We start from the raw sequence: 288,358 nt of genomic DNA on the forward strand, positions 1-288,358 counted from the left end.
GAAATGGTTTTCCAGATCCAGGATCTTCTTTAGCCTTCTTCCCATCTACCCTGAGGTATTTTTGTATCCAGCTGGCAAATTTCAATCAGAGAATAGTCACAAATTGTTACATTCCTAAAATACAAGTCAAGCAATGAAGAGGGATCATCTCAATGCTGCCACACAGAGGAAAGTCTTCTCTGATTTCAACCCCAACTGAAATACACCAGCAAATATTCTGAACGGGAGACACCATGAATGCCTCAACCACACAAAGAGCTCTCAAAAGAACAGAACAGAAGAAAAATCGAACCAAAGGACATAAATCTATTGGAAATGCAGTTTTAGACTATTGCTACAGGATTTCCCCATTCTCCATCACTTAAATTTGCTCATGGTCCTCAAATAGTTTTAGCAAAGACTTTCTCCAGACAGCCCTTCCCAGCTTTGTCCCCCATCCACATGCCCCTCCAGGGACTTGTATTTGGAAACATTCAGGGTCAGGTTGGACGGGGCCCTTAGCAACCTGATCTAGTTGAAGATGTCCCTGGTCATTGCCAGAGGGGTGAGACTAGATGACCTTTAAAGGTCCCTTCCAACCCAAAGTATTCTATGATTCTATGGACTTACACATTGAAGTTAGTTCAGTATGCTTTTTTCTCCTAACTTTTGTATTTAATCAAAAGACAGTCAATCTCACATTAAGGGAACCTAAGGTACTACACTTACATTCTATAAGAGATACTCCATGATCGTAAAAGGTAGCATTTTGATAGTTGTGCAAGACAATGATGATAAATCATCTCTTAAAACACAGGTTCATATGATTTTCATCAGTCTTCCATACTTCCTTGCAGAGGCAGCTGCTGCTGAAAAGGAGTAGTTCACCCTTCATGGGTCTGTTAATTCCACGGCATCCCTAACAAGTGGTAGCATGAATACAAAGTGTGATAGTCATTTGTGTGACATAAGTTGCAGCCCTCTTGGAACTAGAGCAAAACTATAAACCTGGCTAAGAGAGGACAAAGAGCCATCTGATAGTAACTTACTAGTCTAGTTAACAAATTAATCAGCAACCCCCTGGTGAAAATCTAGGAAAGTTTTCTGTAGCATCTACCTGATGCCTAGTGTTACTGAGATCTCCTGCTGTAATTAATTGAAGGGACCCTCTTACAGCTGCTTATGCAATCTACCCAACTGTGACAATAAATAATTTGTCTTATCAAGACTTCACAAGCTAAACAATAACTAAAAGAAGCAATACTTCCAACAATATCCCAAATGCATTTAATGCTTTTTCATCTGTCAGACTGGAATATGTCATCTTAAAAAAGGGAAAGGAGAGTAAAGAGAAAGATGTATTACACTATAGGCAGTATCATAAAAATAACACCCCAAAAGTTTATGTTTTAATATATTTTGGTATTGGCTCATTTTCATTTTTAAGGAACATCAAAAAAAATGGCAGAAGAAACAGTGAGGAATATTCTATGATACATTAGTGTCTATCCATTTGTTTTGTCTGGCTTCTGTGTTGTAACACATTGTAGGAGCTGGAAAAAAAAAATACACAACTCTTATAAAAGAAATATTTACCCAAGAGAAAAATATTGCTCTTGTTCTGGTTCACCTACTTCCATTTTTATGTTGTAGTTCTGGCCAAGAACACTCTCCAGGAGTTCTTTGATCGTCTGGTCTGAAGGAGATGGAGAAGTAGACTGCAGGGAAGCAATTATTTCATCAATAGACCTTGCAACCACTTTCACAGGCAATGCTGGTGTGGAAGTAGGCTCTTCAGGTTTGCTCTGCTGGAAGTTCTTCTCGTATATTTTTGAACTGTCTGGTCTAGTCATATCTCTTGCCTCTTCCAACTGTTCTCGAGCAGACCTCACACTTGGCTGCTTGCTTCCTTTTCTCAGCACTCTTTCCAATTCAACATGTAAATCTTGTTGCTTTGCTTTTGAGATCACTTTGCTTCTCTTCTTACAGCTTTCCCTGGTTATTCTTCCCCTTCTTGAAATGTTTTTACTTGTATTAGAATTTGTAAAGCTAAATTCATCACTATCTTTAATCACAGTATCTGTTTCTTCAGTTTTCTCTCTTTTGGAATTTTGGGGGTCCATCTGTAGCATACACACTCTATCCTTTACTTTACTAACAGATTTTGTCCCTTCTAATGAGTTAGGGGAGCTATCAACATGAAAATTAGACCTGCAGTAACTTGGTTTCTGAGGTGGTGTTGGGTGCTTGACCATTACAATTTTTTTAGTGGTACCTGCAAATGATGCTATTACTGGCAGTTTTACAGCTGTACTTTCATGACTACAAGTAACATTTTCTCTGTCAACTTTTTTAGAGCAGCTTCTCTGATTTTTGTCAGCACTGTCTTCTTCTGCAGATTTATTTCTTTGAGTCATCACCTTGAGATCAGGAGTTTGTTTTTTCATGTCTTTTACTTCAGAAGATATCCTTACTTTCTGTGAACATCTGAACACCGAATGAATTAATTAGGAATATTTTTATTTGTATTCATGACAGGCTTATGTGGGCTCTTTGACCTCTGGAGAGGATAATGTTCTTAACTGATGCAATTGATCTGGTGTTAAATCTTCCAATAAGGGCTAAATGCTCACGTTTCTAGGAGCAGTAACTATTGTCTGTTTGATCTTCAGACTATCCCACTGAGATTCCCTGCATATAGTCTCATGTTCCTTAATCATATTCAGCTCTTCCACATAACTCAGTCCAAAGTGCTCATGTTTTCTAGCAATTTTCTCCTACTGTATGCAGCCTGTAAATTCAAACAGAAATTAGGGGTTTTTTTTATTTTATGTACCAACACAGAACCCAACCGTGCAAAGACAACTTCATTTTGCTAAAGGCCCCATTGATTTTAACAAGATTGTTCTGAATGTGTATAATTAAGCACTGGCAATGGCTATTAGCATTTTACCTGAGGAAACAGCTGAACCATTTCTATCTTTGAGAGCATAAATTGGGAGCTGGACAGAAACTCCCAAGAGAGTTCTTGGGAGTTTCTCTCAAGCTGAGAAAGGATAAAACTCAACACTTTCTTGAAGTAACCACAAAAAGCTTTCCACCTACAAAAACCAGTGACCCCGCCAAGCCCCGCTTCTCCCTCTCGAGCAGGCAAAGGCCTCCCTCCCCTCAGAAAAGTACCTCACAGCCCCCACAGCCGGGCCGTCGGCGGGAGAGGCACGGCACGGGGCAGCGTCTCCGCCACAGGCCCCGCGGCTCCCCCAGTCCCTTAGGCCCCGCGCAGGAGGGCTGCTAGTCTTCCCCTACACGGCGCTGGCGGCCAAGGGCACGACGAGGACGAGCCGGGTCCGACGCCCCAGGAAGAGCCGCCGCTGCCTCTGCTCCCTCTTGAGCCGGCGGGCTGGGGAAGGACGCGCTCCGTAACCAAGCAACGATGCTCCAGCTGGAGGAGAGAGCGGGCAGCGCCGGATGCCATCCCTAGCGAGCGTCCCCTGCCGGCGGGGAGGGCCCGGCCGGGGCCACGCCAGTCCCGCTCTCCAAGCGCGCTGCGCGCACGCAGCATCGCTCGGGCGCGGGCGGCACGCGTGATGTCCCCACTCCCCCTCCCCGAGCGAGACGGGGACGTGAGGTCTTTTACGTGTGGGGCGTTTGTGGGAATTTTCTCCCCTGAGTGAGCTGACATTTGAAGGTCTGCAAGTTTCAGCGTCATCCGGCGTCATCGTTAGAAACGTTCAAGCTGAACCACGGGTTTCTGAAGGCCACGGTACAGCCGAGGCCATTTGTGCCATTGTAGCCCAGCTTCTCTTCTGCGTAGGGCAAGCTTGGTTCTGCTGTCAGTCAGGGGGTCTTTAAAGTTCTGCCCTGAAAACCAAACACGCATGGCATTGCTGGGGACTTGTGCGCCATGCAATGTGGCCGCTTCCTAAACGCAATTACCCGTGCGTTTTTCCTGTCAGACCGATTTTCCTAATTGTCAAAGAGTCAGCTTGGCGAAGAAAGCCCAGTGCAACTGCATTTGACTCGTTTATCATCATCAATAAAGTTTCTCTCATCGGGATTTAATTTACAATACTAGGGATTGCCTGCAACAGGATAGGCTCCATCTCAGACTCCATAAACCAACCAGCTTTGCAGTATTAGCAGGAGCAAAAAGTCTGAAACCAGTTCCCTGGGAGAAATCCTGACTCCATGTCTAACAGTTTTACTTGCCCGCCCTTTAAATAACAGAGGTATCAAATATAATGACAGCTGTCTGGTGCAAGTTTTAGCAGTAATTCTTTTCACACATGAAGTATGAAGTAAAAGTGGACCAGGAAAATGTATGACCATTTCAGAGTCCATGTAGGGATGATAACATGTCAAAAATCAAGAAACTTCAGGAAAGAAACAAAAAATGAACATATAAATTAAAAGAAAATGTAAAAAGTCAAAGTGAATATATCAAGATGGTTATAAGTATGGCACAAACCTGTAAGGTCACATTGACCAGGTTCCCAAGAAGGCTGGTTGTCTAGAACACAGACAAAGTGAAGCAGCTTGTAGCAGTAAGGGGGTGGGGGAGAAAAGAGGGAAAAAAAGTGTTTACCACATATAATCTGAACTCAAAGCACTGGAATGTCCATGAATCTCTGGGCTGCAACAATTCAGAAAATTATGTTTGTAGTCCACTTACATCTCTTATGGTGGGTAAAAATAAAGTCTTTTTTTTTTCCTTCAATTTGGGTCCCCAAACACCCATGTGATAACAAGGAACTTGTAGGGACTAACTGCATATATTGGATTTCAAATATGTCACTCGACTGAAAGGCTCCACTGATCTAACAGGCAAATGTCTTCTATTATCCTCTCCTTCCTCTGCAGCTTTCAGCTACAGCTTTGTGTCTTTTTTCCCTACCTAATGGTATTCCTGGAGTTCAAGGGGGTAGCCAGCACACTTCTTGAAAACAATACTTCTTACACTGGGCTAGATGGCCCACTTTTAGATTGCTAATGCAACTAAAAACTTGTTGAAGATGAAAAACTCATTGGCCAATCATATTACGTCCCAATTAATAGCAGGTTTTCTTCTTCTGATAGCAAGATAACTGATTAAAGCCCTGTAATACACCCTAGGAAACCTAACTATTTGGTGTCTAATTTGCCTCTCCCTCTCTCTAGCAGGAATCCCAGAGTAGTTGGAGGAGCAGAAGGTGGAATATGAAGTAGTTGATCTGTGTTGAAGGATTCCCATTAGCTGCCCAGGCCATTAGAGCAGTTCAGAACAGGAATGAAGTGTTCGATTGCCTCATTGAAGATGAATCCTATTAGTAGTTTAATGCAGTTTTAAGCCTAGAGAACAGATCCATTTCAAACTAGTTAAACAGCAAGTAAATCCTCAACAATTTCATTTACCTAGAACAGTTCCTCTCTGCAGGAGTCAGTCACAGTGGGATGTGGAAGAAAAGACCCTGCATGTGAAGAGGTATTTGCATCAGGAAGTTCCAGTAAGAAGCCGGTGAATGGCAAGAAGTATTTGCATTTAAAAAATTCTTAGGGAGAAGGAAAAATCCTTAGACATGGGTTTCCTCTTTAGGTTAATAGTTATGGTAAAACGGAAAAGGAGTATGCTATGTTAACTAAATCTGTTGTCTGTCAGTTCTGCTTGCAGCAGACTAGGGGCTGGCTCCTGGAGAACGTAGTTAGGTTGCAAGAAGGGCTTCAGCCTTGGTTCATAAATCTTTTCTGTTTTACAGCATTTAAACTCTAGGTCTTGTAAACAAAGACAGTAAGCACCCAAGGGGAGCGGATGTCAAGTCAAATCCCAAATGCTGTATTTTTCCCCTACTAAGCCACACACATTCCTTAGCAGTCATCCCAGGAGTAAGTGTTGCCAATATGTCTTCTAGATCCTCAGCTTGAGCTCCAGAGATGACAGTTGCAGAGATTCTTGTCTCTGATACACAGAAAACAGGGAAAGCTTTTTTCCCTTTCCCCAAGTATTACTAGCATGTGCCCCTCTCTTAATGATCACAGTGATGCTTGAAGCCTGAAGGTGTTTTTTTAATTAACATTAAGTATTTTGTTAAACAGGTTAAGCTAGCTCTGTAGCTTGCAAAGTCCAAAATTTAATCAGTAGATGAACCCTTATGCTTAGCAAATGGATCTAGATTTGGAAAACCATATGCAAGTTCAGTGCCTGGGTACACATTATTATTTTTCTTAACTAGGCCACACCAGATCACTAAGCTTTCTAGTATCACCTAAATTGTATCATCTAAGTTATTAGTCTATAAATGTTAAAAGGAAAGGGTTTTTTCCTTTTGGAAAGAAAAGCAAACATTAAAAAACTGTTCAGTTGGTTGGACAAAGTCGAAAATGCGGTTTCTTTTCTCCTAAATTGGCTGAGTCCACGCCATGTAGGAATCCCACCCCCAGTGCACATCATTGCCATGATCCACGTTCATGCTGCAATGAGACTGAGATGCGCGTAGTGCCCCACAGGCTTTTGGGAGGGAAGCGGAGCACAGTCGGGGGGAGTTAATGGTGCTCTCCAATAGCCACCTGCCTCTAGGCAATCGGGAATCAGGACAGCGTGGTGCATATGAAACACGTACAGCCTGGTGCAGGCTCTCCAGCAAATGCCAGAAAGAGTCCGTGGAAAAGTGAATAGCAATTACTTAAAGGAAAAAGGAAAGTAAGAGCGTAACTGCTTTGCTAGTTCTTCTGTGCCTTACATCTAGTTTCCCACTAAGCCTCCCCTTGGTACCCTTTTCCAGCTGGCCATGAAACGCTTTTCACATGAAATAGTCCAAAGGGTGCTGCTCTCTCCCTTTCAGTGTGCTACAGCCAAAGCACTAGTCTAGTCTGCCTCAAAATGGCAGTACACTTGCTCAAAACTATTCACCAATGCAGTAGTTCTAGCAAGGATCACAGCGTATTTACAAATATAATTTCACCATGATGCCCGAGTAGCGTTATCACATTTTAGAGACCAGGAACTAGAACAAGAGAGTCTGAATGACTTTCTAAAGTCCCCTAGTAGAACCAGTGGCAGATTCATAACTGAGTCTGTGCTTCTGACTGCTAGTAAATAGAAAATCAGAGGTACGTATGCTCAGGCTACAGGCTACTCCTTGCTCTTTGCATCAACATCTTTGTTTCAATATTTCTGCCACATACATATATATATATATATAAAATAGCCATAAACACTCAGAGAAAATAAATTAATTATAAGTCAAAATACTGAACTATGAAGTATGGCCACTGGGAATGTAGCACACAAACTTCTCTGACAGTTACACTGTGGGGACAGTAATCGATTGGAGTAAACAGGTGGGAGGGAAATAATGTCTTAAATCAGAGAGTGTCAATACTGAAAAGCTTTTTGGTTAGTTGCAAGGGTTTGATCCAGCTGAGCTGAAGGAAATAATTTTTTTTTTTTTGGTGATCAATCCATATTGAAGCCCTTGTGCAGTAAACAGCCATAGAAAGGTTTTGTGGAATTAGTATTATAAATCACACTTTCAATCCCTTTGTGAGTGTTGAAAGCATTGTCGTTCTTCTAATCACTATATCCTATCTTTGATCCATAACAAATATGCACACCCAGCTCTACTAATCTCCGTTATGATTGTGAGATATCTGTATTTGCCAGTACTATGCCAGCAGAAATAGTTAAAATTTTTCTTCCTCCTAGGATTTTGGGCTTTGCTTTTTTTTTTCCTCTCCTGATTGAAACACATTATTTAAATAATGGCATTTCCTTTATAATTCAAAATAAAAAGAAATCAAAAGTTGAAAAAAAAAATTGAGCCCTTTTATTTAAAACTGTATTTATAATGAAAAAATAATTACAATGAGGAAATCATTTGGTCATTTTAAGTAATAATGAATCCCAGATTTATTTTTTAGTATGATGTGACTGTAATATCTCCAGATATGTGCCATTTTATTATATACCCCAAGAGAAATTACATAAATTACTTCTAGAAGCTTCACACATAGACTTTATTATAGGCACAAGGTCAGAGACACTCCTGGCTTTGAAGAAGGCTGTAAACAATAAATGGAGAAATTACAGGTAAACACCTGCCAAAGTCTTTGCTGGGCTCAGCCCTTTACTTGCTTTAGTTTTAAAATTTGATCATATTATCTCTGCTCTCCGTTGCCTTCCAGTTAATACAGCAGAGTTGCCAGTTGGCTATTCCTGTCCAACTTTTCTGTTCTCTTAGGACAACAGCTTGACTGGGGATATATAGATGTAGATATATAAGTGTGTGTTTGGAGATGTCATAGGTTTCACAGCTGAAGACTCAGGGCTGGGGGACAGAGAAATCCCATTTAATCATAAGAAAAATCTTCACATCTGATCAGTTTCTTCAGCAAAAGGAAATGCCCTGCAAACGGTGAGGTGAGGCATCTGCAGAGGCTGAAGTTCCAGCTACCTCTACGGGTAATGTTGGAAAAGATTTAAAGGATTTCTGGCACAGGATGGGTGGTGATCCTTGATATTGATCCTGGAAAGGGGAAAGGGATTGTTTGTTCAATGGGTCATAGGAAAGTCACCTGATCCAGCTATGAAATTGTTCAGAGGGAAGAGAGGATCTCTCTCTTTTGGAGGAACTGAAGGAAAGTTCAAGTGTTGGATTCCCTCCCAGTCATCCCACCTTAAGTCACTACCTAAAAAGGAGTAAACCTGAAACCACGTGCACTGCAGAAATACTTTGGCAGCTGCCTTGTTGGCTGGGGAGGAGTGGAGGAGGGATTAATTAAATCTGATTCTTCCTTGTCTCACCAACAGTTACACAGAGAACTGAGCAAACGTGACAACAGAAGGGAAGGCACATGGTGAGCTAAGTGACCTTCCTGATGTCACTCCCTTGAATCTGCTCAGCAGGGAGATTCACCCTCGAAATGCTTGAAGAATCAGCAGCGGAAGCTTAGGCCAGCGGCTGGGAGGACCAACCACTCTCCAAATCACTTAACAGCTGCTGTCCCTGAGGAGTCCTGAAACATTACCGAATCCAGACCTTCCTCTACTTTCCCATAGATGCTAGTTGACTATCTTATTTTATGGGTCTTGCTTATGATTTTAGGATGTTACCAGTTGATATTCACATTCTCACATTTCAATGTAAAAGTACAGGATGTGTTACATAGGGCCTCCAGGCATCCTTTTCCAGGGCAAACATCGGTTTTGCTATACACAGGTTAGTGTATGTCCTCTGATGGAGTAAATGGCCAAGGTATTTCTTTATACGTGTGATCGTGCTGCCACACATCCCACAACTGCTAGGCATCCATTTTAATACAGGTAAAGAAAATGTGCAATTAATTCAGCCTGAATTAATTTATGCTCTAGAAACTGCAGTCTGGGTAAAGCTTTGGGACTGCTCCCTGGGGAGGAGTTTAAATAAGCCAGTCTTGATTTTGTACATTTGATTCTTCAGAGTTGAAGCCAGCTGAAAAAGACATTTATGATGGATACTGGTCTCTCCCAATGCTTTTCCGTAAGACTGCTGTGGAGACAGAGACAGGGAAATGAATAATTCTTTATGGGTAAAGGAGAACAGAGCAAACAATTTAAAAATAAGGTGCTATGCAGTGAAAGAAGGATAGCGTTCCTCTTCCCTCCATCACTCAAAATCAAAGTTACCAAACCACATCCACCTTCTGCATAGGAAGGTCAGTTTGCAGAAGAACTGGAGTATTATACTGACATGAATGTTCCAGGCAGTTGATCAGCTTTGCATCTCTTGTCCAATACAGCAATATTTGGTTTACATCAGTAAAACAGATGTTCTCACAGAGAACCCACTGCAGGCTTTGGAGAAGCAAAACTCGTGGAGGGTGGAAATACCTTCGGTTCAACCAGCAGATATCACTGGGGTGGGGATGGAGCAGAATTTAATCCATGAAATCACTTGGGAAACTTTAACAAAGAAATAATTCTAGGATTCATGCAAAAGCGTCTCTCCTACCAAGCTTTGTTTCGTATATCAGTTTATACAGATTAACTGCACTCACTGTCTGAGTTTGCTTTCTTGCTTCCTTACAGGTGCACCCCAAAAAAACTGTATATGTCCTGAAAGACCATTTTTGCAATTTGGGTGAGATCCTACAAAGTGGGTGCCATTGGTGTATATGTATTTATCTCTGTGCATAATCAAATTGCCATTTCCTCCAGTACTGTTTCTTCTATGCCGTATTACTGCAGTTACTTTAAAACAAAACAAACCACACAAAACTTTCAAAAGATACTGAGTAATTGCATAAGAATTGGCACACTGATTGAAATAAAAACCAGAACCACTTCCATTTACCTTTCAGTAAATCATAACATAAGCAAAAAACCCAATAACTGAAATAAATATCTACATGGCTGCTCTTGAGTCAAATGAGAAATATCAAGTGCATTTATTTTTACATAAAGCAAGTAAAACACACTTGGCCAATCATGCACTGCAAGTGTGGGCATCCTGCCAACTGGAATTCTGCAAACAGCATACACACATCCAGCCCTACTAGCAAAAATAAAGTGATTGTACGCAATGGGTCATGATTTAGTTAAGAATTGTTTTGTTACAGTATAGAAAAAGTAAACAAGAAAACAGAGGCTTCTTTACTCTTATCTCTTCAACCATCGGGTATTAGCTTATTTGTAATTTTTCATTTCGTTATTGGTGCTTCTTTCCCCTTTAACTGATATGATACGTGAGTATTTGGGGGGTGAAGGCATTATTTTTTATGTCGGGAGTATCGCTCAAGTCACTACATGCTGAATGATGCCTACAAGAATTAAATGCAATGAGTTGAAATAAAATAAAATAAAATAAAATAAAATAAAATAAAATAAAATAAAATAAAATAAAATAAAATAAAATAAAATAAAATAAAATAAAATAAAATAAAATCCGGCAACGGAAAGTCGCTATTGCAACAAGCCGCGCAACGCCTGCGCGGCCTCGTACAGCGCCCATGAAAGGCGCACCCGTGAGAGCCCGGCCGGCCCGGCATCCACGGGAGCGCTCCCGGTGCCCCGAGGGCGCGGCCCCGCCAGGACCGGGCCTCCAGGCGGGAGGACCCGCCGCTGCGCTCCCGCCGGCGCCCGGTGGGGGTGCTCCGGGCAGCGGGGGGGACCCCGCCGCCTCTTGCTCATTGAGGGCTCAGCCGCAGGAGCGCAGAGTCAGGGCGGTTCTGCCTGCGTGAAGGAGGGAAACAAGCCCCTGACTCCGCCGCCGTCTCGACGGGCTCCCTCCGGAACGAGGGGCGCTCCCGGAACGCCCCGCGGCCGCCCGGCCCCCACCCCGTCCGAAGAAGCCGGCTCCGGGCAGCAGCACGTTCGCACCCGATTACTGGTACCCGCTTAGGTAGGGGGAGGATTCCTGCTTGGAAACTGGTGGGACTTCCCACCGTCGGGAGGAGTGGTGAGTAAGGAGGGAGAGAGTGAGGGGTCCCACGGCGTTTGAGGCGACCGGCTGCCCAGCTCCCCTCCTCGTGTTGGGTCCGCCTGGAAAGCCAGGTGCCCGCGACCCCCTGCAGGAGACAGATCCGGGGGAAAGAAAAGGCGGCTGTACCGTGAGGAGCGGGGACGGCATCTTGCTGTGGACACAGCCTCGAAGCTCCCTCCCGGTCTGCCCCGCAGAGGCACTGCCGAGAGATTCCCGGCGGGGAGGCGACGGCGTTTGGGTAAAGTCAAAGACGACCCTGGAAGTTAAACCGAAGGGGTGGCCGGCGGGCGCTGCCCCTGCCAGAGGAAAAGTAGCTCTTGCGCTGGAGCGAACTAAAATAGCGCACCAAAGTTAAAACTAAAGCCCACGCCGACTCCTACCGCCTCCCTCCCCACGCGTGGGACAGTACCTGCCAGTGGCGCTTCCGAGCAGCGCTGGGCAAGGGACTCCGACGGGCCCCCGGGCCGCCGCCGTTCCCGCATGGGCAACGCCGCGCCTGTGCCTGCTCCTTCCCATGGGCGGGTCCCCTCGGCCCGGCCTGACAGCCGGGACCTCGCAGCAGTGCGTTTCCCAAAAAGCAGCTGCTTGCTGAGAGGTCTTTGCGGGGCCCAGCTCTGACTGCCGGCGCTGGTAACACGGGCTCCCGCGGACGTCCTCCCCCGCTACACACACCCCCAAACCACACACACACACACTTTCTGACTCTTTTAGGTCAGTTATTTTGTTTCCCTCCTTCGCAGCGCACACCGGCGGAGCCGGGACCTGAGACCTTCCTCCCGTTTAGATGGGGAAAATACAGCTCACCTCAGCCTGCGCTTTTCTCCAGGCTGCACAAGCATCTCCCCTTGAAAAATAATTTTAAAAAAGAATAGTTTAAAAAAAAAAAAAGCCAGCGTACAGCTTGATCAGAAACTGGCCCTAGTCTGACGGGAGCTGGGGAAAGGCTCTGTGTACATCGAGCCAGGGCTACCGTCCTGGAAGTCTAGAAAACGCGTGAGCCGGTAAGCGCGACTGGGGATCTCCTGGCTGCGTCCTCCATCCTAGGAGAGTCCTTCCCTTCCCGCTGAGCCTGCTGCAAAGGATACGGACAAATCGCGCTGGACTCTCGGAGCATCCCACATAGGGTTTCGCAGAGGCTCAAGCGCGAGGGCAGCTACCGAAATACCCGGTTTTTCCTGTGGCGGTGGGCAGAACCGTCAGCACCCTCTTCTTCACACAGGGAAGGCTTTTCTCCGCCAAGGCCGCCACACAGCGACCGGGGCTGTGGAGAATTTCCAGCAGCGGCTGACTGATGTGCACACCAAGACGAAGGACTCTCTAGGATCGCAGACAGGCGCCCGTCTGTACTCCCGCCTCTGGGAGCAACCTCCGGCGGAGGAGCTGAGCCCCAGCCGCAGCCGGACAACAGGAGGCGCTGCGACTTTGCGCAACCCCCGACCTCCCCCCCTCGCCCGGCCCGGCCCGGCGGGCACCCCGGCGGGGCCGGCCCGATGGGCCGGCCGGTGCGGAGAGCGGCTTTGCCGGGCACCACGTCTGCTTCCCCCGGCGAAACGCCTTCCGCGGTTTAGTAGCAGCATCTGAGGAGCGTGACGGGCTTCGTGCCTGCTCTTTTTCCAGGCACGGAGTGAGCCCATGCGTGGGCGGCCCAGCGGTCCGGAGGGTGTTGCTCCCGCTGGGCTCTGGGACGAGGGGCAGCACCGCTCCGAGGTCACTCGGCGGGGGGGTGCCGCCAGCGGGGTCGCTTGGCCCACTGCACCCCTCCCAGCCTGGCCGCATGCGGCTGTACTTCTATGGGGTTTTCTGAACCCCACAGACCTGAAGTACTGAAACGAACAAGCCACCTCCGACGGGTCTCTAGACCTATAGACCAATTCCATTAGTGCGAGAGGGAGAGTGCATACGCGAAGATCGCAATTTTAATATCTTTTAGATTTTCCACTGGGTTTTGTTCCAATTTCCATGGGCGTAGTTTGACCATTTGAGAAAGCAGGGGTTTAAGCCAGTGCTTTTATCTATTTTATTTCCTTCCACACACATTTTCATTCCTTGTTCTCGTCTGCTGATTCCAGAGTTTCGTTTGTTTCGAGGATTTGACTTAATTCTGTTGCCAGATTTAAAGAAAGAAGGACGAGGAGGGAAAGAACAAAGAAAGGGATAACAGAAAACGCATTTAGAGGACAAGTTAAAACATATTTCTCGAGGCGGAGATATGCTATATCTCATCATTTGAATACTGGGTCTCTGTAAGTTTAAAATCGTGTTTGTGAGGGTAATGTTTTCGCAGATCACTCGAGGACAAATCACTGTGGAAGCAACTGTGATCCTGCTGGACGATAAACATGCCAGGCAGAAATTCAGGCCCAAATGTGTATTTTAGTTTGTGTGGTATGATACGCAAACCTTTTTCAAAATCCCAAGAAACTTTATTTCCCCTTCAAATTCCCACAGCCCGGAAAGTTATTTGGGTTTAGTGGGAATTGGTTGGTTGGTGGGTGGAGGTTTTTTTGGTTTTGTCTTTTTTTTTTGTTTTTTGTACTATCAGCTGTTAAAAGTTGTAGTAGCTGGGTAGGAATAAACTCCTAAAGGACAGGGCAGAGAAACCCAAGAAAAATCTGTGGTCTTGACATAAGGTCGAAGAGCCGGACAAGGGCAGGAGCAGAAACAGAAAATGTTCAATCCGTCTGCAAAGACGAGAAGTTCCCTCCATAATAATAAAGGACGTTGTCCAATGCCAGTTTGTTTATCGGTGTTGCCCCATTTTACCTTTTACCAGCCTGTGTGAGTTTCTCCTCCCCAGTTCTTTGCGAGAAATCGGGTTAATGAGCAAGAAGTTGGTAATGAGGTACCCGCTACTTATTACTGCTGCTCCTGGGTGCCTGGCACCAGAGAAGGCTTCCAAATGAGCCTTCTGGGCTGGAGGCTTTCCACAGTAAAGATATAAAATGGTTCCAGTGACTCACCTGATGTTTGCCAAGTGGAGGTTAATATCGGTGGATCCGCATTCAAGCCTCTGTCCGCATTTATTGGGTGCCTGTAGCGATATGTCTCAGCGCGGTGACTCACATGGTTTCTAAACGTAAGGCACCAGAAAAGAAATACCATCACCACCATCTACACAGGACAGCTAGCCAAAGGGCTAGCTTTAGCTCCTGGCGGGGCGGGGAACGGAGGGCTTTGGAGGGCGCGGAGCCGAGCCCCCCCGCTCGCCGCCCGCAGCGCTCGGTCCGGCCCCCCGCCCCGAGGGCGCTGGGAGCGGGGTCGCCGCGGAGGTACCTGCGCGGTAACCAAGCTTTGAAGTGAGGGGTGGGAGCGGGGGGAGCGTGTGGGCTGCAGGACTCGGGACTTTGGAGCACGTCCCGGCCACCAAGTTAAAGGAGCATCTACTGGACTTTAGTAAATATTGCCCCTAATCTCAGGGGTCTGAGGCTGGATGGCCTTTTGCATTCTCTTCAAACAGAGGGGGCTGCCCTTCCCTTATCTACCTCATTTCATTTCCACCGATCCCTCCTAGCATTTGTCCTGTCCATCTGAAAAGGGTGGGTTCCTCCCCCCTTCTCCCCCCTTTCCTCTCCTTCTTTCCCCACAAGCTTAAACCAATTACGCCGCTTTGCAAATAAAGTGCCGCCCCGGGGGGAGTTGCGGGCGAGGGGAACTGCCTTGTTTGCAGGTGCATCTCCGGCTTTGTAGGTGCGAACGCCTTTGTGCGGCGGACAAATGGGGAGAGGAGGAGGAGGAGGTGGGTACTTCTGCGACGTAAGATCCACATCAGCTCAACTCCACTCACATCCCAGCCGGCACTTCCTCACTTTCTCAACTGTCTCGCCCCACACCGCTCCCTGCCTCCTTTTTGGCTGGTTATAGAGGCGAATTCAGCACCCTCCCGCCCCTCCTGAGAGCTGCCTTCCTGCTAGGTTGGGCTTTCGGGCTCTTTTCCTGCTGCCCGTCGCTCGCTTGCAAGAGGGCTGGATGGTTACACCGGGCAGGTTGGCTCCATAATGTTAGGGACTGTGAAAATGGAAGGGCATGAAACCAGCGACTGGAACAGCTACTACGCCGACACTCAGGAGGTGAGTAAATCCCGGGGTCTGGCTCCGCCGCTACTCCTCTGCAAGGGGGAGGGGGGCCAGGGGGAAGGCTGGGGGGGTCTGCAGGGGGGCAGAAAGCAGAGGAATCGGTTTGCACTCCAGATCCTGCCAGCGCAAACGTGCCTCCCCCTCCCTCCGTCGCTGGAGCTGGCCAGGCTTCCCCGAGGAAAACAGGGCTTCCGAGAGCCCCGGGAGGCGTCTGAGAGGGACCCGGGGCGGCTGGGGCCCCGCTGGGAGGGCCGGGGGGCCGGGGGCAGCCCTTGATCTCACCTAAACGGCGTCATCTCCGCTTGCGGCGCGCACAAAAGCGCCCCGTAAACTCTTGGCTCGGGGCAGAGGACTCGCCGCGCTGCCGGCCCCCGGCTCCTTCCCGGCAGATGGCGGGGGGCGAGGGGGCCGGTGGCTACCGCGGCCCGGGGCGGGAGCAGCGCCTTCGCCCAGCTTCTCGGCGGGGCCGCCGGCCTCCCTGCTCGCCGTCCCCGCGGGCCTCACCTGTTAAAGCCGGGAGAAAAGAAAGGCGGGGGGGAGTGCGGAAAACAGCCGTTTGTTCGTACTTTGCAAGCCGGGCTGCCTGCGGCGTGCGCTGCTGCCGCGGACCGGCGGGAGGCGCTGCCGAGAGCGGCCCCGGGAGCCAGCCCGGGAGGGCGCCCGGCCCCGGCCCCACCGCCTCGGCCCCGCCGCCCCGGCCCGGCCCGCGGCACCCCGGGAGGCGCTTCCGCCCCCCGCGCCTGTTTGACAACACGGTGCAAAGCAAAGGGGAACACCGGCCCCGGAGCCGACAACTACGGCAGAGGAGAGGGCCACGGAAGCGGACGGAGCCCGCCCTCCCCGCGGCGCGCCCCGGCCCTGCGTGGGCCCGGGGTTCGCGCGGTGCCGCTGCGGCTCTGCAGCAGGGGTCCCCGGGAGCAGCCAGCGCCTAGCAGCCCCGCCAGCAGCCCCCCGGATTCCCGCCCGGGAAGGAGCCGTTTTAAGGAAGCGTGGAAGCGAGGCAGGCACCTAGGTGTGCGCAGCCGGGCATTGCATCAGCACACCCGGACGCACGGCTCCGTAGTCCCCACGCCTCGTCCCGGCACCCTGGAGCTGGCACACACGCGGGCGCGGGCAGATACGTGTCACCCTGCTGGCATCTTATTTAATAGAGGAAAGTCGGCTAAGGGCAAACAAGGGTCACCCTAATTATCTGCCGTTTCCAGACTCATTTATCCTCGCCATACTCATTATGCACAAACATAAAGTTAAGCGACCTTCGCTTTTGCTGTTTTTTAGCCTCAATCTTTTCTCCTCGCTTCCTAATTTAATTTGAATCACTGCATGGATGCAAGGTGGGAAAAGCATCCGCCTTCTACCATCTCAAATAATTCATGTGATCCTCTATATTAAAAGCGCATTTATAAGCTCATGGAATTTGTAGTGAAGAGTAATGAATTTTATACATTTAACCGTTGCCTAAACATCCTTTTCTTAGCCGTATTGCCTTTGTTCGAGGTAAACCGGCAACGTCTTTCTCCCTCCTGTTAAATCAGATGCCGTACTGGAAAGCACAGTTTCAGGCTCTCCGGTTCTGCCTTTTGAAAGAGTGTTACGTGTTACGAGTGCTACAATTTCTGCACGTCGGGCAGTTGCAGAAAATCTCAGGCAGCGGAAGTTCAAGCTTTTCGTACTTTGGGAAAGTTGGGGGTTTGTTTTTTGTTTGTTTTTTTTTAACTTAAAGACTGACTTGATAGAAAATGCAGGCAAGGAGGAAGCTTTCCCAAAACAAAATACGCAGACGTCAGCTGTTGTTTTTATGGGTTGGGGTTTTTTTGACATTATCACATCTTGTGTAAGAATAAAAATTTAAATCAGTGCAGGGTGGGATTGATGCCCGAGATCTTGCTAAGAAAGTGCAGGCAGTTGAATTTCTCCTCGGCACAGACAGCGTACACCCGTAAATTTCAATAATCTGAGGAGTTCTGATATTTAGCTAGCAAGACGGGACACAAAATTAGCAAAACCGCGGGAATACTCCGGGAGGAAACCTCTTCCCGGGGCAGATAAAGCCGGCGGCACGGCTCTGCGGGGGTGCGGAGCGGCTCCGGGAAGGCCATCGGTCCATGCGCCCCACGGATCCCGGCGCAAGCCGCGGCACGCCGGTAAAACGGGAGTGCGCCGGGACCGAGCACCACCGAGCACCCCGGGTCTATTCATAAACACGTGTAAATATGAATTAGACCTTTTCATCGCGCCACCGGCCTTTCCGTGCGGCTTTTGGAACGCGCTTTCGCGGGTGTCGGGGAAGCGGACGGCGTCCCGTGGCGGGACGTTTGCACGGCTCGCTGGGCAGGGCCGGCAGGGCGGCGGATCCGGACCCGCCGGGGTCCTGCCCGCCCCCCTCTCCCCGCTAACCCACTCTCTCCATCTCGCTGCCCTAGGCCTATACCTCGGTGCCCGTGAGCAACATGAACTCTGGGCTGGGCTCCATGAACACCATGAACACCTACATGACCATGAACACCATGACGACGAGCGGCAACATGACCTCCAGCTCCTTCAACATGTCCTACGCCAACACGGGGCTGGGGGCTGGGCTGAGCCCCGGCACCGTGGCCGGCATGCCAGCGGGCTCAGCGGGGCCAGTGAACGGCATGCCAGCTGGCGTGGCTGCCATGGGCACAGCGCTGAGCCCGGGCGGCATCAATGCCATGTCGGCCCAGCCAGCCCCCATGAATGGGCTGAGCCCCTATGGCAGCATGAACCCCTGCATGAGCCCCATGGCCTACACCCAGTCCAACCTCAGCAGGACGCGGGACGCCAAGACTTTCAAGCGGAGCTACCCCCATGCCAAGCCACCCTACTCCTACATCTCCCTCATCACTATGGCCATCCAGCAGGCACCCAGCAAGATGCTGACGCTGAGCGAGATCTACCAGTGGATCATGGACCTTTTTCCCTACTACCGGCAGAACCAGCAGCGCTGGCAGAACAGCATCCGCCACTCACTCTCCTTCAACGACTGCTTTGTCAAGGTGGCCCGCTCCCCCGACAAGCCCGGCAAGGGCTCCTACTGGACCCTGCATCCTGACTCCGGCAACATGTTTGAAAACGGCTGCTACCTCCGCCGGCAAAAGCGCTTCAAGTGTGAGAAGCCAGCGAACAGCAAAGCCCCTCAGGAGGGCAGGAAAGATCAGGCCGGGGCCTCCAGTTCCAGCTCCAACTCCCCCCTGCACAGAGGCCACAATAAACCTGCACAGCTGGACACCGCCACCTCCCTCTCCAGCTCCAATCCGTCCACCAGCCCCCAGTCCATGGACCACAGTGGATCGAGCACAGAGCTAAAGACCTCGGCTTCGGCCTCCTCCTCCACCATCAGCTCCGTCCCTGCCTTGGCCTCTGTCCCGCACCCCCCTCACTCCTTAGCCCACGAACCCCAGCTCCACCTCAAGGGCGATCCCCACTACTCCTTCAACCACCCCTTTTCCATCAACAACCTCATGTCCTCCTCAGAGCAGCAGCACAAGCTGGACTTCAAAGCCTACGAGCAGGCGCTGCAGTATTCCTCCTACGGGGCCAGCATCCCCAGCGGGCTGCCCCTGGGCAGCGCCTCCATGGCGGGCCGGAGCAGCATCGAGCCCTCGGCCCTAGAGCCCTCCTACTACCAAGGTGTGTATTCCAGACCCGTGCTAAACACCTCCTAGCTCTGCCCCCTCCCCCCGCCGCTGGGGGCGAGCCCCTCTTCCCCGTCCCCTTTCCCCTTTCCTGGCTTCTCTTTCCCCCTTCCCCTCTCCCTGCGCCAAACCGAGGTGTTTCCGCACGCTGCGTGCAAAGGACTGTTACTTTTTAATTGTCTTGCAAGGCGTTGTGTGTTGTTATGATCCACCACGACCTCCTGCAAAGCCGGCCCCGTCCCGCTTGTACATATCCCCTGCCGCCCAGCCCCGCTCCCCGGAGACCCCCGCCAGCCTGCGCCGGGTGTTACTAAAAAGAAGAAAAAAAAAAAAATAATGTTGAGCTTGTAAACTACTTGTTTGTGCTTTCCGTCCCCTCGTCTGCCCCCCTTCTGTGCTCTATAATCTCATGTAAGTTTACAGGTATGTGGCAATACTTTAACAATACGGAGATGAAGAAGCGCGTAGACATTTAAGGCTTTTTTTAATTAAAAAGGCTTTGAAGGACAATACTGCTGTGAAGTAGCAAAACACTAAGAGAATCTCTAAGCAACAAGAGGACTATTTACTTTCTCGGATCATCCTTTTGATACCTGCAAAATAACCCTTCGGCTAGTACAACCCGCAGACACCCAGATGCTGCGGGCCGGATCCTGCACTCCCGGGGGGACCAGCTGGAGCTTTGGAGTGCAGGATGCGACCCTTTTTTTTTTTTCCAAGTGTTACCTGTCTTGGGATGTAATATAAAGTTACAAGAGGTCACAGCCAGTTGGATATTTTTTTCCTTCCAATCTGTTACTGAAGATTCTCGTTCATCAGGAACTCTCATCGACATGTGGATGACATGCTTATTTAATTTAAGTGTCTTTTCATTGTGTACCAGCTAGAACTGTGTATCCATAACAAGGTTATTTCCCCCCCTTCCCCAGGAAACATTGGCTATTAAACCGACTCAAGAAGAGGAGAGCTCTTTCTCTCTCTCCCTTTCCAACTTATTTAATAAATTCCACATCCAATTTTTTTTTTGTGCGGCCGTTTAATTATCGCCATCGTTAGCCTGTTTCATCCAGTGTTAATGCACTTTCCACAGTTTTACACGGTGTTAGCATAGCCAGATGGGTTTTATTATTATTCCTGTTCGCTGTCTCAATGTTCTTAATTTATTGCATGGTTTATATTTTTTTTTCTTTCTTTACAGATGGAAATTGCTTTAAATGACAGTAAAAAAAGAATTACACGTGAATTTAAGAAATTTTGTTAATTTTATAAATGTGATTGTAACTGAAAAAAATATTTTGATTTAAAACGATAACTGAGAATTTAATGCGTGAAGTATGTTTTTGATCATTTGAAGTTAAGGACTTTAAATAAATCAAATGTTAACAATTAAAGACTTCTGCTATTTTCTTTTACAATTTCTGGGGCGGGTTGAAGAGGACGGAGCCATGGGCCAGAAAAAGAAACGTGGCGCTGAGGGGGATGCGAAGAGGGTTGAAGGGCCAGGTCTGCGGGGGGCGCGGCGTTGCCGCGGGAAGGAAGGGGACGCTCCCGCGGGGTCCTGCGATGCCACCGGCGTGTGTACGTGGTGGTGTGGGGTTTGTTCGTGGTGGTTTTGGTGGGGTTTTGTGGGTTTTTTGCTTGTTTGGTTTTTAATTCAGGGTGGCAAGGTAGGTGGAGGGGTGGGAAAAAGCCACCCAGGCGGTGTAACCTCCCGGGCGCTTTGCGGCCGGGGCTGCCGGCAGCCAGACGCGTCCTTTCCCCGCCGGCCGGGGCGAGGCCCGCGGGAGCGTCCCCGGCGCGACTCCGCCTCGCCCCGGGCCGCTGGAAAAGGGAAAGGCCGGGCCCAACTCCCGCTTTGTGACCCCGGCTCGGATCGAGTGCGGCGAGGAGAGTGGCCGCTCTGGCGAGCGCTGGTCCCCAGAAAGCGGCATAGTGGCATCGGCGCGGGGGGCGGGGAGGGACGTCAAAAGTGACCAGATTTCGCTGTGCTCAGCCCTCTTTGTGCAGGGCCGCCAAATAGAACTGTGTAATTCTCATAATTACCACATAATTGCCCCCCGACGGGTTAGGGACAGCGGCGACAAACTAAATTTAGGGGTCGAGTTAGAAAAGAAAAGCCAAGCCAGCGTCCCAGAAATTTCACCAAATTCCTCCAGCGCCACTACCCAGAGGAAAAAAAAAAAAAAAACCGGAGAGCCCCTCTGCCGTGGGCTTTGCCGGTGTGGCCGGATCAGCCGCCGGCGGCGAGGGGCCGTGGTGCAAGCATGGCGCTCTCGGCGAGACGGAGCCGGCTCCGGCGTTGTGCTCCGCGGGTGCGCTCGGTCGGACGGAGATTTACCACGGATCCCGCCCGGGCTACAGGGAGCAGGGGTTTGTGGCCGGGAGGCCGGGTTCTGCCGGGTACCCCATGAGCCGGCTGTGTGGCCCCTTCGTCCTCTGCATTTCCTTGGCGGGCAAACACCAAGAAACCCCCCGAAGCCGGGGGCAACTGGGGTTGCTCGGCACCAAGTCCGGGCAGGTGGATCCTATTTAAAGTCCCTTTTCTTCTGCCAAAAGGAGCTTCGTGCCGATCGAGACAGGATGAAGCCCGTTTTCAGCAGGACTTCACTTGTCTCCCGCAGACTAGTCTGTAGAGAATATGCCACTGCAGAGTGGAGACATTGATTTAATGCCTTGGGCTTGTACACAGAAAATATCAATCGACCGACAGCGATAAGGCAGCAGGTTTCACATATCAGCTGAGGAGCACAGACCGTGTGTAATGGAAATATTCGGGGCGTGGGTAATAAAAGGGTTTAAGCAGACCGGCGCGGCTCCAAACATCTCGCAGATAAGGAGCAGAGCCTGTCACGGGTACAGCGTGTTGCCCCTTCGCCGCTCGCCATCGAGATGATATCCCTTCCCTCTCCTCTCAGAGGCAAATGGTGGCTGCGGTGGGCAACGATCCACTGACTGTAACAGGGATGTGGCTCACGCTAAAAACGCGAGCCCCCGCCTCAGCGAGTGCAGCTTTCTGTGCTGGGTTTGGGACTTGGAAGTCAACAGAAGGGAGAAGAGTCCCCTGTGTTCTGCCCCTCTCCTAGCCGCCCTGCTGCTGATTTAATCCCGTGCTCGAGAAGCCCCCAGCCACAGTAAGAAAACAAACTAAACGTAGGCTCCGTAGGAAAGAGGGTGCACCCCCCCCCTCCGCCCCGTAATATGTAGAGGGGAGCTTACGAGCATCTCCTTCCAGCCGGACTGCTCACTCTGCCGGGAGGGAAGGAGCTGGCGGCTTGCGGGGGTTTTTGCCCGTCCCGGAGGTGGTGGCTCAGCCCCCCCCCGCCCGGGACACAGGCGAAGCGGGGGCCCACCAGGCTGCAAGCTCCGGCTGCCACCGCAATTTATAGGGGAACTTCGCCTTTTCCTAACACGGCAATTATCTCCGACCGGCCACGTGCGAGGGAACGAAAACGGCTCATTTAACGTCATTAAATACAAGCGGGGAGTAATTCAGGGCGGCGGGGGATCTCTGTAAAGATTTACGCGGAGTTTGGGCGGTGAGGAGGGCTCCGGCCCAGGGCGGGGGGGTGCCGTCGGGGCAAGGGCCGCGACTCCGCGGGGGTGGGCAGGGCAGCCCCTGCAGCCGGGAGCGAGGAGCCGCGGCGGGTCCTGCCCTGGCACAGCGGGGCCCTCCTCTGCCGCGGGGTCCGCGGCCCTGCGACCCCGGCAAGGGGGAAGGGGGGGTGTCAGGATGGGGCCCTTGGCTGTGGCACCTCCTCGGAGCACCTGCCAACAGCACTTTCCCTCTGCAGAGTCTATGGAATAAAAACAACTCCAGCCGCCCAAATTAAGGAGGAGAAATAAAATCAGAAGTAGGTCCTGGGTTGTTTTCTGAGCGCGGAGGGACAAGACTGATATCTACATCGGCAAACAGTCGTAGGGTGTACATTTAGGGGAAGGAATTAATTTGAAATATTCGTGACTGAAAGAGGAGGAAAAAATATTCCCGATCAGTTTTTCCCTCTGAAACTTAGTCGTGTCAATAAAATACGAGTAAATCGTGAAAGAACGGCTCGAGAAAACACTCCAGCAGCTGGCATAGCTTCAAAAATTGTTTAGAAATATTGAGTAGATATTGAATACTTGAATGGTTACTGATCCCTCGACAGAAACCCGAAATAAATGAATTCCCTTGCTGTAACGCCAACTAGCCTTTAAAAGAGCAATTTACTTGGTTTTAATTTTATAGCGATATTCTAGGTGAAAAGCTTGATTGCGATAACGATGCACCTGGTATTATTTCTTTTCTGTTATGATAAAACGAGGTCTAGGCATATATGTGTGAATATATGTGATTAATCACTCTGAAAAAATATCTTAAAAACAGAGACTCAATAAATATATACTTCTCGTGCGCATTTTCGTGATAATTTTAATTCGTGAAGAAGCAAATTATCCTCACACAAACATGGGATAGAAAGTTCTCTCGGGAGGCATACAGATGCATATATTATATATATTAACATATATATAATTAATATGTATTTGTTTCCAGGGGAGACAAGTGGAAATACACACAACACACAATGACCAGGCGAAAATCACACCACAATAGTGCACAGAGAGTCACCAGGGTACAGAATGTACACGTAAGTCCTCGCAAAACTCCCACGCTGCAATAGTGTGTTAGGAAATTTAGGAGAACGGTTAATAGCTAAAATCAAAATGCAATTAGTTTGATTATTTAAATGTTAAGGGCGGTGCTGCAAAATGGGTCATTTTTTTTTCTCTTAATGCAAACCCAGACTTTTCAGCTACTAGCAAAGGCAGAGTAATAACTAAAAAAATACATTGTACATTTTCTGCCATTTACAGTGTCGAAAGGTCTTTTTTTTTAGCGGGAGAAAATAATTGAGGGAAGAGTGGGAAACGGGAGGCGATAAGAAGAAAACCTGCCTTTGTTCTCTCTGGTTATTTTCTACTAATTATTCTGCCCATTGTGACAAAGTAGCAGTTAAGGATAGATTAGTGTAAATAACCTCTCATTTCACTCCCAAACCGTGCAACTTTCTGGCCCAAGCCGTGCCATGGTGTTTGTGCTTCTCCCCTTCACCTCAAACAGAAACTCATTGAGATTTCAGATCTTTGAACTTTGGACAGATCAAACTGCCAGCGCTCACCTTTGTCTCCAGTCACTAGGATTTAAAACATATGTAGCCTCATGGCAGAATACATTTGCCCCTACGAGGTGAAAAAATATTGCAATCTCCTCTCTCCCACCAAAAAAACTCCCTACATTTAGTTGAATTCATTGAAACGATCGTTTCCCGGAATGGCGCCTCTGCTGCAGGAGCGTTGCTCGAATGGGTTTTGCCCGGGCGGGTTATTCTAGGGGAAGCTTGTCGTTATTTTGCTACTAACCGTTGGTAATCTAATTTTTCCCAAGAAATGTTCATGCACCTGCTCGTTATTCCGAGGGGGAGCTACCGGCAGAATGGGAATAATTATAATTATTATTATTACTACTACTACTGTTACCATTACAATCACTATTACCCCAGCCAGCAGGGTAATGCAGCTGCGCGCTGCCGTGGCCCCGCTGCCCTGGGCGCTCCTCGGAGGTCCCCCCGCGGCGGGGAAGCTCTGAAGCGGCGTGGAGAGGCGACATGGGAGCGGCCGCGGGGTGCGGGTCCCGCTGCCACCACCGCCCCGGTCCCCTGCCCGGCGCCGGTGGCCCGAGCCTGCCCCAGCGGGCGGCGTTGCCCACCGGTGGTCCAGCCCAGTTTGGGTTTGCGACCCCCATCTTTCGCCTTGACTGGGTCCCCGGGGGGGAACAGCAGGGGGGCGGGGGTCGCCGGATGGACGTGTTTCGGGTGACCGCATTTCTGCTTAAGAAATCGGCTCCGTTCGCACCCTTCTTGGCAGTGAAAGGGTGCCGAACCCCCCGCCCCGTCGTCCGAGGCGGGAAAAACCCACCCCCATCAGGTGGGGTGGGGGCATACCCATCACGGACAGGGGGGCACCCGTTGGCCCTGAGCAGTCAGACGGAGATGCCGTGTGCCCCCCAGGACTGGCACCCGCTTCGGGGGGGGAGGGTGTCCACGAGCCGCCCCACGCCGCTGAGAGCGGGGACCCGCGTGATTCCACCCACGCCACGCTAGCGAGGCACGGGGCGGTGCAGACGCGCTCCCGGGCCCCGGCCAGCCCGCAGCGGGTCCGCCCCTGGCCCAGCCGGGCACCGGGCGCGGAGCCGCCTGCCCGGGAGCAGGATCTGGCCCTCCGGCAGCCAACGCTCTTAGGGCAAGCGCCGCCTTTGCGCCCGATACCCCGAAGTGCTCCCTAATGGATCACCCACGTTTGCAATCTACCGCGCAGTAGCTGCAATATATTTTCCCCTTTACTCCTTCTCTCCTCCGAGCCTGCCCGGCGGGTTGCTAGCGCACATTTCCTCCGGTTATGACCGGCGGAAAATGTAAACACGTCGGTAACTAGGAGGTGGGCCGCGTTCTGCAAACTGGGATCTCTCCATAGTGACTCTCAGTAATGACCTCTTTAGCATAATAAAGCCCCGGGGGCGGGGAATCTTTGAACTGCGGGGCAGGAGATTGGAATAAGAGCATGTCTGGACTTACTCAATTGTATGCAACAAGTTTTCTAGTTCTAAGGTTATCTGATGTGACCAACAGACGTTTTCCCTCTTCTTTTTTCCCTTGCCTGGTTGCTTTGCCTAAGGAAGTACTTTGCAAACTTCAGGTATGTCATTACGTTATATGAAATGGAACAACAACAACAAAAAAGGCGACAAAACCAAGCCCCGACCCCACATTTAGTGGAAAAAAGCCCAATAATAGAGAAAGACGCCTGTTTAAGAAAGGGGGGATGCCCTTGCCTCCAAACACATGGCACCAGACCCGCACACACCCACCCGCCCACCGGGGTGGCCCCCGGTACCCGGGGCCGGAGCGCACCGCCTCCCCGCCGCTTGGCCCCGCGGAGACCCGAGCAACCCCAGAGGCACGGCGCCATCTCCTCGGGTCTCCCTTAAAAACCGTCCCCGTCGGGGCACGGGTGTCCAGAGGATGGGGAGGGGGAAAGAAAAGAGCCATTGCCCGGTGCTGAGCCGGGCTCTCCCCCACCCCCCGGGCGATTGTTCCCTTGAGCCCCCATTAATGCGGGACATATGTTATCCGCAGGCAGTAGGCAGCGGTAAGACTTCGCCATCTAACTTGTTGCTCAACTTACGAGGCGGTTCTCATCTTCTCATCAAAAGCCGCCGGTCTTTCTTCAGCCGTATGGACAAAAATGTGAACAACAATGCCCGCCTCCCTTCACTTCAAAAGCTGCCATCGCGGAGGCTACCCAGAGAATTTTCTCCCTGCCTTTCATTCCCCGTTTGAAAAAAGGCACTACAGGGCCAAGGCGCTCCTAATACTCTTTGATGGGGATTGAATTCATTATCTCCAATAACACAATTGTGCTTGGCCAACGAAAAGAGCAAAGTAATACTCATCTAGAATTAGAGAGCGGGGCTCAGAAGAAAGGGAGCGGGAGGGTGAGGGGGGTGGGTGGGGGCATTTCAAAGGAAAAGGGGGGCGGGGGGGGAATGAGAAAACACCTATATCGAAAATCGGCTTGGAAGGAGCGGGTCCCCAGAAGTTTAAATTACAGAAGTGTATTAAGTGGCGTGTTGCACGGCTCTGGGCGCGTTGGTGGTCCGGCTGCGCCTTCCTCCCGCCGCCGACGGCACCGGCGGGGCTGGAGGGTTTTGACGTTTCCCTTCCCGGGAACGGCCCCGCCGCTCCGCTACCTGCCCCGGCGCCCGGCCCCATGTCAGCCGGGCTGCAGGCGGGGGGACCTCCCCGCCTTGGGACACTGGCCCTTGCCGGGGTGCAGCCGCAGCACCCGCCGTCGCAAACGGCACCCCCCGCCACCTCCAGGGACCGGCAGGGACCCCCAAAAACCTGTCCTAGCGGGGATCGGGGTGAGAGTCTCTCAGCACCATCACACCCCGACACCGTCCAGGGCAACGGGCGTGCAAACCATCCCCGGCAAGGGTCACCGCCTCCCGCGGCAGCGGGCACCGCCCGAGTCACTGCGGACTCGGTCTCGTCGGTCGAGGGGAAGAGATGGAGGGATGAATGAATGACGGAGCGAGTGAATGAATGAATGAATGAACGGAGCGAATGAATGAGTAACACACACCACAAATAAATAAATAAATAATGGAGCGCAAAAATCAACCGATTGGAAAACCGCTGTGTTAATATGAGAGATTAAAATATTTGCCTGTTTGGCTTCCAGCGTAAATGTTTTCTGTCGGGTGTTATCCAAACAGGCTAATTTTCAAAGCCAAGCAAAATATAGCGAAGAGCGGTTAAAGGCATTGCACGTGTGACCGGCGGTTACGGGGCCCTCTGCGGGTGCGTGTTACACGCGTGTCCGCAGGCACACGGAGCAGCGGCGAGATTGGGCTAGAGATGCAAACTTCCGTGTGTCTGCGCACCGGCGCACACGCATCCATCCCACGGCAGCACTCACGTGTGTTTCCAAACTGCCCAGCGCCCACCGCAGGGCCCCGTAAAGAGCTTACGCCGGCTCGGAAGGCCCAGGGGGAGCCGCCGGGACCGCCAGAGATGCGCCCGCGGAGCGCCGCGGAAAGGCGCGGAGCCCCAGCCCCGCATCCTGCGTGTTTGCCACACCTTGCAAATGATGTCCTCGCAGCTGTTTCGCCCAGGCAGTGCCCTTTAGGCGTCAGCAGTTACACAGAAGGGACCCAGCAAAGCGTATCGGTCACCCAGGGACCTCCGGGGTGGGGTGGGGGTGGGGAGGGGGCACCCCACTTCCCAAGAGTCAGACTGTGCTCCGGGGAGCGGGAGTCCTCCCACACCACCCTGGGTTTGGAGCCGGGAAGCCTAAATTGGCCAGCTGAGGAATTCCCTTCGGGAATGAGAAATCCCGTCGCCTTCGGTGGGAGGTTTGCCCCAAGGAGGGACAGATTGGGCAGAGGGGGAGACGGGAGGAGAGAGAGACGACCTCTTCCAGCCCCCGCGGGGGTTTCCTCATGTGCAATAATGCTGACCCTGCCGCCTTTCCTCTCACAAGACAAAGCTGACCTTGACAGGACTGGTTTCTGCGGATCCACACTCCTCCTTTTAAACACTCCCTGGGCAGGGGGTTAGGCTTTTTCTTTTTTCTTTTCCTAATGAGTGTGGACCGAGATTGCACTGACCTCAGCAGAGTCCGAGGTTCAAGGATTTCAGGCTATTTCCCACTTTGTAAAGTGCCTTAGGGGTTTATTTTTATTTGCGGGGAAGGGGTTGTTATTTGTTTAAGAAATTTTAAGAATCTAGAATAAGGTGATTGTTCCTAGGGAAAGCAGTAGCAAAATATTCTTGTCTTCTGCAGAAGTAGGAGCAAACCTCATGTTGTTCCTGCTGAGGTCTGTTTAGACCAAGCATACATGTTAACTGCCCAACTAAGCATTTTACTGTTTGTAGTTTACCTCCCTGTGCATATACTTCTCCAAAGTGTGTACATTAAATGACCACATACCTCATGCCCAATAATTACTTTTTACAAGTCAGCTTACCTTAACGATCAATGTGCCGTTTATACTTTTACACAATAGACTTTAATTGTTACAAGGGAGTCCTTTGGTCTATGAGAAATAATTTGTTTTGTGCTGTAGCACAAACAGAGGATTAGGAGTTCAGGTAAGGAATAAGCAGCAGCAACAACTTAATTCCTAGGCAACAAAGATCCTGCTTTCACGCCAGATTTCCTTCTAGTAAAAAGCAGGACACAGCACCATCTCCAGCTCACTGGACCAGTCAGACATTAGCTTGTGTTTCTTTCTGGTTTAAATCTGTCCAGGGCTTCTCGCCCTTCATCTCTTCCAGGGCCAAAACTTGCATGTAATGCTATGCAGGGCTAAGTAAAACTAAACACAAGAAATTTGCCAAATTAAACAGAATTCCTTTTTTTTTTTTTTTTTTAAAATATCATGATTTAACAAGCAGAGGTCAAAGCAAGCTCTGTGGATTTAGTTTTTAGCATTCCGTATTTCCAGTGAAACTGGTACAAAGGCAATTGGATTTAAAAGTATTACTTTAACCTGGACTGATGGCTGATTTTTTTCCCCCTGCAATCACCAGCATATCCCAAATCCAGGTAGAATTGTAAAAACCAACCAAGTTTCGAACAAAGACCCTCTTTCCCTTCCCGCAGCTGGGGCCTGGCAGAGCATCATGGTGGCCCAACCCTTGCCCCTCACCTCCGCAGGGTGGGGGGGGACACGCACGCCTTGTTTCTGAGTTTCTGTGGGTGTTTCAGTGGAGGGGACAACCTGTGCACATGCCGTGGGCAAAGCCACTTGGAACATTTTCAGCTTTGGAACTAAACTGAGCAACAAATGGATCCTGAGCTCCAGGCCACCAGCTTCAGTCTATCCCAAAACCAGCCGGGTCATCATCTTTGATGGGCAGCCTTAAGTCGGGGGGCTTGGGGAGGTTCCATGGGCTCCCACCACCACCATCAGGCATTGGCACCATGGAGGGAGCTGAGGGCAGCTTGAGCCCAGCTCCTTCACCCCCAGACGCCCCTGCTTTTCCCCTTGCCTTTCTTGGCTATTGGTGTCCTTTGACAACAGTGAGGGTGGGAATGGCTGACTCAGACCATGATCTCCTCAAAAACTAAATAAACACAAATGAGGGACATACAAGTTGAAGCCTTTTGCATGCCTGTATGAATGCAAGCCAGTAGGTCAAACCCACTTGAGAACCAAGATGGATAGGGGAGACGGCCGAGAGATACATAGCAATGCCCTGCTGAATGAAAGCCATCTCCAAATGCTTCCTCTTCCCATGACACCATCTTTTATCGACTCCTGCTTTAAGAATGAGGCTGTCTGAGCACCTTCCTAACACCACTAAGCAAGGGAAAGAGGTGTTTAAGGATGCCAAAGGACAGCTGGGAGGACTTTGGGCTGCAGACAGTTTCTACTCTTCCATTATCAGCAGTGCAGTTTAGCTGGGGGGTTTCCATCTGCCACTTCTAGGAATCTGGGAGAAACCCACCTACTGACGAGTTTCTTCCTCACCGGGACTCAGTCTCACACACAAGCACAAACAGACACACACAACTGTACTCAAAGCATCCCAAGGGGAGAGCTGCACTGAGAGGTCAGCGGTTTAATGCAGGCCCACCGGGAGACAACTGCGTGGGCCTCTGCCGTGTTCAAGCCAAATGAAGGCTGGAAATACCTTAGTGGCAGAAGCAGGGGGCTTTTGGTGGTACTTCTGACCTTTGGTTACCAGCTGTTTAAAAGAGGGACCGTTGTTTCACTCTGTTACAGAGCATGTTACAATCCATGGGTTACTGGAATGTAATAAGTAAATAACACTTAAATAGTAGCAATTCTAAGTGCTTCTAAGAGATGCACAGCAGGATGGAACTGCAAGAGCCACTCAATATTTTTTAGCAGTAGTCTGGATTTTTAAAGCTTGGAAAAGCTGTATGTGCTTCCAGATTCATTTGATGCTACGAAAATATGTTTCTTTCACTAAAAATAAAGAGAGGATACAGTATTTTTCACATATTGTCTGAAAAGATCGATTCTTCACACGGTAGTTCTGAACTTTTTGTCAAATAGAACCATAGAATGATAGAACAGTTTGGGTTGGAAGGAACCTTTAAAGGTCACCTAGTCCAATCCCCCTGCAGTGAGCAGGGACATCTTCAACTAGATCAGGTTGCTCAGAGCCCCATCCAACCTGACCTGCAATGTTTCCAGAGATGGGGCATCTACCGCCTCTCTGGGCATCCTGTGCCAGTGTTTCACCACACTCATTGTGAAAAATTTCTTCCTTCTCTCTGGTCTAAATCTACCCTCTTTTAGTTTAAAACCATTACCCCTTGTCCCATTGCTACAGGCCCTGCTAAAAAGTCTGTCTCCATCTTTCTTATAGGCTCCCTTTAAGTACTGAAAGGCTACATATTCCTCTGAGAAACCAGAACATTTCAGTCTACTGTACTGGCAGATTTGCCAGCACCCTTAAGTTTCTGGTAACATGCAAGCCTGTAATATGTATTAATATGTTTTCTAAGGCATAAACGTGTTCCCACTGTGTATATTGCCTTCATTATAGAAATACTGGAATAGAAGAAAAGCTACAGTATATATCAATCAAAAAAGACATTCATGGAAAGGAGTTGTTCCTTTTCAATTTTGCAATTTCAGAAGAAGGAAGGTCACTGTACTTAACCAGGTGGATTGTTTGTGACAGGGCAGTCTAAGAACAATCAATCAATATATATATTTTGGATCAAATACTTCTTAACAGTCAGGTCCTCTGGGCTGCAGCAAATACAGAGCACGTGTTGATGAGGTCGTGAAGAACAATAGTCCTGTTCCCATGCCAGTAACCTTAGTAAGGAAAAAAAAAAACCAGGAGAGGGAAAACCACAGAGAAAACATCAGCTGTCATTATACTTAAAAAAAAGAAAAAAAGAAATCTTTTCCTCAATTTTTCCCTGGAACTATCAATAACGCCTTTCAATATTGAGCTGGAAACCACAGCTAAAACCCTACAAAAATAGTCAATACACAGACACACGAAGACACAGAGCTCTTTAATTTACCGAAGGCAGAGGCTGGAGCTCTCCTCATCTGCAAGGACCTGTGCTCTATAGGCTTTGCGGTTTGGCACAGGCAGCACGCCTGAGCCGGTATGAGCGGAGCAGGATACTCGGAAAATTAAAGATCTACGTGGAGGAAAAAAAAAAAAAAAAGAACGGAGAAGAAAAATATTTTTTCCGGAATAACACTGGTTTTAATTACGAAACTCTTGCTGGGCTTACTAGAGACAGGGGCGTCTCAGAATGCTCACGGAGGGAATTACAGCCCGGGCGGCCGGCGGAAGGCACGGCCAGCGGCCAGCACGCCGGCGGCGTCCCCCGACGCCCTCCTCCTCCTCCCGCCGCTCTCGGAGCGCCTAACTGGGCTTGGCCGCCGGCTCCGGCGCCCCCGGCGGCCACTAACGCGGCTGCGGAGCGCCGGGCGCGGGACCCGAAAGGCAGCCCACGCCCTCGGCAACGCGCGGGGATTTCCCCCCGTCCCTCTCCCGTCCCGCGGGCACACACCAGTCCCGGGTGTGTGGGCTGCCACCGACGGCCGAGGGATGACGGGCCCCGGGGCGGGGAGGCGGTGGGCAGGGCGGGCCGGGGAGCCCCACCTTGGGCAGCGGGGTCCGGGCAGGGGGGCTCGGCGCTGCCGCTCCCCTGCCAGCCCGCCCGCCGCAAGGCGCTGGGGGTCTGGCGTGTCTGTCAGCCCGTGACTGTGCTGAAATCCCCCCGCCCAGCTCCTAACACAAGGGCTTAATGCCCCCGCCCCGGCAGAGCCGGCTCCGATCCGTCCCTGAGCAGGCAGCGGCCGGCCGGGGAGTCCCGCACGCCAGGGGATTTCCTCCTCCTCCTCCTCCCGCTCCTCTTCCTCCTCCTCCTGCAGCCGCCTTCGCTGCTCGGTGGGGTCACCTGCGCTTCCAGCCACGGCTGAGGCGCCTGGGCTGCAGCTCCCCGGCGGGTGGGTACCTACAAAAACTGTCTGCCTGCCTTGAAAGGTTATTTATTTATTTTTTTAAGCACGAGTAACTGTTCTGCTGATCTGCGGTTTTCTTAAAAAAACCTAGAACACCCCCCAGCCCCAAGCCCTCACCTAAGCTGGGCTTAAATATACACCCATGGCCTCTGTAATCATGAAATCAAGCCACCTCCATGCCAACAGCTTTGCAGTGTGTGTGAAAATGCCAGCCCCGTCGAGGGTGGATGTGAAATCTGATCTTGCTTTGGGTTCAACTGAAAGACCGAAATGATTCATGCTTGACCGTGTCCCCTTGATAGTTCTTATTTCGATTTTTCCTGCTTCCTCCCTCCTGTCTCCTGGTGCACACTCATTCCAAGGGGTCCTTCAAACACTCAAGGAGTGTAAGAACAATGCTATATGCAGTATTTCCTTGAAGGGTTTTATTGCTAGGCTATCTAGAACAAAACCAAACGGCAGTTCGCAAAACACCTCTCTAAAAGAAAAGCAGCCGGCGGTTGTTAAAAAAGGGGAGGTTACGTGGCAAGCCACTGGTGCGTTTAGTAGTATCCTCTCCTTCCGAGCGGCATGTTATTTGGTCTTTATTTTGAGCAGTTGTCATGAACGCCTGATTCCTGCCTTCAGTTTTAAGAAGTGTGCTCCCCAGATGGTGGACACCATTTTTGCTGGCAGGGGTTGCCCTCTGCCAGGTGGCTGCCACATCTGACTGCTGGTGAAGGGAGACAGCACTTAGCAAAAAGGACCATGGGCTTGGGGAAGCCAGGCTCACGCAAGACCCTGGAGAACCAGGGAGAGGGCCTGTGGCTGTGGGGCATGAGAGAAGCAGGGATGGGAACTGTGAGCAATGAGGGCTTGGAGGAAAGATTGAGGAGGTGGAAGGAAGGGATATAAAGCAGACCGTAAGCGGGGAAAGGTGGACCAAGTGGTCATAAGTCAGGAGAAAGTGAGGGGTGCCGGGAAAAGGAGATGACTGCAGGGAGCAGATGGCTGATAGGGGACAGCATGAAGGTGGACCACACCTGGAGCAGCTGTCTGCCTTTTCTAGGAAGTGAAAAGTAATAGGAAAGCAATCTACTGGCTGTTCCCCCCAGTGCAGATGATAGGAGACATACAGTGGAAGTCCGCCTCTGAACAGCAAACAAGGAAGCTTGCTTTTTTATGTGTGTGTTTAAGGTTGAATTTTGACCCCGAGCTGACGTCATGCAAATCAAGGGTTGGCTGCTTCCCTCTATAGGCAAAAGAAATCCAAGGAATCAGGTTAAAACGAGGAGTTACTAATGTTTAAATACCCCCTGGTTTGGGGTGTAGGGAGAGGCTGGCTCAGGGGTGTCAGAAGCTGCCGTCGCTTTTGCCGGTGGTCAGGAATGACCACGGCTGTTTATTTGCAGTATGCACTAGGCCCTTTATAAACCCGTGGAAGGACAGTCCCTGCTGCCGCACCATGCAGTCTAAGGACTTGCAAGATAGGATCATTAGGTGTTTCTCGGTATTATAATGTCACAGTGTCTCCAGGTTGGTTTTAAAGCATGTAAGAGCATGTGGAGCATAGTACTGCAGAAGTTACAAAGCTATAGGCAATAGAGACTCAGGTTAGATAAGGGGTGGCTGGGTGGAGCTGGTGAACAATGCACGAAAGTGCTTTTCTTTCGCTGATCTTGGTTCAAATTAAGGTTAAATTCCAAGGGGAGTGTATTTTTTTTTTTCCCCCTCTCTCAACCTCTCTCTCTCTCTCCAGGAAGAGGTTTTGAAGGGCATCGTTTTCAGTTAAAAAAAAAAAAAATCACAAAGAAAGATACATGTTAATACAAATGTAGCATTCCACAGAGGGGAGCTAAGAGCTGCTGGTGTCGCACCCACAGCTTTTATTCAGCCAAAGCCAGTTCAGCAGTTTCAGCACCTGGCAGGAGGGGGACTGATCCTGCTGTCAAGACATGGCTATAGCAAAAGCAAGACCTCATACAAGCCACAGAGTCTATACAGAAAAAAAGCTGGTATACAGGAGTGGAAAATGGGTTTATGAAAATAATACACAGAATTCAAGTAATTTTTATTAAAATGGCACAGTTCTTACTTTGTATGCCTTGGAAATGCATACCTTTACCTTTGGAAAAAAGGTAAATATATGCGAGCATATAACAGAAGGAAATAGGATATGAATTTTGCTATTAAATCTACAAAAATAGACGCTGTATCTAAAGGAAAAAGGCAACAAGGCTTCCAGCTAGCTACTCTGAGATCTGCTTGTGTTGGTGGGAGGGAAAAAAATAAAGAAAAAAAGTAAAAAAAAAAAGTTGGATCAGCTTCTTCACAAAACAAACTTCATAGAATTTGTTTTGCAACTTGTCCATCAGTAGTTTTCTGCTTTAGAGCCAATGTTCCAGGGCACGGTAGGAAAGTGCAATAGATTCTGTGTCCTTCCAAAATCTGAAAGCAGAAATACGGTCGCACCTGTGATAAGAGCTCCCCAAAGTGCAAGGGCAAAGGTGGCACACATTTAATGCTGGCTTTTCTTTGGTATGACAAGAGCTCTTGAAAATCAAAGGGAAAATCTGTGGTCTTGATCCCGTGAGATAGTACGAGTTTATATAGGGGAGTTCTTGGCTTTCAAAGGAGTCCACAGGACCTCCGCCCACACACTGCTCCCTAACTAGAGGGGTGCAGCCAGCTCCGCCATGCTCAGGGCCATTTGTCATCCCTGCGACTGCTTTTGTCTCTTAAGATATAGGAGACATCAAAATATGTTATATGCCAGCACAAACTACCATTTCTCCCCTCAGTAATACGACTTATTTGCCGCATACACAGTACATACTACAGAAACACAACCCCCAGCCTATCTTTTCTGAGCTTTGTCTCTTTTTCTCCATCAAAACAAAGTATTTTGCCCCATCAGTGAAACGAGCATTCTTAATATTGACCCTCAGTAGCTCCTCATTGCTATAAGAAGTATGCAGCATGGACTCAAGAAGTGATTGCTTCATGCGTCTTGCATAGCTTTATAGTCCAAGGTAGCTGTGCCAGGTTTATTTCAACCAAAGTGTTAACATTCCTAGGAATACTTCAGTCAAAAATTACTGCCAGTCCACCTAAATAACATTCTTTTCAAGTGTTGCAGATCACACAGCTCTGATAGCATTGCTTAATCAAACAGGAGTAATTTAGGGTCCATCAGTGCCATAGCTGATGATTAAATGCAGCCACGACTGACGGACCTGAAGGCTAAGTTACCAGCTGGATGCCCCTCTAACTGTGAGGGGCAGACACTGCTGTCAGGTCGGACAAAACTCAAGTGAATTCGAGGTACAGCCTCAAAGATTTTATGAAGCGTCTGCCAGGGAGGCGGATGCTCCCTGCTGGTATTCTTCTCTGCAATTCTGTTCCCGTGGTATTCTTCCTTACATCTTGGAGTCCTTCTTTTGACCTCCTTCCTCCTAACCAGCATCAGTGCAGTATTTCTCATCCCCTTTTCATGGTCGGTGCAGTATTGCTCTTCCTACTCAGCGGCTGTTACCCCTCGCCGCCAGCCCTGCCCGCCTCCCAGCACCCCTCCCTGCCGGGCTCATGCCAAGAACAGCCTCGCCCCCTCCCCGGGAGCGGAGCAATACTCCTGCCCATCAGATCTGCCCCCAAAATCACTTCTTTCCATTCACATTCCACTAACCTCTACCCAGCCACTATTCTTACCATCCTTTGACTTAGCTCAAATTACAGTGTAATTAAAATCACCATGGAACACAACTAAGCCGACGAGATTAACTACACAATCACTTCGGTTTGGTGGTTTTTTTTTTTTTTTTTTTTGTAGCAGTCTTACTAGATAACTACCTGCCTTCAGCAATTTTGACTTTCAGATGGTTATGACAAGGATGTATTTCTTTCCATACTGGACAAGATTCATGGTCCAGCAACAAAAATACAGGGGACAGGCATCAGTATTAATGAATCATGGCTCACTGACATGAGCCTCCTAACCCTGTTTTACCATCTTTCTTTAAGCTTACTCTTTTGTTACCGTTTTCTGCCTCAGACCATTTTCCGTCCGGTCTCTTCCGCATCCAGAAGATTTTAGGGAGGAATGGTTCACAAATAGACACACTCTGACTCTAGAACTGATGCTGAGCACGAGGTCCTGGGGTGATGCTGTGCCTTAGAGAACAAGCACGGTCTTTGGAATCAGGGAAGTACGTAGTAAGGGCAGAGAGAGATCAGCTCTACATAGACCATGTCTGAGAGCCGGAAAGGAGTGTTGTGCCCAATTCAAGCATCTGCGTGCCCAAGAATTAGAAATGCCTTACTGTCTGAGCAATACCCGATAAGTAATATCAGAAACTCTCCCTGTTCAATTTAATCCAAGAGAAGATTAATGGTAATCTGTTCGTGGTCTCAAAATGGGGAAGGATTTGGGATAGTAAATTGCTCTTTAAGTTCTCAGGAAAAAAACATTGTAATGAAAGAAGACAAAGACAGACTAGAAAACAACTTCAGTAACAGCTGTAGATTCTCTGTGGAGTCCTTAGTCAGGGATCTGTAATTCCCCACACATCCGTAGTTCCACCTGAAGGCCTGGGACCTGCTTTAGGTGTAAGAGACGAAGGGTTGCTGGAGTTAATGCAGTTCTGGTTGGTATCCAGCTTTCCTAGGGTGAATGCGCCAGAAAAGCAACAGTAAATCAAGGAGGAGGAGCCTGCCATGCGGTTTTAGTATGTTGAACAATTCTATAGGGGTTCTCACCTTTACAATGCACAAAAGCTTTTGAAGCCAAGGAAATAATTTTCTTTGGGTCAAACTATATTATATGCACATATTATAATCACCATGAATCAACATGGTAGCTAGCTAGATACATGTGTTCTACGTGAATCACTTAGGTAAAAGAGTAACTGAATAGGCACTAAAGACATAATTTACAGGTTTTGCAAGCGGGGAGGGAGGAGGGAACAGGACATGCCTATGACAGGTGGTGGTATATCTCCTACACATCCTGGGTCAATATGTGGTTCAGCCTGCCAGACCTTGGCTCGCTTTACTATAGTGGAGAGCAATAGTCACAGCACCTAGTTAGACACCTGCGGCAGGTGGTTTTAGAAGAGCCCTAGGAAGATAAAATGTCAACAGCACTGGAAAAAAAAAACAAAAAACTTTTAATGAGATAGTAGGTAGCAGGTCACCCGATAGCAAATGGTCAGTGCTACAGGCAATGAGGCTGTGCGAGGGTGAAGTTCTGGGTGAAACACCTCGTGACATGTAATGTCAGTCATCCGCAGACCAGATTTCAATGGCTGGAAAATCACACGGATGTAACACCGTTACTGAAAATCAGGGTGGAGAGTTAGAAAGTTACAACAGGCAGTTGTGGATTTGCTACATAGGACTGTTGAGAGCAGTGCTGTGGGATTTCACAAAAACACACTGATGAAAGTGTATTTTCTTTTAGGCACAGGCAGTTGAGATTTGTAAGAGTCTTACTCCAGCGGCTGCCAGAGCTCTAGAGAAATAAAGTTATCATAAGCAGACAAGCAAAATGTGGAGGAAGCAGGGCATTCAGCTGCTTGCAAAGCAGTTGAGGAGCAAAACTGTGAAGCTTTCTGTCCTTCCTTCAGTGCATGCTATGGCAGTTGTTGCTGTATTCGGATGTTTGATGCCGTCGTCGTGCAGATACGAGCAGGCCCTCTCGTGCTCCACAGATCTCCCTGCACACCAGAGCACGACCCTTACTGAAGCCTTTGCTCAACACAGAGTTGCAGGTTGAGTTTGCACATCTCTGTCCTTGCTTCTCCTGCACTTCAGGCTGTCAGGAGGTGAGCAACCTGTAGTCCAGAAGTGCTGTAAATGGGTGCAGTTAGTCCCACATGCAATGGCTTTGGGTGAGAACGGGGGAATCGCAGCCCAGCAGCGAGCCCTGCTCTGTGCAGAAGGCCAGGCAGACAGACGCCTCCAGAGAGCGAATTCTTCAGACAGATTTCACTCAGGATGCATCTGTATTGGTGTTTTCTTTGTGTGAAGGGTGCATTTTAAAAGCCACTCTCCCAACTGGCTCAACTTTCTGTGTCCCAGACCAGTGTCGATGCACTGAGGGTCCCACAGAAATGACACAAAACTGAGAGATGTTCTTCTACTGCCTGCTACCAGCCAGCCCAGCGACCAGCATGGAGCTAGCCCCACATGCGCAGCAGTTGGCCATGGCGGGCTCCATGCCATCTTTCTGCTTGAGGGATCTAGTGCTTCTATGCACTGCCTGACCTGGTAATCTAGACTTAGTCTCAGCTCTTCCAGCAGAGGTGCAGCCATCTTTTGGGCGCAGCCCTGGTTCATGCACCTGGGATGTGTTACTCTAGCAAGGATATGCAGAAACACTAGATGTACTCAAAACAACCAGCTTCTGTAAATGGCTTAGGCTGAGATTTGAATGCCTGAATAAAAGAGAGGTGACTTCAGGCAAGGATAGGTGTTAGCTGTTGTCAAGAGCTGGAATGGTATTAAAAACCTGCTTCCAGTCCTCTATGGACACAGAGGCCAGTTGCTCCCTGTCTGCTAGGACCCTGCAGCCAGACGGTATCTCAGGACCCTACAAGGATCTGCAAAGCTCAATCACCCTCTACCGTTCCTCCCTCCCTTTCTGTCTTGACCTCTCCTTCCCCACTTGGCTCACCGGCACAAGCAGCACCACCCCTGTTGGCCACAACTGGTCCAATCAATATTTATTTGGCTGCCTTTTATGGGGACCTGCTGAATTAAGGAAGAACTTACCTCAGTATAGGAAATGTCTGGGATCAAGTCGTCATATGGTCTAAGGGCCAAGTGACTATCTCTACCTTGGCTGTGCATGCATGTGCACCAGGCGAGGAATCCTGTACCCCGAGGGAAGGGAGAACATGGGTCATCTAGTCAGCAGAAGGCATGACTGCCTACCTTGTGCTGCTGCTGAAGCTCAGTTACTGCACACAACACTGCTGCCCCCACAGGATAATATTCCTTGGGGGAACAGCTGGTCCCCAAGACCACACTAACCTTTCTGAGCCCCATTCCCTTTGACAGATCCCCCATAAATCCACTTACTTGCACAGTATCACCCCTATATCTTTGGATACCCTGCAACTCCACAGGTTCCCTTTTGCTCCCAGGGAGCCTGTCTCCCTTCCGCAAAGCAGAACATCGATGCTACTGGCAAGAGGGAAAAATAAAATACATTAGGATGGTAAAATTCAGTTTTGTTGACTCTCCTGGGAAACTAACCAGCTCCAGAGGTTCTTCCATGGCCCAGTAGCCAAACGTTAGTCTATAAAGCAGTCCAACAGGGGTATTATTTTTCTTAAAGACTACAAAATTCCTTTTGTACATACAAAATTTGTTGCTGATACGGTTTTATAGCTTGACTTAAATCAACTACTGAGCAAATAAGGGCACATTAAAATTTAAGCCACCGAATGACAACTTTGCTACAGACATGGCCCTTACTTTTATTCGTACAGTGGCAACTCATTATCTTGGACTAATAATGGAGACAGCCCAGAATGGATCCCTGAGAGCTGTAAATTAGCAAGGGCCAGATCCTCCAGATATTCCCAGTGGTCACCAGTCTGACCCACTGGAAAGGATGCATTTCATTTTCTGCACTGCCATTTTAAAACAAACTGATACAACAAATGCCATAGTTGATCACATTCCTAACCTTTATCTATTCGAACATCTCCCTCTCTTGCTTAACTCTACTGCTGATCTTTAGTAACCATCATCTGTAATACTGATGTTCTTCATGCATTGGTAGAATGCTAGGGGTGAGAGAGAAAATTTTCCCTATATAAAGTGGAAGGAACAAAGCTGATAATTTTATATAACATGTTAAAGCACCAAATGGGGTGATACTACTGCTCTGAGCATGTGTTGATGGAGATTTCCTACCATTTGTTATTCTATTTCTAGTCTAGTATACTTTCACAGAGACTGCATCTGAGTTGAGTGTGTTCTCCAATTAAGCTAAATATCCAAGTGAAGAAATTAATTAACTTTTTGAAAAGCTGATTCTTACTTACAGATATTTGAAATATTGCTTCTAAGCAAGACTTCAACTTCTAAACTGGTATCTGTATCAACTTAGACACTAGTAGCCTCATTTCTCATAGACTGATTTCTGAAAACAGTTTACCTCTGCTCACAAAACTTGTGAAATAGTGGCACTACATCAGTGGAAGTCAAATACTAATGAACGAAGTCCTGAGACTTCAGACAATGAATTACAGCAGTACCAAAGTTGTTCTTTATTTTTGCATCTTTTGATTTTTTTCCTAAGTTTTTTTTCTGGAATTAGTTCTGCTAATACCTATTTAATGAACAAATATACCATAGTTTCCGTCCTTTGAATTCTCTGGGAAACCATTACATTTCTATGTGAAACACAGTGTGCACATTCGTGTGTGAGTATTAATCATTATAAATTCATACAATGTATTCTGCAAGGTTTATCACAACCTTGCTTTAGCACGGCCACTGGGATGCAGGTGTGACCAACTCTAACAGGTATATAGCTATTTTACCATATGACACTGGATCTGCTTCTGTCATGTTCAGAAGCCATTCAAACAGTGATGAACTTCTGTGAATGTGTCGCTGTTTGGACCTTTGGCCCAAGGTAACCATGCCAAACTCCTCCCGATGACAGCTTCTCAGAAAGGAGTCTGACCCTTTGCAGCTGGTGGCTGGCTGGGAAACACACCAAAAGCATGTGCTCAATTGTAACGGCGTGCTCCAGGACTTCTTGAACTGGGGTTCTGGCAGGATTTAAACAAAGCATGGTAGTTTTAATTTATACATTTTCAACTTTTTGAGTTTCAGTGCAAGTTGTGGGAAAATAACTTGCTTTTTGTTTTTGTTTTTGTTTTTTTAAATTAAAAATTAGACTAAACATTGCCCCTGCCCCCTGCTTCTGACAAGGGAAGGAATAGAAAACCAACTCCAGGTCAAAGAGAGCTTTTTCTGTTCTCTGAGCTATTCTATTTTATCAGTTGAGTACACTTTTTCAACCTGTCTCCTTTATTGCCTGGCCCTGCACTCACCATCAAGGTTAGTACTCACTCATCACTGTACATAGGATGACTAAGAGTAAAGCACTGCAGGATTTGGCCACTATTCCTGTATTTGATTAGTTTTACAACCAAGTCTTGGATACCAACATGAAGCCCTAAATTCTGAAAACACTTCTGGCTTTGCATTTCTGATGTTTAGTTCAATAGAGTTACCAGGTAAATGTCATTTTAAAATTGATTAAGTTAATGGCAATATTTTACAATTAACAATAAAAAACCCCCTCCAAACCCAACTCCTTTTGCAAAGACTATTTTAATAAAGGGATTATAAAATACAAAAGAGAGAGAGACAGGTAACCCGAGATGCAATTTTGGAATGCAAACTTTTAGTTCAAATGTGCAAGCTTGAACTTAACAAATGTTTAAAATATTTGAGTTTTTCAAATGCTGCCAAAATAAACCATGTCTTTTCTAAAGACTACATATTTAGCTAGGCACTGGCAATGTAAATCTTTCAACCATTTCAAGTATTTGTTTAAAAGCCTCCCAGAACACGTGTGCTCCCAACAAAACTGAAGAATGAAATGTTTAGACCACTGAAGCTCAACAGCTGACTTGTAATAAACCTAATATGAGAACACCACTTCGGTTTTCTGGACTTATGAATACATTTTATTTACCAATGCATGAGAAGAACAAACAGAGAAAGTCCAGTTCTGCAGAACCTGATGTGAAATGGTACAGCGATAAGACTCAGTACATGTAACGCTGCGATCATAGCAAGCACGGCATCAGAGAAACTGCTGGCCAGTGATTTCATGTGCCTCATGGTTTATTCTTGCACAGAAGGAAAAACTTATGGGGTACAGAAAAAAACCCAACAAACCTAACAGCCTTCATCTGGAGTTACTATAAATGAAGAAAGTAAAGGCACAGACAAATCCTGACATTTAGATAGCAAGTTCATTTGTATATTAAAGATGTTACAACTTTTGATCACCTGATAAGAATATTTGTAAAGCCATTTAATTTGAAAATTAAGGTATCTTGTAAAATGTCCCATGATTTGGAATAAATAAATAAATAAATCTGCCTGTAAGAACATATTGATATTACTAAACTATTTCAATGTGATGGCTTATTTATAAAGGCAGTTTTAATATTCCCCTACCTTAATGATTAACTAATGAATCTTACTTTCTTGTGACTACATTTAAAGAGGAATCAAACCGATTTCATCTACAGGATTCCACTAACAAGACTGAGCTGGCGCTGAACTTTTCAAATACCAGCAGTTTTCCCAACATTAGTACAGAAAACCATACCACCACTTTTGGGCTGTGGGCTGAATGAAAAACAGTCCTGAATGACTAAAGGTCCACAGTTCTTTCTGTTAAAGTTGATTTGTCACAATATTGTTAATTAGTGAGGGCTTAGGGAAGGCTTACTATGAATATAATTACAGTGCTGAAAAGCATTAATAACGCTCTTATCCCGAGCCAACATGATGCTATTTACATATTTTACCTTGGCATATACCAGAAATGTCTTCCAATGCATAATGTGCTGCAGGATCATCAAGAGAAACACACAACGTCTCACAGGGGAAGGACGTTTCTGAGTATCTCGGTGTTCTTCAAGGCAGCAGGGACACTAATTTGACCAGTAATTACAACTGTCACCATAAGCATTGCCTATGGTGAGCCACCTTTCATCATGAACTGCTGTTCCATCGGGAGGCAAATGAATTGCTACCCCTGGTACATAATCTGATGCAATCTCATCCTTCTCTCATAAATTAGGACAGAAGTGACAATTGCATTTGTCTGCTGTATATGGCAGGAGCTCTGCGCAGACATCAATCAGTTCTCAATGAATAAACTATATGATAAAAGCCAATTAACCCGCGTTATCATTATGGCCTATTTCGACATGCTAGACCGCAATTCCTGCCCTTGTTACACTGAAATGTAAAACTTAGACTGGGTTCAACAGGGCCAGAAATTCACCCGAGGGCACTAAAGGCTGGGCCTGCATTACTGGACCTGTGTGACTTTTGCTGTTCATTTCAGCGGGTGAAGGAGTGAAAGTGTTTTGACGTCATGCTTTTGCAAACTCCCCCAAGGAGCCCACGCACTTCTTCAGGGGCTGCATAGCTTTTATGACTCTCACTAAGGGATTTGCCAAAGACCACACACCAGGTTGTTAGCAAAGAAGAGTGAGAACCCAACCGTTTCCAAATCTTCGCCTCTCAGCACAGTAAACTTCCCAAGGTCTTTTTCACAGAAGACAAACATTTCTAGCTGAATTTTAAAAATTAACACCGAATTTAATCATGATTCAAAGTCAATTATCTACAGGATGAGAAAAACCCCTAACTAAAAAGCTCACTGAATTTCAGGCTACTTGATACAAGACAAAAGACAGAGTCAGGAAATATTTTTTCACCTTACTTTTTCACAACCTTTCACGTTGTAACGTGTCAAAAGGAAAATTATGAAGAAAATTGTCACCTAATTTTACTGAATCAAGTATTACCCACAACCAGACGTATCTGATATTAAGCTTGCTAGATGGCTTTTGCCTGGCCGATCCTACTTTCCTAAACAAAGCCAGCAGACACGAGAGGCTGGAGGTCAAACAGTCTTGCTGTATGAAGCCTGCAGTCACAAGACTATTCACTGAAAGGTGGAAAGATGTGGGAGAACGTGAGGAGCTCTCGATGCTCCTAGGGGAAGGAGGAACTTAGCACATTCATGCATAGAAAACAAGCCCTCATTTAGTAGACTTGCATTTCCAAAGTAGCAAACAAGCTTCCTCATCAAAGCTGCAAAGGAGTAAGAGGGAAGATCATTGCATGGAAAAATAAGTAGTTCAATGGGTAAGAATAAACATATCATTTTCACAGTGAAGGCAAGTTACCTTACTGTCCTACAGGGACCTTTGCCCCAGAACCCACGCTGTTCAAATTAACTAAGAAATCACCTTGAAATGGGGATTAATTTGGAGATGGTAGTATTTCATATCACCATATTCAGCATGGAGATGCTGATGATACTATGTTACTGTGAGTAGTAAAGACGAGCTGTGAGAAGAGGTGGAGTAGGAGCTCATGGTCACCAGGGAATGCACGGTAAAACAACAGATGACATTCAGTATCCATAAATGCAAAGTTATGCATTCAGAAAACAGTTTTGACTTCATACACCCTATGACGAACTCTGAGCTGAATATTATAGTGGAGGAATAAGATCTAGAGTGGTTATAATTATTATAATAGAATGCCAACAATGATTACAAACAGCACAGAGAATAAAAGAGAAACATAATTATGAAAACAGATAAAGTCACAATTTGTCCATATCTTGAATACCAGGTTTTATCTCAGTAAAAACACTGCAGAACTGGAAAAGAAATAAATAAGCATGACAAGGCAAATTAAAAACATCAGGCAGCTTCTTTACAAGAGACTAGGGATTCTCTCTGGAAAAGAGGTGGTGGGGGAAGGATGCCAAATACACAAAATCACAAGGGACATCGAAAAAATATGAACAGGGAATGGTTGTTCACCATTTCTCTAATACAAAAAACAGGTTAAAGCAAATTAATAGCCCTGGTTTGTAACAGAGAAAAATATTTCTTCACTCAATGCATCATTAACTGCATAAGTCCTCGTGACAGGAAGAAGTACATACTAAAAGTATGTAGCAGCTGGTATAGCGCTGTGTTTTGGGCTTAGGATGAGAACAATGTTAATAACAAACTGATGTTTTAGTTGTTGCTGAGCAGTGTCTACACTAAGTCAAGGACTTGTCAGCTTCTTATGCTGTCCTGCTGGCGAGGAGGCTGGGGGGGGCACAAGAAGCTAGGAGGAGACACAGCTGGGAGAGTTGACCCAAATTGGCCAAAGGGATATTCCCTACCATATGACGTCATACTGGACAATAAAACTGGGGGTACGTTGGCTGAGGCATGGTGGCTGCTGCTCAGGGACTGGCTGGGCATCAGCCAGTGGGTGGTGAGCAATTGTGCATCACTTATTTTGTATATTCTTTTATCATTATTATTATTTTCCCTTCCTTTTCTGTCCTGTGAAATTGTTTTTATCTCAATCCACGTGTTTTACCTTTTTTCTGATTCTCTCTCCCATCCCAGTGAGCGGGTAGTGACCGAATGGCTGTGTGGTCTTTAGTTGCCTGCCAGGTTAAATCACAACACCTTTCCTAGGCATCTTCTACTAGTTACTGCCAAAGGCAGTCTTTGGGCTAGGTGGACCTTTGGTCTAGCACAGTACAGTAGTCCTTACATTTTTATCTTTCTTCCTTCCTCACCACTTCCTTAGAACAGAAATGGTTTAACAGCACTGACAGCTCAGGAGATCTTGTCTTTCACTTTTTAGTGCACTAAAGCTCAATGAGGACAGTAGGAAAAAGTGCAGCTGAGTTGCCCAAGCGCTGGACAGCAGCACACGGGAGATGGTGAAGGGGCTGGGAGCTGGGGGGTGACAGTCCTCTGGTCTGGAAGCATTAAATTTTCTTCCCACTGAATAGGTGTGGGTGTCCTGATTTTGTCTGGGAAGAGTTAATTTTCTTCCTAATAGCTCTATAGTGCTGTGTCTTGGATTTTGTATGAGAATAATGTTGACAACACACCAACGTTTTAGTTATGGCTAAGTAGTTGTAGTGCTTATACTGTCAAGGACGTTTCAGCTTCCCATGCTCTGCCAGCGGGGAGGTGCACAAAGAGCTGGGAGGGGGCACAACCAGGACAGCTGACCCAGACTGGCCAAAGGGATATTCCTTACCATGTAACGTCACGCTCAGTATAGAAACTGGAGCTGGCCAGGGCGGAAATCACTGCTTGGGGATGGGCTATTGATCATCAGGTGGTGAGCAGTTGTTGCATTGTGCGTCACTTGGTTTTGTATATTCCATTATCATTATCATTATAATTTCCTCTTTCTTTGCTGTCCTATTAAACCCTTTTTATCTCAAACTGTAAGTTTTTTTTTTCCAATTCTCTCCCCAATCCCACCTGGGGAGGTGGGGGCAAGGTAACAGTTGCCTGGTGTTTAGTTTTTGGCTGGGGCTAAACCATGACAGTGGGGGAGAGACTCCAGCATCACTGGCTATCTCAGGATTGACTAAACGTCAAAAAGGAGTGCTTCAGAAGTTTCTAGAAGTGACTTGGGTAAATTTGGCTTGGAGGAACACTACTCATCTCCTTGCAAGGGGTTAGGTTTGGTCAACTGAATCTTGGAGGAGCTTAGGTCTGCAGATGATGAAGGTTTAACATGGAAGTGCTTGAAAGGAAAAACAGGCACTGAAATGTCTCCCCTTATCCAAAATTAAAATTTAATTTTGTTCAGCTAGACTGCCCTATTATGACACCTGTAAAAGCAAACTTTAAGAGGGAAGACAACATAACATTAAACATAAAGCAGAGTAGGCAAGTGGAAGCCTTATGAGCCACATCCACCCTGCCTGAGCTGTCTGGTCCTGGGAGTAGCTTAAAGCCCACCGTGCTCCTGAGGTTCATTACTGAATTTGGGCTGCTTAGAGATTAGAGCTGCCTTCTTGAGCAGGTTTCTGTGAGTACCGAGCTGTCCCTTTTGCTCACCTTTGGTGATGTGACAAAGACATACCGCATATGTGGAGATGTCTGGGTCACAGACACAACTCTGGGTCCAACTCTACTGTATCTGTAAGGTGTACAATGTCTGTGTACCCCAAATTTTCATCCTCACCCTTCAATTTCTCCCCTCCCTGTAGGAGCCTATCCTTCAGCTTTTAAGTTCAGTCCCAGGGCATTTCAGGAGTACACAAAACAGAGGGTTGGCAGTCTGGCCTCAATCCCAACCTGGATGGTACTCCTGCACTGCAGAGCAATCAGAGGTCTAGAAGCAGCAGGCAAAAAGTCTTGTAGGAAAGGGGTGAGGGACCCACGTTACACTGGAAAGGAAAATTCTGAGGTGATTTCTGAATGTTTGAGAGATTTTCCCTCATAGGAAAGGACAGAGGAGTGACTATAAACAATGCAGGAAACCTTCCCCACTATCTGAGATACTGTACAATGTCACAAGGTTTTCACGTTGCAGTAGATGAAACTGCACCTCCAGTGAAACCTAACTGTACAGCTCTTTTTAATGTATGCTGAAAATGCCATGTACTAGCAGTAGCTATTCAACCGCTGTGTAACGCTACACACGTGTCCTTCCCTTAGATGTAGCCACAGTCACTAGTGGCAGTTCAATGGGCTATGAGTAAGGAGGAAAAAATCTCCAATATTCTAGCCAGAGATATTTCTTGAATGTGAACCTACTTTATCAATTATAATAATTATTTAACATACAAATACAGGACTGTTTGCAGTCTCAGAAATAACATAAGGGATTTAAATTTTGAAACTGCTTTGCAGGATTCTGCACCTGAAGCCTGCAGTATTTGAAAACATGACCAAGCTGCGCCTTGCAGCAGACTATAATCTAGCAACACCGAGAGGACAGACTGTTAAAATAAGCATCTACATCATTTTTCACAGTGCACAGTGCCACAATGCATCTGCTTAAAAACAAATATATGTTTGCAGTGAAACATTTCAACAAATCACAGAACTCAGCAGCAAAGTAGTTAAACATTTATGATTTGATTTTATCTCAGCTTGGAATGTCGCTGGAGTGTCCCACTTCTAACAACTGTTTGCTAAGTTAAGGCTTTAGTGTTTACACAGTGCTGAATGAAGCAGCCTGGTCACCAGATGTGAATGCTTCCTTAGACTAGAGCTTTCAATCAGATCACGGTCCTAATGGTCCCTGCTCCAACCTTCTTCCTCAGGACGTCCACCAGCCTTTCCAACCTGAGAGGGGGCAGGGGAGCGGGAGAGGAGAGAAAAAAAAAGGAAGCTAACGTTAGGAATGTTCTGGCTGAAAGAGACAGTGTTTGCACTGAACCAAGCTGTCCTGGTGGTGGTCACGCTCAGAAACAAAGCACTACTGTAAAAGACAGACATTCAGGGAAAATGCAGACAACTTATGGAAAACTTTTTAACCTACAACCCAACCCATTGGCAGCCAGTGATATATATCAACTCACTTTTCTTTTGTAGAATATGTAGTATCTGAGGTCCCCATAAGGCATTAACACAAAACCCTGTGCAGCAGTCCTGTGGCACATACACGCTTTGGTGTAAGCGGGACATTCACTTTTAAAAATATGAGTGGTCCATGGTTCTTGTTAAATGTAACACTTAGCTGTTGTTTCCCCTTAAAAATACCCTGCCCGTTATCCAACAAATACTTTTATTGTCCAGTTTATAAATTTATGCCTAAAACCCCATGTGTTTTATGTCAAAAACCTTTTCAAAATACTCCACAAGCCAAGTTTCTGAGCATGTGGACAATGATATTTTGAAGGTGGCCCGTATGATTATTATGTCGACACAACTACAGAAAAATTAACAGTCTAAATAAGTAGGACAGAGAGCCGCCTAATCCTCTCTTAGTTTTAAGGCACAGGCTATAAGCATGGCCAACATCTCACTGGCTTAATTTGTTCTTTCCTTTTGTTAAAGTATGTAGGCGAATGCAAAGGGCTAAATTTGTTCAGCGTTTTCCATTTGCACACATTTATCTTCAGCACTCCAGTAATCATGCATTCAAGCTATTTCTTCAATTTATCTGTATTTTATGGAATCCTTCAATGAAAGCTCTCTCACAAATAAACTAACTATACAAAAGCAGACACTGTGTGTAGTAGAAGAACACTTTCAGAGCCATGTCCAGCATATTATACACACAACTTGCAAAATGGATCAAAAGAGTTGCAGGTTCAAACAGCTGTATTCACTGCGGCAAAGTTGACCGTTTTTTCTTACCTGAAAAGACAGTTGTTATTTTTTAAAATGTATTATACAGCATGAGGAATGCAGATAGGAAATAAAAATAACACAGCTTTATCAAAACTGCAAAATCCATTTTATCTCATGGATGCATTAGTAACTTAAGTGCAGGAAAACTAGTTAACACGTCTTGGATTTATTGCCACAAATCATGACTAATGCACGTGGTACGTATTGAAACACTCTTTGTTTTCCAGGAACCACCAAGCACCATGAAGCTACACCTTTTATTGTACTCACCAGGTGACTTAATTCCTGAAACAAGATTAAGAATTCACCACCCTAATGTAATTATGAGACACCAGGAAATGTATATGGAAAGTTCAGCTGTTCCACAGGGACTCTAAAGGAGTGAAAGCACAGGTGAAAAACTACTGCTTAGCTACTCCTCTCCTTTCAGTTTTTCAAGTATCACTTTTCTTTTTTAACCAACTAGTGCATTTTTCCTGTTTTTGTAACACACATCTACTGCACTTCTTCGTCTTTATGGAGGCAGCACCCAGACAGTCACAACCCAGTGCAGTCAGTCCATGCAAGTATCAAGTCAGGGCTGTCACAAGTTATTTGCTCCTCAAAGTTTTCTCACAGTGGATAAATCAATGTTTTCTGGGTTCTATGGGTTTTAACTCAGTTACTGATAGGACACAGTTTCCTCAGCCTCTCTTACTGAGAAGCTTCCCTGTTAAATCAGTTAGTCCATGTGCAATTTCAGAAAGCAATGGCAGATCAGTCCTCACTTTTAACAGCATGTATGTTCAGAAGCATTGCAGCTTTCTCAGCCACGTTGACTATCACTGGAGGTCTCTCTCTCTCTCACGCTAGCACCCTCTCTAAAGTGCTTCAGCGACATAAAGTGCAGGAGGAACATTTCAAGCTGTCTGGACAAACAGAAGGTCTGGGCTGCAAATTGTCTTCTGGGAGACAGCAGAAAAATAGTAAAATCTGAGATCATGGCTTATTTAAATCACTGCTCAGTTAAAAATACTGCACGGCTTATACAACTGGGGCAACACGACTTCAATAATTGAGGTTTCTTTTGGGGAGACATAGGTTGGAGGTCACTGCTTACACACTGTCCTGCATCTGGACTACTCTGTGACCAAGCAATGACACTGCACACCACAGCAGAACAAGTTAGCGAAGAGCTGCCCATGTTTGAAGAGAAATACCACTGGGATGAAAGTAGCTGTCTTCTGTTTAACCTTGAAACTGTCAGGCTTCATTGAAAATAATGAGGCTTAACAATCATAGCTTCTGCTTTTCAAATGAATGATGACTGAAATAATGAAAATGAGGTATCCTGCACCAAATATGAACCGTGCAGGGCTTATTTGCCTTTTGTTTCAGTCATGTGTGGATTTGCAAATTTATTTATTCTTTATTAGAAGAAAGAAAAAAAAAGCAGCAGGGGATTAAGAAACCATACCTTTGAAAGAGATTTTAACAATAATGTAAAAGAGAATCTGTAACAGCTATTTATAAGATAAAATAACAGAGGGCAAAATTCACCCCTACACAGACACAAGGCCCAATATACCACTGAAATCCCACTTAAGCCTACAAAATAATGCTATGGGCTGAATCAGTGGTTAATAACTCTTGATACAGGCCTCAGGGGGCTTTTCGGAACGATAATCCTGGACTCTTTGTTCACCAAGGGCCCAACGCTGCCATCCTGACTCACACTAAGCAACATTTTTCTTTGTCAGCAATAAAAGGCAGCTAACAAGGCCGTTTGTCAATGGGGTACTACCTGCAAGGGGTGAGGGCGGCAGAATCGCCCCTTGTCCATAAGGCTCTGTACCCAGCCCGGGGGGATGCTGCAGGCAGCTCTTTTTGGAGGCTGAGCATTTTAATCTGCGGTAAACTGAAGGAATAGTCTCACACCGCAAGATCAAAGTAAACTTAAATATCTAAACAGACAAATGGTGCTGGGAACTACCCTAAAAGTCTCAGTGTTTGCAGAGTTTTATTCAAAATATGGAAGACACTGACCTGAAGAAAGCAACTTTTATCACTTTGTGCAATTATGATATATCTGCCAGTATAATCTCACCATATTTTACTTAACTGAAACCAGTACTGACTAAGTTTGACTGTATCCTAAGCCACAGATCTAACAAATTACATTTGTCTTTTTGCTGGTGAAGGAGACAGTCCTCACAGTATAAATTAAACGCGCAGTATGACACCATCTTCTCCTGAGATGTAAGCACAGACACTCACTGAATTTGCATCTCATGAAGCAACCAAACAAGTCATTCAAGAAGAAAGTATTTGGGTTAGTATTTTAGGTCAGACAGAAGAATGATATGGTGGGCAACTCTGCTGCAGTGCTGAAGGTCCAAACGTGCAAGGACAGGCAGACACCTTTAGGAATGTTCAACAAAGCCTCTTAAGGTCTCACTCCTCGTTCTCACAGATTTCAATTTCTTGCTTAGAGATTTTGGAAAAACCCAGTAGGTGACCTTAGCTATTTCCCGGTACTTAAAGAATTCTAGAAAACCTGTCCCTTAAATGAATTCTCTTAGCAAATGCCATTTCAGCACTCTCTACACAATTACTTACGTGTGCATGCAAAATGAGTACAAAATGACATATAAAATACAGGAACAAACTATGTATTCAGATGGATAGGTACAACTTTGGTTTTATTTATACTGACTTGCACATAGCCAAAGACAAAAAGTGCTGTGTTTTTCAGGATAGATGGAATTTGCATCCATGAAAAGCAGAAAGATGAGAGCTACAAATATTCTTTATCTACACTACCTACTTCTGCTCATCTCGGTGCTTCCATGAAATGGAAAAATAAAAAAACCTCACAAAGTAGGAAAGGGGCATCTGATCCATCATTATTTTTAAGTTAGCAACAGACACATGATTGTGAAGAGTCTTGAACTGCAGTGGCTTCATGCTTCCTCAATACAAATTTGGAATTAAGCAGGTAAATCCGTGTTTTAATACGGAAATAAAAAGATTTCTTTGAGGGGCTTGCTGCTATGATATTACCAGTTTGAATATGTACTTTTAAAAGTGTTGCTAAGCTTTAAGAAGGTCCTCATCTTCAGAGGCAGGCTACCTAAACAAGAACATTGCTAGATGTGTCTTCCCCAGGGCAAATTCGCAACCATTTTCAACTCCTTTTCCAGTTATTTCAAATTGTGTTCTCTTACAACCTATGCATACATCTGACAAAATGCCTGTATAGAGTGTATGTTGTTACATGGGGTGTTCTTAAATAGCTCCTGAACTGTTTGACAATCATCTGCTGTGATTTTTAGCAAAGCCTTACAGAGCTTTACTCCCTCAAGTATAAATAATTTTAGTTTTACAATCAGTCTCCATAAAGCAGACTTAAAATCCTTACGGACAGAGAAGTTTATTCCGGGAGCCCAGGAGCTGGACGGATAGTTGCAAAAATGTTACCTACTGGTCTCTGCCGCTGAGTCTTAGGCGCATTTTTGGCTTGCTCTCCTCTTACATGTATTCTGCTGAATAAGTCTAGCGCTTCTAGCTCTGGGTCTAAACTGTAGCTTCGGATCAGTAAAAGCTCTGTAACTGCGTAAAGCCACATAGATCAGTACATTCTCCCACACTGCTCCATCTCTGGCCAAAGGAACTCACCCCAAAAGAGGAGCAGTGGCCTTTATCCACAAGTTCTGAATATGACAGAGTTATACAGTCACAGAGTGATCTTGGAGGGCAAGATCATGCCCCCGAAATAGCCAAAACGGGTACCCAACTGAAAGAAAAGGGCACCCTTCAAGTAGCCTATGTCCTAATCTGCAAAGCAATCTATAGACTAGCCGAAAACAATAGCTTCTACCTGCAGATGGAGGAGTTAAGCGATAAAAAGAAAACCCTCCTGGATTTTGAAATGCTATATAAAGGTTTATAAACCTAAACTATAACCCTTGGTTATCTTTCCAGTAGATAAGATTAGGCTCAGGCTATGAAGATGGCCTTAGTTGCATGATTTCTGTCTCCTTGTGGAATGTGTTTTGCTAACACTAATTCCCTCTAGAAACCAAGCATTTGAAAATATATTAGGTAAACAAAATGCATTGGACAAAAGCATTGTAAGCAGTTTAGCAGTAGAGCTCAGTGAACGACTGTTCGGTGAGTGGTCATACAAGCAAATTCACTTAATTTCATCTCAGAATTAAAATTTTCTTTCCCTCTCCTTCCCTTCAGTCTTCCTCTTGGATATATTTCATCAAATCCTAAATGGAGTACTCATTTTCAGGTGTTTTCTAGAAAAGTCAAGGAAACAAATGACACAGAGAAGACAGACTGCTGTGCTACTAGTCTTGCCCAGAAACCAGTCACTTGGACAGGTTCATTTACTCAAGAGGCTGGAGGAAACTGGTTCAGCTCTATTATCTGTATGAGGGAACTGGACCCCAGCTGCTTCCCACTCAAGGGAGTAGCACTGTGCTAACACCAGGTGCTGGGGTGCCTTGTTCTCAGTTTCAAATGTTGAGGCTGCTCCAATTGAATAAAATGCTTAAATATTCACTGGATCGAAGCCTGGAATGTAAGGGTATGACCTCGCAGTGAATGAGCCTATCTACCATGCTACAGAGGCACTGCCCTCTTACCTCTGGGTGGTTCAGTGAATCTTTAATTATTCTTATTCCTCAATTCAGGTATTATTTTTGCCACCTCAAAAACCTGCCTTTCGAATAATAACAATTTTTGATCGACTCACTTAAAAAACATTGCCAGTTGCGTTTGATGGTCAAACACCAGTCTCTAACAACTCCTTCATAAATCACCACAGCAGTAAAGACTACATGTGGTTCGGATGCACGAGGCTGCCTCTCTCTGCTTAACAAAGTTCCCTCTGCATCTTTGGGATGGGAGACTGGGCGTCTTTCTAAATGACATGCTGGAGTTCAGCAGTGGTTTTGAACCTGATGCAGGAATTGCTGAGTAAAATTCGGTGCCCTGTGTTAGACAGGTGGCTGGACTGACTGGTATTAATAGTCCTTTCTGGTCTTAAAACGCAAGTCTTAGAGACTGATTTAGCAGCATGAGCAAGCTCTAAACCGTGGTAGACCACAGTGTTGAATGTAATCACTCCAGGCACCGCCGCCAATTCCTGCCTGGCCAACGCTGTTTGTAATGTCACTCCAAAAAGTATGTTCCATTAAACTTACAGGCCTTAAATTTGGCAGGGCAAACCATTCTGCCTCTGAAAAGCACTGTCACAAAAAAAGCATTCCTATTAAATCCCTTTCAGCGTCTTCTCAACTCAAAAGAGTAATTCTGTATATGATTAAACTTAGAAGTAAATACAGCCAGTTGGGCTCCTGACAGCAGACATATTTCAAAATAAACCTGGCTTACACAGGCCTTGGCTAAAATATTAAGCCTTTATCTGTGGTCCACAATAACTAATCTTGTCAAATTGTTTGCTCTCTACCTTCTGTTTGGAAGATTATGAGCTAGCTCACCATTACTATTCACCTTGTGCCATCACCAGCAGCAGGAAAAGTGAGTGGTAAACACAGTTGGTCTATTCTGACAGCATTTCACCCTGCTTCGCATTGATGTAGGTTGCTACATGGTACAGGATAATACAAAATCAGGACTTTGCATCTATGCTGGATTTAATGCTACCTTGTGAAAGGTACTGCTCCTTTGCTTTCAAACGCTTTCTCAGGACACCATACACTGATTGCCTAAAATAAATGAGCTTATGAGAAAGAAAAATAAACCCTGAAACAACTATGCTGTAACCTCATCTGTATTTTAGTACATTGAGATCTACAACAGGCTTATCATAGGCTCTTAGTATTGAATGGACCATTCACATCTGAGCATGTGGCTGATATTGAAGAGTTAAAAAATTAACAACTAAAATGGAGGACATATTGGCATATTTAAGGCCAAATGATATTCATCAGATTATATAATCAGATCATAGAATTTCACCTAATTACTCCAGATTAAGTCCAACAGTTTTTATACCAATTTCTATGCAAAGTTTACTACTTCTATTTGTGCAAGTAAAAGCTTTTCTGTATCTCCTTCCATAAGCTTGAATTAGTTTTAGCACTGACAATTACTGTTTCTTTCCATGCATTTGGTGTAACAGCCGGTCTCTTTTTTAGGAGAAATCTTGACATCGCAGCCTACTCCTTACAGTAACAGCATGTCCACAGAGTTTGTGCTGATATGAACAGGTAAGGGTCTCCGGGATTTTCTTGCCAAATACTTCCTGGAAGTCTCTGTCATCCGCTTAGGAAAAGCTCGCAGTTTCAGCATACGCTATTATATCTTCCCCATAGAAAGTATTCTGCCATAGTGTTTATACATTTGAAGAGGGAAAAAGACTACTTTCTACCAACTCCCAATGAACACTAGTCCTTCTCCTTGGTAACGATGTTTGGTATCATTAGATCGCCACAAATCATGGGCAAGCTTATTCTGTCTCTGAACTGTTTCCCACCTTCTTCTTGAGAGCAAGACAATCTCAGAAAAGCAAATACTCTTGGCTTCGAATGCTCACAACATGAACGGATGGTCAGAACTTTTATGTAAAGTCTTTAAAAGGCAGAACTCAGGTCTATTTTGCATTATGTGTATTATGTGTCAAGACAGCAAACAGAGAAGTGAAATGACTCGCTGAAGCTCAACCATCCAAGAAGACTGAAAAGCTCCACATGTTTAATTGTATGTATAAGTAGTCTTGAGCTGAACTGGGTTCCTCAGGTGCACACACACAAAAAAAGTATCCTGCATAATTTGAGCCTAAAATTGCTGGATACAGAGCCAGCCCTTCTCTCCCAGCTTCTCAATCTGCGCTCCAAACCATGTTAAGTGGTAACAACTAGCCAGTTCTCTTTTCTATATGCAGCTGAGATGTATTTCAGAAGATGGAAAAAGGACCTACTTTTTCAAGGATTTTGATTTGTTCTAAATCCCTCTTCAGGAATATTTAAAAACAACGTCAAAAATCAGTTATCTAAAACAAACAGTATTTCAAACCTGCTCAAAGCAAACTGTTAGACAGGATTCCTCTCGAGGAAAATATTCAGGATGCAGGACCAGCAGACTGATATACATTTACGGATCTGTAGAGAATGGGGTTACTAAGAGACTCCAAACTTTAGAAGTACCAGTTTGAAACCACCACATTACACCTTTCTACATGTTTCAAACAAGCCTTCCTTGTAAGGCCAGGTCTGAACTTCTCAGCTGCTTATTCCAAGCCAATCTCACCTCTTTTGGGCATGTTCTGGTCAAGCCCTGTTTACAATGGGTTTGTAAAATCATAAATACTGATGTACTGCTCAGGCCATTTTCCAAGTACATCCCATCAAAGCAGAGTTTTGGCAGACTACCCTCGATATCATAAACAATAAAGACAACATGAGCCTCTTCCTTGATTCCACAAATATTTTACAAAACCTGATTGCAGACTTGCTGGCTTTAGGCAGCTCCCAGTTATGTTCCACCTCCCTGAGGTGGTTCCACCCTCGTGATCAAGAGTAATCTGGAGCTTCTGGAGAGAAAATTCCTTCCTATAAACCACAACCAAATCCCTCCAATTTACATAAAAAAAAATAATTTTTACATAGGTTTGATGCATTTCAATAGCTTTGCCATCCTGGCAGAACTGATGTGGTACCGCCCAAGCTGGAATGACTTCTACATTACTGAGATCAAGTAACGATGGAAACGGGTTTGGATTAAGAGGAAAGCATTTAATTAAGCTCCCACTTGTGATAAGTCCTTCGTAATGGGTTTAGACTGGTAGGTGAACTCCCCACCCTTCCGGTGTAATCCAACAGTGCCCATACACTTCTGGTTTCAGGGCGACTCATACTTAGTCATACTTCTGAAGAGTATTTCTAGAAAAAATAAGAGCAGTCTTCCCTCAGTAGTGGACTAACAAAAAACCCATGGATGAAACATTCTGTCCTCCTTTTAATGTTTGCAGTATATTATAGATAGATGTAATCAGCATGAAGCTTGTCTATTATGGTGATGTTGTGATGGGGTCCCGTATCCAGGGACAAAACCAGAAGAGATGCCTAACTGCTCACTTACACACAGAAAAGGTTTTTTTAAAATACCAGCTGAGACTTAGCATCACAAACTAAAGTCTCTTCTACACGTGGGTAGTGCTCCTTAAGATATTTCACAGGCTTTTTACTAAGTTGTCAGCCATTTAAGGACATTCAGGTAAAAACAAGCCTTCCCACTTCTAAGTTTCAGTAACCTCCTTCCAGTAGCTGTCAGTCAGACTGTCTCCAACTGTCTTCTGCACTGTTCTAGCACGACAATTCACATGAGATTTTTTTTCACTGGCCTCCTGGGCCTATTTTGCTCATGCTCCTGCCATCCGACTGGGAATGAGCTTCTCCTCCTGCTCCTGGGAGGCCAGCGAATTCCTGCGCAAGGCTGACTCGGGAGAGAAGCAGCGGGACCTTTGGCTCATTTTGAGGACAGCTTTAATTCTTCTGAACTGGTGAGCTTGCTGACTCAGGCCTTGGTGACAATTCTGCATGGTGGTGACATGAATGGGACTGATTGTAGGAGAAAAAACTAATTTCTGCTGACGTAAGCGTAACTTCTTCAAAAGCATAGAGTAAAATATTTTCTCAGTGTTTAAAATAGGAGATGTGTGAAAGGTCTTTTGTCTGGAGTTCACCACTTAGATATCCCTTTCATCAGACGTTGATGTGCATCGTGTACATCCTTCAAATAATTCATGACTATGTTATCAAAAATTGAGGTGATAGAAATGGATATATTATAAGGCAGAAAATAATGTGCTAAATACAGTGATTTTATTATACACATCTCCAATACCTGCAGTATCTTCCATTCAAAGGCTGAATTCTGATACTTTCTATGGGCAAAAATTCCATAATCTGAAGCTGAAATGATAAAATTTTGTCCTAAAGATTTGTGCCTTCCAACAACTCAGTGTTTAATTCTATATCCTTATACCCACATCACATACAGCAAAAATGTAGAACAGGAAAGCTGAGCAACTTGCCAATAAAACAGCAGTGGCAATGATGGGGTTAAAGCTGTTGTTAGCTCTCATAAATACAATCGATGCTGCCTTTCTACAAAATCTTGTTAAAAAAATTAAAAGCCTTATGGAAAAACCTGACTATTAATTAATGACTCAGTATTAGATTAGAAACACGAGCTGGAATTTTTTCCTCTGAGAACTAGCTCCTGCTTCAGTAAAGGTAGACTTAATTTTAAGCAGTGGAAAAATTTAAATGATTTCAAGTTTGCTTAAAATTAAATACCTTGCTGGCCTAGTCAGTTATTTCTATTTGTTGCTGTAAAGAACTGTTCCAGCAATTCTCTAAAAGATTATACGTAATTCAGAAACTTCAGAAAGTCTGGGCTTTCTTTTGAGCTTCTGCACATACATTTACAGTATTCAATCTTTTGCATATGTTAAGAAACAGTATGAGTATTAACAGAAAGAACCGCAAATTTATTTTTATTCCTTCAGCCAAGCCACAAATAAATGACTCTTGCAAACAAACCAAATACTATTTAGTAACGGCAATGTAAATGCCATGGACTTATTTTATTTGGATATAAAATATTAAAGTAAATGATTATTTGCTGTGACACTCATTTTATCGTCTTGGAAAAAAAAGCAAGTCTGAGAAAAGTTTTCTTTCTGTTCTTCAAGGAGCACTCAATCTGTTGTTCAAAGTTATTTAATAATTTGTCATAGAATGGTTAACTATAAGCTTACAAATACTGTGTCAGCATGCTTCTTCCTATTGGGCAAACAACTTCAAAATCTAATTTGTTTGTGTTATTGGTCTTACTAAATATTAGTCTTTGCAAGTCTGGTTTACACCATTGATGTTAACTATGCCAACATTCTGATTTTGTTCTGAAGTATTCCACAACAAGCTGATATTATACAATACAAGCCCAAGAGCTAGCTGATCCAGTTTACTGAGTATACTTAGTGTAGTTTGCTACTGATAAATCAATAAAACCATGTTGTAATCTACAAACTTCCATCTCTGTGAAGCAGCTATAAGCAAACTGTAAATGAACACACAGGTCAAAAACGGGGATGCTGTGATTATGTTGACTCTGAAAACATTTGACTTTCATAGAATACATTTTAGTGTTTGAGAAAACGAAGTTTCAGCATTGCTTATATCTTTGTGAAAGGCTGAGATGATAAATATTCAAAAGATGATAAATATTTGTGTTTATATTGTATCTACTCGTACTTTAAGAAAACAGTATCTGCACTGCAATCCACAATTTACAGAGGTTAAGTAAATGCAAACCATAGCTACACAAAGAAAATACCTGACTTAGACTGTATGCTCAATTTTGCATTCTTCATCCATGTGAAACACCCTGCAGTCAATGGATATCTTGGGTGTGCAAGGAATGCAGGAAAGGCTCATCTGTCATTCCCTTTGGTAGGGATTTTTTGTCTTCATTCTGTTAAGTATACCACTGAACATAATCTTGGCATTGATCATAAACTGTCAGATGCTAAAGGCCTCACTATAATTCATGACACCCAAAATATCCGTGAGAAGGATATTCCATAATCTGCTCTGGCAATATCACACATTATAACTGTATGAGACTTCTGGTACCACTGGTACCGCAAACTGCTCTATTAAGGGCTCTCTTCAAACGAAAAGGATATGTCAAAAGGTATTACGAATCATTAGTACTGTAAAGGGTCTCAGCTGCAGAAATTCTGAACATCACCAAACCCGTCTTTCAGGACTCTGGTATTGAGAACGGGATCTGCAGCTCCACATGGGCTCTGGCCCGGCGCATTCCTCCTCCAGACTGCACAGAGAGCGCGGCAGCACCTTGGGATGGGATTTGCAACAACTAGTTTAAGGAGAAGGGTGCTCCTAAACTAGCTAAATAGGGTTTTTTTGTTCTTTTTTTGTTCTTTTTTTAAAAAATCTTAGCCCCTTGCTTTAAGTGTCTTGCTCCAAGCTGCTCAGAGGTCCTCAAGCTGCCCTTCTCTAAAACTAACCTGAGGCCACTTGTTTCTTTTAAGGTGACAAAGAAATCAGCAGTGCTACCACTCCTTTTTAAAACAAGTATAAAAAATTATACTATCAGCTCGAACATTCAGTCAAGCTAAGGAAACCTTGGTTTTAATCCACATCTGCCACTTCTCAGGAGAGCAGTACACTCCAGGGCTGAAGAGTCTTGTCTACTTCTCTTCCTGAAGCTATGAATTTCTACAGGAGAAACATCTGAAATGTTACTAGACCCGGGGTAGGGGACACAGATGCCAAGGAACCTTTTGAGAGAAAATGTCTGAGGTCACGCTGCTCTGCGTGGATCTCGGTGCAACCAGCGTGCATCACTCTGGTTCAGCACATGCTTCTTCATTTGGGTCCCCAAGGAATCCAGGCAGAAAAGCTATAAAGTCCATTGTTTTGTATTTTTTCAAGTCAAAAGTTTTCCGCTTATGCTAACCTAAGTCCTTTCATCTTTGGGCTGGGAAGTTACAAGTATTAGTGGTACAAAGTTATCAGGCACGTCCTCCATCATAGCCTGCAAATTTTACAAAGGATTGTAACCTAGAGTACGCAATTCAAAAATTGGTAAGTGAAGTGTCATCCAATTAAAGATCATATAAACCAGTGTGGAAAATACATTTAATTACAGCTTTGCAAAAGTGATGTATTTCCTTTTGTACAACATGAATAATAAGTTAGCCTTACCAAGGGAAACAAGATCCGCCTAGTGATACAGGAGCATGGTATACCTACAACAGCCCAGAGAATATGCCACCAGTGACTGAATTTATTCAGCTCACCTTAGATTTGAATACTAGTTCAATATTTTATTTCCTCCAGACCCAGAAAATTGATTTCACGCTATATGTTGAATTTCTCTGAAGCTGCACATAACCTCAATGGCTTACTCAATTCTTTTATTACAACAAACAGGTATCTCTGCAAGACTTTTAAATTCATGCATATTAGCGCAGTCTGACAGGAATTATTCTGAGAGGAGTCACTGGTGGTAGCGCAGAATTCCAAGTATTTAAATAAATTCTGACCCTACTATGTACTGCTTTCAGCTAGCTCACACATGACTTTCTTCAAGCATTTCAATTAGTCTTAATTTGTCACTGAATTCCTAAAGCAGACTACTTGCACGCCTATTGCCCCTAAATCCAATAAATTCACACTGCCTGTTATTGCTACTCTAGTTAACAGTAATATTTTCGTGTATCATATGATATGATTGTTACTAGATTTTGTGTTTCAGACTTTCTCATGTTCCTATGCATGTCTTGCATGCCAAAGACATTTTGCATCAGCTCTGCTGCACTCTGCAGAATTCTTCGGGGTATGTGGTAGTTTTGCGTGTCTGGGAATCTTCCATCTGGCTAGTGTGGGTTTCCTAAACACCATAAAACCCTGCCTGTGGAGATTGTGTATCTCTTATGGGCCCCATGGAGCTTATAATCTGCTTTTAATCATTGCACGAGGCAGCCAACACATCAGTCCTCATCAAGCATTTTTTTCCATGTTGAATCTCCTTTAATAACTCTTGATCCAGTTCTGAAAGTCCAGAACTGTTGCTAATTTTCATTGGTACCTTAGACTGCTACAAGAGGCATCTTCCTCGGCTCCCCGTTTCCTGCCATACAAACTCTGATAACCATTGACTTCTGTGGCTTGCCATTGCAAGTAAAAGATTCTTAGCACTTCGCCCTCACTCGCTCGTCTTTTGAATGTACCGGCATCTGTTTCTCAGTAAACTACAGGTCATATCCTTAACTGGGACAAATGAATGCAACTCAGTGCGACAGAGCTAAGCCAATTTGCTGTAACTAAAAAACTAGCTCTACATCTACATTCTTCAACAAGTCACCAGAACTTACTTTACATTTCAAAATGCTATTAAAAGATTACCAACTATTCAATCCCAGCAGAACTTCACTGCAGCACGGAGCACAGTGGTTTGCATTAAAAGTAAAATCACCTTTGACATCTGCTAAATTATTTACTGACACAGATCAGTGAAACTATTAATATCTACGAAGCTGTACTCCTAGCCTCCAGTAGCTAATGTGTTGATCTGACATTCATCAGAATACAATTTCGAAGTAAAAATCAAAGCAGTCTAGTTATTATAGGAATTCTGAACATCTAAATGTAACATTTTAATAAAGTAAGAAATCAAGTGATATTTATTGCTTTGAAAGATGAAAATTAAAGAAATGTATCTCTAAAATTTAAAATAAAGCCGAGTTCTCTAACATTTGGTGGTTCCTCCAAAACAAATAGCTTTAAGTCCCAGTGAATGTACAACTTGTTTCTTTTGTGCAGTGCTTCTGCCTGCAATTTCTAATTAACTGGCTCCATTCTTATCTACAACGAGTGACTGAACGCACACAAGCTGCAATGTATACTTCAACTCAATATATGTAGGTATGATTTTAAAAGGAAGGTAACTAGTTAACAACATTTGCATGTTGCAAAGAGGCTCAATTAATGTAATTCAGAAATCTTGCTTTTAGCCTGTTCCCTGCATAGCTGTGCTGTACTGAATACAATCTGCACACTAAAGATATGTTTGCAGTTAAAAATCTCCAGAGACTTTAGACCCATACATAAAGATACTTATTTCACTCTTTTCTGAGACACTGACCTGTATCCTCATTTAAAAATGAACACAACATCTTTATGTTATTAAATCTTTGTTTTGATCTATTAGTATTCACCAAAGTGCCATTTTATACAACCCCGCACTGAATAGGCAAGGCTGGAGGTAACCATCTGCAGCTTTAGAGTCTGCGTTTGAATTGATGAAAAGAGCTTTGTGTTTTCATTGCCAAGTTTGATTCTTCCAGTCATTAGACATTCCCCTCAGATCGCATCAATGAAGCGGACTCTCTTACACCCATGTGTTAAATTCTCTTCTCCTCATGGTTTCCTTTGCCAGCTATACTCCAGAAAGACCACTGGGTCTTAGCCACATTCTTCTCACAGCTGTGTTAAAAAAGAGCATCAGAGCGTCTTCCCAAAATCCATATGTGTATCTGGTCAGTCCCCTGTCGGAGGGTCACCTCACATTGTGGTGTGATTATTCAAATATTCATTCTTGTTCTTGAACTGCACTGCTTGGATCATTCTGGGAAAGATTAGACCCTCCAGCCAGCACTGGAGAACGTCTTGGACGTTGACGTGAAATGCACACAGCTCCCGTGCTTGGAAGGCAGATTACTTTTACTTGCAGAAGAGGGGGACTCTAGCTGCTTAATAAATGCTTGCTCCTTATTTCTTTCTGTTTTTGTATTCTTTTCAACTGTGTCGGATGCTGGTAAGAACTGCTTGTTTTTGTGGTGTCATCGATCGACCTATTCACCAGCATCAGCTCAGGAACAAAACTAAGTGAGCAACTATGAAAGCAGAGAAAGCGTGTTCGGAAACGCTGGAGGGAAATCCAGGACTACTCAAAAAAGGGTGTGTTCCAGTAACAATGAAAGTTAGGTGGCCAGAAAAATCACATCTTAAGAGGTAAAGCAAATGTTATTAAGGGTAGTATTTCTTTTAAGAGAGACAGTGATTTCCTTTGATAAAACTATCTGCTTATTAAGAAGATTGCTTAGTTTTCTTTTGTACTCAATCCACTGAAGTATCTTATCCAAATCTGTAACTCTCCTGACTTCCTCCTTAAAAGAAAGGAAACCCAAAATCAAAAGAAAAGTTGTCTTTAATAAACAGTTACCAACAAATGGAAGAATTTCTCTTCTGCATCACTCATATATTTGCTTTGTTCATGCTAAGAACTGCCTTGACAAAGCGCCCAAGCAGCGTATTTCTCACCATTTATACTTATTTTCATACCTCTATATTTTAGCATTGCACCATTACTTTGTGGATTTGTGTTTACTTTTAGAGGATTACGTAGAAATTCTACACGCGCACCCTCCACACTTCCACACACACAGCTCTGTGAGTGTGCAACACGCAGACAGCTACGCTTTGTTGAACTAGAATCATTAAACTGTGTGAAAAAAATAGAAGCCCTCAACAGACAAATTGCATTAAAATTCACTCCAGCTGCAAAGCTGTTGCAGAAAAATAGAACATTTCCTGGAAAAAACACATCAAAAGTGGCCTCAGCTTTTACCGATAATTGGCTAATATTGATTTGGTATTACATTATAACCTCCTCTGATCTCACTGACATCAGTAGCCACTCCTCAATCCCAGAGGTTCCAGCGGGAAGGACAGTTTTAAAATGTCTTGCTTCCTCTGCTGGCGGAGGCATTAATTAATTTGCAGGCTTTCCCAGCCACCTTCTCCAGGTCAGCCCCATTTCCCTGCTGGGGCTGCACCAGCTGGCTCCTGGCTTCTCCGGCAGGACACACTTGCAGAGGCCCGTGGCGCCGTGCCAACGCTCCTGCGCCGCTGCCCTAATTCCTTCTTCGTAACCGTGAATTAGAAAACATTAATTAAATACAGAAAATTACAGTCACAGCCGTTCTGCAGAGTGTAGGTTAAAAATATTAAGCGCCGTGCAGATCATAGTAACTTCCTGCTGCATAAGTATGTACCGCGTCACGTGTGCGCATACGTGTATTTATTTATGTACACCGCACAGTTAAAATGTGTATGTGCTTTATAGGCTAGAACAGTCCTCTCTTAGAAGTCTAGTGTATATCTTGTTAATGTTTCAAAATCAAGATAGATTCAAACAAACGCTGCTAAATCCGTGTGGTCGCTCCCTGAGCACCAACATTTTCTGTTTCCCACCACCCCCCCGCTCGGATGGCGACCCATCCTCACCGGCGAGAGCACACAGTCGCAATTTCGGTCTCTCGCTGCAGTGACCCCATGTGAGATTTCACTCTACTTCAGTATAAACAGAATTTTACCATATCCAAGTTCTCTATAAGCAGATTCCAATATATCCCCCTTCTGGTTCACAGCTGCCTGTTTCATACGGGAATAGGATCCAGAAATTTCTAAGATGCTTTGTGCCCTGACGGAAAACACAGGACCGCTGTTCGGACTTGGATCTCGCGTTTAGAAAGCAACAATTGCAGGTGGGTACACAAATGGCTGACATGATGGCAACGCCATGGAGAAATTACATCTCTATTTCAAGCTCTGTGTGCTGAATGCAAACACTGAAGTTTTTAAGAATATTGAAAAAATCCTTCAGTGTTGCCAGAGAACAGATTAGCAAAGGCATAGCTGAACGCCAGTAAATTACATGGTGCGAAGATACAAAGTACATCATTTTTCAACGTTATTTTAATTATTCTAATTATGTTCTTTCTTAATGAAGCTCATAATTATTTTCCTCCTCTGATTTTTAATGGTTGCTACATTATTCAGATATTTTACTGAATAATACTGAGAAACTACTTTATATAGCTGCTAAAAATACTTCCTTCATACGTCAAAAAGCCATTTTACTTGAGCATTTAAAAGAAGTCAAGAAAACATGTTTTAGAGCTCTATTTAGGCTACTAATTGTAGAATCACATTTTAAATCACAATCAGCATCCTCTTAAGACAGTGCTAATAATTAATACTACCGTAATTAATATTACCGTAATTAATACCAAGAAGCCTTTCTGTTGACAGGTTTATAAATTGTCAGTTTCTTTTTGAAATGTAGAACATCTTCAAAATAAAAAGCTAAGCTAACAAATGAGTTCCTGCCTAATTGCCAAACACTGATTTGTGTGAAGCAGTTGAGGTTACAAAGAAATTGGGAATTCTCAGCCCGGTTTCCCTGCTGATGAGTACGAACTGTCTGTGTAGCTCTCCCAGAGGTGTCAGAGGAATCTCTATAGTGTCACACAAGGGTTCTTAGCTCAAAGTAAACACACTTTCCACAAACTCAGCTGCTTAATCTGTTTGCAGGTTGAATTATAAGATGGGGGTGGATGACTCCGGGTGCTGGGAAGACGCACAGAGCATTTCCACAGTTTCTTGGTAAAAAGGGCATGCCATTGTCATCAAAAGACTTCACCCAATTGTTTAATTTTGCTATAGGCTCAGTGGTCTGATCTTAGCAATAATGAAAACTAACCTGACCAAAATTTTCCCAAGTAGCTGAGCATGTTAAATTGCATAAATTCTTTTCACTATAGCAGTGCATCACCACCACTTTAATTCAGGTTGTGGCTGCACTTCTACTCTAGCCACCCTGGTTACATGGGATTAAACAAGACAGTTTCACTAAAAAAAACCCAAAAGCTAAAAACAATCTTCACTTTAGTATCTATGGTTAGCAAATGTTTATAAATAAAATGAAATGGAATGACAATAAACAATGTACAGAAAGGTTTACACAATATTCTCTTTAAAATGCTGTAATTATTTTTCGTAGGTTTATTTTTATCAAGCATGCAACAGCTTAAGTTTCAGCTATATCTAAGTGTTCAGAATGAAGATTTGAATGGTTCTCAAACAACCAGTGGAGGTTTTAAAGAGATCACTTAAAAGATGTATTCACATCTCTCTCTCTCGATCTTAACTGTATTTTACGTAGTTACAAATAAACTAAAAATATAAAAATATAATTTCTTTATTTTTTAATAGGATAACTCAGCATGCTTTTTTTTTTAAACAGGAAGAACTCTTGTTAGGTCCTTGCAATATATTCTAAGCCAATTTCTGTCTACTCTGGAAGTACGCTGCGGACACTGAAGTTGAAGACAAACATGGACTGACAGGAAAATTCGCATCAGTTCAGCATCGACCACCTTGGAAGGGTGTGAGAGGGGTATTTTGCAGTTGCTGAATGTAATGCAGAGAAGAGAAGTGTCAGACTGTGAAGAGGCTCTGCCTACACGTTTGCCTATGTCCCAGCAATCAGACTTTCAAAGGCTTATGTGATAGCAATAAATAACAACCATGACAATAAGGACCTCAGTAGAGATGAGCTTTTGGAGTGCAGTAACCTTTTAACCGGGAAATGCGCAATGGGAAAGAGAATACAATCCCTGTTCACCGACTCAGAGACTTGTGTTGGCTTCTGTGAGATTCTGAAGCCACCCCCGAACAACCCCATCAGCATCTACCATGGCATGAAACTCGCCAGATACGTAACAGCCCAAAAATGAGAACCTTAATATTCTACCGTGCAATTCTAAAGGCAAATACTCTGATGCCACAGGATTGCCATGGGGTAAAAGGACAGTGAAAATCATTCATAGGAGATGGAAGCACTTTCTCTGTGCCTTGCATATGTAGAAAGCAGTTTCCATAACAGTAATGACAGGCACACTGACTCGCATAATACTATAAAACTTAAAACGATCGGCTTCACACTGAGCAAATGACGAGCTGAATGGCAGACAAAGAAGGAATCATTTTAAAGGAATTTTCCTGAGTGCTGCCACACTTTCAATCACAGACAAAATACCAGAAGAAACACCTTTTCATTTGGTTTTCAACTGTAATTTTTCTCGAAAGAAGGCAAGTGACTTACTTCTGAACTTTTTCATTGGCCTCCCCTGAAGCCTCTAGGGCTTTCTGGAGCTTCAGCTCCGTGTCCTTTTGCTCTGACCGAGCTTGCTGCAGCTGAGCTGCCAGATCTTCAATCTGGCGATAGGTAAGGGTCACAACATCCTCCCTGCTTTGCAGTCCACCTTCAGAAGTACCAAAAGTACAGTTCAGCTGGTCCTTCAGACTCATTCCTTCGGACAAAGATTTGTATAAGCTGGGAAAACAAAATCATACACGTTATTAAGTTTCAGTCTAAGACTGAGCTACAAGAATACTACACTCAGTTCAATTAATATTTTTAATATGATCATATATGGATCCACATGCACTAATACCAAAGTATTTCAAAAGTGACAGAGAACAAAAAGAACATCCCGTTTCCACAAGGCTCTTCTAGAAGCATGTAACAACTACCAGAGTTTTAAAAAGTCAAAAACCTATTCAACAAAAACTTAAAAGGTAGTATTTTTCAGCTGTAGCGTCTTCCTGATCACGTTTGAGCTGCAGCAAAACGTTGTTTACATGAAGTTGAAGTAAGTTACTGATGTGTTATTAACTTGTGTTACACAGGACTCTCTTTTAGCAAGCAGACTCACCAACTAAAGGGAGTTATTTGCAAAATTGCAGATTTTTCAATATAATGAAAGGAATAAAAATGCTACAATGCAAAAATCAATATCATTAGATCAGCAGGATTACTTGGACCTATGAATGATTTGCACATGCTAACCGATCCTAAAGTCCTTTGTCAATATCTTTCTGAGAGGAAACTTAAAATATTTCTTGATGCTGGTTTAAATAAGCTAGTAATGCCTGTACTAGAATATACTGTGTCTTAAATAGCCTCTTTATAGTAGACAGACATAGGTTTCCTGCCAGCATCAGGGTTTTGTCATAAGACATTTCAATATCTATACTGTCCTCCACCATAATTTCTTGCAAGGTGCTTTCTGACCCACTGCTTTGGCTTCACTCAGGCAAAAAGTAGACATGTTTACCACCTATTTCACACTGAAGTGCCATGGATGGATGTTCAACCCATTCAGTTTTACACATGTTTTTGAGGTATAGTCATAGATATACCAAATCACAGAGCATAAAAATGATACTCTTTCATTGTACAAACCTGAATACAGTACTACATGCTTTGTACTTGTGTGCCAGAAAGTTCTGGACAAAGCAAAGGGAGATCAGAAATTGAAATTGAATAGGGTCTTAAGGCAATAGATTCATGAAGCTAAAAGAAATAAATATGCTTGGATCAGCTAACTATAGCTATGGAAAATAAGCAAAAAGAAGGATATTAGACAGATAGGTTACCTATAAATAATGAGAAGAAATTGAAGAAAGGAGAATAAAGAAGAAGGTGGTGCATCATGTAAAAAATTCTCAGTGAAGCCTGTTGACTGTGGAATTATTTCCCAAGGAATCAGTAGGTAGCCAGCTGCTTAAGTTATTAAGGTACAATGGTAGAAATCACATTAATAGCTGGTAACTAGGGGAAGGAGCCTGCACCAGCAAGCTCTCCGTGGAATTAACAATGATTGCTTCCCATCTCTTCATAGCCATAATTCATTGGTGAATTTTACACCAGTGGAAAATGACACTGGAGGTAGAAGAAATTAATGGAACACATTTGTAACAACGGTGATGGCAACAGGATATCATAATGAGCAGTGTTTTTATATAAATAATTGAACTAATTTCAAAACAACTTCATGAATATCAGAAGCTGTTGCCGTATTGATGAATATGACTTGAGACCATCCCTCTGACTGAGAAACAGGCAAACATCAAACATTATTTCAGTGTGGATTTCTAGTAGCAGTGCAGACTCATTACAATACTCAAGACACAGTCTGCATGACAGCTACTAGTATGCAACAGCATATTTTCTTCCTTTCCGGTTTATTAAGGTGTTTGTATGGAAAACACCCTCCATTCTGACAGCCCATACAGGAACATAATATACAAACTAAAATATAATATACATGGACAAGCAAAATGGGGATGAACTAATAGAAATCCAGAAGCTAAAAAGGTCAGAGTGTTGATATGTTATTACGTCTACTACCTGCGGTTGTATGAAAATAATGTGAAGAACATTTTCAATTAAATGAAGACATATTGAAAATATAAATATTTATAAAGGAACATTAAAATCCCCAGAACAGACTCATTAAAAATAAAATTACTTCAACAGTTGCACATAAAATTTACTGACTGAAGTCCCACCATGGTTGAGCATTGAGCACCATGGAAAAACACAAAGGTATGCAAATAATGCTGAAAGCAAGTTACCGAAATACCACTGCTGCCCGCTTCTTAAACACCTGGCACAAGATTAAAAGAAAAAAAAAAGACAGATGAGAAGCTAAACTGTGCAGTGAATATATGGGTCCCTGATTTAAAAAAAAAAAACAACAGAGGATAGCCTAAATATTCTAACTTGTTCACACCAGCTGAGAGTTTTTTTCCACAGATCATATGAAACACATAGTCATTTATATAGATTCTAAAATACTGGCCCTGTGTGGCTACAGCTGGGCTCCTTCTCAAAGACCAGCCATGAACAATACAGTATGCAATACACTATTACATGTTTTAACTCATAATGATTACATCTGAGCGATCAATAGATTCTGACATGTATATATTTTGTAGCCGCTGTGATTCCTCCAGATAAAGGCACTGTGGTTGATAGACCTTTTAAACTTTTTTCCAAAAGCATCCATTTGCCAGATTTCCATCAATATGTGCTTTGCTAAAATACTTTTGATTAGTCCCTTTTGATACTTATTAATTTGAAAGTCCTTCATTAATGTCCTGAAGATTATTTCTTCAGAGAATATTGATGCTATAAATCAAAAATAAATGGGAGTTCTAAGCCTGAAGAATGTGTCACAGAAGCATTCAAACAGTTCCTTGATTTAAGTAATTCACATGTTCTTTACAGTAAGCCTCTTGCTTTACTATGGCAGCATGGTCCCTTTCTTGCTCCAGCTTGGGTCTGAGAGCTTCAAGGGCCCACCTAAGCTGTGTCCAGGCAGAAGTGACGTGATGATGTCACTTATGCAGCTCCTGCAGATAGCAAGAGTTTTCCTCAGCCCCCAAAGTCAGAGCAGCTTCAAGCCTGCTAAAAGATTTCACGACTTGTAACTGCTCCCAGAGGGACTTGACTTTGGCTGAAAATCAACTGTGTGAAGTGCGGCTCTTGTAACACCTCTCTCCTTGCCAGGCATATTTTTGCTGCAAGGTGGGAAGTGATTTCCCACCTGAAGCAATTACTGAACAACACAGAGAAACCTTCCACCTAAAGGAAGAAAAAAAACCCCAGCAAAATCCAAAAATCCAAACATTCCCTATCTGTCCCCTCCCTCCTCCCCCACCCCAGTGATAAACATATCCAATGTTCCCAAAGGCATGCATGTCTGACCTGGGTTTTCACCACAAATGTTTCTGACACTCAAGATCTGGAGACCTCTCAGACCTCAGCCTGCACTCAGGATGGCTTTGAAGAGGGTCCCTTCATACCACTGAGTGCACTCAAGAGCCAAGCAGCATTGACACCTTGGAAATACTACCTTAAAGGTGCTCTTAGGAAACATTGCAATAAGAGGGTATTAAAAAAAGCCCATAAGACTAGAAGGACTTTGACATTTTGCTGTAAAGCAGAGGATATAAAATGGACAAGTTTGCATTACATGTGAGTCAGGAGCCTGACAGCTGGTAGACTGGTAACTAGATGGCATTGCCCTACCATAGACAAATATTTTACTAGCCTTCCTCCCTCTGTAATTACATGAGTTAAGAGGACTGTGTCTTCTCTTCAGTACAACCACCCAAACATCTCTCACTAATTTAACTGAAAGCAGCAGCTGTGGTAGACTCTGTGGTGCACAGGCCATGTTACAACAGTAGTGCATGTTGCACACAATGCACGTAAGGCAGAGTATGTTCTTTGCACTGTCACAGTCCATCACAGAGTGTTGCTCTCTTGTGTGTGGTGTACCCACACATTTTTAGTCCAGGATGAGCTCAGGCATACTCTTTATTTTATATTCTCTTACCAAACCCAATGATAAGCACTTATTGAACAGAGCCCAACACTGATTTTCTGCTCTGTGGCCGTTGGTGATAAACCCTCAGGATTTTACAGGATAACATGTTGACAGATTAGCACTGACCGTGCATGTCCATACTGTCCAAACTCAATTATATGTGAATATGGATCCACAGTGAGCAGTAAGTTGGGTTTCAGCCTTCTCTCCTGAAATGATCTAGAGAAACCTGTGACTTCTGCAAGGGTCCCAAAAGCCTGGACACTAAATGATTCAAGCACAGCTTCATTACCTACAGTGAAAGCTTCAACTGACTATCATCCATCAGAATTTTTCAACAAATCCTGGGCTGCATCAAAATAAGCATGGCCAGCAGGTCAAGGGAGGTGATTCTGCCCCTCTACTCAGCTCTGCTGAGACCTCACCTACAGTACTGCATCCAGCTCTGGAGCCCTCAGCACAGGAAAGACATGGACCTGTTATAGCAGGTCCAGAGGAGGGCCACAAAAATGATCAGAGGGATGGAACACCTCTCCTATGAAGACAGGCTGAGAGAGTTGTGGTTTTTCATCCTGGAGAAGAGAAGGCTCCGGGGAGACCTTTTTGCAGCCTTCCAGTACTTAAAGAGGGCTTCTAAGAAAGATGGGGACAGACTTTTTAGCAGGGCATGTTGCAATAGGACAAGGGGTAATGGTTTTAAACTAAAAGAGGACAGATTTAGACTAGATCTAAGGAAGAAATTTTTCCCAATGAGGGTGGTGAAACAAGACTGCCCAGAGAGATGGTAGATGAACCATCCCTGGAAACATTCAAGGTCAGGTTGGACAGGGCTCTGAGCAACCTCATCTAGTGGGAGATGTCCCTGCTTATTGCAGGGGGGTTGGACTAGATGACCTTTAAAGGTCTCTTCCAACCCAAAGATTCTATGATTCTATGACAACGATATGTGCGTGACATCCAGCACCACCTATCATCCCTCACGTTCACCACACCATCGAATGGTCCAGGAATCCCAGAAAAACAGTTTATGGATTAATAAAGTTTGGTTGAAAGAGAGCAAAACGTGTATCATACTGATGAGTAGAAGGAACCGTTTTTGAGATTTTTGCAGCTGTGGTACCATCCTCTTCGGACACATACTTAATAGCTTGTAGCTAAGAAATGCACCTGAATTTCCTGACCACATGATGCACCTAGAGCTGGGGTCTCTGTTATCTCTAGTTGATTAATTAGAGTCTAGAAGATAACAACATCACCTTAGCTTTTTTCACACATACGTCAACTCTCAGATATAGTGCCTCTGAGTTTACAGAAGAGACTAGTGTAGATTTTACACTTTAATCCCGAATATTACTTGATGCATGTTAACATTAATTATACAACTTCACGGTTCCACAAGGTACTTGTATTAATTGCAAGACACAGATTGACAGGCTCTTAAATTTCTTCCACGAATTAGGGGACTGTGTTTTCAATATAACAGCAACTACTGTGGGTATCCTTCAGTTTTACTAGACTATGTTATTCCTAGAACCAAGCTTGCCCTAAAATGTTCCTGTCATGTTTTGACAGGGAATTGTCTGCATTAGCATATTCTAGCCTAAGCATTCACAGAGTACAACTATCCAGCGCTGAAGGCTTGCTTCTAAGTAAAATTAGTCTGAAATTTAAAAAAGAATTTTGTTTTGTATGGTGTTTACTTTATCATACTATTAGTTACAAGAACGAATTTTGCTATCTTTTATCTGTTCTTTATTGCCAGTTCATATGCTTTGGCCATTCTTAAATATTTGCCAATGTCTTTAGTTAACAAAACAACTTTAACTTAGTATTTGTAATACTGTAGTTATTCCCTACAGTAATAGATTGTTTAGGTAACACTGCAAATACAGAGGGAACCTTATCTATTAATCGAAGACAGAACTGGCATCAAGTCATCAAGAGTGACCTCAGTATTTGAATATAAAGGATGTTTAAGATGGTGCCAGCAACTCCACATTTTACCGTGTATCGCAAAACCCCGGCCACTTTCCCCGGGAAGGGCGAGCATCGCGGCTGGGGCAGAGCAGGTCCTGGCTCAGCGGCGGGCAGCAGGCAGGGAGGAGGGGCACAGCCGTCTCAAAGACAAGAAATATTTTCACCTTCCCAGTCCCCGGGCTGAACTGGCAGCCCCTGCGCCTCCGTGCTGGCTGCTGGAGGCCGCTCAGTTGACATGGATCACTGAAGGGGTGTGTACGTGGGTGGTGTAGAGCCAGCGACTCTGGCTTCGGGCCAGCAGGGAAATTGCCTATGTCAGGGATTTGCAGAAATACAAACTTGGTGGAAAAGAGAGAGAGGATCTTGTCCTAAAGGTCATAGCAGTTTATTTTTTATACTTTGAGTATGTTTTTGACAACATCAGTTTTAAGAACAGTGCACCTTTTTCCTCAAAGACAAACTTAATTAAGGAAGCAGTAACTCTGGTTGTGCACTAAAATAGTAAGAGTTGCCGGTATACCAACTAAAACAGGTAGAAAATAGACGCCGTATGTATTACTTTTTTCCTTTTTTTGACAATCCTTGCCAAGAGCTTCATTCTGAACACGGTCTCTTACACGGAAACCAGGGTATTACGGCACAGATGAACATCAGGCCTTCTGAGCAGTCGTTTCAGGATCAGCTCCTACAGCTCCACACACCAACCTGGTCTGGACTGCAACCCCTTCAGCTCCTGTGGACCTGACAGTACACAGCAAATCGCTGGCTTGAACCTTTACTCTCCAAAATGCCAACCACGGAAATCTTTGCTCGTGACAAAGAATGTGCACATTCAAGGCTCAGGCATTTCTGCTCGGAGCCTTAAATGACATCTCCTGTCACCGTAGTTTGAATTTAGATTTGCCTGCATAACTAACAAAATCTGATAGATTTCTTTGTTGGAAATTATGCATGAAGTTAGGGCTAATTTGGTTTGTGCCTTTAGTTTCCTTTGCAGCTTCTCACTGGTAAGGATTATGGCTTCTGACTTCCATTTTACGTGAGTGACCTACACACAGACAACTTTACTTGAAATGAACAAAATCGTTCTGAAAAAAGTAGTGACACTAGTGAATCACCTCTTGCATTAGATAAACTGCAACAATTCAGATGAAACAAATAAGAATCCTGGCCCTGAAAACTGAAACAGTCAGTGAAGCATGCACTCAGTGTAAAGGGGTACTTCATATATACACCCATATACATTATAACATAAATCTGATAGTACTGATATATATCATAATGCAGGCATCAGAATCACCTGAAAACAAGCTCAATATAATGACTATGTGCTGCTGACTTTTGTTTTTGTCTCCAGGGAATAGTGTTTACTTAGCTTTAAAATTTATATGAGTCATTTTGTTATGTGCCTTTTTTTAATTAGTCTGAAGGAAACAGTCATTCGAGAAAGAGAGCGGAAATCAATTCTGATTCGATACTGATAGCTACTGTGCGATGTAAACTGTGTGTTCTTTCTAATTAAATGTAAACATGTGCAGTTCTAAAGTCCAGCAGTGATGACAACAACTACTAGAAAGGATTGCTTAAGCCCTGGTCAACTGATTCTTGTGAACCTTTTGTTCATACCGTAGGTGAGCTTGTGCAATCTGTCGCAGGGTGAACGCCAGTTGTAACTGACTTTATTTTAGGTCATCTTCAGAGAAAAGACTTGACAAGAATGTGGAGCGCTCTGTAATACCTCCAGTTACCCATTAACTATGTCCTTCTGATAGCTAATCAATAGCATTGCATGGAGCCAAACACACTGCACTGAACTGCCCCTCTTCCAAAAGCCAAGTCTTGGTAAATATTTAATGGCAGTAAAGGTGTTTTGACTCTTATCAATCTGATATGTTAAAGAACTCTTGAAAGAAACTTTATCTTGCTTCTCTCTGCATAAATAATTTGTTCAGTTACAATTTTAGTCTTATGCAAAAGCACTTAATTTAATGATCTAATGCTTTTAAATCAAGGCTTTGGACAGAGAAAACGTAGTTTCAAGCCACGTGTCACAAAATAAAGAAAAATCAAAGTTTATTTCCTTGATAAAATGCCAACTAGAAATATACATCAAGGAACCCAGCCCTTTATACTGCAGTAGTAAATACTGCGCCAGACTCGCTCAAAACCTGTTATACAAGTGCACAATTGAGATTTTCTTACAAGGCTTCAGTTTCTGTAAAATTCTTAGCTCTCACTCACATCAAGATGGTGCAGGATTTTCACCACGGAAAAAACAACAACTCTAAAATAGTTAGACTAAGATCCAGAGACTTTTTGCTCCCATACAGTGAATATTCCCATCTTCAAGTGGGTATATTCTCAGCTAATGAGTTTTATTAAGCGTTTTCCAATTTTCTGTTTTTCTGTGCAAAGCAGCTTGTTTAGATCACTAAACAGAGAAACACTTTTATCCTGATCCTTTTAACATCTAGTGTGTGTACCCCCCTGCTACAGCCAGGCAGGATCCAAACATCTCCTTGGAGACTTAGACAGGTTTATTCCATGCCTCTGTGCTAATGTCACAGGACGGAGCAGTCGCCTGACCTATCCCCCAGCACGGTATTCCAGCCTTCTCTGCATGATCCAACTTCAGTACGAGCTTAAGCATTTTGAAGAAACTGATTCAGCAGTGGATCCAAGCTTTTTCTTGGAAAATAATCTGGGAATAAAACATTGATAGTGTTTCAGTTTCCAAAATGTGAATCACCATAAATGTTTTCCCAGAAGTATAAGCATTATTTTTTTCCCCCAGTGTTTATACGGCCTCTTTAGTGCTCTTGATGCCATTCAATGGATTTAAAAAATAAAAATCACAGGAATAATTCCCAAACACTGGCATAGATAAACTGAACTGCCTGGAGTTTTCAAATCACTAGTAATTGTCTCTTGATGAAAACAGTATTAATTAAAATCATAAAGGCATATAAATCAATCAAGCAGTAAAGCACATGGCACCATTCAGGAATGACCAGCTGAAGAAAGCCTGTTACTAATAACCTCAGAAAATATCTTGTACTTAATACAATGTTATCTTTATAAATCAGACATGATCGTGAATTTTATGGTTGTCCTGATTTGCTGTTGTGATAGCTTGGCTTAACTCCCCCACTGAACCAGAAAAGCAAGAGACGAAGCTGTCTTGGACCCAGGGCTGGAAGCCAGCCCTGCCTTCCATCATGGCCAGGAACATCCAGCTGAGTAGATGGAAGAGCAGAGTCTCTCCAGGAGAAGGCAATTAAAAGAAATACGAAGAATGGAAACGTGTTTCAAAGATGGAATAACCAAATACATATGGAATTTGAGAGAAGGATGATCTCATGGATGAGCTGAGTAGCGCTAAAGCTAGAAAACCTCAGTGTGACTGACCTGGGAAGGGAATTCACATGGGGCTCTTGCCATTCCTTTCTTGCTGAATGATTCAGTTGGTTAAAAATCTTCAAAGGACTTTTAAAAAAAGTTTTTAAATATACCATGTTTTCTAATTTGAGGATATTTCCCCCCTGCTCCAGGAAAATACAACAGAGAGAATTTGAACAGTTTTGTCTGGTTTTTCTCAAAGGTGTTACTGAAAAATGTTAAGCAACTCTGACCAAAGGCAAACAAGGTGTCCTGTGCTCCAGCACATGCCCAGCTCTGCCAAGAAGTGAGGTACAGCAATGAACTCTAGGTGAGTGTGCCTATAGCCCATGGTTCCCTCGCTTTCTTGGTACTGGGCACAGCAACATGTACCACTCTGAAAATGGCAGGTCAGTCACTAGGAGGACTGCACGTGCTGCAGCCTGGAAACCTTCCTCCAGACTGGTACAGTGCCCCTAATGTCTACTTTAAAGCTATTATGGCTTCTCCCATACAAAAATGCAGTTGGTTTGGGGATTGCTATGCAGACACACACTTAGCAAGTCACCTCCTGAAAACCATGTGAATGACACAATGGCTACTCAGTAAGCCATGCCTTACCTAGCTGCTGCTGCCAAACCCTTATTCATATAAATCATACAGCTCCTTGGACAGTTAAGCGCTATGAAACAAGGCAGTTAAAATGATGGCTTAAATGATAAAGGGAACGCCTGGGAAATTTAATATAGGGGAAGTCTGCTTCCCTATTGTACCAATGCTTACTGAAGCATCTGGGCAGACTTGTCTGGGCCATTCTCCTTAACATGAAACAAGGATGCATGCTGGGGGAATGATTTAGTGGATTGGGGATCAGAACTCTGTCTTGAATTCCCTCTTCTATTTCATGTCTTCTATGTGGTACTGAGCAAGTCACAACATGCAAACCTCAGTCTGCCATGCTGAAACCGGGAGTGAAGTGCCTTTCCCTCGCTTTTTGCCGTCTTTAAATTCTAAGCTTCGGGGGCCCAAGATTCCTTATTACCTACATGTGCTGCATCTGGGAACCAGAGGCCCTGATCTTGGTTCAGGTCTCAGTGCAAATTACTATTTGTGGAAAGACACAAAAGAGCTAATTAACAGTATGCATGTGTTGGCAATGCACCTCAGCCTGGTTAACCTCAGCAGACAGATCCACAACAGTTTCTCACAAGGAGGCAGTTTCTGCCTCCCCATTGCAGGTTCAGCCACCATTGCCACCATGGGGTGTAGACAGCGACAGCAGCCTCCTGTGCTTTGATGAGCTGCCATGAGCAGCAAGATCGTTGTTACCTGAGAAGATGTTCTTGGCTACCTCCCAGGCAAAAGGGGCCATCAGCTGGATACAGCCCACCGACTGGAAGCCAAATTGCACAACTCACATACCTCTTGAAAAGTGAGAGATTAGGCTGGTGGCTCCTGGAGAAAAATCAGTGAAGAGAGAGCTCCAAAGCGTAGGGGTTGGAAAGAGGCTGCAAAGAGAGCTGAACTCACTTCTGTATCCTAAAACTTTTACACCAGGTTCCCTCACCTCTCTCTCTATTACCCTCATAAGCTTTGACTAGTGGGCTACTGAAATAAAATCTGTAAAAGAATAATATGGTTGTGCATTTTAATTTACCCTGGGTGAAGAAGAAAACAACATTTTTAAGTTAATGAAGCAGGAGTTCACAAGAAAAAGTGCAGCTTTTTGTTTTTGCTAGCATATCATGGGGGGTTGGACCAGATGATCTTCAGAGGTCCCTTCCAACCCCTACCATTCTGTGTGATCATTTCTCCATAACCAGCAGGTAAAAAGTGAAATACTGTAGCAGGAAATGTATTGGTTGCACTGAACCAAAGAATTAATTATTTTCTCAGGACCTGACAAGGAAACTGAATGAGTATGAAAGCTCTTGTGAAATCTAGCCGACACTGAATTCAACACTGTTCAACTCCTTATTTGTTTTTTGAACAGGACAAGACAATTATTAGTATGAATACTGCCTACTGTGCTTATACACATTCAACACATATTATACTATCCTCTGATAGGAGCAGTTACATTGCTCAAGGGGGAGAACTAAAGTCCTAAATCACAATAGTCCTCATTCTACTGTCACAATTGTAGAATTATAATAATATATGACTCTTTTGGTAAAGACAGTAGGGAAGAAGAGCTAAATGGAAGAATAAGAATTTCTTATCTCCACCAAAGACCTTAGGATGGAAGTCCCTTTTACAGAATATGATTGAAACAAACAGAATGTGATGTTATATGAGCCTGGATAACATTAAGAACCTGCCTAGCTTAGAAACAAAAGAAAGATAAATCAGACAATATGCACCTTGTTACCCATCCTTCTTCACACTCCTTTGGGTTAGGGACAAATTCACAGCACTTCTCCTTCCTCTTTGGTGAAAGCTCCTCCCAGTTCAATCTTCTTTGATGATAGTGAAGTCATTAGTGTATTTCCCATTGAGGACCAGGAGAAAGCCTAGTAAAGAACGCCTTGAATTTATTTGTATCAAGAAGCTAAAGGCTGTGGCCTTCAGTAGGTGCTTACACTGTTCTAGTACAACTAAACACTTACTGGAAATCTTACTGCTTCCTCCTGATCTCTGGGAATGGAACACCACAAGAAAAAAAATGCAAGAAAATATTGCTTTATACATCCAAAAAGAGTGGAAAGAAGAAAAAGTTCCTTCAAGAGTAAACAGAAACAATAAATAATCTCGATGTTTGAAATTTTTGCCTTAACTTTGCTTATCTCAATGACCATGGGACAGATATGACACAAATTCTTGAGGGTAAATTTTGACTGCAATGTACAGAGTTTTTACCTTAATGAGATACATAAGATCAGAACCTATGAATCAAGCCTATGATATGCCCCTGAGTTATTTTTTCATGGACAGTGGATCAGCGGATGTCATTCCTCTGTTTAATCAGGAGTTAAAGCGTGTACAGTAATTCCTTATTTTCACAATATTCCTTCTGACAAAGATAACAACCATAAGAATGGTTCCCAGCTGGCTAAACCTGACATACAGGTTTTGTTAATAAAAAAATGCATGACTTAATTAATGAAACGGATCTATTAAGACTGTCCCCCAATCTACCACAGTGGCCCCACCTACAGCTGAACTTCACATGACCTATCTTATGCAAAAAGAATTGTAATAACTTGCACTGGAAGCTGTTATAGAGGAAAGGTTGCTATGAAGAAAAAATATGACTCAGAAATGCATATAATGCCCCTAGAGGAGAAAGCTTAGTATTTTCACTTTTACTCAATGTTTTCTTTTACAGTGAATAATTGAAACAATTTTGCTAAACTGTGTAAAATTATTTCAGCAAGAGTAATTACGTTTGATCTATTAGCACCTGATACTATCTATTGCCTAAATTGCTTGCATTCAATCCATGAGTAATGTCAACAATATTAACGTCCATTATGGAAGCATTAGTTGAGTAAAAATCATTTTAGAGTGTTCAACATTCTTGTAACCTTTCTCCAGCATAATGTTCAAAAGAAGTATCATTATACCAACATCTTCTTGGATTTTTTTAAAGGCATGTCTTTACTTAAGTCTGCAAGATCAGGGTCTTTAAACTCACACACAATTTACTTGTTTTGTTCTGGCAAGCATAAATCTATAGCAATCTACTCATTTTACATTCTTCTCTATTCCCGTCTAGCTGTCCCACACTAAATGGCTATCCAAATTCACCTCCATCAACTTTGGCAGGCTCAACACCTCCTTTGTTAAACCAGTTTTTTTCCCCCCAATCATAAAGAGCTGCACTGTTACAAACAGAAAGAAGGAACTCTGCAACATTTCTACAACAAATTTATATATATATTCATTGATTTGACCAAAAAACCCAACAAACCAAACTCACCCAAACCCAAACTAATACAACAACCGGAGTCACCTATCTGGAAAGCAGATACTTTTTTTCTTTCTTGCAGCCTCATCATTATTTCAAAGGGTTCCAAATTCTTGCTGCCTTTTAGCAGAGGAAATATTATGAACTGTTTGAGATTACATTCTCACTCAATTCGATGAATGCCACAGTCTTCTCCAGAATAAAAAGCTACTTTCTCTCCTTGGAATAGTAACTTTACAGTAATTTAGAGGAAGCAGGAGAAACAGTTGGTCATTAAACATTAAATGTATTAATGGGGCACTCACACTATATGGTTTGTCTGGAAAAGGCAGTTCTGTACTTGCATTTCAGGACTGCTGCAATACAATAGCTACTGTGATAAATTTAGGTTTACTCCATTTAACATTTAGCAGAATCTGATAATGAAAACTTAAATTAATGTATTTTCAAAAAAAAATGCATGAGTAGCACTATTCACATCTTACAGCTACGGGAATCGAGAGGCAAAGAAAAAACATTCCGAAAGAGGCCCTTCATTTCCACTCCCCAAACGGAGACCTTTAGGACTTGGTGTTCACAAGTTTCAGGGACTTGCAACTCCAGAGGAAAACACTGACAAATCAGAATATTCAAAGCAGGAGCCCCCCAAGCACTTCAGCAGCATGTAAAAATCATCCACTTCTCCAGACTCATGTCGCTCTTGAGTCCTGCTTAGTTCTCTGGAAACCTCAGTCCTGAGGATATGGATGGAGCGTTCGGCAGCACTTTCTTGTTATGTGGCATTGTTGGAAATGGAGATTCTGCAGACCTCAGAAAAATGGTCCAAAAAAGAAGTGACAAAGGCCATATAGGATGCTGGCTTGCTTAATAAAAGGTTTTACATAGACTAATAGACTAAACCTGGAGCAGAGGGAAAAGTAATTAATATGAAGTCCGGTACCTTAAGAGATACAAAGAAAGACGCAATTCCTAAGGAGAGAAATTCTGCCTGCTCCCAAGACACTGTGAATATATTATTTATAATTTCCTTTCCTAGTCCTAGCTCTTCATGATCTATCGAGCCTTAAAATCACAACACTTTGATGAAGGCTTTGTGCATCTCCTTACCCTGAAGTTCTGACTCATTTAGGTGATTAGGTCAACTCCCTAAATTTTATGAGGCAGAACAGTAACAGAAATAAATTAAAAGGACCACTTCAGAGCACACTTAAAATCAATGGCAGAACTCTCAACTCCAAGGTAAATATATCTGCTCATAAGGAACCCCAGAAATGGAGACACTAAGAGAAACAAGCATGTTCACTATGTTCTCAGCTTTTAGTGTACACCTTTGTCTTGTTTTGCCTACTCTAAGGAAAATGAGTTCTTAGTTTTGCCTGAGGAAAAAAAAAAATTCACAGGAATCTGAAGAACAGAGGTTAAAAACCTCTGCCTAGAGCTAGGGAGAATGTGACCCAGTTCAGAAGTAATTTGTAAGAGCAGAGTAGATGACAGGATTGTTTATATGGTGGACGAAAAGCTTTGGGACACACAAACCAGATATTTTACAACAAACAAAACCAAAAATCAGTTTGCCAAAATAATCAGAACCCAGAATCTGATGTACATTTATTGAAAGACAGTAACATCTTGCCTATGTTTATGATGAGTAAAAGTCACTGGCTGTTCAAGTTGAAGCACAGGCAAGCCTTCAGAAGGAGACTATGGGAAAGAGAAATGGAGAAAGACATTCTCTGAGTAACTATGGGGGGGGGGGGTGTGTGTGGGAAGAACTTCAGTTGCTGGCCCCATCAAGTCCTGACAAAAGGAATGCGAGAGCTGTTCCCAAGGTGAAAGAGGACAGGCTGAACAATTTGGCTAATGGGATCACATTGAGCTAATAGGATCACCATGACTTGCTTTGCTTCTATTGGTGTATGTCAAAACTCTCATGTGTTTTAAAATACATTCTACAGCAGTAGGCTAAATCTTGAGGCATTTTTTGAGAGAATTTACACATTTTCAGATTCTGAGACTTGTGTGGAAAGAGTCTATGGCGCAAGAACACTTCAAGTTCAGAAGTCCGCAGATTGTGAGAGCAGTTTTTCCTCTGTCAGAGAAAGAAAAAGATGAAACAGAAGGCTTGAACTTGTTAATATCTTATTAAACAGACATTTATTGCTGCTGCTGCCCTCGCATACACACGTGGAGGTTACAGACACTTCATATTTGCACAAGCCCCCAGTTGCTATCTCTCACAAGGTGGGTGTAGACAAGAGAATAAACCCAACTGCACTGTAGCATCAAACTATACTATGGTACATTCACATTTGTCAAGCACTGACAATACTAAGGAATGCTGTAAGTAATATTACTGATTTCTAGAAGCTCTGGAAAACTTGCTTAATGATCTTGGTTATGGTACCCTTAAGGTATTCTAGAGATGCTCCTGGGTTAATCCATAACGATGAAAAAAATGAAATAGAACAGGTCAAAATGATCAAGCTTTGGTGCCTATAGTTAAATCATGCTCCAGTGAGCGACTGGCTTTCCAAAGGGGCACTTGCAGACCCCTTCCCAGCTCCCTAAGTGCAAACTCAGGTGCCTAAACTTAAGCATCCAAGACTGAAAATTTTTGCCACACTGTTTAACAGGCAGATCTGCTGATTACCAGATTTTTTTTGAAAGCCCCATATTATTGGACAGATACTGGCCCAAGTCCAATCCACAACTGCAAATCCAAAGAAACAGCTCAGAGCAAACCAGCAGCCTTATTAGCTTTTAAAGATTTCATTTTCAAGAACTCAAGACCCTTTATTGACTAATGAAAGGTTGGGTCCCCAAGCCCACAGACTGATGTTGCTTGGAACATATTTTAATCATTTTGGAGTGCTAGCAGCCATCTGTCTAAAGAGCTTTGATCACATAAACGCACTCTGAACTGCAGCTTCTTCTGACTCCAAACCTTTTCTGAAAGCCAAAGGGAACCCACAGGCATGGCAACTTCGAGACAATTCAAGGCCGTGCGATGTGATAAAGCTGCTTTTATTATTTAGCACATCATTAGAATTAATGACACGACAGATAACAGATACACTAAAAAGATACCATTGTCATCTCCTATCTTGTAACGGTAATATCCAACAGTGACTTCACTTTGTTTCTACCCAACACTTCTTACTTACTATGTTATTTTAAAAGAATAGATAAATGAAATAAAAGGATTTTTTTTCTGCTTCAAGCACCAGAAATACTATCAAAATAAACACATAACATATAAATAATACAAAAGACAAATGCGGACTCTTTCTTTTTTTCACTACTTTCCTATTTTGTTTTAAAAAAAAAGATACAGAAGACAAGCAAACAAATCCCAAACAAACTACTGTATTTACAGTTTAGGCTATTGGCTGTTGGGCAGATACTGTTTGCACATATGAGTCTAGTTTGGTCAGCACTGAATACAAATTTACACTGAAAAGAGAGAGAGCCCTTACAGTTACAACTTTTATAATGTTAAAATTTATGAACAAATTTTACACAATTGCCATAATTATTTCCTACTCTAACTCCTGAAACAATTTGGGCATCTCAAAGCTTATTTTGTGGTGATCAGTGTTTTCGTCCTGGTGTCTACTGAATGGTACAGACACATGCTATTAACCCTGAAAGCTTGGAAGCAATAACGATGCCGAGCATGAAGAAAAAGTATTTAAATTATCAGAGCCAAGAAATTTCTCTCAAAAATGAAAGCAGCAGCCTTAAGAAAGTGTCAAAAACTGCATAAAAATAGTGCTTTTAATGACAGGAGAGACACACTAGCGGATTCTGCGTGGCAGACCATGACTTTCTTTGCTCCAGTTGTCAGCAACCTCAGTGGGTTCAACCCAGGATCACGGCGGGATCACAGGACTTGCAGGTTTCTCTTCCTTCCGAGATCTTATTCTTGGCCTTTTTACTCACTCAGGACACTAGTTGCCCATCACCAGAAGAAAATCTTACTATCACACACTGCGATATTGTATTTTTCAGTTCGCTAAGTGTGGCTAGCTAGCAATGTGAAGAAGGTGAAAGGAAGAAAAAAACACAGCACTTCTGTGTTGCTCATGAAAACATTTGTGGGTGGCCATGCTCTAATCCGTATCACTGATACAGCACAGCTTAAGAGAAAAGATGACAAAAACAAAACATGAAGTGGCTCAGGTAGGGGAAGAGCTTCTTTAAGCTTGTTTTGCTGTCAAAGAAAATACAGCATTGATGACTCCCTCCGCATAACTCCCTCCCTCTCCTTCTGTGGCTTTTCCTTCCGAACTCATAGCCAGAAAAGCTTCTCTGCTGGCGAGACAGCAGCTCCGTACCGCTGCTTACATGCTTTCTTGGTGGTGGTAGGAAAAAATCCCAAGTTGCTCTGTGCTAGTTCTTCCTGTCATGACCATATGAACTGAAGCTTATAAAAGCGAACTATTACTAAGATGTTACGTTTTACTCAAATATTTGAGAGGCTTAGAATTGTGCAAATCCCAGCAGGCCCACTTGTTCACTGGAAAACTGTGGCTGAAACTTCCAAGTCAGTCCTTACCCTCTCTAAAAGTGACAGCCTTCACACCTGTGCTGGAAGAATTACCCGTACCAGATGAGTAACACATCATTAAGCAATATTTGCCACAGCGTTAAAAACCTTCAGCTTTGAAAACACAAGACCTCTATCCCATTAGTTAGGAAAGCAGCTCGTGCACAAAACGTAAAAACCAGAAAATTTTCCAGTAAAAGGCAGCAGCATGACATGCATGTAGCAATTTAATAAAAGCTCTAACTTAAAAAAGCAACTGAATAACGAAAATGCCTTACTCTCAGCTTCTCTCTTTGCAAACACAACAGGTGGGTAGTCTTCAGGCTCGTGTTCTGTGACAGGCAGAGGACTTCTGCCACCTGAAAGCATGGTTCCTAGATGCCTCCTAACAGAAGTTTTCCATTGACTCCACGGCGAGCAGGGTTAAGCCCAAAGTAAGAAAAGCAATGTTATTTCTAGCACTGGTTGAAAATTTCTCACATGGAAAGTCTTCTCACCAAAAAAAGTTTTTTTTTTTTAATTGGGGGATGTAAATTCCAACACAAAAAATATGTTGGCTTCCTGTGGTAAATTTCTAAGTGAAAATTTTCCTTTCACCTTGATATTTCAACTTGAAATACTATTTTGTTTCAGTTCTTCAGCTGAAGAGAACTGAACTGAAACACATAAAAATGAACATTTTTTTATTATTGAATTGACATTTTAACATAAAAACATGTCCCGTGAAAAATCAACAAAAATGAAATGGCATTTAAAGTCCTCCTGAAAATATTATTACTTTATTCCTAAATATCATATTCATAACAAAAGAAACTCCCTTTCATACAATATTTATAGGGCAAGCCAAATTCTTTTTTTGCAGTTTTAGGTTTTCTTTCAAACTTCTCTTGGGAAGATTTGTATTTCAAACAGCTCTTATTACACACAGACTTTTCCTGTATTTCTTTAACTTGCTCTAGAGAGGGCTGCTTCTTATCCTGTATCTGTTTTCCTTCCCTCATTTTGAAGTAGGAGTAGTTGCATCTTCATAGTCATAGATCTCTAAAGATGTTATGGAAAATGGTAAAACTTTTTGTTCAGTTTATACTAATAAAGCAGCTGAAGCAGAGTTTAGTGATGTGATTCATCTATATTCATCCAGCATTTCAATGGCAGAATCAGCCTCTGGTCACATACTCTTTCTACCAGGTAACAGATTTCATAATCCTGCATATGCTCTGTATAGATCTTCCAATGTTTCCTTTGAGTATCCTTACCTTATACAGAATAGATATTAACTCCACTGATCTCAACGTCCTAATTTTGCAAGTATTTCTACAGAAGTAGAATACTTTGTATTACTAATCTACTCCAACCTATCAGTAGCAGTCAGTTGGTTGTTCACAGGTAGTTCTTCCAGAGACTTTAAACCTTCCTTCCAGTAACTCCATTTTATTAGGCTTTAACAAATTTGGGAAACAGTTCCTAGAAACCTCTAGCTATATACTTATTCCAAAAAGCACAAAACAAAATTATACTTTCTAGACTTTCAGCTCACTGAGAAACCAAGGAAGTCGTAACAGAAAACCAGAGAGTGGAGGTAAAAGAGAAGGGGCAAGAATCAGCCAGGTGAAGGAGAGCTGCTAACAGAAAGCTAGCAGGGCCATGTATACAGAGTCATGAGAGCATATTAGCATCCAATGCCAAGGAATTCCTTTCTGTCAAGCAAATCCCTGCTCTTGGAGAAGAGCAGAAACTCATCTGAAAAGGTCCATCACAGAAAAAATAACAAGTGTTGTTTTAGTTCACGTTACCCCATGACAGCAAATACGTAGGGAAGACGACTGCTCGAGTCTGATGAAATACAGTACAAGGAGTTGTGGAGCGCTTCTAGCTTTAATGTGCTGGGCACAAGAAGTGACTGCTTGGTCCTCAACTAATCTTAAAAACTTGAGAAAGTTTGCCAATATAACACAGCCAGTAACAGAAGCAGTAGGAGAATGAGCACAGTACACGGTACAAACTAAAACTGCATCACAGAGCGTTAGGCGCTTTGGTCCATATTCATGCTGCCCACGTTCCTCCTCAGACCTGCTGCTTAGTGTTTCCTATTGGCAAGGCACCTCTGAAGGCCAAGAGCCAGCCCCTGGAAACATTAGGCACAAAGATTTCATAAAATGTAGGTCAGACCAATCCATGCCTGAGTCAACAGCAGCACAAGGCAATTTGAGTGTATTACATTCATCTCTGTGCTGGTTGCAGGGACGGCATGGGGTGGCTTGTTATTCCATCAGGTGGCTGGGATCTCTTGACAGTTCAGTGCTTCTTCTCCCTCAATGTTTTCATAAATTAATAAAGCTTGTTTTTCCTTGCTACAATTTTTTTTCCCAGCGAGATGGGAAAATTTTCAAAATCATGTCAGAGCAAAGAGAGAAACATTCAAAAGTATTTGTTGTGTGTGTCTCTAAATGACTGAGAGACAGGGCAACCTCAGAGAGCACTCTGATGGCTAAGATATTCCCCCTGGGAAGCAAAAAAAAGACATGCCCCCCCCAACAGGTTCAGATACTCCTTTGTCTTTTCCTTGCCTGGCAAAGAAGCACCAGAAACACCAAGGCCCTGGTATATACTGGAGTCTCTCTCTACTATCCCTCTTCTGTGCAAATGGGCAAATACTAATTGGAGTGCAGATGCAAGTCGGGTCTGTCACACTCCCAAGAAAGTTCCCTATCAAGTGATTTATAAAGTCAGTCTCTCTGACTTTATTATTACTAGAAAGTAGAGCAAATGCAGAAGGAGAGATGTTTTCCCTCCTTCAGCAGTCTGATCCAGTTAATGAAACAGCCCCCAAACCCTGCACTTTTATCTCCTGTAACACTAACAAGAGCTGTGATCGTACAAGAGATGAGGAGACAAAGGGAAAGAAGACAGAGGGGCTTACCAGTGGGAAAATGCTTATGGGACTACAAGAGTGAGAAAGAGCCACCAACCATTCACTAAAAATCACTGAAACATCCACGGGCTGCTCAGAGAAGGTGTGGCTTTAACCAACCTGATTTAAAAGACAATTAAAAAAAATTTTTTTTACTAATTTCAGCAGTCAGTTCAATAAACAAACAGGAAGAAAGCATGCACATTAAAAGAACCCACAACAACCAAACCACAAAAAAGGGCTAAATCTCCATTCCTAAATCTCCCATAGAAATCAGCAGGACTTTATATGTAGAGAATAAACTAAGAAATAGAGTTTGGATTAATACCTGAGTTTTTTTATAATAATGAAAGCCAAACAAAAAACTCAGTGTTCCCTTACAGAGCCACTGTTTTCCATATGTTCAGGGCTGTATTGAATTGCAGTAGGTTAGGTTCCTTCACAAGAAGACATATCACACTGTCTCCCACTGTATAATAGATGCAAGTGCCTCATCTCTTTGATATAAAAGAGAATCTCTCCTCTGCTTGGAAGTGGGAAATTTAACTGGCTAAAGACTCATGTTTGATGTCATGAGTCTGAAACTCTTGGATAAAATAGAAGTCACTGCTGCAAGGACAGAGAATACTTAAAACACAACTGCCATCTTCTCCCTGGTCTCCCCAGAATCGTTCTGCAAAAAGAACAATATGTTTACAGTGATATCATTATCCGGTCGTTCTTAATAATGACTGTAATTGTACCATGTTATGTCTAAAGCAACTAATATTGAAGCAACAACAGCAACTGTCAGAATACCAGTGAGCAGACAGGATGAAAAGAGCAGGAAAATGAGTCAACGGCCATAACTGAAAAGGTGAGATAAAAAAACAGCCATGAAAACACCAGTTCTCTGAGGTAAACTGCAGGGGCAGGTGCTCAAGGTATCCTGCTATTGCATTAGAGGAAGGACTGAGATCACCACCCCGCACTAGTGGTTGCAGCCTCACTAATCCTATTGTAAACGGGTTCCAGGTCATTTGGACTGGGAAGCTGGATGTTAGAGCAGCCCAATCTTCTGCTACACATCATGTCCCCCTGAGAGGAAGCTAGACTGTAGAAATCTCTGAAAAAGACTTAGAGATGGCAGAACAAGCAGGCTGAAATGTTTGAGCAGAGGTCAGTCAGGAGACTGAATATTTAGGCAGTTTTATCCTGACTTGCTACTGCAGTGGCTGTGAACCACATACAATATAAGACGATGAATATTGACATGTTAGGTAGAATAATTTATAGCTTTTAATAGCCCTTAAAACCGTAATGAGACAGTCTAACAGCAAGAATTACACTATTATATATCCATGAACAGAATGCATGGAGCATGGTTGAAATGGTACCATTGGACTATCATACACCATAACACTGGTCATGAAACTGCTAGAATGGAAGTAAATGAAACATGCACCACTGTATTCAGAACTTGAAAACAGCCTTTTTTTCCAAATAATGCCTTGCAAAGTATCTTTTTTCATCTATTTCTCCTGTTATAGGGTGATTTAGTTCTGTAATTAAAATGAAAATTGAATTTGTCTCTGTGCTTATAAGTCTTTCATTTGAGGAAATAATAAAAAAAAATCTTGATTTTCTTCTCCTTCATGTCTATCAGTTTCAATCTTTAAAAAGATGAACCTCCCCATCATTTTCCAGGAGACTGCGGGAACAATACACAGACATCCATTAAAAAAAATTGTTATTTAGAACGTTTGCTTGTGTCACTAAAACATGAATTCCAATGTAATTGAAGCATCAGGAGCATTAGAAGCTTTTAGATTAAAATTTTCTCAAACTTCCTCAAAAATTTATAACTTTTCAGAAGCGATACAACTAGATAGGAAGCAACAAAACTGCAGTTCTGATGGAGAAGCTACCCATATTGACTGAATGTCTGATTTAAAAAATATTAATTTCAGGTCATTGTACTTACTATTACAAGGGGTTTCACTGAAGATACTTGTCTATTTCATTATTGAAAACTGTCACATGACTGTAAAATAAGCTATCTTCTTCTCGCATGCTGGTCCTAACTTACAGATTCCAACTACTCTGCAACGTGCAATTCCTGGGACTGTGACATGCATCTGCCATTAAAACTCCATCCCTCCATGTTACCATGATCTTTCTTTCAGATCTTTGTTTCGTCTCAACTTCAGGACAGTGAAAAATAATTCTAAATTAAATTCCGTTTTAACACTGCAAGTTTTTTCAAATGTCTGTTCATTAGGAAATTTGCTGCGATACATGTATGTTTGTTCCCATTGTGACTTCCAGCCTGCAGCTATTTCTGCATCTCACACATTTCAACATTACAAATGGAAGAAACTTTCGACAAAGATTTTTTGAAAAAGTTTTCACTGTCTCTCCTCCCCTGTGAACATCAGACTTGGCAAATATATGGCTTTTTGAGCATTTGATTAAATCACAAAGGAGCCTCTGAAATTGTCACTGAAAGAAGTACTCACACTTATTAAAAGCATCCCTAAATTTTACCTTAGAGCCTGGACATACCAATTCTTATCCTCAGCAGCTTCATTCAAAGGTGTGTGAACTAACACAGATGTACATATCTTACACAGCTGGTCAGTAAACAATAATTTTATTGAATTGTGCATCACTGCATCTGACCCCAATGCAAAACCTATTAAAAACATACTTTTAAGTAAGAATAGACCTGTATTTTTATTTTTATCTCCTGTCTTTCTTTGCAATGGGGTTGATATGTTATGCATATCTTTTGCTATACTAGTTAGAATTTGTTCAATTTATGTGCCTGTGAAAACTCCTAGAGACAGAGATTTTCAATGAAATGTTTTAGACTGTAAAAAAAAATTAGAAAAATATATATGTACTTCCCTATATAGAGGTGTATTTCTCATACACAGTTGTACTGTTTTAGCTAATATGTGAAAAATAAGCGGTATGCAATAGCATATGTCTTTGTCAGCATATTAACATGTAGAAGTACACTTCCGAAGCGCTATCGAAATAGAAGGAAACTGGTTATAAAAATGGAAAGACTGTGTAACTGAAAAATACGCAAATTAAAAACTTGTGATGATGTTCAAACAACAGAGATATGTGAGAAAGAGGTAGTGGGATTAACACTCCCATATACTTCAAAACTGATTATTTGGATACAGCTGCCTTTGGTCACTGAGGATCTATGATTTGCATTAAACCTTAGCTTAAAGAGTACCATGTTGAAACAATTATATTAGGAAGCTAGAAACTCTATACTGGTCCTAACTGTTATGCAAATTTTCATTTCTGAGATCTATTTTTGGGTTACTATCAAGAAAATGCATTTTTCCTCTTGAGACATGACACAGAAACAACACAAGAAGAACAAACAGAAGCAGAGAACCTGCCCAACTTTATTCAGAGCCAACTTCCTCTCCCTTCTGTATCTGAACTAGATTCTTCCTCCTTTTCTTTTTCCTCCTTTTCATTTCTCTTTCCTTTTAAAGAAGGCTGGAATTGTCCTGGGACGTGCTTTCTTTTCAGAAAGTCAAAATTCAGATGGAAATCAATGTTCCATCATTTATTCCCAAAAAGGTCATTTGAATTTTGGTTTGGGTCTTTCAGGCCATCCATGAAACTCCAGTTTCAGCTAGGATTCACCGTCCACTTCATCTGAAAAGAACTATGGTTTACAACACAAACTTCTTTCACAGCTGGAGAAAAAAAACCTGAACGGCTTCAAACAGCAGCAGCTACAGATCACAGAACTGTAGAATAATTCAGGTTGAAAGTGGCTGCTGGACGCTTTTAGTCCAACCAAGCTCCCTTTCAAAGTGATATCAACTATGAGATTGGACCAGGTTACTCATAACTTGATAAAGTCAGGCATTTTCCTGGAGAAAGAAAAGGGGAATTTTTTTTTCTTCCCTAAAGGTCTCCACTTGTTTTCATCCTTTGAGAATGCCTATGTATACATACAGTTGTATGTTCACACATACAGATATTCTAGACCTAAATATGTCTTTCCTGATTTTGTATAATAAAATTACATTTAGATTTTTCTGGATTATACTAATGTTAGTGAAAGACAGATCAGTATAAAAAAACACATTTTAATGTTACTGTTTATACATGTACACATTAAAAAATTGTTAATATATGAGCACAGTGATCAAACCCCTAAAATGTGGTTGTGTATTAAGGCATGGTTTTACATATCCCACGTACACTTTAACATTAGCCTCTAGTATTCGTTTTTTTAATTAAATTTGTTTCTTTGAGGTTAAAAGGTGATGTAGAAAGAAATCTCAGTTAAAACAAGCAAACAAAGAAGAAAAGTTTGAGAAAACGCTTTTTCTAAGGCCAAGGAAGACCTAAGAGCAGAAGGAGGAGAAGGCACCAAATGGACCCAAAATTCCCAAGCCGCTGTCATGCTGGCACTGCAGAGACGAGAGAAGGTGGGAGAAGCTTGCAAAGGGATGAGAGAACAGTAGGTGAAGGAAATGTGCACCCTGCATAAGAACATGTCTCATTGCAGCTCTACAGTTCAGATGAGGAGTGGAGCGTGTGTGGAAGCCTGTATTTTGCTCATTGGGGAGCTCTGAAGTCCAAAAGATAGATAACTCCAGGGAAACGTAGTCTTGAACAGCAAATCGTCTAGCTAATGCACCGGGATCAAAGCACCAAACTTCCACCTCAGTCCAAAACACGCTGTCTGAAAAACACTCTCAGTGCTTACTCCAGATTACCATAGCAGGGCAAGCAGTAAAAGGAAATAAAAAGACCCAGTAGAAATCTACACAAGCATTCCTTAACTAACCTCCACATATAAAACAGAAAGTAAATTTTCACTCATTTGGGATGGCCTAGGAAATGCATTCTTTACTTTGTCATTCATGATTATTGTGGCCAGCCCACCTTGGCCTGATGCAGTCCCCGAAGCTTTACGCACTCATGTCATATATTCTTTTCTACCTCATTTGACACGTGTTTAAAGCACTGCCACACTATTGCATGACAGAGGCTGCAGATGTTCATGTAATATATGGGAAACTGTAACCGAAATGTCAAGATGTTCGTAAGAATCCTCATAATGATGCAATTAATTTCTAACCAAGGCAAAAGACAGGCATGAGACCTCAAACAATGCTACTTATGCACTTACAGGAGCCCTTCTTGAACTCGGTGAGGGGTGTAAAAGGCAACAATTCCAGGTAGCCTTTAACTTTCCCAGCTGTGTCCCTGTGTGCTTGGACAATGTCTCTATACAGAGAGGTTGTGGAGTCTCCATCCATGGATATAATCAAAACCTATCTGGATGTGGTCCTGGGCAACTGCGCTAGGTGTCTCTGCTTGAGCAGGGGGGTTGGAGAAGATGACGTCCAGAGGTCCCTGCCAACCTCAGTCAATCTGTGCCTCTGTGTGTCCACTTCAGAACGCATTACAAAAAAAAATCCTCTAAGAACAATGAGGTAGGAGATAAAATCTTTTTTGATGTTCTGAACTCCTATGTAACTTAGTAGTGATACAATAGTTCTTGGCCCAGGGGATATTTAGATGAATATTTCCACACCTTAGGACTAAATGTTGCGAAATACCATCCTCAAACTTACAATGACATTCTGCCTGTTCAAATCAGGGGCCATAAGTGAATAACATGGTACATTCTAATGGTGACCTCTGCAAGTCATTATTGTTAACATTTCTGAGATTTAAAGCATTAACATTAGTAAACTGAGGCCACTGTCTACTACATTTTTAACATACTATATGTTAGTGCAAACTTGACACACTGTCTCAAAAACAAGTCAGTGAAAAGCCTTCTGCAGTGCACAGAGAACAACACAAGCAAACTCTTAATTTCTGAAATATCAATACAAAAATTGCATTTCTGTTTTTAAATTATTCTACAAACCCTATTTAAGCAAGTAATAAGGGCACTATAATAAATTATTTCTAGCTTGGTAAATCATACCATAATTTGTGCACACACTAAATGCTGACCATATTCATTAAAAGCAATAGTCACAAATTGCTTGGGGTTTCTATTCACTATTAACAGGCTTTAAATAAATGCCTATGAGATTCAGGAACAAAAGTTAGTTTTGAAACTTCCCTCCAAGGTTTTAATAAACTTAATGAGAAGGGGAAACTCTAAAAACCTCTAGAAACCTAAGTATTTTTCACTTGTAAATGCTGAAACACTGAAAACACACAGTTCTGCTACTGCAAATACTTTTTAGTCATAACTAACTAGTCCTCTTTATTTCCAATGAACATAACATTCACACTACATTTATTATTTACCTCTGCAGCCCACATCCCTCATCACAGACATTCAGCCTTCAGATTCACAATTTTCTGCTGTGCTGATGCCAATTCTCCTGCCTTTAACCTGCTGGCAGCTCTGTATCCCCTCTCACACAGGAGGTCAGGATGAAATGAGAGCTGTAACCCAACATCACTCCATAAAACAACCTAACTCCTTCACTGGACCACACAGAGCTTCTCCTTAGGGACTAAAACCCACTGATCCATGCAAATGTGCAGTGCAGCCCACCTAAATTAATGAGAGAATGGCTATTTCTCTCATTTTACGTACTGCTACAGAACATAAGGAATTAAAACATACATATTATGTTGGGGTTGAAAAGAAAACACTCTTTTAGAATTACAGATTTTATTATTTTAAAATCTATGTTGATTAAGTTAGGTATGTGCAAACAACCAGGGGAGAAACAAGCACTTATGTCCGCTGGTTCTTTTGTCCTTGTGTTTTTAAGTGAATGCATTGCTATAACACAGCTTTTTCGTTTATATGAGAATCAACTGCCAGCAACCTTTCCCTCCCCTTAGAAGAAACTAATAGAAAATATAGGCTACAAGAACAGGACTTCTATTTCAAAGAGATGGTTGGTGAGCCGTAAAGCAGAAATGCAGGCCTTGATTCATTGATGTATTCACATTTCCAACAAATACCTATTTGATAAGGCCATTTCCTCACTCACAGTCAGACACAGTACAGAAAATTTCCCCTATGAGTCACTGATTTATACTCATATTAATTATTTTACCTGTAATAAACACGCAATGTCTGGATTTCTTCTTCTAATTTTTTGCACTGTTGAAGAGCAGCCTCTTTTTCTTGCTGCAAGGCTATCAAGTCTGCCTGCAAAACAACAAACAAATGATAAACAATTCATTCAGAATATCCGTATTGCTTTGAAAACATAACAACATTTTATGCATTCATTTCAGTCATGTTTTATTATAATTATGTATCTAAAGTTACACTGTTTTGTAATGCTGCCTATTTAATTCTTATGAAAACCCCTTCTTCTTCTAGCATTACAATTTTTTCTAGTTTTTTTCCCCCAGTAAGACGTTTGGAATGGCTACCCGCGTGTATATGGTAAACTTTTTGAATGGCTACGGTTAGACCTCTTCAGTCCAGCCAAGTGCTTCTCAGCAAACATATTTCAAATTGATATAATATTGCTACAGTGCAAAACTGTTGACCAACGTATAGAGAGTGACGCAAGGCACTCAGCCACGAACTGCCGACGCGCAACTCTTGCTCTGGGCATGGCTCTCCAACGGCGAGCCTGTGCCGGGAGCCACGGACGGACGTTACCGGCGGCAGAGCTGCCGGATAACCCGCGCCCTGAGCGGCGGCGGGCGATGAGCCAGCCAGGGCTGCTGAGACTGGCACTGCCGGCTCGCCCGGGGATCTGGGTGCATTCTCATCCAGGATCTGGTTTAGAGCGGAGCGAGGGAACCCCTGAGAAACCACTGTCATCTCCCGCCTGTGAACCCTCCCGGATGTTCCCCCTCCTGTTGTTTATTCACACCGCGCTGCGAAGGGCTTGTGACTCACGGCCATTATGGAAATTGCGGCATGTGGCTGGTAAGGTCAGGAAGGTAGCCAGTCCTGACACAGCCTTATGGTTAAAGAGGAGGTAGGAGAAATGAGTATGCATGTATATTTAATACTGCTCTATACCTTAATCATCATTAATTTGAAAATGTCCAGTTTCAATAGCACTGCAGGACCCCCTTGAGGGCCCAGGTACCATATAAATTATCTCAAAATCAGCAGATGATTAATTATTGCAACAACAAATAAGACCGGGCTTGCACTGCAATTCTTTGACACGTGAGCCTGAGCATTGGGCTGCTTTCCAATGTTTTTAATTCATGGTGTAAGTTATTAATTGTAACAAATTGTAGAGCGCCAAACCAAGAGGCACATGTGTGAGAAACACTGACTACGGATTCTGCCAACTCTTCAGGACAGTGTTATGGAAAAGTTTCTTGGTAAATTAAAGACCTGTTACATGAACGATGAACACATGAAGGGAAATGCACAGTTCAGCCTCTAGCTCTGCCAGACTTGCTGTATAATCATGAACAACTCTGTACGCCTCAGAGTCTCTCTCCTGAAACAGGGCTCCCACTTGCTTCTGTTTCCTGTTTATCTGTTAAGACTGTAAGTCTTCAAGGCAGGTGTTCTACTGTTTGCTGTCACCTCCCAGTCATCTACGGGCAATTTATTCTGCTGGCTGATTAATCATGTCCTGGATACACGGCTGACTCCTGGCAAATTTTATTAAACACTGCAGCGCACAAATACAGCTACGCAACCAGCCTCCGCGCCGTGCTGCTCAGTGTGTCGCGTTGCACCCAGGGTTTTGCATTAGCGGGGTACAGGACCCACCGCTGTAATCGCTCCTGTAACAGACATTCAAAAAATTTTAAGAGGAAGTTCCCTGGAGAATAAAAACAAACTGTCTTACTATATGGAGTGCTCCTTCAGCTTTAATAGCAGAAAGCGTTAATGTTTAACCTCTGAGTGACAGTGGTTTAGAGCTTCTGATGCTGAAAACAATGTACTGGATGCTGGCAAGCCCTAACTCCTGTCAGCAAGAGGTTAAAATCCTCTGCAGGTGAGCCTCTTGCCCACTCCTGCTTGCTGCCTTGCAAGCAGAACTCACAGAACACAAGGATGTTAGCCAAACCAAGCTATTTTCTGTAATTATACTGTTCTGTAGGTGAAACAACATTCTTAAAAATTGGAAAACACGCTTGAATCAAAGTAGGTGGTTTGTTCTAGAGGCCAATAATTAACATCCTTGCCAATTTTCAGTGTACTGTGAAGTGTGATTGAAATGGTAGACTGGAAGGAAATGTTTGCAGCTGACACACCTACTCACGGAGAGATTAACGGCTAGTCTCTTTGGAGAACTATCATAAAAAATACACCTTATGTTCCACTTGCTTTTCAGGACAAAAGTCAGAAGGCACTAGAGTCTGAAGACTCTTATTTATGTTAGTTTTTCAGCAGAGAAAACTGCACTGATTGACTGGGGTTTGCACCAGTAAAAATAACAGCAGAATCAGGTGCTTTGGATTAAAAAAAACCAAACAACAGCTACAAAAACAGAAGGGAAGAGAAGTAGACATTTACTAACCTCCTCAGTAGCATGTAGTGGGCTTGATACTAGGGAGCTGCATGAGACCAACAAAAATTCGAGCACAGGAGTTTCTGTGCACAGCATGCAGCCATGCGACAACACAACCCATCATTCACAGGCCTGAAGAGTGGTAAACACAAATAAATGACTCAAATATCCTCCCAAAAGAGACATGCCTTCCTTCACTAGAAGAAGGAAAGCAAAACAGTGCCCATCACAAAGTTAAATTGCTAACTAAAATAATGGTGCCTGCACTACTATAAAACATTTGGAAGACTCCTATAATGTATATTGAAATCCATCCATAGCGCACATGGCAAAAATCCTACATGAGCTCACCTCTAGTAATAACAATAGCTGCTTGGGAACTTTTTAACAAAATATTATTCCTTTGGAAAAAGTCAAGCTGTGGAAATTAGAACTCCTCACAGAAATGGATCAGTTTTGATTAAATTTTTTTGGAAGGTAGGGTAAAGAAGGAGCAGCAAGAAGAAAAAGAATTACACTCAGGTTCCTCTGGTGGAGGTTTTCCCTAAAAAGGTCTATTTAGAGGTGAGGTCAGTCACCACTTTGGTATATGGGTCACCCTCAGTGAAGTTCCTGTTTAACCCTGAAACAGTATTCTCATCACTGGCATATGATCTCTTTCTCACAATTTTGATTTTCCCACAAGTTCCTACACTTTCATATTTGGTTTAAAATGGATAGATCCTTCTCCTTTCCCTGTCCCCACCTCACTTTCCTGCAAAAGAGAATTCTTGTTTCTACACTTTTCCCATTTTGCATTTTAGCAAACAGTTACTTGTTGAAAACTTAAGTTTTCTAATTAAATCTAAAAGCTAATTGCTACATATAAAACTTAAAATAGCCAGACCTTCACTAAGAAAATCTCATTACTGATCCTTTTGCTGTTGCTTTTGTTTCAAAATACTTAAATGAACAATGCTATGCATTTTCTTAATGCAAAGGCTGGAAAAATACAACACTTAAACAAAGTGTAAAACAGAGGGTAAAAACAGAGGGTAAAACTAGTTTTTATCTTTTCCTAATTCTTCTAGGGCAAACATAAACACCCTCAACCCTAATCTAAATCGAAAGAGGTAAGAACACAGTGCATCCTATGCTGTCAGGTTCCCTGTGGGTGAGAGATGGCTTTTATAATGCTTTTCAACACCCAACAGAAAGAAAAAGACATTTCAATGAACTTGAGTAATAAAGCTTCATAGCTTTGTCTTTTTATTGATTTTTTTTCTCATGTATATATTTTTCCTTCTGTACATAGGCTAAACAACCAACCTTTTCTGTTACCTCTCAGTAAGCAGGCTATCCATTCTCCTGATCAATTCAAACCCATCTCTCATCAGTACTCCGCTAGCAGTATGTCCTAACTTCAGTGGAAACATCTTACCTGACACATTCTTGTGTGCCTTTTGTTCAGTCACCCTCAGATACCTGTCTGTTCTCCTGCCCACAGGTATTACCCAGCTAACAGTGGAAATTCTTATTCATCCTTAAATGATGATACCTTACACTTGATACCATTGAATTCCACCCCACTGCTTTTATTTTTCCACCACTTGAGGCCATTCCAATCTTTCTGCAAGACAGCTTGAACTCACTTTGTCTTAATAATATCTCCACTTTGTATTAATAACATCTCCCAGCTCGGCATCATCAAGTGATTTCTTCAGTACACTGCTGCTCTTCATGCCAAAGGATCTCGATGACAGCATTGAAGAAAACTGGTTCAGTACCAATTGGTGAGAAAGTGGAGAGAAATTCCACTAGTGAAATCCTTCGACCTTAATTTCTCCTTTCAAAGCTGTTTGCTGTTGCCTTCCTGCTAACAAGTTCCTTATTGCCTTTGACTAATCCCTCATCTCCTTCATGGGTACATGACATTTTGCAGACAGGCATGAGCCCAACGTGCCCATCCTTCCAAACAAGAGATGCGAGGTGAACCCAGTTAACAGGAAGCAGCAATTTCCTACATTAAGCCTGTGCCTGCTTGTAAAATAACAATATACACATTCTCCACTGTAATTAATAATTTTCCATATGGCACCACATATAAGTTTATGTGTCAGCTTATATTTAACAAATTTCCTTGCCTAACCAGTTATCATACCAACGAAGAATTCTTGCGTGATCTTGCTTAGGTGAAAGTTGTATTTCAATCCACTGTTGATGGAGCCAAGCTTTACACACATTTTCTTTCCAAATTTACTTTGAAGCCTCACAATAAAGACTAACTGGTCTACAATTGTCAGAATTACGTTTTTTGCCCTTCTAAATATAGATGCTGCCTCTGCTAATTCCCTCATATTACACCGAACACATCCTCATATGTTTTATTAAAGAACTTTACTATCATTCCTGCAATTTCAGATACCAGCTCTTTCAGAACTGAGGATGAAAACCATCCCTTATCTCAATCCGAGCACAATAATCTATTAAACAGATATGACGTACTCCATTTCCATACATTCACTTTTCTTAAGCCCTGTCCTCATAGTTGACATCATCATTGCCCAATGCTGAGAGAAAAAAACCAAAACCACACACTTTTGGACCTAATCCGGATTATCATTGATCTCCATACCATTCTCAGAGCGGTGGCACATTTCCTCTTTCCTTGTTCTCATTTCAGTCGTTACACTATTGTTTGTTTTAATTCCCTTTCCAAGAGCCAATTTAGCTTAACCTCTGGCAATTTTAGTTTGTCGCTATATCTCTTGTTTTCTAAGACATAACTTGCTTTCTTAATAAGGACTCTTCTAGTAGAAGAGTTATCCTTATTTTGTTCTTACTGAAGAAATTAACAATTAGAACTGACATCCTTCCCACCCAAAGCATATTTGAGATAGCTGTTAACGCACAGGTATTCCTTAACTCAGCAATAGTTGCTACCAACAGCTTGCTTTCTATTGATCCAGGATATTCCTATGGATTAGAAGGAGGCTGGATGAGAAATCTGGAGTGTCTTGAAGGTCATTTCTGCAATCTCTGGACTCAATCATTTACACTTGGTAGAGCTGTGTAATGGGGAAAGATGGCAATAAGATGAATTTCTGCTCCTTTGATCCTATGTCATCTGGAGTCTGAAATGGAATCTAGCCACAAATGGACAACTGAGAATTGCCCCTATTTCTCATGGGGAAGAAGTATGTTTCTGCTGATATTAGCAGGCTAGCTGGACAGTAAGAGGTCAGGTGTCTTCTCAGGGCAGCAAGAGACTGGGAGGAGGAACAAAGGTTTCTTTCATTCTGAATTAGAATGAATAAACAAGAAAAAAAAAATCTGGAAAAATGTTTTAAAACCATTGAAGAGATCTTTTTATATTACACTATTTTTAATGCTTTTGCATTTTACACATCATGTCAGTAAGAGAAGTATGTACCGCATGATAGAGCAGGTCACGTTGTGACACATTATGACATCTAACTTCTAACCATTCTGTTATTTTTACATTAGCAGCTGCTACTTAGCGCAGATTACAACAGCTCATCTTATTTTCTGTATCGAAGTGTCAACATATCAAAGTGTTCCACCAACAACAGAAGCAGGTGACACTTTGATCTAGAAAAGAATATAAGCACGTGTCTTATTACTTAGGGGATCAGAGGTTTTCAGGGTCAAGAAAAAGACTCCATCTAACATGAGGGAACTGAAAATGCCTAGCAGTCTAATAACACACTAAGTGATGTCCTTGTTTTTTAAATCACAGTGCTAATGTGTCAAACAGTTTCATTACAATACAAACAGGGGACACGTTGACCTAGAAAATTAGATAAAATGTTCCAACTTGCATTTAAGTACCAGCTGCCCTTGATGATTCTAAAAATGAAAAGTGAAAATTAGAACTGGACTATAGTAAATGTTATAAATTATTGATACATCATGAAATACGTAATTAACAATCATAAATCCAAATTTAAAATGTAAAAGTAAAACTTCAGGTTGAATTTTTGAAGTTTGAAATGTAGTTTCAAGTAGTCACCATATAACACTTCTGGGGGATAAACCTGAGTTTGAAAAGATTGGAATACTAATTCAGTTTTCATTAGAAATTAATGAAACGTTGTTTCTCAACACATCATTTTCTAATGGAAATAGTTTTTACTAAACTTAACCTTGTGTAAGTCAAGCAACTGTATTACTGATCCCTAATGGATCTGTGCTGCTGTGGAGGATCAGTACAGCTAGAAAACTACCCTGAAGAACCAGCTGAGGGGTGTTTGTGTGTGTGAATATCAGGGTAACAGCGGCAGTGGTGGGAACTCTAACAGCCTTTAAGCTACATCTTCCCCCAACACACCCCCACAACCACACCCAGGTTGACATTCCTTCCGGGCAGAAAGGAATGGGATCTCAACAGCAAACATGACCTTTATAAGTTTGCATCAGGATCAAACAATTAACCATAATAAGATTTTACTCTACAATCTAATACTATTGTAGGTCAGAATAAATATCAGTTAATGAAACTTTTTTTTTTTTTAAATAAAAGACATTGTTTCACTGGAATAATGCTGTGTCAGGATGCATTGGTTTAGATGGAAATATTTCTGAGGAATGTCAGTGTCCTGGTTTCAGCTGGCACAGAATTAATTTTTTTCCTAATAGCTGGTATAGTGCTGTGTTTTGGATTTCATATGAGAATAACCTTGATAACACACTGACGTTTTAGTTGTTGCTAAGTAGTGTTTACACTAAGTCAAGGACTTTTCAGTTTCCGATGCTCTGCCAGGGGGGAGGTGCACAAGAAGCTAGGAGGGAGCATAGCCAAGACAGCTGACCCAAACTGGACAAAAGGATATTCCATACCATAAAACATCATGCTCAGTATATAAATTTGGGGGATTTGGTGGAGCAGGGGTGACAGCGCCTCAGGAACCAGCTGGGCATCCATCGGGTGGTGAGAAATTGTATTGTGCATCACTTATTTTGTATATTCTTTTACTATTAATGGTGGTGTTATTACTATTTTCTCATCCTTTGCTGTCCTATTAAACTGTCTTTGTCTCAACCCATGAGATTTACCTTTTTTTTTTCTTCAATTCTCTTCCCCACCCCACCGATGGGGTGGGCAGGGAGTGAGCAAGTGGCTCTGTGGTGCTCAGTTGCCTGCTCGGGTTAAACCATGACAGGCAAAATTTCTGATGGAAGAGAGAACTCCTCCCCTGCCATGTGGTTAGGTTACTCATTTTGGATGCAGGAACGTAATGTTGAGTCCCAGTCTCCCACATTAACTCACTCAGGACACAGCAGACTCGCACCAGCAAGAATACCCTGCTCTAAATTCACGTGAATTACCCGTGTTTCTGGTGACTTCCATTGGTCTATGTCCTCTCTCTGTGACTGGCACAAATAATCTTTTATTAAATCGCTAAGTATGTGAAAAGCAGATTCCAGATCATGGTCAAGGAGTCTAACTCCACAGCCCAGCCACCAAAATGTTTGAGGGTTGCCAACTTGGATCAGGGAGCTGATTATAAGTGTTTTCACATACACAATGCGAGTGCATCAACACTGGCTTTTTAGCATGTATAGATGCATCTTTTTCAGTTACTTTACAAAGAATGTCTTAATGTTTTCTCTTATTAGAATTAAAAATAGTAACCCTGTCATCTCCCTTTTATTCCAAAATGGAATTGTCATTTTCAGGAAGTGTTATGCTGCAAGTTTACCTAATGCCACCTTCCCCAACCCAGTCTTCATCCTATCCCTAATTTAATATTTTTAGGGAGCTTTTCAGAAGACTTGTAGAAGATGTCACTATCTGAGGTCCAGGCTCCTGTCTTCATCACAACAAGAAATTCCCCAGTAAGAAAACATGATCATACCATATGAATATTGCTTGTATGGACATTAATTTCTGAGAGGTCCTGTTGTGACTGGGATAACAGCAACAGGCCACAACAAATATTATGCATATTGTGCAATCAGGGAAAAAAAATAATTACCAAATAGCTTTTCATGGCTCTGTCAAAGAAAATTAAAGGATTCAATACCATTTTTGCCCAGACTAGGTACATTTCTGGTTCATTTTATTACAATAAGAGCAAACTTAATTATCTACTAATTATCTTAAAGCAATACCAGTTGAACCATTATGCCTGAGATGTGAATGCCCCATTCTTGTACTGCATGGTCACATTACACTTGGGAAGCGCACTGTACTAGCAGTATTTGACAAGCAGTTTGCTCCTTCACCTCATGATGTGCCCAAACGAGCAGATATTACAGGCAGATTCAGTCCATTATCACATTATGCAAGAAAGTGTCTATATGAAATGCTCATGATATTTTTGAGTGAGAATTGAGAATTTGCTCAACTAACCTTAGCTACCACATCGATACAAAGCTTACATCATCTGCAGTATTAATTTGTAATACCCTATACTTCTTCCAAGCAGTATATGGAATATTGAAACTGCAGGGAAAATTAGCTATTCAAAGGACACTCCAAGGCATGCAATGAGTGTGTGAGACTAATACATGGAACCATTTTATTGTAAAGAATGATTCATAGGATGAGGAAGATTAATTTGAAATTCTGCCCCTGTGAGGTTGACACAAAACTGTAATTGACTTCCCAGGGTCAAGATTTCATTTATGGTTTCCATTTGTTTGAGTACGTAGCTAAAAAACCCAGAGATACCATCATACATACCTACTATATGCATATGGATAACTACCTAAGGATATCACAAAGCTTATTTCAGGCAAGATATAACCTTAGCGACAATAAAAAGACTCCTGAAAGCTTTTGAGGATGACAGCTCCAAAATACACATGCATAGCTGGACTGGTCTTTGCACTTAAATAATGTCATGTGCAGAGATGCTGACCTTTTAGTAGGAGGGATTTTATTAAGAACACAAGCTGGAGGTGCTTTAAAACAGCAAGTAGTTAGGTCTCCATATACAGATAGATAGATACTTGTCTTACTACTAAACCATGATGCACACTGTGAAAAGAAAATAAAAAGAAAAGAATCAAGAAGACTTCATTTTAATAGAGAAGCAAAAAGCCATTCACAACAGTTATTTTTGTATAGTAGCTATGGCTTTAGAATCTATAGGAAAATAAAAGAAGTTAGTTAATTCCTTTACATCTCAGATTAAAGACTGCTTACAGCTGTGGGCATGTGGAAAGGGCACATTTCTCCATGTTCTCTAATTCAGGTTTGCCCTTTGTGCCATCACACACTTTGTTTCTGATCTAAAAATCATTTGGAAAAATGCAATTTCAAATAAATAATGGAAAGACATCAGCAATACAGAGAAACTTGTCTTATGTGAAGGGCAAATAAAGTACGTTGTTTTGGGCATGGTGTTTACTGTTTATCTGAGGAAGCCTTCTTAAGTCCCCCTTCACGGCTGCATAGGTAACTGGACTAGAAAACAGACACATCCCTTCTAAGACAGGCCAGGTTATCAAATATAGGCTTAAAGCAAAGAAGAAAAACCCTCTCTGATCTACTTTAATAACAGGCATCTCAACTCTGAGAGACATGACTTGCTTCACACGCTCCATGAAAACTATTAGACTTTATAACAAACTTTACTGGCAATCTCCTTAGGGGAAATCAAGAAGGAAATGACCGTGTAGGCTGGAGTGAGCTGAAGAAGCCTTCCAGGTGGTGTCCGAGACCTACTGGCAGATTACTCTGGGAAAGCTTCAGACGTCAGCACCCATGATAAACCTGTTGTCCACACAAATGACTTTGGCCACTTATGATATCAAGTCAGTATCTGCTACAAACAGCAAGTCATCAGCACAGGATCCAAAGGTAGTGTTGTAATGTTGTCTCAGAAGCTTTGCGGTAACAAAGACCCTATTCAATTAAAAACAACGTTCCCCTCAGCCCAAAAAGTGTCCTATCCAGTTCAGGGCGGAACTGAACTGGCAGAGGAACAGAAGAAAGTTTGTGTTACAGCCAGACATGTTTTATCTGTGCTGCAGCCAGAAACTGTGTGCACTTTCAGGGCTCTCTGTCTGGCACATTTTGAGACTCCGCTAACAGACCCCCAACTGACCACAGCAGTCACACCTATATTGCTAAAAACAACTGGCTGGAAACCATGCTCCTACTGGCATGACCTGCCTTGTGTTACCATGTCAAAAGCTCTCTTCCGTCCACCCCTAAAAGGAAGGGCTGCTAACACCAGATTGTCTAAGGGGAATAGGCCCTGGTACACAGTATTGTCCAAAGGCATTGTCCAGGAAAGTGGGTTAAAACTGTGCCAGGGAGCTTTCTAACAAAAAGCATAGATGATTGCATGTCATTGTGCAAGCCCATGCCTTGATCCTATTTTAATTGCTAGAGTAGGTACAGATAATTGGTCTTGTCAACTAATAAGGGCTTAATAAACTTGACCAAGATTGATAAACCTGACAATGAGTTTGACTGACAATTTGCTTCTCTCACTCCCAGCAGGCTGGTCAGGCACTCTTGACTGTTCAATGGGTGTCACCCACAGCTCCAGTCGAAGGATGCAGGAGTAATTCTTGCTTGGGTAAATCTTTCTAACCTTACTTCACTACCCAACCTCTATTGCAGACGCCTCTTTATAATAAAGCCCTTGGCTTTGACTTTTGACCAGCCATTGACCATGCCCTTCCACTGCCGTTTGGACTTGGCTACACTTTCACTTCTTTGTTATGAGACATTCCTGACCCTTCTCAGAAGGCCTTAGTGGTCCTGGTGGATGAAAAGCTGGACATGAGCTGGCAATGTGCGCTCGGAGCCCAGGCGGCCAACTGTATCCTGCATCAAAAGAAGCAGGGCCAGCAGGGCGAGAGAGGGGATCCTGCCCCTCTACTCCACTCTGGTGAGACCCCACCTGCAGTACTGTGTCCAGCTCTGGAGCCCTCAGCACAAGAAAGACATGGACCTGTTGGAGCATGGCCAGAGAAGCCACAAAAATGATCAGAAGGGTGGAACACCTCTCCTATGAGGACAGGCTGAGAGAGTTGCAGTTATTCTGCCTGGAGAAGAAAAGGCTCTGGGGAGATCTTTTTGCAGACTTCCAGTCCTTAAAGGGGGCTTATAAGGTATAGATGGGGACAGACATTTTATCAGGGCCTGTTGTGATAGGACAAGGAACAATGATTTTAAACTAAAAGAGGATAGATTTAGACTAGATCTAAGGAAGAAATTTTTCACAATGAGGGTGGTGAAACACAGGAAGAGGTTGGCCAGAGAGGTGGCAGATGCCCCCTCCCTGGAAGTGTTCAAGGTCAGGTTGGACAGGGCTCTGAGCAACCTGATCTAGTTGAAGATGTCCCTGCTTATTGCAGGGGGGTTGGACTAGATGACCTTTAAAGGTCCCTTCCAACCCAAACCATTCTGTGATTCTACAATTCTATGATTCACTTATTATGGAACCTTAGTCCTGATTTCAGCGTGACACCAATCCAACTGAGACACTTAATCCAACTGAGAGACTGCAACATTTCACAAGTCTCTTTTCTGTAAGAAAACGTGTACATTGAAATCATTCATGCTTCATAAAAGGGGCAGGAAAAAAGCATACAAGGCAGTAACTTGAGCAAAAACAGAGTTAACAATTTACGCTCCAAAGCTTAACACTGGTGCGATGTGATAATATACTCCAAATGATAACCTTTCATGCAAAGAGACAGAACAACTGTTACCTCTTGACAGACGGTACTTCTGCAGAAGGCAGCAGTGTCTAATCCCACTATCAAAATTAAACTACAAATCTTTCATAAAAGCCATGAGTCTGTACAGGATTATAAAAATAAATTGCCCTAATTACTTCAGTGGGACTGGTTTGGTTCATAATTCTTCCAGGATTTGGAAGGAAAAGCAGAGAAGAGCTTGAGTTAATATTTAGTTCTTCACCTTGTGGTCTTCACCTTATGGAAAATGAATTACTAGCAGGTATACACACTCAAATTTATGTGATATTTTTGTACACACAGAAACTCAGAATCAAAGTGCTGAATTCAATAGCAACTGTTACACTTAAGAAAAGAATAAATCATTGAATAAATGTATCTGTTAGCAGGTAAATTAGGAGTAAGAAAGAATCCATGAGTGTATACCCTACACTGACATGTCCAGATGTTAACTACCAAGACATTCTCAAACCAACTTTGAAACTGGCAAGTCTGTTAGTACTTCTCCTTTGGTACCTGAAGTTCTCATCACACAACGTAGCAAGACAATTTGGGCTCTTTATCTAGCTGGATTAATGTTGTGCCTAGCACTTTTGGGAAAAAAGACAAAGCTGCATGCCTGCTCCTGAGGCTGGCTGCAGGTTTCACTACTTTGAGCCACTTGTACAACTGGAGTGACCATGAATTTCTGAGACACTGTAAACAAGCTACCATCATGTCTCCTGTGATGAGAAGGATAATTTAGAACAGCTTCACTCTCAACCTGTGCAATTCTAGATGTGTAAAAGGTATCAATCATACAGAGTCTGAATAGCTGGTGCTGATTTTGACCAGAACAACTCCCTGAATCTTGCTTTCTCCACAGTCTTACTGCAATGTTTTCAACCCAAGTAGAACTCAGACTAAGGATTTAAAATTAAAGTAAGAAAAGTGAATAGAGGTGTTTTGGAAAATATACATTTAAGTCTTTATAGGAACTCATCTGTCTGATGGAAAAAGTACAGGAAAAGATTCAATACACGGCACCTTCCTCTTGGATCAGCAGGGGATACCTCCATGGATTGCTGTGGATGCTACAGTGTTAGAAGAGCTCTGTTGATATAAGTGAGTTACCTTCACTCAGAACGCAAAAGTATGTTCTGATACTAAAGATTTCTGGTCCTTCCTGATAAAAATCTAGTTACTAAATTTTGCATGAGGTAATCGTATTTCCCCCTACTGCATATCTATTCAATTAGATTTTGTTAGATCTTTGCTGTGAGCAAAAGCATTCTTTTCACTTCCTACCTAAATTTTGGTGCATAGGTGCAGAACACATCTAAACTTCTGGTGCAACTCACTTTTAACTGGAAAAAGAGGTAGTTGCTGTATATCTGGTAATTCTTGTAATCGTCGGAAGAAGGAAGAGGAAGGGAAGTGAATGAGAAGAGTGATACGTTACCCACAGTCACTTTCTTTAAGATCCTAACTTGCAAAATGAAACAAAATAACACACTGAAAAGATAAAGACTTTTGTCAACTCTAGCAATTTTCCGCCGTATAATCTAATGCAGAGGGTGTATTTCTTTCCTCTTATTTGTGCAAGACAAAAGAAACCACTTCAATCACCAAAGATTGTTGTGTACAAAAATCACATCCTGATAAACCCAGTCAGTAAACACTTTTCTAGGTTAATATCTTACAGTTAGAATTTTAGCCAGTGCTTTTGGTTTTATTTGTTCAAAGCGTATCTTGTACTTTTTCACTGCACCTATTATATATTTCTTCACTTGAACACCTGTTGAACTAAACTTGTCTTGCCAGAATATTTTAATTATGCAATCTGTGTTCTGTCAATAGCAAGCACTTGGGTAGAATTTCTTATATACCTTTCAACATACCCAGCAGACAATTAAGAACTCCGTGTACAGAAATATTTGTCAACTGAAATGTTAGTGAGACAAGTTTAATCAAGTGATCTTGACTAACTTTTAGCAAAGAATCACAATATTTTTATCATCAGTTTACCACTTCAAAATACCACTTTAAATGCTATTTCTTAGAAATTTTTATTGACTCAGTCATTCACAAAATCTGCAATACATGCCTAACTTGCATAATACTTCAGGCAAAAGTTCCGTTAATACTTTAACACTTTAATTTCATGGGTAGCATAATGAATGCCAAATTTATCTCCAGCTTTTAAGAAAATTCGGTTTTGCAAGGAAAATCCTAACCCACTGAAGCCGACACAAGTTCACTGTTGACTTCAATGGGATTAACATTTCCCTGTATTTGTATACATGCATTCTCTCTATTTAGTGTTGAGTATTCCAATTATACGTGTGCTGTACACACAGATAATATACAGAATAAGTCTAATTAAGAGAAAAGTCTTTGACTTTTTTTTTCTTGGTGTTTGCTGACTGGTACTATGAAAGTAGATATTTAGACAAGCATTGTGCAGAACCGCCTGCAATTCTGTAATGATAAAATGGTGAGATATTTGTGCAGTGCAAAGTGCCACCTGTCATTTACTTTTTAACTGACCAATATATGCAGGTTTCACCAGAGAAAGGAAAAAACACCATCTGTGCAACAAAATTTGCAAAGTACTTGAGCAGCAGTAATAAAATTCTTCAGATAACCGCCACTTTCAGAGTGATGACACCTTTTTCAGGAAGGAGTGCAGGGCTATTAAACTCCTACACAAATGGGGAAACCCATTACTTTCCTTTGGAGGCTGCTGTGTTGGCAGCCCCATTGCGTAGACATACTGCTGCGGATTGTAGCTGTTGTATGAAACTCCACAAAATGCTTTTGATCCATTTTATCTTGCAACTTAGCAAAGAAATGTTGCAATAAGAAACACCAACAAAGATCTGAAAAACTTAAGCTCTGGATTACCATATTGTGTTCTCCTGCCATTCAATGTGTCAGACAAAGGCAGTGGTGTTCAAAGTAGAAAAAGAAAAAGAAAAAAGAAACTGGTCACAGAAAGTGCAGAGCACAGAGTAAATAATATTCCTCCACATCCCTACTCTTTCATAGATTTGTTGTTAAAAGAGTTGCAGCAATTAGGCTTTTGTTAATTACCAGCTGTTGAAACAGATGTGTTGACTGTCCTTATTAGCCAACAGCTGGGACAGGAGAACAATTGATGCTCTCTAAAACCAACAGCCAGCTGCTTTGCAGTAATTATCTCCTATTGATAATACAGGTGATAAAGGCAGCAAAAAGCTTATGAGCTTCAATACCAATGCACTGTTATTGAATATCACCAGAATTTATGGTTAAGTTTAGAAAATAAGTAGAATAGTAAGGTGCGATGTCGGCTGCCTATCTGCATTGTATCACAGTCAAGCTATATGCAAATAATAGGGGAAATACAACCAGAACCCCCCCCCCCCAATTTTTTTTTTTTAACTCTCTTACTGTATTTCAAATGTCTTGCTGATCTTTAAGGAATGCTTTCTCTTTCAGGTGACTATGACGATGTCATTCATCATTAACTCAGCTTCCCCATATGCCTTTCCTTGCATTCAATTTTACCATAAATTATTTTTTGGAATGTGCAGATGGTTATTCCTACCTGTTGGGAAATTTTATTATACAATATGTAATAAGATATTATAAACAAATGATTAAAGAACGGAGGCTGTCCCTCTAGAGTTAGGTTCTAGTCTCATGCATGCCATCAATTCTTAAGGAAATCCACTTCACTTCTTGGAATTCAGTTTCCCTAGCGCTAAAATGGGAGAACTATGTTTATCTTGATCGATCACTTTGTGATTGATGACTTTAATACACTATTTAAATGCAAAGTAATGCTTGCACAATACATTACTGTAACGGGGAAAAAATGCATGCTTTTCTAGTATTGATATATGTCAAAGGTTATAAAATGAATAGTTATTTTAGAAGCATGTGGCCAGACTTTCACAAATGGGAGCCACAAGTGTAACTGCTAATATCTAAATGGAAAATATTAACATAGGTAGTTGGATGGTTTGTAGTTGCTTTTGCTCCTGCTTTGATTTATATTTTCTGATCTCCATACCCTATTAAAGTGCATTAAAAGAGAAGCAAAGCAGAGATTTTAAACCATTTCTATTAGCTGCTCAGTTCATCTCAAGCCAACAAAAGACATGTCTACAATAATCTACAACCATGTCTATTCACTAATTAGCCTGCACTTAAAGACACTGCCTTACTGAAAACAAGGATTAAGGCTGGTTGAATACTCCCCCTTTCATAGACCTCCCTTATGTCTCTGTTGGGTCATCATAAGCAGCTTGTTCTCTGAGCTTTAAGTAGGGAAGCTGGACAATCAGTTCTGGGCTCATCAGTAGGCACTGGGGCAATTAATAGGAGCTACCAACATTTTTAAGGGACATGTAAAGAAATAAACTAGCTTAAAAGTTTCAACACTAGGGATAGGTAAAAATGTATCATATTCCCATGGCAGCTATGTTTTAAGGAAGATACACTGCAGGATACATTTTTTTTTTTTTTCCGAAATAAAGTAAACCAATGTACTTCTCTGTCCCCACTTCATATCCAAAAGAAAAACACCATATCATTAGAGCAAGAAAATCGACACGGATCCTTGTACACACATCCTCACATCTAGTAACAGGAATCCACAGCACGCTATAAAAGAAACTGAGAACTTGACCCTAGTTGTCAGCTTTCTACTTTTGGAAGAATGTTAAAATAGACGGGAAAAAGGAAGGAGAAGGAATGGTTTTAAAGCAATGGCTTTTCATTCAGTTTCCATTCTTTCCTTATTTCTCCAGCTGCTTCTCTCTACCCTTGCAGTGTTTTCAGGCCGGAAGACACTGTGTTTTTCCTTGGAAGACAAAACTTGGCTCTTTGCCTTTTGTTTGTCATCCATGAATAAGTTGGGGGGCGGGGTTGGGGAGAGGGGGAAACTGGTTTAGTTTTGGTCTCGCTCTGCTTTGGTCTACCAATGGACAGTTAACGTTTAGACTGTGCCAACGAGGAACTAATTTGAGAAATGGACGGTACAGGGCTCTTCTGCCTTAGGAAGAGGTCTGAAGAAAGGTTTGTATCCAATGTGGAAAGATACTAACTAAATTCAGGACAGGGATCAGGAAATTCTCCAGAGCTGGTGTTCTACATGGGTTTCCATGGCAGAAACTACCACAAAGCAAGCAGGAACTTGAAGCCCTGAAGAAGAAAATGACAGCGAACAGTTTCACCTCGGCCAAGACATAAGCTAGGAAACTTTCAAACTGCAGGGTCTCTGCTGCCTAAATCCTGCAGTTGGGATGACCAGGTCACAACTGGAAGTGCACCTCTGCAGAGTCAACCACCAGCACCTACTCTAAAAGCAGAAAAGCGCCCTGGGGTGTGTACTACGTGGCCACTTGCGTGCTGTCAGAGAGCTGAAAGCACCTGGACTTTGGTCTCACATCTTGCCACAGTCACAGCCTGGTAACACACAGCTTCACCAGACTCACCATCTCATTACAGCAACACTTCCCAGCTGAAAAACAGATCCAGGAAGACCTGAATTAACACATGAATCAGACACATTCCATCTGCTGAGCCCCTCGTGAACCTCTACTGCACCAGGGCCACAGCAAACCTGTCACAGTGAATTTAATCCAATATATTTCAATGTCTTGGTATCTACCTTGCTAACAAAATCGACTGTACGTAACCTGCAGCCAACACACAGCGCGTTTCACTTCGTATTTTGTTTTCAAATAAAACATCTAGAGACAGCACAGGCCAGTTCCCTGAGAATATTTAAACTTGAAGACTGCTGCCTGAAACAAAACTTTTCTGCTATCTCTTAAAATCTTTGTAAATGTGACAATCAAGCACTCAAGAAAATTCACCTGGCAACAGCTGCATTGAAACAAAGTTACTGCAGCAACAAGTAACGTCACGGTGTTAATAATTGACACGGAAAGAATGAAAAGGTGAGCAAGGGATAAAGAGGACAAAGGAAAGATTTCAGTATAAACTTCTGCTGGTAAGTAATCAATCAAAATTAAGATTGAAAGAGTCGGCATGAACGTTATATTGAAAACTGAGGCGAGTTCGGTATCTTGGACTGCCGAATGGGGCTTGTAAAACTCCATTTTCTGCAGCCTGATTTGCAAGATTTGACAAACAAATCCCCTGCTGATTTGAATCTGCTTTCATTCAATTCCCCCCAGAAACTAAAGCAAACGCAGGAACAGCGGCTTCTCATGTTTGCCGTACGCAGGAAGAGCGCCGTGCGATTCCTGGTTCTGCAGGTTAAGGCAGGAATTAGCAATGCCGTGGTAATGAATGAGTTTCTCGATTTACATAATCTAACAAAAGACCACTCCCCTTGGAGGGAGGAACTAGATCCTAGAGACACTGTTTAGAAGAAGCTGTTTCGGATGACTAAATTATCAACAGCCTCGGGGTGAAATGGACTGCTATCTTAATATCCACCACTCCTACTGCTAGAGGTCAAAGCAGCAGGAAAAACTTCTGAGAATACAAGTTAAAGTTAAATATTAAGAAATCAAGATTTGTTTCCTCAAATCACGTTTTTTCTGTATTCCACAATATGACCGACTTTTGATTTTTATATTAAAAACTAGAAATTATCACTGTTTCATTTATACCGATATCGCTTTGCCCTCTGCCCAGAATCCTGGCAGATGGTAAAATTTAACTGTTTTCCACAAACGATATTGCCTAAATTTTCTTCAAGTATCAGAGTTAATAAAACTAATAACTCATACACTACAACCAAAGACTGCAAAAGAGTGTAATCACAAAATGAAGGACTTTGCAGGTTCAGCCCCAAAAGAGATTGTTTTTCAGTGAATTTGGTAGCTCGTCTTGTTTCGTGATCTGTGAAGATACACTGAAGTCTCACCATTCCTCAAAGATGGAAATCCAGCTATGTTGCACCTCTTGAGGGGAGAGAAAGTACTAATTCTTACCAGCTCGCAGGCAGGTATTAAGAGAAGCTGAATGGAGATGCCATCAATAGGCCATGGTTTTTCAAAGTATCAAATAACATCTTCTAGCAAAGAGTTAGTGATAACTTATGAAATGTAAATAATTAAAGATGAACTCTAACTGTCAAAATTATGTCATAGGAATATTTACAGTTCACTGGACTTAATTACACAGGGCCCAATGCTTCTCCCGCTGAAGTCAATAGAAGTTATCACAGTAAGTTCAGTAGGGGCAAGGGGTTTCTTTCTGGTCTAGTTTAGTGAGTTGCCACTGCTGGCAAGAATTAATGAACTTCTTATTTCCCACAAAGATTAATTAATTTTTCAGGCTTCGAGAAAATGATACTTCTACAGTCAAAGCAGCATTATTTAATACTCAGACTGTCCGCTGAGGCTTCATGGCGTGACACAAATTTAAAATACAACTTATTATAAAACTTAGATTTCTTTTTAATTTACTGCACTGTGGTATTCTGAAAAATTCTGAGAACTTTATCCAGCATCTAGGAGATATATAACATTCCACAAGAAGGCTTACTTTTTACATCAACCAGACTGCAGTTGAATTGCCAGTTTCTCTGAAAATAAGCCCTTCTATATAAAACAAAATTTCTATCTCTCCTAGATAAACTGCTAGCTCAGCGTCTGTAATCAGCAATAGTTTTTCAACTCTAGGTAACCACTCCTTTGACTGAGTTACTAGCTAACCCCTTTGCTTGTCCTTCTCTTAAAAAAATCTTTATTTTTTAATATTAAATACTAAAAATATTATTTTAAAAGATTGTTTTCTAACCTTCCTTATGTTATACTTTGTACAACTATGGTCAGGAATAATTGCTTCCTAGTAACTACAAATATCACCATCATTATCCTAATTTAGCATTTAGGTTGAAATATTTGTTGCTACAAACACTGAAACTAATTCCTGGTACCTACAATAAAATTTACAGCTCAGTAAAAAAACACAGTAAGTAAATACTGATTGACAAATTCAAAGTATATTCGATAATAAAAGTATCATGCTACTTCATTATTACTGCACTGAACCAATTTCTTATTTTTAAAAAATAAAACTTTCAGAAAGTTTGTAAAAAATACAATGATTTAAACTAACCATTTATAATCTTTCCTACAGCATAACTGTAACATACACATTTTGCAGTCACTATTCCACAGGAAGAAAATAAGTAACACTACCAAGGAACAAAAATTAAATCAGGAATATTGACTACAAAAATCTCCTATGCCAACATGCATTTAAGGAATTTAATTTTATGAAGAACATTTTGTTAAGAAGGTAAGTAATGTCTTTACACTTAATATTTTTACATACAAGAAAGGGAAGAACAATCCTAGGGAACCTGTCTCAAGGTCAGCCTAATCTCCTAAACATGTACCTTAAAAATGTAGATATCATTAGCAACTGATTAAGGAAAAAAATAAACATACCCCTGGATTTCCAGGGAACACATCTTTACCCTGTTTCACTATAAACAATGAAGGACAAAAGTCAGACAACCTCTCGCTGTTCAATGCATTATCAAGCTTTTGACAGGAGCCCATTAAACACACCACGTCTTGAGAAGTTCTTGGCTCATTCGAAGTGGAAGGAGCCGCTCTTTACCAGCCAGAGTCACCCCCGTATCGTTGCTATACGCGTAACACTTTTTTACCGAAATGATCTAGGGGACAAGACTACTAGCTCTCATCTAACAAAGCAAATTAAGACCTGGTGCAAATTCAGTAGCTCAATTCAGAAATGCAACTTTAACACACCTGTGGCTTGATTTAAGATTTATTTTGAAGTACTGTAAGTAGAGCAGAAGCACGGTATTATGTACAGCTACATGTTAACGCTGTATATATATGGGTGTATAGGGACACACACGCTAAACTCATCTGTGACTGCACCTTTCCACCCAGATCTATGTGTATAATTATACACACAAATACTACACCCAGAGAAATGATGCCATTTATCTCCCCTACCTTCAGCCACCTAAGGTTTAAGTGAACCAGGCACTTCCAATTCTGCATTTATCTTTAGGAAAGAACAACTGCCTTGTGGTGCTGTGTCCCCCTCTTTGCACTGAATATAAATGGAGCCCCTAGAAGTGGCAGCTAACGCTGGGTGAGTGAACCCCTTCCTTGGCAGGACATTAATAAAGTCACGAAGTCAAGCACAGCGATGTTAGGAAATGCCAGAGGTAAGGTTACCGGTACGCACGCAGCGTGATGCTCCTTTTAACTGAGTGACAATTTTTTTCCCAGGCTTTTTTCTAATTGTTGGATGGGGTGGACCTATACCTGGGCAAGAATCATCCCTGCCCAGTCAAAGAGCCTGTTACCTGTTTATTCCGGTATCTTTTGTTGCATCCATTGGAATGGGACCACAGTAAGAGATCAAATACGCTTCATATTTAACGGAGCTGAATGCTGCTCAGCAGTCACGGAATCTATCTGTCCTTTGGTCAAGGCACCTTAGCGTGAATTAACTGAAAGTTTTCAGAGGGATTCATAGTATGTTACCCATTTTCGGACTGTGCAAGATAAATCCCTCATGTCTAATCTGCAGAAGTACCACGCACTTACAGCTGCAACTGAAGTCAATGGGAGACAGAACATAAATGCTATATAACGCCTCCACATCAGACCTCAGATGAAATTACTGAAGGCTTCAACTGCACCGAAAACAATTAAGAGGAAAATTGAAATGTAAGTGGCTATCCACAGTTACCACAAGTGAGAAAGTTTATTTCCAGCACTTTCTGCCTGTCATCCACGACTGAAAAGAAGCAGATTTTGATCCGTGAAACAGCACATCAGTGAAAGAAGGGACTGTATGAACAGGACGGCCTACACCACACAAGTAGGAGGCTAATCTTCTCAGTTGGAAACTAGCTGGAGCAGCCAGGATATTAAACCAGCAACACAAGGGGAGGTTATTTGGAAGGCAAATGAGGTACATGCTCAAATTCAGCACCTAACGAGCGAGTTGAACCAATGTGGCAAAGAATATAATGAAAAGAATCTCTTCAATTGTTTATGTATTGATCCTAGGAATCTGGGTAAGCAGCAAGAGGGAACTCTCATCGATGAGAATAAATTTTATATAACCAGCATTACTAACACCTGGTGGACAACTGGCATGTTAAAATCTCTGATTAACAGGAAGGATAAGAGAGGCAGTAAGGGAACAGGATACCTTAAAAAAAACCCCATGCCATTATTTCTTTTAGAGCAATCAGTAACACAGAACCACAGCTCTTGAATACGTAGAGGTCAATATGCTAACTAACATAACTTAAGAAAGACTTGCTGGTCAGCAAATTAACCAGGGCACAGGACAAATTTTTCTTCAGCACGTATCTATAATCTTTGGAAAGGAAAACGATGCTATGTGAGGGGACTTCAGTTTAGGACACGTGTTCTGGGAGTCTGGTGTGGACAATTACAAACTAGTATTACACACTTTCAAAAAACATGTATTATTTATGAGCATGAGGCAAACAATCTCATTATAACACAGGAGATGTTAATCACTGTACTGGAGATTGATAAATACTTAGAAATAAGTGATAATAAACCGACTGAATTCCACATGGGAAAAAAAATCCAGACTCTTTACATGCACAGAAACACTCGAACAAGTATACAAAGTCCTTCAAAACTGGAAGAAAAAAGGATAGAAGACTGTGATAAAAAACTGGGGAGTCCTTTAAAGATGTCTATTAAAAAAAAAAAATCTGACCTCACTACCAAGAAAAAGTAGAACTACTTTTTCATGTAGAAAGTAAATAAAGCAAACGTATGCTAGAAAGTCACAAAACTACAGAGGAAAAAAGTACAAATACATCAAAACACAGAAGTTCTGAAGTGATGCCAATTGATGAGAGTAGTTAAAGGCATCAAGGAAAAATGCATCATTGGCAGGAATACAGATAATAAGGATTTCTCACTATGAGAGGAACAGTGAATGTGTAAGTTTGGAACACCTATACCATAAATTGTAATGCAAAAAAACCCCAGGAGTGTTCAGTATATAAGTTGGTCTGTCTTTGGAAAAAACAGGATGATATAGTTACAGTTTATGTAGCAGTAATAAGCACTCTTTGGTTTATTAGAAATCAAGGAGGGATAAGTTTTACATTTACAGATTCGGACAATTTTCACTTCAGGTGTTGCAGGGTTGTCAGAGAAGACCCCTGTTAATCAATCTTAAAACACTAGGACATTCCCAAAGGCTGGAAAAGCACTAACAATATGTCAATATTAAAAAAAAAAAAAAAAGACCAGTGGAAATAAAACTGGGCCAAGTAAGTGAAAACACTGAATTAATTTAATACAGATTTTAATGAAAGAATATAATTACTCCCAGTCAACATGTTTTTGTGTGAAATAGGTCTTGCCAAACAAATCTGATTTCCTTCTTTGATGACATTAGAAGAGGATGTTGTACAGAGATTTGTTAGGCTTTGACTTGTCAGACATAACAGATTGATAAAAAAAAATCACTATGCACCATCAAGAAAAAAATTTAAGTGGGTTCAGAATGGGCTGACAGTTAAAAACCCACCAAAACCCCATGTTCCAAGAGGCAATTGTCACTGATTAATACTAGAATACTAGTAAGGTTGCACAAGTATCAGTACTAGGCATACTCTTACTCAGTGTATCCTTCAATTACTTGGAACCAGGCAGACACAGCCAGTAATGTTCATGAACAACAAAGCAAGCAACCAAATAACGATGACAAAACAATGTTCTGGGCCACTTGGTAGTTAGGCGTATTCAAATCAAGTGTATTTTAATAAAACCAAATGCAAAACTCTCAGTCTAAGAACAGTGAACACAGGCTACACTTACAGAAAGGGTAACAATATTCAGAAAAGCACTGACTCTGAAAAAGATCTGGGACTTCAATATAAGGTGACAGTATAATGCTGTGGAAAAACTGGGAAAATGCAATCTTTTGGTGTATACACAGTAAAATAGTATGTATCTTAATGAAGCAACTAAGGTCATTTTACTTTATGGATGACACCAAAGAAACAAAGATATAAAAATGCATATGCATCTGTGTCCACATTCTAAAACAAAAGGATGTTAAAAACGCCGAGAAGATGCGGAAAAGAGCCATACCAGAATTGCAAGCACTAGAGAAAAAGGCATGTAGTGAAAGAGCTTATGCTGTTCAGATTACAAAAAACCCCAAGGATATGCCTACTCAGGAAAGATGTACAGAGATACATATGCTAATTCTGAACAAGGTAAATGAAGTACCAGGAACATAATAGTTTTGTGTTGCTACTGATTCTCATTGTCCCTCAATAAATGGACAGGAAATGCAGGATATAAAAGAATTTTTAATCTAGTTGAGTAGGGGTAACTTGAATCACTGGAACAAACTATCAAAGGGAATGGTGGTCTCCCCACCTCTTGGAATTTTTACATCAGACCTAGATACCTTTCTGGAAAGCACGTTTAAACAAACATAAATTTCTGGGCTCAATACAGGGACAACTGGTGAAATCGATGATCTGTGACATTCAGCAGACCAATTAAATTATATAAAAATATCTTCTGGGTTTGGCCTTAGATGCTAAGAATTTATGAATGATAAATATTCTAAAAGATAAAGTCTTGTACTCTCAAATAGGCATGCAAAATTTGTGGGCATTTTTGACCTTAATTTCTTCACGCCTTGGTTTCCCTATGAAGCATGAAGAAAGCATTCCTCCACGAATACATTAAATCATTGCTTATTAAACCTTTGGTTCTTATAACATTGAATACTACGGAAAATCCCCATGATGGTTACTCAAAATTCTGTTTTCAGGGAAAGGTTTGAACAGTATCCAGTAAACAAGGGATTGGCACACATAATGAACAAAGAAGATAAAAAAATATATTGATTGGCTGTTCTCTGGATACTGTGTGGAGCAGGAATGCTGTGAAATAAAGCACACATGATCCTGTAATGAAAAATGTTAACATACTGTTTCAGGGGAAAGGGGAGTAAATGAAGATGCTCGCTTCAGAAATGCCAGAACTGAGGTTAACTCTTGATTAACTGGCTACTTCAGTGTAGATTTTTGCATGTACAGCAAATAACATTGTACAATTGTGCACATACACAATACTCATAATTATTGTCTAAATAACCTGCCTTCCTGAAAGGACAAATGTTCTGATGAATAATTGCTGAAAGCAAGACCATTTGCTTGCCCTATCATGTATTCCTTAAATCCCCTGCAATTTGTCAACTTTGAATGCAATACTTCTCCAGGGGCTACCAATGAGCTTTTCACATCTTGCTCATGTCATCCATTTTCCGCTTGATTAGTGGGGACCTGAAGTAATCTTTCTGCTTCACAGAACAACTAAAGGCAACATACACAAAAATACCAGTATCTTAGGTACAGCTCTTAGCATGGGACAAAGGTCTTTGGGGATGTTCAGGCTCTTGTTGGGCCAATGAAGTGGCTGGGACAGATGAGGAAGAAACAAATATCCAGGCTGAAAAAAAGAAGGATAAGTTAGAAAAACAATGAGGGAAGACAAAAGAAAACATTTCTGACAATGGGGAATAAAGCAAGCTGTGTGAAGTTGAAGGTATGGTGTAAGATGTGAGAAGAGAGAAGTAATAACTTGTATGGAAACATGGAAGAGAAGAATGCAAAGATCAATGTACTTTTCAGAGGTAGGGCACAAGATGGAAGAAGTAGAACATACTATGTGAATAAAAAGAAATATATTTTTTCACACCCCATTTTCTTTTATGTGACAAAATTTATGTGATTTTTTTTAATATTAAGTTTCTTTGAACCTTTCTGTTTTAAAGTGCTAGAGTAAATGACAGGTATCTAAAAAGGTTTTAATATTGAAATATTAAACAGACCGTTATTCTAAAGAAAAATAAGTAAAATAATTCTAAGTACCTGACAGTAAGACTCAGTTCTCTGACTTAGTTAAAAAATACTAATAAAAAAATTTAGTATCTTTTTTCCAATTCAGAAATGCCACGAAATTAATCTTTGACCAGAAAAGTGAATGAGTTTAAAACTATGAGTGGCGTTTTTGGTGCCAGTATCTTTTCAACATCAATTTAATTCAAGTACCACCTCTTTTAATCTTCACTACTCCCCTCAAAACTGCCAGAGATCAGTTGGTGTTCATGCTATTAAAAACTAATGAAAGGCGTAGATTTTGATTTGATAAGTTAAAACCCCTTCAGGGCTTAATGTCATCACTTTAAATGTAGCATAAAAAGAGCAACAGTGAGAAATGATTGAAGCTCTTCACCATGGCTGTACTACTCTTGATAGATTTAAAATTCGCAGTTCTGTTACTAGATGCAGTATTTGATATATAAAAGAAAAAAAAAATTACATTGACATGAAAACGTTTGTAATTCATTGGGCAAAAGGATATCTTTAAACACCAGTATAAAATCAAGTAAGTTCTTCTGTACCAGTAATACTAATGAAGCCCTGTCTGATATTGATCTTCACCCTCTCTCTTACAGTTTCCTCCTACCACCTTCCCTTGTAATAACAACCTCATATTCCTTACAACGTCCTCATAAAATTAATGGATTCTATCTTGTGTTTTAACCCCAGCTGGCAACTAAGCACCACACAGCCACTCGCTCACTCCCCCCTGGTAGGATGAGGGAGAGAATTAGAAGAGTAAAAATGCGAAAACTCACAGGTTGAGATAAAGACAATTTAATAGGGAAAGCCAAAGTCACAAACACAAGCAAAGCAAAACAAGGAATTCATTCACTACCTCCCTTTGGCAGGCAGGTGTTCAGCCATCTCCAGGAAAGCAGGGCTCCATCACGTGTAATGATTGCTTGGAAGACAAATGCCACAACTACAAATGTCCCCTCTTTCTCCTGTTTCCCCCAGCTTCATATGCTGAGCGTGAACATCATATGGTATGGAATATCCCTTTGGTCAGCTGGGGTCAGCTGTCTCAGTTGTGTCCCCTCTCAACTTCTTGTGCACCCCCAGCCTCCTCAGCTGGTGAGGAGGTGTGAGAAGCAGAAAAGGCCTTGACACTGTGTGAAAACATCCCCGTATTATCAACACCGTTGCCAGCACAAATCCAAAACATAGCTCACACTAGCTACTATGAAGAAAATTAACTCTATCCCAGCCAAAACCAGCACATTCTCCACAACTTATTCCAGACCATTTACATCATGCTCAGGTCCCACACTATCCAATACATTCTCATTAACCACCACCACCTTTCCCATCCTTTGATATAATATGCAGATATCATTCCCTTAGTCAATGGACCACACTTGCAAAATGTCCATAAAACATCCAGAAATGTCCACTGAGTTAATTTAGTCCATAACTTTGGGCTCTCTCTGTTCTGGTGGCCACTCAGGACAGGAGAGGTGGTGTGTTGCATGGAGTTATTGCTACCAAAGCCAGCTCAGGTTGGGTCACTGCTGCACTTAAACTGCTTCTTTTAAGGCTTGTCCTCCATTGGTTCAGGTGGTTCCCGCTATAGTAATTCCTGTAATGTGCAACTCAAATCACGGGTTACAACAACTTAAAGGTATTTCCATTACAATCTTCACCCCTGGTCCTTTTGGACCAGACCATAGTGTTTAACATTGCAATGAACTCCTCCCCTTACCCCTGCTCCAACTTGGACTTATCCACAGACTACAGTCCCTTAAAATTGTACCTGCTCCAAGTGAAGTCTTATCTATGAGCCACAGTCTCTTGAGGGGTACACCTCCTGCATCATAGACTTATCCACAGCCACAGATACTTTGAGGTGCACCTGTGCCAAACTGGCCTTCTCCATGGGCCACAATGCCTTCAGAGATATACCAGCTCCAGCGTGGCCTCACCCATAGCCACACTGCCTTCAGAAGTAAACCTGTTCCAACACGGCCTTACCCATGGCTGTAGTACCCATGGAGTACAGGGAGTACCTGCTCTGTCATGGGCTTATCCATGGCCACACACTTTGAGGTGCACCAGCATGACCTCATGCACAGCCACCTGCTTCAGCATGGTGTACCTGCTGCAGCATGAACCTATCCACAGCCACAGGTGCTTCAAGATGTACCTTCTCCAGTGTGGACTTATCCTTGGGCCACAATCCCTTCAGAAGTACAACCTGCTGCAGCACAGACATAACCATGGCCACAGATGCTTCGAGATGTACCTGTTCTGGCATGAGCTTATCCACAGCCACAGATGCTTCGGAGCGTCCTCCTCCCATGTGGACACAGTCCCTTTGACTTGAGTTCAGACTGGAGTCCCAGCCTGTCCATCAGAGTAGCACAGAAAGAGCAGCGATGCCCTGGCGCTCTGCCAGGCCAGGCACATCGCCATTGCTGTTATCAAAATGTTCCCAGGCACAGCAAAGTAAGATGATAAGCAGTACAGCAAAAAGCAGCCACAAATGAGCACTAGACTTCTACATAGTGAAGCAAGCAAGCCCCATGGCAAGCACAGAAGCCTGTCCATTAATAGCTTAACAGCAATAACAGCTATAAATTTAATCTATCACACTCCAAGCAAATTTGTTATCTTGAACCCTTTGAGTCCCACATTGGGCGCCAAAAAGGACTATCATGGTTTAACCCCAGCTGGCAACTAAACACCACACAGCCACTCACTCACTCCCCCCTGGTAGGATGAGGGAGAGAATCAGAAGAGTAAAAATGAGAAAACTCACAGGTTGAGTTAAAGACAGTTTAATAGGTAAAGCAAAAGCTGCACATGCAAGCAAAGCAAAACAAGGAATTCATTTACTACCTCCCTTTGGCAGGCAGGTGTTCAGCCATCTCCAGGAAAGCAGGGCTCCATCACATGTGACGGTTACTTGGGAAGACAAACAACATAACTACAAATGTTCCCCCTTCCTCTTTGTTTCCTCCACCCTCATATGCTGAGCGTGAACATCATATGGTATGATGCACTACTGCCTGGCACCTGTACACTCTTCTGAGGATGTGATATCCCCTGAAAACACAGTAAGAGGTGGTGCTGAGGCTGACGAAAATGTTCCCTTACTCCCAGATCAGAAAGCATTTTGACAGCATCATAGAATAGTTTGGGTTGGAAGGGAGCTTTAAAGGTCATCTAGTCCAACCCCCCCTGCAATAAGCAGGGACATCTTCAACTACATCAGGTTGCTCAGAGCCCCGTCCAACCTGACCTTGAACACTTCCAGGGAGGGGGTATCCACCACTTCTTTGGGCAACCCGTGTCAGTGTTTCACCACCCTCACTGGGAATATTTTTTTCCTTATATGTAGTCTAAATCTATCCTCTTTTAGTTTAAAATCATTGTTCCTTGTCCTATCACAACAGGCCCTGATAAAATGTCTGTCCCCATCTATACCTTATAAGCCCCCTTTAAGGACTGGAAGTCTGCAAAAAGGTCTCCCCAGAGCCTTCCCTTATCCAGGCTGAGTAACCGCAACTCTCTCAGCCTGTCCTCAGAGGAGAGGTGTTCCATCCCTCTGATCATTTTTGTGACCTCATCTGGACCTGCTCCAACAGGTCCATGTCTTTCCTGTGCTGAGGGCTCCAGAGCTGGACACAGGACTCCAGGTGAGGTCTCACCAGAGTGGACTAGAGGCGCAGATTCTCTTCTCTTCTCTCTTAGTCAGTCAATTAACTGATTTAATTAAAATGTCTTGTGTCAAAATCCTTTTCTCAGCCTATTCAGAGATGACCAGTTTCACACCTGTTATGCAGAGTTAGGTCAGTTATACTGGTGATAGTAATTCAGCTGGATACAACAGAATTTGTTTCTCAGATTCAAAGAGATAAGAAATATTTTTACTTATGAGAAACAGTAACTTAGGTCACAAATTAGTCAAGTTTGTTCACTTTTTCTAATGCATGAAGCCTATGCAGTTTGGATTAAGACCAAGTTTTTACATGTGAGAGCTGGATTGTGGAATAATGGCCTTATTCCAAAAAATGTTGAGGTAATAAAAAGAAATCATCAACACACTGTTAAACCTACTTTTTAGAGTATAGCCTGATTTTAAAATGGAAGTAAAGCACCTTCTAGGAATTCAAGATGGTACAAGCAATCAAGATGGTATAAGGAATTCAAGATGGTACAAACAATCTTGCCAGCACACAGGCCTTGACCAAACTGAAGCGGGGGAATCTATATTTTAGTTATAGCAAGATACGTAAGATCTGTGGTATGAAATGCACTGCTGAGTAGGACAGAAAAAAAGAAAAGTTGCCAAGACTGTAACTTCTGTATTTGTCCCTTTTTGGCTGTATTTTCTTAAGACAGAAGAGTTCCTTAAATATTGATGTGATCCCAGTACAGGAACAGGAAAAGTGCAAAGTCCAGAAAATTTAGGAGGGATCCCCAAAACCTTGTTTGCAGACTCACTACAAATGGCCACACAAGCTCTTCTCGAGTGAGAAGTGAAAGTATTCCCAGGTGAGATGCTAAGTATCATGTGTTGGATTCAGTACCACCCTAACACTGCTACACAGCCTAGACCAGAGACAGCCAACCTATAGCTGGTCTGAGCAACCACACGAACAACTTTACCCATTCGTGTACACATCCCTAACAGGACAACTGGTCTACAGTTCACATAATTACGCATTTTCTTAGATAGTTGGCTGATTTTGTCTTACATCTGTATCGAATGTGTAAAGACTCAGTGGTATTTCGCAGATTTTTTAATGGTGAAAATCACCAAGTGAATAGCTAGAGTGATTTACTAGATGGTCACAAGCACAAACTGAATAAATATCTTTCATAGAGGTAATTCCATTTTTAAGGTCACTCAAGTTTTAACTTCTAGGAAACTGCCATCTTTAATTTTGTTATTACTTAATCATCAGCTTTTACAGGGAGCAAGGCGTAATTTTAACAGATGGCAAAAAGCAAACAGATGATCAGATTTTTAGAGGTGCTGAAGAAGCTCAAGACAGGTACTTAGTGGGATTCAAAAAACTGTAAGTGGGTTAGATACCTAAAAACCATTAAAAGTCTTGAGAGGTAGGCATCCAAATCACTTAGACAAATTTTGAATATTAGCTCCCTATTTACCTCTTTCTTATCAAGATCTCGGTGTTGCCTTCAGCAAAAGTTACATTCACAAAGCTTTTTCTTTCTCTTTTGTATATTGATGTTATCCACCTTGCTTTTAAATCACATCTACACCTGGTAATTTAATAAATGTAATTTAATAAACAACTTCCCTGTCTTTTAGACATATCATTTAATTACTTTTACAGCCCCCTCGAATAAACTCTGTGAACTCTCTAGAACTCTTGTGCCTCCATTTCTTAGCCGAGGTACAGGCTTACATCCTTTACTGATATGAAAGAGTATTACTAAGTGGATTTAAGTGATACTACTGTGCAGATTCTCAGGTGAGGATCTAGCTCACAAGCTCTTCTCTGTGTTCAAAGGTGATTCTGATGAATATCCTCCAGATTTTCTAGTTGAATCACTGAAAAAGGGGGACATTAAACCCCCCCTATTTTCTGAGCACCTTTCCTTGCGGTCAGGTGAGAGCATGCTGTGTGTTCTGAAGAAGGCAGCTTCATCAGAGCATACAGCCGTGCCGCTTTTCCTACCCCTTGGGAAAGCTGTGGAAAGGTGACTGCTCTGCTGTGGTACAACTTCTCAGTTTATTAGAGGCGCCCGATCGGGAGGGAATTGGCATCTTCCCAGTTTGCTCTGTCAAGCCATCATCTTAAACCAACAGTATTAAAGTAATTTTGCTCTAGTTAGGCTACGTATCTTGATTACGGGGTTTCATGTTGTTCATCCCCATATGCTGACCTTGAATCCATCTATTAAGCTCACAATTCTAAAAAGAAATCAGTCTAAGGGAGAAATCACCTATGCTCCTGTATCAGCGCGATACTTTCTTTTGCTTTTATTTCCTACTTCCAGAAAACAGAACCTGACCTATACTGAGTGATCCATAAAGAAAAACAAACATAATTATGAAGCAGGCATATTTTTATAAATAGGAATGTCAGGCATGTCATCTGGAGTAGAAGGTGGAAGAAATGTTACATAACTTAAAAATACTAGAGAAAGCAGCTGAAATTTTCTTAGAAATCCCAAAAAGTTTGTAAGACATAAACAAATTTTAAAGGTAATAATAAATAAATTTGGAGCAGTAGTAAAAAATAGGCCTCTCATTAGATGAATATCTTAAATACTGACCCATAAATGATTTTAAAATTTCTAAGCAAGCACTGAAAACATGTGATACCTCAACTTGTCTTTTTTTTTTTTTTAAACATGCAATCTCCATTACCCAGTTTTCAAGAGATGTCTATTTTACAGCTAACAACGCTATATAATCCATTGCAGGACAAGGTATTTACATGATAAAATGTAAGCTAGCATGTTACAGAAAGTTAATACACATCAAATACTAGGATTTTATGCAGCAAAACTCTAGTCAGAAAGGAGTTGTAAGATAAGTTCCTTTTTTTCAGGGAGGATGGTGGAGGGAGGGCTGTGCCTGTTCCTTTTTTTTTTTTTTTTTAAATTAGAGTATTGGTACGTGTGTTTCCAAATATTGGAATGAAACATCACTTTGCAGCAAAAATTTTTGTTACTATTATTTACCACTAAAAAACCCCACAAACCAAAACTAAGTTGATTTTATTTTTGCTAGAAAATAAAATAGCAAAGATAAAAGTTTAGCTTAATAGATTAAAAAAAAAATACAGGCGCTATCTGATAGACTATAAAAATTTAGAAGATTTCAAAATGTTTTCAGCTAGGCACAAAAATGCTGTTAATGATTAGCTGCATAACAAGAGATTTATCTCTGTCTTTTTTTCCTTTCTTTTTTGTGTGTGTGTGTGTTGCAAAGGCAACACAGCTATACTGCAGGTCCGTCTGTGCCATTCTTAGGCCACTTTCAGGCTGATTGAGAAAAGCTGGAAAGTAAACACAGGTGTTTTAAAACTGGAGCCGCTGTCATGGACAACCACAAACACCCTTAACTCTGATGTGGCAACGCCTCTTTCCCGCCCTCTCTTTTTTTAAAGCATTGCCCAAAAAGAACATGTCAAATGTTTCACCTTTCATCACCTCAAAATAACTTGGAGCTTATGGCATTGTTTGGCACGTCTCAAGCAAAGAGATAATTTTTTTCATTCCTTTTCAGATGTAGCCAACTCCAAAGCAGTCACATAAAATAAAGGGCCATTCTATTTCTAATTATTTTATTTTCAGTGTCCACTGATTTACCTGCAAGCACTATGTTTCAAGTTGAACATTTCCTTCCTGAAATGTAATTCATACTCCTTGTTTTCATGATTCAGGTTCAACTAAAAAGACAGCGAGGGGATTTTGCAATAACTAAACAAGAGATTTAATCCAGTGGATAAGAGGATAAATAAATTAAAAACAAAAAACAAAAAAACCCAAAAAACGCCACAAATCCCCCAAACCAAAAGAATAAACCTCCGTTTCTTGATTATTGTGCAAGAATATGTACAAAACTGAAAAAGTACTCACTTGTAAATTAGCTGTTCCAGGAAACAGCACATCCTGTTTAACAGCCATGAAGTCCTGCCTAGCTAGAGAAAAAGTATGGAAAGCAAAAGCAGAAGAAATCCCCAGAAATTACGTAGTCACTCTGCACTTACGCAGTTGATGTATGGAGGCGAGGGAGTAATATATTAACAATAATGAGACAGCTACTGACAGTTACAATTTAGTTCTGAAAAACTGGTAAACTAAACAGAGGCGGTTACACTTGGACTGAAACTAACAGCCCCTGCAACACTCCTCGCCCCAAAATGCAGAACTGGCTCATAATCTAAATATCAAAATCTAGATCCAGGAAAAAATCCTGAAATTTTATGTTCTAAGTGGTACGACTCTCACATCAATACCAACAGCGAATGTATTGCCAACATACAACATTGCTGAAAAGATAACATATATCAAAATCAAGTCTTACTTCTTGTAAAGGATGACTTTTCCTGTCAGTCTCAGCTCAATCCCTCAGATTCCAGAATGATTTTCTTTTTCACGCAGACGCTTAGACACCCCGGTTTCAAAAACCAGACACCAGACTTACTGTGTGTCCTGTGCTCCAACTTAAACAAACACAAACGACTCTGTAAGATAGACAGCACTCATGCATACATTTATTTATGTTAGGACACAAGCAGGATTTTTCTTTCTTCCAGATTTTGTCCGGCATGGTAAAGAGACAGTATTATTTATCAAAGGATCTGTCTGAACAGCCCTGAGCCTCCTCATCCCCTGTTAACTTCACCGGGTGTTCAAAACAGTTCACAACCTCACAAAACAGGCCTCAAGAGACGACTTGCAAAACTGAACTTTACATTAAAATATCAGTCCCTGTTGCTTCCTTTTGGCCATTTTACCTCGTTTTTGACAAAAATTATGAACTATTTCGTATACTTCTAAATTGAAAGTCTAACCAATAATACATTTAAAGCTTTACTGAATATAGCCAAGAAAATACAATTGTAATGAATGTAAAGCTTCAAACTTCTGCCAGCAGCCAGTGTCACTCACGGTGCTGTGCGTTACGTAACGAACACTTAAAAGAAATCACACACACAAGCACAATTATTAACCTACATATGTTAAGATTGCAACAAAAGCCATTAAAGAGCAACTGTATTCACTATTTCACCTCATTTGTTGCTATTTCTGGCCCTCTGCATTAAGCATACATGACTTGAAAATCATATACCGTTGAGACTGTTACACATAATGGACAAATTAGACTGAACAATGTTGTGTATAAATTAGTCTGTTCATTGGTTTGCATTAGAAATACTTTCCTGTTAAAATAGGGAGGATTTATGCCTGACTATAATACAAAGCAACAGAGTTTAATCTGATCCATTAAGAAAAAAGTGCACTAGTACACTCATGGAGAAAACCATTAAACATTCTCATAGCAACAATTCAGAGTCAGCCAAAAGAAAAGGGAGAGAAAAGCTTGTTGAAATAACCCTTTCTAAGTGCAAAAATTTCACTCCATACAAAGATGCAGCAATAACGGTGGTGTTTACCTGCAGGTCTGTGAAGTCTCAGAAAGAATGCTTTAAGCTAACAAACTGAGTTAGGGGAACCTTATCAAACCACTACCATTAAATAGCAATGATAGATTTATCCCTCAGCACTACAGTGACCTCCTGGCCAAAAGCTAATTTCTCATTCCTCCAACCTTTTGTTTTCAAAATTATTAATTAGTCACAAAAGGAGCTGATTTTTGAAGCAAAAGACTTGTATCCACATTATGAAAGATAAGGGGTGCTTTCAGCTGCACCTAACTTCAAGAGATGTTGTGGACACTCGGCTTTGGGCATTTATTATTTGATGCAGCTCTGGAGAGCAACTTCAATTTTTCTATGTGTCTTAAAGAACCAGCAGGAGATACACAGTAAAACCGTAAAAAAAACTAGTAAGGTTTAACTGCTAAAAATGAGTTTACTTAATGAAACAAATTGGGAAGCTGATTTTATCTTTTAAGAAATGGGGAAAAAAACCCATAAGAAAAAGACTAAAAACTGATCCCTAAAGTTTTACTCAGACAAATAATAGGTACTCACAGAAGTAGCTTCCTGTGTGAGGCTTACTGGATTAGGCCCCAATTTGTGAAAATGTTGTTTCTGGACTCAGACATGCTATTCTAAGTTTCAGGCTGGAATGAAGTTTTCAGATTGGAGCTCTTAAGTCCTAAAGATAGGAGTCAGAAGAGAAACAACACAAGGGTGTGAAATACGCTGTTGCTGCTACAACGTCAACTCCGCTTGGTAATTTTTCTCAAATTACCAAAGAAAGGAAACATGAAGTCTGATGTCACTTTCTTCAAACATAAATACATCTCAGCAAGACTGCGAGTCTTTTTCTCCTAAAGAATAACTGAAAAAACAAAAATATGAGAAGCAGACATTCCTTTGTGAGGACAAAGTTAATAAAACATTTTATTTGGGAAGTTGATGTGATACAATTGGAGTTTGAAGGCGCACTTAGCTCTGTTCCAATATTTTAAATTTGACAACACTTGTCAAAAGATGTTAAAAATTGTTTTGTGGTCCAACAAGCCACTCAGCAAGAATAATTTTTAAGCAGCTTTTCTTTTTGTTTCAGTTAAAATTAAAATCCATGCTGTGTAATCCTTGGAGTCAATCTGTAATTAAGGGGATTTGAAGAGAGACCACGCACCGCATTAATGATAAAATTTAATATCTGTTTTAATACTCTAACATAAGAAAAAAACCCTAAGCCACATACAAAAAAGCAATCACCTCCCTATTTTTTGGGAATGCAGCATATATACACCATTACTATGTCTAGCAGCAGTGCTGTATTTGATGTCAGCTTTTTGTTTATAGACCAAATGTTTCAGGATTTAGCATCTACAGAGCTTAAAACTGCACCTGCTTGAAAGTTGGCACCCAGATTTAATAGGCTAGATAAACAGATTTTATTTTATCTAGTTTGGAAAATGAGTGTTTTTGCTGTTACTGTTGTATAACAATTCCAAATGGAAGGAGCTACCAGCAGCATTTCCAAGGTTTCAGTTACTCTCCTCCCAGTCACTCAGCCACTCTCTCCTCCAAGTTCTAAGACAATTACAGCTCAACTGTAAAAAATAGGAGCAGATAACCAATTGAAACCAATTAATTTTATGTGATATTCTTAAATGCTTAAAAGTCTAACACAATACAAAAAAAGGTAATGTTTGGTATACTAAGCCTCTCCTCTAGACTATATGCAAGGAAGAAGTGTGAAATCTGTCTCTTCAAAATACAGCTAGTTGACACCAAGTAGTGTATTGAAACGGTTTACTCAGTTAACAGTGGAGCAAACACAGCTCCATTTTTAAACTAGAAACCCATACTACATAGTTTCATCCTTTCAGAAGATGGGATAAAGGATTAAAGTACAAGGGCAATGAGGTATTTTATGATTAATTCATTCTTTTCCAAAGAACTCAATACAAAGCATGGTTAAAGTAGAGGTGCTCTTAATGAGATTTTGGGTGGAAAGGTGTTGAAGGGATACGATGTTTTTCACTGAGAAAGTATAACAGATTCTTTTAACATGGACATCAAAGATTTTTTCCTGTTAAATTGTCTTCTGGCCTGAGCTCTTCTGAAAGAACTAGAAAAGCATCAATATATTCTTACCGCTCTCATTGTATCATGCAAGATATCTAGTTTATGAAAAGAAATTTGAACAGAATTTCCTCTGGTCTCTGAATATTGTCATAACAGCCTAAAAGTGTCTATAACAGTGTAAGCCTTCACAGATTTGGGACCTAGTCCTATTAAAATTTAAGTGCATGTGGAACTCACAAGCTTTGAGATCAAAGAAAGGGGTTCATTTCTTCTCAAAATTTAGATCCTATAACTGTAACTATTAACATCAGCAGGACAGCTCTCCAGCAGTCGCTGCTGCGTATGTGCACAGAATCAGGCCTAATCTACAAGATTAGCTTCACTGTTTGAAAGTGTGGTCCACTGATGATGATGATGCTTCTAACAGAAAAAATAGTTTAAATGGTATTGATCTTTTAAAAATAAGTTCTTACAATTTTTCAAAATGTGTGGCCAAGGTATTTGTAAAGAAAGAACTCTATGTGCAAGTCACACCACCACCATCTTAATAAACCCTCCGGCATAGCAGGTATTTCTTTAATAAACAAATGAACATTGAAATAATCATCTTGACTGTGACCCACAAGGAAATGTCAAATTTATGAAACTATATGGAATCTGAATATATCTAGTAAAACTGTGAAAGATGACATCTGTTCTTCAGTGGAGAATCAATTCTGGAGACGCAAAATCCAGTATCAACTAACAGAGTTCAGAAAATGAAGTCCCAGAAGGTTTCTTTATATATTGAATCTAACTACAAAATGACATTTGGGTCTTCGAGTTTAATTTTAAATTGCAAATTCATCTGCTTAGCAGCTTAAGACAATCACCAATACACATTAATACCATGTTCAGGCAATGCGATATACACTTATTTACTATTACACAATAGTAAACCGTGTATTAGTATTAATGAAGTGTACTATTGCACCTCAGCTTCCTATCCAAAGTTTAAAGACAGCTCTTTTTTAATCTCATCTTTTTACTGTTTTTCCTCTGTAAGATATACTTACCTTACCACTAAGGAAGGATGAATTTTGGAAGTAACAACACAACTGACTGAATTTGGTGGCATGAGAAATTTAAGTTTTAATTGCAAATGTATTTTACAGGAGAAATCAGACCTTTGTTGAGTGTTTTCAGTGAATAATTCATTTTTTCTGCAAGCGTAATGAGCAATTTTGATTCAGCTACATGACAGAGCTATGCATGCAGCGTTTCGAAATATGAAGATAAACCTAATACATGTTGAGTTGAAATCCTAATGCACTGATATACTTCTGCTGACATGAAGATTACTTTATACCTTTCAAGTCTTCAAATAATAAAAAACAAGGCTACATATTTCATATGCCAAAATTCTATCTGTGCTTGTGTTAATCAGTAAATATAATATTAATATACGTTCTGAATAGGTGGTATACCAATGTGCCTGCACAGGTTTTTTATGGTTAAGGTCTAGAAACCCAGAATTACTGCATTATCAAATTTACTACTTGAACCCTAACATATAGCTTACTACTCTAAAGCTTACTCCTAGAGAAAAGCCAATGTCGAGCTGCCAGTCCATAATCTTATGAGAAAAGTTGTGAAGAGCTACTGGAAGGCAGGTGGGAAGGATTTTACTTCATAAAACTCACTTTCATAGAAGAAAATAAATAGAAAAATAAAAGGATCAAAATAAGTCCAAGTCCACTCGTGCCTCTTCAAGCATTTTCCTAATGACCTGTGTACTGCTAGGGTATAAATACACACCTACTGCACACAAGGAATACATCTCTCGCCCTCAGCAACCTGAATATGTGAACAGCAGAGCCCACCTTTCCTTTACACCTCTGCGTGGCCACACACATGGAAGTCAAATCAGGATTTTGCTCTTATTTATGGGGGAAAACAAGGGATTTTCAAAAACCTCTCTGGTCTATGAGCACAAGTGCCCTATCATCAAAAACGCGTCTCTGCACCAGACCAAATAAATAGGTGGGAATTAAAAGGACAGACAAAATGGGTCCTGACTCCTCTGAGTAAATGATGGCTAAGCACCAAGCTGCACTTTCTGGACATTGGCTTTTTTGACTTAATCTCATTCTAAAACCTAAAGTTTCTCACCTGGGAACAGGAGAGACTTTCAGATTACAGCAAAAAGATAAATACAAGGAAACACACAGCACCCTGAGGCTTCTGAATCAAGGCTAGTCTGCAGCCTTACAACCATACTAAGACCTAATGTTTCAGTGTCTTCCTTTATCATTTGGCCCCCTTCTACTCTGGAACCACACTTCATATGATCACTTGCATGCAAAATGCTACGAAAGGGTTCTCCAATTCTGCATAGAAATGTGGATAAACTTAAACATACAAAGACCAAAGACTCCTTTTCAGTAAATACCTAAAATTCTGAAATATTTATATTGATCCTTTATCCTATCCCTGGTTTCTTCTACCCAAGATCTAAAGTGGATTCTATCAATTCTGAGAGGTGTTTCAGATAAGGAGGTCATGGATGGGTCAGAGCAAGACCTTTGCTATTTAATGACCCTGTAGCTTGCCTTTTGCACAAGAGTTTAGGTTACTACCTTTTATACATTTTATTGTAGGACAAATAACTGACATGTCATCATGCACTCAGGCTCAAGATTTTGTTTACAGTTGCTGCTCAAACAAAAGAGGATCATTTTTCTGTGCAGCATAAAAAATGAAGGGTGTACAGTATGACACTGAAAAAATGATTGCAAATTAAGATTTACCACACTTCTTTCTGCATGTATGAATAACATATTCCATATGGAGAAAGAAACAAGATTTATGAAATAAAAAATAATACATAACAATGTCACTCCTCCTCTTCATTCATTAAATCTGATATCTTGTCTCCAGCATCGTTTAATACTTGGTACCTCTGAGAAAGGAAAAACTTAACTGGGCTAAATATTTTTGGTACTTCCTTTGTTTTATTATCGTAGGACACTGACAGATACTTTGAAAACTATGCCAGTGAAGATTAGGGGTGATATTATTAATAGAAACTAGTGCTAAAGGCTTCTTTAAAAATTGCAGAAAACAGTTACTATTTTATGTACAAAATGGTTTTAGATTTAGAATCTCTCAACTAAATTTGGAAATATATTTTACAGTATCAGAAAGTGGCAAGTGAAGGAGGGAGTCCTAGTTTTCTTATAGTAAGTCTGATACATTAGGCTCCATGATTGTTTTACAACTAGATTAACATACGCCCTTCATTCCTGATCCATGTAATCCCAAAATGAAGCTCCATAATAGTGGGAAAGTAAAAAAAAAAATTTTTAATAATTGTTTGAAGTGCAACAATATGACACCTACTCAGATGTTACAAAGGCTCATAGTAGTACTACTATTGACATGTTACTGGGCAGAAGGAAGGAAAAACGAACCCATGACTGGGGTGATAAACAGTGCCACTGGAGATGGCAACAAAGGTTATCATTACTGTTAAATAGAGTTTTTGTTTTTATAAGAACTTTATAAACTTTCCATGTAAGTAGCTTTTCTAACATCATTGTGTTTTCTACAGTATGTTTTGCTCACGTATCAGATTCTGCGATTCTAATTTACAAGATACTGATGAATTCCAGCGTATTTTAGAGCATGCCAATTTGTTACCATTGGTTTAAGGCATGGGTATCACCTCTGTGAAGATGAATGAAGAGCAGGTAGCAGACAGCTTCCTATCTGGCCACAGGAAGCCTACACAGTTTGTTCTGTCTTCTACAACTTCAGAATATTTGTTTATTACAGGACATATATTTCTAGAATACATATATCAGATATCTGCCCCAGGCCCATAAACTATTCCAGTTTTGAGGTCTTTTAACTGAGTTTAGATAAAAACCTAAAAAACCTGCAGAAAGTTCGCATTTGAAACAAAGCGTCCTTGAAACTGGAAAGCCAAGTGGCAGCATCACTGAGCAAGGTAGGAACTTCCAGCAAGTCACCCAGACGGCTATGAAATGAATCAACCATACAAAGTGGAATCTATCCTGTTAGAAGGAAAAACAGGTGCATGGAAGTGCAATGTACTTGTAAAATGCTAAGTTAATATATAATGTGTGCAGATGCATTAGAATGGTTAAATGAAAAACATGGATGAGAGGGCCTTGTCAACAGGAAGTTCATGGCCACAGAAGCCTATTACCATGAAAGCGATGATTCTTTACATAACAAAAGTGAGGATGTGGAAGCAGCCTAGACGACTCTGAGAATGATAATCCAGGTTTCTAATAACCTGAAACCAAAATACTACATTCCAAGAACCTGTTGCATTCATCAGAAATAATACTTCTGCTAATTGGAAGTAGTAACACTGACTGACCTCACAGGAAGACAATTTCCACCTTATGAAATGGAAACAAAAAAATAAGACTCAGCCAAAAGGTTTGAATGACCACATCATCCCCAATGAAAAAGGAACGTTTATAGCATATACAAATAGTTTGTTGATGTTTAAGATTGTCAAGAGTAATCTGGTGCCACGACAGATTTGAAGGCTATCAATAAAAAGCAAAAGACCTCCAAGGAATTTTTAGTGGAGCAGATGAAAGCTGACATCAAACACATAGTGTGAATGAGTAACGGATTCCTTAATGTTTAGAACTGAATCGCAGTTCAATAAATATATCATGGAGCGGTTCATCTTGAGAGTGCTCACAGGGCATGTACAGGACAACCAAGGGATCAGGTCCAGCCAGCATGGGTTCGTGGAAGGCAGGTCCTGCTTGACCAACCTGATCTCCTTCTATGACGAGGTGACGCGCCTAGTGGATGAGGGAAAGGCTGTGGATGTTGTCTACCTGGACGTTAGTAAAGCCTTTGACAGCGTCTCCCACAGCATTCTCCTGATGAAACTGGTGGCTCGTGGCTTAGACAGGTTTACTCTTCACTGGGTAAAGAATTGGCTGGATGGCCGAGCCCAGAGAGTCGTGGTGATGAATGGTGTTAAATCCGGCTGGCGGCTGGTCACAAGCGGTGCTCCCCAGGGCTCGGTTCTGGGGCCGGTCTTGTTCAATACCTCTATTGATGATCTGGACGAGGGGATCGAGTGCTCCCCCAGTAAGTTTGCAGATGACACCAAGCTGGGTGGGAGTGTTGATCTGCTGGAGGGCAGGAGGGCTCTGCAGAGGGATCTGGACAGGCTGGACCGATGGGCAGAGGCCAACTGTATGAGGTTTAATAAGGCCAAGTGCAGGATCCTGCACTTCGGCCACAACAACCCCATGCAACGCTACAGGCTTGGGGAGGAGTGGCTGGAGAGCTGCCTGGCAGAAAAGGACCTTGGGGTGCTGGTTGACAGCTGGCTGAATATGAGCCTGCAGTGAGCCCAGGTGGCTGAGAAGCCCAACAGCATCCTGGCCTGTATCAGAAATAGTGTGGCCAGCAGGAGTAGGGAAGTGATTGTGCCCCTGTACTCGGCACTGGTGAGGCCGCACCTTGAATCCTGTGTTCAGTGTTGGGCCCCTCACTACAAGAAGGATGTTGAGGTGCTGGAGCGTGTCCAGAGAAGGGCAACGAAGATGGTGAGGGGTCTGGAGCACAAGTCTTATGGGGAGCAGCTGAGGGAACTGGGGTTGTTTAGTCTGCAGAAGAGGAGGCTGAGGGGAGACCTTATTGCTCTCTACAACTACCTGAAAGGGGGTTGTGGCGATGAGGGTGTTGGTCTCTTCTCCCAAGTAACTAGTGACAGGATGAGAGGAAATGGCCTCAAGTTACGCCAGGGGAGGTTTAGATAGGATATTAGGAAAAATTTCTTCCCCGAGAGGCTGGCCAAGCATTGGAACAGGCTGCCCAGGGAGGTGGTGGAGTCGCCATCTCTGGAAGTGTTCAAAAAACGTGTGGATGTGGCGCTTCAGGACATGGTTTAGGGAACATGGTGGCGCTGGATTAATGGTTGGACTTGATGATCTTGAAGGTGTTTTCCAACCTTAGTGATTCTGTGATTCTGTGAAATATATCTGCTTTGGTTAAGAGATGTTTCAGCATCTGTTAACAGGAGAGAAGGAAGACTTACACTCCTCAGGCAAGGTGAACAAACTCTTTTATCCAAAGTTTAGTTTGTTCAGACTGTCAAGACATATTCAGTACCATTCTTGTGCAGCTGTTTACAGGCAATATGAAACATGCTAAAATTTCTTAAGACATACAGTGCTTTAGACAAGCATAATTAATTACACAGATAGAACTCTTCTCAGGATCATTTTCAGGACAAATGTTGTTCTGCCAATAAATGTTCACTCTCGCCCATATATTACTTTGCTTTGAAACAGTTCTGAAAGACTTGAGGTGACAGTAAGTAGGAAACACCACTGCTTGGTCTTCTTTCATTTGAACGGAGTCCAAGAAATACCGAGTAGCTGCTGTGCAGAGAACACTGTACACACAGGGCTGCCATGCCAGACAGTGCTGTCAGTGAAAGGACAGCCTTACAAATACAGGAAGGTGCCATGGCCAGTGCAACTGAGGAAGCAGAGATGAGAACTTGGGTATGTTTATTTGTTTCCTTTAATTTGAAAACAATCCAAGGCTTGAATGAGTTTTAAATTCTGGCCCACAGTGATGCCTTAGTGAACGAAGCACCATACAAATGGCCCTGCCGCCTATCCACACAGCCACTTGACATCACAAGCTGCCCACTACAAATCATGCAAGTACTAATGTTACCAAACATTATTTAGCTTCAACTTCCAGGTAGATATTTTATATAAATCAGACTTATCAGACTCCAGAAGCCTGTGTTTCTAGAGGGATTCTGGACAACTTTACTCTCAGTGAAGACTAAGTGTCTCATCTCATAATTTATTTCCCATGTTTTCCATCAGGGGAAACATTGTATTATTTGCTTATGGCACATTTAAGCAATTACTTTAACTTTCAACTCCCTATAAAAATGAAGATATTTTTGTTCAATGAATACAAATGTCTATCAGTGCTAAAACATTAATCACCAGATGGGAAGAGACCTAAGAATATAGGTGTCACTTGTGAACAACTATTCTGTCAAGATCTGCATAACTAAATAAAGCCTACCAGCCTGGATGGCTACAAAAAACTAATTATCAAAACTAGCCACTGAAAGTGATACTAATAGATCAAATTTCTGAACTTAGCTTTTTGACTCAATGTCAAATACATGTGCTAAATTAATCACTTCCTGCTGACAGGGGATACACGTAAGCAAACTGTTACACTCCAAAATATATGACAGCAGATGAAGGAGAAATCCCTGGCTGAGGATCTCCAGAGCTGAACTGACCAGAGGACCAGGTTATGACATCTGGCTCAAAGGAACAACTGGGTCCAAGGACACTTCAAATGACTGCTTTAAAGACCACTTGACCAGTGCTCACACTTTTTCCACTGGGGCTGAGGGGGAACGTTGGTCACTGTAGGATTTTGAGTTATTTTCTCCCTCTCCATACATACAGATAACTGGGCAGGTTGTCAGAAGTCTGTAGCAATAGCTTTTGGAGACACTGCAACTTAAGCAGAAAAGAATGCAGAAAATTAATATTGAAGTGGAACATGGACAGAATTATTTCTGCAGGGTTGTACACAGCCTCATTTTAGTGCTCATTTATGGGATGATGCACCACTTTACACTGAAATCCTCTGAGGTGTACAGTACTATTTAATAACACCAGCCATAAAGTGACTAATCATGTTTCTAGCATGGGTAAGTGCTGAACAGACTTGGGTCTAACCTTAGTGATATGCTTTAAGAACTTGTGATTAAGAGTTTTTTGGCACAGCACAAGCAAAGACTCTGTTCAGTGCAATTAAGATTGCAACTGTTATCTATTCTGTCTGACAAAGTGTCTAGGAAGCAGCAACTGAAGAAAAATGTTTGTGCATTCTTACCCACATCCAGATTGTCAGCAGTATATTCCGAGTTTTATTAGGTCTTTTATTTCCACCTCCACCATGTACTTAAAAGCAATTTAAGCATTCAAATCTCAGCACACTTTCACTCTAAAAATTAATAGTGATCTCATGTACTTTATAACAAGTTTTACTGACAGGGTAGCAAATTTTTCTCTCACATTGCCCAGGCATTTAAATGAGGGCACATAACTGCTTTAGGGTAGCTCCAGGAGAGTGAAATGAGCTCATCGTGGCTTTCTATAACCAGAACCGGACAACTCTTCTGAAAGCAGAAGAGGAGAAGCAGCAGCCTTCTTAGGAGAAGAAACTGAACTACTGAAACTTTGGCTCATGCACAAAGTTAGAGATTGCAGCTTACTTCGATAAATCCTCTAGTATTTTATCCTTGTGTAAGTTATTGGAAGAATAGCATGAAGAACCTTTCAGGATTAGTTGTAGCAATGTATTATTTGCTGGAGATAACCTCCAAGAAGCCTGCTAACTATTCCCATTGCTCCTGAAACACTCATATAGTTTCAGAAAAATAGATACAGATCGTAAGTAAATGCAAGGGCACAGTGTATCTCCTCAGACTGAGCAGCAGATCTGAAATCTACTTCTCCTTCCCTTCTACTTCCAATAGAAAGCTGGCATCCCAGTCTTCAAACACACCTATAAATTCACTTGCAAATGTGACAGCAGTCCCTTTTATAGGTAGCAGCACGTGACATCCAAAATGAAAAGCGTGATTGCTTTAGGGTTAAGTCCACTGGGTTAAGTCCACTGAGCTCTCAAGCTGAGCTTTCACAGGTCGATACTCTGTTAGATACAGAGGGAACAGTATATACTGGCCAGAGGAATTCACAGCAAAATGTGAGAGAAATAGGTGGACTGTCCAACATATGAATACTGCTGAGTTGCTTCATTGAAAAAACCCAACCACTCTGAAGTAAGCACAATATTTTAAAGCATCTTTTACCAAGCAGTAACACCATACCAACAAGTAAAGCAATAGCAAGTTTTAAACTCTTCCCAGAGTAATGTATAGTTACTTTGCAGCTAGAAACTGCAGGAAAGCGTAGCACCCACTTCACCACTGGATAGCACAGCTATTCATCTGTTAGCTATAAAATACTGGTAATCAGCAGCTGGTTTCTATCACTCACACAGCACTGCAGTTAACAACAGTGCAACAGTTGAAATGGCTGAAGTTGGCAAAGTGGTGTTCTCGATGTGGCTGGGCCTCACCACGTTCAAAACTTACGTTCTAGGTTTCTACTAAATCAACCTGATCTCTGTTGCTTCATGTAAAATGGTTTTGAAAGTACTGAAGGGCTTTTCTCTAAGAGTATTCTAGGGTGCAATTAATAACTATAATAAAACATGAAAATTGCATGCTGAAGTGGAATTTGAATAGAAGAGATGAGACTGGGATCTCTCAGTTTCCCACCACTGGTTCTGGCAAGTTTCCTTGGATTACAGAGCATTTCAAAAGCATGTGGCTCCGTCAGAAACAGATCAGAGGCTTTATAGCCATAAAACAGCTCTAAATTCATTAAAATGAAGCTCTGAAGCTCTAAACATAAAAATGCTATTAGAATTACTTAGTTTTTGCAGATAAGGGCCACAGTTACTATCTTCTGAAAGAAGCAATTTATTCCATAGTCAATATTATACACCTAAACAGCATGAATATTCCATGTTTTTCAGCAGTAGTAAACGTTCTAAACTTCATGTTAAAGGTTTTCTTAATTTTTTAAAGCTCTTATGACATCAGATTCTCCTGGGATTGTGATCTTCATGGATGATACACTGAGTAGTCAGCTCGATTTGTTTTTGTGGTTGGCATTGTCAAGCAGATATGGAAAAATGGTTTCTACTCTAAGAATCTGGGAAATTCTGGGAATCAAAACAGAGCTTAATACAATTTATGAGAGGCATCAGGGAGTACTTAAATTAAGTGGTTTTTTCACAGGCATCATCACTGGAACAACTACCAAACTGCTATGCATGTTGATTTCCTGCACTGACACAATTCTTATGTGTCAGCAGAAAGCAGGTGACATCAACTAGAATTGCTTCATAACAGTACTGTAGACACATTTCTGACAGCTCCTTCAGGTCACTGTCTTGCCTCTGACTCTAAATTTATGACATTCTTAATAAAACCATGGAAGCATGTAGGATGACTTCTACAGAAAATCACAACTAAAAAGACCGATTAGTCAAAAAACCATAACAAAACAAGCCAATCATAACCAAATATTAAATCTTAATAGCTCTGAAGGCGATTAATAATCTTTACAAGTTCTAATGACATCACACTTGGATGGAGCAAACTCATTTAGTCACTAAAGGGCACCTGATTTGTGTATCATCATGAAACTGCCCTCCTCTCCATTTTGAGAGTTTGGCTTGGAAGTAAAACTAGTATGTCACTCTGGTCTTTAAAGCAGATTAATAGCTGCTTTAAGAAGAATGTACCACCTAACTAAAAATTACAAAAGAAATCAGGCCTGTGGAAAAAAAAAAAGTCACTTATCCCTATGTTTCATTCAAATCCAGTTACACATTTTCCATGAATTTTCACATCGCTATTTGTTTCACAAGACTTATTGCCTATTCTTCTTCAACTCAGTAAAGAGGACATTTACACTGGCAAAATCTTTATTTTTCTTTAGGAAAATGTATTAGTTAAAACTCTGTGTTTCAAAACTACACACTACAAAGCTAACAACAATAAAATGATCCACAACAATATTTGAATACTAATGAAAAAATAACAATTCTTCAACTTTTCTATGTTTAATTGAATCAGCTATTTCAGTGTATTGTGGGAATACATTTAGCAGAATCAGTAGAGACCAAATGTTAATTATGAAGGCCAAGCACAAATGAATAATCTTACGTATAGACCCTGACATGTTAGAACTGCAAAGCACTCTGCAGATCTTATTTTATGAAAATGTACTAAGAGTGCAAATGTATAGGCCCTTAGGAAGCAATTATCCCTAAAAGATTTAGCTATAATTCAATCTGAAATATTGTAAGAGATTTTTAAAAATGGTTTCACAAAGAGGAGGATTATTTTACTTTAACTATGGAAATAGGGGCCTACATGCTTCTTTGAATGACCTCTGTGCAGCTGTGGGCATTGCCTGGAGGGAAGATTTGAAACTGGCCTTTTTGTTCAGTTAATACAATCCCTTATGACCGGTAAGAATATTATAAAAATTAGGAGTACCAGTTTGGCATTGTAGGACTGAATGGCCCACATCACTATAAGGAATGTTCTATGCAATAAATACATTAAATATGGAAATTTTAAATCACATACTACTAATATGTATGACAGAGATTAGTTAAGAAGAGCTATCTTTATACTGCACCGGAAGATGAAATGGCACAGTAAAGGTGTATATAGCATGCCTTATGTGTTGTTTATTTGTCACAAAATCCTCAGGTGTCACACGGGATCTAAAAGTGTAAGAACAAAGTATGCAAGAGTACTTCCATCATCTTTGTGTTTTCCAGATCCTGGTTCTGGCCAGTTTACTGCCATCACACCTCTCCCACAGCTGCAATCTGTCCCTCTGCTGCTTTGCCTCACTCAGGAGTCTATGGGCTGCTACTGCCTCCAAGAAGGGTGGCAGTAGCCCTGTGACTTAATGTAACTAAAAATAAAGCTGAAAGCTTGCAGCTTATCTTGTCTATTAGATCATACCATCAGTGGAATGAAATAGGTTTCTTGTGGATTGGTCTTACACTTTTTACCTTATGAGCAACTCACTATTGTGAGATGATTTTAAAAAGTAAGAAAAAAACAACACTCGTTGGGTTTTGTTACTAAGTGTGGTTCAGGACACCACAGACGTAACGATCTCATCTTTTATCACAAACTTTTATGCCATCCTTAATCTAGCTGATCCTGATTACTGTATTTTTATCCAGTTAAGCTTGCAAGTATCCTTGCACCACATCTGATGTTTACACTTTTGTTACTTCCTGAAGCAAATCTAAAGCAGATCAAATTCCTCAGCTGCTACCTACCACTAGTATACATCTTCTGCCAAACTGAACCAGACAACTCTAATTAGGTTTAAAAGAAAACAACTTTCTTAACAGAAACTGTCCTGGACAGACACAGAAGGAACACCTGGACTCCTTCTGCAGGACAGGTGTTTACATCTGAATTAATAGCATAGTTCCCAGTTTGCACGTGGAAGTGGTTAAAGTAAATGTAGTTCTCTGGATCATGGTGAAAATAAAAATAGTTGTGTTGATATTTAACCCTGCACCACAGAGACAACCGGCCTGTCCTATTTCTCTGAAAACAGTCAGATGACCAGAGGGTGACCTGCAGCGGAGGGGAGACAGGACGGGATTCTTGGGTCTGCGTGTAGCACTTATGATGGCGACTGGGCGCATACAAGAGACCAGAGGCGGCAGCTAAGAACAAGAAGGTTTCACAGGGGAGGTGTGTGCCGAGACCCCACAGTGCGTCACCTGTCAGGGGGCTCTGGCTGGATGTTTCTCCGGCGGGAGCTCTGCCGCTGGCGGCAGCAGGAGCGCCCTGGCCAGCCGCAGCCAGGTCCAGAGCACCGGTCAAACCCGTTTCTAAAGGAGTCACTGACATGACTTTCATTCCTACCAGTCCGTCCGTATTTTCTAGGCTGTAGCTACACTAAAAAGGGGTGATAAGCTTTTCATTTGCATGAGTGCTTAGGTCAGGATGAGTGTTCATACGCTTTATATATAAAGCTAACTACTATTGCCAATATTTCATAGGGACATTTTAAAGTTTTCAAGGTCAAGAATTCAAGTTGACCCATCAGCCTTTTAAGCAGCAGTCCGATGAACCTCTATCCTCACTGCAGGCAACAGTAATATGAACTGAGAAAAACTCTGCAGAAGTACAACATTAAAAAAACTTCAACTTTACCAAAAATTGAAAAGCATTCCTTTTTTCCTCCCCAGACTCTCTTCTCTAAAAGACTACAACCAATTAACCTCTAACTTTGAAAAATCAAAAAATGCCTGTGACAGCCAGAAATTAAATTCTTTAAAGATTAGGTGCTGGGAGAGCAATATCAGGCTTAGAATAAAATCCTAGTAACACTCTGAACTATTAAGTCACTTCTTTCTCTGAAAATATAATTATTCTGTAAGCATTATGTCAGGCAATATTAAATGTAAAAAGTGTAGTTTCAATAAAACATTTCTGTTTTCTAACAGAAAGACCCTGTAATATTTTCAATGACAGAAAAAACAATTCAGCATGCAATTAATGAAAAACAATACTATGTTCAATAAGTAGCATGCTCGGCAAGCACTAACTTTTAGTAATAGCAGGTTCAAAACAATACTATTATTGTGGTCAGAAACAGCCCTCAACGTTTACAATCTCCATTTCTAGTCATCTGAGGATGGACTGCTTTCAGTATTGCACACCTGATTTTGTAATATTCACCACAGATTCTGACGGCAATTATAAACCCATGGAACATACAGCATTTGTGTGGCACACAGACTCTCTCTGTTTATTCATTATACCATTTTTTTTAACTGAGAAATGTCAAACTATGTAAGGGTTTACCTTAATTCCTATGCTTTGCATTGGTCAAGTTGCTGCATGAATAATGATGTTTCCCAAATATTAAAAAAAAAAAGAAAAAGGAGGCAGAGGTAAATCTGCCTGTAAATGACATACATTTGGATCTTACTGCATAAATCAAACACAGTTTTAAAATGACAACACAGTATCAACAGAGTAACGCCTGTATTTATATCATGTCTCCGGTACCCATAAAAGAAATTTCTAAGAATAGAGTGGTTGAATAGGTGCGCATGATGCTTGCATGTCTTACCTGGCATAGTCTCTTACTCTGGCTGGCGGTGAGACTGCTGGTTATGTAGCTATCAATTCCACTGACGCCACAATTTCCCTTTCTCAAAGCAGCAATAACCTGTCACTTTACACTGTCCTTTCTCTGACCCTCTCCCGCCTCTCTGCTCATTTTTATTCTTATTGACAAGACTTATTATTTCTCCTCCCAATTCCAACTAGCTACCCTTTTGCAAATAGTAGTATCAACTATGTGGTCACTAGTAGTATAGGTCAACAATGTTATTAATATAGCACACACTGCTGGGAGCAGATCAAACAGCCATGCTTTAAAATATTAGTTTTGCAAAGGTACCACGAGGAAAATAGTTGCAATTTTCTTCACGTTATAAAATGTAATATTGCAACAACAGACCTCAAGAATTTAGCATTAATTACCAGCCCAATAATTTGGAGGATATGTTGTTTTTTTTCTTGTTGTTTTCATATACAAAATAAAATAAAATAAAACCATAACAGAAGGGTGCTGTATCTGTGTTTAAAGAAGGGGTTGTTGGCAAACACCATAGCTCACTTCTGCTGAAATGTACACAACTGATATATGCAGCCCAGAAAGCTGGCACCAGGGGCTTACAACCTTAATTTGCCTGCAAGAAGAAATGGAGATTTACCTTCAGAGCACGTTCCTGATTGTTTTCAGCAGTCAGATGTCTCGTGTTGTTTGCTGAAGTCTGGTTCTGCTCTTTCAGATGATGAAGCTCCTGCTCCAGCCGTTTGCACTGCAACGAGGAAAGAATCCCATTAAGTAGAGAAGTGTGGGCATATTTTTTTCAACAAGCCAAATGAATTAACATAAATAACCCCATCACCATTTCTGCAGTAGTGAAAGCATCAAACAAAAGCAAGTTGCAATCCCAGACCAGTACTAGAGCTATGTTTTTCAAATGTGCATCATTATTCAGTTTCTTCCTGGTTCAATTATATGCCAAAACCCCCTAAGTTTAGTATCAGATAAAGCATTTTGCAGAATATTTTAAAAAGTCTTAAAAATGTCAGGTTGAATTTCTGCTCCTATTTATGTCAATATAAGGCTAGATTTTGGCTTTTATGTATTAAGTAAGTGTATTACAAAGGAAGCAATACATGCTTTTAGAAAAGCAAGCAAACGAAAGACCTGCCTCCCAAATCCAGGACCAAGGCTTTTATTTGAAAATATATATGTAATTTTTCTACTTGCATTTTTCATGCAAAGAGATTACTCTAACTCCCAAACACACACCATATCTTGAAAGAAATGAAGTTTTAAGATTGTTTTGTTTAAATATTTAACTTAATAACAAAGAATGAAAAATTTAATGTTTGCTACTGTGTGCATACACACATGTACTTACTACTGTCAGCCGAACATCTATTTTAAAGATTAAAGATCTGCAAATTGTGAGCTAAATTATATTTCACTGTTTTTTATGGTAGCTGTAAGAGGTCTCGCCCAGTTACCTCGGTTTGAAAGAGTAATTAGCTGTCAGCAGACAGTTCATTGTCTTAGGAAAAAAAAAAAAACCTGTTAAAAAAAAAAAAAGAAAAAAGAGGCAACGCAAATCAGATGAAACACCAGGAAGACATAGGGGAACAACTGTTAGAATAGGGAAAAACACAGTATTAACAGGAACAGTATATTACAAGCAAGTAGTTTGTACATCACCACCAAAAGCCAAAGCTTATAGACTCTGTTGGAACAAAAGACAATTGATAAAAAGTACTTTAATAAATACTTTCTGAAAACACTAGTAAGAAAGGAATGAGAATCGTGATATAATGCCCATGTAAGCACTGCTGCCTCAAATGAAAGACCTGGAAACACCAGTCTCTTGTGCTACCTTACTGACACAGAACTAGGCTTCCCACCAAATGTATACAACCTATTCCTGAGCAATTCAGTATGTGGGACAGTGAAGCATGGCTCATGTCAACCCTAAAAAAAGAAAAACTGTGAAACAGAGCTGTAGGACTGAAAAAATAACAACAGAAGTCTAAGTAAAATAAGGAGTACTAAAGTATCTTGAGACAGAAATTTTAAAAATGTACACTTCTTAAACACAAAACAAGTCCTTAACAACGTACTGTACCTTAGGTACAGAATAGTATAAAAACCAGAATGACTCAATCTTATATTTGAATGTTTTAAATAATTGTAGGTATCCAACAGTAACTAAAAATATTAAATTCACCTATCTGTTGTTGTATTTCATTACTTCTGTTTGAAATCCAGGCTCATTTCTAATAGGATTACTTATTTTAAAGGCAGCAAATCTCTCTGGCCTAGTGCATTCTCTCAGCGTCTGTTGTAAAGTTCCTTAATGCACAGTTTCATTTTTATTGCAAGGAAAAAAAGACACTTTCCCATAAAATAGGGAAATACAGAAAAAAACGTTAAGATATATTTGATTGCAAATATTTTTACAGACTTGAGACATTTAACGTCTATGTTTATCTCACACACACAAAAGTCACAAAACACAGAATCACAGCTGTAATTCTTTTTCCACATCCAGGATGAAAATTATGTGCCTGCAGACATGAAGGTGCTAAGTGCTAATAAAGCTATTCAAGAACTAAACCCAGATTATGCAGTTTTTTTCTCTATCAGCTTTTTTTGTCTAGCATACATGATCTAAACACCTAAACAAAGTATTATAATAATACTCTTAAATGGCAACATTGTGTACGTCGTACTAAAATTTTACACTCTACAAGACTTTGATACCTAAACTACTTTTAAAACACTAAAATAGCATTCTAAAAGCAAGCACGCTTTTTCACAAGACCAAGAGCATGTGAAATTTCTGTGTAATCTTGCCATAAAGTTTTAAAAATAGAATTTAAAACAATGCAGCCCTTCTATTCAACCGAGCCAACATTTTTTTTAATTCTGTGTCATTGGTTGTTAGCAAGATCCAGTAAAAATAGATGTTCTTTAAAAGAACATGTGTTTTTACTGGTTCACTCCAGGGCTCTAAAATGCCAACAGCTACAAGCAAGAAACTGGATTTCCTTCTAAAAACATATATAAAAATACTTTTTGGAGCACAGTGAAGAAAAGATATCGTCCAATTCAGTACTGGCAAAAAGGAAATGTTGGATGTATCCTCTTAAGAAAGCTGAAGGCTAAAGGAAGTGTTTCATTTTAAATATTATAAATAAGAATGTCTAAAACCTCTTATCCCAAATTTGTGAAAATTCATACTTGGGAAACCTTCAAACAGAATCCTCTTGAAGACAGAGACAAAATATTTTGTGCAACACAGGTTGCCTAAACATCTGATCTGAGCTGTAACCATGCACTTAAATGGAAGGTCCTGTGAACTTAACACTTTATGAAAGATGGGCTGTTAAATGAGAAAACTGTTTCTTTACCTCAGATACTTTAAGTAACATCAAGGAATATGAAAGCGATGCAGACGGATGACAAAGAGAATACGCCTTGATCAGAATGCTAAAGACTTTGCTAAGTAAAGGATGTCAAAGCCTCACAAATGCTGACATGTCATTTTATAAAGGTTTCACACAAACAATCCACCAAGAATTAGCTTTGTTGCATGGTCTACTGTGTGCATTCAGAGATCTGTAGCCAGAGAGGCAATACTGAAGATACAAAAAAAACCCCCAACCACCCCAAAACCCCTCTTCTTTCAAACCCTCCTGTTTGGTCTTCTCTCTGAATATATTTCCCTTAAAACGTCTCCTACCTTAGCTAGCCTCATTCAGGTGATAACATACTTGTCAGACAGTGAACCTCTTTAAGCCTACTCCACGTGCTCCTTCAGCAACCGTCAGTGCCCAGCTGTACAGTTTTCACATCCATTCCCAGCAATAGGCACTCAATTTTCTCTTTATTTCCATAGTGCAACCCAGCTGCAGTTTTCCAAATGCACTCTTTCCAAACAAATACCCAGCACAGGATATATCACAAGCGGCTAAGACGCAAAATGAAAAGCAAAGCAGGTAACATACCAAACAGATAAGAAGAGATTCAGACAGGAAAAGAAAGGCTAGACAGCAAGTACACCTGTTCTTCCCTCCCATCGTCTATTTTAAACCATTAGGCTACTGGTAAGCCTTTTTTAAAGAGCATCAGCTACCATGATTCAGCAGAACGAAGATGTTTGTGAGGCACTGGTTCAACCTGCAGCAGGTGCTGATCCCTTTCAGTGACTGCTAAGGGTGGAAGGGTTGAGAACACCACAGGGAAAATCCAGACAAACTGCAAAAAGGAGCTCTTGCTAAAGGGGACACTGATGGAGAGGTCACGAAGTGGACCAGGAGTATAACACTGAGTAAAGTCCTTAAGACTCACCCAGAAAGAGCTAAAAGATGGTCCTAGTTCCAGGCATGCAAAAGGAGTAAAGATGGATTATAATGAATTGAGTATTTCTGAAGATAGAAAAATCAATGCAGATAACCACTTAATATTGTTTGGCCTTTACTAGAAAATGAGGTTGCATTAACATATCAAATATAACTTTAGCACTTGTATAAACAAATAATATTTAACATGCTGTCAGCTTTTCAATATTTTCTTCTTCAACCTGTACCTATAACATGTTAACAGTGTTATGGTGCCTGCCATGTCTACACAGATTGAGGAGTTATTTTTTTGATAGTTACTTAACATGAGTCTTCAGTGAGGTATTCTGAAAGTAAAAGGTACAGACATTACGCAAGAGTAAAGAAAACTCTGCAAGCCATTGGAGAAATAACATTAATAGGGAAAAAATGGAATACAGCAAAGCATTAACATCGGGCAGAGCAACTCCCCGCCCCCAACCATTTGGTCCCCATTGCAGTATGTTTATATGAAGACAACACCCATCCCCAGAGGCCTCATGCAGAAGCGTATTTAACTCCGCACTACTCAGGCGATCAGCCTGTTCATGTCCTTTCAGAGACACATACATGTTTTGCTACACCGGGGTCCCTCACTTTCATTTCACTGAACTAGACAGTAATCAGGTGCATTATTCATTCTGTATTTCAGCACAGATTTGACCCAGAGAACGGGTACTATGACACTCCTTGGCTGAGGAACGAACAGCTAAAGCTGAATGAAAACTGTAACACTAAGACTACAAATGCAGTCTTAGTGGCTATTTAATCCTGTTACATCTATACTTGCTTTTAATATTACTATATAGCATGTAATGTTTTCCATTGTCTTTCACTAAAAGGAATCCAAAGTAACCCTTCTTGAACCTATGGCAATATGCTAGGGAAAAAAAAAGTCAACACATTATGCCGTTTATATCCTAGGGAAAAAAAGGAATTGACTTGTCTCTGTTAATACAGATAGGAGGGTCAAAGTCTAATGAATCAAATGTACTAGGACTAAGATGAGGCCAAATTCTGCACAAAGTTCTTTCCTGAATTCTGAATTACATTTGATTGTCTCATCCAATTAGTACATAGAAAAGATAGTATTTTATGCAAATTGATTTGTTCATCTAGACTCTTTGACAAAACCGCTTGTAATCTTAAGAATCAGCACTGACATAAACACACAACTCTACTGAGGAGATTGCTGAAAAAAGGGACAGTATGTAGATGGAGGTACTGCAATATGCTTGCCCTGTTCTCATACTCCTCCTGAAGCCTCGACTATTGGCTGAGTGGGGTCAGGGTGGTGAGGCCGGTGGATCTTCGCTCTGATCTGATCCCATCCAGTCAGTCTTATGCTGTCTCTGTAGTTTAATAATAGATCTTGTAATATCCACAGTGTCCCACAGATAGCATCATTCTGTCATTGAATTTAAGATAAGATATTTTTATTCAAGTCAGACAAAAATCAAAAGCGAGTCCTTACTCACTTACTATGGGTCAACCAGTGCATAATACTTGGTTGCGTATCAGGGCCTTCACTTTAAACAGCGAGTACTCTATCACATTCTGTGGACTTTTATGCAGAACTTTGCTGAAGTGGGATCTCAATTACTGAAATAATGAGAAATAAAAATAACCTATTTCCTACTGAATAACTGGGGAAAATGGTTATGTCCTCTAAATTAGGGGAAAGCAGGAGTCCATCTGAATGGCAGATGAACTATTTTCCAACATGCATTTTTTCCTTTATGTATTTTAAACAAAATGCTCATCAGCAAAGTAAAGAACACACTGTATCTTGATGGAAAATGCACAAATACCATTAAAAGAGGAGCTTATGGGATACTAAGATCCTACTACTATACAGCATAATACTTTTGAAAGTGAAATTGGTTAACGCATTTTGAAATTAGTTAACACATTCACTGCAATGAACAGCTGAAATACAAATAATTATTGTAGACACCAAACACAAAAAAGATGAAAAAACATGGCTATTTTTTCACCTCTTATATTTTTTAAGTCATCATCTGCGGAAACATGAGTACAATAAACAACCATGTGAAGCAAACAAAAACAATTAATCTGATTCTTCTCTTAGTTTATGATTTTGTTTGCCTTTTCTTACATCATTTATAATGATCTGCACTTCAGAGTAGCTCCCAGCTCAAAAGATGCCGGATGGAATGCAAGTGTTCCCACCTCGACAGCCCTTCTCTCCCCCTGCCCTCAATATTTTTTTTTTTTTGAACAATCTGCCCCTTGTCCTAAATTCATCATGATTTCTGGAGAGGCAAACATCTTGCGCCACTTGGATGCTGCACAACTCTTTCCTTTGCAGACAAAAATAATACTAAAGTCATCCAGTCAAAACACAAACCAACCTTTGGTGTCACTGTGAATTATGTACTTTGAACTGCAGATGTTTGGAAGCACTTATATTTATATAAATAGATTTTATCCTTTTTCTTCTAAAATAATAATTTTAAAAGAAATAAATTAGTTTCTACATAATAATCACTAGAAGCATTTTTCCATTAAATTATAATTCTGAATTAAGGCTTTCTAACTTCTGAAAGAAAAGTCTTTTCTTCAAAGTTCTGGCAAACCATCAACAAATGTGTTTAAATGATTATTTATACAATGCCCAGCAGTTTAGAACTACTGGGATTTCAAGAAAGAGAAGTGCTTTTGTAGGTGCTTAGGCCTCAGAAACATATGCATCTTTAAAAATTTATATTCTATTAGTAAGAGAAACACTTAAATGTAAACACCTTTTTTTCAGCAGTTCAATGGTTCTTGCTCCACCAGAAGCCACAAAAAGAAATGCAGTAAAACAGAAATGAAACATTTTTGTCTTCCTTGTCACTATGAGCCGGTTGGAACCTGCAGCATTAAGGCAGATAATATGCTGTACACATGACTTGGTTTCCTCCTACCATTCCTGTCCCTTTCTATTTCTGAACACTACAAAATGCAGCAAAACAAGCTTTCATTTATTTTTATTTGAACAGTTAAAGGAACTGTAAGTGCACAGAAAGACATTCAGAAAATTTGGACAATAAAGTTTAACTGTTTCCACTCTTCATGTTAACAACAATCCTTACAAGTGCAGCTATTCAACAGCCCTGAGTAGCCCTATGATACTCACCCACCTGACTCCATTCTCTTATATTCTTACATCTGCTGTCAGTGATGACATTTCAAAGATCACAACGAGCTTGATCTACTTCTCAAAGAGCTCAGCACACACAGTCTTTCCTAATCAATGACACTCATTAGAAAAAATGTGCAAGGAGAAGAAGAGAAAGGAAAATGTAGTGTTCTGGAGTTATACGTGATTCACTGGTCATTCAAGCAGGCTGGACTACCACGGCTCTGCTAACAGGGGGTTGCTGACAGGCTCCTGATCTGCAGGTGGAAACTTAACAGCAGGAGTTAAGTTGCTGCTGAAGCTCCAGGGCCACCTTCACAGTTTCCTATATCCTTTGCATGTAAGTTACTGATCATACCTCACTTCTGATCCATTCTTTATAGTCATTTCTAATCAGAACATAAATCCAGTAACCTGGAGTCAAACATTTATTCATGAGGCTGTACTGGGTGTGAAATTAAGCAAAAATGCATTCAAGTAATCTAAGAATTTTTTTTTTTCCTAATTGCCTGTCATATATAAATAAACGACTTCTGCTTTACACGGAAGTCATATTATTCATTCGATTTTTAAATTTCATGCCTGTAAGTCTAATGAATAATGTATAAACTAAGCATGTAAGCTGATGAGTAGTACGCAAGGTTAGTATGCTTGCTCACACACACACCCCACTGCAGAGTTGTAGAAACACTAGACATTGGCACAGTACAATGAACTTCATGTGGTTGCACGCAGTGGGTTATATTCAAAAGCAAAGGAAATTAACAATACTCACAAATAATTCAGCAAATGGAAAATAGTAGTTAAAATTTTATCATAAGAGGAAAAGATCATTCAAGAGCCAAGATTCTCTTTTAAAAGTAATGACAAAAAACTTAAAAAAAGTAAATATTTTATTAGCTAAATTCTAAATCACTGAATAAAGGGTCTGTAAGTACAATAATACTTAGACTAGGATCAGTTTCACTTTCAATGCATGGCAGCAATTCCAGCATGCAGATCCAAAAGACAATTTCAGAGTAGAAACTTCTGCATAGAAAATAATTCACAGTAACTAACTTCAGTATCTTTAAAAACATTTAAAGATTAAAATTACACAACATCAAAGAGGTCTTTGAATAAATTTGCCATCAAAGCAGGGCATGTATTAGTATACTACTTACAGGAGAACCAGTACTGAAATACCCTACTGACTACCTGAAATAATTTCTACCTTGGTTGAGTAGTAAGTAGTACTGCAAGAAAAGTCCCGAAGCAGCCAGTCACAGCAGATAAATATTCAAATACTATTCTGATCTTCTTTTACTTATTGTCTTAGTATTCATTTTCCAAGCCCCACATACTCATTTACACACTATTTTGCAAGGCAGCTTTGGTCATTCTAAACTCCAGTGCTAACTCCTGTGTGATTCATAAGCATAGTGAGCTGTAACATTATGAAATGGGCTACTGCAGTCACAATACTTAGTACGTGCAGATAACCTAATATACCACTGATCTTTTGTATTCAGTTAGATAGGGACAGATTCCTCAGTAGCCAGCCACCTCTTCATACATGGGCTCAAAAAGCAATCACATTTTATTCCTGCTGATTTGTAGATCCCACACATGTTCTTTCTAACCTGGAAATATAATCACAGAATCACAGAATGGTTGAGGTTGGAAGGGACCTCTGGAGGTCATCTTTCCCAATCCTGCTCAAGCAGAGCCACCTAAAGCCACTTGCCCAGGACTATGTCTAGATGATTTTTGAATATCTCTAATGAGGGAGACTATAAAAGGACTAAAAAACCTATGTATTCCTAGTAAAAGGAAGGAACACAAATTTCAGAAAGCCATGAAGTTTAGTTTTTTACTACCTATTTTCCTTTTTTGTTTTATTTCTCCTCCTTCTTGCTGGAAGGAGGAAACACAAGTCTCCTGCCCCCAGTTTCTTTAGTTTCTCCCTCCTTCAAATGCAGCATCTTTCCTCCTTTCTTTTGCACAGCAGAATGTACACATACTCTATTTCTTAATTCTCTTGGCCTGTGTGAGGTCCATTCCACTGCACTGTCTCATTTTTGTCTACATTTTTCCTTCATCTTGTTCCCATAAATATTCTCTTTATTATGTGATTCTTCTCATTAACTCTTCTTTAGTTTTACAAATGTTTGGTGATGTTGTAACTCTTGATAAACGACTAATCACGTTTTCCAACACTTTATTTAAATGTAGTAAATAGGACTTGGTTTATGGCATGAGAAATTAGCACAGAAAGTTTAAGAAGGTTCATCAGCTGACAAGATCATGTCAGAAATGGAAATACTACACCTCAAACTTTTGCTTTACTTACTTGACCAAATGATACCGAGCTATTGCTTCCCATGGCCATGTGTTTTGCTGGCTCCTCAGAGTAGTCAGTTCCATTACAACCAGATGGCCCGTGGCCAAGAGACAGTTTGTCAAACATCTGACACAACACACCATGACAGATAGCTGATAATTGCTTTTGTTTAAAGCCTTTCCCCCACCCCCGTTTAACAATACGCAGTGTTGGCACTCAAAATATATGTATAGTAGAATGGAGGTAGTGAAGGTGTAAAAAGTGTATGAAAAGGAGAAATCTTAAAAAGAAACATTCATGGCGTGATCTTCCAACTAGATCCAGAAATTAGGAATCTGATTCTCAGATATATGCAAGGCACTCAGCTGCTGACAGAGGTATGTTTTTAGAAAGTGTAACCTTGTTTAATTGAACGTAACCAATATTAGTTGACAAGAAAACAAAATTTGGTAAACAATCTGTCATTGTAATGAGCTGGTTTTCAAATAATCTTCAATGGATTTTCTTAAAATCCATATGCAAACAAGACTATTGCCTAAACGTTAAGTTGGCATTTACTGCACAAAAGGACAGGAGTACTTCTGGTCCATTTTTAAATACCGTCACATTATTTGAGAAAACAGTATCATGGATCATTGTATAGATGGCACAGTTTTTTAATCTCTTTTTTCAGATAGTGTAATCACGGGATTGCAGATGTTCCTCATAGTACGCACTATCTGTTTGTCCTGATAAATACCCTACTCTCAATTGAGCCATCAGTTGCTTAAGTGGCAGTTCTTCAATTTTTGGTTGTGTAACGTGTTCTCCCAAAACTTCTTTAATGTGTAATAAAAACTACTTTAAATTAGACATTATAAAAAACTAAAACAGTTAACTAGGTAGGTGAAAGCACAAAGCTCTGCAGGTATGTCAGGGACAAGAAACACTTTTTGAGTAAATGACCTAAATCAGTAATATTTGCTCTTTCTCCATGGAAGCAATGCTTTTTTAGGAAACTTCAATACTAAAGATCACAACTATCTGCAAGCAGTATTACTATCAGTGTTTTAACAGTCTGAGAATAAGTGTGAAAACAGAGTAACTAATTATAAATCTTCAAATGTTTTTGTGAAATCAATTTCTTTCTCACCAATACAGAGATCTAGGTAACAGCAAATATATGAAATTTGTATTTCAGACATCTTTTTAAACTTGCTCATATGCACTGAAAAGTGAAATAAAAATATTTTTTAAAAGTCAAGAAATTATCAGCTTTGCACGAGCTTAAAATGAATCATACATCGAAGACAAAGAAATGTTTAAGAAAGTAAACAAAAGCTCTGCAAAGCTAAAACAAAAACACACATTTAGAAATTATGTATTCCTCAGCTTCAGTAATACTGAGAAATGTCTGTATGATTTTGGTACATAAATAAGACTTTTCAAATATTAAGTATTTCAAATATTAAATATTAAGTAGTGGTTGAATCTGAAGATTTTACCTCTGTGACAAAATTTAGTTTTAGTGTCACTGAAGTGTTTTACAGGGATCAATGTGACTAGCTACCCAAATATATGCACACTTCTCAAGAGGATTGACCATGCAGCTTTGAATTAACAGCCACCTAAAAGCTTTCAGATATGTTACTGGAAAGCAGAAATGCTTCAACCTAAAATCAGCTGCCTTGGACGTGTGCAATTACCAACATTGCCTTCATCCAATTCAAAGCCTCCTGGCAACTCCATCACTCATGTCTAGAGGGTAGGACACCCTAAGCAGAAAAAAATTAAGAAAAACACAAAGACAGAAGAATGTTATGACAACTTCTGAAAGCAAAGTGATGGACCTGCCTGCCAAAACAAACAAAACGGATAAATGCATGACTACTGCTGCGAAGTGTCTGGATACCATAGAAGACAACACACACAACATAAAGAGAACATGTAACGAGGCACAAAGCTGCTGGCTAGCCCCGCAGTAGAAAGCAGGCTGGTATGACTATTTAGCTCAAGGGATTAACAAGGATTTTGCTGTTTCTCCTGGGAGGCTGGCACTGGATGCTTTCATTTTCACAGTGAGATTTTCAAGGCTAGTTTTTCAGACTGAGACTCAGTTGAAGTCCTAACATTTTGATTGTGAATGGGACCTCAAGCAATGAGGCTGAAAAAATGTTCACAGATTGAGAGAGAATCCTTTGTCTCAGAGCTACAGAAGATGAAGGACGTAAAATCACAGAGAGGGCTGGTGTTCAGTCCTGTCCTGAACACAACCCAGCAGAATGTCGTGTTTGTTTTGCCAATTTCAGGCAAAAAGAAGAGTTAAATCTATTGTTTCCTAAAGTTGCTGGGATCTGTAATACAATCTCTGTCAGGTATGAAACTCCTCATCATGATTGCAACATGACTTGGAAGGAAGTCTTACCTGTTGGTGACAAGTCATCTCATGAGACAGCTAGGAGCAAAGTGTTCACAGCCATTGTTCTGATACAGACCTTTACTCTGTTTTTTGGGTTTTAGCTTAACTTTGGTAATACTTGCACAGATAGCAGAGAAAGGTGCTACAGCTAATTAAGAAATAAGCAACTCCATGCAACTGAAAGATGACCAGTAACTGCAGCAGGACTTTGGTTAATATAGTTTGATTTACATGTTTATAGCTGTGAATTCATTAACTGGAGGTAATGCTAAAACTCCCCTCTCTCTCAAAAGATAATTATCAATTTAGTGTTGTCAACAACATAAAGTATACATTCAGAAGCGTTACTGACAATTATCCTGCATCACTATATTACACCAATGAAATATTCTGTAGTTAGCCACTTGTATTCTGTATTTCTGATAACAGAATTGCAAAAAGTCATCATACTGTTATGACTTAACATTGTTCTTTGTCCAGTTAAATTTTTTTTGTTATAGCTAAAAGTATGATACCTTTTACACAATGACAGCTTCTTAACGGTCTTTAAGTATTTCTACATATTTGAATTGTAATTGCATTATTTAAAAAAGTATTTTCAATACAAAAGTAAACTATAAATCAGAATATGATTTTTTGTGCTAACTCTGTGTATACCCACAGCACACTCAACAATAAATACTTTAAAAACACTAATGAAAAAGCAAAAACATTAATATCAGCAAACATTAACAAATTCCCTGACAACAGCATCTTACAATCAGATGCCAATCACACACAATAGGAAAGCCTGTCCTTCATTTGCAACAGAGGGTAATGGAAGCTAAATTCTTCTTTTCTCAAGCAACTCAGCTTGAAAAATAACTAATAGTGAATAAACAGACCATGGAAAAGGGGGTAAATCCTAGATACCATCTCAAGCATGGAACAGTAAAGTCATGCAACAAACAAATGTAGGCATACTTGGTGAATGAGACATAGATAAGTTAATGCTACTGTGAAATCTTTCTTTCATAAAGAGAATATTGATAGATTTTCTTGTTCCACTTTTTTTGCCAGGACAACTACAAACTTCAAACCACAATACATAAAAAAAAAAAACTTCATCAAGCCTGAGGACTTCCAGAAATTGATTAACGGCTTCATAACAAAACAAAAAGGTCACAATGTCCAGACCAAAGCAAGAATGAAAATTGCTGTTGTGGTAATTGTTACCTGTTCATTTAAAAACAATTAAAAATTTAGAAAGAAATTGAAGTAACAAAAATTTTTATTAAGTCCTACACTTCAGTCGCAATCACCTACCATCTGCTGAAAATGAGTAACCAGCTTATCACCATTACAGTAATTTTTCCTTACATCCTCTGTTACCGCCATACCTAAGCTTCCTTAGCTCACCACCCTTCTTTACTGCTTAACACATGTGTTGAATCATAAGGATGACTGCAGAGAGTACCGCAATGCTAGAAGATAGGTCAATATTTCACTTTAGGGATGCAGGGAGGGAAAAAAAAAAAAGGAAGTCAACAAAAAGTATCTCCATTCTTAGCTCCATGTCCCACAATTTTCTTAGTCAACTACTGATGTCATGGTAGTGGCACAATGAGCAATACAGTTTGGCTGCCATTCTTTGAAGGTATCTCCACTCCCAATTAAAACCAAACTTGACATTCCATGTGTCATTTTATTTGTGATCTACGCTATTGGTTCAAAACGTATTTCTCCTTGAAGGAACCAAGTTCATTTATGTCTTGTGGACAGGTCGAAAATCTTCACCAGAAAAGTTTGCAAATAAAGTAGTCTAATAATTTTCAAAGTAAAAAGGCTGAATACAAACGTACTGGAACACTTTCCCCAAGAACACTGATAGCTTTTACTTCCCTTTAGCTATTTCTTTCATTTTTTTACTAAATCTGATTCTTCTTCTTGAAATAGTCTCATTTTTATCCTTAATTTAATGTAATACGCTAGCAGAGCTTTATTGTAACTAATTTAAAAAATATTGTCTTGAAACAAATAAGATTTTTTTCCACTTCTATACTTACAAATAATGAAACTTTGAACTTTTATCTAAAGATCCCAATGACACTCAGAAATTTTCACTGAAAAAACACAATTTGCAGGCTAGTTTGCACTGGGAGTGCAATTTGTAATTTCTCTCACCTGTGTCTACTTCTTATACTTTGTTTTGTACCATGGACTGCTATCTGAGAACATGAACCAGTTCCTTTTTTGATTAAAGCAATCTCAAAGCTGCACTCCAGAAATGCACCGAGTGCATTCTGACACAAATGAGTATACCGTCCATAGGACTTGGCTACAGCTAGTCCAAAGTAAAAAACAAAGCAGCAAACAAACAAACCAACCCCAAACAATGCAACACCCCCCCGTCCCCCAAAACATGTTAATGTGGATGTCAGATGCTGAGAACTATTTCATACTCCAGATCCATTCATACTCAAGATCCATTCCTATTTGTTCACGCTACTTGCTCATACAGACATAATCAACCACAAAGTTGCAACTGTGAACATTCAAGAAGCATGTAAAAGCAAGGAGGGAAATGAACACCCAGGTCAGACATATTAATGTCTTCAGACTCCACATTAAATATAAATATGAAACACAAAAAGCTTGTTTATCACCTACCAAAAGAATTTTTATGCAAATTCATCTGGGTATCCAAAATAACAAAGTATTTTTGCAGAAAGATTTCTTAGAAACTTGCCTAAGAAAACCAGCTTTTAGTATGAAACACACAGATGGATATATTTTTTTTTAATTTTTAAGAAAATCAGAGACATTTTATCCAACAGGTAAGCAAACTGAAATCTGATTTGACACGCAGTATCTAACTTGAAACTGTGCAGTGTTAAGCACCATGGAAAACTTACTTTAGGCACATCTACAACAGTTCTGGTACCTGTAGAATTTATTGCACGCACAGTGATTCAGTCTCCTCTTCAGGGAGAATACTATTTGAATTCTGCTTGTATCACATTGAAAATTTCCTCTATGGGTTGTTCCTGAATACTGAAACAGGCAATCAATAAGCATACAAAACATTTTTCCTCTCTTTCATCTTAGGGTTTTGACATTAAATATTTAAATTAATTCTAGAATCTGGTTTGGAAGTCTAAGCTGTGTGAACCTAGAGCTTAGCACCATGATAGATGAGTCAAATAGCAATTAACCAAACAATCCTGCATGCAAATTTACTGTCATTTTCAAAGGGTTGAGGAGTTTCCAGGTACTGAAGAGAAGATGAATGTTTGACCAGAAATTCATTAAAGTTTACAATTAAAGACACAAAGCTTGATCATGCCCTCAAATACTATGCAGGCATGTATTTTCTGAATTCTGCACAACACACTGTTTGCAGAGGAACAACAGGTGATTTAACAATGCAAACAACGATGTGTCTCAGGGCATCATTCAGCCAAAACCTTATGGCAGTAAAAAGAAGAAATGTAGTATCAATTAAAAATTTGCTTTAGAAGTTCAAAAACCATAATCCCTGTCTTCAAGAAAACACTGCATTAACATTTACATATTTACTCATACTTAGCATTCATGGGCTAAATACAAAAGTTCTGTATTAGAGCTCCTCAGAGTAATTTCCTTTAGATCCTCCTCTCTCTCCCACTAATGACCTACCAGCTGACCTGCACTCCCAGCTGTGAGAAGCATGAACTCAAAAACTACAAGACCTCATGCAACCAAAGCCTCACTGAAGTCAAACTAAGGATTAAGCTGCAAAAAAACTCACTTTCACCAGTGAAATTCTGACTCCAGTGTAATCAAAGGGAGTTTCATGCCCTACTACCAGATACCTGCCTACGGAGAAATCACCACCTCTGCCATATCAATGCAAGAGACCAATTCACACTACACAGATGTGTAATGTCCCCAGATCTTCTCCTATCATCCTGTCTGAAGATCTCATCTCTCCTCAGCTTTCTTAATGCCTTGAGAACGGAGAATTACATACAGTGATCAAAGAAAACAGAGCAGTACGATGGAAGATTAAACAGGTGTTATTCTTTTTGGGAACATTCTACGCAAATAAAAAAACCCAACGTAAGACATCAAGAGGCTGTCTGGCCAGTTTCCTCTCTATTTTAGTCTCCAGTGGACTAACATTCCTACTTCAGAAGAAAAAATACACATCTTATGAACATAGCCAAATATTTAACTGATTATTCCCCTGGAAAATATTCATGCTCCAACTAGCACAAATATATCCGAGGTAGAGAGTCAGAGCATACCTAATGGTCTCAGAAAGTAAAAAATTATTATAATTTTTCAACCTGTGTTTGTTTTTAGAAGCAGTAAGCAGCCGAGTAGGGAAGAACCTGTCTTTTTGGGAGATGCAAAAGATTCCTGATGCTCTTCAGCATAATTTCCAATAGTTTTACTCCATGCCTCCCAACTACAGCAGTCATTGGCTCTGTTTGGCACTTCGAAAATTCTAACTGGTGAGTTTCACTTGGTTTATTCTGAGAAGCAGCAAAGAAAACATGGATTTAACCATATTCAGTATAACATGAACTTCCTAAAACATGGATTTAGTCAAAGTTTCAAAGGATTATCTTCATTTAGGTACACAGGAAATGAAATGTGACATTATAAAGCACTGTTCCAGTGCAACACAATCAAATAGAAAACTAATATTGCTAATCACAACAATTGGTTGTATAACTTGGCTTTTTATGATCTTTCTTCAGGATCCTTTTTACTCAGCATTACCTCCGAAGAAGAGATGTATGTGAGGTTTACCTGAGGCCACTGATGTGAATAACAATAGAACTGACGATCTTCAACTCCTGTTTCTTTTCTCTCTGCAAAGTGCAACTTTTAATGTTAAACCTTTTTTTCTTTTTTTAAGTCTATTCTAGATTTTATTCCAAATCCCTATTGCTTCCTCTCAAGACTTGGACTAATTTTGCAGGGCAAAAGGGGTATCTTGCAGACAGCTCATCTCTCTCTGTTTAATCATCCTGCTGGCAAGTAATTTCCCCATGCCCATTCATCTCAGAGAAAAGCACTGCAAAGGAGAGCAAAAGGAACTTGCTGTTGCTTGCCCAGCCATAAGGAAATCAGCCATAAGATTGAACTAGCATGGTCCTTGGATCCTCGAATTACAATAAACACCCTCTTTACCTTCACTTCGCTCCTCAAATAAGCCCATGACCAAAATCACCAGTACCCCACAGCAGTTGCCTGGTTCACAAACAACTTGTGGATACAGTGTCCTGCCTTTTCTTTTCGTGTTCCCAAATATCAGCAGCAAAAGAGGGAAGGTAGTAGGGGAAGAGTCCTGGCAAAGCAGCTAGGAGGACACTTGTCAGATGCGCTCCTGCCAACCAAGAACTTGACTGGTATCCTTAACCAGGAAGTGTCAAAGGGTACCAAAACACAGAGTTTAAAACTGAACGGCTAATTCAAATTACTAAAAATAACATGCCAAACTATGGTTTGGGTTGCAAAGGGATCACCTCTATCCTAAGACAAGACAGTCATGAGGCATTGTAACTCATCACCTGAGTATTCTCCAACTAAGGGCCCAAGAGCTGTAAGTAATTTTTTTCATTTACATATGCTTTTGTTGTTTTTACACTTCATAGAGCTCTTGGGTTTATTACTTCCATAAGACCTGTTCACTCATGTGTGCTGAGAATGCCTTAATGCTCTGTGAATCACAGATAACACAGAGCTCTACACCTTATTTGGTGTAAAAGGAGGGAAATTGTTTGAGCAGAACGTTAAAAAAAAGTTCGCAAGAAGCTGCTGTCTTGTTGTAAGTACAGACATTTATCAGTTATTAGTCATTAGTCGAAACTGATAATGATGGGCAGTCAAGCATAGTACTTCTCATCTTTGTTTTCAATGACGATAGTGCTGCCTGCTGCCAAACAGTGCCTCAAAATGGAGAAAGGTACTTAAACTTGCTTCGGATGAGCAACTGGGTGCATGCCAATTTTTTACATGAACAGTCATAAGCATGTTCCTGCACAGCAGGATGTGATCAAACTATTCAAAGCTGTAAAACCAGGTTTGCTTGCCAGTTATGTTATTGCTTCAAGATCAGTGTATTACAGACAGTACTTTGCCAGCCATGAAACCACTGTTTTTCCTTAGCAACAAATTCTACACCTTTAATGTTTAGAACTCTGTATAGAACGGACTGTTCCCAATTAAAAAAAAATAAATTACAGAATCAAAGTTAGGACTGAACAGATATCAAACACACTATCTCCTGAACTATCTAGCTTTAAAAAACAACTTCCTTCAAGTTGTACCAATTAAAATGTCCCCTTTCTTCTCTAAATCAGAAGAAAAGTAATTGTAATGACTTTACTGAAGTCCTCAGCTTCAGCTGCCAACCCTGTAATCATATTAACATTCCTGTCCATAAGGTGTGATGTGGTTAGTAGGTGGTTGCTAGTTTGAGACATTGCACTGTATTGCCTCCTGCTGGAAACGATTTCTTTAAAGTATTTTATGAAGATCACACAATGTGACTATGCCATAGGTAATCTTTATTAAAAGTCTGTCACTAACTGGATTACTCAAGCAAGAAAGATTTTTGAAGACAGGCAGAACTGTCGTACAACCAACTGGACAAATACATTTTTTCTTTGAATGGGTTAAGACTAAACCAAACATTACAGAAAAGAAATTGATGTTTTATTTCTCATGACAGTCAGCATCTTTCTCCATTTTCCTTTCAGAGGATCAGTCATCAAACAGACTCAAGCTCCCCAGTATAACACAATATCTGTTCACTAACAAACATATCTTAGCAAATACAACCAAACAGTTGAGTTTGTTTTTTTAGGGGGGTTGGTACAGGAGAAGATGGATGTCAATGTTTAGCCATGCTTTAGGTGTTTGTTTTTTATTCACTTGAAAATACATACTAAAAGTAGTATCAAATATTTGAGTTTATACCATTTTATTTGTTTTCACACATACAAAAAGTAGTTTGCATATTTGCTCAGCAATCTAGTGAATGATCTAAGATTACATACACATGCACAGCTCAGTACAGTGATAGAAGTGCCTCTATCTGCTTCCTAGGAAGAAGTAACATTCATGTTTGAAATCACAAAAAAGCATGCAGAGGTTCTTGGGTGTTACAGCTCAAAAAAACACTGTCAGGACCTGTCCAAGACTAGGAGAGTGCTTGTCATTTTTTGAAGAATAAAAGAAATATTCAAATAAAATTCAAGTAGAAGAATCACAACTACCTAACCATTGTCAAGTATGCTGCAATAACAGTCCAGTTAAATGCGGCTTAACAGTATAACTGCCAGAAAAAGTATAGCAAAGCTGCATTTCAAAGACTAGTTGAAAGTAATCTGTATTTACTTGGTCATAGGAAACACACAGTTTATAGAATGTCCATTCTCCAGGAACGGAACCTATTCCTTACTTGAAATCAAAGCAATTTGTTCAAGCTGTGAAGGCTTTTGTATTATTGTTTCTTACTGAGAAAAATCAGAAATCCTACAAGTAAAACCCAAAAAGCTAGATACTACTTATATTCACTGTGCTCAATTGTCAAATGCCAGGCTATTGTGAGGAAAACCATAAAGAAGGATAACAGATGCAGCTTCATTAAACACAGTCAGTCTAAACCTTATTATCATATAGGCAGTTCTCTGTCATATGGAACGAGTTATGGCAGTCACTCAAATGACATTGCTGCCTCCAGCACTGCACAACAGCAAGCAGGAACAGAGCAACACGGTGTTCACACAGTTTAGCTTCCATTGCCCAGTGACCTTTGAACTTAAAAAATGGCTTTTCCAAAGGATAGCCACAGCACACTAATGGTTTACTTTTTCTGCTTTGTCTCAGCCTGTTCTCATCAATCCCCCCCTCATATTTGATGCCACCTCCACCAAAAATAAAAGATTTTAACTCACAGACATTATGAATGCCTGAGATGACCTCAGATCTAACTTCCAATAATTTGCATTTGTTATGCTAAGTGTATACATCCCCTGAATTATATCTAGTCCCTTTGTGGTCTAATGCAGGAATCCCTTTCCTATTGTTCTTGCTGTTAGCACTGTAATAACTACTGCTATTGCAATGTTAACAAAAGACTACTAATAATTCAAGCATAGTACGAATTCCCAAGGAATCATAAAGTAAGAAACACAGGTTGAAATGGTAGCTTCAATTCCAAGGGCCTATTTTCTAGATTCAAGAGTTTTAGCCATAAAAGCATCACGTATGTGAAAACACAACACATGATCAACAGAGTTCTATTAATAATAATTAATTTGAGACAATGGTATTATAAATTACAAATAGTATCACAGTAGTACAGCTTAATACCAAATATTTAAATTTTAATTTGGCAGGGATTTATTATTTTATTGATTTATCTTTTTCAGCTGCACTATCTACTTAACATTACCTGTGCTTTTTGCTGTCAAGCCTAAAGATGGCTTTGCTAGTTGTGGCACTTCAGCCGTTATTATTTAAAATAATTATCTTTATTAATTTCCAAGCTGGTTACTTGGAAAAGATTACTCCTTAAACAGGCAGCTTAAAAATCAATTAAATTAAAATATATATTGAAATGCTCTGCAATGACATTCTTCTGACTTTTATGAAAGTTTTAAGGTTCAGGTATCCCTGAAAGGCCACTTCAACAAAAGAGGCAAAACTGACAAAAAAAAAACCACCCCAAACCATCCTGACCTGTACCAGAAATAGTGTGGCTGGCAGAAGTAGGGAAGGGATCATGCTCCTGTACTTGGCACTGGTGAGGCCACACCTTGAATATCGTGTTCAGTTCTGGGCCCCTCACTACAAGAAGGACACTGAGTTGCTGAAGCGTGTCCAACAAAGGGCAATGAAGCTGGTGAGGGGTCTGGAGCACAAGCCTTACGAGGAGCAGCTGAGGGAACTGGGATTGTTTAGTCTGTAGAAAAGAAGGCTCAGGGGAGACCTTATTGCTCTCTACAACTACCTGAAAGGAGGTTGTAGTGAGGTGGGTGTTGGTCTCTTCTCCCAAGTAACCAGCGATAGGATGAGAGGAAATGGTCTCAAGTTGTGCTAGGGGAGGTTTAGATTAGATACTACGAAAAATTTCTTCACCAAGAGAGTGGTCAGGCATTGGAACAGGCTGCCCAGGGAGGTGGTGAAGTCACCATCTCTGGAAGTGTTCAAAAAATGCATAGACGTGGCACTTCAGAATATGGTTTAGTGGGCATGGTGGTGTTGGGTTGATGGTTGGACTTGATGATCTTAAAGGTCTGTCTTTTTCAACCTTAATGATTCTATGAAAAATATCAAAAGATCCTTCTCTTTTGCTGAAAGCTTTTTTCTTACAAGCTGCTCAGTTTTCAAATGCCCTGTGCAAAGAACAGAAACTTTTGGCAGGACTGCTGGATGGTTCCCAGTAGATAAGCTGCTCGTCATTATTATAAAAGCAAAAGAAAGTAGACTGAGAAAGTGAAGTTCCACCATTAACATCTTCCAACATTAACATCCTTTGCAGTCCATACTGGATAGACACACAAAATACTTTAAGCACCAAACAGATGGTGCTTTCAAGATTAAAGTAGGAGAGAATGCAAAAACAATGATAGCAAAAAAGTGAAAATTGCAGGGTGTGTAGAAGGGACTCTTTTACCAGCAGACTTCTCAGTACAACATAAATTCAATAAACTTTATTAATAACACTCATGATCACAAACCTGACTTTAAATCTAACAGAAATTAGTTAGATGTGGGTTAACTTTGGTAACTCCCATTAAAAATCTAAATTTTCAATATTGGAAGGACCAGATAAAATGTCTTGCCTGGGATGAATACCTAAGGAGTTTTGTCCAGTCTAAGATCTTGTGTTTTCCCAGGAGATATATCTCTTACTTGGACTGTACCTCCCTGCAGCATGTTCCTGTTGAGCTAAATCTAGGTTAAAAATCAGGAAAGAAAACTGTGGGGAAAAAAAAAAAACAAGCCACAGAAAAACTCTTCCATGAGATGGGAAAAGCAAGAAGACTCCCTTCATAGTGAAGAGAATGAAGACAACATTGTTCTGTGAAAACAGGAAATTGTAGGGAATGAGTGATCCGAGCAGAAAAAGGACCTCAGGTTCTTTAAAGTCATGTGGCAGATGCTAAGACCTTGAGAGTCAAGGACCACATGCTGTTTTTTATCTCATCAGTGTAAAGTAACAAAGGGAGGAACTGCTTGCATTGTTGCATGTGGTACTGTTATCTTCCTTTAACGTACATTTCTCCCACTTATAACCCTTTACAAATCCTTGAGTTGCAGTTAACTGTCATCCAATGCACCACACCAATACAGCATACTGCAAAACTAACCTTTAATAGCTTTTTATATTGGTCAATACACTGAAAACTATTTTCTTTTCAAAAAGGAGACAGCTAGTGATCAGGTCCAAAAAATACAAAAATAACTTTTCTCATGAAAAGCATTGATGCCATTTCAGTGGGCACTATTACTATGAAGAAACAGTTGATCATTAATCATCCATTGCCTATAAGGGCTCTCTGAGATTTTCAACAGAGAAAAGTAAACAAAATAATTTTCTTCCCCAAAAGTAAAGCAATAAAAGAAAAAAAAAAAAGAAAAAAGAAATTTAGTATTGAGTGCTTATATACTTGTAGAGACTTACTTGAGACAACGCAGCATCCCGTTGTTCTATTACTGCATTCATTTCCTCAGCTATTATTTTCTTTTTACGCTCTTTGGTCTTGTGTATTCGATTCAGAATTATAGCTCCATTCTTCAGTATATCTATCCCTGTGTCTGCATTGTTTATTCTGTTCAGTAATTCCTGTAATGTCTACCAACAGCAGTATATGTTAGTCAGACATGAAGTTTTAATATATTTTATTTAATATAGGGTTTTAATTAATAGGCACATGTGAATTGTAAATTGACTGAGTGAAGTTATTGAATTTTCATATTGCAGCAAAGATGTACATTATTAGTGTGTCAATTCTTCTTTTTCCCACATCTTAGTTCTTGAAACCCACTCAATTGAACTTAAGCCTCTAAGATATAAGACTGACATCAAGAAATCTCCTCAGAGAATGGCTTACCATGTCATTTTCTTCAGGGTTAATATTTTCTAGCCTAGAAAAAAGGGACACAGAAAGCCTGATCAGTAGCATTTCCTTAGTGCAGCAAAATGAGTTCGCTTTTTAAATCTTTAGAACCTCAAGTAATTTCATTCTACTAGTCTTTAGAGTCAACCATGACACTGAACATATTAAAGTGCCACCTGCTCGACTCCATCTTTCAATAATGCTCCATATCTTCAGCACTGACTTCAGACTGTTAAGTTATTAATGTTTACTGCTATATATGACTACAAGGATCAATTGTTCATATGTGCTTAGATGAAGAAAGTTCCCCAGTGATAGAAATGACTGATGCTCTTATTTTATTTATTTCTGGGCTTACAACTTTTATCTGACATTGTATTTTTGTTGTTTTTACTGCACCCCAAATGAAACAGGACAGGACTTTAGTGGAGATTTTTTTTTTTTTTCATTTTGAAGTAATTCTTTTTCCAGCTCTCTCTTCCAAAATGAGGAAAAAAAACTAGTTGAAGTTTCCTTAAAAATATTTTGATTATATATCTTGCACAAAATAACAAGCTAAGTTAACTCTCTGCAAGGCCCTTATTTAATTCTGGGACAAGCCCCCTGCACTTTTCTCCCTTTCTATTTCAACAGAACATATATTGACCTGTCAAATACAAAGATGATACGAGGAATTTAGTCATACAGCTTTGAACATTGGCTGTGCAAAAGCAGTGAGTGATAGCACAAAAATCTAACAAATGGGATAGTATGGATTTTATTTTACCGAAGGTTAGTTATATGGACAGCGTATTATTTAAAACACTTAGATGTATTTTAAAACGTGAGACCTCTTTTCTGGAAAAATGAGCATATTAAAGTTACCTCACCACTCCATTACTACTTACTTAATGGTGACTTCTACGAAAAGTAGGTCTGTCACTAGCATAAGATATTTTAAAAGACAGTTACAGTACCACCTACTAAACAGCAACGCTCACATTTTCAACAGTGCTGTGACAGGTGCTGCTCGGAAGCCAAATTTTAGCTAGCAAACATCACAGAGCACTTGACAGCACACTAGCATCTTTTACATTAAAGTGTTAGTTTTACCAGATAACAGTACATAAGGCATAGTAAATCAACCAGTAGAGAAATTATTTAAATCAAAAAGAAATCATTCACAATGTATTACCAGTGTACAATAGCTGGTACATTTATATGGAGATCACAAGCAGTAACTACTCCAACATATACAGTCAGCACCAGAACAAACCAAAACCTTTACTGGGTTTGACTTGTATTCATAAAGTAACACAAATCATAAAATAACAAACATTTTATAAGTACAAATTCTCAGAACTGGCTCCTTGACTTGGCTCTTTGTAGAGTTCCTGCTTTAGGTTTTTACATTGCTCTAAGTGCCACTTCATGTGGGACTTAAAAATGGATCTCCAGCTAGTTTGTATTCACAATGAAAGGAATGGTATTTGTCAAAGTAAATTGGCAGGGCTGACCCAGCTTCTCCAGAGGGCTTTTACCCTGCTAAAAGTGTGGGTCAACAAAATCACCCAGCCGACCAACAAGGTGGGTAAGCAAGACACCTCAGGAAGAAGTGAAGATGGGAAAAAGAACAGGAACTCCTACTTTAAGTGTAGCCCTTCAGCATACTACTGCCACAAGGGATGTCTGTAGGTGTACATACACTCCCTTAGGTGACAGTATTTTTTAAAAAGCAGCATCCAGGGCTGTGTATTTGCCTTGCTCTCTCTCCCTATGCTGTGCACAGGCAATAAGTGACCCTTAGATCTCACATGATTTTAAACAGCAGTAACCAAGGACTCCTCTCCCCTGCATTTCTACGCACATTCTGCTAACGTAACACTTGGGGCAAACAGGATTGAAAGAATTTTGGTTGTTACCGTTAAATAATGACAACAGAATTGCTCCAGCTGCTAATTTAAAGAAAGCATTAAAGCTTTTGATAAAGGTTGGCAGGCTGTTCAATACTGCCCTCTTGTAAAAATCTCTGACTGGAATAAGTCCAAAGCAGATGGAAGGAAAGACCTGTGCTCTAAAGCTTGATGCGTGTGGCACAAGTAGCCAATGTTCTTTTAAAAAAAACCAAACGTCTATGTGCTTCATGTCTGAGAAAGAGAACTTGACCTTTTGAACAACCAGCAGGAAGAAAATATTAAGGGTGGTGGCTGGAAAAGTTCCACGATTTCAGAAGAAACTCCAAAATTAAATAAAATAAGCAAAGTCCCTCATGGCTCATCCCATCACCTCTGCTCCTTCCAAAGTATTAGTGGAATGGTGAGGTGAACTGCAAAAAAATTTCCACTCAGCCACAGCAACAACCTACTTAGAATAAAGAGGTTGAGAAAAGTCATTTCCTCTTCGAGCTGACTCTGCTTCTGAGAATGCAGCACCTTAATTTCACTCTTCTCAGTCACAGTCCTGGCTTGCTCCTCCCATTGAAAAATGCCAGATATCCAGGCAGATATAGAAATGCACGTCTTATCACATCAGCTATGTTACCACAGTAAAGATGCTCAATGTTCTGAACTGCCTGAGTGCAGGAGCCAGGCTGGTGTTCCAGCAGGAATCTTGGCTCCACTCAACCATTTCTGGTTTGCAAGATGAAAGGTTATTCATGCAGCCATACCTGTAAACTTAGAATAAGTGGACCAGAAGAAAAGCAGCTGAGCCTGATGGAGGCAATCCTGCCGCCTTGTTTCTGTAATGCCCAGAGACTTAAAAAACAGTGAAGAACTTTCTTTAAAAAAAAAAAGAACACAACCCCCACAAACCAATAATCACAACAGGAAATGTTTCCCTGTACCATACCACTGCTCTTTTTGGAAGAAATATCACATTCTCTAGAAGGTGTTGTCACATAGAGGACTGATATGGGTCAGGGAAGAGCTGTGGTCAGCTTGACCTTGGTCAGGTTGTGCAAATGGATGCAGTCACTGTGGGCTGAGGTAATACTGAGTATGAATTGGTGGAACAGAGCAAGACATCTTTGAGGTTTCTTAAATTATCTGATATGGCTTAAGACATTGCAACCAAGCTTGCAGTTTGGCCAAATGGGTAGCAAGGTAAGGAAGAGGCAGATATGAAGACATCTGATGCAGTGAACTTGATGATTACTTGAATATAAAGAATGAGTTTCCCCTTCAGGGGATTACATTTAGCAGTTAATGCCCATTACTTGCTGCAAGGCTGATTAACAAACTTTACAGTGGGAACAAATGAAGCTTTTTTTGGGCTCTCCACTCTGGTGGCTTTTGTCAATCACGACTTTTCTTTTACTGCTCTGATGACTGACACTAAAACTATCAATTAAAATAAAAGCTTGTAACATTTTTCAGAACCCTTCAGCAACATCGTTGTGTCCTATGGGAGGAATAAGCCTGCTTGTGATCTGCCTAAGGATTTTGTGCATGTCCAGGATGCTCTCAGTGACATGCCTATGCAAGGACAATTATTTTGAATTAAATTGGTTTGTCCCCAGTCTTGTGTCTTAGTGTTGGCTGTCATGACAGCAAATATCACACAGAAGCCTGACCTGCACCCTTGCAGAATATACAGGAAGAGATACTAGCTACAGACAATGGCTCCCTGGTTTAAACAAAGAGGAATGTATATCAGGTATCAAACCAGCAGTAGCTGGTTAGCCCATTGCAATTTTAACCTGTGTTGGGTTGATGTTCCACACTGGAGCGTCTCCCATGCTCATTCTGAGACTCTGAATGGCATCAGTGTGTCAGGCCTCTCTATAAAGCATCAGAAAGAGCACTGAAGTGGATGACAGCAAGAATAACTGCTATTCTCTAAATGATAGCAATAAGGTATAATAGCTTGGCTCCAAGCTATCAGCCAAGGGAGCTACTGAATCTCTCTTTGGAACAAGTACCTTTTTTGTCATTACCAGTGTATCCAGTACCTTCTGCAACAACATTCTTTTGGGGAAAGTAGTATGCATGTTCTCCAAGAAATGGAGTTTCTTTTCTTTCCCCATCCTTCTGCTTAGAACCGAGTTGGTCTTCCAGTACATGAGGGAAGCAGACAAAAGGGGTTGAAGGGAAAACAAATGATGGTGTTCCAAGGGATTCATGTGTGTCAAGGCCTGCAACACATCTATCTATGGGTTCCGCTGCAGAAAAAGCAGCAATATGCCTTACGCACACTTAATAACCTGTGATTTCTTCCAGAAACCCAAAAGTCATTGACTAGGTCTGTTGACCAGAATAACTAATTTGCTGCAGGACTCGAGCGCTTTAACCCCAAAGATCTTGAGTTTCTGCTAACAGCCTAAACACAGTTTCATATGATATTTGGGGCCACACAAAACTTTCTTGCTTCCTTTATTCTTGGAAGATGAATGACAGAAGAAATTGGAAAGACTGGAGTAAGGCTCACAGTTGTGATGCCTCTTATGGGAATTTAAAGCACATTTGTAATTTCTTCAGAGATTGCTGCTCAAAGTAAGATTTCAGATGCACATACACCTGACTTAACAGTTGTGTTTAACATGAGACTGCCTATTTCTGTTGTGTTAACATGGCATACATAAAACTCTATGAAGTATTAATTATACCTTTATTGCCTTACAAACTGGTCCTACACTAGAGATAAGAAAACACACATATATTTTTACTACATCACCCACATAATCAGTAGAAATTTTGCTGAAGGAAATGTCTAGTGAGCTTAAAGACTTGATTGATTCCCTATACATTGCAACTTCTGATTGACATTCTGGTACTCAGTGTCAAAAGATCCCTTATTTATCAATACCAAAGCTTTTGATTATGTTTTTAGTTTTTGTGATTAAAATTATTCACCTTGCTCTCAGTCTCCAGAGAAAAATACGGTCTTGCAGGATGGCTAACAAATTAACCAACAGCACAGTAAGACTAGCACTAAGCTGGTATTTCATCATAGAGAAGTTTGTGCTAAGTCTTCCTATATAAGCACTGTTGAGCAGTTTATGACAGTCACAGACTGACACAAGGATCTTTTTGCAGAGGGCAGGAAATGTGTACTTACTCTTTGAGAGACTCTTCTAAACGCTGGACTCGTAGAAATGCTTCATCCCGTTCTTCATTGGCTAACCTAAGCCTTGCCATGACAGCCTCGTCACGTTCCCGTTGAGCAGAATAAACTTCTTCAACCAGAGCTGCAAAAGTACCCAGTGTGTTTAACAAACAAGTTTGACAGGGAAAGACACTATTAGATGCACTTACATGGGCCTTTGCCAGCATCTCCTAAGATCAACATTTCTCCACTGACCTCAGATTAACTTTGGGTAAGGTCTATATTACTCTTCAGACATAACACTAAATGGCTGTTGATTGCTAGAATGAATACTTTAAGGAATGAAATAAAGCTATGTGTTTTCAAATTCACCCTTGTATAATCAAACAGGGCAAGGAAGTGATTTCCTTTTCATTCTGAATACTTGCTTAATGGAAAAGTAATTCTTAAAGCTCAGAATCATATGAGACTCTAGTAGGTTTCTTCTAGGACATAGAGTTAAAAGAAATGATCCATTAAAACGACTTCTACCATCACACTGCTTCCTATCAGGGTGGCACAATGATATTAAATATTAAAAATTCTAGTATTTTCATAGTCTGCCTCTGGTATCACAAGAGTGGCACAGCTGGCATCTCTCCTTCTCTGCCAAGCCTTTACTTTATTGTGTAATATACTGTTATATTATCTGTTACAGCATACATGGACCTTGGAGCATTAGGTGCCAATAAACTAAGATTTACTGTCTATCCTTGGGAGCAAACTAACACCTTCAAGTCATTCCTCATCCCGAGCTTACATTTTCTTCCTGCCTCTCCCCTGTCAATATGTCTAACACCATCTCTGGCACACTGCCAGAATCCTTACCTCGACCCTGCCTCCACTAAAATCTTTATTCATACTTTCGTAATTTCCCTCCGCAATACTGCAAATCTCTCCTCACAGTCACCATAAAACCCTGCAGTTGAAATGTCTAGGGACTTTCAGGATGCCATAGTAAAACCACTGTCACTCCAAGACAGAGGACTACACCTTCTTCGATTGTCACCGGCACCTCCAGCTGAGGTCTGTAGGTTCCAGAATTCTCCATGCTCCCCTTCTAGTCTGCCAAGCTGGTGTTTAGCCACAGCCTCCTAACATCGTTTCACATTTATTTCTCAAGAACCTTCTGTAGTAAGCCATTTCTGCTGGGCTTCCTTACCTCCTTCAGAACTCTTCACTCCTCTCTGAAACACCACTTAATTCATTAAGTTAAGATTTCAAAGAAAGGCTTCTTCCCTCTTCACTTCAGCCTAGAGCTTTTATCCCTCCATGCTTACCACAACTGACATCAACTTTGCTGCTTTTATACATCAGTTTACTCTTACTTCACCTTTGTACATCATTGTACAAAATCTTCAAAGTGTGATGTAAGATAAAACATTTTATGGTTCTTCACAGAATGGAACAACAGGAAAACAGTAGTACATTTTGGTAGGAGCTATACTGCTGGGACAATATATACTTTATCAGTACTGAAAAAAATCCAAAACTCCACAAGCAACTGAAATACAGAAAGTGGTAAGTTTCTGTGCAGTTCACAAGCAGCTCACATAACCAGGGATGTAAGACGAGTGAACAGTTGAACAGAAGAAGAATCCAGAGAGGTGAATTAGGAAGATGTTCATAGTAGGAAAACAATCCTTTTGTCCTGAAGCTGGGGAAAAGACTGTTACTGAGGCGTAAGGAAGCATTTTTGTAGTTCTAGCAAAAGGTTGCATGGTAACAGCAGACTGGACAAAAGAAGAAAGGGAAAGGCTAAATATTACTTCTGGAAGTGCAGTCCCTCCTCTCACGAAAATCTGCAGAGGAACTGCAAGCCTAGTCATCAGACCTGAGCTGCAACAAGTTGCATCCCAAGAGAAAAAAAGAAAAAAGAAAAAAAGAAGAAATTCGGCATCAGAAGCACAAATCTTGAAACGTACACAAAATCTAACAAACACTGATTTAATTCTCTTCTATTTGAGCATTTACTTGTTCCACAAGAATAGTGTCTTTTTTCTTGAATATCTATTTCCCCTGTTCGCAGCAAGAAAGCTTTGCTTGATGTAGAATGGAAAAACTAAGCCATGAGTAAAGCAGCTGCAAAACTGCATGTGCACAGACTGGTAGTCAGGAATAAGTTTGCAGCACTTGCAGAGGATGAGTCCGGTATCTGCAACAGTAGGTGGCTCAGCAAGAACAAGAACAAATTGTATGAGGTGGGCTGTGCAATTCAGCTCATCAGACTTCGGCTTCAGTTGCTGAGGTCTGTGATGGCAGGGAAACTAGTGCCTCACAGCATCGACTGCCTGGGTAAACTACAATGCAACTGCTATATCCTGGTTGGATCTGGAATACACAAGCAGTTTAATTCTGTATGGTAATTATTACCTATCTGTACCTGGATATATTTGTTTACTATGTTTTTTCCAGTAAATTACGTCAATTTACCTAGCATCATGCCAGAGACACTGCACAGAGAATCCTTCCCATAAAGCTGCAAGTGGAAACATTATGCAATTTTCATAATGAAAACAATTGCTGGAATGAATAGAAAGCTGTCTAAAATTACTGAAGATTCAGCACTTATTACTGTTCTGGAGTTAATTAGTTTCCAGATTAGTTAACTTTTTTCTGGTCTCTGAGTGCATCCCTTCTTCTGTTAGATCTTATAACATCCCCACCTCAGCATGGAAAACCACAATTTGCTGACTGCTACAATGGATCTTCAGCATACAAGTACACTTAGAGGGACTGTGTTTTGGCATACCTAATTCCTTGTCTGCATAATTATAACCAATAGTCTACAGAAGGCTAACTTACCTGATTCCTTTACCAGTCAAAGCTTCTGCTGCATTTAGGTTAGACATTTCTGTTATCCAATGCCTATACATTTCTGACTCTCTTTAATATTTTACTAATTCATTTTTTTAACACTATATGGAATGTTATAACAGTTACACCATTGCAGCTAGTCCGAAGTATGACATTTTTAACAATAACGTTTACCACTCAGACTGAGCTATGGATGACTCACAAGTAAAAGTTCAGGACTGTAAGGATTCTTCAAATATGCCACTGAAATACATACACCTTTGGGTTGCAATGCAACAACAAACCAAACATTTTGTGTCATATTTAGTAAAGAATGTGAAGTATAAGCTGTCCAATGAAAAGTCTATGAGAGAAATGACATAAAAATCCTCCATATTAAAAAGAATAAAGAATATCCAGATTACCATCCCTATACTTCTTAAAAATGACATTTTTTAATTAATTACCCTCAATTAATTGAGAGTAACAAGTCAGGGTCCTAAGTCCCATTCAAGATATGGCATATCCAGCAAAATACTAGCCCCACACTGGCACACTGACTTGATGCCTGATCCAATGAAAAAAGTGATCCAGCTACTTAGTCACCAACTGCTCTGGTTGACACCACGAGGTTTTTCTTGGAGACCTTCCAATGGTGCACCAACCAACCCTATCCTGTTTATCTTGAGACCTGACCAACAAGAAACACAAATTCGTATAGAACTCATGTTTCAAGCAAGAAAATGACACAGAAAAATGAAGTATGAATAGTCAAGTATTAAGTTAAAATAAATTGTGTCATTTACTATTTCATATACATATAATTACGTTCAAGAGTTAAAATATTTAAATCCCATAGTGCTAAATTAAGAAAAAAGGATTATTTTCCAATGCTTGCAAACATTGTAATATACACAAATATGACATTATTATTTAGTTGCATAAACTTTATTTGCTTTGGAATAATTTAATAACATCTTTCTCCTTGTAACTAAAACCCTGGCATACTCTAAAAGAGCTCTTTATTTTAAAAGAATCATTATGCTAAACTCATCAATTCTAAAACATTTTTAGTTTTTAGTAAAGAAAACAATTGTAAACAGAGAGCTTTTGTAAGGTAGATAGCTATTACAAAGTTCACTTAGAAAATCAATATAGCATTTTAGCTGGAATTTGCTCATTAAACACCCACAGCTCTAATGCAAATTATGATGGAATGAATAAAGCAAATACATATGCTTCTTTCTTTTTATTAAATGTAAAATCTACTGTTAATTGCATCTGGTATGTCATATAAACTTTTCTCCTTAACTATTAAATGGAAGCTTTTACAAAAGTCATTAGAGATTCTCTTTCTTTGACTTGTATAAATTTCAATATTTGTTCAGTAAAGGTTCACAGCAGTTAAATTACATTAACAAATATTATTAGCTACTATGTAAGCCAACTAAGTAAAATACTTATATTGCAGGTAAAACAAATCAATGGGTGTTTACAATAATATTTGGATATGTCCATTTTTAAACAAGCTTATCAAATATCATGTAATTCTTAGTCAAATGAGAGACACTCAAAGTAGATTTTTTTCTTCCCAAATACTCAAATTTGTTTAGTAAGCTAATTGTTTTCTAATATGGGCAAAAGTAAATATGAAGAAGATGAACCATACTGAGTATGAGTTTACTGAGTCAAAGCAGTGTACATATTTTCTTAGTTGAACCTGATTCTTTTGGCAAACCTATCTTCTACACTTTTTAAACTACCTTCAAAATACAGCAGTAGTGAGAAGGTGTGTTGGAAATCTTTCTAGTTTAAACAGTGGTTCATGATTTTCCAAACAACAGAACTTTGGGGGAAGGGAGGGAAGCACAGTTCCCAGGAAAAAAGTCTGTTTGCTGATTTCCTAGAGGTCATCTGTATAAATAAATAAAAAAAACTGAATAGGAGAAGAAAGAACCAAGAAATTCTTAGTACTCAAAACATCTATGGCAGCAGAAATCACTTCACATTACTCATTAAAAAATGTAAAATCCAGAATACAGACCGGATCTTGTAAGAAAGAAATGAGATCACTACTCACACCACTACCTCAGAAGATAAAGTAAATACTATAAAGCTATAACAATTGGCTTTCAAGATAAGTCAGTTTTTACAGAAATAATAACAACATTTTGGACTTTGCAAGGTGTTTGACATTAACAGAACTGATGAAATACTGCTTTTGGCTTTGGACTACGTGAGAAAAAAGGTGATACAAGAAATAGTACAAATCAAATTTTGCTACTTGTTTTTGTAACAAGTGCTGGTTATATTGATGAGTTACTTCCAACAAGAAGGCATGGTAAGAAAGTTTTTCTGTTAATAACAATGTGTTAGTTGCAGAAGGTCAGTGTTTGTGCAGTTTAAGATTTAGTATTCAAGATCAGTAGTTGCTGAAAAATAAGTGACTTGGGATTTTCTTTGGCATTGATTCTGGTACAAAGTAATTTTCCTAGTTACTCGCACCATCACAGCAACAAGAAATACAAATGAGATTATATGCTTTTACAAAAAAGGCTCTGAGCATTTTAAATATTCAAAAATTGACTGAAATAATAATAATAATTAACGACAGAAAAATTTCTGATGCATGAGTCATGCAGGCTACCTGTTTCATATAAGTATACAGCTCTAACATAGGAGTGAATGTTGACCCCATGATAAAAATGAAGCAAATAGTATTTTCTGTTTTCTGCCTTTTGGAGATATATAGTATTTTGAAGGAAAAGTAGAAACATGAAAGAAATTGCTTGGCCAAGTCATACTTAGAATTCAAGATTCCTGTATGACCTTCTTCTTTACCCTGCTCAGTTACTTCCATGAAAAACCTGTCAGCTGAAATTTATCCTACAGAGAGGTTTAACAAAAGCTTTTTAGGGATTTTTGTTGTGTTTTCTCTTTGGATTTCCGAGTAGCAGCTACGAAATGTGAGGAATTAGGGAAGCACACTGGGAAAAGAGGTGCAATGACTTTTCATTTTCATCAGTCCTGCCATTCCTGTCCACCATTGCTGGGTCTCTGTGTGTCTAATCATAGGAGAACTTGGAAACTATCCTTGCTATTTCCAGATGGGTCACTATTACTAAATTTTATTTAACCATACGGATATATGCTTGTTCTCCTTACAGAAATACAAACATGTATATTTGTTATCTAGTCATTTTAGAAATCAAAATCCTCTGAGACTTCTTTCTACTAGATCTAATGATTGTGCTCACAATTCTTAAATAAGTCAATCTTAGTCAATCTCATAGCCAAATAAACAAAAAAAGATTTACTGCATTGCAATGAAAGCCGTTAAAATGTGTCATTAATTGGTCTCTGCACATACATGTTACAAAATGCAGATAATCCCTAGAAATGTTCAAAGCCTAAGGCCCTTACACAGTTCTCGTTCAGGTTAATGGCAAACTACCATGAGTTCCAAGGCTGACTGTCGACTTAAAAATAGTGCTGAAATATTCTATTACGAAAGAGAGAACTTAGGTTCCTAGCTCTTTTTTTGAAAGTTACCATTAATTTACTTTCAGTTACGACCTATAATTGAAAAATAAAAGCAAAATAGTGATAAGAAGATCATATGGGAACTACTTAAGAGTTTTCACCAGTCTATACCAGGAATTATACGCTACAAGTCATTTATACCTAAATGCAACTTTATAGATAAAGCAATCTGAACAAACACTGATAGAACACAGTGACTTCTTTATTGCTTTGTGTTTGTTGTATGTATTTAGTGCATAGCATTCATCTGCTCCTACGTTTCCAATGCTATAAACAGAGTGTTCTTAATAAAAGGCTAAAGTTGCTTAGTGGCAGCTCTGCATAGGGTTTTCTTTGTGTACTCAGATCCCGATTCAATTAAAAAAAAAATAAAGTGGGAAAGAATAGGACAGAGTATTATACACAGACCCCAAGGCAGTTCTTGTGAAAGCCAATCCCTGTACAATACTTAAGCCTCTGCTTCTAATACACTAAACACAGCTGACTTCAAAATTCAAACCATAATGCTGTTAAACTTTTTTCAGTGAATAATTACTGATGCCTGAATATTTACTCTTGGGGAAAAACATAAATGTTGCATTAAAGTTTGCAAATTATAATTTGACAGGTTAAAGAAAAGTTTTTCTAACACCCCAAGAACCAGATTATTTGCAGACCTTTTTATTCCTGAATAAAACCCAATTCTTTATGTTCATCTAGCACTGTAGTGGGGAAGAGAGAAGGGCCAGACTAATCATAAAAATATGCAGAAGATACTGGCTTGCTTTTTACATACAAGCTCCACCCGTAAATAGCTTAGTCATTTACATTTTAACATATGCCAGCTCATCATATATTGCACTTCAAAGACCTGCACGCAACTTTTTGACAATCAACAATTCTGACAATCTGAAGGTAATACTACATTGTTTCCAAGTAAGCTGACAAAAATTAAGCCAAGATGTTCTCAATCACACACCCCCACCTTGGGTTTTTTTTTCTGTCCTTTAGATGGATTGTCTATTTTCCCATACAGAGGATTCAAATACAGCTGTTCTCAAAATTCTGTTACTTAACAGGAAATATTTTGAAAAAAATATTCAGGAAATAGTTTTGCATAACAAAACATTAATAGGACAAAACCCCTAAGAACTATATCGACTATATATACACATGAATTATGCACAAAAAACTGAGTTAGGAAAGTATATGCATTACTTAAACTGCAAAATATCATTCATATTTAGGTTTATAAACACAAGGGTTGGGAACTACTGAGTTCTTTTGGCTAAAGCCCAATATTGGCCTTATTTCAGTTTAATTGGAAGAGGATCTTGAATTCATCTTCTTCATGAGACATCAGGAACCTGGATTTCTGTTTGTACCAAAGGTTAATAAGAAATGTGTCTGCAAAAGTCAAACAGCATTAAATACCAAAAACTGATTATTATTCTGCAGGAGTTGTTCTGTCATTCATAATCTCTCCATGCTCCAACCTTCCACAGCTAATCTTTAATGGATGACATACAAGAAAGAAAAATAACATCTAAAAAGGGACTCTAAAGTGAGCTTTGAAGAAATGGAAAATACTTTTCTTCTGTGTTGGAAGTTATTGCCACCCAAAGTTTATTTCTGGCAAGATTACTTATTTCCTCTTACTTTATGGGATATTAAATCAAACTAACTCTAAGCTAATAGCTACTTGGATATTCCTTTTCACTTTTGCTACTAAAACTATTGCATATGCATTCAGTAATTATTTTTCAGTTAATTCAGAAAACTTCAAATAATGTTCATGAACATTTCCATACCATACTCAAGAAATCCAAAATACCACAAATACTAATTCTCAACATTTTTATAAAAACAGACCTGAAAAAAGGGACTTCATTATAGGTATATTGCTGTAGTTTCCAAGAGACTGAAAGCTGTATAACATATACAACGGTATTAGAAGTACTGCTTTCCCCTTTTTCCACACTGTATTTCCTATCATTACCCTGGTCTTTCAGAGAGCATCTGTGGAATGCTAATGCAGTTTTCAGGCATTAAAGGTGGTGTGCAACACCTAACAGGCCTAGTAGGGCTGGACTCAATCCACATCTTCCTGCTGAGTTAACTCTAATTTTAAAAAGTATTAAATTCTGGTAACATTACTACCAGATATTGGCAAAAAAACCCCTCACAGAATAGCCCTTGCTACGGAAAGCTTTAAGGAGACATATTTTTTATTAAAATGTCCTTCATTTTCCTTCCTTTCCTTTCAGTTTCCTTTCCTTTCATTCTTAGTCCCAATATATAGCACTGTGACAGCAACAAAAATATTGCAAGAGCTGAGGCTCTAATGCCAACTATGGTGTATCTTGTAGCAGTAATGGTGGGAGTTACTGTGAGAAGACCAGGCCTTTGATAATTTTTCCAGTCTAGAGAGACTACTACTATGCTCTACAGTTCTCACACTCAACCAGCTCTTTCCTCTAGAGGTTCCTATATACCCCCTGTATAATTCTTCTGTTAGGAAAAAACCGAAGTCACTTCTTGTATCCATCCAAAGTGAGATCTGTTAATCTGTTAAAATAAGTTATTTACTGCACACAATAATAAACATTCTTTTCCACCATCTGAGGGACTGAAAGCAGCCCTGCTGAGAAAGACTTGGGGTACTGGTGGATGAAAAGCTGGACAGGATGCGGCAATGTGCGCCCACAGCCCAGAAGAGGTGGTGGATGCCCCATCCCTGGAAACATTCAAGGTCAGGTTGGATGAGGCTCTGAGTGACCTGATCTAGTTGAAGATGTCCCTGCTCATTGCAGGGGGGTTGGACTAGATGACCTTTAAAGGTCCCTGCCAACCCAAACTATTCTATGATTTTATGACCACGTATATCTTCTGCCTTAACTCTACTTTTTCTTATTCTCTCATGAAGCATTTCACAAATTTACATGTTTTCCCTCGACAAGTGTTGGGTTATTTGTTTCTAAAGATTGTTGTAGCTACATTTTAAAATGGCCTTTGCCTTCAGCTTTTCTGTTCTTTCCATGGGACTTGTTTAGGTAAAACCCATCAATTAGAGGGCTACATTTTGAAATAGAATTGTAATATTCCTCAAAGTAGATAACACTTTTATGGTGTACCTTTCTGATGTTTTTTACAATACAATTTTGTGGAGTCATTTTCTTATCATAAAGTCAGTACTAAGTAATAATAAAAATGCAAACACCCATATTTACAAGCTTCACTCTAGCCTGTGCTATACACTGCAGTAATTAAACATTAACTAGCAACATGAAATCACAGCAGCATGTGTTCTCCTTTCCTCAAAGGACTTAACACAAGGGGAAAATGTTTTTCCTTAAACACAGAGTCTTCTTTATTAGGTTCTACTTGTCCATTAGAACTCTCCCCAAGGCTTTTGAGACACATAGACCTCCACAAATTCAGTTTGGTTCACATCATTCCAGATTTCAAAGCATTTATCCAAACTTGGTAATATTCTTAGAACTGTAATACAGGAAGCAAAAAAACCATAAAACATTAACGAAGGTTCCTTTTTGCAAACAGCTTAAGTAGTAAGGAGCCTCTTGCCCTCTGTCTCAGCATTTAAAGGATTTTATACCTCCTGAACTTGTAAAAGGAGAAAAAAAAAAAGAGTATTTTTTTAAAGGTCATCCTTATTACACATTATAGCTCTTGTTAAAATGTGCCTTATTCTTCCTTTTAAAATGGAATAACTATGTTAATTATTATACCCATATTCATGCCACACTGTTTTGAAGAGAATATTACGCTTAGGATATAAAGTTTAAACACTAGTGTAGGAAAAAACGGTTTATTAACAAATATTTCAACTGTAATAATAAAAATGAAACTAAACATGTTTTTGACACACATTTCTTTCCAGCTTTTAACGGGCAATGAACACCTGTATCAAAGAGAATATTTCTCTATTATAGGTGCAGAGGTAAAACACTGTGCAAATATCCGGGAACAAACACAAAACTTGGGATTCAACCCAGACAATTTGCATTAGCTTTCAGCTGCTGGATATAACTATGATACACAGTGTGGATTTTTTTTCTTCCGAAAATAAAGCAAGAAGTTTATGTAAAACGAAGTAAGTATAAAATTATGCCTGCATTTCAATTGGTTTCCTAATATATAGATCAGATTTATCTTTCCCTTCTTCCATCACAGAAAATCTAGGAACTTTCTCTTCCATCTGTAATATACACCGAATACTGTATTCTCAGGAGTTTGACATTAAATGGAAAGTCAGCCATCTGTTTTTTCAGCTGGAAAGTTTATTTTCTGCTCCATTTTCCTGAAGGCAATTACTCCTCCCTTCAGTACCAACCTTTTGGGGACATGTATTAGTACTATTAATACTATATGAAGTGTCCATGGTCTATGCGGACACAATTTTACCTAGTTTACACTTTATTTATGAACCAATGATATGATCAATTTATAAAAGCACTCCCATTAATTTCCTTGAAACACTTGGAGAAAACCTCAGAGTATTTTTCATCCACTGGGTACACTGTACACACAGTCACTTTTCAATAATAAAAATACTCAGCTTCATTACTTTAGAAATTGTAGAATACAAACTGTCTCCGTTCTTTTATGTCTGCCCAAAGAACAATTAACAACAAATACAAGCATGCATTCACTTTCAATGATAAACCTAAAAACCTTTCATTGTGGGAATTTCTATAAACTTCATTCACTGGAGATATACCATCATCAGACAAAAAATCCATTATAACTACCAAAAGAATGGCTTTTTCAAGGAAAGTGCAGGTCTCTAGTTGAGGTGAATGTGTGACTATCTCTATACACGGGAAGGGGGTAGTATTGCTCTGAATGAGCTAAAACAATAAGTGGTATTTGAACTGCTGGTTGAAAGGTAGAGGCACTGGTAATCATTATTTCCCCTTGTTTGTTCAGGACCTTCCAACAAAACAAACAACCTTTTTGTGATTGGATTGACATGGTGTTAACAATGCATTTAATGCCCAAATCAGTATGAATACAGGTAAAGCTCCTGCTAATACCAGTACCAGGATGTTAAAGCCACCTATTTTCTAAGCAACTCTAAATAGCCACACACACACACAAAAAAAGTCCAACCTTCCCTCCTTTAGCAAATAAAGCTAACATTCACTAGGCCACGTCATATAGCAACTGTGGGTACTGTATGAGCCATACAGCCATCTGTTACACGCTTGCCTACTGTACCTGCAATCTTTTCTGCAATCTTAGCTTCTGTAGCTCTCTCTTGCAGTTCTAAGTCCAGTTTTATTGTCTTCAGCTCCTTGTCCTTTTCAGACAGCTTATCTTGAAGCTGAATTGAACAAATGGACAGTAAGATTCTTATCTGGCAGAAATGGTCAACCAGCTCTTTAATCCACAACAAAATCTTAAATAATAGTTTCTTACCTGCAAAATACCAACACTAAGTAATACAACAAAAGTTTAATTAATTTTATTTATTTATTTAAAGGGTGAATGTTAAAACCAACTTTTTTATCATCTGCCCTATCTTGCTCTGACAGACAAGCAGCAACGTGTGTACCATTATTTTTACTCAGTATTCTCTTCTTCAGATATCACCAGCTGTGATCCTCCTTGCTAAGGAAGTTCAGAGTTACATATTGGGATATAATGCAGGTGGTGTCTGCATGAATACCCTATTTCCTACCAAGAGTACTGACATCACAGCCTGAAGAGACTGTGGTGTAAAAGCATAATTTTTCATGTGCATCACCAGATGGAAAACTGGTATTCTTTCACATGTTGAGGCCTTTCTTTGAACTGGGAATTCACTAATTCTGTTCTTGGACAGATATCTGAGCTTGCTATTGAATATTTGTCCTGGTTTCAGCTGGAATAGAGTGAATGTTCTTCACAGAAGCTAGTGTGAGGCTAATGACACTTCATGGAAAGACTATAGATTTTTCTATTGTTTAGGCGCATGCAACCGCTAGAAGCAATGCAGCGTGCAGGTAGGATGGAACTTTCTTCCCCTCAACAACGAGAAGGTATCAGGGCACGTTCATTATCTGGACCACATGTATGGAAACATGATCTCCGGATTCTATTCATGAAATCCTGGCCTTGGTTTTGGTCCTCCTTGGTTTTCATCCATGGCATGAGAATCTCTGTCACTGACTAAAAAAGTCAAAGGGTAGAACGAAAGATTTTTTTAATTCCAGAGAAGCAGTTGTTAAACAGATACTAAGAATCCAAAATTACAAGTACACTATTGACCGGTGCACTAAAATAAGTAACAAAACTGAATGAGGAACAGCTTAAAATGTTATGTTTTGTAAGAAAACCATGAAAGAGCAAATACTGTGATCTGAATATCTCAATCATACCTTTTTATTTTTGGCCCTCAGAGTGTCCAATTCTTTTAAAAGGAATGCAGCTTCTGTTTTTCCACCTAAATCTGCAGCACCCTTCCATGAGGATATAAATTCAGGGAGCATCCTGTTAGGCTTTCTTTCTACAGTGCTGTGATTAGGAAGCAAAAAAAAAAAGAAAAGAAAAATAATGCAAAACCAGTTCCTCCTCCCCCACACCCCAAAACAAAATACACATAAATAAATTATCAAAACTTGTCAACCATTGCATATGTATTAAATAGCCAGGAAGAGGGGTGTAATTCTATCACTTCCTAAATCTGTAATTCTGAAAAAAAAATCTGTAAATCTGGAATAGCAAATAAATATACCACAGTATTAAGGCATAAAGCAGATGAATATTAATTTGCTATGAAGCCTATAAACAGAAAATGCTTAAGGGAAGCAAATACTAAAAACCCTGTGCTTAACACAGAGCAACAAAGGAATGAAACATTTGGGGATCAAATTGATGCTCATGTTAAAAGAAACCAAATTCTTTGGTAGTATGGACAATTCCATGTGAAGTGAAATGAGAATATCCAGAAGACAAGATCTAGGAGTTCATCTTGAAGAAATCTGTAAAATGATGGTGTTATTCTAAATATTATAACTGACATCAGGAATTCCATACTGTATACCACTCAGAGTTTTAAGATAACTTATTTAGCCATAGGCAGGGAAAAATAAGGCAAGATTCAATGGCTGCAAAAATTCTGTCTCAAATTAAGACTTTTACAAAACTCCTTGGCTACTCATTGATAGTCACAGATAACTCATATCTCACTTGTAAGATGGCAGCAAAATCAGTAGATGAATGGATTAGAAGGAGGATTAGTAAATATTTTTAACATTTGCTTCTATTAAGCGTTTTCTGTTTATATGCTCATAGCCAATGAGTCATAAGAAGTAGCCACAGAAAAACTATACCTTCTGAACTCCTATTTCTACACTATATATTAGTTTAATTATGTGTAATTCACATCCTCGAAAGAAAAGGAAAGCTATCTGTTGCTCCAAAGAGTCATTCTCTTTGGTAGACAGTTGTTTGTACTCAGCCACCCCTTTCTTCACCTGCTTCCATTGGATTTATTTTTTCTACGGTTCTTTAAGAAGGAAGTTAAGATCTGTACTCTGCTGGCAAAGTATGGTGCAACCTAAAGCACATCAGACATAGCAGAGAGATTCACATAAAAAAATACTTAGTGTATTACACTATAATGGAGTGGAAGAGTGCTTAAACTGCTTGTCTTCACTTTCAAGGTCCTTCAAAGCCTATTTCATCTTTTCTATGTCTAGCAAATTTCATTTAGTATTGTTCTGGACTGCAAGTGATAGATACCTCTGGATACTATTGCCCAGACATCACAAACCTCAATTTTTTTTGGTGCATTTTCCATGTTCAGGAGATGCTTCCCATGAACAAGTCTGAATATACCTCATCATAATCTTTCAATCCCTCAAATGTTTTTTTCCTGAGGTCTAAAAGAAATCTTGACAAGTCACATTGATGGTACACGAAGACCATTGCAAATCAACACTGACTTAACATTTCCTGGATCATTCTATAATAAGATATTTTCTCCTTTTATACTCTAATTGCAATCTATTTGGGGAAGGACACACGTTGTGCAGTTTATATACTATCTACCACAATAAGCTTTTGGCCTATAGCTTTAGGATCCTACATGCAATATATCTGCAGATGAGATGGGTCAACATGCTGACTGCTGTGGGAGGTTAATCTCAGTGATCAAGAGCAGCCTCTTTTGCCAGTGCAAGTGGCACTGGTGAACGGTAGAAGCAACAATCTTTGGCTGACTCCGCACTGGGCTGTACTTAAGCACTCAGGATTGTATTTGGCTTTTAGTGCAGGATGCATTGACCTAACAGCATATCTCAGGCCCTAATGCAGAAAAAGGCAACAAGACAGATGGAAAAGTACTACGAACTGGTTTTGGTCCAATGGGTCACCACTAGATCATACTAAAGATAACAAAACCATGTGTAGTTCTGCTAGACAGGTGAAGAATTAGAGTATATTTTTCAAAAGTCAGTCATAGGGCTTTGCAGCCTTGATCCCATTTTCAAAAGCAACTCTGTCACTCTCTGTTAAGACTTGGGCTTCAGAATGCCTAAGTCACTTAAAACTGGTAGCAGGTTTCCTAGTCAGCTGGGTATACTTTCATATATTATGTCACATATAGCATGTGTATGTTTCTTAAGACTGCAGTAGAGGGCCATAGCTCAGTATGAAAATTAATTACAATAAATGACCAAAATTAATGACAGAATAAAGCCTTCAGCATTTGTATCACACTTTTCAACCATATTTGAATTTCTCCAGATTCCTGTCACAGACTGTCTGCAATGCATTACAGCTCCTTATCTTCACTCTTCCAACTTCATCCATACTTCACCCTGTTTTATTCCTGCTTCTTACTCAGTTCCACACTGTTTCATTCCTGTTTCCTACTCACTTATCATACTTAGGGTACACTGTTCTTGTTTTGTAAAGTCACAGATACTACTAGACTTTTAGATCATCTTTTCTAATTCTGTTCAGTATGTATTTTTAAAATTGTCTTGAGAGATCACCATCATTGAAATACCCAGACTGTGTCATATAAGCCATTGCCACAATCATATTTTCTATGAGTGCTAGAGAATACAATGGCGAAATGCTGCATTCCAGAAGGAAAGAAGGGCAGATATGGTGAGTCTAAGCAAAAAGCTCACTTACTGATTCTCATTTGAGAAGTAAACTCTATCTTTATCCAAAAATCCGTATGTCTATTATCTATAATTTGAACCAACAAAAACTACATATAGGGATATTTGTTTTTTACCTTGATTCTTCAGGACTGGAATTACAATCATTTAGGGTTCCTCCTCTTTGACTGGTTCCTGGCAAATCTGAAAGTTGCAGGGCTTCAGCTTCTGCCTGGATGAAAAATTCTGGGGTTTTTTGAGAATTCTGATGAAACTGAAACTCAACACAAGTGTCATCTTTTTTCTGTCCCAGGATGTGTGTTTCTAATTGGAAACAGAAGCAAACACATTCTTTTCATTTGGAGAAAGAAGCACAAACTTGAGATGTCTCATTCAAAAATGGCTTGCTATAATCTTATTTGTAGCAGAAAGTACTCTAGCTTCAGGTTCACAGCTTCCCCACCCCACTAAGGAATGAAAGCTTTGTTACCTAGAGCATGGTATAAAGTTATGACTTATTTACTGGATTTTTCTCATGGAAACCTGAAAAATTCATTTGCATTTCCTGATCCCTCTTCCCCTTAAATGACTGTATAAAATAATGCTGACCCTACGAAATTATCTACCTATCTTTTGCAAAAATCAGCTCTACTCTAGTGAGACATGATGAATTTCTGCTGTAGACAGGGAGATTTGCAGGTTGTGAACTAGACTCTTAGTTACGTTGTTTCAAATCTTAGTTGTGTTGTTTCAAATCCATTTTGGCTACAAAAGGAGTATCAGCAAGCTGTAATTAGCAACAACAAATCTAAGGCCCTATTATTCGCTCCTGGAGAGTGTAAGGTACAGGCTTATACAACTAAAGAACTTGAAGAATGCAAAGCACAAATTGTGCGAAAGGGAAAAATTAGCTGATTAAAATGTAAAGTGTGATAGTTACTTCTCTTAAGCTTGGCTACTAGATATTTTTAGGACATGTTTCTGATATCAAGGTATTTAAATGAAAGAAACATCTATATACCATGAATGTTCTTTCACAAAGTAAGAACAAGCAAGTTTTAATCATAGAACTATATTAAAAAATGAGGAGGAAGAAGGCTTAAAAAGCTGCAAATGGAAGAAAGCGCGTGTATTCTTCATTCTTTCATTTAGATTAGTAGAGAACAAACACTGAAGCTTTTGCTCATTTAATAAAGTTAGCATTTCCAAACATTTTGGATAAATTATACAGTATACATGGATTCAACTTATTACTTCCTCCTCAAAAATAATAAGAAACTCTCTGTACAGTTGCAATCATCTACAAATAGCCCGAAAATACACCTCATCAGTATCGAGGTGCCATGCTCCATGTAAGACACAAAAGCACAGATTCTAAGTCAAACATACTGAAGACTGTCTCTGTTGCAATAGATTACTCTTTCCTCGAAGAAGGAAAGACACAGCCAACAGCATAGGAAACATCCCGAGGGCACAGAGAGATGACTTGTGGATTGGCTGGAGTCAGTTTAACAAGTTCCCCCACAAAGCTATGTGTTACTACCTTGAGGAAAAAGTTATTGTACCTGGTGCTCATCTGTATTCCCCTTACATAATTCAGCACAAATCCACTTGAATCCACTCTCACCATTCCTCTAAACTATAACCACTGATTTTTGTACTAGAGAAACAACATTCAACAGCGTATCAGAATCTTTGTTTCCGAGCAGTAATAAGTATGTGGAAACCATAACTTGACTAAACATTCGTTAACAAGTATAACCTAACACTACTTTCAGTACTGTCATGGAAATGTGTTCCTCAGATGACTTCACAGCTAATGCAGAAATTGAACACAGCCCCTGGGATTCTTAATGTATGCTGTTGTTCACTGGCTTGAAACCCTACAGGTTTTTGAGCAGAGATTTCCTTTTAAGTTCTGCTACATTTTAAAACTGGATTCAACCTCTTGCTTCTCCTTACACTAAGTAGCAAGGATCTCTAAAGAAACAGGTATTAAAAAATTCTCTACGCGACTCTACAAACCTGCCCCAACTTGGGAGTGACAACACGTAAGTGCAAAATTCAGAATCCTCTCCAGTCAGTACTATCTGAAAACTAACCTAGTCTGAATTTCAATACTTGCAAAGCTTTTTATAGAGGGGCATACACTTGGTTGAGATGTGTTTCCCATTTGATTTTATAATATAAAGAACTGCCTATCAAACATCATCCTGTCCACTTCTCCCATTTCAGATACAGTGATCTGTATATATATGGTTGCAAATTATGCTCTCACACACTGAAGGGGAAGTGCAACGCTTCACTTGCCGTAATAACTTTTCCTCCCCTTCTTCTCTAGGGCATCAACATTTCTATAAGCCTCAGGTGAAGTGTGTTGCATTCTGTGGAAGAATTCAAGCACAACATATCTTTTGCAATAACTAGCGACTGTACTGCCATGAACATTTGTTCCTTGTTTAGTATTACTGCACTCTCCACACTATATTAAAGTTGGAGAAGAAAAACCTTCTCACTCCAGAATGCTAAGAAGATTAGATGACATTATGTACCACAGTCACACTGGAATAAATCAAAAAAGGGATTATAACCCTTTAGCATAAGAGTAATCAACTGAATAAGTTGTTCTTCTTTTCACAGTTCCTATTTTTTGAATTTGCTGCTTTTAGTACCAGGACTTTAAAGAGTTCGCAGAGCTGCTGCAGTTGCTAGGGTCCACTGGAGATCATCTAGTCCAGCCCCCTGCTCAAGCAGTGTCATCTAGCACAGGTTGCCCAGGACTATGTCCAGAAGGCTTTTGAATAGCTCCAAAAGCAGACTCGACAACCTCTCTAGGCAGCCTATGCCACTGTTTGATCACCCTCAAGTAAAAAATTGTTTCCTTGTATTCAAATGGAATTTCCTGTGTTTTAATTTGTGCTCATTGACTCTTGTCCTCTCAGTGGGTACTACCGAAAAGAGTCTGGCTTCACCTTCCTAAATCCTTTCCATCAGGTATTATTTATATTGATAAGATCCACTCCCCTGAGCCTTTCCTTCTTGAGGCTCAGTCTCAGATCTCAGCCTCTCCTCATACATAAGATGCTCCAGTCTCTTTGTGGCTCTTTGCTGGACTTGCTCCAATAAGTCTGTCTCTTTCCTGTACTAGGGAGCTCAGAACTGGACTTGACACTCTAGGTGTGACCTCACCAGTGCTGAGCAAAAAGGCTGGATCACCTTCCCTGATCTGCTGGCAATGCTCTTCCTAATGCAGCTTAGGATGCTGTTGATCATCCTTGCCATGAGGGCACGTTGCTGGCTTATGCTCAACTTGCTTATGCTCAACTTGCTGTCCACCAGGATCCCGATCCCTTTCTGCAGAGCTGTTTTCCAGCCAGTTTGCGCCCAGCAGGTACAGCTACATAGGATTATTCCTGGCCAGATATAGGGCTTCACATCTTCCCTTGCTGAACTTCACAAGGTTCCTCTCTGCTCAATTCTCCAGCCTGTCAATGTCTCTCTGAATAGCAGCATAACCCTCTGGTGCACTCCTCACAGTTTTGTATCATCAGCAAACTTGCTGAGGGTATATTCTGCTCCATCATCCAGATCATTAATGAAGACATTGAACAGGACTGGATCAATTTTTTACTCTGTGAGTAGACCACTAGTGACTTGCCTCCTACTGGACTTTATGCAACCGATCATTGAATCATAATCTTTGGGTTGGAAGAGACCCTTTAAGGTCACCTAGTCCAACCCCCCTGCAACGAGCAGGGACATCTTCAACTAGATCAGGTAACTCAGAGCCTCATGCAACCAGACCTTGAATGTTTCCAGGGATGGGGCATCTACCACCTCTCTGGACAACATGTTCCACTGTCTCTGCACCCTCACTGTGAAAAATTTTTTCCTTGTATCTAGTCTCTATCTATCTTCTTTTAGTTTAAAAACATTGTCCCTTGTCCTATTGCTACAGGCTCCGCTAAAAAGTCTCTCCCCATCTTTCTTATAAGCCCCCTTTAAGTACTGGAAGGCTGCAATAAGGCCTCCCTGAAGCATTCTCTTCTCCAAGCTGAACAACCACAACTCTCTCAGCCTGTCCTCATAGGAGAAGTGTTCTATCCCTTTGGTCATTTTCATGGCCTCCTCTGGACCCTCTCCAGCAGGTCCATGTCTTTCCTGTGCTGAGGGCTCCAGAGCTGGATGCAGGACCCCAGGTGGTATCTCACCAGAGTGGAGTAGAGGGGCAGAATCACCTCCATTGACCTGCTGGCCATGCTTATTTTCATGCAGTCCAGGATACACTTGGTCTTCTGGGCTACGAGTGCACATTGCCGGCTCATGTCCACCTTTTCATCCACCAGTACCCCCAAGTCCTTCTGGGCAGGGCTGCTCTCAATCCCTTCATCCCCTAGTCTGTATTGATACCAGGGGTTGCCCTGACCCAGGTGCAGGACCCTGCACTTAACCTTGCTGAACCTCATAAGGGTCACATAGGCCCATGTCTAAAGCTTGTCCAGGTCCCTCTGGATGGCACCCCATCCCTCAGGCATGTCAACCACACCAGTCAGCTTGGTGTTGTCTGCAAACTTGCTGAGGGTGCACTCAATCCCACTGTCTATGTTATTGATGAAGATAAAGAGTACTGGTCCTAGTATAAACCCCTGAGGGACACCACTTGTCACCGATCTCCATCTGGACATTGAGCCGTGAACCATTACCCTCTGGGTGCGACCATCCCATCAATTCCTCATCCACCGAACAGTCCACCCATCAAGTCCATATCTCTCCAATTTAGAGAGAAGGATGTTGTGGGGGACTGTCAAAGGCCTTACAGAAGTCCAGACAGACGACTTTGGTAGCTCCTCCCTTGTCCACTGATGTGGTCACTCCATCATAGAAGGCCACTAGGTTAGTTAGGCAGGACTTGCCCTTAGTCAAGCTGTGCTGGCTGTCTCAAATCACCTCCCTGTCCTATGTGTGCCTTAGCATAACTTCTAGGAGGATCAGTTCCATGATTTTCCCAGGCACAGAGGTGAGGCTGAGAAGTCAGTAGCTCCCAAAGTCCTCCTTACTACCTTTTAAAAAATGGGTGCAATGTTACTCCTTTTCCGGTCTCCAGGGTCTTCACCTGACTGCCAGGATTTTTTAAGTATCAGGAGAGTGGCTTGGCAACTACATCAGCCAATTCCCTCAGGACTCTGGGATGCATCTCATCAGGTCCATAAACGTGTGCATGTTCAGGTCTCGAACCTGATCTTCTCTATATTATAGAGGGAGGGACTTTGCTCCTCCAGTCCCCGTCTTGCAAGCCAACCCCTCAAGAGATGTGGGAAGAGAAGTGAAGACTGCCAGTGAAGAGGGAGGCAAAGAAATCATTCAGTACCCCAGCCTTCTCCTCATCTGTTGTTACTAGCTTTCCAGTCTTGCTCATCAAGGGGGGTACGCTTTCTTTGGCCTTCTGATCGTAACCATCTGTGCGCAGACATTCAGCCAGTCAGTTGACCTCACCGTTTACTTATTTAACCCATACTTTGCTTCTCTATTAGGATGTTATGGGACACAAAGTCCAAAGCCTTAACAAAGTCAAGAAAAACAACATCTTCCTTGATCCATGCTTCATTTCCTGCTTGCCAGGATAGACCATTTTTCGGCTTGGATGAGTTGATCCTTGAATATCAACAAGGTCTCTTGGATCCCTCTTCTCTCCAGTACTGTATCCTGTTGGATTCTTCCAAGCCAATCTCTGAGGATGCTAAAGTCTATTCTCCTGAAGTCCACAGCTGAAGTCCTGCTTTTTGTCCTGTTCCCTCCTCTCAGGGTCCTGAACTCCACCACCTCATGGTAACTGCAGCCAAGGTTGCCCCCCAACTTCAACATCCACAACCAGTTCTTCCTTGTTTGTAAGTATGAGGTCCAGCAGAGCACCCTTCCTTGTTGGCACTCCAATGATTGGTGTCAGGAAATTGTCATCAGCCGACTCCAGAAATCTCCTCAGGTCACTTGTTCTCTGCTGTTGTCCTTCCAGCAGATTATCAGCATTGTTGTAGTCCTCTCTGAGGATGAGAACCTGTGAACATCAGGCTTCTTCCAGTTGTCTGAAGAAAATCTCATCTACTTCAGCCAACCTTCCTCCATGCCCTTCCCTCTTACTGGCAGGATCAAGAATAACACCACCTGGGTCCCCACACCCTTGACCATCACCCCCAGAGCCATACAGTCACACGTAATACTTCCCACATCACCCCAAAAGTATCTCTGGTGCCTGTGTGGAAGAGCAGCAGGGGGTAACAGTGTCAGATGAGCCTCAGCAGCCTCTCTATAACATCCTGCATATGAGCTCCCAACAAGCAGCAAAACTCTCTAGATTACAGGTCAAGTCAGCAGACAGATTTTTTTTTTTTTTTTTTTAAAAACCGAATGAAGTAAACATGTCTGCATGATGAGGTAAATATCTGCATTAGCAGCTGAACTTTAGGCTAAATCCTTAGGCCATGCCAGGATATGGATTCTTATGCCTTCAACTGTAAGTTACAGCAGCAGGAAAAAAGAGAATTTACAATGGGACTAGACCTGTGTTGGCATTTATTAATGCTAATGCTGCTTCTTTAAGCAACTTACAGTTGCAGCACACCTCTTCATCCAGATTCAATTCCCTCAAGCACAGGGGTAAGACTAAGCAGCATCACAGCAAGCCTGTAAGTAGCATTCCTGGAAGCATTACGCGAAACACAGAAGATCTGGGTTTTTTCCCCTAGTGGTTTTGTAAAAGGGAAGATGATGGCAGTCTCCTCCACTCAGAATTGGAAGCACTCTGCCCAAGGGCATTAAGGTTAGAGGTTTTTACTTGCTTAATAAAGCTGTAATGCAGTTTTTTGGTCAACATACTAAATCTGTCCGTAGAATGCTTTTGGGAAGACATTTTGAACACTGTTAGATCAATGGGCATAGTGATTTTTTAATTTTTAAACCCATTTTATTCTCTACATAGCCCGACCCCCACCCAAAGTAATTTAGGCCTTGGTATATGGTAGCCTGTCTTGCTGTTAAACTAAGCGGCAATATTAATCAATGCATTTCAGTGCTTTTCCTTATGCCTCCTGCAAATTGTATTGTGCACTAATTACCAATGCTGCAGAGACACACTGGGGAGTAAGTAGCATTTGCAATAATCAGGCTGCACAAGGAACATCAGAGAAAGGGTACAACAGCCTTGCAAGCTTTGGAAAAAATGCTGTAGTTTTCACTAAGTGGTATCACCACCACTGATTCTGGTTCTTGAGTATACTAAACAACTTATTTTCCATATAAAATAGAACAAGTTCAGTAGCCCAGATTAATATTTCACTACAGAGAGAAGCTGAACAGCCAATCTTCTGTATGTATTTATCTTGAATGAATAGCTTGTTCACATTGAGGGAAAGAAAAGCAAATGTTAGGAAGAAGGAATATAAAGACACTAGAATTAAAGCTGGGAATTGATTGTGAGGGACGTAAGGGGAAGATATCACTGTCATGGCTTGAAATAGTAAAGGCAGAACAGAATTCAATGGTGTTAAGCTGGGAGCAGTTAAAAAGTCAGGTAAAAAACATTGAACCTAACACATTTTGCAAGCAGCCTCTATTTCTCATAGCTTCTTAGAAGTGGGGGATTGGCACCAAGATCAGAAGCAGCACAGCATTAGAGACTCCTGTACTGACACTGGTAGTGTGGAAAGAAGTGTTGAAGATGTAAGTGCACAGAAGGTGCAGATTCACCTGGAAAGCTAAGGAGGCAGTAGCTTCCCTTGTTATACCACTTAGCATATTCAGCAGCCCATCATCCAGCAGAAGCTGGGTGAGCACCTCCTTTCCCCTGTTTGTAGTCTTTCAGCACCCCACTAGCCAAATTGCCTCTGATCAGCTCAGAGGTTTGCAGGGGATCTCTGTGGAATAACAATAAAACAAACAAAAACCAACAGAACATGCACACAGCACTGCAAAATACACAGTTGGCTACAGATCTGCCTGCAGACAAGTATGGGCATATTGATGCTTGGTGCTCCAAACCAGCTTCAAGTGTCATACTATTTACTGCTTGCTACCTACAGCTTCCTGCTATTTATTTTAAGCTGGTCTGTAGCACAGACAAAGCATGTTCTCCTCTGTCTGCAAAAGGCTGCACAAATGAACCCCTAGAGGGATGGCAGTAAGTGGCAGAATAGGAAAAGGAGAAAAAACAGAAGGAAGAGAACAAGCCATATGCACTCTGGGAGCATGAGCAAAGCTGACTGCAAACTCAGTAGCTTACTCATCCTACGTGACACTGGCAGATGAAAAACATTGGAAAAAAATGCAGAACAAAACACTGTGCTACATTTGATGAACTAACTGCAACCTCAGTTACTCTAAGCCCCCAAAATTCAGTGACTGACAAACTCTAATTTACTGTAAATAATGTATTTTTTTCTTCTTAGTCTAAACAACACAGCTTCAATTTCTATGGGTGGTTGGTTTTTTTTGGGTGTTTTGTACAATACCAAAAACTTTGAATTTCAAACACCAAGAGGCGTTGAATATTCACTATCCAACAAAACTATTTAAGCAAAGAGCCACCCCGCCCCTATACTAAATTGACCTATTACCACTGGAATAAAAGGACACGCTTACTACAGTTTAAAAATACTTGCTCTTGCCCCTAGCTGCAAACCAAACATCTACCTAAACTTGCTGCAATAACTGTGACGTCTAAGAGCATTACTTCAGAACTTCAGCTTTTTGTTTTCACTAGACTAATTGATATTCTTTACTATTGACTTCCAAATTATCTAGATTTTTTGTATGTTAACAATATTACAAATATTTCTGAATTGATAATTTCTGGGCAAGTGTGTATGACAATGCACGCACACCTGAAAGTATTCTTACAAGGTGTTAGGACAAGATAGTTGTTGTATTAATAAAAAGCAATTTTAATAGCTTCATATGAAAAATAAATTATGGAATTGTCTTAAGTTCATAACATCTAATGCTACTGCACTTGAATTCTGAGGTATAATAAATAAATAGAAATTAAAAATTTAAGTCTAATGAAAAACTTGAACGTGACAGCCACTATTCAAGCTATGCAAATGAAATTAGTACTATGGCCAAATATTCCTTCATGAGCTGAAAATGATGAGTCAGCCTTTCTGTCAAAGACAAACATTCATTCATCTGGCTGTATAACTACTGGAACTTCTACCAAACAGAATGACTGCAAAAGACTCAGATTGCTCAACAGTTCACCCCTTACTGAATGATTAAAAGGCATAAATCCTGAAAATGAGTAGGAAACCAAAATGAAAGGATTTTATAGGCATAAATATGCAGAGAAAGAAAACGAGGCTGGTGCAAGAAATCTGATCCTATTGCCTGGCATAAGTGGAAAGAAAAGAGTTGGTTTAGGTTTTACGCATTTTCAGAATGCCTGTTATTTCCTCTTTCATTGACACAGATGCAACATACGTATCTCAAAGGGTGTTAATTATTTTTACTTTTTCCTCACTATTTCATCTTCCCCACAATCTGCAAACAAGTTTTCAGAGTTAATCCCAAGAAAAAGACGCTGTACTTAATTTTCAAGAAGCAAGTAATTCCTGTTTCTGGAAAACAATTACAAAAGCTCAGTACAAAAAGTACAAGGTCAATATGCATTTTCTCCAAAACAAACAAACAAACAAGAAAAAGTGCAGCTTTACTCATCTTTGGACTTACTACAGGTTTACTTATGTTAACAATTATTTAGGCCCCTTCAGTGCAGTGTAGTATAGTGAGAACCACTAACCTGCAAATGTGTGTCCCTTCATGACACACTTCTTCTAATGTTTAAAGAAAACTGGGCAAACTTTAAGATGATTATTCAGTAGGATTCACTAAAGATCTCACTAAATCAGTCCTGTAGCATGGCAGAATGGCAGTCACAGGAACCTCATAACAAGTGAAGACTGAGCTCAGAGTAGTTTTGTAATACAAAGCTAATTCCTTTTATTTCTCAGTGCTCTGCCCAGCCAAAGTGCTGCATATAATCAGCCAAGCCCTTGGCAGTAATGAAGAGGAAATCACCACGCAGGTGCATTGTATGCTCAGTGTTCCAGCAATACATAACTGTGGGTCCTGCTGAGAGCACCATGGGTCAACTCTGAAGAATGAGGTCTATCAACTCACTTTTAAGTAACTCTTACTCAGAAAGGTCATGGATTTTACACTGAGATAGGATGCCTGCTCTTATTTTAAGACACAAATGACAGAGGTTCACTGAAATAAGCCTTGAAAACTATGTTTTCTGGAAACTCTCACAGATATTTTCTAAGGGATGCATAAGAACCGTGATAGTAATTTTAAAGCCATCAAGATTGAGGCACACAATACTGAAGTAACTGGATTGATGTCATTAAGCAAGTCATGACAGAAGTAAAACTGCAGAAGTCCAAGGCACTGTTTCCACGCTGTACTTCAGAGCCTACGTTAACTTACTGGTGGCCCTTCCTGCTCCTATTTCATCCCCAGAGACCTCAAATTCTTCTCTCTTTTGTCAGAGAGGCTTTAGCAACTCATTTCAATAGGACTTCAAGAAAAAAAAAAAAACATTTTTACTTATGAATGATACAGCAACACTTACACAGTCAAAAAATTAAAGAGAAATTTCAAATAACTAAATTGGCATCCTTCCACACTCTTTATGATGATAATTTTCATTCACATGACAGACTACAGTATTCCTGTATTAGAAGACAGACATGCAGTGTACTGTATATAAAAACTTCCTGTAATTTCAACAGTAGGCAGATGAATGAAATAACTATATTTTTTCACATTGACTATTGTTCTAATACAGAGAACTTCCAAACAATTAAAACTGTTTTAGAAGTCATTCAGGTTAACAGAACAATATAATTCAAATGCTTGGTCTCTGGAAACAGCTAAGCATTTAAGTTGTCCAAGATCATGATCAAAGAGAACAACGTATTCTTATTGGAACTTTATTGAGAAAGTTCTCTGCAATTGAACTCAGAATAACCTAAGTTATATTATGCATTAATGTCTTCATTTGCTCTATATCCCATGACACATACACACGCACACAAAAAAAAGAGGCTTGAACATATTTTGTCTACTTAAATACAGACAAAACTCAGAAGTTCAATGGTTCGTTTTTTTACTGCTTAAAGGAATCTAAAGAGAACAGTGAATTCATTCGGTGTTAGCAATTTAAGCAGGGGGACATCTGTGTTACTTTGAATGCTTCTTTCTTCACCTGTACTTGTGTGGAAACCTGGCAACACCCTTCATAAAGAAATAAATTGAGGAGGAGATTAAGAACAGTTGGAGTTATTCTGGCAAAGGCAATTTTTTATAATTCTCCAAGGATTCTGATTATTTTAGTAGTGAGACACAGGCGAGGGAAACATCACTAAGTCTTTTGCCCTCCTGTTTTCCATCTAAACAGCAATTGTGTACAAATTGGTGAATATTTAAAATAGAAAAAAGATTCTAAGTCTTTAAAATACACAAACAATCATTATTTTGTTATGCACTACAGTTAATCATGATGCATTTATTAATGTGTAAATATCAGACACTTCCTTTGGCATTCCACTCTCCCTTTACAATTCATTAACATATTGTTATTTTAAAATATTAGTTTCTGAGAAGACACCAGATTTTTGTTGGATTGGTCTCACACTTGAAAAAGCATTCTTATATTCCAAATGCATCAAAACAGCTGAATTTCTATGCAGACACTAAGTGGGATTCACTGAAACACAATGTTAGTTCTAATGGATGGATGATTGTGTTTGGTCTTTTGAAACTTTGAAGTATAGGTAAGTCTTGATCACACAAATTAATAAATCCTAAAGCTGGAGTTAACAATAACCATTACACCCAAATTCTGCAGCTTAGCCCAGCCAATTTTTCAAAAGGTCAGGTTGTGAACTGGAGAAGATCAGGGAGGTCCACCGCATAGCTTTGTTGCCAGGCATCTCTCGTCTGGATTGTTGCAGGCATTTATTAGTATTCGTCAGCAGACTCAACAAAGCAAACAAGAAATTCAAGCACGAATAATAAAATGAAATGCTGCTATATAACCCTTTGTCATTCAGCAAATATGGGACTTTTTAGCTACATTGTTCCTAAACCTGGGTTACTACTTTAATTTTTCTCCACAGTGCTGACTGAATGAGTATGCATGTGTGTTAAATGCAGAGCTCCCTTAACAACTGCAGGACTGCCATTTAATCTGTTGGTAGATGGACCATTTCCTGTGGGAACTCTAGCTATGATTTCCAGATCCACCAAATAAATCTCAGATTAAGATTCCAAATGAAACCTGCCTTTGGCAGATAAAAAATGTCAAGATGGATATAAACAGTAAAATTATAAATTATCTAGGTGTTGCACGATGACTTGATGTGCGTTTTTTGTTTACACTTTCCCTGATATCACAACTATACAAGGCATTCATCAAATGTCACACTTTCATAATATTGGAGGCATCATTAAAACTGTTTGGCTAAGGACCTTGAAGTGTTTAAGCAGTAGCTCAAAAGTATATTTGTGCAAAGTAGAAGAATAAATTTACATATCAGCAGCAGCTCATAAGGGATGGGTAAATATTCTGTTTATCTCTCATTGTAATTCAGGTTAGTTTAAATACAGGGTTTCAGGATATCATTACAGCCTATATGGAGTTATTACATAATTTCCAAACATAGTGTCTGCTAAAGTTTTACTAAGCATGCTGTGTTTATGTTTTCTAAACCAGCTAACTAACAAAGTAAACCCTCCCATCCCATTTTTCTTTTCCTATTGTCATACCAGACAATTGCTTTTCACATATAACCCCTTTCATTATCTAAATCTTAATGATCCAGAACTCCCTTTTATCTAGGCAGGGTCATGTTTCCTGATGCCCATTAATTATACTGAAAATTCTCTTATCCAAATGTACTCAACCTCCCCTACTGCAAACAAACAACTAAGGCTTTGTTAAATTAGAGTTCTAAACAAAATCCCAGAAAACTACAGCTTTAGAAGTGAAGAAATTTTAAGTGTCCGACATAAAAGAAAGGTTACTCTGCATAAAGGGCCAGTAAGACACCTTGCCCACACACCCTTTACTCTGAGTAAATGGTCTACTAAAGAAGCAGGTGAACTCTCAAACAAGAGTCTCCAATGCACTCCCTGGAGAACTTTTTTCAATAAATTTTTTTGTTATGTCTTTGCTCTGAACTTAAGCTTCATTCTAGTCGTTATTAAAACAGAAGCAATGAAAGTTTCTAAAGAAGAAAATAACCAAATTCCTCTAGCACTTGTGTTAGGTCTTCTAAAGCACTACATGAAAATTACTGTGGTAGTAAGTGCTGCTCTCCCTGCACCACAATTCAAGACATTCTGAAGTTAGCTGCACTCAGACTTTCAACACATCAGCAATTCAAAGCGCAATACTTCAAGGTGTGCATTCTCCTCATCTTTAGTGCTTGAAGTACTTAGTGCAGATAAGGCACTACACATTTCCAGCGTACTGTAAAGGGCCTAACAAAATCATATTCACAACACTCCAATGAGTCAGGCAGATACTGGATACTTAACTGTGCTTCCGATGAGGAGTCTTTCCGCATGCAGCCTGGCCAGAAATGCACTGCATTTAACCATTTGAAACATACAAGGAAAGAAATGGGATTGAAAAGGAGATACGAGAATTTAAACACATGAAAGGGTGACTATATTTACAGGAAAGACCAGACAGCATTTGGTGATTTTTCAGTTATCATTAGCTCCTTCTTATCTTTTAAGTCATGGCACACTATCTCTTCTTTTTCCATGCAAGACGCTTTCTTCATCTTCCATACTTAGTGTTGCTCAACAGTTACTAGTAATTCTTCCTATGTTTGACTCATGCAAGATCATCTTCTCAACCTCTCTTCCACCTCCTACACTGTGCAGAGAAACCTGCAACTACCCTTGCCACTTTGCAAGGGGATCTCTGACAGCTAGCACACAGCAAGTTCAATGCTGAAAGCACAGCGCGCGCGCATAGAAGACACTAATCAATTGAGCCACATGTGTGAGGAGGGCTCTGCCTCCCTGCATATCACGTAGATTCTTCTGCATACACACCCATACTATAGCCAAGTCTTCTTTCTTTCCCAGGTAAACAGCACTCCTTATTGCTAAAAGAGGGAAGGAGACGAAGAACAGGCTTACAGAATCTCCTGTTGAGGCATGTAAAAGAAACTGACTTCAATATGACAAGTATGGTTTATTCTGCCTCCAGTACAGCCTTGGAAGAAGGGCTTCAGATTTACTTTAGAGTGCTTACAGCTCTAATGGGTGTATTCTGGAGAAAGGGGAAGCAGCATCTTTACAATTAGCTGCTTTTTGACCCAACTACAGCATCAGATGAAAAATCTTTACAACATCGTATTACTCTCAAAGCTTTCTTTACCCCTTCATCTTTGTCTGTGTACATGTGTGTTAGTGTGTGTGAAAGTCACAAAACAGTAATTCCAGACAAAAAGTCCTTGTCATTACTATTACAAAATCAAACCCACAAAGAAGTACATTAAGATCATTACACAACCAGAAAAACTTACTACTTCTAATAAGATAGTCTACAAATACATGGTGAGAAACATGAGGTTCATTTCTATGAAGTTAGCAAAAAAAAATGATTCATTTTACTTAACTTAAGCACATGGCTGTACATTACCTCCGTTACCACTAATGCAAAAGGGAGGGCTGACAACTAATGCAACTTATAAATGGGAGTAAATAAATGCAAAAATACTACTAGAAAGGTTTTATTTCCTGAATATTATTCACTACACAGCAAAAGAACTAAAAAGATATTTTTGTAAGCAATACACTGGCATATACATGTCATGACCGTGACAATACTGTTAAGAATCTGGCCACAGCTTTCGTTGTAAGCACCATGCGTTCATGCAAGACCAATGCATACACAAACACACAGTGCAATTAAGACAATTGTCTACGCGTAAGCTTATCACATGCACATGTGTCTGAGCAGCTATATATACACATAACTTGTTCATTAGGTTTGCAGATCTATTTTCCTCTTCTATTTTTCCTGAAGGGAGCAAGACTGGAAAACAGCTCACCATCAGATAAAACACTTAAAATTTCCCTGCACAAGCTGATTCTTTAGTTCTGTTCCAATCTACATTATCACATCTCTTTAAAGCTAGAGTCTCCTCTGAACTACAGTTTCCAGACATGAAATTTTAAAGTATTTTCACAAGCCACACAAAACATTCTTTTGAAGGATTTGAGTCAGCAAAATTACAATTTTTTTGTCAAAACAGACCAATTACCAATCAGTACTTGATATTCTTCACCTACCTTCTACTCTGTCCTTCAAAATCATAGATACTCAGAAATATGACAAGCAAAAACATTACAATAATGAAAGACTATATAATACAGAACAAGTACAGCTGCACCCAAACACAGTACATGATATGAGTCAAATAAGACACAAATTTAACTCCACTATTTGCATGCTCACCACTTTCCTATCCTGCTAACTCTTCTGGAAGATTGATATATCAAGTCCTGAATGTATATGCAAGTACAAAAAGCATCCATTTTCAGGTTCCCTCTTGTGTTTTCACTGTATTAATGTTTGTGCAGTTTTTGTCAGGCATGTAAGCCCTGCTAAAAGTAACAACTGCACCCAGGTGCAATGTGCTTCCCCCTGCACCACCACTGCAATGCAAAGACATGCACATATTTGCCAATATAATTTTATTTTTATAACGGACTACCATCCTAGGATTTCTAGCTTGGATCCTGAACATTTTTCATTTGGAAATTACAGTCTTCACTGGCCTGCTGCCAATGCTCCTGATACCTTCTCTCAAGTATTCTTAGAGAGAAATGAAAAAAGTCACTATCCTCCTATTAAAAACTAGGTGCTGTGGAGACAAACAGTACATTTAAATTAGATACAAACCCAGAATAATAAGCCTTGCACATAGACTGTTCTTTAACTTTTCCTAATATACCAGAAGAGAGACAAAAGTCTTCAATCCACACAGGTATATTCTATGCCAAACAACACAGAAAGTTAAAAAGAAAACCTTCACTATCAAAAAATTCAGATATACTCTTCTTAAACACTACCTTTCAAGTATTTTATTTTACAACGTCTATTAACAAGTTACATATTATCCCACATAACTGCCATAAACCTACCACTTCTGTCTACCTAAAATGTTTGCAGTTTTTTTAAAAATTCTCATTGCTTGACTGAATTTTCATCTAGTCCGCTGAATTTAACCTAAGACATGCTTTACCATCCTTATTTTTTGACAAGTAATTTAACTTCCAACATTTCAGCATGTTTATTTAAAAAACTGAATAAATTATTATAGGGTTTTAAACTTCCAAGTTACAAGCAAGGAACAACTAGATGCAGTACAGTACCAGCTGCAAAAAGGAAAGATACCGCAGATGACAAAGCAAGCAGAACACAAAGTGGTATACACTTCAACATACACATTTAAACAGAAGATTAAAAGTTGCTTTGATTTAATATTTCAATGAGAAAATGCACCAGAATGTCTACCAAGGGTACATATTGAACATTATGTTGCTGTAATTTATCTATTATCTTTATGATAAGAAAATGTAATTTAATTGTTAATACCCAAATAAAATTGTAAGCAAAAAAAATTCCTCATCCAAACCAGTATGATGACATGAGATTTATCCATAATCCCTTTTTTAATTTCCCTAGGAGTACAAGCATAAAGAATTATGTGATTTACTAATGACTGATCTAAAGAAAGTGTATCAATTTTACTTTTTTTCTATCTAACAACTTCTATTGGATACACAAAGACATAAGTGTTACCTTGGAAGAAATAGCTTTCTAAACAGCACAAAATATTAACTTAATGCATCAGAAAAATCACACACATGAAAGTCAGTAACTACCCAGTTTTTAAAATATCTCTGAGCAGCAGCAGAATGCCATTTCTTGCAATTAGACAAAAAATATTCCATGGAGAATCAGCTTATGGTGTTCACTTGCCTACTTTGGAAAAGTTAACCTTTTGAACCATTGTTAGGGTATGCTGACCCCTAAAGGTCTAAAAATACTAAATCTGATTAAGCCATTACACATTTAAAGCATAAATTGTCAGAATATAATTCTCCACCAAGTTACTCTACCGTGACTATTTTTGTTTTCAGAGTATACGATTCAAAAACATTAACTTCACTCAGTAATAGCTCAAAATTCCATGAATTAAAAGGAGTCTACAAGTAGTTATTGTACACAATAATATAGATAGAAATTCCTTTACATATGTAAGAAACGCATCATCTCCAAGACAGATTATTTCTTCTTTCTTCTAAACAACAGATTCTTCACAAGAAACTTGACATTTATTAGCCTTTGAGAAAAAATACATAGTATAAAATTCAAAAAAGGAAATACACAAGATGCTATCAGGCTCCTATATAGGAGGCATCTTTAATGCTGACATACCTATTTATTTTTTAACCTACACATAGACCCTTACTAGAAAAAATCCATCCTTTTATGATGTACTGAAGGTCTCCTTCCTGTGCCTTTCCCTTTCTTCAATCTACACACTATTATCTAGTCACAAGCCACCTTCTGACAATTCTCTTCTGTAAAGTCAGACAGTCACATAATGTGCTCTCAAACTCAGTGCCCCCGCTCTCTTTTTTTTTTTAAAGTTTCTGCCATGAAACAGAAGAATGTATCCAAGGGCAAAATTTTGGTCATCCAAATACAAAAAGATCCTTCCATCCTGATGGAGATGAAAACTCCTTGAACCATGGAAGTTCCAAGCCAACCAAGGCCCCCTTTACCTCCAAACTCACCTTACTGTCTATATTCAGTTGAGGTAATAATAAGAAACTCATTATTAGTAGTAGATGGCTCTAGCCAGGCATGAATAGCCAATAAAGGTACTTTAAGACAGACTTCAGATTTGCTGTTAACCCATTAAGAAAAAAAGACTGGAAAGGAAAGTGCAATGCACAGACTATGAATTTAAATTAGACTACTCAAAGTTATACAAAAACATTTTCTATAACCCAGAAAATAAAAATGAAGCTGATGATTTACATTCCTTTAGCAGCTCTTCTGTTACCCCAAATACTTTTAAGAGGCAGTGTGTGGTTGTGGGGGTTTTTTTTCTATGCTGCCAAAGTCAGTGATATATCGGCAAGAACAAATACATTCCAGTCACTGCCTAGCACTGGTACACCACCTGAGGTTCCTTAATAATATCTTAAAAGTCCTTACCTTTTGACCAGTTCTTCATTTGTTCTTCTGAACTTGTTTGATCTGGCACTGAGTTCAGTTTTTGCTTGAAGATTTCAGAGCTGAAATAAAGCAAACTCTAGATAAATAAACTTGAAACAATATAACACACCTATGCCTTGCCTTCATTTGACAAAACAAAATTTACAAGACAAATGATGTAAAAATATTTCTAAGAGGACAATAAAATCCATGTACTTTAACAGTCAGTGCTATATTTCTCAGTAAAATATTTTTTTTCCACACATCTAATTTTTGTAATGGTTTGGTTCAGCTTTCTGTTCCATCTAATGCCTTTGTTGAAAAATTTATTAGTCTTCTTGTTCTAGAGTCTGGTCTTGGAAGTACACACTACTGAGCACAGCCCAGATCACACTGAGTGGTCCCACTGGAGGCAATGAGACTGCTCACTTTGGTAATTATTACAGATGGTGGTATGTGCTTCACTTTACAACATTCTTTCTCCTGCTTTAATTTCCTGGAGAAAATACAGGTAAAGTGTCCCATGACCATTCCAACTCTGAATTTGCAGGTTTTCCTAAACAACTAAACAATCAATCCTAGTATTTGCATACATATTGCTTCAGACTATACAGTTAATTACACAGTTGCAGTATGTTTTCCCTGATATATTTTTTTCTACATTTATTAAAAAGATACAACATATGCCTTGAAGAGGCAGTGGCTGGATCATGAAAATATCCAGAGAGTTGTCATTGTGCTGATAAATGTAAGAGTTAAAAAAAATAATTAAGTACATATTTTAAAATTCAAGCATATTATACCAAGACACATATTCTAATAAAGCATAAGTTCTTTTCCTATACGACACCAAAAAAGCAGATGTTTTCATTTTTATCTTTGAGATTATAAAGTAGTACAGTATTTGTGCAAACACTTAAGATTCAACACTAACACTTACATTAAGCATTCAAGAAATACTTATTTAGCTCATATTTGTTGCTAACTATAAATGTGCATGATCAAAAAAAAAAAGTATGATTTGACATGCTTAGGTCTTAACAAAAAATAACAACTTCACCTCATATCGCAGTTCCTTACAAGAATCCCTCAAATGAAGCTGTATGCTTCTTTTTCAATTCTGTGTAACTGTGTTGGTTTGGAGTTGGCAATCTTTTCCTAAGTTCCTCATTTACTTTTGGATTAGCTGAAAATATAGAAGGTTATTAATATCAAGAAATAGGTTTCTGTCAATGAAGCCATTTCCCTACATATTGCACAAAAAGGTTCATAATAATTGCAGTATTTTAATAAGATATTCATATAGCAAGACATGAAGAAAATACGGTATTTAATAACCTCTGGAGTATTTTAAAACATGTCTTAGGGCCTTAATGTGCCTAGTAATATACTATTTAAAACCATAATTTTATCCCTCCACAATATACAGTCATTCTTCCTCACCATTTACCCAGCTAATGAATGCCAGCAATTAGTAAAATGTAATCCCATTGCACAATCATTTTAATGCTTTTAGCACTCAGAAAAGTAAACACCAAATTAATACTGCTCAAGCCATATCAGATCCTAGTTGGAAGCAAGCAATTATAGTTCAGCTCCTCAGGTGTAATTAAATGATTGGAATGATTTAGTTCCATAAATGCAAGTTAATTCATAAGCAAGCAACAAATATACTGGGAGTAATTACAAGAAACATTGACAGTCTAAGCAGGGCATGTGCCTTCAGGTACCTGACATAGGAAAACGCTGCCCTCTCCTGGAAATAATAGACTATGGCACAGGACTAATTGGAGACAAACCAAGAGGCTCATTTTACAGACTTTGTCTTCATAGGTGAAACATATTCTGCAAATTAATAGGAATTTTCTGGTTTATGCATACAAAAAAAAAAAACATTGTTGATATCAGATTAAGGCAACCTATCGATTAAAGTCAAACAGAAAGATCTTTCGGGGCTCCCTAGGGTTTGCAGTATACTTTCCCTGTTATTAGAAATAAAAATGTTAATAAACAGAACAACAAAATATTCCATACGTTATCTGGAATATAGCCATATGTAAATCGGTTGTTCTGAACACAAACACTGCAATAGGTATCTAACTTACACACAACACATTACAATCATTCAAGATATACCTTTATAGTAGGTACTTCAAATATAAGGTATTTTTAGAACCAAAACTTGTGAAACCATCATTATTCAGACAGTGTTAAACTTTGCCACATCAACAACAATCAGAAGGTGGCCATGAAGGCTTTCCCAGGAGGAATCATCAGAAAAATTAAATACAACTATTTTAAAGCTTTTCTTTACTTTCATTTGAAGACAATCCTTTAATAATCAATCAAATACTCAAAAGAAATTCAAGCTGGAGATTAAAATGAAGTGTACTGGTATACAGAGACAAAACTGAAAATACAAAATGAAACTGTAACCCAAAATCTATACTTAATTTTAAATCTAGAGTTAATTTCTTTATTCACTACCTATTTATCAACCTGTGCTAGCATTAAGACTACTACTTGAATATCATGCAAAGAAAGCAAAAAATTTTTTTTCCTTATCTGTTGAATATGATATGCAATAATCACATAAAATTCACACTAGATAGTCAACTACAAAACCACCTACAAATATGATTATATACTAACCAGTATCTTCCTACTAAAGAAAGAAATCTCAGATCCACCTATTTTGCCCTCTACAGAAATAACAAATGTTTTCCAGTACTGCAGACAGCAGCATGGGAGAAAAATCATACGCTGTGGTCAGTACATGACCATCTTCCACACAGAGAAGCTGACTGTAAGCAAGCTTGATTCAAAAGCACCTGATCACTGTAAAAGGCTGAAATTGTTCTTTACCCATAGCACTTTGGCAACAAAACATTTCTTTGTTCCAGATCTTGGTGTATTTCAAAACAAACCCAAGCTGTACACAAATACCTTCACTGTTACTCTACCTACTGTGGAAGTGAAATAAATTATTTTAAGAAGTCATATTATTAAAAGTTTAAAATGTATAGCACATTTGCTTTGCCCTTTGATGTCACAGTCCTATTTTTCTATTCAAATCTTGTACACTGTAAGTTAATTGCTTTTGGAAACTACTTATTATTCATGTAAAAATTAATGTGCCAATGTGTTTAAATCCTTTTAAATGACCATTCATGCATCTTCCTTCTTTAAGTACCAATGAAATCTGTCAAAGATATCAATGCAAGATGGTCTTAGAGAAAGTTCTAATAAAGATTTTTTCTGCTAACATAAGATTTTCATTTTCGTCAACTTTACTTAAATTCCATTAATTTTTTAAGCTGCTTTTAATAAATTCACAAGTAAAAAATTTTAGGCTCCATAGTCTGTCATTTGTGTTCCAGCTGACTTTATGAATATTAATAACAGTGTTATCCTGATTAAATAGGCTTCATATAAAATCCCTGTGAATCCTATAGCTCAGACATCTCATTTTTCCAACTCTTTATGAATTTGGATTCAGACATTAAACTGGAAAAAACCTTAAAAAGCAGATTCAATAGTACATTCATGTACCCTTAAGCAAAAAATTACATGTTCTAATGATTCAAATAATTAAAATTGATACGACCACATATTGAGATTTCAGGCTTTCTGTAAACATGAAACATATTTTAACTCTAATGAAAACATCAACACTTCACAGAACAAAGGATTAAGAATCTATTATAAAATAATAATGTCTGTCCTTATCCTTACCTTAAACAACAGATGATATGATCTTAATGGTTCATATATGGAGTGCTGGTTTGCAGAAGTATTTCCCAAAAAGAAAAAAAATGAGTGGATGCTTAATTATATAAGCATACATATGAAATACCTGAACATCTTAGTCTAGCGTGGGTGCCCAGTGAAAAACAGCATTAACTTAACTGGCTTGTACTTCAGCAAAAACAACTTTTTTCTAAAGAATGTCAAACTGAAGCACAGAAGAAATTTTAACATTATTCTACAAGACTCATGAAGTCACAGTTTCAAACTGTCAACTTCATTCCATGCTTGTATGTTTGAATTATTTTCATCTATGGCAGACAGAAATGGAAAACTAAGCTCATTGCACTGCCTTCACTGTTTTTTTTTTTATATAGCACTAACTAAAATTACTACTTCCTCATTCATTCAGGGATATATTTTGCAAAGATGACCATCAAAATATTTTGCCTTGCAGTACCCTGGAATATGAATGGATTTTAGGAGGAAAAAAATACTACATAAAATAATGGCTTCAAAAAGATGGTATCCCAGTCCCCGTTTTAATCACTCGTCAACACAAACACTTAATATGAATTAAATAAAAACAAGAGGTATATAAAAATAACATACATCTGTGAGGTAGGAAGCACACAGTGCTTTACTTGTGCAGTTCTGCATACCTTTTATTGCAGCTGTAGCATATTTCCACTTTCAAAGGAAAAAAATCCAGAGTGCCTGCAGAATATCTATTATACAAAAGGGAGCACCCCACAATAACACCAACTATCAACCAGCTGAACAGTAATGTTGACACAGGATATTTATATTAGCGATAGTCTGCTGTAGCTGCCAACGCTGTCCCTCCCTGGGCAGAAGATCAGGAAGCCCATGTTCTAAGCTGGAGTTCAGTTACTGACTCCCCTCTCCCCAGGAACTGAAAGGCTGTTGAGGCCCTTCCATATGGAACTCTGATGACTGTAAACCCCCATTCCTTGGTCTTGCCTTGACAAGTTTTGAAGACAACTACTGAATCATGGCCTTAGCCACTGCCACAGGAAGCAAATGTTTGCTGGTGTTTAGCAAATTCACCTCTTCTTCGCAAAAAGTCCTCAGATCATGGGAGAGTTTTTCCACGAGGAGGGCTATCTCACCTGCTCTGCCTCTGGTGGAACAAGAGGCCAGTACCCACCACTCCTTGTAATGGCACCAAGCCAGTCTTTTGACCCCCTTAATGATGCAGTTGACAGTTGCCATTGAGAGTGCAGGGATAGAGCTACGTAAGGGAGCCATATACTTTTATGGACAAGGAAATAAAGAACAAATTTTAGTACTATTTTCATAAGATTAATTAGATTACCAGGTTCTCCTAAGGTATCTTGAAATGTTTTGCCTCAGGGCAAGCTAAACTAAAAAAACCCCACCAATTTAGGCGTATACACTACATAAACAGTTACCTTCTAGAAGCATTTCCCTAGGGAAGAAACAGACAGTTTTCTCAGCTGAGGTGGGTGCCAAGTTTTGATCCAATGATACACTTCTCCACAAGAGTCACATTTCCTCTCTACCTTAAGAAACTTTATGGCAAATCAGAAATCTAAGACAACCCAAAATAAGTTAAAATTAGCTTTGGACAGTTATAAAAATACTAGTCAAAGAACAACTGAAATACCCACTTCATATGTTTGTGAAATGCGGAATAACACCCATCTGTTAGATATTTGAAAGCTGTGAAATTAACATACTTCTGATATTTGATTACAGAGGTACTTATTTTACTGTATTCTATTACTTTTATATGCTTTTAAACACAAGTAGTTCATGCAAAATATTCTGTTTCTTTTTAAAAGAATATAAAAGATAGGCAAGTGGACTAACCCCCTGCATGGATGAATGCAGCATAAGTAGTACTGCTATAAAGACTTGAAGATTTCAGTTTATAGAAATAATTGCATTATCTGAAAGCTTGATAAAAACATTTCCCAGAGGGCAGAGTCATGTCATAATCCCCAGCTTTCCTACCCTACTGATTCTTGGCCCAAAAGGAGATGAGACATTTGCAGTTGCTTCCAACAAACCTGCATAAATTAGAAAAGATGCAGAGAACCAGGGCTCAGGTATTTTAACTCCATTGCTGCAGCAGCTTCTCCACATTCTCATTAAAGAATTTGCATCTGATACTTTTAATGATGGCATACACTAAGTCAAGTTCTCTATGTCATGCTTTTGACAAAGGCAAGGGAGAAGGCATAAAAATGCAGTTTCAACTGGTTTACAACAGGTTTTTGCCTATTCCTGAATTAAATTTAATTGGATAAAGGACATGTGCTTTTCCCTTTATTTTTTCTTCCTAATTTCTGCTATTAGTTCAGTGTCTTCAAGGCTCAATTTTCTCTTTATGCACGCCAGGAAATGTTTTACGTGCATATTAGATCACCGACAGCCCCATCTCTCTTCTCCCTTCTGTTATATTCTCTCTCCCCCATTAACAACCAAAATAACAATCTTTGTTTGTATTTTATCTTTTAAACAACCTTCAACCTGCTCAGTTCTCTTCTTTCCCAGGTTTTAGCTGTCCTTTGTCCTACATTTCTTGTCTTTTTCTTTAGTTTTGTCTTCTCTGACAACATATACACTTTCCTTCTCCCCCTGCCCACCACCTCTTTGAAAACATGAAGAAAAGCGCAGAGGATCTTGTCACAGACTGTGTCTCCTTTTTTTCCAGCTTTTCTCATCTTGGTATGCATTCTGTGAAACAGATTTCTTCTGTGACACTTCCATTAACATGATTTTCACTCTAATAATTAAACTATGATATGCTTTGATCAAGTGTTAAATAGCCAATTCATTTAGCCATCCTGCAGCTTTGTTGTAAACATGTCACTGGTCTTATAAATCAATTCTTACATATCACTTAGGCAGCCAGATCTCCATTTCTGAACAGTTTACAACCAGATTGCGATTTCCATAGCATTTAAGAATAAGGAAAAACACATATTTTAAACCAGCTGTTGTCTTCTCTGTAGCCAAACTAATAGTTAATAGAATTTTTTAGTAGAATCAGCACTACGTGGCTGTCAGGGCTACCTGCATATTATGCTCCATTGACAGGATCACGGCCAGCAGACAAAGGGAAGTGATTAATCCCCACTATGTGGCTCTTGTGAGACCCCATCTGAAGTGCTGTATCCAGTCTGACCCTCTCATGGATATCGTGAAGCAAGTCCAGCAGAGAGCCATCAAGATGATTAGGGGTCTGCAGCACATGACTTATAAGGAATTTGAGGAGTCCAATCAGTTGGTTTTAAGAAGAGAAAGCTAACGGGGAACTTTATTGGGTTTTAGCCACCTTGTGAGCAAATATAGAGAAGACAGGGACAGATTCTTCTCTTGGAGACAAGTTGTAACACCAAAAACTTTGAGACTTATGTGTAAGAGATTTTTCACAGTGAGGAAGATTACTGGAACAAGTTGCTCAGAGAGGTTACAGAATCTCCATTGCTGGATATGTCCAAAACTCATCTGAATATAGCAACCTGATCTAACTTTGGAGATGACCCCGTTCTGAGCGGAGGTGTGAACTGGATGATATTCCCAGGTCACTTGCTGCCTACCTATTTTCTTCTAAGGATTGCAATAAGACAAAGCGATCAGAACTAGTATTCCTACAAGACACTAAATTCTGTGTTGCTTTCTGCTTTACAGGCTAGGATAGTAGAGCAGGGAAAAAAACAAACAAACAAACCAGCAGTGAGGCATAACCAAAGGCGACCCATGTGGCAGACAGGCAGGATGCCAACAGGGAGGGAACAGTGCAACAGCTGCATCAGCGCAGCACTTTGAGCACTGCTTGTCTCGAGCACCCTGTTTTTTCCAGTTTGCTACCTGACTGGATGATGTGGCATTAGGCCAAATGCTGAATGCTGGTTTGCACACCGTCCCTCAGTAAAGCAGAACTGGAACACTGATACACATATTTCACCTGCCTTTCTGAAAGCATTTGCCTCAAGCCCCACAAAATCCATCCCCCTCCCAAACTTAAGAAAAAGTCCCTGTGACCAAAGAGCTCCAAAGCTATGGAAATGATTCAAAAACAATTTGAGTCTACAGTGCTTATGTTTGCATAATTCATTGTATAGTATATTCAATATCTTGAAATTCCCAAATCCCCAAATCATACATTCTTTTTTCACAGAAATAAGTTGTTAGCCTAGATTTTACCATAAAAGCAATATATGTCCATAAAAATGAGAAGTGGTAACTTAGTGCCAGATTCATAAACCACTAGTATAAGTAATAGCATTAAGCAGAAATGATATTTCTCTTGCCAAAAGCATTCCAATTTAATTGGTTGGGTGCCTTCACAGAAAGAAGGAAGATTGAACAGGGACTTAGTGAAGAAAAGGAGGCAACAAACCACACTGAAGCAGAGAAACTCAGTTTATCCAGCCAACTCACATTTCTCAAAGTACCTTCAAATAGCACCATTTTTCCTGACAGCAAATGCACTAAAAATAAAAAGCATAAAGGCTACAAACAGTGTGGATATTGGAGCCCAACCAGGATCTATCACAAGCACTGAACATGCAGAGGCCTGTCAGAAATGTGCCAACCTTTCAAGACCCAGTCCTGTGCGTGGGGACTGAGAAGGGCCCATTGGTCTCTTGCAGGGAAATAGAGCTGCACCGGTTATATACCTGTCAGACTGTTCTGAACAGCATGAAAACACAAATGCACCTCCACTGCTCTGTAAACCAATATATCCAGTGCACTAGTTCTATCCCAAATTATTTATCCACTCACGTTCAAGAGTATGCACTTCAGCTGCGGAAGAGACCATGTCACCTGAAATTTTACAAGCTAAAAAAAGCAGAGAAAATAACATTGATTCCAGACCAGCCAGATTTGTTCTTTACAAGAGAATTAACTAAGCTGTCATTTTCTTAGATGACTATCTGAGGAGAAAGCTATCGTTTCACTAAAAGCATAATTACTCCCTAAACTACACTTGCACAGCAGTAAGAGCATTGGGACAGTGTTGCTCAGGTGTGGACACAGACATACATTTCGATTAAATAAACATATAGTCTCTCCTTAATTTTTGATTTATTTTTTTTTAAATCTAGCAACTAGATCCAGTACATAGTACCTTCACTGACTACGAGTAGTAACTTAATTCTTCTAAGTGAGAAGTGGAGGGAGCTACAGAGGACTGACACACTTCAGAACATGTGTCCAAAGAAGAGCAACAAAGCTGGTGAAGGGTCTAGAGAACAAATCCTATGAGGAATGGCTGAGGGAACTGAGGTTGTTTAGTCTGTAGAAAAGGAGGCTGAGGGGAGACCTTACAACTCTCTACAACTACCTGAAACGAGGTTGTAGTGAGGTGGGTGTCAGTCTGCTTCTCCCAAGTAACACGTCATGGGACAAGAGGAAATGGCCTCAAGTTGTGCCAGGGGAGGTTTAGGCTGGACATTAGGAAAAAATTTTTCACTGAAAGAGTTGTCAAGCATTGTAACAGGCTGCCCAGGGAAGTGGTTAACTCGCCATCCCTGGAGGTATTTAAGTCATGTAGATGTGGCACTTAGGGACACGGTTCAGTGGTGGACTTGACAGTGTTAGGTTTATGGTTGGACTTAGTGACCTTAAAGGTCTTTTCCAGCCTAAACGATTCTATGATTCTACATTTGTTACACTAACAACAACATTTCAGACGGTTTTCAGCACCTATGCATTAGCTGTGTGGTTTACAACATGCTTAACACTTACGATATATAACATGCCCTTATCATGTGCTGTTGCTTATTTAGGTATGATTAGCAGGCTAGTGTTCTTAGAAACTTAATCCAGATGCTTCCCTGAAATTTACTGCAATATCAAAGAAACCTGAAGGCCAGTACAATTTAAAATAGCAAGCTACACATCCAGAAATGGTCTTGGACCATCAGACCAGAATCAGATATTCTAAGGTGGGCCAGAACTCAGTGAGAACTGGAGAAGAGTCAGTGAAATAAGTCTGTTGAGAATGTCCAGAATTTAAATGGAAGCTAAAAATGAAAGAGGCTAAACCTGCAAACATTCAGCACCATGAAGGTGATGCATTGCTTCCTGTTCTTACACCAACGAAGGAAGGTACAAGATTAAAGGGGAGTCACTAGGGACTCCAGATCAGTGCCAGACAACTGGGAAGGGAAAATACAAACAAAAAACCAACAAAAACAAGAGAGGCATTAGATAATGAAGTTTAGATCATCAGTCTCATTACCATAGACATTTCTGACAGTGGATCGATCTCCCTGCCAAATTTAAAAAATGCAATGCAAAAAAATGACTACATACCAGCTTCCAATCAAATTGCTGCAATATTTTTGTTTACATCAGGGAAGTCAATATATTTATCCTTTAACCTTAGTTTAGAAAATATCCAAAACCTTCTCTCAGCTGAAACTTGCAAAAAAAAAAAAAAAAAAGTCATCTTTACCCAGGAGGAAGGAAATGCCTACTGCAAAAACATGAACACCTCCCACTAAAACATTAAAGTTATGATGAAAAACTCAAAGAAAAAAGGTCTTCCACAGAGAGGTGCAGGACAACTTTAAGCACAGGCAGAACTGTCAGATCACCCATAACAGAAGCTCTGTCATTTCTGTTCTTGTTCAACCAACAAAATAGTCCATTTTTTTTTTTTAATATCCATTTGAATAAATAGATCATCTTTGTTCCTCAATCTGGTCATCATTTATAACGATATACAACACAGGGAATAAAGCAGCTGGACAGACTTACTTTTTAAAAAACATTACTGGGTTTTAAAGAAAGGTAGTTTTAAACCCTTAGTAAGAAAATTATTCAGCCAAAAACACAAAAGTAATTTACAGTGAAGAAGCCTTAAAGAATTCCTCTGAAAATATAAACTACAAAGAGGTTCATATCAGTTGAGGGCTACACAAGTGACAGAAAAAAGTTCTTATTAGGGGTTCTGAGCCTTAAAAATCTGATTCTCCCCACACAGACAATTGGAAAAAAAAATTCCTGGAAAAATTCAAGACCTAGGATTATCTAGCCAGTTTCAGCAAAACTCTTCACTTCTTTTGTAAAAAGAAACAGATGGATGTTCTCTTCTTTCTTGCAACCTGATCATAAATTCAGATATCTTGCATTCATTATTCCTTGATTTATCAAACTACATTAATGTGTTCATTGCCAAAACACTGGACACCAGAAGTGAAAAGAAGAAATTATGTGAGGTTGCAGAGAGCTGAGACAGCAGCTGAATCTTGGCCCCACACCAGTTATTCCTGGGTGGAGCAAAGGAACGCTAAATCTATTTACTAGATGAAGGAGGAAGAATTCTTCCTTAGCAATTCTGAAACCCAGGCGTATTTTGATGACTGCTTTCTCTTGCACGTAATCATGCTAAACAGTTTGAGGCTTGTTTGTCAGATGTTCCGGGCATTACAAGTTGCACTCCTTGGCATCACTAAAAAAATAAAGAAAAAAAATAAAAACTTTGTAGCTACAGAAGTATAGATAAAACACAAGATTACAAAAGGGAAAATCTGGCCAACAGTTCAAATACTCAGAACAATTCTGAAGACATTCTTGGACATTGTGAAGCTGCAAGACTTGTAGACTTCAGTTTTACCTCCCCTTTCACGTTGAAGGAGCACCTGACAAAGTTGGGTATGTGCACTAGGATGGTTTCTGTGCCTAATCATAGCAGTAGAAAATCTCCTAAATAGCTTCCTATTTCACAGTCAACCTGGGAGGAAAGAAGGGAGAAAGTCTTCCAGAATATTTCTTAAAACATATTAAGAATTAAGGCAACTTTGTTTTACTGTTGTGCTTTCATGACTCCTTGCTGTCAAAGGTAAATCTTAACATGTTCAGACTTTCATGTAAAAAAAGGCATAATTTTTCTGATAAAATTATACCACTTTGACACTGCTTTCAAAGTGGTCTTCAATATTCTTTTAATTCCTTCAAGACTTTAAAGCCACAACATCTAATCAATTATTTGTAAAAACTTGTATTGATAAGTCACAGGCCTCTTGTGTTTTCTTCCTATCTAAAGGCAGTATTTCACTGTACTCAGTTTTTCAGCTGGATTGTACATCTGCTGAGCAGACTGGTTTGAGGAAAAGAGGTACGATGGAAAGGTTGCAGTTTTTGCCATAATTTATATTATTACAATAACGATGTTCTTGCCTGAAAACAGTTAAGTGAGTTTAATTTGCTCATCATGCTGAACTCCACCGAGGTGTAAGATTATTTTTTTTTTCATTGAAGATACTCACAAAAAAAAAAAAGCTAAACCTAAGGAAAAGGTAGTTTAGTACTTAAAAGTTTTCCACAGTGCTTTCAGGACAGGTTGAAAAAACACCCCTACTCTCAGACATCCATTAATAGCCACCTCCCTAAAAACCTGTTTCTCAAGACATTTGAGAAGTCCAGAGACCCTACCACTACCAAACTCATGCTCCGATCACAATTTTTTTTAATCAGATGAGATACAGTTTTGTTTCAAGACATTTTGGATAATATTAGATAATGTTGATGAACTTCTTTATATCTGGGGTTTAACAGTCGGAATGAATTTCTATAGCAACTGGAACAAAATTTTATGTTTATTACAGTGTCACATTCCTGTTTTAGTAAACAGTGACACTTTTACATAAAATCGTACTACACAGGACTACAGTTAAAAAAAAAGGTCCACCACTGGGTTGTTTGTATTACATTGTGGGATTTTTAAGAGCTGCAGATGTACAGACAGTTCTTAATTTCCCCGATCTCTCTAATGGACTGAATAGCTGTATTATTGGAAAGAAAGTGTAATATGTAATATTAAATGGGTTCTCAATAAAGTACCTGGTTTGATTTTTTTTTTTAAACTTTTAAGATAAATGTGGAAGTGTGTATTACACCAAATAGAAAGAAAAAACTATTGGGCAGATACAACTGGAGTGGAACCTCATTATGACAGCAGCATATGCTATTTTTAGTAATTTTTCTCTCATAAGTGGAAGACTGAATGTTTGTCAAAAGAATTTTACATCCAGGAGGGTTTTTGAAATATGAAAGATACTTTTAAACTATGAAGAGAATTATAATTTTTGCCTAATATTTAGTAACCTTCAGATACTGTAATTCCACTTCAGATCCTGGAAAAACATTCTGGAGACAAATATTAGTCTACCACTGGATAGTGAAGAGGAGGAACAAAATTACATTTCAAGGGGAAACTCTTTTAATTAGAGTTACCTTGTACACCTGCACAGCAGTCACCTTCAGTACAGTGTGAGAAAGTGTTATATCCCACAACCATGTTTACTCTTGCTACCATCAAATTCCGAGTCCATAAAGCAAGAAGCTGAAGTTTGCTTCCAGGCATATTGATATCACCCTACGTTTACGCTACTGTAGTGCGGAAAACTAACTTAAACACCCTTAATGGAGTGACTACACATCCCACGATAACAGAGTCTCTTGATACATTCATTGCACCTTAATCCGTAATGTTTAGGACAAGAGAATCCTTCGTGGGTGCTCCAGTCTTTTATACTGTTGGGGTGCCACGAATGAACTAGTGGACTGGGTCCACTAGTGCCCTTTCACAGTTGTATCACATCATAAACAGCCTCATTATGATCCTGAAAGAAATCCCATTGTATCAGAAAACAGAAGACGAGTGAAATCTCACAGGCAGCTGCATTTCCGTATCAGTCCTTCTGCAGTCTTATCATTTTTGCCATTAGGAAAGCAGGCCCAATCACACAAGAGGCAGATCTCAGCGACCAGACCATCAGCCCAGCAAATGAAAGCTGCTGAGCTACTGCCTGTGCAGCAGCTTACCAAGCACCATACAAACTTCATACTTGTTAAACCGCTTGGCACACAAAACCCTTTACCTTGAAGCCTACCTGACAAACCAAAGACCAGATCCTGACCCTGCCGCAGTGGCCATCCTTTGCTGAAGCAGAACAAGTTACAAGCTTACAACCAAACTACAACCTCAACTTCTAAAGAGAACAAAAGACCATTTGTAATGCCAGGGCTTACCTAGAAGAGCTGTCCAGTGACACTGAATCAGCACCCTAGGGCTGTTGAGTAACTACTCATCACCACTACTCTCTGACGTGATCCAACTCAGGTAACAGTAGCAAATTACTGACCTCAGCGACACTGGTACTTTCACAGGAGCCCAGAAAACCTGGAGTCTGTAACAAGCAACAGATGTAGAAATCCCTGCTTCTGTATAAAGGCAGCTGAACAAGACATGTTTTGGAAGCCAACACTTCTGAAAAATATCCAGCTTAACAAAATACCTGTCAGGTCTAGTAACATTTTTTGGTGAAGTGGATGCCATGTCAAGAAGTCTATTTCTTATCACCCTAGGACTCAACAGCTCCAATACATTACCTATGGAAAAACCTGTCACTGAACATTACAGCTTATTTATTAAATATTTGTGGTAAGATGAGTGGCAGTTATTTCAGTCAGCTACCTACATGTTTCAAATTTCAGCTTGCAAATTGGTTACTTAGAGGTTGTCTCTTCTAGTTCAGACTCACTCAGACAGTTGAGGTACCTGACTGAGCCACCTCCTTACAGGATTAAATAAAACAATGTATGTTCTCTGTGAGGACCTAGAACCCATTTTATTGTCCTGCCAAACCTGAAAAATAGTTAAATGACCTTCTCTTCAAGACATACCAGAGATCTGATTCTAGATAAAATAAACCTCCCTGATGGAAGATGCTCCTCATAGGAAGCAATTTATTACAGAAATGGATTCTTAAATCATGAGTTCCATCACCTACATAGCATTTGGATCCCATCAACTAAATCTCCAGCACATGTAAGGCTGTTTGAATAGGGCCAATCTAATTTCTCAGTGTTACTGCAGCAACAGTTCCATTCTCGCCCACAGACCTCAAGCAAGTTTTGCATTAAACTCTTCTTAACAAAGACATGTTAATTTGGCTACAGGTAACACATGGGAGGACACCAAGAGCGTTAATACCTATTCACTCCTTTGAAAACCAAAAATACTGAAAGCTCTAACATTATAATGCAAGTAAAGTATGTATAGTGGGAAAGATGGTGCTTATCGGTTTAATTTTATTCACTTGGTATTTTCCACAGTAATGTGTTTTGGAAGTGAAGGGGTTTCCACCTACTGACCTTGGCATTCATCAGGACCATACTGTAATTTATACTGAGAATTCCAATCCTTTATCTGATCTTATAAATAAATGTAAAATACATAAAACAATTATCCTAGTGCAAGATTGAAATTTATCTCTCTGTAACCAGCTTTTGTCTATGCTACATATTTCTATGTTCGAATACAATTCAAAATTAATAACAGGTTTAATTTATTTTCCCACTTTTCATTATTTTGACATTTTAACAATTTTTTTTTATATACTCAGGCTTTAATTTTATCTAGGGCTTCAACATCAGAGTTCCTTTTTAGACACGTACAAAGTGTCTTACAGAGTATCTGTTCAAGGAAGAAGCCTGCTAAAAGAACATATTGGCCATTTAGCAGACCAAAGTAACAGTATAAAGAAATAACAGCATTTGATAACAAAGAAAAACACCAGATTAGGAAAGAAAATGTAGCACTGCATGTAAATGACAGAAAAACACATATTAGAAGAAATCACAAGTTATAGCAAAGAATTAGAAGTAGAGCGCAGAGTTCTGAAATTGGTGGTTCTGGAAAATTTTTAACACACAGCTTAGTTGTTGGTTTGTTTGTTTTTTTTTTAATAGATGAAAGAGAAAACCAAGGAAGTCTTTTCCCTGTTAAAGGGTAATCACAACTTTATATTGAATGCCATAGTGCTAGCAGTTTAATATAGAGATTAGTCTAACCTAGTCATGAGCCTTTGAGCAGTTCATGAAAAACCACTTTACCAAGCAATTTTTTTGACTTTAATGTAAGTTATACAAATGCACCAATTTTACTTTCTTTTCTTAGCATAATTAATGAACATCACTTCAACTAACCATCCCCAGTATTTTACTACCTCAGACATATGGATGTTGATCTCAAAGAAAGCCAGCTGTGTCTGAAGTCAAGTTCTCACTACCATGCAGGCTCAAGTATACTTTGTATGCAAGTGCTACGGTTTAGACAGAAGCTTTCTTTTAAAGGAAAGCAAAATGCTCAGAATTAGAGAAGGTCAGAAGGTCAGGGTGAAAAAAAAAAAAAAAGACAAAAAAGACACAAGAAAAATTTCTTTTCTTCAAGGTGGCAGAGATGCAACAAAAGCAAGGAGCCCAGTTCAGCCACACCACATGTACATAAATATACATGGTAAAGCATGAAAAAAATCCCAAAGAGATTTTGATGAATAAATACAATGAATGGTACAGCTATATGGGCTAATAGTAAAATTGCAACTTTCCATACAGGGCAAGCAGAAGTCCATGACCACAGCCACTCTGCACAAAGCCAGACTGGCCACACCAGTGCCCCGTGCACACCAGTAGTGGGATTCCTTCACGTCTGCAGAAAACGAAGCTGCTCGCTGGGCCTTTGTGATTAGAGGAGGAATGTCATAACCATGGTGGTCTAGACTGCTATGAGTAAAAACAACACATCCCAAAATGAGTAGCCCTTGGTCTGAAGTGGCTGTAGTCAGGATGAGGCACGTTTAGGAAGTAGTCCCTCAAATACCTTGTGATAAACACATGTGGAGAAAATAGCACGAAAGAACACTGTAGTTAACTGAATAAAAGGTTAAAGAAAATAAACAGTATTTTTGCAGCTTAGCATTTATTTGTGAACTGCTGGTGCAATGCTATGCTTGACAGAAAAGCTATGAAGCTTTTGGTAGCTTGACAAGACAATCTATGAATGAAATGTTCAGCTTAAGGAATTAGAATAAATCTGATGACTGATGTGCTACTGAACGTGACAGGCTGTCATCTGTTTTAAACAGGATCTCTGTAGGATGTACTGAAAGGAATTTTTTTCCATTACCTTAAACATACTAAGACTTTTTTCCAATGAATTCTGGTTAATCTATTAAGACAAAAGATCTTCTCAAACTCTTGACATTTCAATAAAATAATGAGATCGTCATTTGGCTTACTTGCATAATCAATTCATACTGACACTGTGCTTCTGTGATTAATTTACACCCAGTCCACAAAAGCATACAACAAAATCGATTACTCTTACTTCCCAAATTAACTATAGAATTGTAAGGTATGAACAAATAAGCGATTAAAGCAGCTTATCTAAGCCCTATTCATATATACAGTTTCATATATAGAAATATTAAACTGTTTATCTGTTATCAAAGCAATTATATAATTCTTAATTGAGTCAGGAAAACATTTAAGCAGTATCTTTTTCATATTATCAGCAGATTTTATATAAAAATATATACAGGGGTTCTGCAATAGCTTTTTAAAAATCAAGAAAAACTGATCAACAGAAGTCATACAGTGAAATGGTGCTGCAACAGACAGCTAGGGCTAGATTAAAAACCACAAACTGTAGCTTTAATCTGGCCAGTTCCTAGAAAACAGTTAAAAATCCTAACACATGCATGTATTTACTTATTTTAAATATAGAGACACACTTACATAAACAATGTAAAATAAGACACAAATCCTTGGGAAGCAATTTATGCTACTGTAAAAACCATACAAGCATCAAAAACTTCAGCAAGATCTAGGCTCAAATGGGAATACCCTTCCTGTATCAGACTGTAAATAGTTCCTGCAGGAATTACTGAGGTGCTTTACCATCTCCTTATCCTAGAGATAATGATTCAAATCTGTCCTACCAACAAGAAATAAGAGAAAAGGGATTGTGTGTCATCCACCTGGAATCTGTGCTCTAGATATGGGCAACGGGCAAAACTGCTCACTGGTGGATAAAGAGCCGTAACGTCAGTTTGAACCACACTGCATTCACAAAGCTGAACAGGGAAGCCAGCACAACTCCCCAGCTTGCACAATCCGCTTCCAAAGGCAGGTAAGACTCAAGGCACCACCAAAGCCATTCAAATTTCAGAAAAGGCTATGTGTCACAGATGCACACCATTTAAGATATTTTAGCTATCAAGGGAATTTCCCTCTTAGTTGGTTGATTTATGTTCAACTAAAATGTCACGTTACACACATTTCTAAGAACAGAACAGTCCATATTGTTTAGGTCATAAATGTCAGCATTAGACCAATTTACCTTGCTAGCTTCCCTTACTGGTATACAAGAGTACCACAATTAGGGGTAATTAGCCCAGCAGGAAACCTGTTTCTAGGCATGGGCCAGATTGCAAGCACATACCACATGTATTTTACTGCCAGAACAGAGAATTAGCATTTTGAAAGATGCTTTGCGTTAGAGCTAGTGAGCTTATGTGTCTGAATGAACGTTAAACTCAGAATATTAAAGCTCTGCCCGTACCTGCCGCTAAGGCACAAACTGAAGCCCTAAAAAGTTCAAGGACCTCAGTCAAAATAGTTTTGCATGTAAGAAACCACTCAGACCTCAGAAGACCAACAGACCTTTCTTAATCAGTTGCTGTGTTATAGCTGATCAATACAGAGGATCACAAGCCCCTGCACAACCTGATTATTCTGTGTTTTGCAGGGGTTCCTTAAAGAGGTCCCATAATCTCCTTCCTAATTAAATGTAACCTGTTAAAAAACCAACTATAATAGTGATGAAATGTCATGCCACAGGCAATTATCAATAGGTCTTGCAGGTACCCTATACTGTCACGAGAAAAATCTCTTATTCTGATATGAGCAGAAGTAATAAATTAACCTGCTTCAGCTACCACCTGAGATATTTTGGATCAAGAGAGATGGAACCAGAGCTTTTCACAATTGCTAGCTCTCCATTTCTATCATCTTTCCTGGGTCAAAACATCAGACCTCACTACAACCTCTGTTATTTAACATGTGTTGCATTTCCCTGCTAAATGCTTCAGGCACTACATGAAATCTAAATGGCTCTTAAAAGAATCAGGTGCTGATACATAAGGAATGCTGAGGTGGTCTCCACTTCAGGGCAACTGTCAAATTCAATTGATGATTCAAGCACAAAAAAACACATTTGTTATCAGTCATCTTTTCTTGACATTCTCTATGAACTGGCAGGTGCAAGACTTGGTGTTCCTGTGTTTTGTTTTCTAAAAACATTTTAAGGCCAAATTTAATGAAAGCTTGTTTGTGTTGTGTCCCCTCCCCAGCTTTTAATTAACAGTAAACCCACCCCGTTGATTCTACCACTTATTTCATGTTACATACAAGACTATTAAGCTCTTCTTTTGCTTCCAAGGGCAAACATTCATAGCAATGTCACTTTTTTTGGACATTTTGTTTTTTCAGTTCTACCTTGTATTTCACTGAAAGCTTTACTGGAAAACTTTTCCTAAAAAAGCCTTCTGCCACTCTAAAGAAGATGCTCCTTAAATAAGAACATGAGATGAAATTTTGTAACCATTCCCTTGAGGGGAAAAAGGCTTATTTTTATAAACACTCAGGTCAAATATTTATATTCTTCTACAGCTTCCTTTCTGTGCTACTATCACTGCCTCTGATAGTAACTAAATAAAAATTCAAAGAACACAAAAACATGGCCACTCTATTGTGCTCTAACAATCCAAAGATGGTTTAAGATACATCATTAGTACCAAATTTACATGCTGAAACCTCAATCATATGTGAGAAGTCACTGAAGTGACCAGTTGCTGTACAGAAATCAAATTTCTTAAAAAAAAATTTTTAAAAATTAAAATTTGACAATAACAGATGTAGATGATATTCACATATATTTGTGTTCCTCCCTCAAAAATTTAAGATGTATATCCAGCTAAGCTTCTAACATCAATATATGCTTCTATGAAATTGCAAAATGCTTTTTATAACAGTTTCTAGAATAAGATAGACTATTTTTACTAATGAAAAATAATTTGTAACTTGTACTGGCTCATAACAGTCTACATGGTGCCGTGTTTCAGATTTGTAGCTAAACAGTGTTAATAATACACCAATGTGTTGACTATTGCTAACAGTGCGCTTGCACAGCATGAAGGCTTTCTCTTCTCCCCCTCCTACTATTCTGTTGCTCCAGAGAACAGCCTGGCGGTGGGCAAGAAGTTGGGAAGGGACAGAACTGACCCAAACTGGACAAAGGATATTCCATACCATATAACATAACACTGAGCAATAAAAACTGGCTAAAGCAAGAAGGGGGTGTGCAGTTTGTCTTCCAAGTCAGAGACTGGCTGGGGCATTGATACGCTTGTGGGTGGGAGGTGGTAAGTGACTCTATTTGCACCACTTGTTTTTTGTTTTTTTCTTCCATTCTTCTTTTTCCTTTGCTTATTAAACTGTCTTTATCTTGAACCATCAGGTTTCTCACTTCCTCTCTCCCTGTTCTCTCCCTCATCCCACTAGGGGTGATGGCAAGCGAGCAAGCTGTGCGTGTGCTTAACTGCTGGCTGGGCTCAACCCACCACACTATGGTTTTTCTGTTCTCCCTCCAAAGCACAAGGATGTTCATAGTTGTGCTTAGTGTTTTGCCTTTTTTTAATGCACTGAAACAGTAAGAAGTTGGAATACTGTCTAGAGCTCCCTCTCCAAAGTGCAAAAAATACTTGGGTTTGAAGGACTGAAGTGCTGTACTACAGTTTGTATCTGCCATGTTACAGCAAATCCATAATTTCATTTTTGCAAGCCATAAGCAAAAGTGACTACTAACCATTAAAACAAATAAAGCAAACCAACGGACACTATTCCAGCAGAATTCTAAGTCAATAATTTATTTTTGACAAATGCTTCTGCAATCTCACTTTTAACACCATTCCCTAACATCTGAATGCTGGTCTCACATGCATAATGAATAGCAGGCAGAAACACATTTCCAAAGATTATTTCAGACTGCAATTTAGCTCTGTATTCATATCGTCATCAGACAAATCTGCAGGCTTTGACAATGACTTAATATTTCTTTTGGGCTATGAAATACTGTACACGGGTATTACTGCACAGAAATACTAGTCAGCGCAAGAACACCATGGACCCACACCCTTCTTATTGTTTTGAAATGTAAACATTAAGTCACCTAGAATTTCAAATAAGAAATGCAGGGTATTATGTTGTACAAATTGTGTACCTGTTACAATCACAGAATAAACCTAATCTGGCAGATTTTTCAAGTACATACTTACTGGCACAAACACAACAAAAACCCCCACAACAAGAATATAAACTTACTACCTCTTATTATCTTTAACAACATTATCCTTCTTTCTCTCTTTAAAATTAAGAGCTGTATCTCACCTTTTCAAATAAAATTAGCACCTTGCTATTTAGGAACTATTCTCACACTAGAGTAACTTGTCTGCACACAAAACTGCACCACGTAAACTTATTTCTGAAGGAAGTTCCTTGCAACTTGTACATTCTTCACATTTTTACAAGTGGCCCACACAGATGTAAATAAACCAATAAACTGACTGTATCAGTTAGTTGAGCTGCGTAACACAGCACTGGGCTGACGGTGTGGACACACACCATGCAAAATGTGGAATATGCAAGATTAGCTACTACTGATTTTGAATTTATGAACTGCACTATTCAACAAATTTCAATAGCCAAAAATATGGTTTCACAAGGATCGCCAGTTAGCATTAGTGAGAAACAAAAATACAAAACCAAATCCCAAAACTTAAATTTTAAAAGCAAATTCTTCTGCTTTGTAAGTTTCTGAAGAGCTTCCTACAGGCCCTGTTTTCAATGCTCTCAACCAAGATTTGCCTAATGACAAGCAGTTGACAAGCTCTCATACTTGCAGCGCTCTGTAACAGTTCAGGGTATTTTACCCTACCGCCTGCCCCGCTGTGAACACCGCAAAACTGTCCCTAAGCATCTCAGCACATAGTGAATGCCTTGACTTGCATAGCTAATAGTAGACATTTAATTTTAAAAAACATGTTCATTTATGACATATGAATAAAATATATTACAGATGCATGCTCCAGAAGCCTCTCCAGGTAGAGATGCTGCAGGTACGCTCACCAGCCTGCCTGAGGCTGGCTGTTGGCACAGGGCTCCATCTACCGGTGTTCAATCCTGCACACCTACGGGAAGAGCTAGTGGGAAAGAAATTAAAATCTCAACAGCTATTTCACATCTCCGCTTCCTAATGAGATCAGGATATTCAGGAAACACTGCTGGTTCAGAAGAAAACAGTCAACCAAGTCCACAGCACTCACACATGCTAGCTGGAAACAGTTGTACATACATGAAATCTTATGTTATCCTTTAATATTGGTAAAAGGTATCTCAAAAACTGTTCTAAAGAACTACCATTTTTCTACAAGAAGCAACATATGAATATACACTTCCAATCCAGATGTAAAGCTTTATTGTTCCTTCTTAAAGCAAGCAAATAAAGACAAGATAACTCAGGAAAAATTACTGAAGATTAATTGCATAATATCTGCACACTTGAAGCATTAGAAGTGGTCTTCTTCCATAAAAAGAGGACTGCTCAAATGTACATAAGCAAAAAAGTTTCAGTAGGAGACTGCCATCAGTTTTCATCAGGGGTATTTCTGCACTGTAGCAACTGCAGCTCATGCAGCTATAATTTGCCTAAGTAAAAAAAAAAGATTAATTTGGCTACCACTATCATATTATATGCAGCATTTCTCAAATTGAGCCATTTAGCCTTGCCTTACTGACCCCACTCAGCCTTCATTTCACGTTTGGTAGTGAAAAAGAGCATCTTCCTCAGGACCTTCTGTGCTCATCAGCCAACCCTGTGGAGCTCAGGCTGCAGAATGTAAGTTGGAACAGAAAGTGGCAGCGCTATTGTTTACGTGAAGCTGTTCAGGTAGTTACCTGAGCTCATTTTGAACAAGCTTACTGTGGTGAATGTGGAGGAACAGCTAAGAAATTAGATAGCGCCTGCCCAACCAACGATCACATCTAGGTGGCAAGGGCCAACAAATGGCTGAGCAGTCACCCCAGTTCCGTTCTTCAAGGCATGTCTAGCAAAATCAGCAGCGAACTTAAGACCTGGTGCAAGAAAAGAGACAATGCAGGAAGAGGACAGTGAGCTCCGCAACTCCACCCCACCTCTTTTCTTTAAACACCCTGCCTCACACTCAACATCAAGTGGAAGGCGGCTAAGTGGGGCCCAGTACTGATGGAGGCACAAGTGCAATGGGGTCAGAATAGAGGAATCACAGAAATACCCACATCCCTCACACTGTACCTGTAAGTAGGAAAAGGTGAGAATAATTTAGCCAGGAACACCTGGAAACAATCAACAGGTGGTGACATCAAGAAGGCAGGAGTGAAGTGATGAGTAATAAACCCCAGGCACTATGGGATATCATATAAGGCTCGGACTACTGGTGAACAAGAACACGAGGGAATTCACACAGTTCCTCCTGGGGCTCAGTTTTCCCAATTTAGCTTGTTACCCTAAAATGATAGTTGAAGAGACTAATGGACAAAATCTCCTACAATGAACTTGCATAATACCACAAAATGAGAACTGCATGCTGCCTTTTTTCTTTTTGTTTTTGTTTTGTTTTTTTTTAATTATTTTTATTTTAACTTGAAGGAAAAGCAAAATTTAAACCTTGAAGGTGGCTCTTCGCTTGCTAAATTCAAATTTTAATCAAAAGGCATTTTGAAATACAACTGAGCAGAACTATGGCGTTGCTGATGTCTCTTTAAGAAACAATGACACCAATGTAGGCTACACTTGAGAAGGATATAGGCGTGGAACTACATCCTTTTTCATCATACATAGTCAGGTGCAAAAAGAAAAGTTTAACTTCAAGATTCCTGTGGTCTAATGAAAATAAATACCATTACAAACATATCCAAGAATACAGACCTATTAAATACTGTTTGTTTTTCTTCAGATAAATATCTCAGTTCCTATGATCTGTAACTACTTCAGGACTATTTTTTTCCTATCTTAAACTGTTTACACTGTCAGCAAGCTCATGGTATCCTGACACTAGCAGAGGACAAAAAAAAAAAAAGAAAGTGGGAAACAGTCAACTGGCATCTGTGAAAACAGATTTAAATTGGTATCAGAGTATTTGATTGTCCTACTTTGATTACATTGAGCAACTGAATTTCTATGATACTACCTGTATCACTCATCTAGTAACTTTTGTAATAAAAAAATTCAAAATCAGAACACATTTTTGTAGCTCTACAAAGAGAGCTACAAAACATTCATCAAATCTTAAAATTGTGGTGGATGTTTCATGCTGCCACTTTCCTCATTACAGGGAAGGTACCAAGGAGGGAATTGGTCATACAGTGTCAAACTTCAGACAAGGAAAACCACATTCTAATACTCTGCCACAAGAAAAAATGGAAAAGCTGCCTGTATCTGTGCACACATACAAGCACACTATAGAAAAACATCATGAAAAATACTGCTTTGTTTCTCATGCTTTTATCCAGAATTTTATATAACCAAGTTAACACATTCTTACCTACTGAGCACCTAGTATTTCAAAATCCTACAGAACCTGAAATTTTGTTTACTTGAACATGAACCACAAGGACAACACATTGAGAAACAGAATCTTAAAAGTCGTCCAACTGTAAACCAAAGAAATTTGAAATTAAGAACTGTACTTGAGAAAACCAAATTGTGCCTTTCTAAAAGTAATACTAATAACTTTATCAAAGCTAATAACTTTATTATAGAGTGGGCATAATTTATGCAACAAGCACAAATTACAATATCCAGGTAGGACAATGCAGTAGATACGCATCTTCTTCACATTTCACCATCTAGTCTCTCAAAGAGGACTAGGTGTTTTTAAAGAAATATATAACTATGTATCATACCATTGCTGAGACAAATGCTTAAAAAAAGAACACACTTATTTTTGCATAACTTCTTTCAATTAATTTCATTTCATTTCACATTTCAGCATTGAAATGGCCACTGGAATGTCTTAGAATAGTTTTCTAATTATGCTCAGTATTCTCAGTTCTCTACACTCAGCTACAAGCTGAGTTACCATTTTTCGTGTTAACTAGGCTTATCTTTTCAGCAGTCAATTAAGCATCTGAAATCAAGTTACATCTATAATATGTAGGAAAAATAAAAAAAAAAATAGAAAATAAAATACCAACTTTTAGTATCAGATGTAAGATGTAAGCACTAAGAGTGGTTCTGCTTCCTCACCTGTTGATACATTAGAATTAACAAAGGGGGGGATGGTGTCAAATATGTACATTTGGAAATAGTGTAATGAAAGAAAGCTAAAGCAGAGCTGAACACTCCCAAAGGAAACAAGCCAAGGACATCTAAAAAAAAATAAGTGTTCACAATACAAAGGTTTATACACATATTTAACTTTGTGCATTAAAAACTGAAACAACACACAATAATATTTTTAATAGTGTAAACACTCCACAAAAAAGAAGTATTTTAATACTTTTCATTTCCATATGTACCAACTGCCATGCCTCGGAAAGCCCTATTCCCTCTCCCCACGCCAATCTCAGCTTAGTACCATTCATATGTTAAATTGGCAACTAATGACAATTTCTAATTCTGGTCCCACCAAGTGTAATTCATACACACACACAACCATGAAGCAATTTTTCAGCACTAAATACTCTCTCTACAAGTGGACGTTTTTATTTATAAACTGAAGTACAAGTCAACATAAATTACTAGATTCATACACTTTAAAAACACCATTAAAAATTAAGTCTGCTTGCTTCAAGTACAGCAATCTTTGGTCCCATGTTAAATTCTCTCACAGTGGAGCATCACACAGCATTTTCACAAGTTTTGATTCAGACACAACCCTGCTCTTATTCCACAAATCCTGATGGGAACTGCTATCCGCTCCCTCCAAAGAGCTAATCAATAATCAAGCATTTTAATCCTTCCTTGGTCCTAATACTACATTACCAAAGTAGATTAGATTTTTCTAATTTTTTTTCCACACTTAACATTTAAATTAGTGCATACATAGCTGGAATATTACTATTGAAATAAACGTATAACTTAAGGATCAAATTCTGTCTCAACAGATTTACATAAAAGGACAGAAAGGATAACATTTGTCTACCAGCATGTTATGTGGATCTCCGTAACTCAATTTACTATGGATTTCATGATGCAAAAATTAATGCCCTCCAGGAGCTGAACTCATTACCAATTATTTCTTCCAAACCCACAGCGTAATCCCATGCTGCTGTGACTGACAGAAGTTTTGCCATTCACTTAAAGTCAAGTTGGATCTATTCCTTGGTTTGCTAATCTAGCAAGTGATACTGAGCAAAATGATGCTGCTTTGACTTCTTTCTAACAAGATACTATGAACCATACAAAAGATATTATGCATCAGTCTCATGTATTTTATTCCCTGCTAAAAAACTCAGAGCAACATATCAATGATAATTTTAACTACACATAAAGTCACCAACAGAACTATATGCCTTTTTCAACATTAATTGCTAGAATACATTTCAGCAACAACAATGGCAAACAGCCTGAAGCGTGTCACGGACCCTACTCAGCCCTTCATCCCCTTCCCTACTCCAGAACCCACAGAAGCATCCCTGCAAGCCATCTGGCACACGTCTATCACACCAAACTCACAGCACACATACAAATAGCCTCCCACTACGAACCCGGCCCAATAAACTCCTTTTACAGGCCTGTAACAGAAAAGAACTTGGTAAACAAGAAAAGAAAACAAGCTGTACAGGTATTCTGGTGGCCAACGTAAAGTTGGCCATAGGTCACAGGTGCCACAACTCTAGCTTTCAAAATAATTAACTGAACCACTGAGTTTTAATTCCTCTGAAAAGCATGAAATAAACCTGACAACATCTTTGACAAGGCCCAGCCAAGCATAATGCTTCACAGTAAATACAACAAGCTGTTTTCACATGTAGTTGATGTTCGGTAACTTACAGAGGAAACCCATAACACATACTACATTATGAGAGCTATCCACTGGCATTCAGTTAAAGTGATTATGTTTCTGTTACTTGTACTTGAGACAGATAAGCAGTGTCTGTTTCACACTCCATACAAGAAGGCTCAAGAAATTCCATTTACTTGAGAGAATTGTAACTAACACATATGAAAATTGAAAAAAAATTGATTCACTGATACTACGAAAACCAAAAATCAATCCCAGCAGTATTTAATATAAAATATTTTCAAAATTGTAATACATAATATTCTTTAATATATCGAAGGCCACCACTCTGCAGAAACTGCCAGTTTCCATTTTAACCTGGTTTTGACTTGTCCTTAACAGACAAAAGTCCGCACCAAGAACCACCACAGAAAACAGAAGCCTGCTTGTTATGGTTCCTGTACCACGGCTCATGAGGCTAGCAGGGAGCACACCAACCACCCTATCACTTAAAAAAATGGGTGGCTCAAAGCAGCAGAGAATCATCTTAAAAAATGAGCATACACACTAGTTCTTTCCATAGCTGTATCTGTTCTGCAAATAAGGGTTCAATACTGTTTCTATTACCCCTTCAAAACTGTCTTCCTTTAAAAGGAAAAGGCAAAAGTCAGCAATTGTACTCTCAGGAATATCTGCTAGTTGCAACATTACCCGATAGTTAAATATGTTAACAGTCCGCAGCCCAGAAAGGTTGTTTGTTTTTTTAAAAAGTAAGTTTCAAAACACCTATTACCCATATAGGATAACAGATGTAAAAGTGAAAAGAAGACTCTGCATAGATTTGAGAGATCTGCACTAAAGTGAACATCAAGTCAGGTCAGCAATTCATAGTTTAAAAACATTTTGCTATCTGCACGCTGCCGTTAACATGCAGCATCTACTTTGCCATTTGTTGGACAGCCTAAAAACTTTAAGAGGAGGTCGCAAAAAGATTCATTAGGGTAGCTCTCTAGTTCACATCTGATTTTACACAAAACTGTGACCAATAGGCAGGACCCTCTCCCCATTCACCTTCAGCTCACGTGTACCTTCTTGCTTTAAATTCTAGTGAATAATTTAATGATTCTTTCCACAGAGAATTACCAAACACGTATTTTCGCTCCTTTCCTAGCTCCTTCCAGCAAGCTCTGAAAAATTCCTTACATTTTTACTAACCTATGCACCCCCAAAAACACCACAAATTGCAAAAAGTTAGATCTGGGCCATGGCATCAGCACCGTACTCCTATTTCTACCAGTAACACAATGCATTGGGTTTGTCTTGCTGCAAGAGTAATAGTGAACCTGACAATTGTTTTGTTTCTTACTGGTCAGGAAGAGGGTAACACCACAGCAGTGCATTTCTAATTTAACATCATCTAGAATGACCTCTAACAAGCAAGGAGATAGAATAACAGAATGCAAAGAACAAAAGTAACATTTCCGTCTCCAAAAGGGATTAATTAAAATTAATTAAAAATTAGGAAGTATTTAAAATTAATTAAAATCAATTAAAAATTAATTAAATTAATTAAAAATTAAGTGAATCCATAAACAAAACAAAAAGGCAAGAAGTCTAACTAGTTATAACACGAAAACTGGGGAACAGATTTTTAAAATTTCATTTGCTACTCACTACTACTGGACACAGTACTCCCCATTACAAACTGTAATGGGAATCAGGCTCTAAAGAACTTGCATATGGAAACCTGTAATAACTCCAAAAAATAATATATATACAAATGCCTACAATAAGGAATCATTTACTAAACCTAAGTCAATATATAATCTTCCTGACTGTAACATCTACTAGTTTGGTTTGAGCCTTATCAGCCTAACTATTTAGAAGAAAACTAGACAAAACATCTAATACTAGTGAAGAAATAGCCAGGAGGGAAAATAGATATTTTGCTACCATATGTCGTCTCCACAGGCAGATCTACCAAGTCCTAGGAGGACTATAATCTCCCTGACAATGCTGTCACTCCAGTGATCAGACGCAGCAGTGACTACATAGCTTCACAACTCCACCTCCTTCCCTCAAAACTTGCAGCAGCAGCTGTCCCTACTTTCTCAAATCCTGTACACAATTCTACCTCTCAGTCCCTCCCTTTACTTTCCATACTGCAACCAGAACTGCAATAACCTTTCCTTAGCTGGATGGGCAAGAAAAGTTTATAATTTTCAAAAGCCTTAAATCAGTGCTGATCTCTGTACTGGTGACAGGCATAAGGGCTCGTAGCCATCACGCCAACGGTACCTCACTGGTGCATATAGCTCAGTCTCACACATCTCATACAGCTGAAGGACCTTGTCACGAATGACTGGATTTTGCATACTTAAAAGCAAAACAAAACAAACCCAGAACTATCACAAAACACAGCACGTTTACTTTAAGTGTTATAACTTAGTTTTACTTCTTGTTAAACCTGACAAGATATTAAAGTTAGTGCCATAATATATTTAAATAAGCAAATAATCCAAAACAGGTGGTTGCACATTGAACCAGTTATATATTCCCAGAGCAAAACTGGCCAAGAATAGATGTTCTAGGACAAGTACAAGAACAAGGCCTGCATTTCCCTAATACCTACAGGTCCCACAACCTGCAGAATTTGCAGCTCTCAGATCTTCTAAGCCAGAAGCACACCTCTGTGGTTAACCAAATTTTCTTCCACAACTGAAGGACTGCAGTTTAAGACTGTTCTAACAGTAGTTTGAACTTGGTGAAATATTAAAAAAGACACTATGCTGCTGCAGGGCACTCTGAATTTCCAAACTCAGGGCGACCAAACTCCTACATCACCCAGCTCCAACCACCTCAACCCCCTGAAGCTGTACCTAGACCCAACTGTAGCTGTTCATGGGCAAAGATTGGAGGGTGTGCTGTCTCAGATACAACAGGCCTCCGTGTACACATACTGAATGCTCTTCCCCCATACTGTTTGCACCGAGAAGCCATAGTCTTTTTCCTCAAACGGAACAGACCTTCACAACACCATCAAGAAACCATGTTAGTATGAAACTTAGTTACATTAGAAGATGATGTATACAATTCATTGTGACTTCATAAATATCTATTTTGAAAGTCATAAATGTACAAAAGCACAGATTGCAAACTTTATTTTGGTAGGGATTTTTTGTGTGTGGGGAGATCTGCTTTTTTTTAAATTTACTATTATTCTGAGTAGCCTCCACGGTTTGTTCTCACCTGACACTAACGATCCAGCACCGACCTCCTGAATTTGTTCGGAGCAGGTTTCACCTCCGAGCCTCCAAGCCACCTCCCCAGCGCTGCCCTCCCTCCCTCCCGGGAGGCGGCCGCCTGCCCGTCCCGTCTCTCCGCCCTTCCCCCGCCGAGCCGAAAGCCTCTGAAACGCCAGATCGCGCATCCCCACACGGGAGACTGGCTTCCTCGTCTCTCCAGCGGCAGAGCTGGCCGGAGGTCGGGCGAGCCGGGAGAGGTAACGGTAGCCCCGCCGGGGAGCTGCCACGGCCCACGCAGCCGGTACCAGTAGAGCCAGGGCCCGGCGGCAGCGCAGGCCGGGCGGCGGCAGCCCGGCCCCAGAGGCGGGGGAGGCGAGGAGGCCGGGCAGGGCCGCGTATCCGCGGGGAGACGCTGAGGGCAGAGCGGCGCCTACCAGCACCACCTTGGCGGGACGCGACGCCGCCGCCCAGCTCCGCCACAGAAGACGAGGCAAGTTCCAACCCGAGCGCCACAGGGCGGCCACGACCTCGCCGGGCCGCAGCCGCCGAGGGAAGAGCCCCGCCAGCCCGTTACCTGCGCGCTCCTCCCCCGCTGCCGGCGCGCGGGCTGCCCCGCGCCGCCGCCTCCACAACAAAGCCCGCGAGCTGGCGGACCCTGCGGCCGGGATGGGAGGAGAGGCGCGCGCGCGCGCGCCGCCCTCGGGAGCGCGCGGAGCCGCGGCCCGAGGGCGGGGCGGGGCCGCGGGGGGTCTCCCGCTCGGGCGTGGCGCCGCCCTGCGGGCGGGAAAGGCGGCGCGAGGCGGGCCGGGCCCCGCGGGGACAGGCGGGGCGCGAGGGCCTGCGGGGTGCGGGAGTTCGAGGGGCTGGTTTGCGGGAGTCCCCCCCGCCCAGGGAAAAGTTGTTTCCGTCCTGGGGGGGGTAGCACTGGAGCGCTGCCCGGGCTGGCTGGGAACGGGGCTCCCTGCTAAGGGGGGCGATAATCCCGCGTGGAGAGACAAACCCTGCCGGGGCTGTTAAGGAGGAGAATGTAGTGGCCTTGGCAAGGGGGAAGAGGCCCTATGGGATTAAGCCCAGAACTGCTTTAGGAAACCTGCACAACGGGAAGGCTGCCCTTCGCGGGGAGTAGGGAGGGGTGGGTGGAGAACAAGGGAGATGTGCCACACAGAGCGGAGACTTTCATCAGGAGAAGTTAACTGTGTTGGGGTGAATAGATTTGGGCTTTGAATACTGTGAGACAGTATTTTCCTAACAATAGCTGAGTTTATTTTTTTTAAGGAGCAGGTGTTATGCTATTCTGCAAACATATCTCTATGTCAATTATGCACACTGAACGCTCAGTTTTTTCATGTAAACCTTCCTTTTGTTGCAGTGACACCTTCTGCAGAGAACAAGTCTAACCAACAATTTTCTTTACCCTCTGATCAACTCCAAATTCTCTTTACTGTTGAACTACTGCAGCAAGTCCACTTTCATACTAGATTTGCTATTTGTATCAAAGGGAACGTTGCGCAGCGAGACTTACATCTCTGGAACAAAAAAGTAGTGATGCTTCAGCATCTGCTTTTTGATGATAGAGAACACTGGAGACTTGATGATCCTGCTATATTTATTGAGCAGCAGTCTCAAAGAGCCAAACCAAGGGAACTAATGCAAATGTTAATGAAACATTCAAGTTGAGATTTTAATTACTTAAAGGTCAGAACATTCGAAGTTCATTAATTTAAGGGAGTTATTCTGTATTCCCACAGCAATCCTCACTCTCGTCTTGCACAGATCAAAGAATTCAAGTTACTGTTTATTTGCTGATGCATGCAAATTATATAACTGAATGTTATACCTGAATATTATTCCCTTTTGCAGTTAGGGTCTCAGTCTTTTAACACTTTATTAACAATTCTCTATATATTTTCTATGTCCCCATACTTTTCAGTAGCAGTAAAAACATTGTTTTTCACTAGTGTTTGTTATAATTACCAAAGGTTACGTTTCCTTTCAAGCTTGGAACCTCTATTCAGTTAGCAACACTTGTTGCTAAACTATCACAAAACACAGACACTATGCAAACTAACAGATCCAAACAGTATTACAACTTCATGAAAATACTTTCCCAAAGATACTTTTATAAAGATTTCTCTTCCAAACACTATGGCGCCTGCAATCCGTTCTCAAAACAGGAAAGTGTTTAGAAAGGTTTGAGAAATGATTCCCAGAAAAGCCTGTGAGGGGGATAAAAACACTAGTTTGGGAACCTTGTGCACAAACCCACTTGTAGGCTGTTGAAGGATCTTTCCTTCTCAAAATGCACCTCTTGTAAAAATCATTGGTTTTTTGTTCGTAGAAAAAAAGGTTCTTTCCCAGTGAATGAGGTCAACAGTTAAATGATATGAATCTGGTTTCTAATAGGTTTTCATTATTTTGCTTAATTTATTTCCAGATTCTTTCCCTCAGTCTAACAGTAACCTTTATATTTCCATCCATTGAATCTGAATTTGAGAAGTCTCTCTTCTACAATGCTGGCTGAAACAAATTGTCTCTGATTTCACTGCTTTCCACCTTTATGAAATAAGTAATGGCATTTTAATCCCAATATAAAATATATTTTGTCCTTTATTTTCTCTTTGATTATGTGAATCCTGACCATCAGATTGCTGGAACACTATTTTTTCCTGTCTATCAACTTTAGCTATTTCCATCTCCCCTTTTATAGTAGTCAAGTATGCCTTTCTTCACAATGGACTTTTTCTTCAACTTTTCCCCTTTTCCTGGAGGAAAAGATGTGATATTATAACAAGCACAGATTTCTCTTGTACCTTTCCAGGAGTGGAGGGTGAGGAAACCCAGCATGTATTCTCTTCATCTCTGCTATGCTACATACACTCCTAGAGTCAGAGTAATGAAATGCCAATTTTAGCACAATGCCTCTGGTGTGCCTAGGATTCACTGTGCCTAGGATTTTTACCTTCAAGTCACTACCTTAAAGGCTTTAAAGGAACATCTGGAAGCCCCTCTCTTACTAAACTAAAATGTATATAGATAGCAGACTGCAGTTAAATACCTACCTCAGACACGGAAAACAGTGCATAAATATACATAAGAACAGACATAAACAGATCTAACTTAATATGTTTCTTAAGGAATAGAGAAAGAACTGGTTACCAACATTTGCCTTTGGTAGCTGTGCTGCAGGAATACATAAATGCACCCAGTTACAAATTATCTATGCTTTGAGTTTAGCGTAAGCTGATGCCCTTGTAAGGCAAGAGCAGTCTTATTGTCAGGGGGGAGAAGTGAAAAAATAAGGATGTAGAAACTACCTTTCTTTTCCTTCTCTTTTGAAGATGTACCAGAAAATCTAGCCTTCTAGTTCTATTTCAAGATGCTCAAGATCACACACAATATTCAGAAGGATTTCTGATTCAAAATGAATTTCTTTGTCTCTATTAACATCGTAGGTCTGTTAGCAAGAAAGAAGAAAAAAATCCCAAATTATCCATGTGACTGGCTAAACAAACAGTCTAGCACCTTATTCAAGAGCCATTTCCTTAAATCCACCTTCTTAAGCAATAAACATGCCCTTGAGATCAACAGCAGCTCTGTTTTCTCCCCCAAACCAATGTAATTGAGCTTGTATGTACCTCTGATTGTTAGAAAAGAAACAAAGGTTGAGCTCAGAGTGGACAAAGCCTTCCCTAGGGGTGAGAAAAATCAGCAGTACTAGAGGCTGTGGGCTATATGCAAAAGGAGGAAACAGAAGAGTATGAGATATCACAGTCCTATGCAGAGTTAGGGGGAAGAGAAGAAGTGGAGACAAACATCATCTTTACAGCTAGATGTCAGTAACCCAAGAGTTTGACTAGTAGAACAGGGTCCATGATACATCAGGGAAAGTAAAAGACCACTTGCAATACTGCATCAGCTCCCAGCTTTTGCAGGCTCCAAATCCACAGAAACATTTAGGTATTTGGTTGTTGATTAAGTGTTTAAGCTGTAGTTTATTAACCTGAGTGCCATTTTGAATCTGGCTCTAAGTCAAAAAGTCTGCGTGTACTAGTTAACAGAAAGGATCTATGCCCATTCTCTGGCCCTGAGAATAAACATCCTTGTGTGTTCTGCATCCATATGGCTGAACTGTCTTCCCTCCAATGGTGCTGCCTCTGGGGATGAGCCAGTGCTGTCCCCCATGTTGCACTCTGGTGTCTTCTGGAAAAGCATGGTTTGGCCTTGGTGAAAACAATGAGGGACTGTCAGCAATGGCACTGACTGTGTCCCAGCGCTCAAGCCCATGCCCTGGCAGTGTTTCATTTACTAAGATGGGCCAATAGGTCCACATAACACATGCAATAGCCGCTCTCCAAGTGACAAAATACCCGTGTCCTTTGAACACTGAAGAGCTAGAACCAAAGTCTAAAGGTTTTCAAAGATCAGCATGCTTCAGCAAGACAGCCGGTGAGCCAAACTGCACCACCGACCCTTCTTGGGAGCGGAACAGGGGGTGCTGGAAGGGGATCTGCGGGAGTTCGCTGGGTCCCAGCAGCGGCGGGGAGCAGGACTGCAAGTGTGTGCTGCCTGACACCAGCCCCGAAACGAGGAGTAAACGGCACAAGCCTGAGGAGGTGACAGGCCTTCCCCCGCCAGCTCACTGACAGGCTGCCAAAGCCGTGTCTCCCCGCGCCTCAGCAAGGGTCATCCCAGCGCCGGCCGCCTCAGCTCTGCCCGAGAGAGGCTGCCGGTTCCCCAGCTGGAAGCGATCACAGAGCCCTTTCCCCGCCGTGATCGCCATCAGCTGCGAGTCCGGGCCCTGCCCGGGGCCGCCCTCTGCCCGCCGCCTAGTAAAGGCCGCTGCGCGACCGCGCGCCTTTTACTAGTGCGGGGGCCTGGCCTGCACGCCCCCATCCTGCCGGGTCTTACCGCGGCACCCCCCCACACCACCCGGCAGATAACTGCGGTGCCCGCCTTCCCCCCCCCCCCTTCCCCACCCGCCCACCGCGGAGTCGGCCCGGGCTCGGCAGCTGCTCTCCAGGCGCTGGCTGCCTCGCGGCGCGGGCGAGGATGGCTCGGAAGCCCGGCGGCTTTCTGCAGGAGGCCTCTCACCAAGTCGTCGCCGGAGGCTCGGCGGGTAAGTGGGCGCGTTCCTCCTGGGCGGGGAGGGTCTGCCCGTCCCCGCCGGCGCTCCGCCAAGCTGAAGCGAAGGCGACCGCGCCGCCGCCTCCTCGCCACTCTCCTCAGGAGCGGCGGTGGGGAACGGTCTGGCTTGGCGGCGGCTCCTCCCCCGCCGGGCGGCGCGGGCGGGCCCATGAAGCGGCCCGGGGGTCCCGGGGGTGGGAACGGCGCGGCCGAGCCGCGGCAGTAGCTTCTGTCACCGTGCTCGGCCCCGCGGGGAGGGGTGAGGGGGCACACCCTCGGTTCTGCGGTGTATCTGTGCTAAACACACCCTACAGCTCCTCGGGTGATAAGGGGGGCAGGCGGGCCCCCTTCAACGGTAACAGCCGGCGGTTCTTCTCGGGAGCGTCTGTGGTGGGCGGCAGCCGGCTGCTCCTTGCTTGAGGTGGGCTCAGTGGCTTCCACGAGTGGGCTTACTGCGAGTCCGCGTGACCCGCCAGCAGCGCGTTGATGCGGGACGGAAAGCGTTGCTCCTCATCCCAAACGCGTTCCCCGTGGCACTCCCCGTCGCCTGCCTTTCAGAGGAACCTGCGCAGGGCTACAGTGGAAGTGTGCTTCTGTGTTTTTGAATACTTTCAGGAGTGTCGCGGTTACTAATTTGCGTTACTTATACTGCAAGCTACAAGTGTCGAGACCATATACATCTGCTTAGCAAGGAAAGTGTTGCTAGTTAACTTCAGTTTGTTTTCCCTAAATCAGATTCAATCTGAAATCTTTACGTCAGCCTGCAATGTAGGGAATATTTACACAATGTCCTGCTTCTTCAGTACATATATGTAAATCTTGTTAGCATTTCAACTATGTAATGTGTCTTTTAGTGTCTCTTTCGAGGTTAAAATGCTGTTTGCCATGTTATGTTTTAATTGAAAGAGGAAAGCTACATAGTAATACTACTGTATCTTACATAATGCCTTGGCAGAAGCAAAATTCTTCTGTGGGTGAGTACTGTGTGGCCATGACACTGCATGTGAGCTGGTGCTCTGTTCACTAATTCTCCTGCTGCCCCTAAATCCGCTTTTATGCATTCCTGCCACCAGCACACATTTGAGCGCTTCCTTTTCATGCTCTTGACTCTGCATGTCCTTTGTTTTCAGCTTTCTGCTTTGTCACAGCAAGATGACACTGCAGAATTGGAAAGGTCTGCTGTCCTGGCCCTTCCAGTGTATTGTGTGACTGTGTTTATGTAGCTCTTCTGCAGCCTTAGAAATCTTAAAGCTTTTTTAGTTTCTGCTTGGTACTACTCCCCCCCCCCCCCCCGCCTTTTCCCTTAGGAGAGAAAGGAAATGTTTTATCTGTACTAGCATGCTGAAGGCTCTTCACACCTGAAGGTATACTGAGGTGTTTTGCAAGATGACACATTTATCTGCCCATAGCAGTGGGCCTGTGCCTTAGTGATTCAGACTGATCAAATTCAGTATCTTCCGTTCTCTGGCAGTAGCCTGTTTTTTTTACAGGCTTTCTTTGTTCACAGAAGTACAGACAGATGGACTAACACACTGGAAAGACAATTACCATTTAGTTAAAGGCAGAGTTTTACAGAAGGACTAGAATTGGAAAATTAGTGTGTTTGAGGGTGGTGTAGGGAAAAGGCAGCATGATAACTGCTGATCTGGTAGGCATTGTATGTTAAGGTGAGAGAATTCTCAATTCAAGGAGGCAACAGATCTGCACCTAACACTTTTAAAAAGTATGATATGGGAAGCCTGTTGAATCTAGTCCACAGACATACTGTTTGAAGAAGCTGTTGTGGTTTAACCCCAGCTGGCCACTAAGCACCATGCAGCTGCTTGCTTGCCCACCCCTGCAGTGGGGGGGGGGAAAGAATTGGAAGAGTAAAAGTGAGAAACTTAATATAAAGACAGTTTAATGGGGAAAGCAAAAGAATGAATTTATTCACCACTCACCACTGGCAGACAGGTGTTCAGCTATCTCTGGGAAAGCGGGGATCCATCACATATAACAGTTACTTGGAAGACAAACGCTATAACTACGAATGTCCCCCCTTCCTCCTCCTTCCCCGAGCTTTGTGCTGAGCATGACGTCATATGGTATGGAATATCCCTTTGGTCAGCTGGGCTCAGCTGTCCCAGCTGTGTCCCCTCACAACTTCTCATGCACCCCCAGCTTACTTGCTGGTGTGATCATGGGAGAAGCAGAAAAGACCTTGACTTTGTGTTAAGCACTGCTCAGCAGTAATTAAAACATCCCTGTATTATCAATGCTATATGTCTATCCCAGCCAAAACCAGCACAGATGCTTGCATCCTTTTACTTAGTCTCCTGTCGAGCAGGCAGGTTCCTTAGCTCCGTCACTAACCTTAAATCTGTACAGAAATTTCTACTTGTTGGTTTTGAAATAAACCAGCAAGAATTGTTCTCGAGGTCTGAACAACACTAAAGTTGTGCCAGAGGGTTTGGTAAGCATATGGTTTACCAATATTATTGCTTGGCTCAAAGTGGGAGTTCGAAGGTATTAGAGGGAAATGGATCAAACTTGAAAACTTGCCTGACATGCTTAAAACTCAATGGTGTTTTTCTTGGTGGTTTACAGAAAAGGCAGAAGAGGAAGGCTGTATCTTTGAGGTCTTCAGTCTAATATTTGCATTTCTCAGGGTAGTGTGGATCCAACATGGAATAGGTAGAAGTAAGAAGGAAAGGATGGAGGGTGTGAGTTGTTGAGCATGTACTTAGTATTTCAACCTAGTGAGGGATTTTGTTGCCTGAACTTAGTTTTCCAGTATCACTTTGGTCACTCTATATTGCTTTTAGCTGCCTCTGCAAAAGGATGTAGGCCACTTGTAGGTGCTTTGTCATATTTACTGGCCTCATGTGAATGTCACAGGTACCCTAGCATGGCTTTACCTGTACAACAGCCTGGTGTTTAGAAGGAAACTGTGTGGGGAAAAAAAAATTGTTGTGGTGAACTAAGATTTTTAAGATTAGATTTTTAGATTTAAACTTAGATTTTTAAGAAGTTCTGATCACTTTAACTCATACAGTTAAGCACAAGGAATGTATGAAGCTGTAAGTTGGTGTGTCAAAACAATGATAGAAAAGTAGTGAGGTAGTCAGGGAATGAACTGCACAGCAGGATGGGTGTAGTTGAAGGGTCAGAAATATTGTCTGCTTAAGTAAAATGAGAGGTTATTTAGCATCTGCATGTCTGATGCAAAAGGATCTGATAAGAAGTGATTCTGTTAGGTCGAGTGGAAAATGATTAGAGATAAGCCTTAAGCTGTCAGAACAGGAAGAAAGGGATTTTTGAAACTTTATGGAAGATGACAGGACTTGTTCATGGACTTAAAGACAAGGGAAGGTGAAAGAAAGAAATCAAGCATGACCCCTAGTCTACAGTTCTGATAAAATGGAAGATAGTGGCATGCTGAAGGAAGACCTGAAAGTGTTCAGCATTGTAAAGGAAAAGGTTTATACATACCATTGGCTGTCTGAGGCATTTCTAAGTTAAAGATAAACTTGAATGGCTCTCTGATGTAATTGAACTATAAAACTCAAGCATGACAGGACCTTGTGTACTTCATGTCTGTGGTAAGGGGTGCATCTGTTTCCATGTGGCTTGTAATTTGACTTCATATTAAATTAACTCTGCTTCCTGAGGGTGAACTCAATCTTAAATATGAATGAAGTCTTATTCAGTCTTGGCTGAGAGTTCTTTCTGCTGGCATTCAGTTTGCTCCCATCTCTTACATTCCTGAATGGAGGTTAATACCATAATTTAAAATACTTGGTTTTGTTTGCTTGCCTGGGCGTATGACAATAGTGAGGAACAGGACTTTGATTGAAATGTAATTGGCACGCTTTGTTAGTAAGTTTGGTCCCTTCTAGTACAGTGAACTGCAGGCATACTTCTTTTCTCTAGTGGTTAATTAGTAAACTAAGGCATGTGTGGAATTTATAGAAAAAATTAAACAGAAAATAAACTCTCTAAATTAAGAATCACTGTGAAAAGAATACCTTGGGACTCTTAACTCAATTCCCTTAGATTTATAGCAATTTTTCAAAATTTTTTTTTGAGAAGTCCAGTCAAGGCAGGGTTCAAGTCATAGGAAGAATTGTTTCTCTAATTCACAAGGATCAAAAAAATCCTTGCTTTGTCTGCCTGTATGGAAAAGGCAGAAATTAAAATAATTTTGCATACGAAATCCATGGAGATTCCTTTCCTCAAGGAGAGCAATTGAATACTGCAAAGTATGTTGTGGGATACCCAGGTCTGTTTGCCAAGACATCCTTCTAAAAGAGTCTTCAGTCAGTCTGAAGTGTAAATGTCATCATAAACAATTGCACAGATGACTCTTGGCTGAGTGAAAGGAAGTGGCTGAATATAGTTACCCTGAAGGTTTTTTTAGGATGCTGCTACTTGGTATAGGTTTGTTCTTGCCCTTGATAGCAAAAGGCATGGAGATGGAGATGATTAGCTAAGAACACAGGTAACATAAATATAACCTCATTATATTTAGTTTTTACGTTCATCTCTCTTTCTTCCAAACACTTTCTCATAAATAATGTATAAATGTTTTTAATTTTGAAGTTAAAATTCTGAAGAATTTAATGTGTACTAGGTGATAATACGAAGATGACATGTTTTTTCAAATCTGCAATATTGAAGTGATCTTTAAGTACCTTTCTGCTGTAATTGTGTGTTTCTTTTCCTAATTCCATTTAATAAATGAACATGAACTATTGGCTCTCATTGCAAAATGAATATAGGGAAAGTCAGAGTCAAAGTTAAAAAACCCCTAACTTTGTAAGAATAACTGGAGCTGGTCTCTTTTTTCCACCCCATTGTTCATATTTCATGAAACAGCAAGGTTTGTCTGGACTCCTGGCTTCAATTTTTTTTGTTCGGAAAGAGTTAGGTTTCTGGCTGCATTGAAATCTAATAGGATTTGAAAGTCTAGTTTTTTAAGCTTCTTTAAAAGTCCAAACCTTTTCTTTTGAGGTGTTTTATTTCAGGAGTAGACAAAGTTGGTTATCCTGGATAACAGCAACTCCTTTGAACAGGAAATCCAATTGTCAGTAGGACTGCCAGATGCAAATACAGTACTAAAAACAGTGTTTGGCCTCCCTATCACTAGGGGCATTAGGCAGACAAACATCACTACAAGGTATGCAAGTCAGCATTCTGTGAGACACCTTAGGTTATGTGGTCCCTATGAATGGGAGAGGGAGTGTGATAGATGTACAGGAAGCACTTTAAACAGCAGCAAAATTGGCTAATTCTCCCCCCCCACCCCCGAAATGTTAACTAACTGGTTTTATTATTTTGCTGACATTTTTCTGGGATTTAAAGGTAGGATGAGTGTTCTGTGTTTTCTTAGCTGCTTTTTTTCTTGCTTTTAAGCTATGCAGTTGGCATTCATATGTTACTAAAATAAGCAGTTAATACTCAGAGGTCATTTCAACTAGTGAAGTACTTGGCTAAACCTTGTAACTATCTTGACTTGAAACCATAATATTTTAAAGTGCTTAAACCTTTCTCTTCAGGAAGTCTCTTAAGGCTGAAATATTATCCAAGACCACAGTATGTGCTCATTGTCTTTCACTGCCAGTATTTGGTGTTCTGGATGTTGACAAAGGCTGTTTATATTAAAAACCTAAGTGTGGGAATCAGTCAAATAGTGTTAGCTTCAAGGAAACATCCTACAAGTTGAAGTAGTCCAAGGGAATGCACTTGCTCCTACAAGTGAAGCTAATTTTCTCTGCTAGGCTGGAAACTGATAGTGTACTACCTGGTGTTGGATTCAACAAAAATGTTGTAACATTTTTCAGTCTGAGCCTCCCCTTTTCTACCAGCTGATACTACTAAAAATTCACCCCTGAATCTGAAAGACAGATTGGACTGTGTGCTTCATATGCATCTTCCTTAAAAGTGTTGTGGAGTTGCATTGGAAAACTGTTTAATTTTAGTGGAAACTGATGAAATCCCGGTGGCCTTTTGTTACACTTGTGCTGACTGTGTGAAGCTGGCAGCTAGCAAAATTCCTATATTTTCAGACAGTGAAGTAATTTGAAGAAACAATATCACTGCAATATAGTTTTAGTTTAAATGGAGCAAATGGAAACCTCTGTAGTGTTTAAGGTGAAGTGCTGCTGTTCAATCAGGTCATTGCTGTGCCCTAACAAGTTATGAACACCCATTTGTAACTCTTAAATGTGTTTCAAGCTATGTGTTTTTTTAACGTAATAGCTTTTATATGGGGGTTAGGATATGAAGAAGTAATTCTTGCATGTTTATATAACAGTGACAATAATAAACTAAGTTTTCATAACTTTTAACATGTCATGACACCTGTTGTGTCTAGTACTTTTGGTAGAAGGTGGGATCTTGTAAAGAATTTTATCTGTGGACTTGGAAATTACTCATGACAAAATGCTTGTTGAACCTGGGGGTTAAATTTCAAACTAAGCTACTGTTACTTCGCTCTGATACTCACTGTGGGTTTGAGCATCCTGCAGCAAACTCATTAGTCCTATTCTGTCTTTGTTCCAAGAGAAACACTGGGGAAAGCAAACAGGTGGCTGAGCTTTTTGTCTGGCATGTTAGCCAATGGGGACACAACTCCTTAAGCACAGAATCCTCTATGGGTATGCAATAAGACACCTATCCTTAAGGTTTGGTATATATGGTAAGCCGAAGGGTTTTGAGAAAGGTTATACATTTTCTATTTGTTTCAGTGTAACAAGTTTTTTTCTCAAACCCCCAAAAAACCCTGGCAAAATGACCAACCCCAAACCTCAAAAACTAAGGAGTAATGAAGTTACTCATACTCATTTGCTCTACTCCCCACGAGATGGCAGTGCAATACTACACTAAGGTGCTAAATGGGGTTGTTTCCTGTGGGTGAAGGTTAATAAAAATGTATCTTGAAGCTGTTGCAGGTGATAAGATTAGCATATATCATTTTGGATTGTATGTGAAAGCAAAGTTTAAATATATAAAACAAATAATTATCAATAAATGCTGTTTTCATATGTGTACTGCAAACCCAATGGCACTGAATTTGACTTTCCTTGAATCAACTGCAAAAATTGTAAACGGTGATATATCATTGGTAAAGGCCAAAAGATGGTCCTAAGGCTAAGATATCCCAAGTTTTCCGATTTATGTAGTAAACTCCTGGCCCAGTGGAATCAATGTGCAACTAGCTACTGATTTCCCAAGTGAGGAATTTATCTTGATTATTTGAACATTGATATTGCAGAAATCTCTTCAAACTCCCAATACCTATTTATGAATGATGTGAAGACTGGTGTTACACAGTGCTGTAAATCTATGTTAATTCTTTTAAGTATTGGCAGGAATGAGACCTACAGCAAAGCACAGAAGCTTAAAAATATGTACTTCAGAACAAACTCTAAATATTTCGTTGCAACTCTAAATATTTCATTGCAACTCTAAACATTGTCAGATTTCTGAGCTAAAGAATACTATAGAATAGTCTGTATTATACATGTGAAAGCAAATGGGTAGTCAAAACAATTAAAACTAGAGCATGCCTGTTGTAAATTTGATAGGCAAAATATGTTTTGCAGAGGCAGTCCTGAGAAGTTGATCCAACTTTGAGCAAAGATTACACTGGGGCAGAGAACAATTTTTTATTACTGTTTGTTTCATCAGTTGTGCTTAGTGACTGATGTTCATGTTCAAATCCATGTTAAATTGTCATAACACGAAGGCTAATTATGTAATAAGAAAATTCTTACGTAGAGAAACATATTGCTATCAAAAAGCATGCTTTATGTGGTTCTGTAGCAGTGTTGTAAAAAGGAAAAAGAAAACTAATTCTGGTTACTTCTGTGCAGAAAATCTGGGATTTTGCCTGTTAAGTGATGATACTACAAATTTTCCCTTAGCTGTTGCTCAGTTTGTGACATTACCTTGGATGTCCATCTTACACTTGTAAGCATTCATTCTTATGCTTTTTACTTTTCAAGTGAGCAGGGTGGAAGACACTCAAAATAGTACCACTGAGACTGGAAGAACTTATCTGTTACAAGATTGACTGTTGAAATTCTCTCTGCAAAATGTTATATTAACCTAAACTACTCAGACTGGCCTAAGTATTATAATTAGGGTTGGTATGAATTAAAAGTGAAAAAACACTTCCTTTTCAGATAGGAGTCACATCACTAGAACCTGGAAGTCTTGAAAACCAATATTGCAATCAATGGAGAGAACTGACAATAGTTCCATTATAGGGATGCCTCTATTTTCAAGTATCTGCATCTCGATCATAAATGCCTTAAATCTGTTCTTCAACTGGTGTTGAAAATATGTAATTAACTTTTTTCCCCCTCTGAGGACATGAATCGGTATTTGCTGCCTGTGGAAACCATCACTGGTCCTGTTGATGGATAAAATAAGTCAATACTGTTTTTATAATCAGAAGCTCCCACTCTCTGATGCCTCATTATCCTTTGTGCAAGGAAGTGTTAAATATCAGTCATTATATAATAGTAGCTTCTGTCCTGAATGTCTGTAGTACCAGTAAACCACTTTGGTTGTGTTGAAAGTTGAGTAGTTTCAGGGTAAGTACCTGCTGTTTTTCCTGCAGCATGTCTTGTCCTGGGAGTTCATTACAATCAGATATAATTTCACATCTGAAACATCTAAGGCTTCAATCATAGTGGTGAATTTCTGATGAGAAAATATGGTTATATCTGAGAGTCTGAATGTTGTTGAAGTCCCACCCATACAGCAGGGAAGGAAACACAGGAGTAATTGGCCTTTAGATCTGCTTTTCAGTTATTGAACTATACTATTAACAGCTGCTTTTGGTTTTCCTCTGGATCCTTTTCAATCTGCCAATTTTTGGCAGGAAACAGTTTATGGGTCATCTTTCAGCCTTTAGTCAATGGATCATTTCCCAGTTCAGGGTGTTATCCTAGTTTCCTGGGCTTTTTGCTGTTTTTATTATACTGAAGTGTGCTGATGTATAGCTGGTGTCCCCAAAGAGCAACACTGCCAAAGGCAAAAGGAGAGTCTTTCAGTTTGAGAAAATTCTTTACACTATTTATTTCACTTCCTCCTAGAGCTAATGCTGAGTGTGTTTGCAATGGAGTTAAGATTGATTTTTTTTCCATTGCCAGCACTTATTTCTTAATATTTTGTTAGAGGCTTTATTTTCAAAACTAGTATGTATTTTGAACGTGTAGCAAATATTACTCAACTTGGTTTTTTCAGCTGACTCCAGATAGTATGCTGAACTTGGTAAAACATGAAGGGCATGGTAAAACAAAAGAACCCAAATGATGGTTCCAACTGTCATAATCATAAACACAGAAACCAAATTTAAGCCTTTATTATGGATTTTGTGATATTTTATGTCTCTTCCAGCTTGTGGAGCTATGTGATTAAGTTTGAAAACTTGAAGGTTTCATTAAAACTTGAATTAAAAAAATCTTATCCTCAGTGTTGTGGCATTAAAGCTTGAAATGATGAATTGTAGAGGCTTTAAGAACCTAAAACCCAAACAAACTTTAAAGATCATTCTCATGCTTTTTAGATGAATTTGGGATCTGAGCTGTGAGGTTGTGAATGCTTGAGGTTGGTGATGATACACTAGCTGTTTAGGTTGGTCATATATATATCTGCTCTACAGGCAAGTTTGCAATGCTGCCTTGCATGTGACAATGTATACACATGTGCTTAACATAACCTTGTGGCAACAAGTAGAAAACAAAGCATCAGGCTACTTATAGGTTGTTAGAGGAACTTGTTTTCCAAAACACTGCCTTACAGATGCTGACAAGTGTCAGCACAATCTTGTAAGAGTATATATACCCTTCTTGTGTCCAAATTGCGTAATAGTGTGAACAGGAGCATCTGCCTTGATCATGCTGCATGTTCTAAACATTGTGTCTAGCACAGTTTTTAGGTGCTTCTGTGATCATATCCTTGGTAGTAGCTGTCTCTAAATTGCTGTACTAGTTCACCCTTGGAAGAGTTCCTCTTCAACAAGAGTGCCTATGTAAAGCAATTGGCAGTATCTGAGAAGACTTGCTCTCAGGAAGAACCCTAGACCTTTGAGAGTCCTCATAGTCCTGCTCTTCACTCATTTCCAAGTCTGTAGTTACAGAGCCAAAGCAATGGGCCTTTTAAAGTATGGTGGTGTATGAATGAGAGTTTCATTCTTTTCCCCTGAATGGGATTATGATTCTGAATGTGGTTGGGGCTGTTGAATTAAGTAGGGGAGACATGGCTGCCACTTCTTATACCTGTTAGTAAAAATTTTACATAGCAAAACTGTAATGCTGACTGGGTAATGAAACAGTTCTTGCTTAAAACAGCCTCTACTGTGTTTTTTCTAAGCAGTAAAAAAAGTATCAAGACACAATATGCATATTCTTTCTTAGTATGAAGTATGAAGATGGCTAACGTAGATGACAAAAAGGAGACATCAATCTCTTCTGCTGACTTTTCACCAAACTTATCTCCTGTCTGCAAAATTGTACTTCTTAATATCATAAGAAATATAGCTTTATTGATTAGAAATTTCTAAAAGAGAGGAAGAAGACATATGGGCTTTCTGCAAATATAAAACAATGAATATTGTTAGACTAGACTAAATGGAAAGAAATGTCTTAATTAGCGTATGAAACTCTTCTAAGCTAATGTCCATAAAGTTTAAATTAGTTCAGACTTTTCTTATTAGAATAAATGTTTCCTTTTAAAATGCATGATAATCATAATCAAGACTAAATTTGTTCTGTTATTTATTTTCAAAATGATTGTGCATGTTTAGCAGACTTTTGATTTAAATCCCTAGGGAGATATTGGAGACAGATGTTTAGATGACCTCATGTTTAAAGTGAAGTTATATTTGGACACTAGATGAAATTTTCCTTAAAATCTTTCCTTATATGTTAGATTGTGGGGGGGTGCAGAAAGTATTGAAAGCTTTATGTTGAAAAGGTACTACTTTATTTTTAAAGTAAGTTTTTAGAGTTCAGTAGACTTTATTTTGGGGGACCCTCAAAGGCACAAAATGTCTGATTATGAAACAGTATGTTTACAAATGAAAATATTGTTTCTCATTGGAAAGCTAAATGGGAAACAGACTTCTTCAAAAGTTCCTTGAATTCAAAAGGAAATTTACCATGTCATATCTTCCCCAAAACTTGTTAGACTATGGTGGAAGTTAATGTAGTATCAGCTGAAGACTGCCTAACAGGACATAACAGTGGATAGTGTTTTTACCACTTTCTGGTTTTGAACAAGTAATAGTTTCTCTCAAGCTGTGGTTAATGTCGTAGTATGGATGGCTATGGTAGTCTAATATGTGACAGCGAACAAGATTTTGGAAAAGTCTTCAGTATTTCATCGAGTCATAATTGTCAAAATTAACCTGTTGAAGTCTTTGATTGACAAAAAAATAATTATCTTCAGTCTTTTGATGCTTATATAGGCAACACTGGCTTTTAATGTGTTTAGATAAACAAGTTACTGAGTTGCTGGAATTCTGCCATTTGTAATAGTAACTGAAGTACTGTACTAATAGACACATAACTATTCTTGTCACTGTTAAATATCTTTTTTCCCCAATTACTACTTTACTGGCAGAATACTTTTGTAGGCTGATGCAAAGGTTGCACCAAAACATTAATTGGATGCTTGGCACTTGGACTGCAAAATAATCTTTGCCTGTGATGCTATGAATGTTTTATGCAATTTGTAGAGAAGCAGGGTCATAATGCCAAGAAGGAAGAGATGGTTTTAACTGCCTTAACTGTGATTTTTTTTTTAAATATTTTTCTCCTTGCCTGTAGTCCTTTATTTCCTTATGTGTGCATCTTGCAACTATTTTTAAGATAGAGAGGACCCTAAGGACTAAATACTACTCTGTTACTCAGACTGAGCTGTATGCATGCTGTGTGCTGAGTGGAGGTAGTATCTTTCAGTCACTGCAGTCAAGTAGAGATGGTATCAGAATTACTAGCTCAGTCTTAAACTGGGCTTTTTCTGTTTAGTCTTAATCTATTTCCTATGTTTTAATTAGTCTTTCAAAACCTTAATTTCAAAACCTGTGGGGAATTGAAAAACTTTGAGTCAGTGTTCTATAAATCCCCTTTTCAGTGGGATGTCAATAGGACTGGAACTTTATGTAGTGCAACTGGAATTAGGGATAGATTGTTATGTCTTTATTTTGACTACAAACTCTATGGTTAAGAAATAAAATTCAGACAGAAGAATAAATCATTGTATTACATTTTGTATGATGGCTGAACTATTTGTAGAACTTGAATGTATTTTACATGCTTGTTAATTGTTTTGTAAACCTTTCAGTATTCAAGTTTGTAGTACAAATAGTTTTGACTATTGGTGAGATTTAGACTTGCCTGCATTCTGCATAAGCAAAAACTGGGCACCTCTGGCTTATCAAACAATTCAGAACAGACCCAGGAGATTCATGAGACCAGTGAAAGAATTGGGACCCTTGTTGGCTTAGCTTGTAGCCCAGGAAAACAAGGAACCCAAAAAATCCTCTTTTCCAATAGTCTTTTTTTACTAGGCTGCAAAACTGGGTTTATTCTTGCTCTCCTAAGTCTTTGAATATTGCAGTCATTTTTTGCATAGTGGTACAGATCAAACATGGGAGAGCAATTGTATATGCAGTGGCCCTGGTGGTCAGTCAAGTCTCCTGGGAGGTGACATAACAGATTTAATTTTTTTAGCTGAGGGTAACCTTAGGCATAACTGTTTTGCTTTCTGGGCTCTAGCACATTAACTTTTCATGTGTACTTTCGGGGGAACTGTCATTCCTTAGTTCTATGGGAATTGGAGGTGTCTGAACCATGAGACTAATCAGTATCTCAATTCCAGTGAAATAAGTCAAAGTTACTCTTTCTCTGAATCTCTTCTGAACTGTACTGGATCTGTCAGGTGTCCTGTGGTGTCCAGCATGTCAACATACTCACTACTAGCTCTAGGGGGCTACTCCCTGTATATATACAGGAATGGACCTGTTAAATTATTTCACTGGCTGTGGGCTTGGCTGCTCTTAAGTGTCCAGTTGAAGTCAGGCAACAACCTTCTAAGTATTGCAATGCCTGGGCTGATGTCCCTAAGGTATGTAGGCAAATAACTTTAAAATTATTTTTTCCATTTTGAGTACCTAAAACTGGGTGCCTAAAAGCATATATCAAATATTTGAATAAAACAGGCCTTATTTTTAATTATAACTCACTGAAGTCTGCAGGAGTAGAATGGGGACTATTAAAGAAAGCTCCTGTCTGGTAGGATAGACTGGTAAATGGTTCCTGTCCCAGCGACTTTGGAAGCTTTGACTAAAACACATCAACTGGAAGAATATTCACTTTATGCCATGGTAGTTCAAAATTTTACTTTGCTGATTGAGTAGTTTTAAATAACCTTGATAAATATTAAATTCCAAAATCTAAACTGTATCACAAAAAATTACTTTTGTGTTAACTATTGCAGAATGGAGGTTAATTACAGCAATTGAGGATGAACAATATGTGATTCATATGTAATCTTCAGTCTTCTCCACAATATTATAAATACAGAAAGAGTGATTAATGGACCAGATGGAGCCTTGACTAGTCTGAATTTCAAAGATGGTCCATCTTTGAGAGGGTATTGGACCAGCTGACCACCAAAGATCCCATCTCACTTAAGTTACTGATTCTAACTATTAGAAATGCTATTTTTTAGAAGTTACTTGTAAATCTGAGACAATCTATAAGGTGATGTTTCTATGAAATCCTGCACAAGACTTGAATCAATATCCCCACCTACATTTGGACATTAGGCTAAAATGTTGGGAAACTTGCTATCATTTAAAAAAAGTCCTGTAGGAAATGGCTTTTGTGATAATGAATTCTATATCTGTTATAGTTTACCTTCTTGGTTTATGTGGTGGAAAGACTTCTTTAACAGGTTGTAGAGCTCATAGCTGAAAAATCTAGCCAGCTCCGAATTTGTTCTTTTAAAATGTGCAACCTATTGCCAGGTACTCCTGGATGACATATATTGTATTTAGTGATAATAACTGTGTGGTGCGCAGAACAAAAACTGATAACCCTGGAGTCTTGTAGAAAACTGGTTTCCATCCAACAAATGTAAACCTTTGCAAGGGAGGAGGAGAGCTATTCTGATGTACCACTGGCATCCTTTTCCATGAATTCTTTCGTGGCTGCAGTGTTCTTAATGTATGTTATTTTCTGTCTGTTCTAGAACTTATTCTCAAACAAAATTCTTCCTAGTATTTGACTTCCTTTACCCCGAGTTATGTATGTCAAGTCACATGGACATTTGTATTTTGGACCTGGCTTCACTGGCCTTTTACCAAAGGATCTGTGGTGCATACCTAGAAATAGTTTCTTATTTGTAATCAGTCTGCAAATAGTGGCCTTGCTGTGTGAGGAACAGGGTTTTTATGGACTCTGCAGATATTAAAAGAACATCTCCTGTGTTTATTGTACTAAGTGAGCTAAGCCATCTTCTATCTGAGTCTATTTACATTTATCTAACAGCATTTCTGTTCTGTCTTGACTTCCCAGTTTAGACTTTGAAACTCATGTAAGAGGACTGTCAGTGCTTGCCTTATAACTCATGTCTATAGAAGCTTCTTATTTCAGTCATAGCTGGCAACGAAGCTGGTGAGAGGGGGCTGCAGCACAAGTCTTATGGGGAGCGGCTGAGGGAACTGGGGTTGTTTAGTCTGAAGAAGAGGAGGCTGAGAGGAGACCTTATCGCTCTCTACAACTACCTGAAAGGGGATTGTGGCAACAAGGGTGTTGGCCTCTTCTCACAAGTAACTAGTGATAGGACAAGAGGAAATGGCCTCAAGTTGAGCCAGGGGAGGCTTAGATTGGATATTAGGAAAAATTTCTTCACGGAGAGGGTGGTCAGGCATTGGAACAGGCTGCCCAGGGAGGTGGTGGAGTCGCCATCTCTGGAAGTGTTCAAAAAATGTGTGGATGTGGCACTTCAGGACATGGTTTAGGGAACATGGTGGCGCTGGATTAGTGGTTGGACTTGATGATCTTGAAGGTCCTTTCCAACCTTGTGATTCTGTGATTCTGTGATTCTGTGATTCTGTGATTCTGTGATTCTGTGATTCTGTGATTCTGTGATTCTGTGATTCTGTGATTCTGTGATTCTGTGATTCTGTGATTCTGTGATTCTGTGATTCTGTGATTCTGTGATTCTGTGATTCTGTGATTCTGTGATTCTGTGATTCTGTGATTCTGTGATTCTGTGATTCTGTGATTCTGTGATTCTGTGATTCTGTGATTCTGTGATTCTGTGATTCTGTGATTCTGTGATTCTGTGATTCTGTGATTCTGTGATTCTGTGATTCTGTGATTCTGTGATTCTGTGATTCTGTGATTCTGTGATTCTGTGATTCTGTGATTCTGTGATTCTGTGATTCTGTGATTCTGTGATTCTGTGATTCTGTGATTCTGTGATATTTTCTACTGCAATTTGCATCAAAATTGGTCATCTTAGGTTGGTTTTCAGTTGGAGGCTGGACTGAGCACAAGTTTCCTTCCATTGTTTGCTGCCCGGCACATATTTGTGTTTCTCCCTCATTAGTTGAAGGATGTAGGTTGGCAGTGGTCTGATAGTGCTAACATCTCTTCCAGGTCTGTTTCCATTCAATGGAAGTTCCATTTGTTTTCCTCCTGCTTAGCAACTCCAGCTTTTTCTAAAACTCTCGCCATGCTTTGTATGTAGAACATCAGGTGACAGATATTTTTCTAAAACCTGTTCTGTGCCAAGCAGCACCTAAATGGCAGGATGCACTGACTCTATACAGTTGTGTGCTTTGTTTTCCTGTGTGTTCTTGCCAGAACCCTGATAGTATCAAACCTGCTGATGAGGCAAATATTTGCCATCAGTGATCTCCACCAGAGTATCTCCTCTTGTATGTGTCTTAACTATTCCTTTTTTTATGTCTACAAACTATGTAAATAGGTTAAGGCCCTGAGCTTTTTTCACACCTGTTGTAGCCAGTAAATATTGACTCGGATCCTTCTGTTCATTCTGATGCCTAAAGCAATAAACTCCCAAGCTTTACAGGCTGTGTCTTGAAGAAGGTTCCCTATTTGCTAAGCATAAACTTTCTATATGTTGAACTTCCTTGTTTACTGGAAGTTTCCTGTCCCAGCTGTTCCTTGATTAGGTTAGTCCTGTGTGCCATCTTATTGTATACCAAGAATTTGCAAAACTAAAACACCAGAAAGGGTGCCTGTCAGTCTGATATTTAATATTTTTCCATTTTTATTTGCTTTTACAATTAACTTGTGTTATTGGTAGGGATAAAGTTGCTTGTGTGAGCGCTGTTTCTTTTGTTAGCTAAAGGCTACCTACAAGAATGCTTTTCTCATTTTACTTGTTTTCATCTCAGTGGCTTTTGTGTCACTATCTGGGTTAAACTCTGCACAAATTCTGGGTGCCTTTAGGTTGATTATATATTTTTCTTTTGTTGCAATGTTCCTCATCAAACTATGGAGAAGAGAGGCAGTGTTGTTTATCAATGCCTGTTCTTATTGTGTTAGCGAACTCTTTGAAATGATACTTTTTAGGGAACTGATCCAAGGAGCTTAAGTGACAAATCTAACTGCTTTTGGTAGGGTTAGTTTTCTGTCAGTTGATTTGCCTGAACTGTGGGAGCTGACAGGAATTTCCAGTCAGTGGAGGAAGAGTAGGTAATGGTTCTGGTAGCAGCTGGCTTGTTGGATTGCTTACCTGTTTTATCAGGCTGCAGTGAGTGCCAAGAAGACTTCTGCTTCTGAACTTCACCCAAAGCTTAGACAACAATTTAATTTGCTTGCTCTATTGTGGTAGCTAATGAAGCTGTTTGTCACCTACCATATTTTCCATCGTAGGACCTGCTTCTCAGGTAACCTGAAGGCTTTAACAAACACCATTAAAGGAAAATACATATTCAAATAATCCACACCAGGGAAAAGGACTTTGCTCAGCTTTGTGTGAGGATTAAGAGGGAAGGAAGGTTCTACTCAGCTTTTTAAGAAGGAGCTTAATAAACTCTTCTCTTATTATGGGTATACTGATGAACATATACTACTAATAAATTGAGTTTAGGGCCTAGGGAATGTATTTTAGGCTTCATATTGCATTTTGCTCAGTGTATAACCCACTTGACAGGAGGTGTGGAAAAACCAGCAAATTGCAGCTGTGGCAGTTGAGTCACTAGTCGTCTGCTTCCTAGTGCTTAAGTCCATCACTACAAAAACCGTCACAGTTTGTATTAGTCTGGAACACTGACAGATAAATCAAGGCATAGACACACATTCAAGTTTGTCTTCTGCCCTTCTGATGCTAGTCACTTGCAGGCAGGGGCTGAGGCTAGAAATGTGAGGGGAATTTGCATTTTTTCAGCTCGCTTGCTCTGTCCCCTCTAGGCTTCAAGGCTGATGACTTGGATGTTTTTCTGATACACTATGCTGATGGGTTAAACTTAATTTTTCTGCCAGACAGTATTTCTCTTAATTTGCTCATAAATCTAGAAGCCTTTACATATGTTCTTCTTTGCTGTATTTTGTAATCTTCTTGTGTGTGTACTTCAGCATTTAGGGTAGAGATGGCAGTGTTGTGCTTCTCTGCTGTCTCGTTTGGCAAAAAAAGGAAATTGCTTACTAGGACACTCAGACTGCTGTGGTGTTGCTGAGTTCATGTGTGCAAACAGAAGCCGAACCATACAAGGGAGATTCTATGTGCAATCTTTTCTATAGAAAGATAATTATGTCTTATGACAAAAATATTGAAATTAAGAAGCTATTGGAAATAGTTAAAGATCAGTCTGTAGGTGTTGCAGAAAGTATGGTATTAGTTGAAAAATTCTGTTATATAAAACTTGGTTGAAAAATGTTTAAGCAAAACTTTTTCACATAGAATACTGCTTGTGTTCTAGATAAAATGGAAAAAATTGGCTTTTGAGCCATTCATAGTCTGGAAGCTACAAGCTTTCATAGTAATTACGAAAATTTTATAAACACTCATAGATACTATATTACCTTCAGACATTGTCACTGATGTTATATGTGTCTGGGCACGAGTTCCCTGGCTTCAATAAAACTCTGATTCTGTGTTTGGAAGATCTATAGTCTAAATGTGTTCTTGGTGGAGCTGGAGCAGTGCCTCTGAACACCTGGAACTTTGGCCTTGTGTTTGGAAAGCAGCCAGATGCTGACCTTGGTGGTCCTGCACTTGTGGACGCAGTGCCCACTGATACAGTCACTTGGCACGGCATCTACTTGTGCCCTGAAGTTTGAAGATCTAAGCTCCACTGACTACTTGTGTCTTGGCTTTCTTGTTTTCATATTCGCTTATATAGTTAATATTGTAATGTTGTTAATCTTTTACTAACACAGCCTTGCAGATGACAGATCTTTGTTATTCTGAGATGCTTTACTTTTAACCCTCTAGTTTTCCTCCAGAAGTTTTCCTTCCCTCTCTAACAGCATTTTTACAGTTGGATGGTTTCACTGTACACTTATTTTTCTAACTCTGAACAAGAATGTGCATCTGTTAATAAACTATGTCCTTGTGACTCACACAGCTATTAGGAGAATTCAGTGGCAATTGTGTAACTTTGAACACCTATTAAATCATGAGTAGATATAAATGTTCTGGGAAATATGATGGCATATATAGTATGAAAGAATAATACACCGTGTATTAGTGGCGTATGCATTTTTAATTCTTCATTTCTCTTGAAAGTCACATCAATAGTGGTAGTTTTAAGAGCATAACCCTTAATAAAAATGGGGTAGAGCTTGTATTACTGCCAGAACTTACCTATTTTATGCTAAAAGTGAAGGCTTTGATACTTAAGGCATTTGAATAGCTGTCACAAATATGTGAAACAGGGCTGGAAGGAGGGCTGAGTATGATACATTTGTGTTGTGTATACTGTCTACTTGTTTCTCTAATGGCTGTGATTGTATTTATTACTGCAGATCTGTCTGAAGTTTGTTCCTTAAGTTGATATTTAAAAGGTGACATCATTTGTATTTTTCTAGTGCTAATTCTCTGTTGCCTGTCAAAGTCCTATTTCACTACTTTATTTTCTCTTCCTCTGAAGCAGGAATTTCCTGAAAACTGGCTCCAGACCATGTGGAGCAAGGTGTATCACTATGAAAACATAAGTATTATAGAATATAGTGTGACGGCACTGCTTGTGTGTGAAATCTGTCTACTTGCTGTATCAATGGTGATTTTAGAGTTATGAAGTAGACTGTTATTCTTTGTCTTCAGTGTTTTACCATTTAACCTTTTTTAATGAATGATGAAGCTGTTTCATGGGGCAATTACCACTATTTTGTTACTAAAATTCAAGTACTCTAGTACTAGGGAAGTGTTACCTCTATTTTTTGTTTGGTATTTTAAATTCTTGTATATTAGCTGCAAATATTATACCTTATTTGAAAAGTCTGATATGTTGATTTTCTTCCTTGGGTCTAAAGTAGTGACTGATATGCTCTGATTACCCCCCTTCTTAAAGTATTAATTAACATGGCCTCTTAAAACATTTATATAGCTTATGTAATTAAACGTAATTTCCCACCAAAGGTAATGATTGGAACTATGCCTCATCAAAAACAGTTTAAAAAAATCAGTCAGGAAATCTCCAACTCTCTATAATCCTCTATAGCCAAGTTTCTGCTAATAAAATCCTCAAGACTAAAAGCAACCTTAACATTGTAGTGATGTCTGTTTTCAGAAGATTAGAAATGGTAGCTTGTAGGCATGAACAGTTCACTGTGTGCTACTATTATGCTAACGATGATGCTCATAAATGCTAACAATTTTGCTCATCAAAGCATGCAAAAAAAGGAGAGGAAGTATGTTATGAAGACGTGCCAGCATTTTCTGAAGCTTGTATGTGTCTGTGGCCTGGTAAGACTGCAGCATGTCAAAAGTGAGTATCTAAAGCTGTCTATTTTTAACTGTTCATGCTTGGGCTTTGGAATGACTTGATCTTGTTTTGAAGGAGGGGTTGTTAGTGTCTGGAAATCTGAAGTACTGCATTTCAAACATGACTCCAAACAGTGCAGGTTATGTTAAACCCTAATTTAAGGTTTATTTGAACTTAAGTATTAAATATTTAAAACTATTTTAAATACTATTTCATCATTCGTCTCCTTGCTAAGCCTGCTCCCATGCAGAGTCCTTTACCCTTTTTGTCAAGATATTACTAATGAAGAGGAAGTTGTGAGTAACATGTCCTCTCAGCATACTTTGTCCATTTTGATTTACTAGTGGAATGAGCTGACTATTTAGTGGTTACATTGATGATACGGTGTGGCCTGGCCACTCTGGAACACTGTGGTGTTTTTTTGGATAGAAGGGTCAAACAGAGGCAAAACAATTGCCATCCTGCAGCTGATGTTGTTTTCTCATGGTAATATATAACTATTTCCATAGGCAAATATATTTGTACAGACTTAGCTCTTGTGAATTTTCGTAAGCACAGATGCAATGCTCCCATGTAATACAAGTACTGAATATTAGCAGATCAATGGAAGGTGAGGATTAGTCAACAAAATGTGGGTATGTGTAACCTTGATTGTTTAAAGTTCTTTTCTTTGAAAATGCAGTGCCTGTTTAGATCACTAATGCATTTTAATTGTTTCCATCTTTCAAAATATGTCTAGCAAGTTCAGTTTCTAGTTGTTGTTACACAAATAAACTGGTATTAGATGCTTTTCTTTCTTCCTTTCAAACATACTTTCAAATTAGTGCTTAATGTGGTTTGAAGATTTTGCCAACATATTCTTCTAGATCTTTTTCTTGTTTGAGGGTGGCTGATTACATCTATCTTTCTTTTTTAGTTTACAAATGCCAATATATTCTGAAGAATGCAAACCCTGGGATCATTTGTCATCACACTTTGATTGTACTTCATTATTGTATGTAGGAGGAAAAGCAAACAATTAGATGCCTGAAGGGGGGAGGGGAGGAAATTGGAGTGTCAGGGCATGCTAAGCATTCTTATTGCATTGCATACTTTAACCTCCTATTGTTTAACCATTGCTTTTAACACTTACCTGCCTGGATGTGACAGATGTACATACACTTAAAAACAAAACAGAACTGTTTAGCTGAAATACTAGATGTAACATTCTTGAAAGAAATGAAGTCCAAGGGCTACAGACCTTTAGGATTTAAATTGAAGTTGTTTTTATAGACCAGGTGCCTGATTTTTGGATTCTGAGAGCTTCTTTCAGTTTTCATTTGAATGAGAGCTCAGTTCTCAATTGGATTCACTGCGCATAAATGTTTGGTTTGTAGACTTACTTGTGTCAAAGATGTATTAGGATTAACAGTGTAGGTAGGCATCCTTCATCTTCTCTGCAGGGTTCCATTCAGCAAATGTGTTTAGAGCAGCTTCATAAAATCAGGCTTCTATAAACCATTGTGGGGAGAAAGATAGTTCCCCACAGTTTTGTCCTGCTTCTGCATTCTGTAGCTCTCCAGTGTTAGATCAACTCAACTGCGATGCAAGAGACTTGAGTTTAGCTCCTTCTCTGCCTGTGAAAACTCAAGCTTGCATTATTGACTTTAAGTTGTGGGGAACAGCTCATGCTCTCAGCCTTCTGTATTGAACACCTTTTGCATGAAATTAAAGGGCTGAGAAAGGTGGTGTGCTTGTTAGTCTAAGTGTGACTGTGGAGCAAGGACGGAGGTTTCAATTTAAGTGTTAAATGTTTCCTCAGAGCTGAGACTACAGTCCAGACTTGCTGCCTCTTCCACTAGTATAGATAGTATACAGCCTTTGGTCAAGTGGATCTTCATGCAAAATGGACTGATTTGAACAGAAGGGAATGAAGAAACTTACCTCCTACAGTTCTTCTATTGTAGCTTAGTATTTAGGGCAGGCTCCTGGAGATGATAAAGGCAGGTTTAAATCCCTCTTGGTAGAGGCAGAGGAGGAATCTCTTTCCCTTGCTTTGTTATAATTCCATTACCTGCTGATTTGTTTACCTGTTGGCACAATCACTGTCATTGCTCTTTCAAAAGAGGGACAAATGTTAATGCATCTAACTCCAGGATGAGGCTGCAGGTTGAAAATACTAGGTAGAAAGAGATGCCTTACACCTGCTGAGAATTTGGGTGCCTGATACTGAAGGGGGAGTCTCCCTTTCCTTGGCATGACCCAGTGCTACTCTTCAGTTGAGTCCTCTGATTTTTGCCTCTTGATGAACCTCAGTGGTATTTACCTTGTCTGTGAATCAAGCATTCAGGAATCCTACCTAACCCAGTGTGGGTTGCACAAATGAGGCAGAGAATTTAATGTAGGTGCAAGAGCATGCAGCATTTCTTAATGTGTTCTTTATGGGTTTAGCATCAAAGCAGCAGTTTCAGACCTTGAAAGTCTCATAGGCATGTGGTGAGTAAGCAGATATTGAGACCAGGATAAGTGCCCACTCCTCTGACAATAGTGAGAAAAGCTCAAACAAAACAGTAGCCTCAAAATGAGTCAAGAATAGCATCCATTTCAGTGGTGCTTTTTCCTGTTCAGCTGTGTATCCTGAATCAAGCTGATTACTGTAGAGTCACTAAAATAAGCAGTAAAGCAACATAAGGTAAACTGAATTGCATCTTTCCTTCTGACGGGCATTTTCAAAATGCACTGACAAAAGTCTAAGGTAGAAGAACTGTGAGTTGGATCTGTGCCCCCTAAATTAGCCAAGGTGACAATTTTGTGAGAAGATATGTTAAGTCATGGCTGGTGGGGCGTACACACTGCACAAAGGCGGAACTGAAGACCCAGCTGTTATTGGACACTTTGAGTGTGTGATACTTCTGCAGGCTGATAACGATTACTTCTGTTTCAGGGTTAAGGCTTCAAGAGTGTTCTCTGCTTAATCTGTTTCAGTTCTTCATAGTATTAAAACCTTAGAGTAGTGAAGGTATCTTACTGGAGGTGCTGCACTTGTCCATTCTTTCAAGACTTTTTTCTGCCAGTGGTCTGTAATGTTGCACTCCAGTGACTTTGGGAACTGTTTTCTTAATTGGACCATGTGGAAATAGGGGATATCATGGTTTAATGGCTCATTTTGGCGCTTACTCCCCTGCTTGTATGGCAGGATTTAAATGAGAGAGATATCTGAGACAAAACAAGATACATTGGCCTAGAATCTCTCTACTTCATAGATCAATCAACCAAAGCTTAAAAACGTAAATTTCAGTATCTTCTTTTGGCACTGATGCTTAGTTCCAGAAGCACCTGAAGTTCCCTGGTAACTACATAGTTTTTAATCAATATTATTTGCTTCACCATTTAATCAGCATTCACCTACCTGAACTGCTTCAATTACCCCTTAAATGAACATCCACATGCATGCAAAGATCTGTTAATAGTCAGTTTACAGGCTCAGAAGCAAAAACTGTACACTTACTCAGGCCCCAAGCCTGATTCTTCCTATGGATGCACCAAGCTGGGGGAATCTATTTGTGCTAATATAGGAACCGAAATGTTAGGAATAACAGTCACTGAATCATTTGACAGCTTGGTTTGATGCAGCACTTAGGTGAACTTGGTAGGAAGACTCCTATTCATGTCATGTTTGCTAGATATCCCTTTAATGCATGAGCAGGAATTTCCCTTGTTCAAAGAACATGTCAGCTGGGGTGGAACTGTAAACAGACTTTGGCCTGAGCCCATCTTCCCTGCTTTTCTTGAGTGACAGGTTTTGTTTTTCAAAATGCAAATAAGTGACTTTTTAGCCCAGAAGCTGGCCTATGAGCTGCCTTCCCACCCAGGGCTTCAAAAAAAAAAAAGCTTTTTCAAATTATGTAGGCCCAGCTAGGGAGCTCAACTGCCCTAAGAGTCATGACTCTCACAGCCTGGAAAGCATTTGCACAAGTTTTCAGTTCTCTCCTGACCCTGTTCTTGGCAGCTCTGCAGTTCCTGACCAAAGAGCGGGAATGCTTTGGCAGCTTTTTGGACTTTCTTGATACTTCTGTTAACTACAGTGCTTCCATTTGTTTTTTTCAGAGGCTCATGCAACCTGGAAGGCATAGATTTTAATCTCTGGATCACCTCACTAGGCTTGAAGGACAGAAAAAAATTAATGTGTTCTCTGTAATTTTTTTCTGAATAATGTATTAAGGGCTGTCTTAAGCCAGACCTTAAGAGTAGCTCAGATTGATTGAAGTAATTGCAGCTTGTTCACTCCATTTCTTACTTAAGAGTTTCGCTATGTAACTTCCTTGAAGCTACCTAAGAGTAAGAACTGAGATAAAAATACATAAAACTTTACGGTATAATAGTTGGCTTCAGCTCTTGCTGAAAGGTTTACTATTTTTTATTTTCCTCAAATTTTTAGAGTGAAATAGATACCTTTTAGTATGTGTTGCTATGAATCTTCTTCACACCCATTTTTGCCATTGTTTGGTACTGAGTCATAATTGGTGGAGTAAAAATAACATCTAGGTGTAGGAAAAGAAGTTGAAAATGAAATGCCATGCTCAGAAATGACTATTGGTATCACTTTCAAGCAGTGAGATCTACAAGCTGTGAAAGAAGGAAGTGGTGAAAGTCTTATCACCAGAGCCTTTTAACAGCTCATTAGAACATAGAATAGAATAGAAAGAATATCCTGTTTGACCAGGAAAATGGCCTGTTAGGTCACTTCTTCTAGTTCAGTTTCTATGACTAAGCAACCCCACAAAGTGAATTCCCACTCTTAACCATGCAGGCATAGGCATGCAGCAATACAACAAAGCACCAGCTAAGCAGGAATAGCAAATCATTAAAAGTGTATTTATTTCTAGGTATTTGAATATTGAAAGGACGTAGCATATGGGCATGAGAAGATGGCAAGCTGTCATTAGATTTTAACAGTGGTATGATATCTCAATTTGATGCTGTTGTGAGGAAAGATGAGAGGGTGACCTTCTCAGTAAGGACAATATAGCTTTTGCAAGGCTGAAAACTGCCTTGTCTGGGGAGCCCCTGTGTTATGCCTCTTCCATGTCTTGGGAACAACAGTTAAGTTTAAAAATCAGTATATGGCAGCAATATTGGAGACTACGTGAAAAAGCTAAAGTGAATAGATGTTCTTTTCTTGTGAAATATTAAGTTGTAGGTTTTAGGAGTAACAAGATAAGCTGTGTGTGGTTTTTAAATGTCTGGGCAAGGTTTTTAACACATAGAATGCTAAGCTTTTGTCCATGTAATGTGGAAATAAAATGCATATTATGGTTTGTAGAAATCAGACTTACTGCTAGCAGACGTTCAGAGCATACAAGTTGTTCTGCTGGAACATGGCTTGAGGATCTGGTTTGTAAGAGTGTAGTTAAGTTTAGTATTTTTGGTTGATCTGGTTTTTCTACCTTTGCAATATCAAGTCTTTGTAAATGGGCAGTGAAATTTTAAGTGCAAGTAACTTAAACTTAACATGTTATGCTGTGTAGTTTTAACTTTGTTCGTGTCACAAGATTTTTATTTATTGGTAGAAAAATTGAAGCATATTGTAGTCTATCCTGATGTCTAGTGCTAGTCAAATTTTCCCCATGTGAATCTAACCACTTCTACAGGCTTAAAATTATTGTAATAAAACAATTTAGAATTTTAAAATTAGAGAAGGACAGAAAATATTAGTCTATCATATGTGTGTATTTTTCAAAGAATAAAAATATCCAATTCTGAATGGCTTCAACCTATCCATAGTTTTACTGAATAATCTAATGATGGTACATACTGGGAAGGTCTAATGCAAGGGAAATGTTAGGAGACTTTCAGAAGTTTTCTCAAGTTAAAAGAAATTCTGCTCTGGGCATAAGTCAGAGGAAAAGGATGGATCCTGCTTTCTTTACGGAAGCAGTCTACTGAAGTCAACTGGACTACTTGTATTAAAACCATCATCTGGACTTGTCCCAGAGCATTACAGATGATGTTCTAAGGAACACGGAATATGCTTTGTTTGCATAAGCGGGAGACTGCAGGACCTGGGTACTTTATTGACCAAGATTAATTTTGAGAAATGTAAATGAGAATCAGTTGCTACAGTATATTAAGTATCTAATAATTTACTTCACTTGTAGTGCTCTTTATAGTTATTTAATGTTCCACAGTGTTTACTATAAAGCTGGTTTATGTTTTTCCCATGAATACTCCTCAATGCTCAGAAAATACCTTTGAAAACATATGTTGTTACATAAGAGCCTGTTTGTGGGAACTTCAGGGAACTTTTGCAGACTTGCTTAATCATCCTCTGGAGAGCAACAACGCTTATTTCCTGTCTGCTTCTATTACTTGATGCTGTGCCTTAAAAAGGCACTGCAACCAGGAAGAAAACATCTCTGAACCAACAGAAAACACTTGAAAATGTAAGAAAATTAAATAACAGCCATGTGAGAGCAACTCAGTTTAAATAATAAACTAACCATTGAATATTGCACACTTCATGTATGTAACAATGATAAAAATACAGCGTGCAAGTTTCTCTGGGCTTCTTCATAGCTCAATGAAAGTCTGATTCCAGTGTGGAAGTAATTTCCAGAGATGTGATTTAATGTTTTATTTGTCTAAGGCAGTCATGTTGACATGCATATAGCTTCTTAACAATAAGGACAGTTTTGTAGCTCTTGAGACAGCAACTGAAACTGAAGATGAAATCTGTGTGTGCGTGTATATTAGATGCTTTTTTAGATGCAAATATGGAAAATGTGTGTTTAATAGCTGAACAAAGCAAAAAAGGTGAACTGGAATATGCAACTTGGTATTTAGGTAGTGTACCAATATCCCATGTGTTCTTTCCAGTAATGTAGCAAAAAGTGCTAGCTGACAACCTCCTTTGAGACTGTCCTGTACACAACAACCCATGACCTAGGAAAATCCTTTTTCATAATACAGGGAAAACTACTGGCTCTTAAAGTGACTTTGTCCTTGCCCCGTGTGTGGTGTACCTCCAGTTCCTGCTCTGATACCCAAGAAGTGTTCAGTGCTGCTCTGTCCCTTAGAACCTCATTTCATGCCCCTCTTTCTAGAGCAGTTACTCATGTTTTCTTTAAGTGGACATCAGGAACAAAACCAGAAAGGTATAGGAGCTGGGTACGATCCAAAGATTTCCGTTTCATGCTATAGTTCAGTTTTGTAAGTTAGAGGTCAGTTTTCATGAATGTACTCTTTTTGGGTTGATGAGACTTAGGTACTTGTGGTGTTGGTTAGCTGAAGAACAGTTTAGAATGATTCATGTTAAGACAGCCTCTGGCTTGTTAAAACACTTCTTCCCCTAGCCCAAAAGTTTTTGATATCCTGTTCCTAGTGAAGTTGCTGAAGCAGTACTTCATCCTTCCTGACTTGTCAACTTACCTTTGTCTTGAATGCTTATTTCCCCTTGGTTCCTGTGGGATCACCCTTCATTTTTTTCTGGGATGTTTTTTGTCTTCTAGTGTGAACAAAGGCAGATATTTTTCCTTCCTTCACTTCAGAGAAATCTCCTTCAGATTCTTGTGAGACACTTTTAATTCCATTTCTTCTTAAATCTGTACCTAGCTTTTGAGTGGTCTTATCCACAAACATGAGTTTAAGTATTGTTTCTGTGCTGTGATCTGTATCTCTTTACTTCAGACCTCAAGTGTTTCTGTCTAGCTTAAAATCTTGATTTGTTATTGTGAAGTATCAATTTATGTTCATTTTCAGTCCTCTCGCTGTAAAACCCTCTTCATTCTCTCTTGATAAACATGAACTACATCACCAGTTCTCTGGGTTAATCAAGCCTATAGCTGTCAGATCACTTTGGACAAGATAGGCAAGAGCCTTTGTCTAGGTGCTCACTTTCAAATCTCACCAGTCTGTTTGTGTAACTCTTCTAGGATCAGACCACCTGGTCAGCACTAATGTGTAAAACACTTTTTGAGGTCGTTGTTATGTCTGGATGCAAGATCCTTTTCTTTGGAAGCAAGAAATAGTATCTTGGTCTGTGTGCATTCAGAGAGTTTATCACTGTTCCTGGTAGGAAGTGTATCACCATGGAGGTGTTTGGGGTCCTCATATCTAATTGTTCTGGTTCTCATCCATATTATGTGCCTCCAAGCATTGGAAGTTCTGTATACAAGGGGAAAAAGCTATTGTGTGTGCAGCCAGTAGTGAGGGCCAAATCAGGAAGTTAAAGGAAGATCAGTCTTCTTCCTTTCACCCAAAGATGAAACAATTAAACTTGGACTACACCTTTTCATGCAAACAGGCCACAAAGCTGCTATTACTTGGTTTCATTACCTTCCTGAGAAGAAAGAAAAAGGCAAGTTTTGACATGTACTGCAAGTGATTCTGGCAAGACAAAATTAGAGCCAAGAAGAAACAATGAAGCAGAGAAATTAAAGAAAATCAAAGAAAGGATGGGAAAGTCTTGCTCTTCTAATTCAAAGTTCCCATTACATATTTTGGTATTTAAAAGGAACCAAGGCAATAAGTAGGTATTTTCTTATAGATTGTAAAGAAAAACCCAACTCAGGAAATAGCTCCTCAACACTGATTATTTCCAATATCCCTGCAGTTTCCAAATTACATTTGTCAGTGTGCATGCTTCTAGAAAAGTGGAGGATATTCCCCAGTTTCGCAGTTTAATGGAAAAGGTTTATTCATATGTGTGCACAAAATCTCTAACTCAGACAGGAAGATCCAGGCCAGCATTTATTTCTTCCTTTCACTGGATAGTGAACTATTTTACTGAAGTGGTGGAAAGCCTTAGCTTTAGCACAAAAATGTTAGTCAGGTATAGAGTGGAGGACAAATTTAGTTCCTTCAGCATTTCAGAGAAAGGGAAGAAAGTATTATTTTATCGTCTTTCAAAGTAGCACAGGGATTGCAGTGTTAAGTAAGAATTCAGCTCTGCACACCTCTCGGTTTTCCTTTAGCTTAGCGCTGTCCTTTTATTTGCGGCACCTCTGGAGAAGTGAGCTAGAACCCAGGAGTGACAGCAGTGCTCCCCTCCATGGCCTCTTCAGAGCATTGCCTCTGCAGCTTGATTTGAGTTGCTAAACGATTGTCGCAGCTGACACTGGCATAGCTGCTGCCTTCTGCATGCTTGCAGGAACACACAGAACTCTTAATGCCAAAAGAAACCTCAGATGAAATCTGAGATTTGACTTGTACCTGAGCAATAATTTTAATAGCTCCGCCTTTAGGTGCATGATGCGAATTGGGTGCTATTGATACTGTACTAAATGAACATGCATCATTGAAGTCTATTGTTGCATTGCTTTGTTTAAATATGTAGTACATTGCCAGCAGCAGCATGCTGATGGAAAACTGTCACAACAGTGATCACTACAATCTGGGAGTTAAGTTTGACTGAAACATATGTCTTCAATTTTAATAGCTCAGCTTCCCAGATGCCCTAGAGGAGAATATTGCCTGAGAAGGAGCTTTTCATGTAAGAATAATTTGTGTTAAGTAGCTCAGTGATCTGTTTGTTAGGTTAGAGCTGACAGTTTGTTTATATTTCTAAAGGGGTATGATGAATGGGGGAGAAGTTGATGCTAATTAGCCTAAATTGTTCCTAAGAATGCAGAGCATTTTGCCAGTTTCATTGTTTCTGTTTCTTTGCACATTTTCAATAATTGAATGGAGCTCAAACCATTCATCATAATTTTAGGTAAGATGGAAATAAATGAATATAGCACAGGCCAGCCTGTGCAATGGAAGATGTCACTTTAGAGGTCAACTAGATAAGACATCAAACCAGGATTTGCTGGTTTATTAGCTAGAAAATGCTAATGTAGCATTTTCTAATCCATTTTTATAAATATAGCAAAAGTGAATGTGTTATCTAAGAAATTAACTGTCTCTGTTCTGATACTAGTATTAAGTATTTCTTGCAATGCTGCTTTGTTTTATTAGCATAAGGTTTTTATTTTAGACCTCAACTGTTACCTCAAGGTGTGGACCTCAGTCTGTATGACAAAATGTCCTACTACTCGGTATACTGTATATCAGATACAATAAATCTAAAAAAAAAAATCTGCTCTTTGGAGAACAAAAACAATGGTCAGGTGTGATATGCAGAAGGTGTTAGCAAAAGGGGCTAAAATGAATCAGAGGTATGGCAAATGTAACAGTAGAAAAGATTTAATATTTTTTGTTTGACTTTAGCATGCTGTGCTGCTCTTTGTTTTTAGGTTTGGGAAACAAGTGCTCAAATTCAAAACATCCTATCCATACACAAAACAATTTTATAAGAATGTGTATTTTCTGTTGAACGTTTTCCTTGATAAATTGAAGTTAGATTTGGGAGGTGGGGACTTGGAATGTTCCTCTTTCAGTCCTTACACAAGACCATTCTTTTTTAATTTATGCACATATAATACCACAGGAAGAGATGGTATAAATTTGTGGACTGTGGAGAATGAGTGAACATTTTTGAATCAGGATCTTTAAAAGGGGTGAAATTTGAGTATGATTAAGTTAGGAAAAAGGCTCGCTTACGGCGGAAGTCGGAGACTCTGTATACATTATAGGCATGTCATGGCTTTTAAAAAGTTATGTTAGACTTCTATACAAATTGTGAAGGAATTTGTATAACCCCAAACAAAATTCTGTGTGGCTCTGAACTCTTGCAAAAGTACAAAATAAAATGTAAAGGAGTGAAATAATAGTAGTTAGTATTCCGGTCAGGAGTGAGTGTTGCTGTAGGGCAGGCTGGTAGTTTACACTGCATGGGTGTTTTGTTGGTCACTAATTTTCTTGAAAGGAAATGATCCCATGGCTTATGCTATCCGCGTTTGTGCATATTTGCCCTATAATTGGCATTTATTAAGGGGACTTTTGGTTTGATGGATGACTGTCAGAGTATTGCCTGCTAGCTTTGATGCGGATTGCTTTTGCATGAGGTTTTTTACATTAACTCATTAGGACCTCTGCTCTGCTTCAACATGCTCTTTATTTACCATCTGAAAATGTGAGACTTTTCAGCCCAATTTTCAAGGGACTTAGTGTGGTTTTATTTGTATGCCAGTGTTTTAATTTGGACAGATGAAAAAGGTACATAGCAGAAAAATACTAAACTTTCAACCTGTGCATCTTAAGACTTAAGAGGTTCAGCTTCATTCGTTATCTTTGAAATTCTAAGCCAGTAGCAAAGAGTCTTTAGTTTATGGTGTTAACTTATGTGTTCCTAAAATTTTTTTAAGGGGGGGGGAAAAAGGCAAGCAAAATACAGTCCCATAAAAGCAGCAGGTATAGTAATATTTTCACAGCAGGTTGATATTCTATGAATGTTCAACAAATCCAGGACTGGTGTCTGAGACACATTAGTGGTTTCTCCAAGGCTGGATTGATTTGGTTTTTTCCTGTAATGTATCTGGGACATAGGACTGTTAATTAGATTAATTAGCTATAACATGATTTATAAGGCAGTTATAATAAAACTATGGTTACCAGTGCATTTAATCGCATTGCCATGTTTTGACTTGACATTTAGAAAAGCATACAAAAGGGAAATTGTGTGTGCTGACACTGTCACTTTGAAGGTTCTTTTAATAAAACATTTTCTCTACAAATAGCTGTGCAAAGGAGAACTATAGCTTGCTGCACTGAGCAAAGCTTCTCTTAAATGTGAAGAAATAATTGGAGTGTTCAGCAGGTTAGTGTCTTCTGGGTTCACATTGCAAGAAGAAAATTTGGTAGACAACTTCCTACTTTTTTAGTGTTCCATTGTTTACTGCCTTTGTATTAATGATAACACTGCCTATCTTGTTCTTGCCACCCTTAAGAACAACAATCCAACAACAAAGGCGGCAAACAATTTGGGAGTTCAGAAAAAAATGTTTTCCTGTTTTTGGTTGATGCATGGTTATTGTGTAACATTTCTTACAAGGCATAGTATATGTAGAATAAAAATAACATTGAACCTTGTAATTCCATATTGCTTGCATGTGAAGATTTGATGTAGACAATTGACAGAGTATCACAACATGGTTCCATCTTCTGCCATGCAAGAAGTTTGTGAAGGGTCTGAAATTTATTTGGGTTCATCCCAAAATGAAATGTTTGATTTGTTCCCAGCCCCATAAGTTACTTGTGCATGTTTTTAACTTGCTTGAGTGGATGCTCTGGCCCAAATGATATGCTGGAGTCTAATTTGTTCAAGGGTTTGCAAGATCACAGCTTTCTTGTACATTCTAGTTGCTGTAACTAGCTGTTGCTGTCTCAATTCTGTTTGATTGTGACTTTTCTGTTAATTACAACTGATCTTAACTCTTTCTGTCATGAGGAACTAATTTCTAGTAGTAAGACTTCAATGAGTATATAAAGAACATATCCAAATATAATCCTATTCTTATGAATTTGTAAATTAAAGGCCTATTAACAGCACTGAACTGGAAAAAAGTTCACTGACAGTGTTTGAAAAGTTCAGCTCCCTTTTATTTATTTTTCATGTCTTGATATAGTACCCACAAGGTATGAATGCCAGAAGAAACTGAAAGTGACTAAATATTTTGTTTGTTTAATTTTAAAAATGAACTCCATCTTTTACCCTTGCTTAGGGAGTGGTACAGAATCAGCAGCAACAGATTTGGCAGATGAATGTTTACCCATCACTTCAGCTTTTGGGTTCCATCCTGAGAGAGGCTCCAAATACAAAGTTGAGTTTGAATTACTAATGTTGTGGTTGTGATGCCAGTATAGGAGAAGCAAGGTTTATAGTCATCAGACTCAAGTGTGGAAAACAAATTACCAGTTGCTTATACTATGCTTGTTTTGAATAAAAATTTGAGATATGAATTTTGCTAATAAATAACAACAACTTTTGATTTTGTGTTATCTAGGGAGTTTTATCTTCCCCACAAAGATTATAGAGTGGTTCATTATTGAACTTGAGCAGCCACAAGTAGTTTGACAGTAGTGATTAGGCAACCCCTTCCTCATACATAATGAACAAACAAGTAATGAAGAGGACAGTTTGCTCATGATTTTTTACATCTTGTATTTGACTAGGGAATCTTGTCTAATAACTGCAGAGGATTGCAAGTTGGACTTTCTGGCTTCTCTTGCTACTTTGGCTGCTGTTCTGCTCTGTGGCTGTTTTAGCATTTGTACAAGCAGTTAGAATGAGACATTGGATACAGATAGGAGAGAAAGGAAGTTTTAGAATGGCCATACAAGTATGAAAACTGGTGTTTCTACCGTGAAGTATTTCTCAAGGTTCATCACAAAGATCACAGGGCTTCTTTTAAAAGTTATGTCCCATAAGCTGTCTGATCATTCCATACTTTAATGAACTAAAAGTTTTGAAAAACTGAGAGAAACTCTGCTTTACATCTTTCTACCTACCATCCCTTACCTTCTTTTGTCTACACATGTATTCTGCTGGACACTAGATTTTTTTTCAGCTCCCTCTTTCCTCAGCATTTCTGCTCTTCTCTGCCTGGACTAATGTAGAGAGGGCAGGTGGAGGAAAATGCAGCACAGCCCCTGTAGCTGCCACAAAAGATTTCTGGACCCCAACCTTAGCTGACCATTGCAAGAAGTCCAGCTCCAAAGCAATGCATGGCACGAGGGGGCCTCATCATAAGTTGAAGCATTAGCAGTTTTGAGCTGTCCCCATCAGTCTTGCTGAAGCTTAGAACTTGATAACTTATGTTCCTGAAATCCCAAATTAGCTTCATTCCTTCAGCCTTTTGAATTGCATTCCTATCTGTAAGTACACACCTGTAACTTATTTGAGGAACAAGAAGTCTGATTAACAACTCACCCCTCTGATATTATTAAAAGTTGCTACTGTCCTGGCTAGTTAGTACGCCATGTGTTGAGTCACAGCTAAAACTGGAGAAAGAAGGCTGTTTCTGGCAACATCTATGGTATAGAAAGGGGAAGGTGCCTCAAGTGCATATTGCAGTCGATAAGCTCTTTTCTCTGCTTTAAGAAGTTTCCCCTGAATCTTTTGACATCCTGCGAAAGATATCTAAGGACATGATTTTAGTTGTTGTAATGTAATTAATCCCCTCTGGCACCACAGGAGTTGAATTGAATTGGGGTCTTCAAGTACACAATGGTATGCACTGAGGTAGTGAGAAGAGGACTTCTGTCACCTATTTGCTTATGGGGGAGAGATATTGATAAACTTACCAAGATTCTGACTGCTCACTCAAGCTATTTTTTTCTACTCCCATTGGCTTGAACAGGCATCTTATACATAGCTGAAGTCAAGTGGTTGATTCCACAGCTACTTTTCTTCAAATAACTGACACTTATGTAACTGACAAAGAAGGGCCTATATCTGCAAAGTAAGCCGGTGCTATGCTCTGAGAGCAGAATCCACATCTTTGATAATATGTACTTTTATTCCTGATAAACAGAACAGGGGACCCATCTGAGTGAAAATGCAGAGGATGAGATTTCCCTCTTGTTCCTACTGAGGAACTAGAACTTCTGGTAGCTTCAAACAGCTGAATTTTGGCAAAAGAGGATGAATACAGAAGAGTATGCCTTTTTAGCCTCATCATTGAGGCACACTGATATGTTGTCAGGAGTCATAAGTTCCTGTTTTAATGGGAATTTGTGTTACAACATGTATAAAAAATGCTGAAACTGCTGGATATAGAAATTAATTCCACACATCCTTGCTTTTGGAGAAGTGCCTCAAGCATTAAGATTAGTCTTGTGTATCTACTCTCTTTGCTCTAATAGTCTTTGCCTAAACAATTTCAAGCTGATGAGTTGTGGATGGAGAACTGAAGTCCATAGATAAGTGGGCAATAGAGGATCTTAGAGTATCATATATAGAGAATGCAGCAGAGAAATAGACTTAATCTGAATATGTAGCCTGTAACATGCCAAAATGTAGGTTCTTGTGTGTCTTGTCAGATGTCTTGGGCAGAAAGTATGAAGCACTTTTGAGAATCTAAATCTTTAATTCTTTTGTCCATAATTCTTAGCTGGGTTTGGAGGCTTCCCTGACAGTCACTGAAGTTAACAGTATTTGAGTACCCAAAAGGGAGCAGCCCTCAAATTTTTCTTGGGGATCTGAGCGTAAACTGCTGTGTGGGTTTAGCTCTCAAATCATTGTGCCAGTGATCCCATGCCAGGGATTTTCTTTTTAGAATTTTTGGTGTTGGGGTAACTTGCTACCATGGTAACCTGGTAAATTATGCACCAAAAATAAACCTACCCATTGGTACATATGTGTGAAAACTCTGCTTAGAAATTTGCACACATGTTGCTAAAACTACTACTGCATGACAGTAGCTAAGCAAAGACTTGTAAAATAAAACTTTCAAACAATTTTTGCCAAAAAAAGGTCCAAATTTTTCATAGGTTTGGTTAAGATGAAAGGAATCCAGGGTGAGAATCGAGCTTTGAAAACTGGTTGAAAAGGAGAACTTGGGGTGCAGATTTGAATGTGATAGGAAATCACCGAGTGTACATGAACTCAGCTTGAGGGCTGATAGTAGATCTAAAAGACTAGTTACACCTCCACTGTAAAGAAAGATGTTACAAAGTCTACATCTCTGAACTATGCTGCCTGTATTGGGTTTGTGTGGTAAGGTGCTGATAGCAAAACTCCATGTTTCACTGGCTATTCCAGACACAGGTGTGAAAAGCAATGGCTTTAAGAGGAAAGATGCAATTAAAACTAGGCATTTATTATTATGGAATGAGAAAGAAAAAAGCATTAGTGCTATGCAGCTGTTTACAGCACAGCAGCAAACATGCTTTTGTTTTTTCAAGGACTATGCAGAAAACCTTTCAGTCTTCATTGCCTTTGTCAGGCACACAAACTATGTTTAAGCTAGTAGACCGGGAAGTATTTCCAACCTCTGGGATCTGGGCATGTCCAACTGACCTCACCTCAATTTGCAGTAGAACTCAAGCACAAACTAAGCCTTCTGCCTCACCCAGTAGCCATGTATCCCAACAGTGATATAAGACCCAGCTTTCCACCAGTTCCTTTGTCCTTCCTGCTGTCCCCCCAGGTGCTATTGATTGATGGGAGGGAAACTTGAGTATGAGGCCAGATGGGAGCCAGACCATGCAATAGCTGATCAGCCTGATTTGGGTGATCAGGAGACCAAGGAACATGGTAACATGAAATGTTCTGTAGTAGGCACCCAGCTTATTAGCCTAGGTGCAGTGAGAAAGTAACTCATGAGCAGGAGTAGCTTGTCTACCTCTACTCTAAGTAGGTAGGGGAAGTTACACAGTAACATACTATTTACCAGATAGTATGTGATCGTGTAGTTCAAGGCATTGGACATGACTTTTCACTAAACCAGCAGCTTTAATTTTGCATACTGGAGGGAAATCAATAAAGGTATATATAATAGTGTGCCATCAACCAGGTCATGGTAAGCCACTAAGTGTGACAAATGCATCTGCATTATCTTAATGTCTAGGATTATAGGTTGAACCCTTTCTTAGAGGTGGAAAAAACATTTAAAGGAGAAGCCCTTTGGTTGTAGAAGGTTGTAGTCACTTCCTCAAAACAAGACAGTGAAAAAAATGCATTTGAAAAGAACGTTTTCTGCAGGTAACACCTGACTGGGAGACAGTAGTATGAATAAAGAGCATGATATCTGGTTAAAAAGTTACATATGCACATCAGGAAATGGTAAAGATTTAGGAACTTTAGTCTTCTGAGGAAGAGTAATTTCTAGCAGGTTTCTAATGTGCTTATTTAAAATGTAAGTTATGTTAACTAGTATTTACCACTGTTAGAAAGCTGCAGAGATTTTTATATGGCGGTATTAAGTGAAAAAAGGAAAATTGTGTGAGGTAAAAGTGAACACTTTTTCAAATTTGGGACCAGACAAAAGAAAGAAGTTACCCATTTGAAATCCAGAGAACTTTACAATGCTGCAAGTAAGTAAAAGCAGATGTTGTAAAGTTTAGAAAATCAAGACATTATTTTCCTGTTTCCACTGAATATTTCTAAACACATTATAAATAAGCTTTGAAGTAGTACAAAATACTATGTTTGTTTTGCTGATAGCATCTTTTTATAAAAAACTTTATCAATGCTTGTTTAAGTTGTAGACTAAATGATATCTGTGCGGTTAAATAACAAGCTGTATCTCTTGCAAATACAATGCTAAACTGCTTGCAGTGTCTAAGCCCTTCAAAAGCCCATCTGATCTTCTGAGTTTAATTTTAAACAGATTAAATAGTCTATTTACTGAATGTAAAAAAGTCTAATCTTTTGCAAGTTCCTCAAAAGAATATGGTTTTCTTCTGTTGCTGTAAAAAGTAGTTTTAATTTGTTCTAAAACACTTAAGTCAGTAAAAGAGTAATTTTGTGTGTCTGGCTCATTGTTTCTAGGCATGTTTACTTTCAATAAATGTTCAGAGGCTTTAATAAGGAAATAAATTGATCTTGATCTATATTTGTGATTATAAAGGCACCTATTAAAGATTGTGCACACTAAATCTTTTATGTGGATCTATTAAAAAGTGACTACTGAACAGTAGGCTTGCTGAATTGCAAGTTGTCTGTTAAATGAAACAAAGAGTTTCCAAGTAGCAATCATGTATTTGTAAGTATGCGCATCAAAACAGCATGGGGATTAAAGAGAGGCTGATATTGCAAGTTAATTGAATTATGTCCAATTAGTTAGCCAGCTTTAGTCTGAAAAACAGTCCTAAATGACAATATTGTCAATATTGTCATTCCTCAATTAGTGAGTCCTGAGGAGAAGGAGTTGAGAATGACAAAGGAATTAAGCAGTCTTGATATTTGTCATACTATCAATATTCATCACACTATATTGATATTCCTTCATGCTCAGTGAATTGTTTTCATAGTGCTAAGGTCCTGAGGGGAGGAGGAAATGTTTTCTCATTTTGCCATTTCCAGTGCAAGCTTCCTGGTGAGCAGACGGGTACAAGAACTGCAGTGAGCACTGGTTTTGAGTGGCTGATCCTGTGAGAAATACACTGACTTCATCATCTTTATTTACCTGCTTGATTAGACTACAATATCAGAAATTGTAATGTTACACTCTTACAAGACTTTTGGATCTGAGACTTGGATATACCAATTGAAATGAAACAGTTTTGGTTGGCTGCTGCAAAATTTTCATGCATATAGATTCATTTGCGTCCTGAAATGACAAAGGAGAAAGCAGCCATGTTCATTGGTGTATTCCAAAAGCATATATACAGGTGCAAATAGCATATGCAACACAAGCAAATTCCTCTCAGGTTATTTTAGATGGCTATATTTGTGTTAGTTGTTCTGGGCGCTCTTTGTAGTCCTTAGGTGTAAGTGTCTTTAGGATACTTGCCATCTGATTTGTTTTAGCAGTCTGTCTTAAGGCGAGTCAAACCATGCAAAACAGTGCTTGTTTCTCTGACTACAAAGTGAGTCTGATCGGTTAGCTCAGACATCTGCGTTAGTCCAGAGGAAATTCCTTACATGAGCCCACACTTTGAATAACTAGTTCTGTCTGTGTCAAATGTCCGGATCTATGTATTTCTCCAGTGTTTAAGTAGGGCAACACTACATTTTTTTTTTAGCTTAGTCTGATTTGGTTGAACACAAATTGTCATAGCAGAAGCTTCTAGCATAGTAGCACATGCAGATTTGTGATGTTAGGCTCAGGATTTGAGACAACTCACTTCCCAGAAAAAACAACTGTGAAGCCTTTTTTTGCTGTCAGAACCAATCATGTTTTGATACATAATCAGCTGTTAATTACCTAGGGTAACTTGGGGTAGGGAAGAAGGATTGGAATAGTCCCAGTAGGTGAAACCACAGGAAACAGGTAAATTAAGCCCCAAGAATATACACTGAGGGCTTAATGGAACAATGAAAGAAAATTTTGGTGACAATGACAGTGGAAATAAAGGCACTTGGCCTAAGGATGAGGTCTGTACTGGTGCAGCTCTTGATTAAGGCTGTATCTGGACCTAAACTGGTTTGGAGTGCAGCCCTGGTTCTATAAAACAACTCACAGGTGAGTGGGTATTGACTGTCTTATCAGTTTTGCTTCATGCACAATGCTGTGTATATTGCACCAGTGAAACTGCAGTGCATGGAACATCAAAAAAGGGAAAAATTGTATTTTCTTTTCATTCATGTAATTATCCCATTAATATTGTTATGATGTGTCTGCAGACTACATTTTACTACTTTCAGTTTTAATTCAATTACGTACTTTTCTGAAGCCAGATATTCACTAACCTGCAAGCAGTAGGACCTTCAATAAAAACATCATCTGCACTCCATTACTGACCTAGTCATATTTCCATAGTTTCTAGTTCCATTCACTCCTTGACCTCTCTGATAAGACAGCCTTACTGACATTCCAGGCTGCTCAAACTATGGCAGGGGACTTCATTTTACTAGAATTGTAACCTCCTTTGGTCCCTCTTTCCCTTATATCTGTTGACTATTTAGTACTAGGAGCACAGAGTTGTTTTTTTTACTGTAGTCTGTAGATGCTAGCATAATGAGAATAGAACAAGTACCCAAGCTGACTGAGGACTTGAATGAAGCACAGCTTGTATCACATGTGCCAACTTTCAGCCATCAAAAGGTAATTTAATTTGGCCTTCTGAGAAACTAAGTTTTGGGTTTAGAGCCATAATGATTAAAAAAGATTGGGAGGTAAAAGAAGAGTGTTCAAAGTATTTATGAAAAACCACATACTACTAGGAAAATCTCCATCACAGTATTTAAAATTATTTTTTGAAACTGGAAAAGTTGTTTAAGCAGTTTTGTAGGCATTTTTTAATGAGTAAATTCTATTAGCATTCTTTGTCTCTCCTTGCATGAATTAGTTTATTGCGTGATTTACTCATGTTTTTCTGAAAAGAAGCTCAGAATTCACTTACATCTGGACTACATATTTTTCTCATTAATAGTCTTTTTCTCACCTTTAATCTGCACAAGTAAATGTGGGTCCACAGTCATGGCTGGTTTGACAGGATGTTTCAGATATAAAATTCATATAAACTTTGAGTTAGAAGGGACCTTTAAAGGTCATCTAGTTCAACCCCTCTGCAATGAGCAGGGACATCTTCAACTAGATCGGGATGGGGCATCTACCACCTCTCTGGGCAACCTGTGCCAGTGTTTGACCACCCTCATTGTGAAAAATTTCTTCCTTATATCTAATGTAAATCTACTCTTTTACTTAAAAACCATTACCCCTTGTCTTGTTGCTACAAGCCCTGCTAAAATGTCTGTCCCCATCTATACCTTAGAGGCCCCCTTTAAGCACTGGAAGGCTGCAATAAGGCCTCCCCAGAGCCTTTTCTTCTCCAGGCTGAACAACCCCTATGCTCTCAGCCTGTTGTTATAGGAGAGGTGTTCAACCTCTCTGATCACTTTTGTGGCCTGTCTCTGGACCCACTCCAGCAGGGCCATGTCTTTCCTGTGCTGAGTGCTCCAGAGTGGGATGCAGTGCTCCAGGTGGGGTCTCACCAGAGTGGAGCAGAGGGGCAGAATCCCCTCCCTTGACCTGCTGGCCACACTGCTTTGGATGCAGCCCAGGATACAGCTGGCCTTATGGGCTGAGTGCACATTGCTGGCTCATGTCCAGCTCTTCATCCACCAGTACCCCCAAGTCCTCCTTGGCAGGGCTGCTCTCAATCCTTTCATCTCTCAGCCTGTTTTGATACTGGGGGTTGCCCTGACCCAGGTACAGGACCCTGCACTTGGCCTTACTGAACCTCATGAGGTTTACACAGGCCCATTCCTTGACCTTGTCCAGGTCCCTCTGGGTGGCATCCTGTCCCTCAGGTGTCAACTGCACCACTCGGCTTGGTGTCATCTATATAAATATGTGGTTAGTGCACAAAAGTTCATTTAAATGAATTACTAAAATATTTTGGGGTTAAGAGCTTTGTTGCTCTGTTCAGGAGGTAGGCTTATTGAATTGCAGTGGTAAGAGTAATCAGACTAAATTCTGTAACCTGTGCTGTTGCATAAGTAGAGCACAGTAGTATAATTTCCTTCTAGTATGTTGTAGAAATCCTCAGCTTCCTGTATGTATGACATACATTAATGTTTATACAGGAGCTGAAATAAGCAAAGATGGCACATGTAATTCATACTGCTCTTGGGAAGTATGGAATTTCTTTTTGGCACACTGTGCCATGTCCTTCAGTGGGCCATGGTATAAAACAATGTAATGCATTCAATGTTTCTGCAGCAAGACCTGCTTCTTACTGCTTTCCCTGAAAGCATTTTCCTGTCATTCTGGACTGTTCTGGCATTACCCTTCCATTTATCATAGTACTTTCAGCTCTTGCCTTGAAGGACATCTCTGAAAATCTTCTGACACAGAAGACTCTGTTATGACTTCTGAAATGCAAAGGACTCTTTCCTAGAAGTATGAACTGTCTAGACAGTGATGTGGTTTTCATTATCAAAAACCTGGGCCTCACTAAATAATAGGGTACATTTATTAAGAATATACAGTAACTAGCCATGCTCTCTTTCTTTGACTCTGGGAAGTGAAAAGATGAGTTAATGTTCCTACCTTAGAACATCACTGCTTAATGCTCTACTGTGTGTATTTTTTATTTAATGTTTTCCTTAGGATGTATTTTTTTTTTCTTCAAGCCTGAATGTTTTTTGATGGGTCCTGTCTTGCCATAAGTTTACAAACTGATTTTTGGTGTTATAGAAAGGGTTTTTGTTTTAATGACAATGAGCTGTTCTGGCACACATTCTTCAGACTGCTAGAAGAGTATTAATTTGGGAAGATAGAAAGTTTTAAGGCATGCATGTTTTAATGGACAACAGGACAAGCAGAGAGATGGATGTGTGAGGAGGAATATGTGTCAAAAGTGAGATAATTTGTTTTGAAGTATGAGGGTTACTTGTTTCTCAAAAGGGCAAAGATAGTTAAATATGGGTACATCCCACTAATCAATGGAGGTGGACATAATTCAGAGTTGGACTGTTAATAGACATTTTTGTTTATTGAAGAGGACTGTGAAGACCTCTGCAGTTGCTAGGTAGGAACATGTGAAAACAAATCCAGTCAATACCACTTTGTAATTTATTTTCTATTTTCATGTTTTTCACTTTGTAAATTATGCAAGCTGAGACATCTAATGTTTCTGTTGTATACTTTTAAGAGGAGGTTTCAGTTCTGAAGTCCTGTTTGGAGCACTGTAAGAATAGCTTACAGAGCAAGTATACAGTGTGAACACTGCTACTGCTTTACTTCATTGAGATATATTATTTATGCATTCCTGTTTAAAGTCCTAAGAAGTCCTGTCTGGGAGAGTGTTGTGGTTTAACCCCAGCTGGCAACTAAGCCCCATGCAGCTGCTTGCTCACTCCTCCCCCTGCCCTCCTCACCACTGGGATGGGGAGGAGAATAAAAAAAAATAGTGAAACTCATGGGTTGAATAAAGATAGTTTAATATGATAGCAAGGGAAGAAAAAAATAATAAAAGAATATACAAAACAAGCAATGCATAATACAAATTCTCACCACCCACTGACCAATGCCCAGCCAGTTCCCAAGCCAGTTCCTGAGTTGTGGTGCCCCTGGCTAGCACAGGTTGGCCTAGGTTTACATATTGAGCGTGATGTCATATAGTATGAAATATTCCTTTGGACAGTTTGGGTCAGCTGTCCTGGTTGTGCCCCCTCCCAGCTTCTTGCTGGTAGGACATGAGAAGCCAAAAAGTCCTTGACTAGTGTAAGCACTACTTAGCAACAACTAAAACATCAGTGTTAACAATAGTATTCTCATACGAAGTCCAAAACAGTATTATACCAAATACTAGGAGGAAAATTAACTAAAAAAATTAATTAATCCCAGCTGAAACCATGACAGAGCTAGTTATGAAATACCTTGACCTGTATCTCATTAACATGTAATGCTGTTGCTGTCACATGTCTCTCTTCCATTTCTTGCCTAGAGGTAGAATGGATTCCTTTTGCATGTTTGTTTATTGCTTGTTTTGTGTGATGAAAATCTTATAAATTATAAATTCACTCCATAATCTTAAGCCATGAATAAAAAAATATGGAGAACCCAAGAGTGCACATTATCTTCCATGTAGATCTTCTGAATTCAAAAATACCCAAACCAACCCACAATAAAAGGATCCATAAGACAGGAAGCTTTTGGACATAGTAACAGTTCCAACACTTTCAGGTACATATGCATCTTTATTTCTACTTAGGTCTTGTATACTCAGCTACACTCTTTATTTTCCTCATAGCAGTTAAATTTATCACCATTCTTGAAATTCAGTTTTCCAGGCTGATATATGTACAGCTACATCCTAAAATTGAGCTAGGAACACCAGTGTTCCTTTCAATGATGGTATCTACCTTACGTTCTGGCCCTGGTGGTCATAGTTGTTAGCACCACTGCTGGTGAGGTGAAAAAGCTCTTGCCTTTAATATTTTTGTGCACTTATTTACTTATCTGCTTATTTACTAAACCTGTTGGACAATGTGTGCAGTCTAGCAAAACTATTATGAACATGCTGCAATTAACATAATTACTTTGTAGTGCTACTTAAGATAACTTTTTTCTACTAAGGTAGAAAACTTTAAATTGCAGCTTTCCTCCCTTAAAATTCCTAGTGGCAAGATACAGCTTCTAGAAGCAGATAAAGTCAAGTCATAAAATGTGAGCCACTTCAGGCAATTGAGGGTAACTGATTCCAAAACCAAAGAACTCTTGAGAGCACCTTTCTGGTAATTCCCATCTGTTTGTATCAGCTGGACTTTGACCAGAGTGCTCTGCTGAATTGGGCTAGAGAGAGAAGGAAGGAGTTTCTTCAGGCCCACCTCTTCACCAGGACTCTCGGTATGTACGTAGGTGCAGCTTAGTCCTGACAGTCCATTCATAGAAGGGAAACTTACAACCTTAACTACATTAGCATATTGATGCTATAGCATTTTATCACAACTTAAAACAGCATCATATGGTTTTATTTGTATGGATTGATAAAATGGTGTTAGGGCTGTAACATTAAATTAGACTAACTAGCACCTTTGAGGAAGAGACAGACTTGAGTATTTATCTTAGTTCTGATAAATTTTATTTACTCACTCCCCAGGAAGACAATTGTTTATATGGAGGCCCATACTTCTGGCTATCAGGTGTGCAAGAGAACTGATACTGTAATGTTATATATACGAATTCTTCATAGGTTTTGTTAAGTGTTTAGAAAAGAGGATCAAAGAACTATACCTGGCATTTGGTGTGGAAGATAGTAATGTCATGTATGTTACAATGGATTTTGTTTCACATTTTTGTTACTGCAGCAAAGATGACACTGATGCACAAATGAACTCAGTGTTCTCAGGTCACAAAGTTAACGAC

At 40.1% G+C, this 288,358-nt stretch overlaps 3 protein-coding genes across 3 annotated transcripts in view; 2 read left to right on the forward strand and 1 right to left on the reverse strand.

Annotated features, from left to right (window-relative positions):
- The first annotated feature begins 16,924 nt into the window (after positions 1 to 16,924).
- FOXA1 (forkhead box A1) lies at positions 16,925 to 20,416 on the forward strand. Its single transcript, XM_082000831.1, has one exon. It carries the CDS (start codon positions 17,935 to 17,937, stop codon positions 19,168 to 19,170), a length of 1,236 nt encoding a protein of 411 aa, XP_081856957.1. The 5' UTR covers positions 16,925 to 17,934; the 3' UTR covers positions 19,171 to 20,416.
- Positions 20,417 to 48,524: 28,108 nt separating this feature from the next.
- Positions 48,525 to 209,077, reverse strand: MIPOL1 (mirror-image polydactyly 1; the record flags this gene model as incomplete). Its single annotated transcript, XM_081999991.1, has 11 exons — positions 209,044 to 209,077; positions 190,871 to 191,057; positions 187,998 to 188,133; positions 186,856 to 186,961; positions 175,270 to 175,399; positions 170,227 to 170,260; positions 169,797 to 169,967; positions 147,550 to 147,657; positions 95,977 to 96,071; positions 68,104 to 68,334; positions 48,525 to 48,591 (listed from the first exon to the last, which is right to left on the reverse strand). Exons 1-11 carry the CDS (start codon positions 209,060 to 209,062, stop codon positions 48,525 to 48,527), a joined length of 1,284 nt encoding a protein of 427 aa, XP_081856117.1. The 5' UTR covers positions 209,063 to 209,077.
- A 34,902-nt stretch (positions 209,078 to 243,979) lies between these two features.
- Positions 243,980 to 288,358, forward strand: part of SLC25A21 (solute carrier family 25 member 21) — a gene marked incomplete at both ends in the record, with an annotated part of 261,849 nt that continues 217,470 nt past the window's right edge. Inside the window, one exon of the mRNA XM_082001041.1 lies at positions 243,980 to 244,046. Within this exon, the coding sequence (XP_081857167.1) occupies positions 243,980 to 244,046 (67 nt within the window). The remainder of the gene's footprint in view (positions 244,047 to 288,358) is intronic.

This window comes from Phaethon aethereus (assembly GCF_964289735.1).
Source record: "Phaethon aethereus genome assembly, chromosome: 5".
In the NCBI taxonomy this organism is placed as follows: domain Eukaryota; kingdom Metazoa; phylum Chordata; class Aves; order Phaethontiformes; family Phaethontidae; genus Phaethon; species Phaethon aethereus.

Bases quoted from the DNA above. Each gene is read 5' to 3' on its own strand.
- FOXA1 (XM_082000831.1), top strand. From the start codon at position 17,935: ATGAACTCTGGGCTGGGCTCCATGAACACCATGAACACCTACATGACC.